Source organism: Dendrobates tinctorius, unplaced genomic scaffold (genome assembly GCF_039654945.1).
Source record: "Dendrobates tinctorius isolate UK_male_01 unplaced genomic scaffold, ASM3965494v1 ptg000160l, whole genome shotgun sequence".
NCBI lineage: Eukaryota > Metazoa > Chordata > Amphibia > Anura > Dendrobatidae > Dendrobates > Dendrobates tinctorius.
The window spans coordinates 24,923,982-25,170,089 of record NW_027361827.1 but is presented as its reverse complement, the minus strand read 5'-3'; the positions used below and the strand labels follow the sequence as shown (position 1 = coordinate 25,170,089).

The 246,108-nt window shown below is 45.9% G+C and overlaps 1 protein-coding gene across 4 annotated transcripts; it reads left to right on the top strand.

The window, feature by feature from the left end:
- The first annotated feature begins 21,733 nt into the window (after positions 1-21,733).
- Positions 21,734-207,834, top strand: TMOD1 (tropomodulin 1). 4 transcript variants are annotated; one of them, XM_073549738.1, is made up of 11 exons: positions 21,734-21,965; positions 45,237-45,377; positions 46,940-47,096; positions 65,418-65,537; positions 132,132-132,221; positions 133,618-133,748; positions 146,102-146,209; positions 198,032-198,175; positions 201,163-201,307; positions 204,538-204,602; positions 206,276-207,834. In XM_073549738.1, exons 2-10 carry the CDS (start codon positions 45,258-45,260, stop codon positions 204,600-204,602), a joined length of 1,080 nt encoding a protein of 359 aa, XP_073405839.1. In that variant the 5' UTR covers positions 21,734-21,965; positions 45,237-45,257; the 3' UTR covers positions 206,276-207,834. The 4 variants fall into 4 exon arrangements, with proteins under 4 accessions (XP_073405839.1, XP_073405838.1, XP_073405837.1 ...); XM_073549737.1 differs by lacking the exon at positions 21,734-21,965 and adding an exon at positions 22,025-22,401 and having other exon boundaries at positions 204,538-204,596; XM_073549735.1 differs by lacking the exon at positions 21,734-21,965 and adding an exon at positions 22,026-22,401.
- Positions 207,835-246,108: the final 38,274 nt, after the last annotated feature.

Below are 246,108 nucleotides of genomic sequence, written 5' to 3'. Positions count from 1 at the left end.
TTAGATCTGTTTCAATAAATTCTTCCCCAATCTCCCACTTGATCATGTCATCTCACTAGTCAGATACATTTTTTTTTTATGTTTTTTATGTTATTGCCTTTTAGCTAGGGTTAGGGTTTCTTCAAAAGTGTGTTGTTTTTTTTTTGTTTTTTTTGTTTTTTTTAAATTACTGTTGCGTTAGTTTTAGGTCTACTAGTGTTAATTTTTTTTTTTTGTTAGGAATTCATATATATTTGACAAGGAACTCATAAAATAAAATGGCCCACAGAATATCCACAGCAGAGCAGGCATACACCCTGATTTGGTCTAGCAGTTACGGGAGTGAAACCGAATCTGTTTCTGAAGCTGGACAGTATTCAGACGGTGACTACTACTCTTTCTTCACGGGATCCCACAGCCTAATGGTAGTGGAGTCAGTCGTCACTGCTGAATCGTCTAGAGGTAGGTGCAAGTTCTGTAGTTTCTCCCCATTGTGGTATCCAGACAGTGTATTTTCCCTCAGAGTCCCCTTTTTCAGCAACCTCAAAATTAGATTTGACTAGTTTACCCCCTTTGAAATTTTCCAGAAGTCTTACAATTGCTTATCAAACAAATTTATATACCTGACAATATATTTCTCAAAAATGCACTGTTCTTGGATCCCCACAAATGTCTGAGTCCTACAGTTTGTCCAAACAGAACTTTTTGACTACATGTGAGGTTAAGACGTGCTTGTACAAAAGTGAGGAACAAACTGTGGGGTCAATTTTTTGGAGGCATCTCTTCCAAAACTGAGAAATTTGGGGCTAAAGCAAGATTTTAGTGGGAAAAAAAATGAACATTTTCAATGTGACGACCTAATGTTATCAAATTCTATGTAGTCCCTGTGGGTTTAAAATGCTCACTATACCACTGGATAAAATTCTTGAGGTGAGGGTGTAGTTTCCAAAATAGGGTCAGTTGTGGGAGTTTTCTGCTGTTTGGGCAACTTGGGGGCCCTGTAAATGCGACATGGGCTCACAATCTTTCAGTGAAATTTGTGTTCCAAAATTCAAATATTGCTCCTCCCGCTCAGACCTGCCGTTTGTCCAAATAGAGGTTTCTGACCACTTGTTGGGGATCACCACGCTTGTAGGAAAGGGGGGTAACAAACTGTGTGGTCTACTTTTTGCAGTTACCTCTTGGAAATGTGAAAAATTGGGGCTAAAGCAACATTTTCGAGGTAAATTTTTTTTTTCTTTAAAAATTACGCTTTGCGTTAATTCCTGTGTAGCACTTGAAGGGTTTAACATTTTTTTCCTGACAAAGTTTTGAGGGGTATAGTTTTTACAATGGCATCACTTTTGGGAAGTTTCCAATATTTAATCTCTAAAGTCCATTTAAATCTGAATGGGTCCCTAAAGAAACAGATTTTGTAAATTTGTTGAGAAATTGCTGCTAAACTTGCATCCCCTCTAACATTCAAACAAAAACAAACTGTTTAAAAAATGATGCAGATGTAAATTATATTTTGTGTAGTATAACTCTGATTTAAGGGCATAAAAATTTTAAGTTTGAAAATTGCAAAATGTTCACTTTTTTAAAAAAAATTGATATTTTCATAAATATATGCAAATCATATCAACCAAAGGTTACCACTAATATGTAGTACATCATGTCATGAATAAACAATCTCGGAATCACTGGGATCTATTGAAGTATTCCATAGTTATTACCACATAAAGTGACACTGTTATTAACCCCTTTCTGACATGTGACATAATAATCCGTCCCTGTGCCCTGGATCTTACAGACCGGGATGGATTATTGTGTCATGGCGATTGTGCACGCACACAGGCTGTGCTCGAGCGATCGCCGCCGAGTGTCTGCTGATTCTGACAGCTGACACCCGGCACTAAGTGCCAGGAGCAATCACGCACCGCTCCCGTGCACTTTAACCCCCTAAATGCTGCGATCGATTGCAGCATTCCGGGAGCTGGCAGAGGGATGACAGCCCCTCTGCCCTTGTATCAGAGACCCCGCACTCTGCCCTTGTATCAAAGACCCCGCAACGTGACGCGGCGTCCCGATTGTTGCCATGGTGACCCGATTGTTGCCATGGTGACCCGATGTCGGGTCAGCAGAGCTAGGAAAGTTGCTTGATCATGCTCAGTGCACAATTAGCAACTTTGTCAGTGCAAAGCTAACAGTTTGCATAGCATAAGGATGCTTCTGCATTCCCATCCTATGCAAGCAATCAATAAAAAAAATCAAAAGATATTGTACCATAAATAAATTTGTATGAACAAAATATAAACAAAGACAGTACACATATTTGGTATCTCTGCATCCGGACCTATAAAACTGTCCCACGAGTTAACCCCTTTAGTGAACACCATAAAAAAAATGCATTATCATAATACTGCTGAACATAAAGTTGAATAAAACGCTATCAAAAAGATGGATATAAATAAACATGGTGCCGCTGAAAACGTCATCTTGTCCCGCAAAAAACAAATGGCCATACAGCTGCATCAGTGGAAAAATAAGTTATAACTCTCAGAATAAAGCAAAACATTTTTTTTTTTTTAGTCAGCCATGACAGCACAATAGAGAGATCCACTCTTCAAGGGCGGCTCCTTTCTCTGCATCAGTTGGTTTCCTGTCCTTGATGGGAAACCCTCAGTAAGATTGGCGGTGAAAATTGAAGAGGATGCCTGGGACGGTCGAGGTATTGCAGGCGTTGGTCTGATGCGGCTGTCGCCAGGTACTGGTAGCACTACGGAGGTCCCTGTGGGGTGCCCTCTCTGAGCGAGTGTGTGCGGACCGGCGTCTGGGCAGCATGGACTCTACCTCGGCATGTCGGGGAAAGGACCGCCAAGCAGCGTTGAAGCCTCACCTGTTGGGTTTCGGGGCTTCCTCTGTCAGCGAGAGCGCGGGCAAGCCAGGACAAGGAGCGTACACTGGAAGTCGCAGCCGGATGAAGTGCGGGGTCAGCAGCGCATCCTGGAAGTGGATGATGACTGACGGCTTCTGGAGGACGGGGCGGTACCCGAGGCTGTGCATGCTGGCCAGCGGTGCCATGTGAGTATGAAAAGGGACCACCGGCAGCCAGATGGTGGCGTCAGGGTGGAGGCACAGTGTCGCCTGATCAGCTTCAGACACCACGTCAGCAGGAGCAACAGGAGTTGCCCCAGCAGCCAGAGAAGGGATGCCAGGCCTGTCCTCATGAAAGGAAGCAGGACCACTCGGGCAGCGCACAGGGCACAACAGACAGCCATCACAGTGCCAGGATGGAGGAGTCTACAGTTTCCAAGGGAGATCTTTCCGACGTCATCCAGCCTCCGGATTTGGTACCCGCATAAAGCTTCCGAGTGATGAGTGAGCGAGAAAGTACAGCAGACTAATGTCCGGTTTTCTTTCTCTTCTCTCTTGTCTTTCATCTGTTCTAGCTCTTATTTTGTGGGGCGGGGGATAGGGGGGTCCCTAGAAAATGCAGGTCCAAGTCAAATCATAGGGAGTGCCCCCTCTTGGACAAAGAAACTTTACCAGGACTGTATTGAAAAGACATTCTCGGAGGAATCCCCTAGCTTCTCGGCCAGCCTAAGAAACTTGATTAAATCGGAGTGGCAAAAGACAATTGGTGCACTAGGCCCTCCAGAGAATAAAAGGAGTAGGGATAGGAAATCCAGACTATCCTTTTCAACACCTGAAGAATCTTTGGGATCTGGGTAAGAGGACCCTTGGGATTGTGACCAGACCAGGTCTTCACATAGCTGCGCAGAGGACAGTCACTGCTTCCCTGTGGAAGGGACAGATAAGCTGGTTAAGGCCATACGATCCACAATGGGTCTAGTGGATCAGAAAACTAAAAAATATGCACAGGATTTAATGTTCGTGGGCCTGGGGCAGAAAAGGCGCAAAACCTTCCCAGTGAACGAGCACATACAGAACCTCATTAAGAGGGAGTGGGAGAGACCCAACATGAAAGGACAAGGGTTGGCCTCCCTTAAAAGGAAGTACCCCTTTGAAGAGGAAACTTCTTCCTCTTGGGATAAAGCCCCAAAACTAGATGTAGCAACATCCAAGATTTAAAGAAAACCTTCCTTACCTTTTGAAGACTTGGGGTCGCTAAAGGAGCCGCTGGACAGAAGGACTGATAGCTTCCTCAAACCAGCTTGGTAGTCCTCGGCAGGGGCCTTAAGGCTGGCCATTGCTGCCACATGCGCGGCCAGATCTCTAAAAGTCTGGCTGGATAACATGGAGGACCAGCTGGAGCAGCAGGTACCATGTGAGACAATACTGACAAAGGGGCAGTGGCATTTCTAGCATACGCCTCTGCAGATTCGGCAAGGTTAGCGGCTAGGTCAGCTGCATTATCCAATGCAGATCGCAGAGCAGTCTGGCTGAGAGGTTGGCAGGGTTACATACAAGCAAAGGGAACATTTTTGTTCGGTCCTAAACGAGATTCTGGAAACAACGGGGGATAAAAAGGGTTTCCCGGTGCATCCTTTTCATCCTTTCAGCGCTCCTTTCATAGAGGTCGCTATGCACGCAGGAAGTCATTCAGATACCCAGGAGAAGCCAGAGGAGCGACTGAAGAAAAAAGGAGGCTACTTCAGAAAAGCCTCCCGGGAATCCAAGAAGCCATCTCCGTGACTTGTCCTCCCAGGTGGGGGGAAGGTTTTTTCTCTTCCTCCCTTCATGTGCCTGGATCCTTCAGATAGTAGCATTAGGACTGAAGTTGAAGTTCCAGCCCCTATCTCGAGATAGATATGTGGAAACCCCTGTACAGCCATCCTCACACAAACGGCAGGTTCTGGAAGAAGAGATCCTGTGTCTCATGGAAAAATGAGTTTTGGAAGAGATTCCCCCAGGGGAGATAGGAAAGTGGTTCTACTCCCCCCTATTTCTGATAAATAATAAAAATAAAAAAGAAGTAAAAAAAAAAAAAACTGACTCACCCTTGAGCATTGAACAAATATTTAGTCACCGCCTCATTCAAGATGGAGTCAGTGAGGTCATTTGTGAGAACTCTATTTCCAGGTTGTTATATGGCAGTCCTGGAACTCAAGCACGCCTATTATCACGTCCCAATTCACGAACGATATCGGAGATTTCTCAGAGTGGCAGTAAGGATTCAGTCACAAATCAGACATTTTCAATACAGGGCTCTTCCCTTTGGTCTAGCAATAGCCCCCCCCCCCCCCCCCCCCCAGGGAATTCACAAAATTAATTTCAGGTGACAGATTATCTTCGGGAAAAAAATATTCTGGTCATACAATACCTGGATGACTTCCTGATTGTAGGGGATTCATTTCTCCAGTGCCAACGGGTCAGGATTGTGAGACAGACGTTAGAGACTTTAGGATGGCATTTGAACCTGAAGAAATCCAGGCTATAACCAGTAACGTCCCAGATGTTTCTAGGTCTAACAATAGACTCGGTAAAACAAGAATTCCTTCTTCCAGAGGAAAAGGAAAATCGTATCAAGACCTTTGTCTCATCGGCCATGGCAAACCCAAGAATGTCCCTCAGGAGAGAGATGTCCTTAGTAGGATCCATAACCGCCTGTATACCGGCAGTCAATTGGGCACAGTTTCACACACGGGTCTTACAGTGGTACATTTTGGAAAATGATATACGCTTACAGGCAGGGCCGGTTTTAGGCAAAGTGGGGCCCTAGGCAAAGTTTAAAATGGGGCCCCAAATGCTAACATACTGCACATCACACAGAAGCATTTCGATTGTATTTACATGCACTGAGTTCGGGCCGCTAAATGATCGTCAAAATTGAAGTTGTTCAATGCTTGTTTCCCGGCCTCTTTCCACCATCTAAGAAAGAATGATGGGAACAGAACGATCACTAAGGGTGTGTGCACACGTTGCGGTTTTTGCTGCGGTTACGCCGCAGTTTCCATGCAGTTTACAGTACAATGTAAACCTATGGAAAACCAAATCCGCCGTGCACATGCTGCGGAAAATTCCGCACCGATTTGCTGCGGTTTATTTTCCGCAGCATGTTACGTCTTTTTTGCGGGACCGCAGCTGCAGTGTATGTTCCGGGACATACAAATCAATCTCTCTCTCTCTCATTCACACTGCCAAACCGCACTAGAACCTGCATCAAATCCGCTGTACACATGCTAGGAATCCGCAGAAAAAATGCATGTGTTTTACCCTGCAGTTTCTGCCAAGAGATATGGATTCTCTGCAGAAAAAGCCGCAGACTAATCCACAACGTGTGCACACACCCTAAGGGTGGTTTCACATTAGCGTTTCAGGCCGCAGCATCGGCCTGCACACAGCCGCCACTAAGCTCCGCCACCTGCCGCGCCTCCTCCGGTAGCTCCGCCTACGGGCGCATGACGCTGCATGCATCCTGCGTCCCCTATCTTTAGCACTGGGGACGCAGGCCGTGTGCAGATATGCATTTGGCAGCGCATGCGTCCTTTTGACGGTGCGCCGACCAGCGCCAAACGCAACCTGTTGCAATTTGGTGCGCTCGGCGCACCGTCAAAAGGACGCATGCACCGCCAAACACATACCTGCGCACAGCCTGCGTCCCCAGTGCTAAAGATAGGGGATGCAGGACGCATGCAGCATCATGCGCACATAGGCGGAGCTACTAGAGGAGGCGCGGCAGGTGGCGGGGCTTAGCGGCGGCCGTGTGCGTCCCCAGTGCTAAAGCGTCATGCGCCCGTAGGCGGAGCTACCGAAGGAGGTGCGGCAGAGAGCGGGGGGCTTAGCGGCCTGCAACATTAATGTGAAACCACCCTAACAGATCACCATACAGTATCATGTTATCAGCAGGACATCTACAGTTTATACCCCATAGTCCTCCATATAATATAATCTGCCCCAAAGTCCTCCATATAGTATAATACACTCCTTATAGCTCTCCATATATTAAAATACACTGCTCAGTCCTCCATATAGTATACTACACTCCTCATAGCCCTCCATATATTAAAATACACTGCTCAGTCCTCCGTATAATACACTCCATATAGTATAATGCACCGCCATAGTCACCCATGTAGTACAAATCACTTCCCATAGCATAATGCACCCCATAGTTCTTCATATAATGTATTCCCCATAGTCCTCGATACAGCATAATGCAGCCCACATATAGTATAATGCAGCCACCCCACAGAGTATAATGCAGCCCCGCCATACAATATAATGTAACCCCCATAGAATATAATGCAGCCACTCCACAGAATATAATGTAACTCCCCATAGTATATAATGCAGTCCCACCCCCCATATAGTATAATGCAGCCCCTCCATAGAATATATGGCAACCCCCTCATGGGATATAATGAAGCCCCTTATATAGTATAATGTAGCCCCTCCATAGAATACAATGTAGCCCTCCTCATATAATAACTATAATACAGCGTCCCCCATAGAATATAATACAGCCCACCTCCCCATAGAATATAATGTAGCCCTTCATATTATTTAACACAGCCTCCCCCTATAGAATATAGTGTAAAATGTACCCTACATGGTATATAACACACCGCATAGTATACAGCCCAGCCCACCATGGTAAACAGCCCACCATGGTATACAGGCTGTATACCATGCTGGGCTGTATAATACAGCCCAGCATTGTATAATATAGCCCGCCCAGCATGGTATAATACAGCCCAGCATGGTATAATACAGCCCAGCATGGTATAATACAGCCCAGCATGGTATATAGCACCCCAGAATGGAATAATACAGCCCAGTATGGTATAATACAGCCCAGCATGGTATATATCCCCCCAGCATGGTATAATACAGCCCAGCATGATATATAGCACCCCAGAATGGAATAATGCAGCCCAGTATGGTATAATACAGCCCAGCATGGTACTGTATATAGCCCCCCCAGAATGGTGTAATACAGGCCAGCATGGTATATAGCCCCCCCCCCAGAATGGTATAATACAGCCCAGCGTGGTAAATAGCCCCCCAAAATGGTATAATACAGCCCAGCATGGTATATAGCCCCCCCAGAATGGTATAATACAGCCCAGCATGGTATATAGCCCCCCCCAGAATGGTATAATACAGCCCAGCATGGTATATAGCACCCCAGAATGGAATAATACAGCCCAGTATGGTATAATACAGCCCTGCATGGTATATATCCCCCCCAAAATGGTATAATACAGCCCAGCATGGTATATAGCCCCCCCAGAATGGCATTATACAGCCCAGCATGGTATAATACAGCCCAGCAAGGTATATAGCCCCCCAAAATGGTATAATACAGCCCAGCATGGTATATAGCCCCTCAGCACGGTATGATACAGCCCAGCACGGTATAATACAGCCCGGCATGGCATATAGCCCCCCAGCACGGTATGATACAGCCCAGCACGGTATAATACAGCCCAGCATGGCATATAGCCCCCCAGCATGGTATGATACAGCCCAGCACGGTATATAGCACCCCCCAGAATGGTGTAATACAGGCCAGCATGGTATAATACAGCCCAGCATGGTATATAGCCCCTACAAAATGGTATAATACAGCCCAGCATAGTATATAGCCCCCCCAGCATAGTATAATACAGCCCTGCATGGTATATAGCCCCCCCAGAATGGTATAATACAGCCCTGCATGGTATATAGCCCCCCAGAATGGTATAATACAGCCCAGCATGGTATAATATAGCCCAGCATTGAATATAGCCCCCCCAGCCTGGTATAATACAGCCCAGTATGGTATATAGCCCCCCCCCAGCATGGTATAATACAGCCGAGCATGGTATGATACAGCCGAGCATGGTATATAGTCCCCCCAGAATGGTGTAATACAGCCCAGCATGGTATATAGCCCCCCCCAGCATGGTATGATACAGCCGAGCATGGTATATAGTCCCCCCAGAATGGTGTAATACAGCCCAGCATGGTATATAGCCCCCCCAAAATGGTATAATACAGCCCAGCATGGTATATAGCCCCCCAGAATGGTATAATACAGCCCAGCATGGTATATAGCCCCCAGCACAGTATAATACAGCCCAGCATTGTATATAGCCCAGCCCAGCATGGTATATAGCCCCCCCAGCATGGTATAATACAGCCCAGCATGGTATATAGCCCCCCCAGCATGGTATAATACAGCCCAGCATGGTATATAGCCCCCCAGCATGGTATGATACAGCCGAGCATGGTATACATATAGTCCCCCCAGCATGGTATAATACAGCCCAGCATGGTATATAGTCCCCCCAGAATGGTGTAATACAGCCCAGCATGGTATATAGCCCCCCCAAAATGGTATAATACAGCCCAGCATGGTATATAGCCCCCCAGAATGGTATAATACAGCCCAGCATGGTATATAGCCCCCAGCACAGTATAATACAGCCCAGCATTGTATATAGCCCCCCCCAGCCTGGTATAATACAGCCCAGCATGGTATATAGCCCCCCCAGCATGGTATAATACAGCCCAGCATGGTATATAGCCCCCCCAGCATGGTATAATACAGCCCAGCATGGTATATAGCCCCCCAGCATGGTATGATACAGCCGAGCATGGTATACATATAGTCCCCCCAGCATGGTATAATACAGCCCAGCATGGTATATGGCCCTCCCAGCATGGTATATAGCCCCCCAGCATGGTATATAGCGCGCCCCCCCAGCATGGTATATAGTCCCCCCAAAGTGGCCCCACAGTCTAGTACTCGCACTGATTTAAAAAAAAAAAACAAAAAAAAACAACACTCCTCACCTTCTCCTCATGCCCGCGCTGCTGGCTGCTCCTGTCTCCTCCTGCACACAGTGAGAGCGCGATGACGTCATTGCGCCCCCGCTGTGTCAGAGGCAGAGCGGGGAATGATGGGAGAGGGAGCGTCAGCTGACGCTCTCTCCCCCATCACTGCCTCCTTCAGTGCGGCGGCGGGAGTCGGCGCTGGGGGCAGGCGGGCCCTCCTGCCTCACAGGGGCCCCATAGTGGCTGTGTGATGTGCCGCTGGCTGGGGGCCCCTGGAGGAGCGGGGGCCCTAGGCAGCTGCCTGGTCTGCCTGCCCATAACGCCGGCCCTGCTTACAGGGGCAGTTGGAGGGGAAGCTGAACCTGCCAGAGACAGTGGTCATCTCCCTCCGATGGTGGCTAGATATCAGTGCAGCACCCAGGGGAGTTCCTTGGGCAGTCGAGGTGTCCAAGACAGTCAAGATGGATACCAGTCACTGGAGGTGGGGAGCACACCTGGACGGGCGCTACCTACAGGGGGACCTGGTCGCAGGAGGAGAGGTTACAGAGCATTGGATGGACTGTTACCCTTCCTGCGGGGCCACCATGTGAGAGTACTCTCCGACAACCCGACTACAGTGGGTTGTATAAATCACCAGGGAGGTACTCGTTCTCGCCAGCTAATGTCAGTGGCAGAGCGGTTATTTGCAAAGGCAGAAAAATACTTCCTCTCATTATCGGCCCTGCATATCAAAGGGGCAAAAAACATCAGGGCAGACTTCCTGAGTCGCAATCAACTAAGTCAAGGGAAATGGTCCCTGAAGGACAGTGTGTTCAGGCAGATAGTAGAGATATGGCGTCACCCCAGAATAGACCATTTTGCTTACTAAAACAGGAAGGTCTAAAAAGTTTGCTCTCTGAATCCAGGGGACAATCCCCTCATGGTGGACGCTTTCAGGATGAGATGGACCCCAGGACTGTTCTACGCCTTCCCTCCAATATGCCTCATCCCGGCTGTCTTGAAGAAGATCCGAGAAGACAAGACAAGGGTCATTCCAGTAGCTCCCTTTTGGCCAAAGAGGCCATGGTTTTATTGGCCGAGGACAATGTCTGTGTCGGATCCATGGGTCCTTCTAGAGGTTCAGGACCTTTTGTCACAGGGGCCATTTCTACATCCTCAAATGTCCAGGCTTTGAGAGGTCAGTATTAAAAGAGAAGGCATTCCCACCCGTTGTTCCTCACTCCCTGATGAACGAGGACGGAGCCTGAAGTATAACTTGCAGGCCTCCTGAAAAACCAAAAATTTATCTCTCCCTCCAGAAAACCTGTCAGGGAGCGATATCTTGGGTTTTGGTTGAGCCTGCACCTGATCCAAGGCCCCAAACCCCACCCACTGCTGCAGCTGCTGCACTACCTCACCACACAGCACCCTAAGCTCATCAGTGAGGGTCTGTAGCAGATGGGCAAATGCCGGCATTTGGGCCATGGCTCACGAGACAAAATGAAGGGGTTGGTGATAATGTCACAGGGCAGAAGTGGGAAGACAGGGGACGAGGAACCAGGGCCCCTGAACTGCCCCTCAGGCTAAAGGGGGTGCCCTGACTTTCCTTACCTTGGGGGTACACTTAATGGTAGTGAGGCCTAAGTCTCCGACCTGTCCCTATCTCCTGTTTAGCCCTGAGCTAAGCCCAACACCGTGCAGGACGCTTGGCATTTGCCACAGAACACCAGGATTGGCAAATTTGCCACTGGCGCCCTGTGCTCTTCACAGATGAAAGCAGGTTCACACGGAGCACACGTGACAGATGTGACAGAGTCTGGAGACGCCATGGAGAGAGATCTGCTGCCTGCAACATCCTTCAGCATGACCGATTTGGCAGTGGGTCAGTAATGGTGTGGGGTGGCATTTCTTTGGAGGGCCGCACAGTGTTGGGCTGTGAGCACAACCCCCATCTGTGGACGTCGGGCACTCAGACCATCCTCATGGAGTCGGTTTCTAACCATTTGTGCAGACACATGCACATTTGTGGCCTGCTGGAGGTCATTTTGCAGGGCTCTGGCTGTGCTCCTCCTGCTCCTCCTTGCACAAAGGCTGAGGTAGCGGTCCTGCTGCTGGGTTGTTGCCTTCCTACAGCCCCCTCTATGTCTCCTGGTATACTGGCCTGCCTCCTGGTAGCTCCAGCCTCTGGACACTACGCTGACAGACACCGCAAACCTTGCCACAGCTTGCATTGATATACCATCCAGGATGAGCTGCACTACCTAAGCCACTTGTGTGGGTTGTACAGTCCTTCTCATGCTACCACGAGTATGAAAGCACAACCAACATTCAAAAGTGACCAAAACATCAGCCAGAAAGTATTGGTGCTGAGATGTGGTCTGTGGTCCCCACCTGCAGAACCACTCCTTTATTGAGGGTGTCTTGATAATTGCCAATAATTTTCATCTGTTGTCAATTCCATTTGCACAACAACATGTGATATTGAATGTCAATCAGTGTTGCTTCCTAAGTGGACAGTTTGATTTCACAGAAGTTTGATCTACTTGGGAGTTATAGTCTGTTGTTTAAGTGTTCCCTTTATTTTTTTGAGCAGTGTATATCTACAGCATTTCCTTGATCCACCCAGTCAGTGATTCTGTCATAGAAGGAAATTAAGTTAGTCTGTTATGACTTATTATTTACAAACCCATTCTGACTCTGGTTAATCACTTCATTCTTATCCAGGTACTGTACGTACATACATGTTGTTTAATAATTTGTTCAAAGATCTTTCCTGGTATAGAAGTCAGAATCACCGGCCAATAGTTCCCTGTGTCCACCTTCATACCCTTTTTAAAGATAGGAACAACATTTGCTCTTCTCCAGTCTTCTGGGACTTCTGATCTCCAAGAATTTTCAAAGATTATGGAGAGCGGTTAAAAAATTTCTTCTTCTATCTCCTTCAGTACTCTGGGGTGTAATTCATCTGGACCTAGAGTCCTTTGTGTCACTTCATGGCTTAAATGTAGTTTCAATAGTAGGTGAATGGGTTCTCTTGAATCCTGCTTGGCCCCTCAGAAAAGTGAGTATGAATTATAGGTCAATGTATGCAGAGTTGGTCTGGCCCACCGGGACACCGGTGAAATGCCCGGTGGGCCCCAGAGAGGAGGAAGAAGAGAAGAAAATAGCAAAAAAAATTTAGGGACGTAGGCCCTTTAAAACTGAAAGCGATCCAGGCAGTCCGGAGTACGCGGTCCCGGCCCACCGCCACGACCAGGGCCGGCGGCACCACCCGGAGAACCCAGGTAAGCGCTGGGGGCCCTGGGTGAACGGGAGGTGGGACACACAGCATGGGGTCTGTGAATTGGGGCCCCCCAGCACCAGCGCTGGCATCGGGGCCCCCTCTAATACTCACCTCTCGTTCTGGCAGCTGCAGTGTCTTCAGCGCCCTGTGACTCTGTGGCGTCTCAGGGCAGATGGTGACATCATCACTGCGTGCCCTTTCTGTCCTGAACATTGCAGAGCCGGGAGAGATGCTGAGTGCACGGGACCTGCGGTGGGAACGGGAGAGGTGAGGATTTGATTTTTTTTTCTTTATGTATGCAGCATTACATGGGCCCCATGATGTCCTGCATAGAGGAGCATTACATGGGCCCCATGATGTGCTGTATGGAGGAGCAGGGGGCCCATAATATACTGTATGGAGCATGGGGCCCATGATATTCTGTATGGAGGTGCATGGGGGCCCATAATATACTGTATGGAGGTGCATGGGGCCCATAATATACTGTATGGTGAAGCATGGGGGCCTATAATATACTGTATGAAGAAGCATGGGGGCCCATAATTTACTGTATGGAGGTGCATGAGGCCCATAATTTACTGTATGGAGGTGCATGGGGCCCATATTTTACTGTATGGAGGTGTATGGGGGCCTATAATATACTGTATGGAGGAGCATGGGGGCCCATAATATACTGTATGGAAGAGCATGGGGCCCATAATATACTGTATGGAGGTGCATGGGGCCCATAATATTCTGTATGGTGGAGCATGGAGGCCTATAATATACTGTATGGAGGAGCATGGGGGCCCATAATTTACTGTATGGAGGTGCATGGGGCCCATAATATACTGTATGTAGGTGCATGGGGCCCATAATATACTGTATGGAGGTGCATGGGGCCCATAATATACTGTATGTAGGAGCATGGGGGCCCATAATATCCTGCATGGAGTTGGATGGGGCCGATAATTTACTGTATGGAGGTGCATGGGGCCCATAATATACTGTATGCAGGAGCATGGGACCCATAATATACTGTATGGAGGAGCAGGGGATCCATAATATACTGTTTGGTGGAGCAGGGGACCCATAATACTTTATGGAGGAGTATGGGGACCCATAATATACTGTATAGAGCATGGGGCCCATAATATACTATATGGAGGAGCATGGGGGCCCATAATTTACTGTATGAAGTAGCATGGGGGCCCATAATATACTGTATGGAGGAGCAGGGGACCCATAATACTTTATGGAGGCGCATGGGGGCTCATAATATACTGTATGGAGAAGCATGGGGGGACCATACTATACTGTATGGAAGAGCATGGGGCCCATAATATACTGTATGGAGGAGCATGGGGGCCCATAATATACTGTATGGAGGAGCATGAGAGCCTATAATATACTGTATGGAGGAGCATGAGGGCCCATAATTTACTGCATGGAATTGGATGGGGTCAATAATTTACTGTATGGAGGAGCAGGGGACCCATAATACTTTATTGAGGAGCATGGGGGCCCATAATATACTGTATGGAGGAGCATGGGGGCCCATAATATACTGTATAGAGGAGCATGGGGGCCCAAAATATACTGTATGGAGGAGCATGGGGCCCATAATATACTGTATGGAGGAGCTTGGAGGCCCATAATACTGTATGGAGGAGCAGAGGGCCCATAATACTGAGTGGAGGAGCATGGGGGCCCATAATATACTGTATGGAGGAGCAGAGGGCCCATAATACTGTGTGGAGGAGCATTGCATGGGGCCCATGATATACTGTGTGAATGAGCATTATATGGTGCCCATAATACTGTATGGCGGACTATGTGATGCCCATAATACTGTATGGGGGACTATGAGGTGTCCATAATACTGTATGGTGGACTATGTGGTGCCCAACAAAACTGTATGGATCACTATGTGGTGCACATAATAATGTATGGCAGACTATGAGGTGCCCATAATACTGTATGGCGGACTATGTGGTGCCCATAATTCTGTATGGCGGACTATGTGGTTCCCATAAAACTGTATGGATAGCTATGTCGTGCCCATAATACTGTATGGCGGACAATTTGGTGCCCATAATACTGTATGGCGGACTATGTGGTGCCCATAATACTGTATGGCGGACTATGGTGCCCATAATACTGTATGGCGGACTATGTGGTACCCATAAAACTGTATGGATGGCTATGTGGTGCCCATAATACTGTATGGCGGACTATGTGGTGCCCATAATACTGTATGGCGGACTATGTGGTGCCCATAATACTGTATGGCGGACTATGACATGCCCATAATACTGTGTGGAGGACTATTTGGTGCCCATATATCGTACTATACCTGTATTTTTTATCTATGCATCAGGAATCATGGCATGTGTTAAAGGGACCCACTGATACTCTTTCACCTGAGGTCCATGAAAACCTGGAGCGGCAGTCGGCACCCATTTTATCGACCATGCCAAATATGAAGCCATAAGAGGACGCCAGGGAACTCAAGAAGGTGAGAAGAATCCCCCCTCTGTGATTGGGCAAGGTTGTGGCCATAGGGTCGGACATAGGGGCCCAGGGAGGTGACATTATTAAAGTGGACATAGGGGCCCAGGATGAAGACATTATAACTGGACATTGGGGTCCAGGATGGGGACATTAAATAAAGGGTCCAGGATCTGGCACCGTAATAAATAAAGGGGTGACAATTACTGTTTGGAGGTCAGGATGAGGAACATACAGTACATTATTGGTTTATTGTGGCAAGTGGGGACATAATTACTATAGGGGCCAATCAGGGGACATTGTTACTGCTGTAATTTAATTTACTTTTGAGGTTACTGTCTTCCATGGGGGAGAACAAAAGGGGGTCCTGCTACTGTGCTGGGCGGCATTATGTCTTTTATTCTTCATCTGACATAGTGTAGAAGTCGAGGAAAATAGTGGGGAATGTGCTCTGGAAGTGATCACTATAGATAACTGTGTTATTTTCTGCAGAGACAAGTCCTTCCTGGAACAAGTGATGATGGTCTGCACTGGATGAAGATGAAAGACTTCCAACTACAGATGTCACAGTTGAGTCAGTGTGTTACTTGTACACTTACACTATATCCTGTATACAGTGTACAGAGCTCATGTGTATAATGTCACTGGTGATCACTGTATTACCTGTACACTGACACTATATACAGAGCTCCTGTGTATAATGTCACCAGTGATCATTGCATTATCTGCACATTCACACTATATACAAAGCTCTTGTGTGTAAGGTCACTGGGGATCACTGTATTACCTGTACACTGACACTATATACAGAGCTCCTGTGTATAATGTCACCAGTGATCATTGCATTATCTGCACATTCACATTATATACAAAGCTCTTGTGTGTAAGGTCACTGGGGATCACTGTATTACCTGTACACTGACAGTATATACAAAGCTCCTGTGTATAATATCACTGGTGATCCCTGTATTACCTATACAGTGACACTATATACAGAGGTACTGTGTATATTGTCACTGGTGGTAATAACAGTGTTAGTATTGTGTTTTGTATTCATGATCAGTATTGTAGTATTCGGTCACTATGTGGTGGTAATTTGTGGTCTGGTCACAGTGTGGCAGTATTTCTCTTTGTATGTGGTATTATTTGTTCCCTATACTCTGGTAATATGTCATATTATTCAGTCACTATGTGGTGGAAATATGTGGTATGGTCATGGTGTGGCTGTATTTGTCCCTTGATTGTAGTATTAGTTGGTCACTACGTGGTCTGTTCATGGTCTGGCAGGATTTGTTCCTTGTATGTAGTGTTATTCGGTCACTGTGGTCTGGTCATGGTGTGGTTGTATTTGTTCCCTGTATGTGGTATTATTGGTCTTGGTATAGGGGTTTTTGTTGTGTATGGCAGTCATTTGTTCTCTCTGATATTACTTAGGTGAAGATTCTTTATTTCCATTAGAGATTAAATACTCCTGTGAAAAAAAGTAATCACCTCTCTACAGGATAAGCGATAACGGATTGATTGGGGGGATCTGACTACTTGGACGCATTCAGCAAAATGTGGAACTTTTCATCCCCATTAGACTGGAGTGGCATGTCCGACTTGACCACTGATCCATTCATTCCCTCAGTGGCTGCACTTGTTTTTTTCTAGAAGCCCCAAAGAGAATGAATGGAGCTGCGGTCAGACATCCCACTTGCCGTTCCATTTTAAAATGAGGATAAGTGTTCTATCAACGATAAAACTTCCTCATTCTTTCAATCGATGCAGTTTCTAATGGTCGAACCTAAGCAATCACCTATCCTGTTGAGTCCACCCATGGATTGGTGATTAGAGTTGAGCGACTTTAGTCGGATTGGGTTTCATGAAACAAAATTTGTTTCAGATGAAACTGGTCTGACTAGGGCAAAAAAAGTCAGAGTTTCGTCCGAAACCCGACCCCAATGCAAGTCAAAGGGAATAAAAGTCGGCATTGAGTGGATGACGAAACTCCAACTTTTTTTTGCCCTAGTCGGACCAGTTTCATCTGAAACAAATTTTGTTTCATGAAATGCGATCCGACCAAAGTCGCTCAACTCTATTGGTGATAACTTGTTTTAACCAAAGAATCCCATTAATGTAAACTAACGTAATTATACATCCAGTTATGGAGGCGCACAGTAGATGTGCAGGAGTCGCCTGCGTTTTACAGCCGATGCTCCACTATAATGAGGATAAACGACTGACAGATATTTGCATATAGCTGTAGGGTGGGCCCCTAGAGTCCATTCCCCTGGTGGGCCCCAGGCACCCCAGTCCGACCCTGAATGTAGGTGACTACTGTCCTTTATGGCAGTTGAGTTTATAATGCAGAGCCACATGTGCCTATGGCCTTCTTTGCTCTGGAGTGCTAACAAGCTGAAACGTGAACCCCAAGTCTTTCCAGATCAACAGTTTCCACTTTCTGGACTCTTATACAGTGGCATGTAAATGTTTGGGTACCCCTGGTCAAAATTACTGTCAGGGCCAGCTCCAGGTTTTTGTGAACCCTGGACAAAAGAGTCTCAGTGGACCATTTTAACCCATATCGCAATTCATGAAGCACAGATACAGCAGATAAATATAGGTATAGTACTTTTTACTTTACATGAATGATATCTATTGTAAATTCTACAATAGCTCAGAAACCAGTGAATCCTCACAACGCACAATGCATGCACTGGGGCAATTCAAAAGTCTGCAGTCAGTATAGTTTCCATACAGTATTATGGGTACCACATAGTCCTCCATGCAATATTATGGGCACCACATAGTCTTCCATACAGTATTATGGGCATCACATAGTGATGCATATAGTATTCTGGGCACCACATAATGCTCTATATAGTATAATGGATCCCATATATTGCTCCATACAGTGAAATGAGCCCCATATATTGCTCCATACATAATAATGAGCCCCATATAGCTGTCCATACAGTATAATGGACCATTTATAATGCTCCATACAGAATAATGGACCTCATAAATTGCTTCATACAAAATGATGGACCCCATATAATGCTCTATACAGAATAATGGGCCTCATATACTTCTCTATACATAATAATGGACCTCGTATAGTACTCCATACAGAATAATGGACCCCATGTAATGTTCCATACAGAATAATGGAGCCAATTTATTACTCCATACAGAATAATGGGCCCCATAAAATGCTCCATACAGAATAATCCACCCCATATAATCCTCCATACAGATTAATGGACCCCATATATTGTTCCATACAGAATAATGGACCACATTTACTGCTCCTTACAGAATAATGGGCCCCATATAATGCTCCATACAGAAAAATGGTCCCCCATGTAATACTCCAAACATAATGGATCCCATTTAATATTTTGTACAGAATAATGGGCTTTAATCAATACAGAATTGCCCCAAATGCCATATATAATGTTCCATACAGAATGGGCACCATAAAATGTTCCTTACAGAATAGGCTCCATATAATGCTCCATACAGAATGGGCCTCATATAATGCTCCATACAGAATGGGCCCATATAATGTTTCATACAGAATGGGCCCCATATAATGCTCCATACAGAATGAGTCCCATATATTGCTTTAACTTTTGTCCCTTTAAAGATCATTTCATCTTCAACTTGCTGTTCACAATAACAGTAATTTTGACCAGAGGTGTCCAAACATTTACATGACACTGTATATCAGGCATTTATAGCATACTAGATGAGCCCCGATGGAGGGCGGTAATGTCATGATGGGGGCAGGCTTTGCAGCATTGAGAATCTCTCCCCCCATGTGCTCACCTGCCTATCTACTCTCTTTCCCCATGAGCTGACTTCTCCCATCTGTGCTCTCTTCTTTGACCTGTCTACCCTTTGTGCTATACCCCTTGTCTGCTGTCTCTCTCCTTCCTGTGCTGTGTTCTCCCCTCATGTGCTGTCCCGTTTGAGCTGTCTCCCCCTGTGCTCTGTGTCTCTCACCCCTGTGCACTTTCTCTCTCCCCCATCTGCTGTCTTCTCCTATCATGTCATCTCTTCTTTGACCTGTGTACCCCATGTGCTCTCCACCACTGTGCTGTCTTCTTCCTTCATGTGCTCTCTCATTTGAGCTGTCTCCCCCTGTGGGTCCTCTTTCATATCTGTGTCTGACCGTGTACATGTAGGGGGTGGACTGACCTAAGGACCTGTCTGATGCGGAAAGAAAATGTAAAAGATGATGTGCACTATACTTTATTCTGATTTGAATATATATGTGTGGGATAACAGCTGGAGTTAGCAAAGGATGATGTAGTACCGGGTTTTGGCCACAAGATGTCGACAGTGAGTAGTGAGAAAAGGACTCAATAACAGCTAGAAGGGGACTGACTAGCGGAGGCCTGGGGTACCGGACAGCTGGACACTGAAGGATCAGTAAGTATTGCAGTCGGCAGACTCAGTCGGGGAAGCACTGTGGCCGTGGGCCTAACGGCAGCCACGGCGAAAGAAACCGGAGGGTTATCGCCGTCAGGAGTAGGAGGAGGTGACGGGTACCCGGGCCTAGGAGGAGAAGCTGTCGTGCTTGCTACGGATGTCAAGAGGGCACCCAATAAAGTTTGGACCTGGTTGAACAAGCTTCTGTATCTGTCGTCAGTCTGTCTCACGGCCAAAAGGGACCACCCCCTCCAGTCGGCACACATACTACATACAGAACATGCCACAGCTCTTGGGCAGGGGAGGAAGCAAAAGACAATACTGACATTACAGTAGGAGATCGCAGAGGATACATTTTATGAGGTAAAATATTGTTTAAAAAGTCATTGAAATATTTTACCTCACAAAATGAATCCTCTGTGATCCCCTGCTGTAATGTCAGTATTGTCAGTATTGTCTTTTGCTTCCTCCCCTGTCCAGGAGATGTGGTATGCTCCTTAGTCAGACACAGACAATTTTTAAAATGAACTTTCGTTCGTGGGAAAACCCCTTTAATGTGACCGGCTTCCTCTGCCTGTAGACATGTTGCGCATCTGCCGCCGGAATTCTTGCAGGCACAGTGCGACAGTGTTCCGCTGGTTGTACTGTGCAAGAGGCTGTGTGAGCGTGAGTGAATGTAAGTGTGTGTGAGAGCGTGAGTGTGTGTGTGTTTGGTGCGTACGGCGTATAGTGTGTGTGTGTGTGTGTGGTGCGACGGTGTTCCGCTGGTGGTACTGCGCAATAGGTTGGTACCATCAGCAGTTTCCATATTGAGACACCCATCACTTGGGTGTCCCAAAATGGCAGTCGGTGAACTTCCTCCTCTTGGAATTCTGGCATACGGTGACATCTGGACAGAACAGGAAATGAAAACATTACAAGGCAATTATATAAATAGATACTTTTGATATGACAGAAGCGTCTTAGATGTAAATACTCCTTTAAAGGGAACCTGTCAGTTGATTCATCTTGCTCAAACCAGGCAGAGCATGAATTGCAGCCGGGCCGTATGGCTGCAGCTAGCCATACTTTTCTCTGAAATGCGCTGGTATTTGAGGGAAAATATACTTTGCAGATCCAGCCTGGGACCATAGCTGGAGTCTTATCTTGTTTGGCTCCGTCCCAAGGTGCCTCTTCCAGGACTGCTGTAGGTGATTGACAGGCCTGTGAAGGAGAGACCAGTCAATCACCTTCTGCAGCATTGGGAGAAGCCGGCCAGGGGTGGTGTTGGACTACTCTTACCTGTGGCTATGGTCCTTGGCTTTGGAGTGTCTCAGAGAAAAATATACCTGCCCGCAATGGTGCAGCCAGGCTGCAAATTTTGCTCCCCATGGTTTGGCCAGCCTGAATCATCTCACAGGCTCTGTTTAAGTCTTATTGAAGTTTTTGGGAGTGATTCAATATGACAATATGGCCATCAGACCAGAAAAGATTGTTCATCCCTGCGTGAGAGGAAGTAGATGGGCCCCACCAAATATTACGGGGTCTGTCTGGCTCCTGTTATGACCACGGGTTTTTTTTTGGAATAAAACAAAAAGTGCATCACGCACAACTTTATTTTCAGTTTTAAAAATGGACAAGTGACCGAAACCAAGATGGACCGCATAATAATCAGAGAGGGGCCACTCGGCTTCCGCTGGCATCACGTATATGTACGTAAATATTGCACATGGATTATGTTTGGTCCTACAGGTGGACTTTTTTCATAAAAAGGGAAAAGTTGTGGCTCTGGGAAAATGAGGCAAAATTAAAAAAACTAAAGCTGACAGGAAACAGCCTGTGTAAAACGTGAGGTGAAGCACTTAGTACAAGTGAGCTGTTGTCCTTCAGGAGCCGCAGCCTCCATGTTTTCAGCTCTCCACACGAGTGTCGTCCTCTATCACTGGAGCTCCATATTCACCTGAGAGAAGCCGCCCACACACAGGCAGCGCTCGGAGCCCGCCGCTGACGTCACGTGAGGGGCAGCGCTCAGAAGCCGGCTCTGCACTCTGCACCTCGCAAGGGCAGCAGCTCTTCACAAGCCTCCGACAAGGACGAGTACTGCCCTCTCCCTCTCCACTGCCACTGGGTAAGAAGTAGTTCTTCATCTACAAGTTGTGTGTTGTAGGCTATAATGCCTTCTCCGTGCAGAGCCAGGACCATATCTGGGCAAAATATTCGTTTGTCACTAAAGGGGGGACTGCTCGGCTTCCCCTCTATAAATAGCGCTAGCCAGTGATCCATAGGGATGGAGACAATGCCCAGCCTGAGGTCATCCTCCTATTACTGCAGACCTTCTGTGTCCTCCTGTATTATTCCTTTAGGCTTTTCTGTGTACATACAGTTGTCTTCCTGCGCCACATACGCAGAGGAAGCATAAAGTCGCCATTCACACCACAGTGGGAGTGCTGTCCGTGGAAAAAACTGATGACACGCGGACCGACGTTATTCAGTAGGACTTTTTACACGGATCAAGCGTCCTCGCAGCAATATTCCCTTCCGTGTGTCAGATGAAAGCCATTCAGGTCTGTTGGGGCGCGAAACAAATCGAATTGTCAGTGAAGCGTCCAACTTTTACGGATAGATTGCATTTCTTAACGTACAAAGCTGTTTTGGTCTTGTACATTTCTTTCACTGCTGATTTAGAAATATAGATGAAAAATCGTTTTTTTCTGGATGAAAATCTGATATATATATTATATTTTTACATGAAATTAGCCATAGGGTAATATGACCTATACAGCTGCAGTAAGTGAGGAATCGCTTTAGTTCCAATTCGTAATGTTCAGCAATACGATTACTAATAGACAAATCCAGAAAAAAATGTCTCCTTCATCTGGGCTAATTCCAGCTCTGTGAGAAGCCACATAAAGAATGATATTACTTATAGCATTATTACTGGATCCCAGATATACGAGCCTTCTCCAGATGTGGGAACCTTCTTGGCCGGTCCTGTCCATCTCCATTTACTACTTAGGAATACATCAGTGGATTGTGAGTTACCTTCCAGAACTAACTGTGCTGAATACTATTAGTCATACTTATTGACGCTAGCATGTCTGTATTCCATTAATATCACGGCATTTACTGGCACCCACGTAATCTCTGTGCTTTATTGCTTGTTGGCATATTAGAGGCTGGATAGAACGGCACACCATTTCATGATATTGTCATAAGTCGCGTTCCCGTTGGGAAATGAGCAGAAACTGCTTTTCTTTCCCATTCTTGTTTGTAAGATGCTGTCTGGTGCCATCCAGAAGCCTAAATGTAACCCCAGACGATCACAGATGCAATTTGTATGCATAAAGATTGTCACCAGGACAGATTTCTTCAACCTCATATGCCCTATGATTTTCTGAACTACAAATTATTTAAAGAAGGATACCGCGTTGTCAACTAAAAACTATAAAAAGGAAGAAGTCCGCAAAATACACCAGCAATGTGGATCCTTAAATAATTGCCAGTAATAACTAGCTGCCTGGAAAGTGTATAGTGACTTATAATCATACAGCGTTCCTACTATATATATTTTAAAGTGAGGATACTAGCCGTCCAGTGTATACGTCAGCATATATTATAATCCAAAACTGATATATACATGTGCTGTTTCATGCCCTCCACGGAACTTACTGCTTACCCTTGCTGAGTGCTTGCCAGTTACCTGGCTGGAACCCGCTCGGTAGATGCGGAAGATCCAATTAGCTGCTTCCTGGCCTCGTGATGTGAGGTGATGCACAGGGTAAGGCAGAAGCAGGTGCAGGTGCGCGGAAAAGCAGAGCCAGGGGCTCTCCAGCCGGTAGCGTCCCCGGTTACTAGGCAGGAAAGAAAAAATGGCCGACTGCGTGTGTTTGGTTTGTGACGTCACTGCCGCTACGGAACGTTTGGAGGGTCAGAAAGCTTTGACGCATTTCAAGGGACTCCGTTCCTCTTCATCAGGAACCCTGATACTGGCCAGAGCACCCTGGCTCTGCTTATCTGCGCACCTGCCTTACCTTGTGCATCACCTCATATCGCAAGGCCAGCAACCAGCTAATATTTGGATCTCCCGCGTATACAGAGCAGGTCCCAGCCAGGTAACTGGCAAGCACTCAGCAAGGGTAAGCAGTAAGCCCCATAGAGGGCACTAAACAGCACATGTATATATCAGTTTTGGATTATAATATATCTACCGACTTATACACTGGATAAGTCACTATACACTTTTCAGACAGCTAGTTATTATTGGCAATTATTTAAGAATCCACATTGTCGGTGGATTTTGCGGACTTCTTGCTTTCGTATAGTTTTTACTTGACAGCGCGGTATCCTTCTTTATATAATTTGTTGTTTACATAGTGACAGAGTTTAGCACACAGTCTGTTTAGGTACCTGCTGCTGCATTCAATATTAGGGGGCGCCAGTGTGTCCCATACTGACTGTCTGAACTAGTTAGGGAGTCTCCTTTTCAGGATCCACATTTCTTGACTAGAGTGGAGACTAGTTATATCATGCTTTGGAGAACCAGTCCTACATTACATTTATCACCCATTAAATATGTTTAGCTAGGTGTCCCCTCATTAAAGGTGCACACTTTGTGATCAATTTATTCAGAGACCATCCAACAAAGAAGATTTTTATTAAAGAAGAAATCAGAGATGTATAGGCTGCAGCCACGGTTTCTCCCATGTGATGTATAGGCTGCAAATTCAGCAATTCCCATGTGACGTATAGTCTCCAGCCCCAGCATCTCCCATGTAATGTATAGAATGCAACCCACCATCTCCCATGTAATGTATGTGCTCCAGCGTCACCCATGTGATGTACATGCTGCAATCCCAGCTTCTCCCTTATGATGAACATGCTGCAGCTTTAGCATCTCATATGTGATGTATATATCCCAGTGTATCCTATGTGATGAATACACTCTAGGCCCAATGACCCTTATGTGATGTACATTCATGTCCAAAAGTGTTGGCACCCTTGAAATTGTTCCAGAAAACTAAGTATTTCTCCCCAAAAATTATTGTAATTACATATGTTTTGATATATACATGTTTATTTACTTTATGTATGTTGAAACAACATAAGAAAGAGAGGAAAAAAAGGCAAATTGGACATGGTTTCATTCAAAACCTCTAAATGGGCCATAATTGTTGTCAACTTCAACTTAATATTTGGAAACAAATGGAAAACCCAGCTCACCTGCAGCGGCATGTGGCGTGCAGAAGCATGTAGTCTCACGTGCAAACAATGTGAAAAAAAGGTAGGAAGATTGTTCCAGGTTCTGATATAAGTCCAAGATATATTCAAGTTTTAAGGTCATGGCAAGATTCTGTTCACACAGGCTTATGTGGTAACGCGTTTCAAACACTCGAAGGTGTTCTTTCTCAAAGCTTAGCTTTGAGAAAGAACACCAGCACACCTTTGAGTGTTTGAAACTCTTGCCACATATCAGAAATGGAACAATCTTCTTCCTTTTTTTCAACTTAATATTTGGTTGCATACACTTTGGAATAAATAACGGGAATCACTTCCTAGAACCATCAACAAGCTTCTTACACCTCTCAACTGGAATTTTGGACCACTTCAGGTCTCTCATATTTGAAGGAGAGACCTGAATCAGTTTTAAGATCTCTCCACATGTGTTCAATGGGATGTAAATAAAGACTCATTGCTGACAACTTCAAAACTCTCCAGCGCTTTGTTTCTATCAATTTCTGGGGCTTTTTGAAATCTGTTTGGGGTCATTGTCCTGCTGGAAGACCCATGATCTAAGACGCAAACTCAGCTGACATTGAGCCCTACATTGTGACCCAAAATCTTTTGGTAATCTTCAGATTTCATGATGCCTTGAACACAGTCAAGGCACCCAGTGCCAGAGGTAGCAAAACAACCTCAACAAATTTTTCAATGTCCATGATATTTCACTAGGTACTGTTTTATTTCTTTGTAGGCAACGCTCAGTTTTCTATAAAAAGTAGATATGCTTTACCAAAAAGCTCTATCTTGGTCTCATCTGTCCACAAGAGTTTTCCCAGAAGGATTATGGCTTACTCACGTACATGTTGGCAAACTGCAGTTTAGCTTATTTATGTCTGCGTCAGCAGTGGGGTCCTCCTGAGCCTCCCCTGGCATAGCATTTCATTTCATTCAAATGTCAACAGATAGTTCGCACTGACAATGATGCATGATGAGCCTGAAGGACAGCTTCAATTTCTTTCAAACTTGATTGGGACTGCTTATCCAGGATCCGCAATATCCTGCATTGCAACCTTTCATCCATTTTTCTTAGCCTTAATGTAATTTTCCAAGTTTTGGACCTCCGACCATGATGTCTTCTGATCTGCAAAGGCTTCTGTTAGTTCCTTAAAATGCTGCTGTGAATGATGTGGTGAATCTCCATTTCACATATGAAGTGGGCGTAGACAAGTTACCATTCCCAGACATCCTATTTCAAAAGAATTAGAATGGAGAACTAATTATGCAAACATACAAAAAAAACACAAATTCCCTTCTAACATGGGAAAGCAACCATTCCATCCCATGTGAGACAGTGACTAGCGTTATTGTGAATGGCCGGTATGTGTCGGAGAGGCGGAGGTCCTCTGCTCTGTTAGCCTGGAAGGTTTCTCTGGGACCTGTAGTTCCACAAGCCTTATTTAGTTTATGAGGGCTGGGCTTGCAGGTTAGCCGGAGAGCTGGGTGGGTCGAGCTAACCACCTACCTCCCATCAATGGGTGTGTCTCATGGGATACAATGAGACTGTTGTTTGGTCACTTGGTCTCTGTGCTGGAAGGTCCTGGAAGAAGACAGGCTTTCTGGAAAGCACATGGAGGAGGACATGTGCCTGCAGAGTCTGTGACGGCTATCCGAGTTGGGGAAAACTACCGTCCTCCTGAGGGTCTGGAACTGACGGGTTGGAGCTTGTCAAGCAAGTCATAGTATGGGTCAGTGATCCCAGTAAGGCACTTTCCCTGGAAGTCAGGACTGACAAGAAGTCTGCATGTGGAGCGGAGCTCCTGGAAAGTAAGCTCGGACAAGGGGGTTGTAGGAAAGGCAGGCAAGTGTATTTGCTATTGGAACACAACATGTTCCGTTGATGTAAGGAAATGGACTATACTTTATGCGGGTTTATGCTGTGTAAATAAACTGCATGGACTGTTTAAGTGAAAAATCGTTCCTGTGTGCCATCCCGCTGCCAAGTAAGTGTTCCCCAACCCATTCAGTGAGCGTTATCTTACACCCACTAAAAAATAGAATCCCAAAGGGCCAATATATGAAATTATGGAGGAATTGCTCTAATAACACCAGTTTTGAATAACAGGCAAGGGACCTCAATGGGGTATGAAGAAAAGGTTACATCCAGAGCATACAGAGAAATGCAGTCTAAGGAGCACACTTCCCGGTCCTTCAAATGGACAAAAATATTGGTGGTTTGGTTAAATCATTTCCACAAATTACCTATAAAAAGGGTAGATCATTGAGGGACAGGCTTGTACCCAGCCACTACACACCACAGGAGGATAGAAATTTACTAAAAACTGTCACAAAAGGAAACTAAAGATGTATTGGCTGTGTGGCATGCAAGTTGATAACGCAAGGCAAAAGCTTCATGAGCAATGTGACGAGAGAAACATTCCTGATTAGGTCTTTCATCAATTGTAGATCCAAAGGAGTTACTGTATCTGCAAAGGCACATGCCAGTGCCTTATGGAATATGTGGGAAAAGCGAAAAGAGCATTGAGAAGGCAGGTAGGGGAACATTTGCGGGATATTGTTAGTAAAAGAGACACACCCTTAGCCAGGCAGCATGGACACATAGAAGTAATGAACTTCATGGGGATTGAATGTATGACGACCCCCCTTAAGAGGAGAAGACTGGGAAATAAGGTCCTACAGAGGGAAACTTTATGGATATATAGACTACAAACCACTACACCTAGAGGCCTAAATGAACAAATTTCATATAATTTTTTTTTGTAGGTCGAGGGTCAGAAGTGTAGGGACATCCACCGTCGAGTCATATAGAGTATAGAGGATAGACTAGACCAGTTCTTGATTAGGGCTGTTTTGGTTAGAGCTCTACTCATAGGGATAATCCACCCACCTTCCTACACACTTATTGTATAGTCCCATTATTCGATCTTACCATCCCCCTCCAGGTGTATAATTTCTCTGCCTGGATATCACCTGGTACAACAAACAAGAAATCCCTAATTTTCTCATGCTCCTTTTGAGTTGAATGTGCTTTTATTTAGGAAAATCTTGCCTTCAATATGTTTCTTCAATACTATAGATGCTGTGATTAACTTTCTGCCAATACTCGTTTTAGGGTGAGTATATCACAGGTGATTAATGCTTGTCACTTTGTCACTGCCTATACTCCTATATTGCTTGCCTTATTATATATAGTATAAAAACGAATGCATGGGCCATGCACATACAGTGAAGAAGTCGGTAAGACAGTGTTCACACCACCAAGAGACTGGAACACAGAGAAACGCAGTACAACAAACGTGAAAAAGTACTCTGGTGTAAAAAAATTCCAACAATGTACAGCTAGTGCTAGTAAAAAGATGATAACAAAACAGGGTATTTAGTTGATACGTTTTTTGCAAAAAATATACGCTAAGCCGCTCTACCAACGCCAAGGTATACCCCCTCAGAGCAGTCCTATCCAATGTATTTAAAACCTGACCATGTGAACAGTACCTATATGAGCAGGGTTCAGAGAGGTAATGTCTGATGTGAGCATGATGTGTGAGGCTGGTTTCACACTTGCGTTTTTTTGCGCTGCGTTTTTGCGCATACATTTTTTTTCCTATACTTAACATGGGTGCCCATAGTCATGCTTTTGTACGTGTTTGTATGCACATGCGTTTTTTTGTAGTGTGTGCCTGAGCGCACAAAATGCATCCTGTTGCATTTTTTGTGCGTCCGACCAGTCTCAAAAAAACGCATGCACACGCAATGCGCACAAAATTCACCCAAAACACATTATAGTCTATGGGAGCGCTGACGTGCGCATGGTCATGGGCACATCTGCGCAAAAAAAGCATGCGCAAAAAAACAAGAAAACGTATAAAACCGCATTATGTGTTTTTTTTGCGCGTTTGCACTGCGCACGCAGCGCAAAAAAAACGCAAGTGTGAAAGTAGCCTTAGACAGCTTTATATGTGCATGGCCTACATGTTGTACTGTGTTTATCTGTGTTCCAGTATCTTGGTGGTGTGAACACTGTCTACCGACTTGTTCACTGTATGTGCATGGCCCATGCGTTCGTTTTTATTCCATTGGTTTCTTGCTTTTGCAAGTCTTTGGGAGGTTTCCACCCCCCTCCCATGTGGGCAATGCACATATAAAGCTGTCTCACACAGCATGCCCACATCAGACATTACCTCTCTGAACCCTGGTTATATAGGTACTGTTCACATGGTCACGTTTTAAATGCATTGGATAGGACTGCTCTGAGGGGTATACCTTGGCGTTGGCGGAGCAGTTTAGCATACATTTTTTGCAAAAAAAGTATCAACTAAATACCCTGTTTTGTTATCATCTTTTTACTAGCACTTGCTGTTCATTGTTGGAATTTTTTTTACAGCAGAATATTTTTTCACGTTTGTTGTACTGTGTTCCAGTCTTATTATATATGGTGCCTGAGCGCACCTATTTTGTAAAGCAAGCATTAGCTACATGGATTCGTAGCCACCTCACTACCACCAACCCGCTCGGTGTCTCCTGTGTGATGAATACTGCAGTCTCTGGGTCTCCTTTGTGATGTACATATAGCAGTCCCGATGTTTCCTATGTGCTGTATACAGCAGTCTCAGTGTCTCCTATGTGTTGTATATATAGCAGCCACAGTGCCTCCTATGTGATGTATAGTGTAGACTCAGTGTCTTCTATACAGTGTGTATGTATAGCAGTTCTAGTGTCTCCTATGTGATGTAAACAGCAGTCTTGGGGTCTATGTGATGTCTATATAGCAGTCTCGGTGTCTACTATGTGATGCATACACAGTAGACCTCACACTGTTTGAGTTCTATAAATGTAACGTGAGCAGTGATGAATTACCAACTGTAAAGAGACTGGCAGTATAATATACAATGTGTTCAGAACAATTTACTGCTGCAAGTTATTTACAAAACTTATCGCAAAGAGTCGACTGCGCTCCAGACCGACGCAAATCTGGGAAACTAGTTGCAAGTTACAACATCATCAATACCACCTAACATCACACGCCTCACCAAAAAAAAAGCAGTTCTTTCCATCAAATTGGGGGTGAGCTAATTAAATATTCGACCAAATGTAACAGGGTAAATTTCAAGTTGATAATTTTGACTGTTGTGGAGGGACGAGCCAACTAGCCAAACTTAAAGATGATATTTGGGACTTTGGGTTTTCTGGCTATGAAGATATGAACTTACCAGCAGGCACTTGCTAACTACCTCCCTGTGATGATGTGTTCCACCTCAGGCACCAATCTCTCTGGTTTTATTTGATCTCATGTCAGCAGTGCAGCTCTTTCACTTCCAGTCTTCTCTGTCAATGGGGCATCACTGCCAAAGTCATGCTGATTGACAGCCAGCTCAGGTAGGCAGTGGGTAGTTGGCTGTGAATCAGCATGCCATCATCAGTGACATCACATCGACCGAGTAGAAGAGAAGAAGCTACTCTGTCAACACGACATCACCAGAAGTGGGAAAAATCACCGGCAGGAGTAGTTCATGGCAGATCGTCTCAAGGTAAAACTGGCAACTAGATAGGAGCTACTTGTCATTAAGTTATTAGCTCTGTAGTCAAAAAGTCCTAATGTCCCAAATAACCCTAGTAATTATACTCATTATTATCATTTTGTTTTTTATTAATTTTTTAACTTAAAGGCAATCTATGAGCAGGTTTTTGCTATGTAATCTGAAGACAACAGTAGATAGAGGCTGAGACATAGATTTCAGGTATGTGTCACTTGCCAAAGGTGCTGTAGTTTACTAACTGTGAGAGATTTATCACTAAGAGATTAACATTGCTTTTTTGCTTTTCTGGCAACTAAGCACCTCACTGTCTTTGGATATTGTGCATGGAGAGCCTGGTGTGGGCGGGGTTAGGTTTCTCAGCTCTGCTTCATTCTAAATCTAAAAGCTCTGATTATGTAAGTGATACATTGTTGCACTGAGCTGCTCATTGCCTATATCATTCTGCTCTCATATGAGGTAGCAAAAACCTGCTGACAAATTCCCTTTAATATTGAGCAGAATTAAGCCTATTGACTCTCTGCTACGGCTAATACATGTTAAGATAGGGCTTATTGTAACATGTATTCTCATAGAAGCTAAACAAAATCATATACCGTAGTTTACTGCTTTTATAATTGAGCAACTGTAACTACACAGTGCTATATAATATGATGACTGTAACACATTAAGAGGATAACAACTTTGATGCGAGTGCTTCTTTAAAGGGGTTGTCCGGTCATCTGTTGATAGTCTGCAGTCACTGCCTAGCCGCAAAATTCAAAATTCTTACAGTGTGTACACTGCACTCTGCACTCCGCCAGGATACTCTGACCTTGTCGAGAAGAGCAAACGGTCGCATGACCAGAAGTATATGATTTGCATATTTATGACCACATTCCGGCCAGACGTGACCGGCCTTGCTCAATCAACTTATATTGAGCTAGGCTGAGCATGTCTAGTCGGCACATGACTGCATGTATGCAAATCACTTACTTGCAGTCACCAGACCGCCCGCTCTCACAAGCAACACTGAAGAATCCTGACATTGTGCAGTGCATGCTCTTTGAGAATTCAGAAGTGTCAAGCCACAATGAGTAACTGCAGGCTTTTGGCAGAAGACTGACAATCGCATTAAAAGTATTAGATTTTTTATTTATTTTGTGACATATAATTAAATTACCTCAAGGCTTTTATATAGTTATAATGGCAGAGACATGTCCATCTTTTTTATATCTAAAGATCTAGGGAAAGCCAGTTATCACCTATCCATCGGATAGCTGTTAACTTATAGATCAGTGGGGTTCTAACTACTGAGACCCACACCAATCCTCAGAACGGGGATCTTATATCACCGTTAGAATGGAGTGACGGTGCGCATGTTTGGCCACCGCCCAGGTCATTCCTTATGGGGCTGCTGAGCACAGCACTCTGCTTTTTCCAGCAGCTCCATAAAGTATGAATGGAGCGGCAGTCAGGTAACCAGCCTATTACTTTATTTTGCAATGGGCATAAACGTGCCCCTGTTGGGAATAAATATGATCTACTTTGCAAATTGTAGTGTGTCTCAGTGGTTGGATCCCCACCTATCTTGTGGATAGGTGATAACTTGTTTTCATCGGACAGCCTCTTTAACGTATATTTGTTTCAAATGTGAAAAGGATAGTCAACACCCCAAGAAATTATTCAAAGTTTTTGCAGGACTTGAAATAATGTAAGAATGTTTACAGAGCAGAGCAATATCATATATGAATGTGCTTCAGATGTGATATCATACATGGCATAAATGTAGCCGTGCACATGGTCCTAGGTTTGGCGATTTTTATGGTAAATGATTTGTAAATGTGATTTAAACAACAGAAAAATTTACGTAGGACTTGTCATGTGTGTAAAGCCTATTTTTCTTGGAATACAAATTTGGAAATATGTCTTCCCTACAGACAGTAAGTTGAATCAGACACAAATACATCCATAGTGCCCCAATATCAGAGCCCAAAACAGTTCTCTCATATCGCAGTTAACAACACCAGGCACATAAGATCTGAGATGTGAATTTATATTTGGATGCACAACTTCTGTAATATTTAGTTTCCTTGAGAGTTTTAATTAAAATAATCAAATGTTACGGTATATTTTAGGGCTATAGTTTTTGTTGTTTTGTTCTTTTTTAATTGATTTGGGCCCGTCCTATACTTTTCTTTTTTTATAGATCCAACATAAATGAACCAATCACAGTGTTCCATGACAGCCCAACACACGTCCCACACAACAGAGCCATGCCATTATTGTGGCAAATAAGCTAGTGCTACACATATGCCAAGCACAAGTTGGCATTTTCATTGAATTGATATGTTTTACAAAATTAATTACCTGAAAACATAGGTCTATGAGTTGTCCTTGTCCTGTTAGGTTCAAATTTTTGGCAGGGCATTCTAGGACCATTTTTGCTTTGTTGTTTTGCTAAAAAATAAATGTGATATGAAATAAACAGTTAATTTATGAGCATACTGGCATGGTGAGCAGACGGCAAATCATGTCCTACGAGGAACTGTTAAAGGATCTGGGAATGTTTAGCTTGCGAAAAAGAAGGCTAAGGCTAGTTTCACACTAGCGTTTATTCCACGCAGCGCACGGCGCCGCTAAGCCTCGCCCCCTGCTGGCTCCCTGCCCGCCCCATCCGGTCATCGCCACCTACTATCGCACATGGACGCTTGCGATCTGCGCACCCTATCTTTAGCATTGGGTGCGCAGATCGTGCGCTGGCCGTGCGCTAGTAGTATTTTGGCGTGCGCTGCGCACTTTTGAAGGTGCGCCCGTGTGCGCCGAACGCAGCATGTTGCATTTCGGCGCTCGGCGCGCCTTCAAAAGTGCACAGCACACGCCAAAATCCTACTAGTGCACGGCCAGCGCATGATCTGCGCACCCAATGCTAAATATAGGGTGCGCAGATCGCAAGCGTCCATGTGCGATAGTAGGCGGCGATGACCGGATGGGGCGGGCAGGGGGCGGGGCTTAGCGGCGCCGTGCGCTGCGTGGAATAAACGCTAGTGTGAAACTAGCCTAAAAGGAGACTTAATAGCTGTCTACAAATATCTGAAGGGATGTCACAGTACAGAGGGATCATCATTATTCTCATTTGCACAAAGAAACACTAGAAGCAATAGGGTGAAACTGAAAGGGAGAAGATACAGATTAGATATTAGAAAAAACTTTTTGATAATGAGGATGATCAATGAGTGGAACAGGCTGCCACGAGAAGTGGTGAGTTCTCCTTCAATGGAGGTCTTAAAACAGATGCTGGACAGACATTTGTCTAAGATGTTTTAGTGAATTCTGCATTGAGCAGGGGCTTGGACACGATGGCCAAGGAGGTTCACATCTGTCTGAGATGGTTTAGTGAATCCTGCATTGAGCAGGGGGTTGGACATGACGGCCCTGCATGTCTTTTCCAACTCTAACATTCTATGATTCTGTGCTGGAGTTTTCAGAAATAGAAGCAAGATCAAGCTGACTTAACGAGAACATATCATATATAAAATGCTATTGACCTGCAGATATGGGGTTCTGAAGCTGCCTGGCGCCTGCACGAGAGCCCCACTGTCGTGAAGAAATTAGCTTTATTCCTCCCAGCAGCCTCCGGCTTTCAGTCATAGAGGTGCCGCTGACGCAGCCTCACTCACCAGCACTGTCTGTCGGCTAGCGATAACATTGGTGTTCCATTGCTTTATATCTGGTAGTTATCATTAATACTTTGCTGTGATGTACATGCACATTTCAGGATTGTTAATGTATATTTCCACCCTTCCAACCTTTATGAAGCTTTAGGAGGGTTAAAGTTATCAAATGTGTTATCTGGACATGTATTTTTGGAAGCATGTGCTTACCTTTCTTTGCTCCAGCTTCTATTACAAAGTCAGAGAATCAGTGTAAAGGTTAAAAGTCATATGAAACTGAAGAAACAAGTGGGAGAAATTGGTGTCCAATGCTTAAATTTACAATTATTTGTTACATACTAACTGTAAAGGGTTTATTCATATAAGAAAGTGGTGTTTTAACAGACAGCATGATTATATAACATCACTTAGCTCTATGCACACATCTGCGTATAGACTGAAGGCTGTAATGTAGATCTGTGCATGCATAGGTGTTGGTACAAAGCCATTTATAATCCACTTACGTTATAATGTAACTTTAGGATACAATGTTAACTGTAATTAAAGGAACCTGTCAGCAGGATTGTGCTCAGTAAACTACAGACAGTGTCAGGTTGGTGCCGTTATTCTGATTAAAATGACACCTTGGTTGATGAAATCAGTTTTGTGGTTGTTTAATCTTTATTTTCAGTTTTCAGTTAATGAGATTCTCGTGCTTCAGAGCGGCCTGTGGGGGGCCTTCATGTGGTGCTCTGCTCAGATATGCATCCTTATAGCTTATGACGGGTCACTAATCCCTCAGTGACCTTCCACCTATTTTAAATACTGATTATTATGCTATTGTTTGGCACCGGTGACTGTGCTGTAGCATGAACCAATATATAATATGCATATCTTCATTTTATGTAGGCATTTTGTTTTGTTGAAAAAAAAATTATCTTAATCAAAATGGTGTCAGCGGCCACGCCTGCGCAGTAGCAACTATTACGTTCCGATAGATGCTACTGCACATCAAGAGGCTCCATCAAGATGGCGCCGGCGGCACCTGCGAGGTAGCATCTATTGGAAAGTGATAGATGCTACTGCGCAGGTGCGGCATATTTTGGCGTCATTTTGATTAAGTTAAGTTTTTTTCCCAACAAAACAAAATGCCTACATAAGATGACTATATACATATTTATACATCGGATCGTGCTACAACGCAGGCAGTGCCTGCATGCTGATTGTTTTGTTTTTGCTTTTTTCAAAGAATAGTATATTCAGGGTGTAAAATAGGGGGCAGGTCACTGAAGGATCAGTGAACTGTCATAAGCCCAAAATATGTAATCAGAGCATCACTTGAAGACCTCCCCCCACAGGTCACCCTGGAGCACGAGAATCTCATTAACTCAAAACTGAAAATAAAGATTAAAGTACAAACCACAAGACGGATTACATCAACCTAGGTATCATTTTGATCAGTATAACAGCGCCAACCTGAAAGAATCTGTAGTTTACTGAGCACAATCCTGCTCAGGTTCACTTTTATAATTACATATACAGGTGCTTCTCACAAAATTAGAATGTAGCCAATACAAAAAGTGAAACTCATATAGAGTCGTTACAGAGCGATTTATTTCAAGAGTTTATTTCTGTTAATGTTGATGATTATGGCATAACAGCCAATGAAAACCCAAAAGTCATTATCTCAGTAAATTAGGATAATTAACAAAAAACACCTGAAAAGGCTTCCTAAGTGTTTAAAAAGGTCCCTTAGTCTGTTTCAGTAGGATCTACAATCATGGGGAAGACTGCTTATTTGACAGATGTCCAGAAGGCAGTCATTGACACACTCCACAAGGAAGGTAAGCCACGAAAGGTCATTGCTAAAGGAGCTGGCTGTTTGCAGAGTGCTGTATCCATGCATAATAATGGAAGGTTGAGTGGAAGGGAAAATGTGGTAGAAAAGGTGCACAAACAACCTGGATAACCGCAGCTTTGAAAGGATTGTTAAGAAAACGCAATTCAAAATTTTGGGGGAGATTCACAAGGAGTGGACTGCTGCTGGAGTCGTTGCTTCAAGAGCCACCACACACAGACGTATCCAGGTCATGGGCTACAAGTGTCACATTCCTTGTGTCAAACCAATCATGACCATTACGCAATGCCAGAAGCATCGTAACTGGGCCAAGGAGAAAAAGAACTGGACTGTTGTTCAGTGGTCCAAGGTGTTGTTTTCAGATGAAAGTAGATTTTGCATTTCATTTGGAAATCAAGGTCCCAGAGTCTGTTGGAAGAGTGGAGAGGCACACAATCCAAGCTGCTTGAGGTCTAGTGTGAAATTTCCACAATCAGTGATGGTTTGGGGAGCCATGTCATCTGCTGCTGTAGGTCCACTGTGTTTTATCAAGACCAAAGTCAGCACAGCTGTTTACCAGGAAATTTTAGAGCACTTCATGCTACCCTATGCCAACAAGCTTTTTTGGAGATGGAAATTTAATTCTCCAGCAGGACTTGGAACCTGTCCACACTGCCAAATGTACCAATACCTGGTTTAAAAATAACATATCGCTGTGCTTGATTGACCAGCAAACTCGCCTGACTTAACCCAATAGAGAATCTATGGGGTACTGTCAAGAGGAAGATGAGAGACACCAGACCCAACAATGCAGAGGAGCTGAAGGCTGCTATCAAAGCAACCTGGACTTCCATAACACCTCAGCAGTGCCACAGACTGATCGCCTCCATGCCACACTGTATTGATGCAGTAATTGATGCAAAAGGAGCCTCGACCAATTATTGAGTGCATTTACTGAACATACATTTCAGTAGGACAACATTTCGGATTTTAAAATAATTTTTCAAGCTGGTTTTATAAAGTATTCTAATTTACTGAGATTACTTTTGGGTTTTGTAGGGATTCACTCTGGTAGGTAATGGCAGGGCTGCAGTAACGAGGCAACACATAGGCTTAAAGTCCAATTTCAGTGGTTTAATGTCATGTTGCAAACAGCAGATTAACAGAAAGTAAGGAAAAACATAAATATACTCCAGCTTGGAGAACCACTGGTCCAAGACTCACCCCATGCACGGGACGGGCTTAACTAAGCGGCTGCCAGGTCCGCGGCATCCGCCAGGTGCCATTCCCAGGGTTCTTGAGAGTCTTGCTGCTATAGTCCTGCAGCACAGGGATCCTGTATACAAGTTCAGGCTAAGTCCAGCCAAGCTCCTGTAACTTCCAGACACACTCACCATGTGCCAATCACCAACCTCCATTACATAGCTCATATCCCCTCCCACCAGTGAGGTAGACATCACATGGGCTGATCACGTGACCCTGACATCATCGCAGATCCTGTCTTTAGGGAAAAAACCCGGACAAACATTAATCTGCGGAAGAAATATATCTATCATCCAGTAAAACACCCTTTACTGTACCACATACCTCCCTCCTATGTTCAACCCTAAGGAGGAGGACACATGACATACAGTGAACTCTGGACAGGACATCTGCATTCCCCTGTAGTCTGAATGCACGATGTTCTACTGAAAACTTAAAATTTAGCAGGGACAGGAACCACCTGGTGACTCGTGCATTTCTCTCCTTAGCTTGACTCATCCATGTAAGAGGAGAATGATCTGTCACCAACCGAAATGTTCTCCCCAGCAAATAGTAGTGTGGCGCCCCTGAGGCTCAGTCGCCACAGAGGTACTGCACCTTCTCCTAAGGTGTAGTGCCCCACCAACTAGGTAAGTTGGGAACTCCTTTCCACACTCCAACACCTGTATCCTACACACAGGATAGTTCAGCACTGATCACATTGCGGCTCATGCTTAGAAGGTAGCAGAGCACCTCTGGTGATTCCTTGCTTCGTAACACGAGATGTGCTGGGAGGTGGGTGGAGTTGAGATCCATATAAAAGAGTGGGAAGGTTTAGAATTGCAGGTCAGTCTGACGGGAGGTCAGGCGAGAGGAGTTCAGTTCTGAAGTTAGTTTTGAGTTCAGTTTGAGTTCAGTTTAGAAAGAGTGCTGCAGCTGCCTTGTGATCTGAGCCAGCTGGCACAGGAAAGAGAAGAGAAGGAGAAAGACGTAGAACTGCAACCTAAGCTTCCATAAGAGAGAGAAGAACACCGCGGAACGAAGGAGTAGGAGAACAGAGAGGAGTTGTGGGTTGGAAGAGGAACCCTGCCTATAGGTTCTCAGCGCAAGGCCGGGGCCCGGTCCCCGAGGTTGTATAGACACTTATGGTTCTGCAGCAGACACCGGTGGAGTAGTTGGCTGTAAATGCACTACTCCCATCCAAGACTTGGGACACAACAGCAACACGGATAGAGAGCCGGGATCCAGGACGTCCCCGATCAGGCTACAGCTGTCTGTCATACAAGAAGAGTTGTTAGGAACATCTGACAGGAGGAACTTCAGAGTAACCACGGTACTGGAGCTCTTCACATTAAAAGGCGCGATAGAGGAGTCGTTCAGGACAGGTACTTGTTGGCGGAGTGTTGGAGAGGAGAAGCCTGACTTGCCCGGGAGGGTGATTGAGTCTCGGCCCCAGAGGGCATGGCACGGAGGCAGGCACCAGTGTGTACCACGAACAGTGAGTAAAGCTTTGGAACTACAAGCCCTGGTGTCTTCCAGTCATTGTGCACCAACGCCGTCAACACTGCTACATCTGGGTATCATCCTTTACACTACCTGCGCCTACACACTGCCCTGGGGTTACAGCTTCACCTGTGGGGAGCTATACCATCTATGCTGCAACACACCATCAGCCCCAGAGGATCTGCCCGCAGCGTTGGCTTAACATCTTGCTTGCCAAACACCACAGGTGGCGTCACAAACTATTCCATAAACTATATTACAAACAACCATCGACTTGGGCGCCCAGGGCCACGGACCGGGTCACTGCTGCTGTGACACATCCAACTGACACCGGCCCGGTACCGAGTACCCCACAGCCCTGGGAGGGCGACCCAGTAGCGCAATGACTCCAGTGCCCACTTGATGGCCAGGCACTCCCCACAATATTGTACCTGGTTTCAGCTGGGGTAAGCTTCCGGCTTAGGAAACTAACGGGATGCTCTTCCCCGTTAACCTCCTGAGACAGCACGGCACTGAGCGCTATCTCAGAGGCATCAGTCTGCACAACAAACTTTTTTTTTAAATTTGGAGTGATCAGTACTGGTGTACCACACAGTACCTCTTTTATCTTTGTAAAGGCCTCCTCTAACTGATCATTCCAGTGGACCATCACAGATTTCTTTCCCTTTTAAGCAGTCTGTTAAAGGCGTGGACAGGGTTGTGAAGTTGGGAGTGAACCGCCTGTAATATCCCACCAAACCTAAAAAGGCTTTTACCTGTTTTGTTGTGAGGGGACGGGGCCAGTTCTGAATGGCCTCAACTTTGTTTACTTGAGGCTTGAGAACTCCTCTCCCAATGACATAACCCAAGTACCGAGCTTCCTACAACCCTATCACTTCTTTGTGTTGGCAGTTAGCCTTGCTTGTTGCAGAGAGTCTATCACTGCCTGTACATTTGCTAAGTGACTTTCCCAGTCGGTGCTGTACACAATAATATTGTCTAGATATGCAGAGGCATAGCGGCGATGGGGACAGAGAACAATATCCATTAACCGCTGGAACATTGCTGGCGCGCCAGGCAACCCAAAGGGTAACACCTTATACTGGAACAGCCCCTCGGGTGTTACAAAAGCTGTTTTTCCATTCACCGCCTCTGTTAGGGGTACCTGCCAATCACCTTTTGTGAGGTCCAGAGTTGTAAAATACTGTGCCTGCCCAAAACGCTCTACTGTGCCTGCCCCGAGGCATGGGGTAGGTGTCAAACTTTGAAATGTCATTAAGTTTTCTAAAATCATTACAGAATCTTAGAGACCCATCAGGTTTGGGTATTAGGACTATTGGGCTGGCCCACTTACTTTGGGACTCTTCTATGACCCCTAACTGTAGCATCATTTTTACCTCTTCCGAGATGGTTGTCACCGGGCACCCGATATGGCTTTAGACGGAATTTGGCCTGTGGCTCCGTGACAGTGTCATGTTGGATTAGGGAGGTGCGTCCGGGGAGCTCCGAAAAAACATCTGTACTTCGGCTAATGAACTCCCGGACCTCCTGAACCTGTCTAGGAGACAATGTATCTCCAATTTTGACCGCGGCTTGGGCTTCTCTTGCCTCGCCCCAGGGTAATGGAGCCTTCTCTAACTGAAACTCAGGCAGTGGACTATCAGCACCAAGGTTTTCTCTATCTTTCCATGGTTTAAGCAAATTAACATGGTAAACCTGTTCTGGCTTTCTCCGACCTGGCTGGTGTACCTTGTAGTCTACTGGCCCCACCTTTTCCATGATCTTGTAGGGTCCCTGCCACCTTGCAAGAAATTTGCTATCTACGGTAGGCACCAGTACCAACATGCGATCCCCAGGGTTAAAGGTTCTTACCCGAGCCTCCTGGTTATAGACCCGACTCTGTGACTGTTGTGCTGCCTCCATATGTTCCCGGACTAAGGGCAGGACTGTCTCCATTCTTTCTTGCATTTTTGCAACATATTCTATCACACTTTTGTGGGGGGTAAGTTGGTTCTCCCAGGGCTCTTTGGCTATATCGAGTAAGCCCCGTGGATGTCTGCCGTACAACAGTTCAAAGGGCGAGAACCCCGTAGATGCCTGAGGCACCTCCCGCACTGCAAACAACAAATATGGCAATAAGAGATCCCAGTCCTTCCCATCTTTGGAAACTGCCTTTTTTAACATGCTCTTCAGCGTCTTATTGAACCTTTCTACCAGACCATCTGTTTGGGGATGATAAACCGATGTGCGCAACTGTTTAACATTTAGCAAACGGCAGAGTTCCTTCAAAATTTTTGACATAAAGGGGGTTCCCTGGTCTGTTAAACTCTCTTGAGGAATTCCCACCCTCGAAAACATACCCATGAGTTCCTTTGCTATAAGCTTAGCTGAACCTGTCTAGGAGACAATGTATCTCCAATTTTGACCGCGGCTTGGGCTTCTCTTGCCTCGCCCCAGGGTAATGGAGCCTTCTCTAACTGAAACTCAGGCAGTGGACTATCAGCACCAAGGTTTTCTCTACTTTCCATGGTTTAAGCAAATTAACATGGTAAACCTGTTCTGGCTTTCTCCGACCTGGCTGGTGTACCTTGTAGTCTACTGGCCCCACCTTTTCCATGATCTTGTAGGGTCCCTGCCACCTTGCAAGAAATTTGCTATCTACGGTAGGCACCAGTACCAACATGCGATCCCCAGGGTTAAAGGTTCTTACCCAAGCCTCCTGGTTATAGACCCGACTCTGTGACTGTTGTGCTGCCTCCATATGTTCCCGGACTAAGGGCAGGACTGTCTCCATTCTTTCTTGCATTTTTGCAACATATTCTATCACACTTTTGTGGGGGGTAAGTTGGTTCTCCCAGGGCTCTTTGGCTATATCGAGTAAGCCCCGTGGATGTCTGCCGTACAACAGTTCAAAGGGCGAGAACCCCGTAGATGCCTGAGGCACCTCCCGCACTGCAAACAACAAATATGGCAATAAGAGATCCCAGTCCTTCCCATCTTTGGAAACTGCCTTTTTTAACATGCTCTTCAGCGTCTTATTGAACCTTTCTACCAGACCATCTGTTTGGGGATGATAAACCGATGTGCGCAACTGTTTAACATTTAGCAAACGGCAGAGTTCCTTCATAATTTTTGACATAAAGGGGGTTCCCTGGTCTGTTAAAATCTCTTGAGGAATTCCCACCCTCGAAAACATACCCATGAGTTCCTTTGCTATAAGCTTAGCTGATGTGTGGCGCAGAGGAATGGCCTCAGGATATCGGGTAGCATAATCTAGAACTACCAGGATGTGTTGGTGTCCCCTTGCCGACTTATTGAGAGGCCCTACCAGGTCCATTGCCACGCTCTCGGAGGGTACCTCTATAATTGGCAAAGGCACCAAAGGACACCGAAAGTGAGGCTGGGGACTGGTTACCTGGCACACTGGTCAGGAATTATAGTACCGTTTAACTTCTTCATGGACCCCTAACCAGTAGAACCGCTGCAGAATTCGGTCTAGGGTTTTCTTTTGGCTCAAATGCCCACCAAGTACATGCACATGCACTGAGTCCATTACCAGCCTACGATATGTCTGAGGTACGAGTAACTGTTCTACCATTTCGCCACGTATTTTCTCTACCCGGTACAACAAATCTTGGTTCAGCTCAAAGCGTGGCAACACTGTAGCTGCCCCAGGTTGTTGGGGTTCCCCATTGACAAACAGTACATTTTATCTGGCCCGGGCCAAAGTAGGGTCTTGGAGTTGCGCCATACCAATATTGTCACCTGCTATATTCAAGTCTGACAACTCGGGTCCAGTTGGCAAGTCTTCCACCTCTCCAGCCAACACTTCTATGGGAGAATTCTTCCCCTCCTCTACCGAAGGGAAGGTTACCCCTACCGCCAGCACTTCTTCCTCTGGGCCACCAGGTTCATGCCCTACTTCTGGAGAATATAATCTGGTTGCCTCTGGTGCCGGCAGTTGCTCCGTGAGTGGGACCACAGACGGCCAGAGCTCCGTAAATAAAGGAAAGTCTCTTCCAATTATTACCTCGAAATGCAAATTAGTCACAACCCCCACCTCGTGGCACCGCCTCCCCGCTGGCGTGTTGATCACCACTAGGACGGTGGGATAGACTTTTAAGTCCCCATGTTTACACAACACTCCAATTGTCCGACCCGTATGCTCACTGGTTTGTATTCAGCTGGCTCGTACCAGGGTTACAAGACTCCCTGAGTCCAATAGTGCCACAGCCGCGGTGCTTTCCACTTCAACCTGACACAAATGTTCCAGATTGGGACCTTTCGGGGTGCCCATTGCACACATCGGTTCGGCATAGTGGGACTGGCGATACCCAAAGTTTGTGTCCATGGGCTCAGCCAGGTGAGGGCCATCAGCTCTCATATGACCTGGTTCCTGGCACCGCCAGCAGATTATGGGGCTCCTTACTTCCCCAGATAAGTCCTGAGCGGCCTTTCTGGGCTCCGCTCGCCGAACCAGGGGTGGAGACTTAGGGAACCTTCCTGTTATCTTCTGAGGTGTCCCTCCCTGTAGCGCTTTGGTAGCCCCATACCTTTCTATGAGGTCTATCATCTGCATGGCATTAGTAGGGGATGACTGTAGGAGTGGGGCAAAGCCCTCCAAAACTTATCAGTCACTATGCGGTCCAGCATGGCCGTGGGGGACAACAACTCAGGCTGCAACCATTTTTGTAACATGTACAGCAGGTCGTAATACTGGGACCGAGCTGGCTTGGAGGGGGTAAATTCCAACTGGTGTACCCGCTGGGCCCGAACTATCACATTTTCCCCAAGACGTGCCAGTATCTCACCCTTGACGACCGTGTAGTCCGCCCTTTGCTCCGTGGGTATCTCATGATATGCTTTCAAAAGTCCTGGGGCCAGAAACGGAGCGATGATTTCTGCCCAATGGTCCCGGGGTAGCTTCTCTCTCTCAGCGACTCCTTCGAACATCTCCAGGTACGCCTTCACATCATCCGACTTCTCCATTTTTGGGAACCGCTGTACGAACCGCTTTTCGGACCTCATGGATTCCCCGGTTAGTTCCTTTTGTCTGTGCTGTTGTGATATGCTGTATCAACAGCTGATTAGTTTCCTGCTGCTGCTGCATAGCCTGCTGCTGCATTGCCTGCTGTCGCATGGCCTCCTGTTGCTGCTGCCACATGGCCTCCTGTTGCTGCTGCATAGCCTGCTGCTGCTGTCGCATGGCCTCCTGCTGCTGCATAGCCTGCTGCTGCTGTCGCATGACCTCTATGAGCGTTTTTACTGTGGCCTCCATTTCTGGAAAGTTCCCCGCCTGGGTCTCTGCCACTCGTTTCACCCAGGACATAGACTTGGGTACAAATCAAAAATAAGAAAAACAGCCTGGCCTCACTGCTTCTGCCTGCAATCTCCACCAATTGTAGGGATTCGCTCTGGTAGGTAATGGCAGGGCTGCAGTAACGAGGCAACACATAGGCTTAAAGTCCAATTTCAGTGGTTTAATGTCATGTTCCAAACAGCAGAGTAACAGAAAGTAAGGAAAAACATAAATATACTCCAGCTTGGAGAACCACTGGTCCCAGACTAACCCATGCACGGGACGGGCTTAACTAAGCAGCTGCCAGGTCCGCGGCATCCGCCAGGTGCTATTCCCAGGGTTCTTGAGAGTCTTGCTGCTATAGTCCTGCAGCACGGGGATCCTGTATACAAGTTCAGGCTAACTCCAGCCAAGTTCCTGTAACTTCCAGACACACTCACCATGTGCCAATTATCAACCTCCATTACATAGCCCATAACCCCTCCCACCAGTGAGGTAGACATCACATGGGCTGATTACGTGACCCTGACGTCATCGCAGGTCCTGTCTTTAGGGAAAAAACCCGGCCAAACATTAATCTACTGGGAGAAATATATCTCCCATCCAGTAAAACACCCTTTACTGTACCACAGTTTTCATTGGCTATAAGCCATAATCATCAACATTAACATAAATAAACACTTGAAATAGATCACTCTGTAATAACTCTATATAATATGTGAGTTTCACTTTCTGTATTGGAGAAGTGAAATAAATTAACTTTTTGATGATATTCTAATTTTGCAAGAAGCACCTGTAGATGTGGGCATGTTTTACTTTTTACATAATTTCAATTAAACTGACCAATGGGAACAATGTATCCCAATGTCAAAAATAAAAATCTCAATTACAAAAGTCATTTTATATCAAATTTACACATTGACAGGATCTTATTCATGTTTTTGCTCTTTTTATTTGTGATAATAGTATACATTGCTTCTATTTGTCTATTTCTTTTAAACTATTGTACTCTGACTATCTAAATATGTGGATAAAAGTGTTCCTTTAACACATTTCTGATTAAAAAAACTGTATATCTTTTATTTTACTTATAAAAATTCTAATAATTGATAACATATAGTGTAATATGTCCATCTAGAAAAACAATCTACCAAAGAAAATGCTCCGTAGAAAAGACTTAGAGAAATATCGAGATGTGGATGAGGAAGAGATCTTAAATAAGCTAACGGAGGAGGAAATAAGTGCTCTGGAAGGAGAACTAGAAGAGTTAGATCCAGATGTAAGTATCACTATACAGTATATATTGAGTTTTTAAATATTCTCTTTGCTAAAGCTCGTATAAAAACTATTTCATTTCAGAATTTAAGCTCTCACATATCATATAATATATAGCAATTGTACGAAGAGGCATGAAAAAAATCTGACAAGATATGTATTTTAAAGTCTCATTGATTCAAACAGCAAGTCCTTTACTTATGTCCCCATACTCCTTCCCATTTTAAAGAAGAACTCAGATCAAAGTTTTTATCCTCTTAATATACTGCCATCATCATATTATATAGCACTATGTACTTACAGTTGCTCATTTTGCCTTTCTACAGAGCTAATTCTTCTCTTTTCCATTAGGTCTATAATATCACATTATATACCCCTTTTTCCACCTTGGACATATAGGTATGTTCAAGGTCGCCTCCCTCTGTTTGATGTGGGCTCTGCCGGAGCCCGCAACTTTTCAACCACAAGTCAGTTGATTTTGTGTGCCCCTAACAGCCGCAGGTGGAATTGCCATCCACGCATGGCTGTTAACATGTTAAATGCCGATGTCAATCTCTGACAGCGGCATTTATTAATATGATTGCGCTTGAAGCACTTCACAAACCCCGCCCATCGGCGCCCGTGTCACATGGACTTTTGCAGAGATTCATGACTCATACAGGAAACACTTACCTTCTGTTTCTAAATAAAGCTTACAAGGATTCAGCTATTTAGTTTTTAGTCAAGTGATGTCATAGACCTAATGGAAAAGAGAAGAATTAGCGTGGTAGAAAGGCAAAATGACTAATTGTACGTACACAGTGCTGTATTATATGATGACTGCAATACATTAATAGGATAAAAATTTTGATGTGAGTTCTTCTTTAAAACAAAAAGTCTAAAATCAAGAAATGTATTCAGATTATAAAATAACCATTGCTTACCTATTCGATCACTTGCTGCTCCAGTGCTGTTGCTCTATTGGCCCCCTCTCACCTTGCAGCAATGATGTCACGCTCATAATTCCCATGACTATAACAGTCAATCAGTGGCCTCAGCGGTTACATGCCATACATCCAAACTTTTGCTACTGAGGCCAGTGACTGGAATGCTTGGTCATATACCTGATAAACCTGACATCATTGCTGAAGGAATGACAGACACCAGAACTGGAGCAAAGTGTGATTGAATTGGTAATGATTTTCTTCCACATTTTCCACTCTTGGCCTGTTTTTTTTTTCTTAAATCACTGTTAAACCTTGTATGCTGCCCATATGTTAGAGATTTTAGAAGGTTTTTTTTTTTTTGAAAAGTTTGTCATTCATGGATGTTTTGAGAAGGTTTCAATGTTATAAGTCAAAAAACAAATCCCCATTCAATCTCTTCTGTAATCTGCGGTCTCTCCTCGGCTTCCATTGATAGATCTAATATTCATGAACCTCTTTTTCAATTAAAGTACCTAAAAATGTACAAACAAGCCAACACATCAGGTCAGCTGTTCAACAGGTCTATGCCATTGATTGGCATCTGTCACAATAGACTATGTTTTAACGATTTCAGTACTGGAGAAAATGTCTTTCTTCTTAGAATGAATTATTGCCTGTTGGCTTAAGACAGAAGAACCAGACGAGCAAAACACCAACGGGACCCTTCCAGCGAGAAGCCCTGCTAGGCCATTTAGAAAAACAAGCCAAAGAAATGAAAGACCGAGAAGATTTGGTCCCTTATACTGGAGAAAAAAGAGGTACGAGTTGTGTCTACTTGCAGCACTGCTGACAGCTATGAGAAGAGACAATATAACCCAACCCTTCTATTAAAAGGCTTTGTGTAGAGTCGACTTGGCTTTTGCAGGGATGAACATTTGTTGAATGAGTAACTTTACCATTCTTTCTGTCCTGTGATAATGCAAGGTCATGACAGCTAAAAGTCACATATGTTGTGAGCTGGGAACAAGCCTTCCCTGCAGCTGTTTAATCTTTGTACGGATAATAACTCAATAAAATGGTGTAAGATTTTAGTAGATTTGTGAAGCAGAAAAATTCATCCCTGTTGTCTGCAGGTTATATTTGGCCTTGGTAAATGGTTGTTAGTCACAAAGCAGGACTGTCCCTTTGTTCCCTTGTCTGGTGGCAATCACTTGAGCTTTCATAACTCCTCCATAGAAGACAAAAATAGACACTGGAACATTCCCGTCTTTTTGCTATGCATGTGTTCTTATCTCTTCTGCTGACGATCCCACAGTTCTCAGAGCATTCATAGCTCTTATCTTGCTTTTAAATGCTCGTCAAAAGTTTCTAAAATTTCTTCAAAGCCTCTGAGATAGTATGTCTGTAAAATTATAATTATTTAAAGATTCTAGATTCTTTGCTAAAATAGCTTTTTTTCTAAAATGAGGGCATGAACTCTCAATTCTTGAGTGGGTGAGTTAAGAGATTGAGATTTTTGTGTTACCGGTTTGTTCTCACATATACAGCAAGTACTTCTATCTCAATAATGTGATTGTGACGAACAGCCCACCGCCGTTCGTCTACTTACGGGCGACACTAACGGGGGTCCCGCTGCCACCAAAACGCGACGGACAGCGGACCCTGTGTCACCACTATTTCACAGTCCCACCACTGACACGGGTGTATCAGCGGACGGAGGGACGAGACACAATGCCGGCACACGGCTATCACAGGCGCAGTGGGGCTTATCTTAGTTATCCCAACACTGGCACCATGTGACCAAAAATATCCAGCAAGCTAATCTCGCTCTACAATTTGCCGCAGGGGGAGTTTAATTTGGATGCCCCACCACTGCTATCAATCTTCCAAGTACTGCGGGGATTTATGTATATCCCACTTTCTCAGTTCCACTTTGGAACTTGCAGCTCTCCGGCGCCCCCCTTACCCTCAGGTCAGTCAGGGAACTGCACCTAGGATAATTGGTCGCCGGACGGGCTGCCTGTTGTGAACCGGCAATTAGGCTTCTGCAGTAAGGGAATTATGAATGCTGGTGCCGCAGACCCTTATTTAGCTATATAAGACCCTTCTAGACTGCCAGCAAGCCGCAATAGCCGTACACAACGTGCTGCCACCAGTCACGGTTACTTAATTCACAGTGTTAAATTAAGAGGGTCCGTGGCAAACCCCTTGAATTAGTAGCGATTATCTAACAAAGGCGTATAGTTCGAGTCTTAGAGCATAGAGACAGATCTAAATAATTATTTCATTTATTTTCCGAAAGAGGACAGTGATTACAGATAAAAGTTGCTATAAAATTGAGACATAAAATATGTACAGTACAGGTATAAAATAAAAGTGGAGAAAACAAAGAGAGTACACTCACAGTTCCATATTGTTCCTTAGGCAGACCATGCCGCTAAGGTGGGTGGAGGCGGAGCTGCACTTCTCCGCTCATCTGGGTCTTTCTAGCACGACGACTTGAGCTGTTCTGCCCTGGTTTTGTCCAGGAAATGCTTTATAGACTTGCTATGTGACATCACGGAGAGATGCATGCTGGGTTAATCCCACCTCTCCCTTTTGGATTTAGAATTACACTAGAAAACTTATACTAATCATAACTCCGTGGGGGCAGCCCGCACAGACACATATAGGGCATCATTGGTTGTGATTTGTTGAGTACAATAATTCAAGACCAAATATGCAGTAGTTCTGATACACCGTTTAGCTGGAACACATATCTCAGGTTCTGAAAGGATTAGGCTTCGCAAGAACCACGGCAGCGACGCTGTGACCGCCCGGATTACAAAAATGTGATTTTCATATCTCTAGGGTATTTGGTTCTTATGGTATAGTCTCTCATAGTTTTATTCGTTTCAAACAAAGAAGTTTTTCCCCGCTCTGAAGAGGAGAGAAGGAAACAAATGGTTGTAACAGCAGGGGGGTCTCCTATTACTAGTGCGAACACAGGCTGTAGAGGAGGGGGGGTGGCACTGCTCTGTGTGTGTGTGAAGGGAGGAGGGATGAAGCTGCAGAGCTAGCAGCCTGGATTGTCATATCTGCCGGATCTTTCTGGAAAGTTACAACAGAAAACATCATATTTTGTGGACAAAACCCCATACCTCACAGACATTGTACATCACAGTGATTTCCTGACCCTCCTCCATTGGCCACCACATCCAGAGAGAGGCTGAATGTAGAGGTAGCCAGGCGTATTCACTTCTCTGGGAGTTATCCAAAAACGTGCAGTAGTTTCTGTGACTCATGCTCCTTGTGAATGCTGAGAAACAAGGGAAATGGTAAGACTGTTCCATGAAAAACACCCACAGGAAAAATGCCCACAGACTTGAATGCCCACAAGGAAAGTTGCCCACAAGGAAAATTGCCCACATGGACAAACTAACAGCAGTTTATTAAAACAGTTTATTAACCCCCTCACAATATCCGCCGTACTTGTATGACGCATGTTGGAAGTGGGTATATGGAGCGGGTTCCCACAGTGAGCCCGCCCCATACCCAGGTGATGGCTGTATATTATAACTAACAACTAGAGGTGGTGCAGTACTTCGCCCGCGATTGTTAACCTGTTAAATGCCTCTGTCAATGCAGCAGCATTTAACACGTTCTGACGTGCACGGATGCATCATGTTTTCCGCCCATCAGTACAGTCATTACAGCTGAGGGTCAACTGATGACCCCTGTGTCTGTCAATATAGAGCTCCTTGTGGCCGGGCTTCAAAGGAGAGTGTGTTTTCTGCTATATACACCGTTTTACCAATACGTTTCTATCAATAAAAGAAATACACATACCGTATTTTGCAGATTATAAGACTTACCAGACCATAATATATACCCCAAATTTTAGGGAGGAAAATAGGAAAAACATTTTTTTAATAAAACGGTAGTGCATCTTATAGTCAGCTTTTATGATCTCTGACCAGGGAAGGGGGGCCCGCCGCCGTGGAGCGGGATCCCAGGAGGCAGGGTCATTGCTGCAGGATGCTTACAGCAGCGGCAGAAGTGGGGTAATTCTTCGGGCCTCCGGGCTGGGAGGAGAGGGTGTTCGGCAGTGCGAGGCTGTGGGACCTTGGCTTTCAGAAAATGTCTTGAGTCCCCGCACTTCCCATACTTTTCACTGTGATGGACTTTGTGAAAATGGCCCCAGAGGTTGCGCATGTACAGAATTTTCGGGAGCCAGGATCTCAATCTGCTCATGTGCCGTCTCCTGCTGCCATTTTTCCGAAGTCCACCGCAGTGAAAGGGATGGGAATTGCGGGAATGCCTAATATTTTCTAAATGCTAGGAGCCCGCCGCAGTCTTTCATCACCAAACACCCCCTCTTCCCAACCCGAGGCCCGCAGCATCACCCCACTCCTTCCACCGCCGCAAGCTTCTTACAGCAGCAACCTCACTCCACTGTAGCCGCCTCCCCGGTAAGCTACATTCAGATTATAACACGCACCCCCATTTTTCCCCAAAAATTTTTTGGGAAAAAAGTGCGTATAATCTGAAAAATATGGTATACGGTATCGCCGCATTCAAAAAAGTCCAATCTATCAAAATACAGAAACAATTAACCTGATAAGTAAACACCGTAAGCGGAAAAAATTCAAAAACCCCAAATTTTTTCTGGTTGCCGCAATCCCACGAAAAAGCTTGTAGCAAGCAATCAAAAAGTGACATCTATCCCAAAATGTTAATAATAAACATGTCGTCCCAACCCACAAAAAATAAACCATCGCACAGCTCCATCTGCCGAAAAATAAAAATATTACGAGTTTTGAAAAATGGTGATACAAATCCCCACAATTTTTTTTGCAAATTTCTGATTTTTGTTCACAACTAAAATAATTAAAAAAATTGGACATGCTGGGTATCAATGCAATCACGTTCATGAGGATAGTCATATTACATAGTCAATTTTACCACAAAATGTAAACCATAAAAACAATTCTGAAAAAACAATGTTGTAATTGCTTTTTTTTCACAATTTCCCCTACTTGGATTTTTTTCCCCATTTTCCAGTAACTGAATTGTTGGTTTTTGTTCATTCTGTATCTGAAAAATTTTAATAAAAAGCAATCAAAAATATATACTCCAAACTGGGGTAAATCTGCAACTCGTCGCGCAAAAAATAAGCTGTCATACAACTCTGTTTGCCAAAAAATTACAGCTCTCAGAATATGGCGACAAAAAATTCCAAATTTTATAAAAAAGCATTTTATTGTGTGATAGCAGCAAAACCTAGAAAAAAAAACCATATAAATCTTGTATGCCTATAATCGGATGGACCAAAAGAATAAATCCGCCTCATCACTTATACTTCACGGTGAACAGCGCAAAAATAAAAATAAGAACTATACTTTTACTGCTGTCTATTGGTTCATTCTGTCACGGGGTTACTGTGTGAAGCCAGAAGCCCGCAGCGTCTGATTGTGCCTACTCCGGCGCTGAGAAGAAGCACTTCTCCATCATATTAAATGTTTATTTCTTCTGGCAGAACAGGGGTTAATCGGCCATGTTGGAAACCCCTGTGTTCAGCTGTGCTCGGTTAGCCACTCCTTTTCCCTTTATAATCTGATTTCTGTTACTAATCCTCGTCAGAGCTAGCTTTATTGCGGCATGGCTAATGGAGGGAAAGGAGTTGGTATGAGAGAGTTGAAAGAGTTATTAGCGACTGTTGCTTGGTTTGTATGCGTGATAATTCCTTATCCTTCTCTATTTTGTTTTTTCCCCTTCCTGCACACCCCGGTGGATTCCTCTGTTATATGTGAGTGAATATTTTGTTTTCTGTTAACCCTTGTCTGTGTTGCCCTGTTTGTTGGGTTGGTGTACTGCAGTGCACAGTAGCGCCCCCTCTTCCCTGGGTGGGGAGCAGAACAGACGGAGGGCTAACTTAGGAGATAAGGCAAGGACGGAGGCCCTGGCATCTTCGCCATCTGAAGTATCCCGGGGAGCAGGGCGATCTAGGGTGCCCCATAGTGTTAGGGACAGGGAAGAAGCCCCTGATCCCGGGTCAACCAACAGCTGTGTCATGACACATTCTACAGTTGTGGCCAAAAGTATTGACACCCCTGCAATTTTGTCAGATAATACTCAGTTTCTTCCTGAAAATGATTGCAATCACAAATTCTTTGGTATTATTATCTTCATTTAATTTGTCTTAAATGAAAAAACAGGGACCTGGAGCAGTTTGCCAAAAAAGAATGGTCTAAAATTCCAGCAGAGCATTGTAAGAAACTAATTTATGGTTACCGGAAGTGGTTGGTCGCAGTTATTTTGGCTAAAGGTTGTGCAACCAAGTATTAGGCTGAGGGTGCCAATACTTTTGTCTGGCCCATTTTTTGGAGTTTTTTCATTTAAGACAAATTAAATGAAGATAATAATAACAAAGAATTTGTGTTTGCAATAATTTTCAGGAAGAAGCTGAGTATTATCTGACAAAATTGCAGGGGTGTCAATACTTTTGTCCACAACTGTATCTCCCAAAAATAGGAATAAAGCTTGGCTCACTGTAACAATTATGTGGGTACTATAGAATCTGATTGCGTTGGATAAAAAGAGTCTGAGACCGAAGCTGAGACAAATAAGTGTATTTAACCAAGCAAGAATTAGAACATAAACTTTCCTGCAATTGTAAAGAAGTGACAGCTCAAAACAGAAATGTCCAGCAAACTTAGTAGTGGTGCGCGACTGCTAATACAAACAAATCCAGCAGTAATATGCAGCAAGATGCGACCGGCACTTATACGTGGAAGTCCAGCAGTTGTATGCAAACAAGAGTGCGACCCGCACTTATACATGGAAGTCTAGCAGTAGTATGCAAACAAGATTGCGACCTGCACTTGTACGTGGAAGTCCAGCAGTAGTATGCAGCAAGAGTGCAATGGGCACTTATACGTGGAAGTCCAGAACTATGCAGATAGAGGAGATGACACCTTTAATGGAAGTCCAGAAATACATAGGTGGAGCATAACAGGGAGAAGGTCCTTAAATGTACCTTTTGGGCTGAGACGTCCAGCTCAAGTCCCGTAAAACACCCCGCAACAGAACACAATCTCAGAAGACAGGACAGTAGGTAACCCCAGCCAGAATCCGGAAGAAGCTTAGAAGACTGAAGGCGACTCGAAGTGGTGAGGCAGAGCACCGAGTAATGAGCAGCAGCAGGAACTCCAGAGGCAAACCAGGAGGAAGCTCAGAACCAAACAGCAACAAAATACTCAGGCAAGGAGGATCTCCCAACCTGGACTTAAATAGCAGGACAGACAGGAAGTTCCAGGACAGGGTGAAGTACCAGACTCCATCTTGGACAAGGGCAAAACAGGCTCCATGGAAACATCTGGAATCCTTACATTACTCCCACCTTAGAAGCAGCCTCAGGATGATCCAGGACCAGGTTTTCCAGGATATTTCTGATGAAACAAGGCAATTTTTTGAGGAGCACAGATATTACTCACTGGCTCCGAAGAGTTCTCCTTACACGAATATCCTTGCCACTTAGGCTGGTTTCACATTTGCGTTTTTTAGCGCTGGAAAAAAACGCATATGTGCGCATGCGTTTTTTCCCCTATATTTAACATGGGTGCGCATACCTGCGCGCTTGTAAGCGCATGTATGCGATTTTCATGCGCTGCGTTTTTTTGGGGTGTGCGTTTGTATTTTCCAGACGCAGCATGTTGCATTTTTTGGCCCTGCAAAAAAGCGCATGCGCACGTTTTGCGCTAAAAATGGCCATTATAGCCTATGGATGCGCATATGTGCGCACTGGCATGCTCATGTATGCGTTTTTTTGCATATGCGTTTTTTTTTTTAACCATGGAATTTAGGGGTTTGGGTTAGAGTTAGGGTTAGTTAAGGGGGTTTAGGGTTAGGGTCAGGGTCAGGGTTAGGGTTTGGTCAGGGTTAGGGTTAAGTATGGTTTGGTTAAGGGTTAGGGTCAGGGTTAGGGTCAGGGTTAGGGTCAGGGTTAGGGTTAAGTATGGTTTTGTTAAGGGTTAGGGTCAGGGTTAGGGTCAGGATTAGGGTTAAGTATGGTTTGGTTAAGGGTTAGGGTTAGGGTCAGGGTTAGGGTTAGGGTTAAGTATGGTTTTGTTAAGGGTTAGGGTCAGGGTTAGGGTCAGGATTAGGGTTAAGTATGGTTTGGTTAAGGGTTAGGGTCAGGGTTAGGGTCAGGGTTAGGGTTAGGGTCAGGGTTAGGGTTAAGTATGGTTTTGTTAAGGGTTAGGGTCAGGGTTAGGGTCAGGATTAGGGTTAAGTATGGTTTGGTTAAGGGTTAGGGTCAGGGTTAGGGTCAGGGTTAGGGTTAGGGTCAGGGTTAGGGTTAAGTATGGTTTTGTTAAGGGTTAGGGTCAGGGTTAGGGTCAGGATTAGGGTTAAGTATGGTTTGGTTAAGGGTTAGGGTCAGGGTTAGGGTTAGGGTCAGGGTTAGGGTCAGGGTTAGGGTTAGGGTTAAGTATGGTTTTGTTAAGGGTTAGGGTCAGGGTTAGGGTCAGGATTAGGGTTAAGTATGGTTTGGTTAAGGGTTAGGGTCAGGGTTAGGGTTATGGTCAGGGTTAGGGTCAGGGTTAGGGTTAAGTATGGTTTTGTTAAGGGTTAGGGTTAGGGTTAGGGTCAGGGTTAGGGTCAGGGTTAGGGTTAGGGTTAGTTAGGGTTTAGGGTTTGGGTTAGGGTTAAGTATGATTTGGTTAAGGGTTAGGGTCAGGGTTAGGGTCAGGGTTAGGGTTAGGGTCAGGGTTAGGGTTAGTAAAGTCATGGTTTGGGTTAGTGTGAGGGGCCACCTAATGTTGGAAAAAAACGCAAACGCGGTAAAAACGCATACAAACGCATAAAAACGCTGCGTTTTTTTCATGCATGCTCATAAAAATGCTTGAAAAAAACGCAGCAGTTGTATGCTTTTGTATGCGTTTTTTCAATGCGTTTTTTTGCGGGAAAAACGCGCTGCAAAAAAAAGCAAGTGTGAAACTAGCCTAAATGAGGTACTGCAGCTGATTCCTGCGGATCCTGGAATCCAGAATTTTCTCCACAGCAAATTGTTCTTGCCCGTCCACCAACACCGGATGAGAACGGGGCGCAATACGACCCTAAAAAGTATTCGGAGACACAAGTTTTAATAAGGAGACATGTAACACAGGATGTACCTTCATGGTCCTTGGCAACTTCAGACGGCGGGCAACGGGGCTCACGATCCCAGAGGTCTTGAATGGACTGATTTATTTTTGTCCTAGCTTCTGTGATGGAACATTTAATTTTAAATTCTTCGTGGATAACCACACTGTCTCCTACCTTAAATATGGGTGCAGGTCTCCGGAACCTATCAGCAGATTTCTTGTATCTCTCCTGTGCAGTAGATAGCGATTCCTTCAGAGCTTCTAGATTCTGTTTCATCACTGCCAACCTCTCATCTACTGCAGGCACCAGAGCATCGATCGGGGATTTGGGAAAATACTAGAATGATAACTCAGGTTGGCAAAGAAAGGTGTTACCTTAGTAGATGAATTCTGCAAGTTATTATAGGAGAACTCTGCTAGAGGAAGCAACTCCAACCAGTCATCCTGCAAGTGGGTGATATAGCACTGAAGATACTCCAGAGTCTGATCAGTTAGCTCCATCTGCCCATTGGTCTGAGTATGATATGCTGAAGACAGACAGACATTGATACCAAGAGCAGAACAAAATCCTTTCCAGAATCTGGAGGTAAACTGCACTCTCCGATCAGAGATTATCTCATCTGGAACTCCATGCAGCCGGAACACATTCTGAATGACCAGATCTGGCAAAATTAAATTGATTCGGAAACAAACTCCAACAAGCCTGACGTTGAAAAGACAGAAAGCCATCTATCAGATCTAAGAAATTCCAGATTACGACGATCCGTGAGCACAATAACTTGTTCTGCCCCGTGCAGATGGTGCCTCCATTACTTAAATGCAGCGATAATGTCACGTGCCCCGTCCTGTGTGACACGGCCAGCAGGCCGGTAACTGATACAACAGGACACGGCACGTGTGATTGTTCAGTGTGACGCGGCCCGCAGGCCGGTAACTAATACAACAAGACAAAGGGGGATAGGGAAACATTTACAACGGAGGGCCCTGCAATAGGGAACGGGGAAACGTGGAGACCTCCTGCACTCCCCTGAGTCAGTGTCCCTAACGCTCCTAACATTCCCTATGCCGGTTCCACACTGGGCGCCACTCAGGAACCTGTAGCCCTGGCACACCCTACACCTATCCCTTGCTAGGGAGCTGGGTGGCGCAGGCACTGGCCCAACCGCTGCACTAACACCAACATGAGGAAATGTGACAAACAGGGAAACACTTAGCTTTGCTCTGATGCACTTGCTCCTGGCAACAGAGACCAACACCTGAGTGCATCTTCCTCCACTGTGTCCAACACCTGGGTGCAGCTTTACAGCAACAGCGTCCAGCACTGAGTGCCGCCTTGGAGCAACAGAGTCCAGCACCTGAGTGCAGCTGTCCAGCAACCGAGTCCAGCAAACTGAGTGCAGCTCTCAGTAACAGAGTCCAGCAAACGGAGTGCAACTCTACACCATAGCTGCCCACCAAGCTTTGCAGGAATTCTTCACTGACACCATAGCTGCCACTCCAGCATGCTTTACACGAACTCCTCGCTGACACCATAGCTGCCACTCCAGGACTCTGAATGAGCCGCCCTGGACTCTCCTCCAGCTCCCCATCCAGCTAATTCCTTAACCCAGGATGGTTGGAAAGCCCAACAATAATAATATCACCAACGTGAGTGGTCACTACTGACACACCTTTATAGAGCAAACACACCTGTTTGTGATTCCCGTGCAATTACTTTAACCACCACCGGGGGCAAAACTATCTCTAAAAACACCAGTGCAATGACTATACTGGCCACCGGGGCAAAACTATCTCTAAGCACAAGTGCAATGACCATACTGGCCACCAGGGGACAAAACCAACCCTGAGCAAAACAGCTCACAGGAAAAAAAAAGGTTACTTGTGCATTTAATCTGTCAGATCCACCCTGGATCATGACAGATAATGGCTATAAGCTCTTTATCTCCCACATCATAATTCCTCTCCGGAGCAGAAAGTTTGCGAGAGAGAAAAGCACGTGGATGTAACAGACTTTTTTCTCCTGTTCTTTGCGAGAGGATGGCCCCAGAGCACAATCCGAATGTCCACTTCCACAATGAAAGGATGTACTGGGTCAGGATGAATCAACAGAGGTGCATAAGTAAAACAGGACTTAAGACTATCAAAAGCCTCTTGAGCATGTGTGTTAGGGTTGCGGATCACACTAAATATAAAATATAATAAAGTGTGATCGCAACCCTGAGTCCACTGTGCAGAGATGGTAAAACTGCTGCTCGGTAATAGCGGACACTAGCTGAACATCGGGGAGTAACCACTGACCTGGGGTGCGCAGGAGCAAACTCTGTTACAGCACAGAGCCGCAGAAAGAGACACCAAAGCCTGTTACCTCAAAGACTACGGTTCAGGGAACCGCTACCGCGGCGCCAGGGATTAACCCTAGAGAAATGCTGTACCCTGTTAGCAGTCACAGGATGCAGCCGACAGTTGTGTTACCGCACTGCATGCATTCAGCGCCGCCCTGGCGGATGCCACTAGCCAGCCTAAGCTTAATGCTGGAAAGCGCAGGAACTGCGCAAGGCACCGTTGAGACGGACACTGCGGCGTATGCGGTACAGAGGTGTCTCGTGCAGATGACACTCTCTGGCATAACGTGTGAGACTGGAAGCTCTGCAGCACTATGCAGTGCCACCGCTTGGTGCTGACTCAGGACTCTAAACCCTTCCAACATGCGTATCAAATGGAAGGGGTTTCATAATGAGTCATTCAGCGGTTCACAAGCATCCATCATCACACACATCACTACCAATTACTGTCTGTACTAGCGCATGGCCGAGCGGCCATGAGAACCTTTTATAGCAGCGTCCTTCTGGGACCTTCCTGATGGTCCAATCCAAGCTGGAGAAGGACCTGAGCATGTGACCTCTGATCTCCAATGAGAGATCGTCCCACGGGCATGCTCAGTAGACCAAAAGGAGGACTTAGTCCCTAGAGTAATTCGCTGCTGACCAGCATGCATTGCTATAGTTGGACCAGAGGTGGCAGCAGCAACCAAACTCACAGTGCTAGTCAGAGCAGAACGCCGGGATTGACGAGTCTGCTGAGCAGCCTTCTCTGTGGCCGGAGAGGAATGGGAGACTGCCGAATGCAAGGCTCGAGATTCCTGCTGTGCAGCGACAGGAACCCGACGCCTAACAATGTGTAGACCACAAGAAAGTCTTTTCCTTCTTGGTTAGTTGCGTAATAGGTCGAACAATCTCAGAGAAATTATGAATAAACCGTCTATAAAAGTTAGCGAAGCCGATAAAACGTTGTACCTCCTTGACATTCTTAGGTGCGGGTCAATCAAGAATAGCCTGGATCTTACTTGCCTCCATGTTAATCTCCTGTGGCGAGATGACATAACACAGAAATTGAATATCTGATCGATGGAATTCGCATTTCTCAGGCTTTATGTAGAGATGATTCTCTTTCAGGCTTCTTAATTTAACATGTTCTTGATGTTCCTGCAATGAATCAGCAAAAATAAAAAATATTGTCCAGATAGATTTTGACAAAATGATCTAGCAGTCTCTAAAAATGTCATTAGCCAAGAGTTGAAAGGTTGCCGGAGCGTTTCAAAGACCAAAAGGCATCACAAGGTACTCGAAGTGTCCATAACGACATCTAAACGTCGGCCTTCATTCATCCCAGAGCGGATCCGAACTAAGTTATAAGCTCCTCGAAGCTCCAACTTAGAGAAGATCTTAGCGTGTCATACTCTTTCCAGCAGTTCAGGAATTAACGGCAAAGGATAACGGTTCCGAATGGTTACCTTGTTAAGCTCCTGATAGTCAGTACAGGGTCTAAGAGTTCCATCCTTCTTTTTTAAGAAAAAGATGGGTGCTCCTGCCGGTGATGAGGAGGGGTGAATGAAACCCTTAGCCAGATTCTCGTCAATGTATTCCTTTAAGACTTGCAGTTCCCGAACTGGTAGTGGGTAGACATTCTTAAATGGAATAGGGTCTATGAGGAGGAAGCTGATCTGCCATTTTCTTATCACAGATATCAGAAAATTCATTGTAAATGGATGGTAACATAGATAACTTAGTGGTACATTCTGTTTCATGAGATCTTGCGTGACTTGTTACTGGTGTGTCTCTTGGTGGAAAAGTGATCTCCTTGGTCTCCCAGTTGATGATTGGGTTTTGTGCCTGCAGCCAGGGAATTCCTAGAATTAAAGGAAAATGTGGCGAAGAAATTAACATAAAGGAAAGCACTTCCTGATGATTGGGTTCTATGCAGATCTCCAGATGTAGCGTTTCCTGATGCACTGGTCCTGAAACTAGAGGGGAACCATCCACTGTTTCCATGGTTACTGGGGTGGCTTTCTGTTACATCTGTATGCCATGTTCCTTGGCAAAGGTGAGGTCCATAAAGTTAACCCCCCACCCCAGAATCCACCATAGCTACACAGGAGATTGTCCATTGTCCCAACAACAAGATCTGAATGGGGAGGGAGCAATGTGTATCTCTATCCTTCCGTATCTTAGGAGAGGTAGTCATTGAAAGGGAATGAAAGATAGCATTCACAGAAAACTGGACCCAGAAACAACAGATTCAGCATCCTGATCTTCATATTCCCCACAGCGGCTAGTACCTTGCGTGGCCGCTTAGGACAGTTAATAAAGAAATTATCGGACTGACCGCAGAAAAACACAAGCTCTCACGAAAACAGTGCCCCCTACGCTCGTTACTCTCACGCTGCTTGCTTGGGAACTGGTTCAACTTCCCAAGAGGACTTGCCTGCAGGTTCTTAAGGAGGAAGGGGAGAGTTAGTGACATGATTAGAGGCTGCAAATCTCCTGTCTACGTTCTATAATACGTATGTCAATGCGCACACAATGCTGTATAAACGCCTCTAACTCTTGAGCATCTGTGTGGGTTAACTCGTCCTTAATCACACCTGAAATCCCCCTCTTAAAAATGGGTAGTTGAGCATAACAGTCCCAAACCATATCCACCTCCAGCCGCCTAAATTCAGTAGCGTATTCAACAACAGACCGCTTATACCTTGATGTAATGACAACAATGCAGTGGTGAGGCAGAGCACCGAGTAACGAGCAGCAGCAGGAACTCCAGAGGCATGCCAGGAGGAAGCTCAGAAGCAAGCAGCAACAAAATACTCAGGCAAGGATGATCTCCCAACCTGAACTTAAATACCTGAACAGACAGGAAGTTCAAGGACAGGGCGAAGTACCAGACTCCATCTTGGACAAGGGCAAAACAGGCTCCATGGAAACATTTGTAATCCTTACACTCACATTTATCTTGCGCTCTACGCTGATCGCTTACTTCAGGGTTTCCGTGTAAATTCCCCAAACGCGATTCAGACAAAACTATGACGAAACCTCTGACTTATGAGGCAGATGGAGTCACTTTGGACTGGTCTTTGTTCCAGCTGTGTCCCATCGTTTTAGGCTTCTTTTTAGCACACAGGTGTGGGCGACCACGGATCTGTGCACGCTAAAAAGATGGAGACCACCAGAGCAGATGCCAAACTCAGTACGAAGTGTCTGCATCTGCCTCATGGTGGGTGGTTCCCTCAAGAGTTTCATCTAAATTGCATTTTTTTAGGATTTACATTGAAACCCCCACGTAATTGTTCAGTGTAGAACACAAGAATGTGATCCAGCCTTATTCTGGAAGCAATCGAATAATATTATGTACCCCAAATTGTTACCAATAAAATCCCTAATTTATTCTGCACAAAAACAGCCCCTATTCAGGTCCATCATCTGTCACTGGAACTATAGGGGTTCCCACCTTACTGGTAGAACAAAGACTCTGGAAATGCGACATGGCTCCTGCCTCCTCAATAAAAACCAGTGAATTCTGCACTCACAAATCCAAATGCCCCACTGTGCCTAAACCACTGTAGGAGGCCATATGTTTGGCATTATTGTAATGGAGAGAAGGCACTTAATTTACTTGTGTGTATCGGCAGAAGGAAAAGCTGGGCACAATGTGGTGTTGCACTGTATGGAGACACAATTTATGGGTGCTAGACTGGCAGATTTGCAATTCTCCAGAAAAAAGCACGGCATGGATGTTACAAAATGGTGATTGCAGCCACGGATGACTTCATTGAGAGGTGCAGTTTCTACAATAGGGTCACTTTTGGGGGGGTCTGTGCTGTTCTGGCACCTTTGGGGTGCGTGCCGCAAATGTCGCCTGCAAACTATTCTAGCAAAATCTGTGGTCCAAAAGCCAAATAGAGCTTTTACCACTAAAATCTCATATTTCTATGTCTCAATGTCATAAAATTCTGTGAGGCACCTATGTGTTCAAAATACTCACTAAACCCTTAGATTAATTCCTTGAGGGGTCTATTTTCCAAAATGGGGTCACTTGTGGGGAGTTTGTGCTGTTTTCACTTGTCAGGGGCTCTTCAAATTCGACATGGCATTCACAATCTATCCCAGGCAAATAGCGCTCTTTCCTTTCCTAGCCCTGCCATGTGCCCAAGCAGAAGTTTTTGACCACATATGAGGTATAGTCTCTTTCAGGACAACTTTCGCAGCAAATTGTGGGGGTCCTTTTTCTCCTATTATCCATTGTGCAAATTGCAAATTTAGGGCAAATACAAGATTTTTGTGAAAAAAATGAAAATTTTCAATATAACTACCTAATGTTATCAAATTCTGTGTAGTAGCTGTAGGTTCAAAATGCTCACTGTACCCTTGGATAAAATCCTTGAAGGGTGTAGTTTCCAAAATGGGGTCACTTGTGGTCTTATTTTTACTGTTTAGGCACATCAGGGGCTCTCCAAATGCGACATGACGCCTGCAGACCATTCCATCAAAGTTAGCATTCCAAAACATCACTGCTTCCTTCCAAGCCCTGCCGTGCTCTCAAACAGTGGTTTTCCTCCACATATGGGGTATCGGCGTAGTAAGGAAAAATTGCACAACAGATTTTTTTGGTCCATTTTCTCCTGTTTCCCTTGTGAAAATACAAAAAATTGGAGCTAAAAGTACATTTTTGTGGATAAAATGTGATTTATTTTTTTAAAATTTTCCTAGCTCTACGTTATAAATGTCTGTGAAGCACCTGGGCGTTCAATGTGCTCATGACACATCTGTATAAGTTCCCTAAAGGGGTCTAGTTTCTAAAATGGGGTCACTTGTGGGGGTGTTTCCACTCTTTAGACATATCAAAGGCTCTCCAAATGCGACGTGGCGTCCATTTTTCCATTCAAAAAGTCAAACGGCCCTCCTTCCCTTCTGAGCCCTGCCGTGCGCCCAAACAGTGGATTTCCCCCACATATGGGGTATTGGCATACTCAGGGGAAATTTCACAACAAATTTTAGGGTCCATTTTCTCCTGTTACCCTTGTGAAAATAACAAATTTAGAGCTAAATTAAAATTTTTGTGAAAAAAGTTAAATGTTCATTTTTTCTTTCCACATTGCTTTAGCTCCTGTGAAGCACTGGAAGGGTTAATAAACTTCTTGAATGGGGTTTTGAGCACCTTGGAGGGTGCAGTTTTTAGAATTGTGTCACTTTTGGTTATTTTCTGTCATATAAGCCCCCCAAAGTCACTTTAAATGTGAGGTGGTCCCTAAAAAAATGGTTTTGTAAATTTTGTTGTAAAAATGAGAAATTTCTGGTCGAATTTGAACCCTTCTAACTTCCTAACAAAAAAAATTGTTTCAAAAATTGTGCTGATGTAAAGTTGACATGTGGGAAATGTTATTTATTAACTGTTTTGTGTGACATAACTCTCTGATTTAAGGGTGTAAGAATTAAGTTTGAAAATGGTAACATTTTCAAATTATTCTCAAATAAACGCAAGTTACCTAGAAGAAATTTTTACCACTGTCATGAAGTACAATAAGTCATGAAAAAACATTCTCTGAATCAGTGGGAGCCGTTGAAGTGTTCCAGAGTAATAACCACATAAAGTGACACTGGTCAGAATGAAAAAATTTGGCTTGATCATTAAGGTCAAAATTAGCTCGGTCCCTAAGGGGTTAAAGTACCACTCCAGCAGGGGGGTTTTCAGCACTGAAGAGGTGCTTCTAATCTAAGGTCCCTAACCATATCCTTATACTTATCAAACTCTGTCTTGTTTTCACCTCTATAGGCACTGCTCCAGTCCCACAGCTGCATGATTTGCGGCTGCTTAACAGGCTGAAAACATGTGGGGATTGCCTGTTTGTTAGGAAATCCCCGCATGTATTCAGACTGTCTAGCAGTCACAAATCATGCAGCTGAGATGACAAAAACTAAATCTCTGAGCACGCCAAAATAATCAGAGACCACCCGAGCATGCTCGGGGATACCCGAATAACGAGTATACTCGCTCATCGCTAGTCACAAGCTCTCAATGCAAATCTATGAGAACCAGAATGAGGCTCTCATAGGCTTGCACTGAAAAGTGTCCTTGGGCATGTAGCGCCCCTGAGGCTCTGTCGCCACAGAGGTACTTCACCTTCTCCTAAGGTGTAGTGCCCCACCACCTAGGTAAGGTGGGAACTCCTTTCCACACTCCAACACCTGCATCCCACACACAGGATAGTTCAGCACTGATCACATTGCGGCTCATGCTTAGAGGGTAGCAGAGCACCTCTGGTGATTCCTTGCTTCGTAACACGAGATGTGCTGGGAGGTGGATGGAGTAGAGATCCATATAAAAGAGTGGGAAGGTTTAGAATTGCAGGTCAGTCAGACAGGAGGTCAGGCGAGAGGAGTTCAGTTCTGAAGTTAGTTTTGAGTTCAGTTTGAGTTCAGTTTAGAAAGAGTGCTGCAGCTGCCTCAGTGATCTGAGCCAGCTGGCATGGGAAAGAGAAGAGAAGGAGAAAGACGTAGAACTGCAACCTTAGCTTCCATAAGAGAGAGAAGGAACAGCGTGGAACGAAGGAGTAGGAGAACAGAGAAGAGTTGTGGGTTGGAAGAGGATCCCTGCCTATAGGTTCTCAGCGCAAGGCCGGGGCCCGGTCCCCGAGGTTGTATGGACACTTATGGTTCTGCAGCAGACACCGGTGAAGTAGTTGGCTGTAAATGCACTACTCCCATCTGAGACTTGGGACACAACAGCAACACGGATAGAGAGCCGGGATCCAGGAGGTCCCTGATCGGGCTACAGCTGTCTGTCATACAAGTAAGGTTCTAGGAACATCTGACAGGAGGAACTTCAGAGTAACCACGGTACTGGAGTTCTTCACACTAAAAGGCGCAATAGAGGAGTCGTTCAGGAAAGGCACATGTTGGCGGAGTGTTGGACAGGAGAACCCTGACTTGCCCGGGAGGTTGATTGAGTCTCTACCCCGGAGGACACGGCACGGAGGCAGGCACCAGTGGGTACCACGAACTGTGAGTAAAGCTTTGAAACTGCAAGCCCTGGTGTCCTCCACTCACTCACCGCTAACACCTTCAGCACCGCTACATCTGGGTACCAGCATCTATACCATTCTGCGCCTCTCCTCATCCATTGCACCTACACTGCCCTGGGACTACAGCTCCACCAGTGGGGAGCTACACCATCTTTGCTGCACCACACCATCAGTCTCAGTGGATCTGCATGCAGCGTTGGCTCAACATCTTACTTGCCAAACACCGCGGGTGGCGTCACGAACTATCCATATAAACTATACTATTAACATCACCGCCATTGATATTGGGCGCCCAGGGCCATGGACTGGGTCACTGCTGCTGTGACACATCCACCTGACACTGGCCCGGTACCGGGTACCCCGCTGCCCTGGGTGTGAGGGCGACCCAGGCACGCTCTAGCAAACTGGAGTGATCTGGAAGGTTGCAAACTTCTGAAGACGCTGCGATAGAAGATGAAGAAGGTGGTGCAAGAATAGAAGCAGGGAACTTAGATTAGAAACACCACTGCAATACTACTTAAGATAATTAATGGATAAAGTTGCCTTGCTGATATTGGTGTGTACAGCAGATTTGTCAACACATATACACACACTGTACATATAAGATAGGGAGAATTATTAATATTATATTTTTTTTATTGATTTTTATTATTTTTTTTTAGGAAAACCTTGGATTCCCAAGATTAAGACAGTAGATCCTGTTCTAGAAAGTGTCACGCTTGAGCCAGAACTAGAGGAAGCTTTGACCAATGCCTCTGATGCTGAGCTGTGCGACATTGCAGGTGAATATTGGCCTAATAAGTGACGAATGAAAAAAAAAATAACTATTTAAACCACTGAATTTAATTCAGTTGTTTTGTTCTCCATGTAAGTAATAATCCCTGATAATGAAGAGTTTGATGCAAACTACCGAATGCATTACATTACTTAGCTGTTTCTTTCAGCCTATAGCTACTGAATGAAGCAGCAGTGAGTTTGTATACTGAAAAAAAAACAGGGAAGGGAAGTGGGTATGAGTAGGGCAGTGCAGTAGTTGTTGGGGGTCCCTGCAAGGGGCCGCCTGTGATTGAACATAGATCACCTGTCCCTTGTCTATATAAAGAAGCCTTAAAGGGCTTTCCCAACAATAAGTGGCTTTAAAAATTTTTAGGATCAGAAATTTCTTTGCTACTAGCTTAATAAATTTTAATAAGAAAGGGAATCTCCATTAACAATTATTTCCCTGTAGGTACGTGTGACGACCGACTGGGGGGTGGTCCCTTTTTCGCCGCGAACAGACTTGAGACAGAAACCGGTGTATGTTCAACAAGTCCTCTTTATTGGCCGTCCTCCCGACGACCACAGCAACACGACAACTTCCGTACACACAGGCCCGGGTACCTTGCACCTTCTTCTCTCTCCTACAGTGACGTCCCTCGCGGTTCTATCGCTGTGGCTGCCCTAGGCCTACCACCACAACGCTTCGCCTGCCCGAGTCCATCCGTCTGGTACCCACGGGCTTCCTCTGTCCTGCTGCTCTCCTGTCAGGGCCACCCCCCTGACTGTCTCTTCTTCCAGTCCCTTCCGGAATTCTTCCTCTTTTCAGTCTTTTTCTCCTTCAGTCTTCCCCTCCGCTGAACTCCTCCTCCTGGACAGTCTTCCTTCTGGAGCTCTCTCCCCCTTTTTATTCCTCTCCCTGGGAATTCCCCTCTTGAGTCCCAGTAACTCCGCCCACCATGACTTTGCGGTTTCTTTAGCATTAGCTGCTGTTAAGTCCTTTCCCTGCTTCCTTCTGTCTCCCTCTAGTGGGGAAACCTTAGTACTGCACTGTCTCCTTCTCCTGCTGCTCTTTGTCTCCCCCTAGTGGCCAAAACCCAGTACTTCACCATCTTTCACTTTTTCTAGCTGTCTCCCCATATGAATATACCAGTTCAAATCAAGTATATTTACCTCACATCTTACATTCACTTTCCTGCTTCAGACAGGTCCATAGGTCAGTCCACTTCCCTACATCCCCATCGGCTTGCACTAGGTTAGCAAAATAAACTCAGATTTACACACCACGCTCCATCTATTCCTCTCTGTAACTACGGCCGTTGTTGACAGGGAGAGTGAATAATGTTGATTTTGGTATTTTTGCTTACAGCAATCCAGAGTATTAGGCAGTGATATGTATAGTATACTTTTCACAAGCCCTATTACATTTACGTTAGGAAGAGTTATTGGTATGCTGACAATATTGGCATATATACAGTGGGGAAAAAAGTATTTAGTCAGCCACCAATTGTTCAAGTTCTCACACTTAAAAAGATGAACGACACCTGTAATTGACATCATAGGTAGAGATGAGAGTCAAAATGAGAAAGCAAATCCAGAAAATCACCTAGTCTGATTTGGCAAGATTTATTTTGCAAATTATGGTGGAAAATAAGTATTTGGTCACCTAAAAACTTGCAAGATTTCTGGCACTCACAGACCTGTAACTTCTTCTTTAAGAGGCTCCTCTATCCTCCACTCATTACCTGCAGTAATGGCACCTGTTTGAACTTATCAGTATGAAAGACACCTGTTCACACCCTCAAATAGTTACACTCAAAACTCCACTGTATTAGCTGCATTTGAATCTATTTAATATACAAGATGGACATCCACAGCACAACAACTCTAGCACAGAATGTCAGTTCCTAAATATGTTTAAATTAGCAAATTTCAATGGTGTTTTCTAGAGAAGTAATCACTATAGAATTAAAATGGCCGACATTTTGTTACATTTCCACAAACCTGTCCTAGAATGGTGCCTTTGAGCATGTGCAGCAGGATACCTCACTGCAGTGACTTGGAGACAACAACCTATATCATGTCATTCAGAAAGACAAGGTGGACTGCAGTGTGAGCAGCCTCATCTTACCTCAGCACCCCTTATATCGGTAGTATTAAATCAGAAAGACAGGATGGACAACAGTGTGAGTGAGCTTTTCTTACCTCGGCACCCCTGGTATCTCCAGTATTAAATCAGACATACTGGGTGGACAGCAGTGTGAACACCCTCTTAGCTCAACACTCCTGGTATCTTCAGTATTAGATCAGAAATACTGGCTGAGCAGCAGTGTCAACAGCATCTGAGATCATAAAGTCAGTGTAGACAGCAGTTTGAGAAGCCTTCTTACCTCAGCACCTCTGGTATCTTCATTATCAGATCTGAAATACAGGGTGGCCAGCAGAGTGAGCGTCCTCATCGTACGTCATTACTTTTTAAAAATTGCAGCATGTGAATTCTTTCAGTGTTTTTACTACAATTTTTCCCAAGTTTCAAAATTACTTAGCACCAAAAGACACCAAAAAAACGCACCAAAACATATAAAACATATGTATCAAAATGTGTTTCTTTATAGGTGTGTTTTCTGGCAAAAAACAGCGTTCTTCATGTAGAAAAGCATGCAAGAAAGCTACGTATGTTTAATGCATGTGTCTGGATGCAACGCACAGAGAACATGAGGTGGGAAAAGTCAGGGATCGATATAGTTCTATTTATATAGAAATCCCAAAAAAAGGCTAAATACATAACAGCTCATCCATAAGAGTACAGCAAAAATCCAAAAAGAAAAAATAGGACCAAAGAGCAATAAATAAAATATGTAAATTTTATTGTTTACAAAAATTGAATAGAAAGTAATATATGATATATATAACAATATGAAAAAGGGAATCAACAACACCTAGATGCCACATTCAGATTGGGTCTGGTATATAAAAGGCAAGTTAGTTGGTAAAATCCGTATATAGCATATACCCAAAGAATATACAATTGGCCATAAGAGAACAGCAAGTGTGAAGATATAAATAAACAATAGCCGCCAGATATGAAGTTTATGAGAAGTTGAATAAGCAAATATCTCTCAATTAGTGAGTATAAAGTGCAATAGTGCAATATAGGTGGTCCAAAATACGGACCTACAAATAATAGTGCATAAGAGAAAATATAACCTGACAGCGAAAATAGCATTCAGTAATACCGGCCATAAGAATACATAGAGAAGGTATATGGAGGTAAGTAATATAATGAATGCATATAGTGCCAAAGACCAACCTTGCTGCGATGTGGACAGGGGGACCCCAACGCGCGTTTCGCTTCTTTGCTTCTTCGGGGGGCGTAGGTCCGTATTTTGGACCACCTATATTGCACTATTGCACTTTGTATGGATTTTACCAACTAACTTGCCTTTTCTATACTAGACCCAGTCTGAATGTGGCATCTAGGTGTCACTGATTCCCTTTTTCATATTGTTATATATCATATATTACTTTCTATTCAATTTATGTAAACAATAAAATTTACGTATTTTATTTATTGCTCTTTGGTCCTATTTTTTCTTTTTGGATTTTTGCTATTCATATACAGCAGTAACTTTACAGTGACTTCAAGTAACTCTAAACAACTAATGTTAGTAACTATGCAAATCAAAATTAAAACTAATAACAAGTTTTGAATAGCGTCTTTCACTATATAACGTTAACATTGTTTTCACAAAGGTGGTGCTCCCAGTCGTGGGAGTCACCACGGAAGTTTTCTCTGCAGCTCTGGCCCTAGCAGGGGTCAACAGCTTTTCTCTTTGAAGTAGTTTATTAATGCACATTGGTCTTCCCACGCACCAACCGACCCCCTCCCAAATTGTTTTCATAATCACAGCCAACCCTGGTACTGTTGGTTATAGTTGGTTGTGACAGCCCTGCTCATTCGTGTTGTTCATCTACTGTCGCAGGCATGCCTCTTCTGTTTTAGCTGCTTATCTTCTCTTGACCATCGGCAGAAGTCTCTTAAGCTCGGGGAGGAGAGGACTAGGCCTTGGCGCTGGACCAGTGCTGGGCGCAGATCCTGATCCTGACCAGCGTAGGTGGATCTTGGAGTTCTCCTGAGGGGAATGCAGATCTTGCCAGGCACTGACCCGCATCTTGGTGGTGTACACTTCCCGCTGAGGCATGGCACGCTGGTCTCAGTGGTGTCTCTGGAGCACATCTGCTCCGCTCTCTTCCCTGGCACCAAATCTGCAGGGCTTTTATATCAATGAAGTCCTTCCTGTGGATCACCTGATCAGGTCCATCACGCAAAGTCGCTCCCCCTGCAAATCTTCCAGCACAATTTGGTGCAGCTTTATTTCGCCAGGCCAGCAGATGGCAGGCTACTCATTAATGGCACAATGCAGTAAAAATGTTTATACACCAGATGCCGATAATCTCTGTTTTTTTTTTTGACAAGTATGAAACATTATTTATGTCCTAGCACTTTCCAAAGATTTCAGAACACAAATCACATCACCTGATAGCAACTGCTTAAAAGGGCATCTGTCACCACCTTTAACTTATCCTAATATGGGCATACATGCTGAAAAAAGTCCTACCTGTATGCCTCATGTATCACTCTATATACTGTAAATGACCTCTTCCAGGCTATGGGGAGGATGGTGCCTGGAAGATAACTTTGCCTCCAGAGCTTACTTTATTTTACCTGAAGGTGGCGTTACTAGTGTGAGACAAGAGCAGAATATTTAGAATTGAGAGTCCTCAGTGGTTGATACCATCTTTTCAGTTAGCCATTAAAAGGTAACAAATTGCAAGCTTTCGAGACTACGCAGATCTCTTCATCAGGCTGGACTAATACAAAATCTGAAGGATCACATATTTATACAAAAGACAGCACAGAAATAACCCAATAGCTAAGAAAAAAGAATGGATCTACCTGTGGCAAAACCTTTTCGTATCCCTGTCTATAGCATGATGGACATTACATTACTTGTATTAAAAGGTAACTTCAAGTCTCAGAGAGAGAGAAGAATCTCAAAGTACAAATTTATGAAAACTTTCCAAACATTCAGTGCAGGAATGAATGTGTTGCATGGATTTATGTCTTTTTACATCAATTAAGGAATTTGCTCTTTAGACCTTCTGGGGTCATCACAACACAGAACCAGACAGACTCAATCAGAGGGCAATAAAACCTTCACAGTGCTTATCTATGAACTGTTCCAATATTTATGCTTATCCCTCCCCCATAATGACTATTCCGCTTCACATCACTTGTCTTAGCTATTGGGTTATTTCTGTGCTGTCTTTTGTATAAATATGTGATCCTTCAGATTTTGTATTAGTCTAGCCTGATGAAGAGACCTGCGTAGTCTCGAAAGCTTTCAACTTGTTACCGTCTTTTCAGTTAGCCATTAAAAGGTATCAACCACTGAGGACTCTCAGCTCTGAGCTCTTCTGTATTGCAACAATATTGCAATCCTGTCTGCCTGTGAGATGGAAGCTGAAGCTGAGAAGAAGCAGATGTGTCATCACACTGGTAACCATTAGGCTGAGTTCACACGTTGCATTTTTTTTCGCATTTCCGCGGCGGTTTTAACCACGCAATTTTGCCGCGAAAAATAAGCATCCCATGCATTCCTATGGGATTCCGCAATGCTGTGCTAATGCTGCGGTTTTTACCGCGGCGGAATCGCTTCGCGGTAAAAACCGCAGAATCGCGGCGATCCCGCACCCATAGGAATGCATTGTTCTGCTTACTTTCCGCATGTGGCTGTGCCCACCATGCGAAAAGTAAGCAGAACATTTGCGGATGGTACCCACGGTCTGGAGGAGAGGAGACTGTCCTCCGGGCTTTGGGTACCATATCCCTGTAAAAAATAGAATTTAAAATAAAAAAATTGTTATTCTCACCTTCCGACATCCCACGCAGCCTTCCCGCCTCTCTCCACTCTCTCGTTCCCAGTAATCCTTTGCGAAAATGCCCGCGATGGCGTCCGTTCTCGCAAGATCGCGAAGTCTCGCGGTCATTCGTGCAACGTCATCGCGAATGACCGCAAGACGTCGCGATCCCGCGAGAACGTACATCATCGCGGGCATTTTCGCAAAGGATTACTGGGAACGGCTGCGCGGGACGTCGGAAGGTAAGAATAACACCATTTTTTATTTTTTTTTACATTTTATCTTTTACTACTGATGCTGCATAGGCGGCCTCAGTAGTAAAAAAATTGGTCACACTTGTCAAACACTGTTTGACGGGTGTGACCAACCTGTCAATCAGTTCTCCAAGCGATGCTACAGATCGCTTGGAAAACGCTAGCATTTTGCAAGCTAATTACGGTTGCAAAATGCTAGTTTTTCCACGGGAAAATCGCGGGAATTTAAAATGCGATTTTCCCGCGGAATGGAATTTCCGCGAGAGTTCCGCTACGTATGAACTTAGCCTTACACATCACACTGGTAATCATTACACTTGTAACTCCCCCTTATATTTAAAACAAGCTCTGGGGGCAGAGTTATCTTCAAGACAGCATCTGCCCTAGAACCTGTAAAAGGTCACTTATTTGAAGTGATAAAAGATGATTTTTTTCAGCAGTCTATAACCTGTCGTCCAATCTGATGCTGGGGCCTGCTGGGTGGTCAATCTTTTGAATGACAGCCCTGCTGCTTAATCTGGTCTAGCCTGTGGGATTTCCTCAAGGTGTCTCTCGTTCTTGGTAATTTGCTAGCTATTTAACTGACTATGGACAGACCATTGTCAGTTGTAGCTTTGCTCAGTGAGGTGTGTGCTTAGTGTCTGATTTTTTCTTGATCTTTGTTGCCGGATCTTTGATTTGTCTTGGCCATTCGTGTGTATTATCTTTTTTGTCTTGACACTCTCTGGCCTCAGGTACTTGACCCCGGACTTGGCTTTTGACTGTCCACTTCTCTTACCCCTTTATCTTGATGCATCCTCCTGGAATTAAACCCCGGACTATGACTTGACCATGCCTTTGTCTGTACTATGAGCCCTCATGGTATCTGATCTCGGACTCAGAGTCACAGAAAATTCTTTTTGATGAATCTAATTGATGTGTAACTCATTCATCATGCTTCCCTTGTTTTGTTTTTGTTTTTAAGCAACAAATCAACAGGATAATGGAAAATTAAGAGTATGAACAGAACTTTATATATGGTGTAGAATTTTGCTGTAGATTACCTACATTTCTGAAGCAAAATTGGCAAGGTTTACATGGGTTGTACACAACCCCTGTTAAAGTGCAGAAGCCCACATTGTGAAGTAAAAAAAAAAAATATACTCCCCTCCCGCACTGTCGTCGTTCCAGCAATGTCTGCCGGGGTTTGTATAGCATTGTTATTCCACATGAAACCTGCAGCTGCTTTGCTCTTATGCCTTCCACTTTTCTGATATTTGTCCAAGAGAAGTAAGAATGCAGCAACACAAAAATATCTGTTGATTTTTTGCAGAGGTCATATGGCATAACAATACCACGCATACTCACTCCAAAAGACCGAGTACGGAGTTTTCTAGAAAGGTGCCAGTGTGTGAGGTATGTATGTTTTTTTTATTTCACAAGATGGAGTACTTCCTTTCAAAAGGGATTGTCCAAATAGTGGAAACCTCTTTAACCCCTTTCCGAAATTATCAGTAATAATATGTACATGCGCCCTGGTGCTTATTGACTTGGGATGGATTATTATGTCCATGTGAGGGTTAGGGGGCTATAACCCAACTTTTGTTATCCCTTTCAGTTCCGGTTAGGAACTTGCAGCTCTCTGGCACCCCCCTTATCATTAGGTCAGTCAGGGAACTGCACGCAGAATAAGTAGTCGCCAGAGAGGCTGCCTTGTCGCATATTGGCTATCGGGTACTCTGCAGTGAGGGTGGTGTGTATATCACCAGTCCCAGGTGAGGAATACACACACAAACCTCCGATCCGTCACTGCCAGGATTCCCCAATACCACCAGGATGCTATGCTGCCACCAGTTCCTCGTTTGATACGAAAACTTATATCGGGCCTGGAACCAACCCAAAAATTAGTGTGGTTTGGCACGGAGTACATGTCGGTTTGATCTTAGAGAAAAAGAATGAAACTAGTAAATTTACAAGTTTATAGGGAGTGTTTACAAAAATGCAAACATGTTACAAAAGGAGACAAAATACAGTATGTACAGACAGTTACAAATAAGGCTGGTTTCACATTAGCGCCCCTTGCTTGTAGCGCCGCCTCCTAGCGCACAGCGGCGCCTGCGATCGGCGCACCCTATCTTTAGCATAGGGTGCACAGATCGTGCGCAGGCCGTGCGCTCGTTGCGCTTTGACCTGCGCTGCGCACTTTTGACGGTGCGCCGTGCGCGCCAAAATCAAACTTTTCGGATTTCGGCGTGCTCGGCGCACCGTCAAAAGTGCGCAGCGCAGGTCAAAGTGCAACTAGCGCACGGCCTGCGCACGGTCTGCGCACCCTATGCTAAAGATAGGGTGCGCCGATCGCATGCGCCGCTGTGCGCTAGGAGGCGGCGCTACAAGCAAGGGGCGGGCATGCCGAGCAGAGAGCCGGCTCGGGGGCGGAGCTACCCCCGGCCGTGCGTGCGCTTAAAAAGCGCTAATGTGAAACCAGCCTAAAAGGGAATAAAATAAGAAACTTACTATATCTCAGACACTGGTATGACTTGTCGATGAGGGGACGGAAGTTCCCAAAGGAAAGATTCAGTCCACAGCATGGATGTTCGTTGTCATCTCAGGTCTGAACACCCTACAAAATGGCTGTTCCTGTTTTATAGTTTGCCCATAAACTTAGGGACTCCTTCCTTGCTGACCTCACTTGGTGGGCCGTGATAGAGGATGTACTCCCCTTTTGAGAAGTTATTAAAAACTTCTACTTGCCATATCTATGGCTGGGGGGCTCACAGAGTGACGACAGTGGCATTATATTTTCTCTTATGAAATTATCTTTCTTTTATGACCAAATATGCCATGTCTGCTTGGTACTGGGGTGCAGAAACTATTTCCCCGGTTTCTGAGGACCCTGAAAGCTGGAAAGCGCTGCCGTGCATAGCTTTAAAGGGAATCTGTCACCGCTTTTTTCGAATATGAGCTGCCGGCACCGCCATCAGGGGCTTATCTACAGCATTCTGTAATGCTGTAGACAAGCCCCCGATGTAATCTGAAAAAGAAAAAAGTTAGATTATACTCACCGGGGGGCAGTCCGATCCAATGGGTGTCGCAGTCCAGTCTGGCGCCTCCCATCTTCATACGATGCCGTCCTCTTCTTTCCTTCCTGTCATGGCTGCGGCGCAGGCACACTTCCCTGCTCTGCCCTGCCCCCCCCCCCTCCGGTGAGTATAATTAACTCTCTTTTTCTTATCTTTCAGGTTACATCGGGGGCTTATCTACAGCATTACAGAATGCTGTAGATAAGCCCCTGAGCTCATATTCGAAAAAAGGGGTGACAGATTACCTTTTAATTATACCGATTCTGAAAATATATTTTTCCTGTCTGTCGGATTATTGTGTTATTAAATTTGACCTGGCATAGGCAAAGGAGACCTTGCATCAGAAAAAAATGGACTTAACTGGCCAAATACAGTAACAGTGACCATGTGCTGAGGGGAGGGGGAAGGGTGGACATTCCACAGAAGGGAGAGGGAGCAGGAATTAACAGAAGGAAAATCAGTGACTTGCAGCTGTGTGGCTGAATTGTGAAGCTCAATGTTACACTGCACAAACCAAATGGGGGTGGGGCAGCCGGAGCTCTGTATGTGTACCTTAGGGCAATAGGAAATACTTCATATTTTCCTGACACCTCCCCCATTTGGACTGCGCCACGGAGGCACGACCTCTTGGTAATCCTCCATTTGCACCTCTGTGGGCTCATCCCGCCGGGTAACCCGTCTGCATTGCCATGTTCGCTGCCCATTTTATGTTTAATGGTAAAGTCGTACTGCTGGAGGGTAAGGCTCCAGAGTAGCAACCTTCCATTGGTATTAAACACGGTGTGCAGCTAACTCGGGGTTGTGGTCGGTCACCACGGTGAAGGTGCGCCCATACAGCTAGGGCTGCAAACGTTGCAGGGCCCAAACCATGGCCAGCACTCCTCTATGGCATCGCTCTGTACTAAGAATGGCTGACTGCTGTCGATTGCACAAGAGAGCTGCTTTCAAAGTACGAAAGGCTACCTCACAGTCATTGGTCCAATTGACTGTATGGGGTAGTTTTTTTCTTGGTGAGGTCCGTCAAGGGCTTCGCAAGGATACTATAGTTTTGTAGAAAACGCCTATAGTACCCTGCAGTGCCCAAGAAGAATATCATCTGCTTCTTGGTCCTGGGGGTGGGCCAAGATGCAATAGCATCCATTTTCCCTGGCTCTGGCCTCATAGAACCCCCGCCTACCTGGTGCCCCAAGTAGTGGACCTCGCTCATGCCCATATGGCACTTTCCTGGCTTGATGGTCAGGCCGACTTGGTGGATGTGCCTGAGCACCTCCTGGAGATGCTCGAGGTGATCCTCCCAGTTGGGACTGAAGACGGCAGTGTCATCCAGGTACGCCACCGCGCACCTCTCCAGTCCCTCGTCTGGTGGTTGACCATCCGCTGGAATGTGGCAGGGGCATTCTTCTCTAGCTCAGTCTTTCCAGGTCTGTTGGTAAACACGGCCTGGAAGGATTCCAACGTGGCTCGCAGCTTTGACCGCTGGTGTGCGGTTACCGAGGTGTTTACCTCCACATCCTCTGTGGACCCAACGGCCTTAGCTTGGGCCAACATGTCCAGGAGGGAGTCTTCCTCCCCATCCTTGGGCAGATTGCAGACCGGTAGGATGCAGGCTCCACGTTCTTGATGAGCTTTCATCATATTGACATGTAAGGCCTTCCGCCTACCCCGAGCGTGGTTAAGAGTGACCACGTAAGTGACTGGGTTAAGCTGTTGGTGTATGATGTACGGCGCTTCCCAGGCCGCCTGAAGCTTATCTTTTGGTACAGCAACCACACCTTCTGACCCACCTGATAGATCCGTTCCCGGGCGTTCTGGTCATACCAGTGCTTCTGGTCAGCCTGGGCCTGCGCCATGTTTTCGTGCACCAACTGCGTCAAGGTCTGCATCATGTCACGGAAGCGCATGACATACGCCACGATAGACACTTCTGAAGGACTCGGCTCTTCTTCCCAGGAATCTCTCACCAACCCAAGGGGTCCCCGGACTCGCCTGCCATACAGGAGCTCGAAGGCCAGCGGAACCTCTCGGTAAGCAAATAGCAGGTGTGGGAGATACCTCTCCCAGTCACATCCCTGGGTCTCAACCAGCATTTTTAGCATCTGTTTGAGAGTACTGTTGAAGCACTCACACGAACCATTGGTTTGGGGGTGATATGCGCTCAATACCAGACGCTTCACATGCATTTTCTTACAGAGAGCATCCATGAGGCGATACATAAATTGAGTTCCTTGGTCGGTAAGCATCTCCCAGGGAAGTCCTACTCGAGAAAAGATGGCCAACAGGGCATCCGCCACCTTATCTGCCTTAATTGAGGACAGAGCTACTGCCTCCGGATACCGGGTAGCATAGTCTACCAAAGTAAGGATGTAGCGCTTTCCAGAGTTGCTGGGTATGGCCAGTGATCCCACAATGTCCACAGAAATCCTCTGGAAAGGCTCCTCTGTCACTGGCAAAGAGGTCAGTGGAGCCTGGGGGGCAGACCCTGTCTTCCCCACTCTTTGACATGTGGTACAGGAGCGGCAGTAGTTGGTTACATCTGTCCCCATTTTGGGCCAATAAAAGTTTTTGAGACAGCTGAGCCTTAGTTTTGCTGATCCCCAAGTGTTCAGCAAGTGGAATCTCATGGGCAGTCTGTAACCTCTCACCCCTATATTGGTGGGGTACAACGAGCTGTCTTTCCCTCAACTACTCCTGTTGGGATTTACCAGGAACCGTCTCCCGGTACAACCTCCCTTGTTTCTAGAATACCCTCTCCTGGTCAGTTTCAGAGGTGGGCTTCTCGGCGAGGTTTCTCAAGGTCTCCAGGCTAGCATCTGAGTGCAGGGCGGCCTGGAACTCCTAGACCAAAAAGAGACTACGTAAAGGGAAAACTCTTAGAATGATTACTGTTACAAATATATTCAATTTTATTTAATTGTATAGACACCAACAAGAATTTCTTTTAAAAACATAACAATAAAAACTAGAGGAAACGGGCCAGCATATGTGGCGCCCCTGAGGCTCAGTCGCCACAGAGGTACTGCACCTCCTCCTGAGGTGTGGTACCCCACCATCCAGGTAAGGTAGAGACTCCCAACCACGCTCCAACACCTGCACCCCACACCACAAAATAGTGTAGCAAAGCACATTCAGCGGGTCCCTGCTTGGAGTATATCAAAGCACCCATTGGTGGCTCCCTGCTTGGAACACGAAACGTGCTGGGAGGTGAGTGGAGTTAGATCATATTACACAGAGTGGGAAGAGTTTATGGATTCAGTCATTCAGTCACTGGGAGTGAGTGAGGATGCAGAAAGACAGAGAGTGAGACAGAGAAGATCCCCGGGAGAGGGATGGATGAAGGAAGTGCTGCAGCAGGCCACAGTGACCTGGGTCTGCTGGCACCGGAGAGTGACATAGAACAGAAAACCTGATTGTTCCATAGAAAGAAAGGATTAGTACGGAACGTGAGGAGTAAAGGAGAACAGAGGATGTGGGTTAGAGGAGGACCCTTCCTAGAAGTTCTGGGTGCAAGGCCGGGGCCCGGTCCCCGAGGTTGTATGAATGCTAATGATCCTGCAGCAGACAGCGGAGGAGTAGAAGTTAACAATACTTTATTCCCACATCAGACTTGGGGGCACAACAGCAACAGAATAGTGAGCCGGGACTAGGAAGCAAGGAGTCCCCGAAGCAGGCTACAGCTGTCTGCCATACAAGTAGAGTTCATAAGAACATTGGACAGGAGGAACCCCAGTGTAACTTAGTACTGGGAGTACTTCATATATAGGCGCTATAAGAGGAGACGTTCAGAAAGGCACATGTTGACGGAGTGTTGGAAAGGAGTATTCCATCTGGCCTGGAGGTTGACTGAGCCCCTGACCCGGAGAACACGGCACGGAGGCAGGCACCGGTTTACACAACAGACTGTGAGTAAAGCTTTGGAACTACACGCTCTGGTGTCCTCCACTTATTCCTGCGCCAACACACCTGGCACTGCTACATCCTGGTGCCCGTCATTGCTTCACCTACGCCGTCCCTTTGCCTTCCTATCTACACTGCCCTGGGACTACAGCTCCACCTGTGGGGAGCTATAACATCTTTGCTGCGCCATACCACCAGTCCCAGAGGATCTGCATGCAGTGTCGGCTTAACCTCTCCCTTGCCGAACACAGGTGGCGTCACGAACTATTCATTTAATCCACTACATTCCACTATTCAATTCCCCTTTTTACATTGGGCGCCCAGGGCCACAGACCGGGTCACCGCTGCTGTGACATTCCCCATCTGAGTACCCCACAGCCCTGGGAGGGCGACCCACATACACAGTAGGAAATATGAAGGGTTATAATCCCAAAAATATGATATATCAGGAATATGGGGAAGCAGAGCTTAAATAGTGATATTTATTTTAAAGTGCAGTGCATATGTGCATAATATTCATAACATCCATTTTAAGTCTGCTGCTCCCATCATTCCAGAACCTCATATTGCATACAGTCCATTACATAGGCATCAGAAATAAAACATCATGACAAATGGGTATTCGTGATTCATGTGAGCTTCCGTACCTAGTTATTTAAAACTCTTATTGGCCACCCAACCCTATTGATTCATACACCAACAAAATAAACACTCCAGAGGTATTTGGATAGATTGGCCACAGCAGCCTTTTATTAAACATATAACATAACATTTTAAACACAATGTCCCAGAAGGGGTCGTCCTCGAAGCCCCAAACCATAAAACTCAGATTTGATATTCTCAACTTGGTCCCCAGGTCGAGTCTTGCCTCTAGCCGCTAAGCACCAGCTCAGAGACACATATCAACCCACTTGGCCAGTTTCCATTACCATTAAGCACGGGTCCACTTTAATCCCTTCCGCAGGATAATTCAATTACCCGTCCACTTCTATCCACCCAGGGGGGAGTCCAGGACCTCTTGAGATTCCCCCCCCAAACCGCTATTTACCAGCACCACCAACTAAGAGGACCCCCCCATGCCATATTGCCGTGACAAGTAATTATACAGATTTACAAACAAATTATAACCCCAACCCCTAAATACCGCCCATATCCCTACAAGAAAGGGAAACTTATTAAGACAAGATTAACCCCAAAGCGATTACCTAACCAAAAAACTAATTTAGGGAGGGTGGGTGGGAGCTTCTTGTCACTATGTGGGGGAACCTAAAATGGTTGCTCCACTAAGATGGCCACTGTCTTTATAATGATAAATTGTACCCCATCTCTGACCCCGCCTCCCCCTCATCCCAGCACTAGCCCCCACCTTATTCAAATACATTAACCCCATAATACCATTCTAATCCCTAACTCCAGATCACTATATTCCCACTCAACCCTGTCATGTCGGCCTCCCTTTTAAGGCCTGCGGCCCAGTACGGCCTCTCTTGATCAGTGAAAAAACATAAAGTGCACAGTGCAGATTGATCATCAAAGTAAAGAGTTCAGTGAACTACTGACCTGAATTCATACCATGCATGCGGGCACCGCCACCTCACACTCCAACGCGCGTTTCACATGTTGCTTTGTCACTCCCTGAACTCTTTAATTTGATGGTCAGTTTGCACTGTGCCCTTTATGTTTTTTCACTGATCATGATGTTTTATTTCTGATGCCTATGTAATGGGCTGTATGCAATATGAGTTTCTGGAATGATGGGAGCAGCAGACTTAAAATGGATGTTATGAATATTATGCACATATGCACTGGACTTTAAATTACATATTATCACTATTTAAGCTCTGCTTCCCCATATTCCTGATATATCATATTTTTGGGATTATAACTAGTGTTGAGCGATACCTTCCGATATCTGGAAATATCGGATCGGATTGGATCGGACCGATACCCCAAAAATATCGGATATCGCCGATTCCGATACCGGAAACCAATGCAAGTCAATCGGACACAAATATCGGAATGAAAATAAACCCTTACTTTCCTTGTAGGTTAAGTCTACATGAAGGAAAATAAGGAGACATTAAAGGCATAGAGGTTTAGTCCAATCAAATGGAATAGTAGGAATTAATTTTTTTTTAAGACGTTCGGAGTTACAAAGATATTGACTATGTTAAGCTTTTTTATATTTTGTCAGATATTTATGTTTCACTACTTCCATGCTCTTCACCTTCTTTTTTACTTCTCCCACACTTTCTCCTTCCTCATCCTCAGCAGCAGCATCTTTTTCATCAACTTCTTCTTCACCTTATTCATCTTCTTCTTCTTCACCTTCTTCCTATTATTCTTTTTTTTTACATTCTTCATATTCTTCTTATTCAACTATTATTCTTCTTCATATTCTACTTCTTCATCTTCTTCATACTCTTCTTCTTCATTATATTCTTATTTCTGACAGGCACTGCTGTAGTTGTTATCTATAAAAGTTTGAAGATTACACCTTCCGTTCTGCCTGTCACAAAAGATTTACAACAGGATTTGTCCACATTCACTTTTGCCTGCAGCAGCAGGTATTTTCCAGGGGTACCACGAGGAGGAAGGGACTCACCCCCATACACTGCTTAGTCTTCTTCTGCTTATAATTTAGATAATATCTTTTGCTCTGATTTTTAGTCTTATGCTTAATGTTCTTCTCCTTTTTGTTCTGCAGCTGGTTGTTGTTCTGCTTCTTGGTCTTCTGTCCCTTGTTCTTCTGTATCTTGGTGGTTGTCTTCTTGTTCTTTGTCCTCTTGGTCATCTTCAGGGTCATCTTCTTGGTCTTCTTCGGGGTGGTCTTCAGGGTCATCGTCTTCGATGTCGTCATCTTCTTCGAGGTGGTCTTCAGGGTCGTCATCTCCAGGGTCGTCGTTTTCGGGGTCGTCGTCCTCTTCGGGTGGTCTTCAGGGTCGTCGTCTTTAGGGTCGTCGTCAGGGAGATCCAGAGTGATTACCAAAAACCATTTCAAAAAGCTTGAACTTGGAAATGTAGCAGAAGGTACAAGAAGGCTGAGGAACTGCTGAGAACCAGCTGACGGTACTGGAACCTGGATGGGTAGCCGAAGGTACAAGAGCCAATGGAACTACCGAGGACCAGCTGATGGTACTGGAACCCGGTTACTAAGCAAGAGGTACCTGTGCCAGAAAGCACTACCAAGGACCCGCAGACGTTCGTGGAACTCTGATACCGAGAAGGAGGCACCTAAGCCAAAGGCTCTGCCTGGAACCAGCTGACATTACTGGAACCCAGGGGGACATATTCAAGATTGACATCCAAAGAACCAGCTAATGGTACTGGAACTCAGATAGGCAGCAGAAGGTACACATGAAAAAAAAAGTTACAAGGCCGCGAGCCGGAAGGAGTTACCGAAACCCACAGTCCTACAGGGGGAGCTTGTCCTATTGGCAATACGGAACCAGCCTTCATTGCCAGATCCCGCAGCCCACATAGGAAGCACCTAAACTGCAGGCACCATAGAGGTGGCTAACCCAACCGCAACACGACAGGACAGCGTATTGGAGGCAAAATGACGTTGACACTACCTGGAAACAGCTGGTGTGCTGGAACCAGGCTGGGCAGAAGGGAGTACCCGTGCCAAAGACACTTCTGAGCAGCAACTGGCGGTGTTGGAGCCCAGGGATTACAGTAGAAACTAGAGTGTAGCCAGAGGCCTAATTGGTGTACGTTTAATATCTGTAGTAGTGGGAGTGTTGTGAACTCATTTTCTGGTTTACCTCTGGCTTCTGGTGAGGGTGGTAGAGCTGGCTGTGTTGACAGAGGAGTCGTGAGTTCTCCATCCGGGCTCCCTCTAGTGGTGACAGTAGGTAATGAAGCTGATCTAAATTGCAGAGACCTGCCACCTGAGGAGGAGGACTGAGTGGACATCAGGAGTCTCTGACTGAATTTAAGACAGTTGATTCCCTAATTTTGTGCTGGTGATTTTTTCCTACCCTGAGGTTCTGTTTCCAGTTCTGTTCCTGCCTACTCAAGCTAAGTGTGCTCTGCTATTTTTTCACATGAGATTTGGTCTGGTTTACTCAGTTTTTGTGGTCAGCCAGCCCCTGCTGGGGCTGTGCTGAATTTCCATTCTTATGGCTCTGTTTATGCCAGTTTGCTTTTTGTCCCTGATCAGATTGGTCTCTTTTTGCTCTGTCTTCAGAATATACCAGAGTACTGATATAGGGAATTGAAGTCTAGCGACTTCAGGGTTTTTGTTATCACAAAGTGTTTGACATTTTTTGGCAGGGTTTTGTGCGTGATTACAGACATCATCTTTCCTTTCCTGTCCTTTCTAGTTAGTGTGAGCCCCATCGTTTGCTCAGCCTATTTTTCTATCTGTGTTTGTGTTTTCATTTTGTCTCACCAACAATACATGTTTGGGGGCTGTCTATTGCTTTGGGGTCTGCTCTGGGGCAGTTTAGATTTCCCCTTTTCTTGCTTTAGGCTTATTTAGTTCTCCGGCTGTGACGAGGCATCTAGGATCATCGTAAGTATGCTCCACGGCTACTGCTAGTTGTGTGGATAGGATCAGGGGTCTGCAATCCGCTTAGTTACCAACCTCTCTGGTTTTCTGTGGCTTAGCTTGTTTTTGTTTTTCCTCCTCGGTGACTCATTCATAACAGAATCACCAGCCATACCACAGATTCTAGGGTACTCAAAAGCAGGAAGAGAAAATTGTAAAAAAAAAAAAAAAAAAGTGTCAATTTTTTTTTTTATATATGTATTTTTTCCTCTTTTTCTCTGGGGCCGTAGGAGGATTTTTTCCTTATTGGAGATTAAGCAATTGTCTGATCGTGTGGAGCAGCTCGCTGCTGAAGTGCGGGGAATTTCCGCCTATCTCGCTCAGTCACATGCTGTTGAACCAAAAATCCCTACTCCTGGTGTGTTTTCTGGGGATCGGTCTAAATTTTTGAATTTTAAGAATAATTGTAAATTATTTCTTGCCTTGAAGCCTAACTCATCGGGGAGCTCTGCGCAGCAGGTTAAAATTGTCATCTCCTTGCTGCGCGGCGATCCCCAGGATTGGGCGTTTTCTTTGACACCTGAAAATCCTATTCTGACTAATGTGGATGTATTTTTTCAAGCCTTGGGGTTGTTGTATGATGAACCTAATGCTATTGATCAAGCTGAGAAAGCCCTATTGGCATTGAACCAGGGTCAGGATTCTGCAGAGTTATACTGTCAAAAATTCCGAAAGTGGGCGGTCCTTAATACATGGAATGATGGTGCCTTGGCAGCTCTCTTTCGCAAGGGTTTATCAGAAACCGTAAAAGACATTATGATGGGATTTCCTGTTCCCTCTGGTCTTGACGAGTCTATGTCATTAGCCATTCAAGTTGATCGGCGTTTACATGAACATAAAACTACGCGAGAGGTGTTGCCACCTTTTCAACAAATGTCTGAACCTATGCAATGTGATAGAGTTTTGTCTAGGGTGCAACGTCAGGAGTATAGAAGGCATAGTAAGCTGTGTTTTTCTGTGGAGATGTCTCTCATATTATTTCTGTCTGCCCTAAACGAGAGAAACGTTTGCACACACATTTGCTGTGGGTGGCGTACAACCTAAGTTTCGTTTGGCAATTACTCTGATCTGCTCCTTATCCACATTTTCCGCCAAGGCTTTTGTGGATTCAGGAGCGGCTTTGAATCTGATGGATTTGGATTTTGCTAAACGTTGTGGCTTTCCCATGATACCTCTGCGGACGCCTATTCCTTTGAGGGGTATTGATGCTACTCCTTTGGCGGAGAATAAACCTCAGTTTTGGACCCAGGTGATAATACGGGTCGCCCCAGACCACCAAGAAAATTGTAGATTTTTGGTACTGCATAATTTGCATGATACCATTCTTCTGGGTTTTCCCTGGTTGCAAATCCATAATCCAGTTTTGGATTGGAAATCTGTGTCTGTGGTGAGTTGGGGCTGTCGGTGTGCTCTTGGTGACACTCCTGTTTTCTCCACCTCTCCCCAGTCTCATGATGTTCCTGACTATTTGGCTGATTTTTATGATGTATTTAGTGAGAGTAAGTCTGCATCCCTGCCTCCTCATAGGAGTTATGACTGTGCAATTGAGTTGAAGCCTGGGTGTAAATTTCCCAAGGGTTGGCTTTTCAACTTATCTGTACCTGAACACGAGGCTGTGCGATCTTATATTAAGGAGTCGTTGGAGAAGGGTCATATTAGACCATCCTCTTCACCCATAGGTGCTGGGTTTTTTTTCGTGGCTAAGAAAGATGGTTCATTAAGGCCTTGTTGTCATGATCCAGGACGGGATTTCGCTTTGGCCCGTCCTGGATAGACTATGGGTTAATTGTGCTGCCTCTCTCTGGCAGAAGGAGGCTATTTAATGCTCACTGGACCTAGGTCAGGTGTCTGTTATACTCCTACCCTCGGCTGAGTTAAGTGACCTCTTGTATACGTGTGCCTTGTGCCTGATAACTTGTTGCTTGTTTGGTTGTGATCTGGTTCTGTCCCTGTTACGAGTTCTGCCTGACCCCCTTGTACCGTACTGTCCTCTCGTGTATGACTCTCTGCTTGTGACTCGACTGCTCTCTGCTCGTCCCTTTGGTACCGCACCGCCCTCTTGTGTATGACCTTTGGCTTCATCTGACCTCCCTTCTGCTTGTCCCTCCTGTACCTTGTTCGCCTGTATTGTGTATGATCTCTGGTTTGCCCGACTGAGTGTTCTTGCATTTCAGTAAGCAGAACGCTAAGCCCCGCCCCCTTGTGGTCACGTGACCGTAGGTCCCGTGCCTGCTTGCTAATACTTCAGTGTGCAGGTCCTATGCGTCTGTACTTTCCAGCTGTTACTGTTCCCGGGACCCCTACAGCACTGGTGAGTCCCTGCTCAGCGGAGGCTGCATGCCGGTGCTGTCAGGAACCTGATATTATAACTGACCCATACCATTTTTTTTTCTCTGCTCCCATTCACCTGTGTGTGTGATGGATCCTATGCACGCTCTTTCTGAGCAGGTTAAGCACCTGACACAGATGTCTCAGAAACTCCTGGGAGAACAACGAGTCCTGGCTCAGTCTCAGCAGCTGATCGCCGACACTGTGCAGGGGTTTTTCCATCGGGGGCTCGGGATGTTACATTAATTTCCCCGGAGTCTCCGGTTAAATTACCGGATACCTTTTCTGGAGATATAAATGAATTCAGAGTTTTCAAGAAGGGATGTAAGCTTTTTTTCCTTAAGACCACACTCTTCTGGGGATGAAAGTCAGAGAGTGGGAGTTATTATGTCTCTGTTAAGGGGAGCCCCCCAAGCTTGGGCTTTCTCCCTTCCTACCACGGCCCCTAAGCGTATGACTGTGGATGCATTTTTTGAGGCCCTGGGGCATATTTATGATGAGCCTGATCGGATGCATATGGCTGAGGACATGCTGATGAGTGTTTGCCAGGGGAAGCACTCAGCCAAGTTGTTTTACTCCGAGTACAGACTCTGGGCTGCTGAGGTCTGCTGGAATGATGCCACCCTCCGGGGGTTGTTCCATAGAGGCCTGTCTGAGCATCTGAAAGACGCCTTGGCTCTCCATCCCCCGCCTGATTCCCTGGAGGAGGCTATGACACAGGTCGTCCGAATGGATCGCAGGTTACGGGCGAGGGGAGTGGTGCAAACAGAGACATCATTCTCCCAAGGAAGGGGAGCCAGTCCTACATTGGAAACCATGAAGATGGGAACCATCGACCTCAAAGAGAATGAAAGGAGACAACGGCGCGTGGAAAAATGCTGTTTTCACAGTGGCGATTCTAGACATTGGAAAAAGGATTGCTCCTCCCGTCCACTTACCAACAAGCGACTGAGCCCGGGTGATTATCGTGGAGGTCACCCAGGCTCTCAGGTACCCTTTTCTGCCTTCTCTAAAATGTTGTTGCAAGTGGAACTTTGTTGTGGGAGTGTCTCCACATCCACTTCTGCCTTCGTGGATTGCGGATCGTCATTGAACTTTATTGACTCTGAATTAGTGTCCAGGTGTAAGTTAGGGACAGTTAGCTTGGAGACTCCTATTCACATTGTTGCCATGGACAAAACACCACTGGTTAAGAATGACATTACGTTTTGTACTGAAGAGTTTCTCCTTAAAGTGAGTTCCTTGCACCAGGAACGTATTTCATGTTTTGTAATGAACAACCTGCCTGCGGGACTGGTGTTGGGGTTCCCCTGGCTACATTTGCATAATCCTGTGATTAATTGGGAATCTCGGGACATTGTTAAAGGGGGTCCCTATTGCTCTGAGAAATGTCTTGTTTCTGTGTCTGTGTCGTCCGTGGGTCTGGAAGGTATTCCGGAGTGCCTGATAGACTATACGGACGTTTTCTCCGAAAAAGAGGCTGAGGTTTTACCACCACACCGCCCAGTGGTTGTGCCATTGACCTAGTTCCTGATGCTAAATTGCCCAAAGCCCGCTTGTATAACCTCTCGGGTCCGGAACGGGCTGCGATGAAGGAATATATTTCCGAGAGTCTCCGTAAGGGACATAGTCGTCCTTCTGTTTCTCCTGTAGCAGCGGGGTTCTTTTTTGTAAAGAAAAAAGATGGTGGTTTATGCCCATGCCTCGATTTTCGTGAGTTAAATAAAATAACTGTGAGGAATACGTATCCCCTTCCACTTATTCCTGATTTATACAATCAGTTGTCTGGAGCTAAGTGGTTTTCGAAATTAGATCTATGGGGAGCGTATAACCTTATCCGAGTCCGGGACGGAGATGAGTGGGAAACCGCTCTTCTCACTACTGAAGGGTTGTTTGAAAATTTGGTCATGCCTTTCGGCCTGGCCAATGCTGCAGCGGTCTTCCAAAATTTCATAAATCATGTGTTCTCTGATTTGATTGGACGTTTTATGGTGGTGTATTTGGATGACATTTTAATCTACTCTCCTGATAAACAGGCTTACATTGGTCATGTTCGGGCAATTCTCCAAAGGCTCCGGGAGAACTGTCTTTTCCCTTACGTCCCTCCGGACAGCACCATGGAGGACGTCCTTCCTTGCCCTATAGTGGGACAGGATCAGAGAGAGGTTAAAAGGCACCTCCCACCTCCACCCTCCAGTGTTTTTCCTGTCCCGGCAGGGGACGGTTGTATGAGAGGTTGCTCTTAGAGCGAAGATAGCCTGTGGACATTTATTGCTTTCCATTCCCCTGGCAGGTGGTCTGTGGCTGATTCCTCTCTGGGAGAGGTCCCTCAGCCGTCATTGTTGTACCAGACGGGATTGGGGGTCTCAGCCCTCTCTTCCCCGCTGTCAAGTGGACCGTGGCTGACACCTCTTAGAGAAGTTCCTCAGCCAGCCTGCATGATGGGCTCAGGGGGATCATGCGGCGCGTCCAATCCTTCCCCCTGCCAAGGGGCCCAGGGCCAACACTTCCCGGTGGGGAGTCCCTCTGCCCCAGAGACCAGTCGAGCGGACGTGCTCCTGGGTTGAGCCGCTCCTCCCGGTGGGAGGCTCTCGGCTCGGACGCCGGCCGGCAAAACATGGTTAATTCCGGAAATCATGCGGTGGAGAAGGCCGCCGCGCCTCCGGCAACGTCAGCATAAGGTCGGCGTGCGTTCCACGGCAGAACGCGGAAGTGCAGAACGAGACAGGCAACAGCCTAGTTTCTTGGATCTCGTGGGGAAATCACTGGCAGTAATACAACATTCCTGACCGAACGCCACTTCCCTCCATGGTAGGCTCTCGGCGTTACCAGCTCCCCCTGTCTTTCTAGCAGGTGTGGAGCCAGCACAGGTGAGTGCACGCTGGAATGTTGTGTTCAGGGCCTGGCCTCTGGGTTAATACTAGCCTCATGCCTTGGTGCCAAAGCTGGGCCTAGAGCCTCATGTGCTGAGATATGCTCCACATATAAGCAGCTAGGCCTTGGACCTCTAGGCTATAGTAAGGCCATTTGTCCAAGCCACATCTCATATTGGGACCTCAGTTAGTTGCAGACCAGGTCTGCACAGAGCCTTATGGCTGGACACATGGTGGAATGCAACACAGGGTCTCCAGGGAGTCTGCTCTCCACCTGAGTCTCATTAATTAGCTCCTTCAGGTGGAGCTGGTCTGACAATTGAGATATACTATTCAGAGCGAAGGTTTATCCGGATCTCTGATTGCTCTCTTGGAGGTAGCTGGGGACCTGGCCTCTTGTTTGGCACCTTCAAGCAGGGCCGTAATCTGTGCATCATATTACATCATAGGGGCATCGTTTTGTCTCTGTGCATCGTATCGCCGCTGAACATCGTATCGCTGTGCACGATATGGCCGCTGTGCATGATATATGGCCGCTGTGCACGACATATGGCCGCTGTGCACGACATATGGCCGCTGTGCACGACATATGGCCGCTGTGCACGACATATGGCCGCTGTGCACGACATATGGCCGCTGTGCACAACATATGGCCGCTGTGCACGACATACGGCCGCTGGCACGATACACGGCCACTGGGCACGATACACGGCCGCTGGGCACGATACACGGCCGCTGGGCACGATACACGGCCGCTGCGCACGATATACTGCTGCCGTGCACGATATGTTGCCGCCGTGCACCATACGACCGCCGTGCGCCATACTGCCTCTGTGCATCATTGTGCCTCATATTGCATCATTGTGCCTCATATTGCATCATATTTCATCATTGTGCTTCATATTTCATCATTGTGCATCATATTGTATCATTGTCCATCATATTGCATCATTGTGCTTCATATTTCATCATTGTGCATCAAATTGCATCTCTGTGCATCATATTGTATCATTGTGCATCATATTGCATCACTGTGCATCATATTGCATCATTGTGCATCATATTGTATCATTGTGCATCATATTGTATCATTGTGCATCATATTGTATCATTGTGCATCATATTGTATCATTGTGCATCATATTGTATCACTGTGCATCATATTGCATCACTGTGCATCATATTGTATCATTGTGCATCATATTGTATCATTGTGCATCATATTGTATCACTGTGCATCAAATTGCATCACTGTGCATCATATTGCATCACTGTGCATCATATTGCATCACTGTGCATCATATTGTATCATTGTGCATCATATTGTATCATTGTGCATCATATTGTATCACTGTGCATCAAATTGCATCACTGTGCATCAAATTGTATCACTGTGCATCATATTGCATCACTGTGCATCATATTGCATCACTGTGCATCATATTGTATCATTGTGCATCATATTGTATCATTGTGCATCATATTGTATCATTGTGCTTCATATTGCACCAGTGTGCCTCATATTGCATCATTGCGCTTCATATTGCATCATTGCGCTTCAGGTTGCATCATTGTGCTTTATAGTACCTCTGTGCATCATATGGCGTCATAGTACTTTGGTACATCATACGTCATCATATGGCTTCATAGTGCCCTTTGTACATCATGTGGCTTCATAGTTCCCTTGTGCATCAGACTGCATCAGGGGGCTGCATAGTGCCTCTGTTCACCATGCGGCATCATGGGACCTCTGTGCAGCGTATTCCACTATGTGGCTTCATAGTGCCTTTGTGCTGCAACATAGAGCTCTATAGTGTCTGTGCGTCATACTGCATCATATAGCTTCATAGTCCCTGGGTGCATCATATTGCATCATAAGCCTTCACAGTGGCTCTATGCATCATATTGCTTCATAGCGCCCCATAGTGTCTTGGCACATCATATTGCGTCATGGCGCTTCTGTACAGCATAAGGCTTCTGTGCATCATATGGCGTCATAAGGCTTTGGTACCCCTGCGCCTCAGGGGGTCATTTATGGGTCCTAATACCTCTGTGCTTCATAATACCTCGGGTGCTGTGGCTTTGGGCCTCTGGCTTAGACCTTCTGTCTTGGGCATTTTTGTGGGCCACACCTTGTATGGTTGGCCTACCACTTCACATTTTGTCTCAGGCCCCAACTCTGGTCTTTGTGTTTCGGGCCTAGACCCAGTTTCGGTTGCTTCATTCTTGGCAGCTGGACTTAGCCAGACGAACAGTTATGCTTGAATTGGCCTAGTAACTTAGCATTTCTTCTATTTGGAACAGATCTCTAAAGTGAGTTACTGTCTTGAGGGCTAAAGGCAGGTCCCTCTCACAGTCAACTTTTAAAGCGAGACATACGTCTTTGGGGTTCATCCTTTAAGTGGACATAGCCTGGGTGCAGAAAATCCCATAAGGTGGGAGGAAACAATTCTTCCCGACTCCACATAGAGCAGTCGGACTGGTTTCCTTGATAGAGACCCGTTAGGCAGATTCTTGTCCTATAAATCAGTTGTATTATGTTTACCAGGGGTGGCATCACTACTTTTTGTACCTGGTGGCGGTTCAGCAGCCCTGCATCAGGTGGCAGAGGATCCCATACTCGCTGCTCTAACGGGAGTCAGGGCTCCTAAGGTAAAGAAGCGGTATCCATGACTCTGGCAGTCGAGAACCCATAGCCCATCTGCCTCGCAGTAGTCAATCCCCTCTGCGATGGGAGGAAACCTACTTCCCTCTAGTTAAAAAGTGTGGTTCCTCGCACCATAGCAGTCAGGGGTATAAATATCTCTAAGAAGATTGCCTTTTAGGATATAACATATGAATAAGTTGACACATTTACAGTGTCTGGGCTAATGACTTGTATAGAAGCACACACTTACTCTCCTCAGTTCCAAAGTCCAGACTCCCGTGTCTAACATCAGTAAAACAGGCGTGAGGATCCACATTTCCCTTTCAATGCTTCTAATGAAAAGCCAATGTTGGTAAGTGGCAGGAGAGGTTACCTGCCAGATGGAGTATTTCCTTAGTCTTAAATAATAGCCAACCCTTTCTTGAGGTTTAGACATGTAAAGGATTCAGAATACACAAGACCTCCTGGATGAGTAGGGTACATACGTCTCAATACTCCGCTATTTTCCATGTACTGTTATTGCTCTGATCGGCCAGCGGAGCAGGGTCTCTGGCCTGCAGGTTTCCTTGTAGTATGGTAAGGTGGTCTCTAGCCAAGATTTAAGCCGGGCCCAGGAGGACCGACGAAGGAACTATCCTGTGTTATAAGCAAATACAGCGAATTAACGGTCTGTACAGTCCTCTTTGTATTATGGCTGTCGTTATCACCATACCTTTTGCTGGGCAATAAGGTTTTAATCCTATTTCTGTGACTGCGGTGTTCATAAGTATCTATCACAATAACTGTAATTCACTGCGGTTCATTAGTGGTATTGGGGTGCAACAGGTTGTTCCACTGCAAATCTTGTTGCCACATTCATACTGAAATTGGCCATTATAGACATATATCAGACACTCACTGCGGTGATTACCTTTGTAGATCCCTTTCGATATCTATATTTCTTCTCATCTTATAGATAATGTCTGGATCTAGCCTGGTTCTTACCTAGAACTTTGATCTGGGGGCTTCTGTACCCACCCTGAGACCTTTGCTTTGGTATTCTCCATGGTGCTGTCCGGAGGGACGTAAGGGAAAAAGGGAATTAGACCTACCGGTAATTCTGTTTCCTGTAGTCCCTCAGGACAGCACCCTTAGTTCCCTCCCTTATGTTTGTCTTTAGGCTTGCATGGAATCGATCGGCAGATTGTTCATCCATCAGGTCATCGTGGCTCGAGATGGGGATGGAGCCGCTAAAGGGTCTTACAGACGCGTTTGTAAGGGCGTGTTTAGACCATTTCCATCCATCCTCGGTGGTACTTTGAAAAAACACTGGAGGGTGGAGGTGGGAGGTGCCTTTTAACCTCTCTCTGATCCTGTCCCACTATAGGGCAAGGAAGGACGTCCTCCATGGTGCTGTCCTGAGGGACTACAGGAAACAGAATTACCGGTAGGTCTAATTCCCTTTTTTGCTAAACTTGAAAAATGTTTATTTTTTGTTCAGGAACTGTCCTTTCTGGGGTTCGTGTCTGCTGAAGGGTATCGCATGGATCCTAATAAGGTGCAGGCCATTGTCGAGTGGGTTCAACCTTGTGATTTGAAAGCCCTGCAGCGTTTCCTAGGATTCGCCAATTACTATCGTAAATTTATAAGGGGGTTCTCACAGGTGGTTAAACCCCTCACAGACATGACTCAAAATGGGGCTGATATCAAGAGTTGGTCAACCGCAGCGGTAGCGGCATTTCAGTTTTTGAAAAAATGTTTCATGTCTGCCCCGGTTCTTATTCAACCGGACCCGTCTGAACCATTTATTGTTGAGGTAGACGCCTCAGAGGTGGGGGTGGGGGCGGTATTGTCCCAGGGACCCGCCACTTTGACCAATTTAAGACCTTGCATCTTTTTCTCAAAGAAATTCTCCCCTGCGGAGAGAAACTATGATATGGGGAATCGGGAACTTCTGGCCGTAAAATTGGCCTTTGAAGAATGGAGGCATTTTTTGGAGGGGGCTGTCCATCCTATAATATAATCACGGACCACAAAAACCTAGCTTACATTGAGTCAGCTAAAAGGTTGACTCCCAGACAGGCTAGATCATAGATGGTCACTTTTTTTTTCCCGATTCAACTTCTCGATCACTTTTCGGCCAGGATCCAAGAATGTCAGAGCGGATGCGTTGTCACGCAGTCTAGATCCGGTGTCCCCCCCCGGAACCTCCACCCTCCATTCTTCAGCCTGGGGTGGTGGTGGCAGGTGTTTCTAATGTGTTGGAACGGGAGATTCGGGAAGCCTAGTCTCTTGCACCTCCAGCTAAGCCGGTGGATAAACTTTTTGTGCCAGCTCAGTTTCGTCTCAAGGTCCTCCAGGAGTTCCATGACTCAGTTCTGGGTGGACACCCAGGGATCTCGGCCACCCGGAAGGCCATTGCTAGAATATTCTGGTGGTCTTCTTTAGCCTCTGATCTTGGGGAGTATGTGTCTGCGTGTGAGGTTTGTGCCCATGCTAAAACTCCCCATAACCGGCCGGCCGGGGAATTGGTACCACTGCCAATTCCTGAGAGACCATGGACTCATCTGTCCATGGATTTCATCACCAAGATCCCCCCCTCCAAGGGTAATACCATTGTCTGGGTTGTAGTGGACAGGTTTAGTAAGCAGGCACATTTTGTACCTTTGGCCGCTCTACCTAATGCGGAAACATTGTCCAGATTGTTTGTTGAGCATGTGGTGCGGTTGCATGGGGTACCCTTGAATGTGGTGTCTGATAGGGGAGTGCAATTTGTTTCCAGATTTTGGAGAGCTTTTTGTAAGAGGTTGGGTATTGGTCTGTCCTTTTCATCCGCCTACCATCCAGAGACTAATGGGCAGACTGAGCGGATCAATCAGTCTCTGGAGCAAATTCTGCGTTGCTTGACATCAGCCCGACAGGATGATTGGTGTTCTGTGTTACCGTTGGCTGAGTTTGCATTTAACAACCGCATTAACCAGTCTACGGGTACATCTCCATTTTTCTGTAATTATGGGTTTCATCCTCATTTTGGAGAATTTTCCCTTTTGAATTCTGGGTGTCCTGGGGCGGATGAGACGATCCAGCGGTTGGGGGAGGTATGGTGGGAGGTCCAGAATAACATTACGAAGGCCCAGGACAGATTTAAATTTTTTGCGGACAAAAAACGATCCGTGGGTCCAGTGTTTCGGATCGGGGATAAGGTATGGTTATCCACCAAGAATATAAGGCTCAATGTCCCCTCTGCGAAGCTTGGACCCAAGTTTATAGGTCCCTATGAAATTACCGAAGCAGTTAACCCGGTGGCTTTTCGGTTGAGTCTCCCGCCATCTCTACGGATCCCTAATGTTTTCCATAAGGCCCTTTTGAAACCTGTGAGGTCCGGTGGGGAGGGATCATCAGCTTCCCCGCCACCGCTTTTGGTAGACGGGCAGTCGGAGTACGAGGTGGAACGAATTGTCGACTCCAGGTTGGTCCGTCGTGCCCTTCAATATCTGATACATTGGAAGGTCTATGGTCCTGAAGAATGCTCGTGGGTTACTGCTCGATCGGTTCATGCGGATCGGTTGATCCGAGCCTTTCACGCCAAGTACCCTGAGAGACCTGGGGTCCAGTGGCCCCCCATTGAGAGGAGGGTACTGTCATGATCCTGGACGGGATTTCGCTTTGGCCCATCCTGGTTAGACTGTGGGTTAATTGTGCTGCCTCTCTCTGGCAGAAGGAGGCTATTTAATGCTCACTGGACCTAGGTCCGGTGTCAGTTATACTCCTGCCCTCGGCTGAGTTAAGTGACCTCTTGTATACGTGTGCCTTGTGCCTGATAACTTGTTGCTTGTTTGGTTGTGATCTGGTTCTGTCCCTGTTACGAGTTCTGCCTGACCCCCTTGTACCGTACTGTCCTCTCGTGTATGACTCTCTGCTTGTGACTCGACTGCTCTCTGCTCGTCCCTTTGGTACCGCACCGCCCTCTTGTGTATGACCTTTGGCTTCGTCTGACGTCCCTTCTGCTTGTCCCTCCTGTACCTTGTTCGCCTGTATTGTGTATGATCTCTGGTTTGCCCGACTCTGAGTGTTCTTGCATTTCAGTAAGCAGAACGCTAAGCCCCGCCCCCTTGTGGTCACGTGACCGTAGGTCCCGTGCCTGCTTGCTAATACTTCAGTGTGCAGGTCCTATGTGTCTGTACTTTCCAGCTGTTACTGTTCCCGGGACCCCTACAGCACTGGTGAGTCCCTGCTCAGCGGAGGCTGCATGCCGGTGCTGTCAGGAACCTGATATTATAACTGACCTTTTTGCTAAACTTGAAAAATGTTTATTTTTTGTTCAGGAACTGTCCTTTCTGGGGTTCATCGTGTCTGCTGAAGGGTATCGCATGGATCCTAATAAGGTGCAGGCCATTGTCGAGTGGGTTCAACCTTGTGATTTGAAAGCCCTGCAGCGTTTCCTAGGATTCTCCAATTACTATCGTAAATTTATAAGGGGGTTCTCACAGGTGGTTAAACCCCTCACAGACATGACTCAAAATGGGGCTGATATCAAGAGTTGGTCAACCGCAGCGGTAGCGGCATTTCAGTTTTTGAAAAAATGTTACATTTCTGCCCCGGTTCTTATTCAACCGGACCCGTCTGAACCATTTATCGTTGAGGTAGACGCCTCAGAGGTGGGGGTGGGGGCGGTATTGTCCCAGGGACCCGCCACTTTGACCAATTTAAGACCTTGCACCTTTTTCTCAAAGAAATTCTCCCCTGCGGAGAGAAACTATGATATGGGGAATCGGGAACTTCTGGCCGTAAAATTGGCCTTTGAAGAATGGAGGCATTTTTTGGAGGGGGCTGTCCATCCTATAACTGTAATCACGGACCACAAAAACCTAGCTTACATTGAGTCAGCTAAAAGGTTGACTCCCAGACAGGCTAGATGGTCACTTTTTTTTTCCCGATTCAACTTCTCGATCACTTTTCGGCCAGGATCCAAGAATGTCAGAGCGGATGCGTTGTCACGCAGTCTAGATCCGGTGTCCCCCCCCGGAACCTCCACCCTCCATTCTTCAGCCTGGGGTGGTGGTGGCAGGTGTTTCTAATGTGTTGGAACGGGAGATTCGGGAAGCCTAGTCTCTTGCACCTCCAGCTAAGCCGGTGGATAAACTTTTTGTGCCAGCTCAGTTTCGTCTCAAGGTCCTCCAGGAGTTCCATGACTCAGTTCTGGGTGGACACCCAGGGATCTCGGCCACCCGGAAGGCCATTGCTAGAATATTCTGGTGGTCTTCTTTAGCCTCTGATCTTGGGGAGTATGTGTCTGCGTGTGAGGTTTGTGCCCATGCTAAAACTCCCCATAACCGGCCGGCCGGGGAATTGGTACCACTGCCAATTCCTGAGAGACCATGGACTCATCTGTCCATGGATTTCATCACCAAGCTTCCCCCCTCCAAGGGTAATACCATTGTCTGGGTTGTAGTGGACAGGTTTAGTAAGCAGGCACATTTTGTACCTTTGGCCGCTCTACCTAATGCGGAAACATTGTCCAGATTGTTTGTTGAGCATGTGGTGCGGTTGCATGGGGTACCCTTGAATGTGGTGTCTGATAGGGGAGTGCAATTTGTTTCCAGATTTTGGAGAGCTTTTTGTAAGAGGTTGGGTATTGGTCTGTCCTTTTCATCCGCCTACCATCCAGAGACTAATGGGCAGACTGAGCGGATCAATCAGTCTCTGGAGCAAATTCTGCGTTGCTTGACATCAGCCCGACAGAATGATTGGTGTTCTGTGTTACCGTTGGCTGAGTTTACATTTAACAACCGCATTAACCAGTCTACGGGTACATCTCCATTTTTCTGTAATTATGGGTTTCATCCTCATTTTGGAGAATTTTCCCTTTTGAATTCTGGGTGTCCTGGGGCGGATGAGATGATCCAGCGGTTGGGGGAAGTATGGTGGGAGGTCCAGAATAACATTACGAAGGCCCAGGATAGATTTAAATTTGGTCCGGTGTCAGTTATACTCCTGCCCTCGGCTGAGTTAAGTGACCTCTTGTATATGTGTGCCTTGTGCCTGATAACTTGTTGCTTGTTTGGTTGTTATCTGGTTCTGTCCCTGTTACGAGTTCTGCCTGACCCCCTTGTACCGCACTGTCCTCTCGTGTATGACTCTCTGCTTGTGACTCGACTACTCTCTGCTCGTCCCTTTGGTACCGCACCGCCCTCTTGTGTATGACCTTTGGCTTCGTCTAACCTCCCATCTGCTTGTCCCTCCTGTACCTTGTTCGCCTGTATTGTGTATAATCTCTGGTTTGCCCGACTGAGTGTTCTTGCATTTCAGTAAGCAGAACGATAAGCCCCGCCCCCTTGTGGTCACGTGACCGTAGGTCCCGTGCCTGCTTGCTAATACTTCAGCGTGCAGGTCCTATGCGTCTGTACTTTCCAGCTGTTTCTGTTCCCGGGACCCCTACAGCACTGGTGAGTCCCTGCTCAGCGGAGGCTGCATGCCGGTGCTGTCAGGAACCTGATACTTGTATTGACTATCGTTCCCTTAACAAGATTACGGTTAAATATCAGTATCCGTTACCCCTGATTTCTGATTTAGTCTCCAGAGTTAAAGGTGCCTGCTGGTTTACTAAGCTTGACCTCAGGGGGGCGTATAATCTTATTCGCATCAAGCATGGGGATGAATGGAAGACGGCGTTTAATACTCCGGAGGGACATTTTGAGTACCTGGTGATGCCTTTTGGGCTCACTAATGCCCCTTCTGTCTTCCAATCCTTCATGAATGATATTTTCCGGGACTTTGTGGATAAGTTGTTGATCATCTATTTGGATGATATTCTGATCTTTTCCAGTGATTGGGATTCTCATGTGGAACATGTTCGGACTGTGTTCCGGATTTTGAGGGAGAATTCCCTGTATGTTAAGGGATCGAAATGCCTTTTTGGTGTACAGAGGATTTCATTTTTGGGATTTATTTTGTCTCCGTGAACTATTGAAATGGACCCGGCCAAGGTACAGGCCATTTATGATTGGGTTCAGCCCACTTCTTTGAAGGCTCTCCAGAAGTTTTTGGGTTTTGCTAATTTTTATCATAAATTTATAGCTAATTTTTCTGGTATTGCCAAACCACTGACTGATCTGACCAAGAAGGGTGCTGATGTGCTGAATTGGTCTCCAGAGGCTGTTTTGGCATTTCAGGAGCTGAAGCGGAGGTTCACTTCTGCTCCGGTTTTACGGCAACCTGATGTCTCACTTCCATTTCAGGTAGAGTTAGATGCTTCGGAGATTGGTGCAGGAGCTGTTTTGTCCCAAAAAGATCCGGTGACTTCTAAAATGAATCCCTGTGCCTTCTTTTCCCGAAAGTTCTCTCCATCTGAACGCAACTATGATGTGGGGAATCGGGAATTGTTGGCCATGAAGTGGGCATTCGAGGAGTGGAGACATTGGTTGGAGGGAGCTAGACATCAAGTTGTGGTCCTCACTGACCACAAGAATTTGATTTACCTGGAGTCGGCCAAACGTGTGAATCCTAGACAGGCTAGGTGGGCCTTGTTTTTCACGCGTTTTGATTTTGTGGTCTCCTTTCTTCCGGGCACTAAGAATGTTAAGGCAGACGCCCTTTCTAAGAGTTTCTTTGCTGATTCTCCTATTGTGGCCAAACCTACTACCATCCTAGGTGAGGGGGTAGTTCTTTCTGCCATCTCGCCCGATTTGAGGCGTGCACTGGAAGAATTCCAGGAGGACAAACCTGAGCGTTGTCCTATGGGAAAATTGTCCTATGGGAAAATTGTATGTTCCTGAACAGTGGAGGAAGAGAGTGATGTCTGAAGTTCATTGCTCCGCGTTGGTTGGTCATCCAGGTATTTTTGGTACCAGAGATTTGGTGAGTCAGTCTTTTTGGTGGGCCGCCTTATCTCATGATGTCAGGAATTTTGTACAGTCTTGTGGGACTTGTTCCCGGTCTAAACCCTGTTCTCATTCTAGTGGGTTGTTGATGCCCTTGCCGGTGCCCAAGAGGCCATGGACCCATATCTCAATGGATTTTATTTCTGATCTTCCTGTCTCTCAGAGAATGACTGTTATCTGGGTGATTTGTGATAGATTTTCTAAAATGGTCCATCTTGTACCACTCCCAAAGCTGCCATCTTCCTCACAGTTGGTGCCCTTGTTTTTACAACAGGTGGTTCGATTGCATGGGATTCCTGAGAACATTGTGTTGGACAGAGGAGTCCAGTTTGTCTCCAGATTTTGGAAAGCTTTTTGTTCCAAGCTGGGAATTCAGTTATCCTTCTCCTCTGCGTTTCACCCACAGACCAATGGGCAGACTGAGAGAACAAACCAGACTTTGGAGTCCTATTTGAGATGTTTTATATCTGCTGATCAGGATGATTGGGTCCCATTTTTGCCCTTTGCCGAATTCGCTCTAAATAATAGAGCTAGTTCTGCCACATTGATGTCGCCCTTTTTCTGTAACTTTGGGTTTCATCCTCGATTTTCTTCAGGGCAAGTGGAATCTTCAACTTGCCCAGGTGTTGACACTGTGGTAAAGAGAATGCAGCAGATTTGGGACCAAGTGGTGGATAAGTTGTCCCTCTCTCAAGAAAAGGCCGAGCGGTTTTCCAATCGGCATAGGACCATTGGTCCCCGGTTTAAAGTGGGTGATATGGTTTGGTTGTCGTCAAAAAATATCTCTATGAAGGTTGCGTCTCCAAAGTTCAAGCCAAGATTTATTGTACCTTTATAGGATTTTGGAGATTCTTAACCCGGTTTCTTTTCGATTGGCTCTTCCAGTTATGTTTAAGATCCATAACGTGTTTCATAAGTCTCTGTTGAAGAGGTTTGTTGAGCCAGTGGTTCCTATGGCGGCACCTCCTGACCCTGTGTTGGTTGAAGGTAATGTGGAATATGAGGTAGAGAAAATACTGGATTCTCGTCTGGCTAGACGGAGACTCCAGTATTTGGTCAAGTGGAAGGGTTATTACCAGGAGGACAATTCTTGGGTCTCTGCCTCTGACATTCATGCCGATAGATTGGTTCGTGCCTTTCACCGGGCCCATCCTGATCGGCCTGGTGGCGTGGATGAGGGTTCGGTGACCCCCTCCTCAAGGGGGGGTACTGTTGTGAACTCATTTTCTGGTTTACCTCTGGCTTCTGGTGAGGGTGGTGGAGCTGGCTGTGTTGACAGAGGAGTCGTGAGTTCTCCATCCGGGCTCCCTCTAGTGGTGACAGTAGGTAATGAAGCTGATCTAAATTGCAGAGACCTGCCACCTGAGGAGGAGGACTGTGAGTGGACATCAGGAGTCTCTGACTGAATTTAAGACAGCCGGCTCCCTAATTTTGTGCTGGTGATTTTTTTCTTGCCCTGAGGTTCTGGTTTACAGTTCTGTTCCTGTCTTCTCAAGCTAAGTGTGCTCTGCTATTTTTTCACATGAGATTTGGTCTGGTTTACTCAGTTTTTGTGGTCAGCCAGCCCCTGCTGGGGCTGTGCTGAATTTCCATTCTTATGTCTCTTTTTATGCCAGTTTGCTTTTTGTCCCTGATCAGATTGGTCTCTTTTTGCTCTGTCTTCAGAATATACCAGAGTGCTGATATAGGGATTTGAAGTCTAGCGACTTCAGGGTTTTTGTTATCAGAAAGTGTTGGACATTTTTTGGCAGGGTTTTGTGCATGATTGCAGACAGCATCTTTCCTTTCCTGTCCTTTTTAGTTAGTGTGGGCTGTCATGATTGAGTCACCGTAGGAGGCAAAAATAGAAATGCTAGCTAAGTCCAGAAAACCAGAGAAGTTGGCAGCTATCGGATTGCAGACCCCTGAACCTATCAACACAACTAGCAGTAGCCATGGGGGGCTCCTACGATGCCCTAGGCCCCTCGATCACAGCCGGAGGACTACATAGCCTAAAGACAGAAAGGGAAATCTAAACTGCCCCAGAGCAGACCCCAAAGTAAAAGGCAGCCCCCCACATATAATGACGGTGAAGCAAGAAAAAAGAACAAAACACAGACAGAAAGATAGACTGAGCAAAGATGGGGCCCACGCTAGCTTAGATAGGAAAGGACAGGAAGGCTGCTGTCTGCAATCCGTGAAAAACCCTATGAAAATAAGAGCCAACAAACTGACAGTAAAAAAGGCCCTGAAGACGCTAGGCTTCAAAAAAGCTATGTCAGTACTCAGGAATATTCTGAAGACAGAGCAACAGGCAAAAGGAGATTCAGCTCACCCCAGCAGGGAATGGCAGAATCCAGAAAAGCAAGGAAAACAAAACACTAATGCAAAAAGGCAAAGCAGAAATCTTAGCTTTAGATGAGCAGGAATCAGACTGGTTTCCTAGAAGTCCACAGAGAAATCACCCGCAGGCCAGAAGGGCGTCGGCAGCCTTATATCCAGTCATTAACTCCACTCAGCCAGTCATCATCATCAGCCCCAGGTGTTTGACAATCAGGCTCACTACCTTTCTTCACCAGAAGAGGGAGTTCCTCGGGCCTCAGTAGTGAAGGGGAAAATGAACTCACAACAGTGGGCCCCATCGTTTGCTCAGCCTATTTTTCTATCTGTGCTTGTGTTTTCATCTTGTCTCACCGACAATACATGTTTGGGGGCTGTCTATTGCTTTGGGGTCTGCTCTGGGGCAGTTTAGATTTCCCCTTTTCTTGCTTTAGGCTTATTTAGTTCTCCGGCTGTGATGAGGCGTCTAGGATCATCGTAGGTACGCTCCACGGCTACTACTAGTTGTGTGGATAGGATCAGGGGTCTGCAATCCGCTTAGTTCCCAACCTCTCTGGTTTTCTGTGGCTTAGCTTGTTTTTGTTTTTCCTCCTCGGTGACTCATTCATAACATGTGAGTGTGGTCGGAGCAGGAGAAATTGCCGGACACACAGCAGGGGATCAGCTGACGTTACTGAACCCCAATAACACAGGAGCAAGTGTTGACTGTGCAGACAGCACTTCTGGGCAGCAACTGGTGGTGATGGGGCCTAGGGATTACAGTTCAGGTGGTAGAAATATGAACACAACAGGAGACCTGTATACTGTTGCCAACCAATTATTTAATCTGGAAGAGGACTGGCAAATTCCTGCAAGATCCAGGCCTTGTTCATTTTCAGAAAAGTAAGCCGGTCAACGTCATCGGAGGATAGTCGCATGCGACGGTCTGTTAGTACAAGACCTGCGGCACTAAAGACGCGTTCCGATAATACACTAGCAGCAGGGCAAGCCAGCACCTCCAATGCATACTGGCTAAGCTCTGGCCATGTATCCAGCTTAGAGACCCAAAACTTGAAGGGGGAAGAGCCGTGTGGGAGAACACTGAGAGGGCAAGACATGTAGTCTGTCACCATCTGACGGAAACGTTGCCTCCTGCTGACTGGAGCCATCTGTGATGGTGTAGACATTTGTGGCGGGGACACAAAACTTTGCCACATTTGGGCCATACTGGTCTTGCCTTGTGCTGAGGCGCTGCTTCTGCTCCCTCTTTGTGCAGAGCTTCCTCCACTGACTCAATGCACTGAGCTGCTTTGTAAAGCACTAGCAGCACTGCTCTCGGGTAGAATGGAGAACATGATGGAATGCACCAGTGTGTCTTGGTACTCCCGCATTTTACACTCCCGGTTCAACGGTGTTATGAGGCTTTGTAAGTTGTCCCGGTAGCGAGGATCTAGGAGGGTGTACACCCAATAATCAGCCGTGTTGAGAATGTGGGCGATGCGGCGGTCGTTTCTCAGGCACTGCAGCATGAAATCAACCATGTGCTGCAGACTGCCAACTGGCCAAGAAACGCTGTCCCCTGCTTGAGGCGTCATCTCTGCCTAATCTGCATCACCCCACCCTCGCTCTACATACTGACTACTAGAGCATTGTGTACCTCCCTCCTCTGGACAGATGTCTTCCTCCTCCATTGACTCCTCCTTATCCTCCTCACAAAGTGTCCCCTGCCTAGGTCTTTGTGAGGAACCACGTTGCGCAGACTGTACAGAAGCAGATGGCATTTGTGACTCCTCATCCTCCACCTCTTCCACAACCTCCTCCCTTAGTGCTTGCAATGTTTTTTTCAAGCAGGCAGATAAGGGGGATAGTCATGCTGACTAGTGCATCATCTGCACTCGCCATCCGCGTGGAATCATCACGCAAAGCCTGGCAGATGTCCTTCATAGAGGCCCACTCAGTGGTGGTGAGGTGTGAACGGTGCGCAGTGCGACTTGTTTGCGCCTGATGCAGCTGGCACTCCATTACTGCTGCCTGCTGCTCACACACAACCTCTCCAACATATGTAACGTTGAATTCCACCTGGTGGGTAGGTCACATATGATGCGATGTTCCGGAAGGCGGAATCGGCGCTGCAGAGCTGCAATGCGCGATCTTGCCATGCTGGAATGCCGCAAGTGAGCGCACTCTATGCGGACCTTGTGCAGCAGTGCATCAAGATCCGGATAGTCCCTCAAAAAACTCTGCACGACCAAGTTGAACACATGTGCCAGACATGGGATATGAGTGAGGTTGCCTAGGCCCAGAGCGGCCACCAGATTTCGGCCGTTGTCACACACTATCATGCCTCGATGGACATTCGCTGGCACAAACCACATGGCCCTCTCCTGCTTGATGGGATTTCAGAGCTCCTGCGCTGTGTGGCTTCGATTCCCCAAAGAAATTAATTTCAATACGGCCTGTTGACGTTTGGCCACGGCTGTGCTCATATCGGTCGTAACAGGTAAGCATTCACGGGTCCATGTGGAGGTAGACTGTGGCGGCTCCTGCAGCGCTGATTCAGAGGAACTGGAGTATGAGGAGGAGTCAATGTGTACAGACTGGATTCCTGCAATCCTTGGAGTTGGCAGAATACGTACAGCGCCACTCTCAAGATCTGTACCTGGCTCCACAACATTTACCCAATGGGCAGTGAGGGAAAGATATTGTCCCTGTCCATGGTTACTGGTCCACGCATCGGTGGTCAGGTGGATCTTTGTTATGATTGACTCACCGAAGGAGGAAAAAACAAAAATACAAGCTAAGTCCAGAAAACCGGAGATGTTGGTAGCTATCGGATTGCAGACCCCTGATCCTATCCACAACAACTAACAGTAGCCGTGGGGGGTTTGTTATGAATGAGTCACCGAAGGAGGAAAAAACAAAAATACAAGCTAAGTCCAGAAAACCGGAGAGGTTGGTAGCTATCGGATTGCAGACCCCTGATCCTATCCACAACAACTAACAGTAGCCGTGGGGGGTTCCTACGATGCCCTAGACCCCTCAATCACAGCCGGAGAACTAAATAGGCCTAAAGAAAGAAAGGAGAAATCTAAACTGCCCCAGAGCAGACCCCAAAGCAATAGGCAGCCCCCAACATATAATGACGGTGAAGCAAGATGAAAACACTAACACAGAAAGATAGGTTGAGCAAACGATGGGGCCCAAGCTAACTAAATAGGACAGGATAGAAAAGCTGCTGTCTGCAATCCATAAAAAACCCTACCAAAAAATGTCCCAACCGTCTGTTAGGAAAAACAGGCCCTGAAGTCACTAGGACTTCAAAAAAGACTATATCAGCACTCAGGTAAATTCTGAAGACAGAGCAAAGAGACAAACTGATCAGAGACAAAAATAGAACTCAGCACACCCCCGACCGGGGATGGCTGAATTCCAAAAAACAAGGTAAACAAAACTAAACTAATAAGGTCAATAGCAGAGCAAAAACTTATCTTTGGGAAGCAGGAATCAGACTGGTCTCCAAGAATCCAGCAGAGAAATCACCAGCGACTCAGAAGGGTGTCGGCTGCCTTATATCCAGTCAGAATTTCCTGTTACCCAGTCATCATCTACCAGATCAGGTGTTTGGTAATCAGCCTCACTACCTTCCTTCACCAGAAGAGGGAGTTCATCAGACATCGACGGTGAAGGGGAAAATGAACTCACAACAGTACCTCCCCCTTGAGGAGGGGTCACCGAACCCTCATCCACGCCACCAGGGCGATCAGGATGGGCCCGATGAAAGGCACGAACCAATCTTTCGGCATGAATATCGGATGCAGGGACCCAAGAATTATCCTCCTGGCCATAACCTTTCCATTTAACCAAATACTGGAGTCTCCGTCTAGCCAGGCAAGAATCCAGTATCTTCTCAAGCTCATATTCCACATTACCTTCAACAAATACCGGGTCAGGAGGTGCCACCACAGGAACTACTGGCTCAACAAACCTCTTTAACAGAGACTTATGAAACACGTTATGGATCTTAAATGTAACAGGAAGAGCAAATCGAAAAGAGACTGGATTAAGAATCTCCAAAATCTTGTAAGGTCCAATAAATCTAGGTTTAAACTTTGGAGAAGCCACCTTCATAGCGATATTCTTTGATGACAACCAAACCATATCACCCACCTTAAACTGGGGACCAATGGTCCTATGCCGGTTGGAAAACCGCTGGGCCTTTTCCTGGGAGAGAGACAACTTATCCACCACTTGGTCCCAGATCTGGTGCATTTTCTCCACCACAGTGTCAACACCTGGGCAGGCAGAAGGCTCCACCTGCCCTGAAGAGAATCGAGGATGAAACCCAAAGTTACAAAAAAAAGGTGACATCAAAGTGGCAGAACTAGCTCTTTTATTTAAAGCAAATTCGGCCAAGGGCAAAAATGAAACCCAATCATCCTGATCAGCAGAAATAAAACATCTCACATACGACTCCAAAGTCTGGTTTGTTCTCTCCGTCTGCCCATTGGTCTGAGGGTGAAACGCAGAGGAGAAGGACAACTGAATTCCCAGCTTGGAACAGAAAGTCCTCCAAAATCTAGACACAAACTGAACTCCTCTGTCAGATACAATGTTCTCAGGAATCCCGTGCAAGCGAACCACCTGTTGCAAAAACAAGGGCACCAACTCTGAGGAAGATGGCAACTTAGGGAGTGGTACAAGATGGACCATCTTAGAGAATCTATCACAAATCACCCAAATAACAGTCATTCTCTGAGAGACAGGCATATCAGAGATAAAATCCATTGAAATATGGGTCCATGGCCTCCTGTGCACCGGCAAAGGCATCAACAACCCACTAGAGCGAGAACAAGGTTTAGACCTAGAGCAAGTCCCACAGGACTGCACAAAATTCCTGACATCACGAGACAAGGCGGTCCACCAAAAAGACCGACTCACCAAATCTCTAGTACCAAAAATACCTGGATGACCAGCCAATGCAGAGCAATGAACTTCAGACATCACTCTCTTCCTCCACTGGTCAGGAACATACAATTTTCCAATGGGACAACGCTCAGGTTTGTCCTCCTGAAACTCTTCCAGAGCACGTCTCAAATTGGGCGAGATGGCAGAAAGAACTACCGCCTCACCTAAGATGGTAGCAGGCTTGGTCACAACAGGAGAATCAGCAAAGAAACTCCTAGAGAGGGCGTCTGCCTTGACATTCTTAGTGCCCGGAAGAAAAGAGACCACAAAATCAAAACGTGTGAAAAACAAGGCCCACCTAGCCTTTCTAGGATTCAAGCGTTTGGCCGACTCCAGGTAAATCAAATTCTTGTGTTCAGTAAGGACCACGACTTGATGTTTAGCTCCCTCCAACCAATGTCTCCACTCCTCAAATGCCCATTTCATGGCTAACAGTTCCCGATTCCCCACATCATAGTTACTTTCGGATGGGGAGAATTTTCGGGAAAAGAAAGCACAGGGATTCATTTTAGATGTTACAGGATCTTTTTGGGACAAAACAGCTCCTGCACCAATCTCAGAAGCGTCCACCTCTACCTGAAACGGGAGTGAGACATCAGGTTGCCGCAAAACCGGAGCAGAAGTGAACCTTCGCTTCAGCTCCTGAAAGGAAGAAACAGCCTCCGGAGACCAATTCAGCACATCAGCACCCTTCTTAGTCAAATCAGTCAATGGTTTGGCAATACCAGAAAAATTAGCTATAAATTTACGATAAAAATTAGCAAAACCCAAAAACTTCTGGAGGGCCTTCAAAGAAGTGGGCTGAACCCAATCATAAATGGCCTGTACCTTGGCCGGGTCCATTTCAATTGTTGACGAAGACAAAATAAATCCCAAAAATGAAATCCTCTGTACACCAAAAAGGCATTTCGATCCCTTGACATACAGGGAATTCTCCCTCAAAATCCGGAACACAGTCCGAACATGTTTCACATGAGAGTCCCAATCCTTGGAAAAGATCAAAATATCATCCAGATAGATGATCAAAAATGTATTCACCAAGTCTCGGAAAATATCATTCATGAAGCACTGGAAGACAGAAGGGGCATTAGTGAGCCCAAAATGCATCACCAGGTACTCAAAATGTCCCTCCGGAGTATTAAACGCCATCTTCCATTCATCCCCATGCTTAATGCGAATAAGATTATGCGCCCCCCTGAGGTCAAGCTTTTTAAACCAGCAAGCACCTTTAACTCTGGAGAATAGATCAGAAGTCAGGGGTAACGGATACTGATATTTAACAGTAATTTTGTTGAGGGAACGATAGTCAATACAAGGCCTTAATGACCCATCTTTCTTAGCCACGAAAAAAAAAACAGCACCTAAGGGTGAAGAGGATGGTCCAATATGACCCTTCTCCAACGACTCCTTAATATAGGATCGCATAGCCTCGTGCTCGGGTACAGATAAATTGAAAAGTCGACCCTTGGGAAATTTACACCCAGGGCTCAGCTCAATTGCACAGTCATAACTCCTATGAGGAGGCAAAGACGCAGACTCATTCTCACTAAATACATCATAATAATCAGCCAAATAGTCAGGAACATCATGCGACTGGGGAGAGGTGGAGAAAACAGGAGCATCACTAAGGGCACACCGACAACCCCAACTCACCACAGACACAGATTTACAATCCAAAACTGGATTATGGATTTGCAACCAGGGAAACCCCAGAACAATGGTATCATGCAAATTATGCAACACCAAAAATCTGCAATTCTCTTGATGGTCTGGGGCGACCCGCATTACCACCTGGGTCCAAAACTGAGGTTTATTCTTCGCCAAAAGAGTAGCATCAATACCCCTCAAAGGGATAGGCGTCCGCAGAGGTGTCATAGGAAACCCACAATGTTTAGCAAAATCCAAGTCCATCAGGTTCAGAGCTGCTCCCGAATCCACAAAAGCCCTAGCGGAGTAATTGCCAGAAGAAACTTAGGTTGAACACCACCCACAGCAAATGTGTGTGCAAAACGTTTCTCTCATTTAGGGCAGACAGAAATAATATGCGAGGCATCACCACAGAAGAAACACAGCTTATTACGCCTTCTGAACTCCTGACGTAGCGCCATATACCAAACTCTATCACATTGCATAGGTTCAGACATTTGTTCAACAGGTGGCAACACCTCGTGCGGTTTTGCGTTCACGCAAACGCCGATCAACCTGAATGGCTAATGACATAGAATCGTCAAGACCAGAGGGAACAGGAAATCCCACCATAGTATCTTTTATGGTTTCTGATAAACCCTTCTGAAAGAGAGCTGCCAAGGCACCATCATTCCAGGTAGTAAGGACCGCCCACCTTCGGAATTTTTGACAGTGCAACTCTGCAGAATCCCGACCCTGGCTCAATGCCAACAGAGCCTTTTCAGCCTGATCAATAGCATTAGGTTCATCATACAACAACCCTAAGGCTTGAAAAAATGCATTCACATTAGTAAGAATAGGATCATCAGGTTTCAAAGAAAATGCCCAATCCTGGGGATCGCCGCGCAGCAAAGAGATGACAATTTTAACCTGCTGCGCGGAGCTCCCCGACGAGTTAGGCTTCAAGGCAAAAAATAATTTACAATTATTCTTAAAATTAAAAAATTTAGACCGATCCCCAAAAAACACATCAGGAGTAGGGATCTTTGGTTCAGCAGCATGTGAATGAGAAAGATAGGCGGAAATTTCCCACACTTCAGCAGTGAGCTGCTCCACACGATCAGACAATTGCTTCATCTCCATTGAGAAAGGAAAAAAAAATTCCCCCTACGGCCTCAGAGACATAGAGGAAAAAATACACACAAAAAAAAAAAAATTCTGACAAACTCCTTTTTTTTTTTTTTTTTTTACAATTCTTTCCTGCTATTGAGTACCCTAGGAACTGCGGTATGGCTGGTGATTCTGTTATGATTGAGTCACCGAAGGAGGAAAAAACAAAAATACAAGCTAAGTCCAGAAAACCGGAGAGGTTGGTAGCTATCGGATTGCAGACCCCGATCCTATCCACAACAACTAACGGTAGCCGTGGGGGGTTCCTACGATGCCCTAGACCCCTCGAACACAGCCAGAGAACTAAATAGGCCTAAAGAAAGAAAGGGGAAATCTAAACTGCCCCAGAGCAGACCCCAAAGCAATAGGCAGCCCCCAACATATAATGACGGTGAAGCAAGATGAAAACACTAACACAGATAAAAAGATAGGTTGAGCAAACAATGGGGCCCAAGCTAACTAAAAAGGACAGGATAGAAAAGCTGCTGTCTGCAATCCGTAAAAAACCTACCAAAAAATGTCCCAACCGTCTGATAGGAAAAACAGGCCCTGAAGTCGCTAGGACTTCAAAAAAAGACTATATCAGCACTCAGGTAAATTCTGAAGACAGAGCAAAGAGACAAACTGATCAGAGACAAAAATGGAACTCAGCACACCCCTGACCGGGGATGGCTGAACTCCAAAAAACAAGGTAAACAAAACTAAACTAATAAGTTCAATAGCAGAGCAAAAACTTATCTTTGGGAAGCAGGAATCAGACTGGTCTCCAAGAATTCAGCAGAGAAATCACCAGCGACTCAGAAGGGTGTCGGCTGCCTTATATCCAGTCAGAATTTCCTGTTACCCAGTCATCATCTACCAGATCAGTTGTTTGGTAATCAGCCTCACTACCTTCCTTCACCAGAAGAGGGAGTTCATCAGACATCGACGGTGAAGGGGAAAATGAACTCACAACAGACCTTGCTACTAACGGCGTTTAGTAGCGCATGTTTAATTTTTCCGTCCACATGCTTTTGCAGGGCAGGGACGGCTTGCCTGCTGAAATAAAAGCGTCTGGGCACGTTGTATTGTGGGACTGCCAATGCCATGAAGTTACGGAAGGTGTCAGTCTCCACCAGCCTGAATGAGAGCATTTCAAGGGACAGTAGTTTTGCAATGCAAGCATTCAGAGCCTGTGCTCGGGGGTGGTTTGCCGAGTATGGGCGCCTTTTCTCCCATGCCTGTTACCAATGGCTGTAGGCTGGCCTGGGAGTGTGAGGATGACAGGGAACGTGGTGCTGTGGGTGGAATGACACTGTGTCTCTGTACAACAGTACCAGAGGTTCTTCCATGGCGATCCTGTGAGGAAGCCGAACCAGCTGTGTGTGAGCTGGAGGAAGAGGCTACAACACGAGCTGAAGAGGTGGTAGGTGGCGCTGTAGGTTGGCCTAGGTCTTCAGTGTGTCTTTGTAACTCCACCACATGCTTGGTCCGCAGATGTTTCCACATATTTGTGGTATTGAGGTTGCTGACACTTTTCCCTCTTTTGACTTTCTGATTACACAGCTTGCATTTGACAAAGCAAATGTCATCTGCAACTGTGTCAAAAAAGGACCAGGCACTGCAAGTCTTGGGAGCGTCCGTTTTGGGTTTTGGAAGAGGCATGCTCCTAATGGGTGCCGAAGTGGAGGCTACAGGCAACCGAGTCTGCCCCCTCCCTCTCCCTCCTTTTTTGGCCGTTCGGGGAATCTCTTCCTCAGAGCTGCTCCCACCACCTTCCTGTACCTCACGTCATGATGGGTCAAGGACCTCATCATCTACACTACCCTCTTCAAACGACTGCTTCTCCTGGGTTGTCTCGACAGCACAGTACGCATCAGAAAGTGGCACCTGAGTCTCATCATCAGATGCGTACTGAGGTGTGCTGACCATAGGCACTGGCCTACCCGCCTCTTCAGATTCAGACAGACAAAGCTGTTGCGCATCACTGCATACTACCTCTTCTTCAAATTCTCGAATGCTGCTTGGCTGGCCCCCTCTTTCCAAGCCAACAGATTCAGAGAACAGAAGTAGAGATGGCTCCTGCCCAGGGCTCTCTGACTGCCTGGGCAATTTGGCAGGTGGTGAAGAGACAGATGGGTGCTCTTCAGTGCTCTAGACCTGAGAGGATATGGAACTAATTGAAGTCGATGCATTAGCTGCCATCCATCCAACAACAGCTTCAATTTGTTCGTCCCGCAGCAGTGGGGTACGGCGAGCTCCTACAAAGCTACGCATAAAGGACTGTTCCCTCGTAAAACTGGGGGATGCTCAGTCACTGGTGCCCGAAGCAGGCACAGAATCCCCACATCCTCTCCCTGCAGAAACTCCACGACCACGTGTCTTACTCCCTGCCTTCTTTATCTTGGTAGACTGATAAAGATAGGCAGAAAAGTACTAATGGCTTAGTGTGCTTATTCCTGAACAGCTGCTAACAGGTATAAGAAACACTAATTTTATAAAGTGTGGACTAGACTTTAATATGAGCTAATGTGGCCTACACAACTGTAAAGTGGAGTGTTTGGTGAACTTTATTAACTTTTTTTTTTCTCACAAAAAGACACTGGATGTGCCCAAAGATGTAAAACCGATAGTATCACAAACTTTTTGTAGCTATTACAATGCAGGAAGGTAAGCAAAACCAAAAGGAAAAAACAATGTGTGTATATACCCTAATGAAAATAAATAAGTAAAAAAGCAAGTGCATTAAATAACATAGGGTACTTGGTAAACACTATTTTGATCAAAAAAGTATAAAGCTGTCCTACCACGGCAAGGTGTACCCATTTGAGACAGTAACTACACTAACGGAAGGAATGTAGGAAGGTAACCTACAATGCAATAGATGAGGCTCCAAAAAATAGGCTAATACTAATCTGGCTGGGGCTGCAGGGCACAAGCCAGCAGAAAGGCTCCTCTATCTACTTCTATATAGTGGTTGCAAATATTCTAGCTGGATACGGATGGAACCACACTAATAGGAGAAATCTGGAAAAATGAGCAGCACTAATGCAAAAAAGGACAATGTATGAGGCAGTGACGCACGCTGAGCGGACTACAACCGGAGGTGGCTGCAGAACACACTACAGCGTGAGCTGCACTCACACACAGAGACCTCGCAGACAGCCGTGAACAGCACTGCAAGGCAAAAGAAAGCTTCTCACACAACAGTTGCTAAAGTAGCCTGGGTAAAGCACAATAAAGCAAATCGCTAAAGTCAGAACAGCAGCGTCCTGTCCCTAAGTAAATTCACAGCAGAGTGAACCCAAAATGGCGGCGGCTTTTATAATGCATCATTTCAGCAGCCAATCACAGCCATGCCATTAGTTAACATGCCTAACATGCATAACAGGATGTGCCCACACTTCTTAGGATTCCTCAATGGCTGAATAAAATCAAACTTGCTCATTGCATTATGGGAACTTCCGATTCCGGTATTCGATATTCTAAAAGTATCGGAACTCAGTATCGGAACTCTGATACCGCGAATATCGGCCGATACCCGATATTGCAGTATCGGAATGCTCAACACTAATTATAACCCTTCATATTTCCTACTGTGTATGCTGGCCCGTTTCCTCTAGTTTTTATTCTTTTTTTATTCTGTTTTTAGCAAACGGATATTTTTAAAATTTAACTTTTATTATTTGAGGATAAAATACAAGGTGCTCAAACAAACAAACAAACAACACATAAAATAGTTGATGTGCTATAGTGCAAACCCAACAAATACTCTCCTCTTGTTGGAACAGGTACCTTATAATGAAATATGCCAATAGGCGTAGTACATATATGCCCAAACATCAGCCCTTTTCATCTTCTAGGTGTCAAATCACACCATAAACTCAATTATCCCGGTACCTGTATATACAAATGTATTGCAACTACCCGTAGGCCTATGGTACCTCCTAGTTGTAATGGTCTATTAACCACTTCGTGTTAAACTTATCACAACCAATATAGGGATGTTGCATACAAATACAAATTCAATTGTAAAGTGCGGTACCAATCTAACTTCTAATCCAGTATTGCATATCATCCTCCAATGCCTATACTGAAATATATCTGCCATATATTGAAACTTCACATTTATAATATACAAAAACCATAGCACAATCAGCTTAGTCTCTCATAATTCAGAGGGATTCATTGGTAAACATATGCATGTGGGCCATGTTATAAACATTATAGGATGTGTCTTCTATCGTGCACACTCCTACTTACACCGCATTCCATAATTAAGGATTGTTAAACACGAGAAAACAACCCCATGATAAAAAAGGAACGGTCTCACCAGTTTTCAGGCTTCAATCATATACTGCCCATATTGCCAGATGCGCTACCCCTTCTCCCTACGCGTTTCGTTACACTCATCGGGGGAGTCACATGGGGTTACAGGAGCCAAGCGTCATGAGTGGCCGTTTTGTACTCAGACCGTCAAATATGCCTATTGGCATATTTCATTATAAGGTACCTGTTCCTACAAGAGGCGAGTATTTGTTGGGTTTGCACTATAGCACATCAACTATTTTATGTGTTGTTTGTTTGTTTGTTTGAGCACCTTGTATTTTATCCTCAAATAATAAAAGTTAGATTTTAAAAATATCCGATTGCTACAATACGTATATATAGAGGTGGATATTTCCATTGCTGAGTTTATTCTGTTTTCAAAAGAAATTCTTGTTGGTGTCTATACAATTAAATAAAATTGAATATATTTGTAACAGTAATCATTCTAAGGCTATGTGCACACGCTGCAGTTTTTGCTGCGGATCCGCTGCGGTTTTGGCCGCTGTGGATCTGCAGCAGTTCTGCAGACAGTGTAAAGTAGAAAGTAAATCTATGTGATTTACAATCTGCTGTGCACATGCTGCGGATTTTTAACTGCGGAAAAGCTGCTGTTTTGAATCCGCAGAAAGAATTGACATGTCTGGAACTCCTGGCTGGAGGCAATAGGAAATACTTCATATTTTCCTGACAGTCCACAGGCTGTGCCTGCACGCATGATTGCCGCTGGGTGTCAGCTAATTCTGACACCAGGCACTAAGTGCCAGCAGTGGTCCCGCACTGCCCCTGGCACTTTAACCTCCTAAATGCAGTGATCAAACTGAATCGCAGCATTCCAAGAACAGGCAGAGGGAAGACAAGCCCCTCTATGCTTGGATTGGAGACCCCGCGGCCGGTGTCATCGTGCAGTCCCAATCTTTGCCATGGTGACCCGATGTCCTCATGAGCTAGTATAGTTGCTAGATCATGCTCAGAGCATGATCAGCAACTTTCTCTGTCAGTGCAGAGCTGACAGTTTTTTGTGCTGCTGCATCCCCATGCTATACAAGTGATCAGCCTGCAAAAAATGATAGTCCCATAGTGGGACAAAGTAAAAAAAAAAAAATTAAATGATTGTAAAAAATATCAAAAAGTTAAAAAAAAAAAATTGTACCCATAAATAAATATTTGGATGAAAAAAATATAAACAATAAATGTACACATATTTGGTATTGCCACGTCCAGAACGACCTGACCTATAAAACTGTCCCACTAGTTAACCCCTTTAGTGAACAATATAAAAAAAAAAAAAAACAAGGCAATAAACAATGCTTTATCATCATACCGCTGAACAAAAAGTGGAATAAAATGCGATCAAAGAGATGGATGTAAATAAAAATAGTACCTCTGAAAATGTCATCTTGTTCTGCAAAAAACAAGCCACCATATAGCTCCATCAGCGAAAAAGTCAAAAAGTTATAGCTCTCAGAATATAGCGATGCTAAAAGAACTATTTTTTCTATAAAAGTTTTTATTGTATAAAAGTGGCAAAACATAAAAAAGATACAAATGAGGTATCGCTGTAATAGTACTGATCCGAAGAATAAAACTGCCTTATCAATTTTACCGCAAGCAGAATAACATAAACCTCCCCCCCAGCACAAAAAATTCCTGAATTGCTGGTTTTTGTTCATTCTACCGCCAAAAAAAATCAGACTAGAAAGCGATGAAAAAAGACGTGTCTGAAAATAAAAATATCAACCCTCAAGAAACAAGCCCTCACATGACTGCGTGGGCCAAAACATGGAAAAACTATAGCTCTCAAAATATGGTGATGTGAAAAGCATCTTTTAGTGTGTGACAGCAACTAAACATAAAAACCCAATATGAATCTGGTATCGCTGTAATTGCACCAACCGAATAAAGTCGCCTAATCACTTATACTGCACAAGGAACGGCGTAAAAAATAAATAAAACAAATTCTTCACCTGCTGTTGATTTTTTCATTCTGCCTTCCAAAGATCGCGGTAAGACTCGCCGCACATTCATCCGGCGCTCTGCGCTGAACGCTTACATTGGGGTTTCCATGTAAATGTCTGAAATATGTGATTCACACAGAACCCTCGAAGGAAGATTCCCTATAATGAGGCTGATGGAGGCACTGTAGACGACCACTGACCTGTGATCCTGTCGTGTCCGTCTTTTTAGGATTTCATAAAAGTGCTGTCGGCCACAGTTTTGTACACCTCTGAAAAGAAGGACACCACTGAACAGAAGTCAGACGGAGTCCAGAGTAACTCTGCTGTGTCATTATAGTGAATGGATCTCTCGGGGGTTTCATCTGAATCACGTCACTCAGAGATTTAGATGGAAACCCCAAAGTAAGTGCTCAGTGTACAACACCGGATAAATGTGATCCCAAACATTATGTAAAATGCTCACAATAAAAGCTTCAACTCAGTCAACAAAAAAAGCAAGTCCCCACACAGGTCTGTTATCTGGTAATGGAAATATAGGGGGCTTCAACTTTACTGGTAGTACAAAGGCTCTGAAAAAGCGAAATGGCTCCTCACCCTCCAAAGAAAATTCAGCAAATTCTGCTCTCCCAAATCCAAATACCCCCCTCCCTTCTGAGCCCCACAGTGTACCTAAACCACATATAGCATCCAAGTGTTTGGCATTTATGAAATGATGAGAGCCCGCCTAACTTGGGTCTCCAGAAGCACTGGCTTGGCATAACGTACTGGTGACTGAAACATACTGACCACTAGAGATGAGCGAATATGTTCGTCTCCCTCCTTATTTAGAATCATAGAAGACTTCTATTGAAGGAGAACGCACCACCTCTCGTGGCAGCCTGTTCCACTCATTGATCACTCTAACTGTCAAAAAGTTTTTTCTAATATCTAATCTGTGTCTACTCTCATTCAGTTTCATCCCATTGCTTCTAGTCTGTCCTTGTGTAAATGAGAATAAATATGATCCTTCTACAATATGACAGCCCTTGAGATATTTGTAGACAGCTATTAAGTCTCCTCTCAGTCTTCTCTTTTGCAAGCTAAACATTCCAAAATCCTGCAACCTTTCCTCATAAGACAGGGTTTGCAGACCGGTCACCATTCTGGTCAATGTTTTCTGAACTTGCTCCAGTTTAGTTGATGTCTTTTTTAAAATGTGGCGCCCAAAACTGGACACAGTATTCCAGATGAGGTCTGACCAAAGAGGAGTAGAAGGCAATAATGACTTCACGTGATCTATACTGTATGCTTCTGTTATTACATCCTAGAATTGCATTTGCCTTTTTTGCTGCTGCATCACACTGTTGACTCATATTCAGTCCGTGATCTATTAGTATACCCAAGTCTTTTTCACATGTGCTGTTGCTTAGCTCTATTCCTCCCATTCTGTATATGCTTTTTTTCATTTTTATTGCCCAGATGTAGTACTTTGCATTTTTCCCTGTTAAAAACCATTCTGTTAGTTGCTGCCCACTGCTCCAGTTTATTTATATCTTTTTGAATCCTCTCTCTCTCTTCTCTAGTATTAGCTATCCCTCCTAGCTTTGTGTCATCAGCAAATTTAATCAGTTTACCCTCAATTCAATAAGGATTGTGTGAGATGCTTTGCTGAAGTCAAGATATACTATATCTACAGCATTTCCCCGATCCACCCAATCAGTGATTCTGTCATAGAAGGAAATTAAGTTAGTCTGACATGATTTATTAGTTACAAACCCATGCTGACTCTGTTTAATCACTTCATTCTTATCTAGGTACTTACATACATGTTGTTTAATAATTTGTTCAAAGATCTTTCCTAGTATAGAAGTCAGACTCACCGGCCTATATTTGCCTGGATCCACCTTCTTCCCCTTTTTGAAGATAGGAACAACATTTGCTCTTCTCCAGTCTTCTGGGACTTCTGTTCTCCAAGAATTTTCAAAGATTATGGAGAGGGGTTCAAAAATTTCTTCTGCTATCTCCTTCAGTACTCTGGGGTGTAATTCATCTGGACCTGGAGACTTGAATTCATTTAGGTTAGCTAAGTGTTTCCTCGCTATCTTTCTGTTTATAGATATCCTGGATTCTTCTATTCCCTTAATAGGACAGTGAAGAACAGTTGATGTTGGCAAGCCATAGCACGGCGATGGACAGTTGATCAGCAGGAGCGCTCCAGGTGTCCGGGTTCCCTCTGCAGCTTATTCGGTAAGCGCTATAGCTTGCCGAATAAGGAGGGAGCCGAACATATTTGCTCATCTCTACTGATCACTTGGCAACATTAATTGCTGTTTGTTTCTGGAAAATACCCATGGAGTCAAAATCGTCACTACACCTGGAGATAAATCCCCAAAGGGGTATAATTTCCAAAATGGGGTTTATTGAGGGGGGATTTTGCTCTTCTAACAATTGGGGCTCTGTATATGCTGTCCGCAAACTGTTCTAGGAAAATCTGTGCTCCAGGAGGCAAATAGCAGTCTGTTCCTCCCGAGTCTCTCCGTATGGCTAAGGCCTTTTTCACACTTCAGTTTTTTTCTTCAGTTGAAATCCGCCAAAGATTAAAGACAACGGATCCATTTCCGTTTTGCAACAAACGGATGTCACCAGACCATTTTTTGGACGGATCCGCTAAAGCTGCAAAGGGCAGGAAATTTAAAGGAACTGCGGCCTGGAAAAGGAGAGAGAGAGGGAGAGACAGAGAGAAAATTTATATGCTGCTGCCAGAACGATATTCAGGGTTAAAATGCTTCTCAGAGCAAATCTTCCAGGCATGTGCACTTAAAAATAGCGGTCCGCCGCTACAAAAAAATTATATAGTCCATCTGCTCCTCCCGGGAGACACTACAATTCAAACGGATCCATCAAAAAATGGATGCAATGGGCGACAATCAGTCAAAATCCACCGCTAATGCAAGTCTATGGGGGAAAAAACGGATCCGCCAACAAACAAAGGGGAGTATCTGTTTTTTTCTCAAACCAGTGGATTTTGACTGACGTCAAAAAACTGAAGTGTGAAAAAGGCCTAAGTAGTACAGTACGGTCACATATATTGCCAGGTTCTGCAGAAATTGTGGGATAAGTCATGCTACCATTTTTATCTACTTCTTGTATGAAAATGTAAAATCTGGGATAAAAACTAAATTTTGGTGGCAAAAGTGTAGTTATTTTTTCTTGACTGCTCAATGGTATAAAATTCTGTGACACACCTGTAGTGTCAATATCATCACTGCACCCCTAGATGAATTCTTTGAGAGGTGTAATTTGTAAAATGTGGTCACACATGGGGGCATTCTGCTGTTCTGCAAATGTGACATGGCACCCTCATACCATTCCAGCGAAATCTAAACTCCAATATGGCACCTCTTCCCTTCTGAGCTTTGCACTGTGCCTCAAAAGTAGTATCCCCCTACATATGGAGAATCAACGTAGTCACGAGAAATTTCACAACAAATTGTATGGTGCAATTTCTCCTGTTACCCTCATGAAAATGCAACATTTGGGGCTAAAAATATATTTGTGACGAAAATGTAATTTTTTTTTTTATCTTCACGGCTCAACATTATAAACTTCTGTGAAACATCTGAGGGTTCAATGTGCTCACCACATATCTAGAACAGTTCCCTGAGGGGTCTAGTTCCCAAAATGGTTTCACTTGTAGGAGCTTTTCATTGTTTAGGCACATCAGAGTGTCTCCAAACGCGACATGGTGTCTGCCAATTTTTCCAGCAAATTTTGCATTCAAAAAGTCAAATGGCGCTCCTTCCCTTCCGAGCTCTGCCGTGCACCCATACAGTAATTTTCTCCCTCATATGGGGTATCGGCATGCTCAGGAGAAATTTCACAAAAAAATTTGTTGTAGATTTTTTCCTGTCAAAATAAAAACTTTTGATCTGAAGTTAATTTTTTGTGACAAAGAGTTAGATTTTAATTTTTTTTCCAAAAATTACTGTGAAGCACCTTAAGGGTTAATAAACTTCTTGAATGTGGTTTTAAGCACCTTGAGGGGTACAGTTTTTAGAATGGTGTCACTTTTGGGTATTTTCTATCATATAGACCCCTCAAAGTTACTTCAAATGTGAGGTGGTCCCTAAAAAATGGTTTTGTAAATTTTGTTGGAAAAATGAAAAATCGCTGGTCAACTTTTAACCCTAACAAAAAAAAGTTTGTTCCAAAATTGTGCTGATGTAAAGTAAACATGTGGGAAATGTTATTTATTAACTATTTTGTTTGGCTCATTCCTCTGATTTAAGGGCATAAGAATTCAAAGTTTGAAAATTGCCAAATTTTCGAAATTTGCTCCAAATTTCTATTTTTTCACAAATAAACACAAGTCATATTGAAGAAAGTTTACCACAATCGAGAAGTACAATATGTCACGAAAAAGAATTGTAGAATCAGCAGGATCCGTTCAAGCTTTCCAGAGTTATTACCTAATAAAGAGACAGTGGTCAGAATTGTAAAAATTGACCTGGTCATTAACATGCAAACCACCTTTGTGGGTAAAGGGGTTAAAAATGATAAAATTATGATATTCACATCCTCTGGTACTTCTCTGATCTCCTTGTCTCTATGGAACCCAGCCTACTGTGATGAAAATTTGTCTATGTGACTGCAGTAGCCAATCCCAGGCAGCAGTGGCAACATTGACTAAATTTCATTGTAGAAGACTGTCTTGTACGGTGAGAGGTTGGCAAAGTATATTTTTTATTTTATCCATGTGCAACAGAAAATCCATGGTAGATCTGCTTTAATCCCTTAATGAACGCCAGTACGTATTTTTACTGACCTGAGATATAAGAGAACATCATGCCCATACAGATGACAATCCAGCAGCTGTCTGCTGTACACTATAGCTGACAGCGTGCTACATCATTCACAATCAGTGTTGTCACCGGCCATATCTGTTTAACCCCTTAGATGCTGCTGTCAATAGTGACTACATCATATAAATGGTTAGCAGAGTGTGGGGGCGTCCTGTTTATCCCCATAAGCACCCTGAGATCATGATTTTGTGGTCCTGATGTTTGCCATGTTAATTCATGACCAAATAGTGGCTTTAGAGTCTGACGGTTATAGTGACCTGTTCAGACGTTAGCGATCATTAAATGGTAAAAATACACTTTTTCATTCTCGTCTTGTCACTTTGCATTAATTCCTGAAAAGTACCTGAAGAGTTAATAATCTACCTGACAGCAGTTTTCAATATGTTGAGGGGTGGTGTTTTTAAAATGGTATCATTTTTGGGGGGTTTCCAATATATAGGACCCACAGTCACTTCAAACCTTTTGTAAGTTTCCTTGGAAAAAGAAAACATTGCTGCTATATTTTAAAACCTCCTAAAACGCTAACACTCCCCTGGAAGAAGCTGATGGCGAAACGCGCATCGTGGTGAGGGGAGGCTGTGTTGGACACCGTGACCACCTAAACATCCCTTCCAGGTAATACGATATTAGATAGAATCTATGTCTGACTATCGGAGTTGGGTCCCTTTATCTTTAAAGAATACTTAGCACCAGAGCACTTCATTAACTTATAATTGGGCTCATATCTTTCAACTAGCAGGGCTATCATGCATTGTATTACTGTATTATATATTATATACCGCTTATTTTTGTAGCATTCCAATATATTGATAGGGAGGAATTATATTATCTAAGGATAGGTTTTATTACCTTTTTTAGGCAGCTATATCATTAGAATAATTTACTGTGCACTTGAGTATTCCATTTACTTATAATTTTGTATCTGGTCCTCCTACTGACAGGGCTACTATGTGGGTTTTTACAGCATGATATACTATATACCTGCTATTTTTTGTAATACTGTAATATTTGGATAGGGAGGAATTCTATCACTGTTAAGTTAAGTTAACTCTGATGTTTGATTTATTGTTCTTTCCTCTACCAGCAACTATACAATAGATTTTGTATTGTCCATCTTTAACAGCGTCCCCTACATGACATTTTGTCAATATATCTGTTTTTAATTGTCTTGAAATAATAAACATACATTTTATTATGGATCTCTTCTTGGAACTGGACCATCTAAATTGAGAATCACAATTCATTGTTGTGTATTATATTTTAAAACCTCCTAAAATGCTAACAAAATAAAATAACATTTTACAAATGGTGCCTATTTATACCAGACATGTGGGAAATGTTATTTATTAATGTTCTTCTGTAGTATGACCATCTGCATTCAAGGGATAATCATTCAAAGTTTGAAAATTGCATTTTCTAACATTTGTCAAATTTGTGATTTTTTTTTTTTAGAAATAAGCAGAAACATATCAACCTAAATTTAGCATTATCATAAAGTATAATGTGTCACAAAAAAAAACATTCTCCAAATCAATGGGATGTGTTGAAGCGTTCCAGAGTTATATCCACATAAAGTGACGTTGGTCAGATTTTAAAAATTTGGCCCGGTCACTAAGGCGTTTAATCCACAGAATTTAGGGTAAATTTGTGGCTGCGACTGTCCCTGTGGCTTTTCACAGCAGGTCCGCCCTGTGTGAACAAAATCTATTTTTTTTATGTCACTTGTGTTTATGAAAATCTTACACCAGTAAATCAGCAGTTTGTTGCAGAAGTTATTCCTCATATTTTTAGATTTTCCATTTCACTTCATAACATCCTCCATTCTCGGGTAACATGTAAGAAAATAGCTAGCGTGGTAAAATGCCATGTTTTTGTCATGTAAAAAAAAAAATCACACCAACCGGACAAAGTACGTTGTCAGTTGCTGGGTCCTGGCTTCAAATCCCACCAAAGACAACATCAGCAAGAAGTCTGTATGTTCTTCCCGTGTTTGCATAGGTTTCTTACCAGAAATACTGATAGAGGATCTAAATTGTGCACCCCCAATGGTGACAGCGATGGTAATGTCTATGCATAACTGAGTAAAATAGATAAATAATAATTTCAGAACTTTTCTGCTAGCAAAAGCTTCACTCTACTGGCTTGCTCACACGACCGAGTGCTATCCGATTGGGCATGAGAAAATTGCAATAATCAAATCACACTCACTCATACAAGTGTGTGAAACATCGGACTGTGCTTGGCAGTCCGATGTACTGCCCCTTTATTACACCCCAGTTGCACTTACCAAATATTACCTCCCATGCCGCTCACATATAATTCCCAAACATCACCAAATACCACAATACAGTACGAAATATCACCTCAAACGCTTCCTTAGCAGCACAAATCAATATCAGAGTTACGGGGCCAAATATTCCCGCTAACTCCTCAATACTGGATGTCAGATGCTGCACTATAAGGCCAGGTTCATACTGCGTTATGGCAGTCTGTCTAACGCATCCGTTACATTGCGGCATTAGCGCTATGTAACAGATGCGTTAACGCACCCATTGACTGCCATAACGTAGCGCATCGCTAACGCATGTCATAATCGGCATGCGTTAGCGGTGTGCCGTCATTCTGTGACGGACCCTCGGATGTGGTCTGCAGCGTTCGAGGGTCCGTCACTGCTAGCACGATCGCATAACGCGATCATAATTGGGAGTAGCGTTAGCGCAGTCCGTTTAACACATGCGTTGAACGGACTGCGCAGTATGAACCTGGCCTTCTCAACAAGCACTGAAAAAAAATTCTACCATGACTGGCCAGGCAATATGCTAAAAATGCCATAGGGCAGCGATACCTCCCAGCAGTGCCAAAGCAGATTTACAAAAAAAAAAAATTCTATACCCTTCTAAGATATCAGGCTGCTTTTACACTTAACGTGTTTTTGCTGGCCGTTTTTGCGGCCTCAATAGATTTCTATGGGGCCGCAAAATCGGCCCACAAAAATTAGTAGGAGCTTGCTCGATATTTTTCACGGCTTATGGACACGGGCACAGTGCATTTCAATGGTACCGCAAAAACAACGGTAGCTTGTTTTTGTGGTACCCCGTATTTGCGGATCGCTGTATTTTTCCCAGCAATTGTTTAAAATAGGGAAAAAAAACTAGAAGGTTTTTTGCGGACCATTTTTGCGGGAGAGCGCAAAAATCACAGCAATACGGGTCGCAAAAAAAACGGCATGTGTAAAAGAAGCCTCATTCAGACGTCCTTGTTTTTGCATACTAGTGATATTTGTGCTTTTCACGGATAGCACTTATACGATACCTATAATTGTGGTTTTTCCCACGTACGTGATTTTTCGTGGTCCACGCAAAATGACAGCAACATCTCTGATTTTGATCCAAGTGTCAGATCAGAATTTGCAATGCAAGTCTATGGGTCAGTGAAAAAATTGCATAGCACTCTGATGCCACCCAAGTACTGTACAGTCGAATTTTCACGAACTGTGTCATAGGAGAAGGAAGAATTCCTTTTCTTTTTCATGTACGAGAAAGAGTGATGAAACTTGGATAAAACTCTGACCGAAATCACTGATGAATCTCAGCCATTCGTATGCTGTCAGTATTTTACAGACTGATAGATAGGAGAAGCTGGAAACACTTTAGAAATGCTGATGATACACTGAAGAAACTCAGTGTTTCTCTGGTACATAAAAAAACTGATGTCTGAATGAAGTCTATCTGAAAGAACTTTAAATTATCACTTTACTTGATCCAGATGTGGGGAGGTTGACCTGACAGAGGCACTCGGATGAAAAGAATAGGGTGCCATAATGAGAGTGACCATTAGAGGGCAGTGAGGAGCTGACAAAGGGTGGTTATGTAACTGTCAAGAGAGTGTTACATAACTGCCAGAGGTCAAGGTCACTCTCATTGGTCGGAGGTGCCTGTCAGGTGACAGTGGGCTGGGCTACCTTGGCTGAGAGTATAAATCCTAAGGTAAGCTTCTAGAAGCTTCAGTCAGCCCAGGGAACTCACTAGAGAGGAGAACCTGCTGTAGGAAGGAAAGTGGAATACCTCTACAGAGACTAACTGACAGTGGAGACGGTCACGGGGGGGTGACCCTAAAAGACAGCGGTCGCAGACAGAAACAGCATGTGAGTACCAGGTGTTCGGTGTACTTCAAAGGGTGAAACGCCGTGATGGATTGGCCTAGGGCGGCCACGGTGAAAAGAGCCACGAAGGACACCACGACGGTGACATTCAATAAATGAAGGTACTCGGCCCTATGAACAAAGGAACTGTGTAACATTCTTGTCAAGAAGTGTGCTGGTCGTCAGAAGAGCGGACAATAAAAGCGGAGCCTGTTGAATATAACTCTTGTCTCTGTCTCGTGTCTGTCGACGCCAAGAGGTGGGTCACCCCCCAGTTCTGTGGGATCAGCATCACAGCACACCTTCCCCGCTTATCCGCACTATCATCAGAATCTCCTCAGCACCACGTTAATCGCCACCCTCAGCCTCAGCCACCGACCCTACACAGACATAAAATAAGTATACTATATTGATGATATTGCACTTTTTCTACTCAAGCACAGTCAGCAAAATGGTAGGTAGGTTCATTTAACCGTTTCAACACAGACAGCACTCAAACTTATGATAATCAAGCACCACTCCAGGGGCTCTTTTATTTCAGCGCTGGAGTGGTGTTACTAATGTAAGGCCAGGTTCACATTGCGTTGCGGGCAATGCCCTGACGCCCTCCGTTACATAACGGCACTAACGCTATGTAACGGAAGCGCTAACGCCGCCATTGCCCGCAATAATAGTAACGTCCTAACGCATGCCAAAATCGACATGCATCAGCGATGATGCGTTACTTCATTACATACCCTCGAACGTGGTCTGCAGCATCCAAGGGTGCATTGGGTCTAGCGCACAGCAAACGGACCCATTCGCTGTGCATAGACCTGTATGGGCTAACGCATGGTAGCTCATGGTAACGAAAAGCTACCATGCGTTAGCGCATACGTTAACGCTTGGTCACAAAAGATGTCAAAAATGACATCTGTGTTAGCGTATCCGTTTAACGGATCCGTTAAACGGATGCCCCTAACGCAATGTGAACCTAGCCTAAGTTCCCTGCACCTAGTCTTTTACTTCTTACCAGCCGCTGTCTTCAGCTCTTTCCTGTACCGCTCCAATGCCACAATCTCGTCACAACTTCTGACTGCCCAGATGTCTAAGGTAACTGTTACACTCAGACACAGTTAAGTCCGGCAGCCAACACCGGATACAAATACGATGGGATGGAAAAGGTGGAGAAAGGCCCTAATGACGGAGTGAGGGATGGGATACGTCCTGACACCAACCTGTGTCTGTCACTAAGCTTCCCTATCGCCCTGTGCGGGTCCTTCCCCCCCGGTGCCGTCATGTGCCTAGTCCCTGATTGCCACCTCAAAGTATCCTGGCTAGTGCACTGGCCGGCAAGGATGCCAGCCTCACCACTCTAGATGGTAACATACAAGGGAAGAGACAAATACGGGAGAGACAAAGAACAAGGAAGAAATATTCAGCTTCAGGCTTTGCTGCCAATCTCCACAGCAGCATAGCAAACGGCACCAGGAATCTGAAGTCCCATAGCAGCAACACCACTGACACAGGAGTGCTAATCACCTCGAGCTGGTCTGCATAGAAGAACTCTATTACCGACGATCAGCTGATGAGTTATGTGACCATTTAAAGGAAGGAGGGAGTGGTTACCAACCAACATCAGCTGACCAACCTAAAAGAACAGCCACCAAGAGTCACATTATTCCTCGCTGGACCAAAAAGAAAAAAACAATTTAAATTTCAGCAGAACCAGAGCTACCACGAATCCCATAATGAATTGTGACAGTAATGGTCACAAGCTCTCAGTGTAAGTCTGTGAGATACTTGTTCTTGCCTCGTTCTGGCTCTCATGGATGTACATTAAGTTGTGACTTCCTGATTACTCCAGCAAACACAGAAGTCATCTGGCTGGTCACAAACTGCTGGAGACTGACAGGAGCGTCACTGATATAAGATGAAGACAGCAGCTGGTAAGGCTGGTTTCACATTTGCGTTTTTTTTCGCGGTAATTTAGCGCTAAATAGCGCATGCGGTTTTTTTTCCTATACTTTGCATGGGATGCGCTTATGTGCGCATACACATGCGCTTGTACGCGTTTTACCGCGCATGCGTTTTTTTGCGGTATGCGCTCGGGCGCACAAAATGCAACTTGTTGCATTTTTTGTGTGTCCGATTTGCCTCAAAAAAACGCATGCGCGCGCAATGCGTTTTTTTACAGCAAGACACCCATTATAAGTCTATGGTGAGCATATGTGCGCATTGGCATGCTTATGTATGCGTTTTTTTGCACATGCGTTTTTTTTTACCATTAGTTTAGACAATGGAATTTAGGGGTTTGGGTAAAGTTAGGGTTAGTTAAGGGGGGTTAGGGTTAGGGTCAGGGTTAGGGTTAAGTATGGTTTGGTTAAGGGTTAGGGTCAGGGTTAGGGTCAGGGTTAGGGTCAGGGTTAGGGTTAAGTATGGTTTGGTTAAGGGTTAGGGTCAGGGTTAGGGTCAGGGTTAGGGTTAAGGTTAAGTATGGTTTGGTTAAGGGTTAGGGTCAGGGTTAGGGTCAGGGTTAGGGTTAAGGTTAAGTATGGTTTGGTTAAGGGTTAGGGTCAGGGTTAGGGTCAGGGTTAGGGTTAAGGTTAAGTATGGTTTGGTTAAGGGTTAGGGTCAGGGTTAGGGTCAGGGTTAGGGTCAGGGTTAGGGTTAAGTATGGTTTGGTTAAGGGTTAGGGTCAGGGTCAGGGTTAGGGTCAGGGTTAGGGTCAGGGTTAGGGTTAAGTATGGTTTGGTTAAGGGTTAGGGTCAGGGTCAGGGTTAGGGTTAGTAAAGTCATGGTTTGGGTTAGTGTGAGTGGCCACCTAATGTTGGAAAAAAACGCAAACGCGGTAAAAACGCACTAAAAACGCATACAAACGCTTAAAAACGCTGCGTTTTTTTCATGCATGCTCATAAAAATGCTTGAAAAAAACGCAGCAGTTGTATGCTTTTGTATGCGTTTTTCAATGCGTTTTTTTGCGGGAAAAACGCGCTGCAAAAAAAAGCAAGTGTGAAACAGGCCTAAGACCAAGTATAGGGGCAGGAAACTTAAGAATAGTAGCAAACCTCAGCATGCCCAAGTTTCTTCCGTAGATCGAGTCTATAGGTGTACAAAAAAAAAAATCTGATGCAGTCTTTGATTCTGGATTAATTGCTGCTGTATAAAGACAAATTGCATATGGACTAAAAGTGAGAAAAATAATTGTTGCTTGTAGAATGCTGCTGCCAGAGATTGACGGCGGCTTTTAACATATTAACAGCTGTGGGTGGAGGTTAGCTCCGCCTGCAGCTGTTAGAGGCTGATGATGGCTGGTTAAATCAGCCATCATCTGCCAGGAAGGATGCGGGACACAACATATGACTTAACTGTACTTTATATGTCGGGAAGGGTTTAAAGTGATTGTCCACCTTAAGGGACATTTTTTTTCTAACTTAAATGCCCACTATTAGGGCTAAAAATACTTTTGGCAACTGGGTTTTATTAAAAATATTTGCCTCCTATAACCGATGTCCTACACTTTCTACCGCTGTAATAGAAAAAATCCCAGCTGCATACTGGATGCCAGGGTGGTGACACTAGTAGTGACCCACCCTATAGAAAACAACACCAACTCCAAGAGACATGAAAGCAAGAGGAGAATAAGGCGTAATAGGTGGAATCAAATAAAATCAACTATAAATATTATTAAATATCACATGAAAAGTAAAAAGTTTACAAAATACAGTAACAAAATACCAAGACAACACAGATGTGACAGGGTCACCCATAAAGGGTGGAATATGATCAAGCATTCTATATGTGCTGAATAGTAGAGCATAAGAGATCATAAACCAGATGGTATACTTGAGCAAGGAAAGTCACAAGGTTTAAAAGAGCAGGCAGTAGCAAGTAATACAAAATTAAGTGATACCAAGGGGCAGAGCTTACCGTAGGTTAGAGGGTGACCTGATCCGGATGGCAGGATCCCGACGTGCGTTTCGCGGGTGCAGGACTTTTTACTTTCATGTGATATTTAATAAAATTTATTCCACCTGTTACTATCTACCGCTGGCTGCATAATTACCAGGGCTTACCACATTATCTTTATTTATCAGATGTGTTGAAGACGTGATTTTGTGGCACTTGTACTATATAGGTATGAGGCCACATTCTCATGTTCAGTATTTGGTCAGTATTTTAGCTCAGTACCTGTAAGCCAAAATCAGGAGTGGAACAGTCAGAGGAAAAGTAGTATAGAAACACGTCACCACTTCTGTATTTATCATCCACTCTTGGTTTTGGCTTACAGATACTGAGGTAAAAAACTCACCAAATACTCAACATGTGCATGTGGCCAAACAGGTCCTCCTCCCGCACTTATTAGTGCAGCTTTCCTCACAGACTGCACAGCTCTCCGGTCTATGAAATGGCTGCTCCAATAGTCTCCTCCAATAGGTATGCAGTTTTCTAATGTGAAGCTTTCAATTGGAGGAGGCTGATTGACAGGTCTGGTCACATGCACTTCTACCAGCAGCCATTTTATGGACAGAGAGCTGCGAGACGCTGGGCCAGAACAATTGAAGGTCCACATGTTACCTGCAGACAGCACTTTGCCCAGGTCTGTTTTAGATCCATGTATAATAATCTCTTGTGTGACATGCACATAAATGAGCTGTCTTGCACCACGAGCCTATACTGGGAGGCGCCTGTCTGTATCTTGTTCATTTAGACACTGTTCACATGTTCAGGTTTTATATACATTAGATAGGGACTGCTCCATGAAGGGTTACTGTGACGTGGTGGAGCAACTTGTTATACAGTTTTTTGCAAAAGATGTATTGACTAAATACCCTGTATTTGTTATACAGCACTTGCTGATTACTGTCATATTTTTTACTGCAGAGTATTTTTGCAAATTTGTCATTTTGTGTTTTCTTGTGTTTCAGCCAGTGGGTGGCGTGAACACTGTCTGACCGACTTGTTCACACTTGTGCATGTCACATATGTTTTTAATCTCTTTTAGACCCATGTATAATAATAGAGAAATACCACAGGAAGTGGAAGCGGATTTTTGCTTCTGCTAGCTGTGAACTGCTGTACCAGCACAGATAGAGCTGTGATCTCCCTTTCATGCACAGCTTATTCATTGTCACTCTCCTGTAACTCCTCTCTAAAGTGTCTGCACTAGCTACAGTCTTTACTCCCTACACAAGATTTAGTGAAATCCCTCTCATTCATCTCGGTAATCCAGCTTTGCTCAATTTCTTAATGCAGCTACAACCTACTTTTAACAGTAGCTTACAGCTCACAGAAGATTTTGCAGCCTGTACCAGACCTGTGTCTAATAACATCCAGTAACCAGCCGCTCATTAACTGCAGCCATTACTATTTCATCAGAGCAGAAATCCACCCTAGCGGAACAGAGATAAAGATAAGCTGCAGTCAAAGATGGGAGGCTCATTAGTTGCAGCCAGCATGTGACACAACGCGATATCCAGTTTTTCCAAAGACATACTGATAGGGAATTTAGATTGTGAGCCCCATTGGGGACAGTGCCAATAATGTCTGTAAAGCGCTGTGGAATTAATGGTGCTATATAAATGAGTAAAATAAATATCGCAGGAACGGCGCAATTGCAGGGAGTGAATATCCTGTTGTTCATGAGTAAGGAGAAATGACAATTAAAAGTGACCATGCTGCTGAGTAAAAGATGCTTGCTCCAAGCACGAAGGTAAAATTCAAGTATTTTATTTATGTGGTTCAGGACTGGACCAGTCCTTTTCTCAAAAACAACTACATGTCCTACATCCTACATACCCTCTGTTTTTGTTTTATTTGGGGTCATGAACTCATTAAACTGGGATTGTTCGTGGCTCTCTTGATGAGCTAGATTCTCTCAACCGTTGGTCTGGGTGATCAACATGGACCAATGTCAGTGGCACAGCAGAGCAGGAAGGCAAGTGGATCAGCAAGGACTAGGACAAAGGCGTACAGCAGACAAACAAGCAGAACAGGACACTCGCCACCTCTTGTGTCAGCCTGTTCTACTCATTGATAGCCAAAAATAGTTGTCACAGGGGAGCGCTGGGAAGGCAGCCTGGGATGTGAATGGGGAAAGTCGGGTCCTACCGCAGCTCCAGCCGTTACCTCCAAAGGAGGATAAATGCAACAGTGAAATGAAAACCGGTCACAGGAGCGCTATAAAGGACCAGGATAAGGAAGTTTTTCTTTAACCACAACGCGTTTCGATGGTACCCCCGTCTTCATCAGGTGAACTTCCACCTGATGAAGACGGGGGTACCGTCGAAACACGTGGTTAAAGAAAAACTTCCTTGTCCTGGTCCTTTATTGTGCTCCTGTGACCGTTTTTCATTTCACTTTTCCACTCATTGATCACCCTCGCTGTCAAAAAAAAAATTCTAATATTTAATCTGTACCTTCTCCATTTCAGTTTCATTCCATTCTTGTCAGAGTTAACTTTTGCTGCATGGCTGGAGGATGTTGGGCATTACTGTCCTTTAGAACATCCAGCCATTGGACCTTTCCTACACTCCTTCTAAGTTCATTAAAATCTGCCTTTCGGAAGTTCAGTCTTAATGTCTGAGTCCTCACAGGCCTTTCCCTTCTTATAATCCAAAATTCAAAGATAGCATGATCGCTGCCTCCTAAATTCCTAGCCACTTATTTCCCCCCTGTTGATAAAAATTATGTCCGAGATGGCAGCTTCTCTTGTTCTCTCATGTACCTTTTGAAAGATAAAGTTGTGAGAGAGGGAAGATAAGAATTTTCTGAACTCATTACTTTTGCCTTAGAGATTCCCAACAAATATCTGGATAGTTGAAATCTCCCATGATCACTATTTCGTACTTTTTGAGAACAAAGACGTCTAATGTAAAAATAGTTCACTCATATCTTCAGTCTGTTCAGGTGGCCTATAGTAAACACCTACAATAGTGTCCTTTCTGTTCTTCTCTCCTTCTATTCTTATCCAAACAGTTTCTACAGAAAATACAATGCAACACCTCCTCCCCTCTTGTTAAGCCTGTTTCTTTAAATAAGTTGTAGCCATCAAGGATTGTATTCAAATCATGTGTATCATCGCAAGTTTCAGTGATGCCCATGACATCATATCTCTCTTCCTATGTTAGCAGGTCCTATTCTCCTTGATTGTTTCCCATGCTATCTGCATTTGTATAGACCAGTGTTTCTCAAATCCAGTCCTCAAGACCCACCAACAGGTCATGTTTTCAGGATTTCCTTAGTGTTGCACAGGTGATGGAATTAATGCTTGAGCAGGTGTTGAAATCACCTGTGCAATGCTAAGGCTATCCTGAAAACTTGACCTGTTGGTGGGTCTTGAGGACTGGAGTTGAGAAACACTGGTATAGACACATTTTAATTTGTAGTTGTATTTTCTTGCTCCTCTATTTTCATTCAGAATTAGTTGTCTTTGTTCTTTATTTACACTTCTGAATAGCAGGGTTCTCAACAGAATTCATTATCTGCATAGTTTTTCCAGGCCTTGTATCCAGGACTTGTATATCAGTGACAGAGACGTATGCAATTAGCAAGCTAATGGTTAACTGCTGAGCAGAAGATTTATTTCTTCTTATATCACAGCCCTACTCCTCGACTCATGGAAATATTCTTAACTACAATAAAGAGCTCATTTGTCATTGAGACCCAGGTCTTAGAAACTGTCTCTCTTCAGACTGCAGCCTGTCCTGACACGTGAATATGACAGGCTGCCATTTAAATTAAGTAACAGGTGCCATTTTATTGCATTCTTGGGGGATGCTTGAAAAAATCACAGGTATGTGCTCCAAAACCAGTAAGTACATAACAACAAGCACCAGAGCTACAAGCTGATGCATTTATTTTACATTTTAATGAAATGACAGGTGCACTCTAACCATGTGTGAGTATGTAGATTTATTTTCATATTCCATATTGATCTCTTACAGCTATTCTGGGAATGCACACGCTGATGAGTAACCAGCAGTATTATGAAGCCCTTGCCAGCAGCAATATAGTGAACAAAGAAGGACTTAACAGTAAGTTTGCTTCAGAGCTTTAGCAATAAAAATGCTACCATAATTTTTCATCTTTTTAGATAGTACATTGCACAACTGCTCAATGCTCTCCTCTTCTAGAAAGGCAGTGCTTCTACTTAAATGCACCACTTCCACTGTGTTATAATGTAATAAGGTCCTTAGCTCTGTTTCTTTGATGCATATTGTTTTATGAACACACAGATTTGTTACAAGGGCTGTACTGTACGTGTTATGGACTGACCTGGTTTGGAGTAGTGGTATTGCAACCACTAGGGGCTGCATCGGCAGGTAGCGCAGTCAGGAATAGCCAAGCGGTCAGTACACAGGAGCCGCTATGTAATTAAAGTATCAGCAGCTAGCGTAGTCAGGAATAGCCAGGGGTCGATGCAAAGAGTAGTATTGTAGTTAAAGGATCATCAGGTAGCGTAGTAAGGAATAGCCAGGGGTCAGTACAGGGTAGCAGCAATATAATCTGGGAATGAGGAGCCGGTGAAAGGAAGCTAAAGGCTGGGAGCTCAATAATCCCACAATGAAGGAAGTGCAATACCAGATTTAAGTAGGGTATTCCATCAGGGTGGAGACAATCAGAAACAACACAGGTACTAGTATCTGGTTTAGCAAGGAACTGTCCAGCGAGGTGAATAGCTCACAGGGAAGAGCTGCCACCTGGTGCAATTAGCTGCTGGGTTCAAGTCCTGACAGTACCCCCCAATACTGTATCACATATTATATCTGTGTTACTCACCAGAGGTTTGCATCGCAATCCTCCGACTGACCATCTGCTCTCCTGACCTGAGAGTGACAGCTGCATAGAAATATATGCTGTCACGGTCATGTCAGGAGAGCAGATGGCCAGTCCGAGGATTGCGATGCAAACCTCTGGTGAGTAACACAGATGTGATATGTAAATATGTTGAGGAAAAATGAATATTCAGCCCTTCTTCACCCATAATCCCGCCCACCCTTCCTAGCTGGCGTCACTGGTTGAATTAATTCAAACTGCTGGGTAACTCGCCCGAGGATCGAATCGCAACCACCAGCATTACACGCAAGTGCCTCATCTACCTATAATAGATACACCATATTTGCACAGTCACTTTTATATCTCAACCTGGTCACTAACTACATTGTTATATGTCATGTAAACCTGGTCTGCATAGATGTATATTTTAAGTTACAGTATTGCTAGGTGTTATCATATAGTTGTATTAGCTCTACTGGGTTCTCTGTATCTAGCTGGTGTAAAGGCATACTATATATCCCCACATATTAATAGCAGCACTTAGGTAAAATTAAAAAATGAAAGTAAAACTAATAAATATTTAATTTGGGTTAATAAAATCTTGGTATTTTGGGCTTTTCTTATGTCTGTGGGTATGTGCTAATCTTTATATAGGTGTGATTAAGCCAACACAATATAAGCCTGTTCCTGATGAAGAACCTAATGCAACAGATGTGGAGGATACATTGGAACGGATAAAAAACAATGATCCCGACCTAGAGGACGTAAATCTTAACAATATAAGGGTACGTAGTCTAAAAGTTTAATGCATGTTATATGGTTATGATATACAGCTCTGGCAAAAATTAAGAAACCACCACATCAAAACCCTGTCATGGGTAGCCCATTCTCCAGACCCTGAACCACATTGCAAACCTCTGGAATATAATCAAGAGGAAGATGGATAGTCACAAGCCATCAAACAAAGAAGAACTGCTTAAATTTTTGCACAAGAATCAGTGTGAAAGACTGGTGGCAAGCATGCCAAGACAAATGAAAGCTGTTTTTAAAAATCATGGTTACTCCACAAAATATTGATTTCTGAACTCTTCCTGAGTTAAAAACATTAGCAATAGTATTTTTGTTTCTAAAAAATTATGAACTTGTTTTCTTTGAATTATTTGAAGTCTGAAAGCACAGTTTTTTTAAATTTTGATCATTTTTCTTTGTCAGAAAAAAAATACAAAATTTATTGCTTGGAAATTCGGAGACATGTCAGGAGTTTATAGACTAAAAGAACAATTTACATTTTACTCAAAAATATACCTATAAAGGGAAAAATCAGACAAACTGAACATTTGTGTCAGGAACACCGCACTGAACTTGCTCACTGAGCCAGTGCGTGTGTCCTGAGTAAAGCGAACTGTGCTCAAAGATACCTGTGGAGCGGGCAGCAGCCGAGTAGATGTGTACTTCAGAGCAGCAGGACCTGAAGCATGTGACTGCTAGGGGCGTGGCCTAAACTCCAGAGAGCTAGGAGCTGCAAGAGAACTCCTAGCAGGGTAACTGTGAGAAAAAGTTACCAAGGGGCAAAGACAGGGAGGATAGTAGCCAATGAGTCATACACAGAGATAGCTGCAAGGTACAAGAGGGGCGAGCAGAAAGTAGTCAGGTCACAGGCAATGAGTCATATACAGAGAGGGAAGTGCAGTACAGAATCAGGCAAACTCACAACGGGGAACAGAACCGGGTCAGAACCATATAATCAAGCTATAACAACGAACAGGCACACAGCGGTCACCACACTCGGCCAAAGGCAAAAGTATAACTGACAGTGATTGGAGCTTCCCAGGGGTTTAAGAAGCTCTCCCAGAACCAAAGAGAGGCCACAATCATTAACCCCAGGTGTGCAGGTCAAAACCTGCACTGAGCTCCAAACATTAACCCCTGACGTGCAGCTTAAAACTCTGCACTGGGATCATGACAATTTGAAAGTGGTCTCTTAATTTTTGCCAGAGCTGTATCTTCAATAGTAAACTACTGACATGGATTAAAAATTATGAAGAGCTCGGCCCATTAAACGCTAACACCACTGCAGTAGCTACTGCATTATTTGTAGCCAATTGTTCTGCCTTGGACAATTAGATTAATTAATATAGTTGTAAGAGTCCCCTAAAACATCACTAAAACTTCACAGATATATTTTGTGTCTTTTTTTACAAAAACTTTTGTTATTGTTATGTTCCCAAAAATCAAGAATGTGCTACATACGCACAGTATGTTAATGAGGAATTTTCTGATATACAGAAATAAGTTTTACTTATACCCAGGGTTGTTTAGTACAGCTTTAGATCTTGATAATTCCAAAGAGATGTTTTTACATATTTTAAAATAATCGACATTTCTAGTTATTCTAAACTAGCTATATTAACCTGTTCTACGCCTGGGTGGCGAGCATTTTTATTGGTATATGGTCTCCCATCCTGGTATGTGCTGCCACCCTCCTATCCTGGTACGCATGGCACCCCTCATTCCTATCCTGGTATGCATGGTCCCCTCACCCCCCCAATCCTGGTATGCATGGCACCCCATTCTTCATCCTGGTATGCATGGTCCCCTCACCCCCCAATCCTGGTATGCTTGGTACTCCCTCATCCCTATCCTGGTATGCATGGTCCCCTCACCCCCTATCCTGGTATGCATGGTACCCCTCATCCCCCAATCCAGGTATGCATGGTACTCCCTCATCCCTATCCTGGTATGTATGGTCCCCTATCCTGGTATGCATGGTACCCCTCATCCCCCAATCCTGTTATGCATGGTACCCCTCATCCCCCAATCCTAGTATGCATGGTACCCCTCACCCCCCAATCCTGGTATGCATGGTCGCAGGCTAAGAGGAGGCGGCAACGGCCGCGAGTTGAACTGGGGCCGCGGGCTGGAGCAGGGCAGCGAGTCGCCTTGGCACTGTCCCTCTGGAGTCCTCAGTGAGCGTCCTCTCTCACACTGGTAAGTCACTCTAGCTTCCCGTCGCTCCCACGCTCTCCGGCAGTCTCTGTCCCGGTCTGCTGACTCATCGTCTGGGGAATTCCCCGCCTCCTTTATACTGGTCCCTCCCCCAGCCTATCTGTCAGGACGGTCCGTCCCCGAATTCTGTCCCCTGGCAACAGTTTCCCCCGGAACCCGGATGACAGCTCCTTTGGATCCGGCTCGGACACTCGACGGGGGCCGTTCCTCCCACACTCTCCTGCCAAGTATGCTCGCCAGTCCTCGGGCGAGGGTCTTTGTAGACTTGGGTTAGTCTTTTGAGACGACAGTCCTTGTCACCATACGAACTGGTCCTGTTCGTAACGTTCAGGGGGTTTACCAGCTGTTGACCGCTCGGAGCGTCGAAGCTCGAGTGTAGTGGAGCCTTCTGGGGTGGTGGAGGGTGGTCAACTAGTTGGTTCTGGTGGAATTTCCGGGTCTACTGTAGTGCCACTGCTGGGGCGCCCCGCAGAGGAGACGGGGAAGTCCTCTTCGTCATCCAGGTCCCTGACCGTAGGCAAAGGGTTAGGGACCTGGGGGGTCGGTTCGGGTCTCGGGGGATCGGTAGACGTACACGGTCATAACATGTTAGGGTGCACAACCCGAGTGAGAGGCGCGTTGTTTCCTTCAGATTGTATTTCGTACACAGGCCCATCGGGGCTTATACGGCGCAACACTCGGTACGGGTTCACCTCCCACCGGGGTTCTAACTTGTTTTGGGGGCGTTGATCAAGTACGAGTACCCGATCCCCAGCTTGAAAGTCAATGGGTGGGGGCAGTGCTCCCCCTTGGTGTTCTAGATCCTGGAGCTTTGTATGGACGGTACGGTGGAGGGTCTGCAGCCGATGCCGGTGGTTTCGGACCCACGAGGATACCCCGGTCCAGGGTTGTGGTTCCTCCGGTTTCAATTCCATCTCCGTAATGCCTTTGCCTTCTCGTCCGAACAGCAATGAGTAGGGGGTGTAACCAGTCACTCGATGCACCCGACTATTATATACCCACACTAGCTCGGGGACATATTCAGGCCAGCGGGCCTTGCGGTCACTCTCCAGGGTGCGCAGCATTTGGATCAGCGTACGATTGAATCGCTCGCAGGCTCCGTTTCCCTGCGGGTGGTATGGCGTAGTCCGCGATTTATCGATACCGTAAAGATGGTGTAGCTCTTCCATGACTCTTCCTAGGAAGCACGCCCCTTGGTCCGAATGTATTCGTTGTGGACAGCCGTACACTTGAATAAAGTTCTTACAAATCGCTTAAGCGGCCGACTCCGCTGTTTGGTCTCGGGTGGGGGTGACCACGGCAAACTTGGTGAAATGGTCCACCATAACGAGACATTGTTCATACCCCTGGTAGGCAGGATCTATGGTCAGATAATCCACCGTAAGAAGCTCCAGAGGGGCTGATGTTACTCGTTTGCACCGGGGCTCGCTGTGCAGGGGGTTTAGCGAGCTAGCACGGGCGGCAGGTTCGACAAGCTTCTTCTACGGCAGCGTTCAAGCGTTGGTGGTATACTATCTGCTGTAACCATTGTAAAGTCTTTTGAGCACCAAAGTGAGCCCCCTTTTCATGGGCTTCCCAGGCCAGTTGGTTGAGATGGGCTCCGGGCACGATCACCTGCCATATCGTAGCTGACGTGGTTCGTGACATGGCCTTTCGATATAAAAGTCCCTTTTTGATAACTAGTTTTTCCCGCTGGCGCAGCATCAGCAACGTATCCTGGGTCAAAGTCTGTCTCTGCGAGCCCGTGGGCAATTTACCGGTGGCCACCCATCGGCGCAGGAGTCCAATTTCTGCATCTTCCTGTTGCTGCTGGATCCAGTTGTCGTGGGGTTGTCCCAGCATTCTTCCTAATAGTCCCGGATGAGGCACTTCTTGCGTGTTGACTGTAAGCGCGGTGGTGGTGAGGGCGAACGGCGTCTCATCTGCTTCTAATTCGTGGTCTCGGTTTCTCCCTGGGGTGGTGTGTCAGATTCTGGAGAGCACGTTGGCGTGCACGTTTTCAGCTCCCCATTTGTAGATGATCTTATAATTGAATTTGGCCATCCAAGCCACCCACCGCTGCTCGAGGGCCCCCAGTTGGCAATCTCCAAGTGGGCTAACGGGTTGTTATCGGTCCGCACTACTACTTCGGAGCCCGCCAGATACTCTGCGAATCGCTCCATCATTGCCCACACTACCGCGAGGAGCTCAGGCTTAAAGGAGCTGTAATTGTCTGGGTTGCGTTCTGAGTCGTGCAGCGACCGGCTACCATAGGCGATCACTTTCTCCTGGCCATCCTGCACCTGTGACAACACAGCTCCTAGTCCCTGGAGGCCCCCGTCGGTATGCAGGATAAACGGTTGCGAAAAATCCGCATATGCCAGTACTGGGGCACCCGAGAGAGCAACTTTGAGGTCTTGAAACGCATCCTCTTGCGGTTGCTGCCACTAGATCTTCCGTCCATTCGCCCCGGCGGGAGCCCCCTTCAGCAGGTCCTGCAGAGCTCGGGCTCGGCGTGCAAAATTCTTCACAAACCGATGGTATTTAATATAGAATATCATGCCTATGTTTGATCAAAAATGGACTTAAGTCCAAAGAAAGGGGGGCAACTTAGTACTAAAGCACACAACAGAGATATAGTTGAGTTCAGAAAATGCCCAAAAAGTAAGAACTACATTGTTCAATATGAAATACACACAAAATAATATCTTGTGCAAAAAGTATAAATATTTTATTAAGCTATTAAATCTCTTAAAATATCAGTAATTACAAAATACATGGTGAAAGACAACATGGCCGGAACACCCAGTAAGATTATTATAATCAGGTGAATATGGGCTAACAGGAAAGGATTAAAGGAAGAGTGGGTATCCCCAGGTTCCTGATTAGGCAGATAGTCAAAAACTATACATCTATATGGATACATGTAATGCCCTAACTGGGGAAAATACCTCTATGTGCCATCGCACGGCTCAGTGGCCAACCTATATATCCCACAAAGTGATCCTGAGCTCCTAAAAACCGATGGTAGTAGCCGGCCAACCCCAAGAAGGCCCGCATGTCCTTCACCATCTCGGGGGTAGGCCACCCCTGGATGGCAGCGACCTTTTCCAGGGATGGTCGAATGCCCTCTGCTGAGACGGTATGCCCCAGGTACTCGATCTGGGTGCAGAACAGGTGGCATTTCTGGAGCTTTACCTTTAACCCGTAATTCTGCAGCCGGCCGAGCATCTGCCCCAACCGCCTCAGGTGGTCCTCGAACGTGGCGGAATAGATAATGATATCGTCCAGGTATATCAACGTGGCTTCAAAGTTGAGGTCCCCTAGACACCGCTCCATCAACCGCTGAAAAGTACCGGGGGCGTTGGCCAGCCCAAGCGGCATCCGATAGAACTCGAACAGTCCCATGGGAAGGATGAATGCCGTCTTGGCTCTGTCTTCCTCCGACATCGGCACTTGCCAGTACCCGCTGGCCAGGTCAAGGGTCGAAAAGTACGTTGCGTTCCCCAGGGCGGACAGAGACTCTTCTGTGCGGGGCAGTGGATATGAATCCTTGATGGTGCAGGCGTTCAACTTACGGTAATCCATGCAAAAACGCAGAGTGCCATCTTTCTTCCGAACCAGGACAATAGGGGCCGCCCAAGGGCTTTGGCTTTCTCGTATGACCGCCTTCCGGAGCATTTGGGCTAGTAGAGTTTTCACTTCCTGATATAGCTGCGGTGGTATTTGCCGATACTGCTCCCGGATGGGGGCCGCTCCTGCCGTGGGGATCCCATGCGTGATGGCCGTGGTACATCCGAAGTCGTCCTCGTGGCTGGCAAAGACAATGTAATACTGCCCAAGGAATGTCTCTACTTGGAGAAGCTGGTCTGGCGCTAGGCCAGGAAGTTCAGCCCACATTCTCTCCAGAATAACTCGACCGTTTTCTTGGGCCGCGGACGCGGCAGCCTGTTGGGTTCGTACCATTACTGCCCAGGGATCTTCGGGTTGCACCCACAACTGGACTGCAGGGTCCAGCAGCAGCTCCTCCAGTGGCCTTACTAGTTTAGCCATTTCGGCCCGGGGCTTCAGGGTGATACGGTCCCCTCCCACACTGTGGATACGGAGCAGGCTGCCAGGGTGCAGGCGCTCTGAGTAACATGGTTCCACTTGCACCTCCACGCCCTCCAGTGGTATCGGGGCGCGGATTGGCAGAGCAACCCCCTCTGTCCCGGAGGAAGCACGAGTGGGGTGGGCCGCCGGCGCGATGACCTTGCCTAGCGCCTCACCCTCCTGACACTCCTGGAGCACTCGCGCCTCCCGCACCAACCGCTGGAAGACCTGCCCCTGGGCCGTGCGAGAACCCCACTGACTTAGGGTCTCCTGCGTGGAATCTTTGAGGAGTAGATTGCCGAACTCCCGCAGTACATTCATGCCCAAGATGATCGGATGACGGTCGTTAGTCTCTCCTTGAGTCAGGACCACTCCCCGGCAACCGAGGGATTTTCCACACAATGTCATCTGAAGCCACACCACCCCGGCGACAGGTACCGGCAGTTGGTTTGCGGCCACTAATCGTATCATGGGTCCCCACTGGGGCCTTGCCGCTTCCGGGAAATGCTGCTGGAAGTACGTTGCTGGCATGGTCGTCACCTGCGACCCTGTATCCACTAGGCACCGCACAGCACGACCCTCAACTTCGGCCCATACTATTGGGCACTTTGCGACCAGTTCTTCGGGACTTCCACCAACCCTCGTTGTGGCTTCCGGCTCCGAGCGGCGTCCCCCATGCCCGGAGCCCTCTAGTTTAATGTCCGCCGGGGTGGGTATCTCCTACGCCGCAGACACTCCCGTGCAAAGTGGCCCAGTTCTCCACACTCATAACACCGGGGCGGTGAGGCTCGGCCACCCCGGGTATTGCGAGGCCCCCAAGGCCCGGAATTGTAGCCAGGTCGGCCCGGCACGGGCTCCGTTCTTTTCTTCACTTCGGCCAGCTCGCCCCGGATACTCTTCAGTTCTTGTCTCATTTCCTCAATCCATTGAGGTTCTTTGACGACGCTTACAGAGGACTCCATGCTCCGTGCCTTCCCCACAGGAGCTGTCATCCTCTGCTCTTGCTCTCTCACCCGGGCCTGACTCCCCACTCCAGAAAAGGCTAACCGTGGGTTCACTCGAACCTGTTCCCGCAATGCCTGCTTGATTAGCAGTTCCCGGAGCCCAGTCACTAGCAGGTTACACAGGGTAATGTCGATGGGCCCTACCCCTATTCCATCCTTCCTTTCTATGGCGGTGTGTAGCTCCTGGAGGGCGTTCATATACTGGGTGATAGTCTCCCCCTCCCCCTGCATCCGACTGAACAACCGGGTTCTCAACTCTCCCACGTCTGTTGGATCCCCGTGGGTCTCTTCCAGGATCTGTAGGACCCTGTCGAAGGTGTTACGACGCCCCGGTGGTCTCAACATTACCGACTTCCGGGCCTCCCCATCTAGCGCCATAAGGGCCACCTCAGCCTCTATATCGGGGGTCATGGGGTGCATGCGGAAAAGGCCCCGCGTACGTTCTGTCCAGCTCCACAACAGCGTATCCGAGCCAGAAAACCGGGGCAGGTTACTCAGCAAGGCCCCCAGGGAGATGCTGGAGCGGGGACCCCCGTCATCCGCAGTGCCCGCAGCCCTATTCTGGTCAGGCGCACCGCCATCTGCGCTCGGAGACTGCATCCTGCCGACTACGCCAAATGTGGTACTTGCAGGTACGCAGGATGCAGTGACGAGTCGCGAGACAACCTGGTGCTTTCTAGAATATCTTTTATAAGACTGAGGGAACTTTCCTCAGTCTTGGCTTGAACACAGAAAGGGGGTAAGACGTGTTGCCCTCGCAGGGGCTCTAGACAAGCAGACACCGATGAGTAGAACACGACTACTTCCGGCAATAGCCGGTCACTATAGGGCCGCAGTTTGGCCGACTACGGGTCCTTCATTGAAAAGTCAACTGCTGTCCAGACGTCCCTCGCCATTCGGGTTGGTGGTCTTTCGGCGTAGTAGTTGCTGGGCCCAGTTCCTGAGGTGTTGATGGAGTCTTTGCGCCCTCCGGCTCACTGGCGACACTGGAGCCCCACAGGGCCCGGCGAAGTCCTTGGATGGGTGGGCCGCAAGCCCCGGACTGGGGCCAGCGGCAGCGATGTGCGGTGGCAGATGACAGGCCACCTGCGCAGCTAACGGCTGCGACGGAGAGTCCGCGGTCAGCAGAGGCCCGGCCCCTGCTGCGGGCCAGAGCAGGACGGTGGTTGCCGCCGACGGCATGGTACTTGCCGCGGCCATGGGCGAGAATGGGGCGGTTTTGGGGAACAGGCCGCTGCCGCGGGCTGAGGAAAGGCGGCAGCGGCCGCGGGTAACCACGGGCAGGCCGCAGCCGCAGGCTAAGAGGAGGCGACAACGGCCGCGGGTTGAACTGGAGCCGCAGTGGCCGCGGGCTGGAGCAGGGCAGCAAGTCTTGGACGATTGCCTTGGCACCGTCCCTCTGGAGTCCTCAGTGTGCGTCCTCTCTCTCACTGGTAAGTCGCTCTAGCTTCCCGTCGCTCCCACGCTCTCCGGCAGTCTCTGTCCCGGTCTGCTGACTCATCGTCTGGGGAATTCCCCGCCTCCTTTATACTGGTCCCTCCCCCAGCCCATCTGTCTGTCAGGACGGTCCGTCCCCGAATTCTGTCCCCCGGGAACAGTTTTCCCCGGAACCCAGATGACGGCTCCTTTGGTTCCGGCCCGGACACTCGACGGGGGCCGTTCCTCCCACACTCTCATCCCCCAATCCTGGTATGCATGGTCCTCTCACCCCCCTATCCTGGTATGCATGCTACCCCTCACCCCCCTATCCTGATATGCATGGTCCTCTCACCCCCCTATCCTGGTATGTATGATCCCCTCACCCCCATTCCTGGTATGCCTGGTCCTCTCACCCCCTTTTCCTGGTTTCCATGGTCCCCTCACCTCCCTATCCTGGTATACATGCTACCCCTCCCCCCCATCCTGGTATACATGCTACCCCTCACCCCCCTTTCCTGGTATGCATGGTCCCATCACCCCCCTTTCCTGGAATGCATGGTCCCCTCACCCCCCAATCCAGGTATGCATGGTCCCCTCAAACCCCCTTTTCGTGGTATGCATGGTCCCCTCACCCCCCAATCCTTGTTTGCATGGTCCCCTCACCCCACAATCCTGGTATGCATGGTCCCCTCACCCCCCCAATCCTGATATGCATGGTCCCCTCACCCTCCTTTCGTGGTATGCATAATCCTCTCACCCTCCTTTCCTGGTATGCATGGTCCTCTCACCCCCCTATCCTGGTATGCATGGTCCCCTCACCCCCCTTTTGTGGTATGCATGGTCCCCTCACCCCATTTTCGTGGTATGCATGGTCCCCTCACCCCCCTTTCGTGGTATGCATGGTCCCCTCACTCCGTATTCGTGGTATGCATGGTCCCCTCACCACCCTTTGATGGTATGCATGGTCCACTCACCCCTCTTTTGTGGTATGCATGGTCCCCTCACCCCCCAATCCTGGTATGCATGGTCCTCTCACCCCCCAATCCTGGTTTGCATGGTCCCCTCACCCCCCTTTTCATGGTATGCATGGTCCCCTCACCCCCCTTTTCATGGTATGCATGGTCTCCTCACCCCCCTTTCGTGGTATGCATGGTCCTATCACCCCCAAATCCTGGTATGCATGGTCCTCTTACCCCATATCCTGGTTTGCATGGATCCTTCACCCCCCTTTTTGTGGTATGCATGGTCCCCTCACTCGCCTTTCGTGGTATGCATGGTCCCCTCATCCCCCTATCATGATGTGCATGGTCCCCTCACCTCCACTATCATGGTATGCATGGTCCCCTCACCCCCCAATCCTGGTATGTATGGTCCCCTCACCCCCCTTTTCGTGGTATGCATGGTCCCCTCACCCCCCAATCCTGGTATGCATGGTCCCCTCACCCTCCTTTCGTGGTATGCAGTATGCATAATCCTCTCACCCCCCAATCCTGGTATGCATGGTCCTCTCACCTCCCTATCCTGGTATGCATGGTCCCCTCACCCCCCTTTTGTGGTATGCATGGTCCCCTCACCCCCCAATCCTGGTATGCATGGTCCCCTCACCCCCCTTTTGTAGTATGCATGGTCCCCTCACCCCCTTTTCGTGGTATGCATGGTCCCCTCACCCCCCTTTCGTGGTATGCATGGTCCCCTCACCCCCCAATCCTGGTATGCATGGTCCTCTCACCCTCCAATCCTGGTATGCATGGTACTCTCACCCCCTTTCCTGGTATGCATGGTCCCCTCACCCTATTAAACTACACACATACTGCTGGAGGCCGGGGCAGTAGTGCGGCCGGAATCACGCATGCCCATAGCGCCGTCCGGCGCCATATTGCTGAAGACACACTGCAAATGTGTCTTCAGTAAAATGGCGCCGGATCGCATGCGTGACTCCGGCCGCACTCCTGCCCCGGTCTCCGGACGAAGAGAAGCGCCGCGGCAACGCTCCTCCCGGTCAGGTAAGTATGGAAGTATGACGTTGGAGATGGCGGTATGCAGTGTGTACGGTACCGCCATCTCCAGCGCCATACACACTCCTCACCACTGGATGCCTCATTCTGTCTGGAGCCAGACTGCGCAGGCGCTTGCGCAGTCTATAAAGGCTTCAGACAGAATGACGCTTACAGCATTATATTACAGATGCTTGAGATATCCCGCAAAATGCAGGATTTTTTAAATGTTGGCCTTTTAAGTTTGTTATTGTTCATGGTTGAGATATAATGCCTTCCATCATACAGATTTTATAGGAATTTTGTGGATGGTTGGAAAGGCTGCTTATCATATAATGGCTGTTTAGTATGGTAAATAGACATGTACTTATATATAGTATAATGCAGTACTAAATAAGTACAGAAGGCTCTGTACTGCGATCTCACTTGTTCTATTGCTGAATCCACACATCCTTGGTCTTTAAAAGACAGCACAGATGCAACGCTGATTTGTTGCTACTTAGGTCATGGACCCGTTCATAGAAATTTATGAGTTTAATCCAATTTGCATATGAGTTTAATCCATGAATTTGATCAAGTTTGTGCGTCTTCGCTTTTCTTTGGTGATCTGCAAAACAAGGATGCATAGGCTGTATTATGTCTATGTGCTATTCGATAAAAAGGAGTGTAAATCCTGATAAATCTGCAGTAAAAATAGGGGACTGGTTGTAGTGCTAAGATATTAATGACCATCAGGAACCCATATTGGTAGCCTGTCTTTAAAGACTCCTTTAAGATAGCCTGTCTTTAAAGACCCCTTTAAGACCTTTTTAAGATACCATTTATACTCGAGTATAAGCTGACCCGAGTATAAGCCGAGGCCCCTAATTTTGCCACAAAAACTGGGAAAACTTATTTACTCGAGTATAAGTATGCTCCATACAGTTCATGATGGCCCCATAAGATGCTCCATACAAAATACGCTGCTTCGAAGGTCCTGTATACCTGGAGCAGCTCACAGACGCCGAGAGCAAGAGAGGCCGCTCACGTCTGCTCCACAGCTGGAGTGCCTGCCATCTCGTGTCCTCTCCCAGCCTGTGTCTTCATCCTGCCCATGTCTCATCGTTCCTGCCGTGCCTGCCCGAATCCTCTGGCCCGCAACCCGGTGTTCCAGTCCTGCTAACCAGTGTCTTCATCCAACATACTGTGTTTTAATCACGCAGGTACGGTAAATCAGCATGTGTTTATTGAATCATGTGGATTTAACGCATGTAATGAATAGCTATGGGTGAGACTACGCAGTGGAGACTAGCGTCTGTGCTGCAGATAATTAACATGCTGCAGCTCGGAAACCCCACCGCAGCGAAAAATAGAAGCACAGTGGGCATGGAATTTCTATAAATCCCAACCTATAACGCAGGGTTTTGGATGCTTCGTAGGTGAGCTGCATCCAAAACGCTGCTATACTGGATCGTGAGCACATACCCTAAAAGATAAACTGTCATGTATTTTCTGATACTCAATTTTTCATTAACCCACTTTTTTAGATTTATTAGCGCTTACAGATAATGTTTATAGTAATTGTACTGTATATCTCAAAGATATGAATAACTATACATCATAATGATCATCATTCATTTTTACTTACTGGTATTCCATTTCTAGAACATTCCTATACTTACATTAAAAGATTATGCTGAAGCAATGAAGAATAACACTTGTGTGAAGAAGTTCAGCATTGTGGGAACAAGGAGCAATGATCCTGTTGCATTTGTAAGTAATCGAACGTAACTGCCGTTTTAGTAAAGCTTTAAGGGGGTTTGTCTACTACTAGTATATTAATAAACTATTAGCTGTTATCATCTATGGAAAAGACTAGGAGCTGTTCTGCAGTACACATCCACTAGTGCACTGAGCTGTGCTGTTCTGCTCCATACACTGTTTACCCTTTTACCCTCGAGGGTGGTTTGCACGTTAATGACTGTGGCAATTTTTGCAATTCTGACCACTGTCACTTTATGAGGTTATAACTCTGGAACGCTTCAATAGATCCCGCTGATTCTGACATTTTCTCGTGACATATTGTACTTCATGATAGTTGTAAAATTTGTTCGTTTTGATTTGTGTTTGTGGAAAAAACGGAAATTTGTTGAAAATTTGGAAAATTTTGTAATTTTCAAACTTTGAATTTTCATGCCATTAAATCACAGAGATATGTCACACAAAATAGTTAAGAAATAACATTTTCCACATGTCTATTTTACATCAGCACAATTTTGGAACATTTTTTTTTTCTTAGGAAATTATAAAGGTTAAAAGTTGACCAGTGATTTATCATTTTTCCAACAAAATTTACAAAACCATTTTTTTATGGACGACATCACATTTGAGCGGTCTATATGAAAGAAGATACCCAATAGTGACACCATTCTGAAAACTGCAACCTCAAGGTGCTCAAAACCACATTCAAGAAGTTTATTAACCATTCACGTGCTTCACATGAATTTTTTGAAAAAAAAATTAACATTTAACTGTTTTTCATAAAAAAATGACTTCAGATCCAATTTTTTTTATTTTTACAAAGGATAACAGGTAAAACTGGACCGCAAAATTTGTTGTGTAATTTCTAATGAGCATGCCAATACCCTATAGGAGGGAGAAAACCACTGTTTAGGTGCACGGCAGAGCTTGGAAGGAATAGAGCACCATTTGACTTTTTGAAAGCAAAATTTGCTGAAACAATTGGTGGACTCCATGTTGTGTTTGGAGAGCTCATGATGTGCCTAAACAGTGAAAAGCCCCCACAAGTGACACCATTTTGGAAACTACACCCCTCAGGGAACTGATCTAGATGTGTGGTGAGCACATTGAACCCTCAGGTGCTTCACAGAAGTTTATAACGCTGAGACGTGAAAATAAAAAAAAAATTTCCCCACAAATATGTTTTTAGCACAAAATATTGCATTTTCGTAAGGGTAACAGGAGAAATTTCCACATTCAATTGTGCAATTTCTCCTGAATACGCTGATATCCCATATGTGAGGGAACACTACTTTTCAGACACAGTGCAAAGAAGAGAAGTGGAGCCATATTGGAGTTCAGATTTTACAGGAATGGATTGAGGGTGCCATATCAGAGCCCCTGAGGTGCCAAAACAACAGAACCCCCCCCCCCCTATATGTGAACTCATTTTACAAACTACACTCCCAAATGAATTCATCTAGTGGTGCAGTGATCATATTAACACCACATGTGACACACAGAATTTTGTACCACGGAGTGGTGAAGAAAGAATAAATTCATTTTAACCATTAAAATGTTGTTTTGGCCCCAAGTTTTTAATTTTTCTAAGGGCTAATGGGAGTTTTTTTAACAACAAACTGAGCTCCATTTTTTCCTGAGCGTGCCAATATCCTACTGTACATGTAATCGGGAAATATTTTTCAGGCACAGTGCAAAGCTCAGAAGGCAAGAAGCGCCAGATTTTACTGTTATGGTTTGCAGGTAACATGACACACTGGGAGAGCCCCTGAGGTGCCAAAACAGCAGAGCTCCCATAAGTGACCCCATTTTACAAACTACACCTCTCAAGGAATTCACCTAGGGGTTCAGTGATCACAGGTGTGTCACAGAATTTTATAGCATTGGGCAGAGAAGAAAAAATAACTACATTTTACCACCAAAATGTTGTTTTAGTCATAGATTTTACATTTTCATGCAAGAAGTGGGATAAAATGGCACCAAAATTTGTTCCACAATTTTTACTGAATGTGGAAATACCCTATTATGTCTGTACAGTACTACGTAGCCATATGGAGAGACTCGGGAGGAACAGAACCTATTTGCCTTCTGGAGTGCAGATTTTCCTAGAACAGTTTGCAGACTCCATATACAGAGCCCATAATTGATAGAAGAGCAGAATTCCCCCTCAAGTGACCCCATTTGGGAAACTATACCCCTTGGGGAATTTATCTACAGGTGTTTTGATGATTTTAACTCCATGGTTATTCTCCAGAAACAAGCGGCAATGAATGTTGCCGAGTAAAAATTGCAAACTGCCGTTGTAGTGACCAGTACGCTGTAGTGACCAGTATGTTGCAGTCACCGGAACGTTATGCCCAGCCCGTGCTTCTGGAGACATGCACACCCGTAAGTTAGGCGGGCTCACATTGCTTTAGAAGTGCCAAACGTGGACGCAATATGTGGTTTAGGTACACTGTTGGACTCGGAAGGGGGCATTTTGTTGCTACCAGTAACATGGAAGCCCCCTATATTTTTGTTAACAGATGACAGACCTGAGCCAGGGCTTGCTTTTTTGTGGATTGAGTTGAAGCTTTTTATCATTTTACATAACGTTTGGGATCACATTTATCCAGCGCTGTACACTGACCACTCACTTTGGGGTTGCCATCTAAATCTGAGTGAGGTGATTAAGATGAAACCCCCAAGGGATCCATTCACTATAGTGAGGCAGCAGAGTTACTCTGGACTCTGTCTGGCCTCTATTCAGCACTGTCATTCTTTTCAGAAGTGCATAAAACTGTGGCTGACAGCACTTTTATGCAATCCTAAAAAGACGGACACCGCCGGATCACAGGTCACATGGCGTCCACAGTGCCTCCATCTGCCTCATTGTAGGGAATGTTCAGCCAGAGGTTCTGTCTGAATCATGTATTTTATAGATTTACACGGAAATCCCGGTGTAAGCACTGATTAGGTGACTTGATTCTTCGAGTCGGTGCGATTACAGCGATGCCAGACTTATATTGGGTTTTTATGTTTGGTTGCAGTCACACACTAAAAGACGCTTTTTATTGCAAAAAATAGTTTTTGCATCAACACATTTTAAGAGCTATAATTTTTCCATATTTTGGCCCACAGAGTCATGTGAGGTCCTGTTTTTTCTGGGACGAGTTGACGTTTTAATTGTTACCGTTTTCGGGCACATGACATTTTTTGATCACTTTCTATTCTGATTTTTGTAAGGCAGAGTGAACAAAAACCAGCAATTCAGGATATTTATTTTTTTGGTGGGGGGTTATGCCATTCCGTGTGTGGTAAAATTGATAAGGTAGTTTCATTTTTCGGGTCAGTACTATTACAGCAATACCCCATTTATATCTTTTTTTTATGTTTTGTCTCTTTTATACAATAAAAACTATTTTATAGAAAAAATACTTGTTTTTGCATTGCTTTATTCTGAGAGCTATACCTTTTTTACTTTTCCGAGCTGTATGGTGGCTTGTTTTTTGCAGGACAAAATGACGTTTTCAGTGGTACCATGTTTATTTATATCCGTCTTTTTTATTGCGTTTTATTCCACTTTTTGTTCGGCTGTATGATGATAAAGCATTTTTTTTGCCTTGTTTTTTATTTTTTTATGGTGTTCATTAAAGGGGTTAACTAGTGGGACAGTTTTATAGGTCAGGTCATTGCGGACGCAGTGATGCCAAATATGTGTACTTTTATTGTTTTCTTGTCTTTGTTTTCATTCAAATATTTATTTTGAGATACAATCGATTTAGATTTTTTTTTATTATTATTGATTTTTTAAAAATATTTTTACAATTACTTTAAAAAATGTTTTTTACTTTTTTCTAGCTTTTTTACTTAGTCCCACTATGGGACTATCATTTTTTGCAGGCTAATCACTTCTGCAGAATGGAGATGAAGCAGAATCCCCATGTTGCAGAAACTGTTAGCTCTGCACCGACAGAGAGACCTGCTGATCATGCACTTTGTGTAATCAACAATTTTCCTAGCTGTGGTGACCCGGATGTTGTCTTGACGACATCTGGTCACCATGGCAATGATCGGAACCCCATGTCGTGGGTTCTTCGATCCAAAGACAGAGGGGGTTAAAGTGCCAGGAGCGGTCTGTGTCTGCTCCCTGCACTTAGTGCTGGGTGTCAGCTGATTCTGACAGTGAAAAAACGAAATGGAAGGCACCATCCACAGATATTGATAATGTAGGAGGGATCTGCCTATAGCAAATGAATAACAGAATGCAACAAAGAAAAAAGACATGCTATAATGGCGATCAACCTGAAAAAATGTATGTAAAATATATAGTACAAAATATACATTTTATTTGGCAAAAGCAGAAAACACACATTAAAAACAATTAAAAACCATATGCCCAGAAAAAAGACATGGGTTTTCACCCCACAGACCCAAAGAAAGTGTCACAATCAATGCAAATAACAATTTTTTGCCACCCTTTCTAAAGACAGTAAAGTACTGAAATAATTATTTTCTAGATATAGCAAGACCTAGATAGAAAAATACAGTGTATAATGCTAGACAATCCCAGCCGAAAGGCATATGACAATTCAAAGAAGGTCACTAAGTGCTTTAAATAGTGCAAAGGTGGACTGGCAGAATTACAATAAATCCTTGCCAAAGCAGCCCCACAATGAGCAGCAGTTAGCTACCACAAAAGGAACATAATATTTGATATTGGATGTGCTGTGTCCTGAGGAAAATAAAGCTGAACTGTTTGAAGTTATTCCGGACTCTGCCTCCAGTCTTTCGAACCCCAGGAGTGAGAAACGTACCAGGAATGAAGCAGCCTCCAGCACAGTGAGTACTGGAGCGGCTGTTGGGGCCAGCGTCGGACTGGAACACCTTGGGCCCACCAGAGAAAATCATTCTTGGGGCCCACTATGTAGCTGCATAGAGTTAAATACCAGACCACCAATTATGCGGTAAAACACGCTAATATCCGGGTATAAGGTTGTACATGTCTTAATTATGTAGCAGGAGTTGGGGTAGCCCCCTCATAGAATATAAAGCAGCCCCCTCACATAGTATAATGCAGCCATCTCATAGAATATAATGCAGCCATCTCATAGAATATAATACTGCCCCCGTCATAGGGAATAATGCACCCCCTCATAGGGTATAATGCACCCCCTCATAGGGAATAATGCTGCCTCCTCATAGGGTATAATGCTGCCTCCTCATAGGGTATAATACTGCCCCCCTCATAGGGAATAATGCACCCCCTCATAGGGTATAATGCACCCCCTCATAGGGTATAATGCTGCCTCCTCATAGGGTATAATGCTGCCTCCTCATAGGGTATAATGCTGCCCCCTCATAGGGTATAATACTGCCCCCCTCATAGGGAATAATGCACCCCCTCATAGGGTATAATACTGCCCCCCTCATAGGGAATAATGCACCCCCTCATAGGGTATAATGCTATATAGATATATAGATATAGAGTTAGATAGATATAGATAGAAAGATAGATGTAGAAATAGATAGATATAGAGATAGATAGTAGATAATGGATAGAAAGTAGATAATGGATAGATATAGATAGAAAGATTCATAGAGATAGATAGAGATAGATATAAAGATAGATATAGAAAGAAATATAGATGGATAGATCGATAGGTAGATAGATATAGAGATAGATAGAAAATAGATAATGGATAGATAGATAGATTGATAGATATAGAGATAGATAGCTATAGATAGAAAGATATAGAGATAGATATATAGATAGAGATAGATAATAGATAGAGATAGATAATAGATAGAGATATACAGAAATAATAATAATAATAATAATAATAATAATATAGACATATATAGATAGATATAGAGATAAATATATATAGATAGATGGCTATAAATAAAAATAGATAGAGATATATAGAGATAGATATAGAGATAATAGATATAGAGATAGATATAGAGACAGATAGATATAGAAAGATAGATATAGAGATAGATATAGAGATAATAGCTAGATATAGAGATATGTATAGAGATAGATAGATATAGAGTTAGAAAGATAAATATAGACAGATATAGAGATAGATGGATAGATAGATATAGATAATAGAGATAATAGATAGATATAGAGAGATATAGAGATAGATAGAGATAGCTAGATAGATAGATGGATAGATAGATATAGATAATAGAGATAATAGATAGATATAATAGATAGATATAGAGATAGATATAGAGATAGATGGATAGATCAATAGATAGATAGATAAAGAGAGAGAGATAGAGATAGAGATTGATAGATAATGAGATATAGAGATATAGTGTTAGATAGAAAGATATAGAGATAGATAGATATAGAGATAGATATGGATATAGAGATAGATATGGATATAGAGATAGATATGGATATAGAGATAACAGATATAGAGATAGATAGATAGATATAGAGATAATATATAGATAGATAGATATAGAGATAATATATAGATAGCTATAGAGAGAGATATAGATAGATATAGAGAGAAACAGATATATATATAGAGATAGATATAGAGATAGCTATAGAGATAGATATAGAGATAATAGATATAGAGATAGATAGATATAGATATAAAGATAGATAGAGATAGAGAGAGCGGTAGATAGAGAGATAGATATAGAGAGAGATAGATACAGAGATCGATAAATAGATAGAGATAATAGATAGAGATAGATAGATAATGATATATAATAAATATAGAGATAACAGATAGATATAGAGATAGAGTAAGATAGAAAGATATAGAGATAGGTAGATATAGATAATAGAGATAGCTAGATAGATAGACATAATAGATATAGATAGATATAGATAGATAGATATAGAGATAGATGTAGAGATAGAAAGATATAGATAGAGATAAATAGATAGATAGAGAAAGATAGATAGATATAGAGATAGATAGATAGATATACAGAGAGATAGATATAGAGATAAATAGATAGATATAGAGAGAGATATAGAGAGAAATAGATATAGAGATAATAGATATATATATATATAGAGATAGATAGATATAGAGAGAGATAGATACAGAGAAAAGATATAGAGATAAATAGATAAAGATAGATAGATATATATATATAGAGATAGAAAGATAGATATAGAGATAGAGCGATAGATAGATATACAGAGAGATAGATATAGAGATAGATAGAGATATATAGATAGATAACTATAGAGATAGATATAGAGAGAAATAGAGATAGATATAGAGATAGATATATAGATATAGATATAAAGATAGATATAGAGATAGATATAGATATAGAGATAGAGCGATAGATAGAGAGAGATATAGAGATAGATAGATACAGAGAAAAGATATAGAGATAGATAACGGATAGATAAATAGATAGATAGGTATAGAGATAGATATAGATATTAGATAGAGATATATAGATAAAGATAGATAGATATAGATGGTAGCTAGATAATAAATATAGAGATAATAGATATAGAGATAGATAGAGTAAGATAGATAGATATAGAGATAGATAGATAGACATAATAGATAGATATAGAAAGATATAGAGATAGATAGATATAGAGATAGATGTAGAGATAGAAAGATAGATAGAAAGATAGAGCGATAGATAGAGATAGATATAGAAATAGATATAGATAATAGATAGAGATAGATAGATATAGATAATAGATAGAGATAGATAGATATAAGAGAGAGAGAGAGATATAGATAGAGATAGATAGATAGAGACAGATAGAGAGAGCGAGAGAGATATAAAAAAAAAACCAAACAAATACAATACTCACCTCTCCTCCTCGCTCCCACGCTGATCCCGGCTTCAGTGTCAGGAGCTGCCCCCTCTGCCAGACACACAGCGGGTGCGCGATGTAGTGACGTCATCGCGCACTGGCTGTGAGCCAGGAGCAGAGAGGACTGAGGGCGGCGCCGGCCCTGATGCAGAGCGGCTTACTGGGCTGGGGGCGGGGCCTCTGGGGGTGGAGACCTGAAATGAGATTCACTGCTTCGCAGTGAATATTCATTTCTCTTTAACAGCGGGGACAGGGGCTCCTGCCTCCTGACACCCGCTGCTGCTCCGCTGGCAGGGGCCCCCATAGCAGCTGCATGGTGTGCGACACACCACTGGCTGGGGGCCCCTGGAGCAGCGGGGGCCCTAGGCAACTGCTGGCCCTGTATGCCAGCAGGTGCCAGGGCCCACCAGATGCCAGGGCCCACCGGAGAATTCACCGGTTCCCCGGTGGGCCAGTCCGACGCTGGTTGGGGCTACCCCCCGGTGGTGGTACTACGCACACTGCGTTTTGTCATCTTTTCGATGGTCCTGTTGGGGCTTATGTCCAAACCCTCCGCTAAATTTGATTCGTGCATATGTGCTGAAAGGGTCATAGACTGTAATAGTGCCAACAGAGTGAGTGTGTGCTCTGCTGTGCATCATTTTCAGGCCTTTATGCCTACTGGAGACGGACACCCAGACGCAGTCTACTACGTTAGAGCGTCTACCTCCAGTAAGCGCACATACCCTAAAATGATGCACGACAGGGCACACAATCCCTCTGTCAGCACCATTACAGTCTATGGCCCCGTCAGCGCATATGTCCAAATGCCATTTTGAGGGAGGTTGGGACGTAAGCCCCAAAGGGACCAACGAATGGGTGCCAAAACACAGTGTGAAAGCACGTATGTTAGGCACTGAGTTTCCCCCACTGCACAGGGGGAATCTCAAGCCATGTCCTCTGTGGTCTCCCATTCCTCTCCAGCCGGAGAGGAGGCTGCTCAGCAGAGATGTCGGTCCCAGCACCTTGCCCAGCCTAATGCTAGGCGTCTGGTTGCTTCTCCTGGCTCTGCTATTGTATCCTGCGTGAGTCAGCAGCAAGCAGATGCTCCTGGGACTAAGTCCTGCTTTTCTCCTACTGAGTATGCCCGTGGGACGACCTCTCATTGGAGGTCGGAGGTCACATGCGCAGGTCCCGTTCCTGCTCGGATTGTTCCACTACTGGGAAGGTCCCGGAAGGACGCCACTATAAAAGAGCCACATGGCCGCTCGGCCATGCACTAGTATAGACTCTGGTGCCTTCACTCAAAGGCATGCAAAACCTCTGGTCATGATGGCTAAGCCAGTCACCATTAGGGTGGTGAACAACGCAGTTCTACCCACACAAATTACCCACCAGACCACCCCGCTGATACTCTCGGTGTCTCCATCTCATCAGGAGACGATATCCCTCCTCGTCATGCCCGAGGGTATCGAACAGGTCTTCTTAGGGGTTCCCTGGTTGCGTTTCCACTCTCCCCATATAGAGTGGTCCTCGGGGAAGATTCTCGGATGGGGTAAAAACTGTGAGGGTAGATGTCAGAGGGAGTGCGTTCAGGTTGCTTCCACCGAAGTCCCCGCAGGTCTTTCCTCCCTCCCCAAACAATATCAACAGTATGCAGACGCCAAGAAGGCAGCGGAGGCTCTTCCGCTGCACCGCCCCTATGACTGTCCTATTGACCTCTTGCCTGGTAATGAGCCTCCCCGGTGTCGAGTCTATCCCCTATCTCTCCCGGAGACAGAGGCCATGTCTCAGTGTATCAGGGAGAACCCGGCAAGAGGATTCATTAGGAAGACGGTGTCACCAGCGGGGGCGGGGTTCTTCTTTGTCCAAAAGAAGAGTGGGGAACTACATAATTGCATCGATTACAGGGGTCTTAACGCCATCACCGTTTAAGAATAAATATCCTCTCCCTTGATATCAGAGCTGTTTGATAGGCTACAGGGAGCGAGAGTGTTTACCAAGCTTGATCTGCGGGGGGCTTACAACCTGATTTGCATCCGTGAGGGGGACGAATGGGAGACAGCCTTTAAAACCAGAGACGGGCACTACGAATACCTGGTGATGCCCTTTGGGCTATGTAATGCCCTGGCCGTCTTCCAAGACTTTGTGAACGATATCTTCCGGGATATGCTTACCACCTCGGTAGTAGTCTATCTGGATGATTTATCATCTACTCTCCAGATATTGACTCCCACCGGAGAGATGTTTGCAAAGTCTTCAACCTCCTGCGGGCAAACTCCCTCTACGCCAAGTTGGAGAAGTGTGTGTTTGAGCAGGAGTCCTTGCCTTTCCTGGGCTATATCATCTCCACCCAGGGATTGGCTATGGATCCTGCCAAGCTACAGGCGGTGATGAATTGGCAGGAACCCCACTCTCTTAAAGCGGTGCAGCGCTTTATGGAGTTCATAAATTACTATCGCCAATTCATCCCCCACTACTCAACTTTGGTAGCCCCCTTTGGTGGCCCTCACCAAGAAGGGGGTAAATCCCAAGTTGTGGTCGGAACCGGTCTCCAAAGCCTTCTCCATAAAAGCCCACTTTGCTAGCGCTCCCATACTACATCGTCCCGATGTAGATAAGCCTTTCATCCTGGAGGTAGATGCCTCCTCTGTCGGTGCTGGGGCTGTCCTGTTCCAGAAGGACTCGCAAGGTCGGACGCATCCATGCTTCTTCTCCAAGAACTTCACACCGGCGGAGAGGAATTATTCCATCGGGGACAGGGAGTTGCTAGCAATGAAGTTGGCCTTTACAGAGTGGAGATACCTCCTGGAGGGGGCTCGCCACCCTTTCCAGGTATTCACAGACCACAAAAATTTAGTCTACTTACAGGCTGCTCAGCGGCTTAATTCTCACCAGGCCAGATGGTCCTTGTTCTTCTCCCAGTTCCACTTAACCCTGCATTTTCTTTCCGGGGAGAAGAACGTCCAGGCCGATGCTCTCTCCCGCTCCGTGGTGTCATCGGAGGAGGAGGAGCCTCGGCTGATAGTTCCATCTGAGAGCCTGAGGACCGTGGCTCCGGTCGCCCTTGAGGCTGTACCTCCAGGCAAGACTTATGTCCCTACCCGTTTGCGACAGGAGGTCCTCTCTTGGGCTCATTCGTCCAGGGTGGGTGGACATTTTGGGACGAAACGGACCTCTGAGCTTCTGGCAAGGACCTACTGCTGGCCACATATGGTCGGTGATGTTCAGGCGTGCGTATCTTGCGCCCAGAATCAGTCCCCTCAGCAACGGCCCGCTGGGCTACTCTACCCCCTGTCGGTAGCGGGCAGGCCCTGGGAGATGGTCGGTATGGACTTTGTGGTGGGACTGCCCAAGTCCAGTGGCAGCACGGTCATTTGGGTGGTCACCGACCATTTCTCCAAGATGGTGCACCTGGTGCCACTCTCCCGGCTACCTTCTGCATGGGGCCTGGCAGCATTGTTCATTAAGCACGTCTTCCGCCTACATGGCATGCCGGACAAGATTGTCAGCGATCGGGGTCCCCAGTTTGCATCTCAGTTTTGAAGAGAGTTATGTCAGCTGCTCAGTATCGAGCTGAACCTCTCCTCGGCCTATCACCCCGAGATGAACGGGTTGGTAGAGAGAGCCAACCAGACCCTGATCACATATCTATGACATTTTGTCTCGGCCAGGCAGGATGACTGGGCATCCTTGCTGCCGTGGGCAGAGTTCACTTTGAACAACACTGTGGCCGATTCCACCGGCCAGACCCCATTCCTCCTTAATTACGGCCAGCATCCGCGTGTCCCTGTGTCCATGTCCGTGTCGTCCACCGACTCTAGGGTGGCAGACTGGGCGGTGGAGGCACGTGACATCTGGGACCGCACTCAAGATGCCATTCGGGCCTCCAAGGAGAGAATGAGGTCCTCCGCTGATGCACATCGGCGCCCCGCTTCCACCTTTGCTCCTGGCGACTTGGTGTGGCTCTCCGCCCGTAACATCAGGCTGCAGGTCCACTAAGTTCGCACCTCACTTCATAGGTCCCTTCAAGGTCTTGGAGCAGGTTAACCCTGTGGTCTATCGTCTGGCCCTTCCTCCACACTTGGGTATCACTGACACCTTCCATGTGTCCCTTCTTAAGCCCGTTCACATGTCCCAGTTTTCGGAGTCATCTACCGGGACATCAAGCTTGTCCTCGGACGAGTACGAGGTGAACGCCATCGTGGGGTGTAAGGTGGTACAGGGCAAAAAATATCTGGTGGACTGGAAGGGTCATGGCCCAGAGGATAGGACCTGGGAACCTGTGGAGAATATTCGTGCTCCTCTGTTCATTTTGGCCTTTGAGTATAGCGAGGCACAGGAGGGAGGGGGCCCTAGGAGGGTGGGGTAATGTTAGGCATCGAGTTTCCCCCACCGCACAGGGGGAATCTCAAGCCATGTCCTCTGTGGTCTCCCATTCCTCTCCAGCCGGAGAGGAGGCTGCTCAGCAGAGATGTCGGTCCCAGCGCCTTGCCCAGCCTAATGCTAGGCGTCTGGTTGCTTCTCCTGGCTCTGCTATTGTATCATGCGTGAGTCAGCAGCAAGCAGACTCTCCTGGGACTAAGTCCTGCTTTTCCCCTACTGAGCATGCCCGTGGGTCGACCTCTCATTGGAGGTCGGAGGTCACATACGCAGGTCCCGTTCCTGCTCGGATTGGTGCACTACTGCTAAGGTCCCGGAAGGACGCCACTATAAAGGAGCCGCATGCCCGCTCGGCCATGCGCTAGTATAGACTCTGTTATTATGTGTGTGAGTGACGATGGATGTATGAGACTGGTGACTGACTTATTATGACTCCCCTCCCTCTGATATTACGAATGTGGTTAGGGTTTAGAGATTAGTCAGCGCCAGTCAGTGGCTTGTGTATATACGCCATAGTGCGGTGCACTCCTCAGCACACTAGCGTCCGATGGTGTGGCCCACTGTAGGGCACTATCGTACCGCACCTGGTAGCACTACACGCCAGAGCTGCGCCGTGCGCAGTTCCAGCTCTTTCCTCCCCTCTCTGGGTGGTTAATGTCGTCCGCCGAAGCTGTCCTGTGTGCACTTGGCACCATTAAGCTATATGTTCTTTTGCTAGCACCACAGCCACGGTGCCGAGCGCTGATGGTCTAGAGGGACTCGAGTCCTGTGTCTCGGGCTCAGAGTTCTGTGACCTGAATCAGCGTTCACTCAGCCGAGCCCTGTGAGTTTAACAGGCTCCGTCGTCTGTCCTTGCGGCTCTGTGAAGCAACAGAGTTCGCTTGCATTCACACTGGGTGGAGTTAACCCACGTGTGAGCTAGTGTTCATTATACATCTGGTTCCGGCATTGCTCAGCAGCTGGTTCCATCTCTGCAAGGTGGACCCAGGGCTGCGAGCGCACCTCTTATCTCTTTATTATTTATTTATTATTAAGGCCCTAACAACGTATTGGCTATGGTCACACATTCAGTATTTGGTGAGTTTTTTACCTCAGTATCTGTAAGCCAAAACCAGGAGTGGGTGATATATACAGAAGTGGTGACGTGTTTCTATTATACTTTTCCTCTGATTGTCCTCACCTGGTTTTGCTTACAAATACTGAGGTAAAATACTGACCAAATGCTGATAGTGAGACCTGGCATGGACTGGCCAACAGGAGAATCCTCCTTGGGCCCCTGTGCAAGAGAGGGCCACCACCTTCTTACATGAGCAGCACTTGGAACTACAGTATGTACTTGAATTACTATGTACAGACAAAGACAGCATTTTATTCATGTAACAATCTACCTTGTTCATTGTTATATAAATTAGTGATTGAGGATAATGTCACATTTGCATATAGTTGAAAAGTGGGGCCCTGGAGTTGTTTACCCTATGCCTAATGTAAAGTTAAAGACACTTGACACATTGTGAAAAATGTTAGTATTTACTGCATGTAAATACTAACACGTTCTACTTCTACTGCCACCACATTTGTAGAACACTTTCTACGAGAGTTAGGTTTGTGTTCTATTGCAATTATGATATTAAAAGTTACATAAAGTGCAATACTCAAGATGTGATATACATCATTAACTGCTGTATATGTCCAGAAATATTCAAATTTCAGATTACGAAAAACACACGCCCTTTTTCTTGCGAATACATAGCGCCGACATATTCCGCAGCACTTTACATTTTAGAGGGGACTTGTACAGACAATAGACATTACAGCATAACAATAGACACATAGATCAAAACAGATACCAAGAGGAATGAAGGCCCTGCTTGCAAGCTTACAATCTATACATACGTCATGGACCATGCACCACCTAACTGCATGGGTTCCTCTAACTCCACAAGTATAGGTTCACCCGGTGGCGTAGCGTGGGGGGGGCGGTCCACCGCAGGCGGCACGTGTGTGGGGGCGGCGCGGCAGCAGCAGCAATTCCTCTGTGGGAGAAGTGCGGAGGCACAGTGCAGCAGCAGCAGCCAGCAGGACCTGTCTGTGTGTCTCCACCGTGGGCATGGCAGCGCACTTCCAGCCCGGCGAACACCGCTGATGGCAGCTACCAACAGACTTGTCCTGGGTCGGGGCCGGGAGGCCATCGATCAGGGCACTGGATCCACCCGCTTTTTTGTAAGAGGGCACAGGAGTGCCAGCATGCCTGACTGTGTACGTACATCCATTGTGTGCATCGTGATGATGTCACATTGGCGTCTATGTGGGTGTGTGGTGTGGCACTGGTGCGGGGTGGGCTCTGTGCTGCTGACCCGGGCTGATGGGCACATCTCGCTACAAGGAATGAATAGTTTTATGGATTAGCCACAAGGATTCTGGACTATTTGCCTGGGCAGGGACTGTAGATGTGTATGTGCCCACTGTGCACTGCCCAGAGATCTCTGCCCACCTGGTCCTGGGGTGTCACTGTAGATGTATATGCGCCCAGAGATCTCTGCCCACCTGGCGTTACTGTAGATGTATATGTGCCCACTGCCCAGAGATGTCTGCCCACCTGGTGTCACTGTAGATGTATATTTGCCCAGAGATATCTGCCCACCTGGTGTCACTGTAGATGTGGCCAGAGATGTCTGCCCACCTGGTTTCACTGTAAAGATGTATATGTGCCCAGAGATATCTGCCCACCCACCGGGTGTCACTGTAGATGTGTATGTGCCCAGAGATCACTGCCCATCTGATGTCACTGTAGATGTGTATGTGCCCAGAGATCTCTGCCCATGTGGTGTCACTGTGTGCAGCAGGTGTATATTGTGTTCACTGACTGACTGATGGTTTCAATTGGCACTATATTTATCTGCTCCGGCCCCGAGCCCTCCTTGAGTCCTGCTTGTTGCCGTACATTGGGGTTGTGCAGAGGTGCACAACCCCAATAGGTGAGTGACCATTTGGCCCTATACATACTCCTCATTGTGCCCCTTCTCTTTGTGTTATTTTTTTTACATGCTGGCCATTAAAGAACGTTGAACAATTTTCACTTTCTGTTTTTTTTTCTGTCACATTATTACAAATTATTATTAAAAAAGCCATTAGGTCTTCATCCAGCATCATCAAGCTAATACATACATATATATAGAGAACTGCAAGAAGATGAAAGTCTAGAAATTTAGAAATAATAACAGCAGAGTTAGTAGCAGACTAAAAATTAGATCTTTGAGTGTAGTGTGGGCTCTTCGGATGCTTCCGGATTATCAACGACCAAAGGGGCAGCAAATTTTTCAACCGCTCCGGGCGCCACAAACAGTTGCTACGCCACTGGGTTCACCCCTGGACCTTACCTCTGACACGGGTATTGTCCCGGAAAGAGGTCTCAGGAGAAGGTGGTGTTATCCATCTGTCCCGCAGGCGTCTATCCACCTGTATAGCCAATCGCCAGCCTCTAGTGACTCAGGAATTGCATACACTGCCAAAGCATATTTTAACCTTTCAGTAAGACCTTGACAAAATTGGCTTCTAAGAGCCAGGTCATTCCATTTGGTATCAGTTGTGCACCTGCGGAATTCTGAGCTATAAGTCTCCACTGAACTCCCTTGCTGAAGGCGACAAAGTCTGGATTCAGCCAAAGAAATACAGTCAAGATCATCATAGATAAGGGCTAAAGACCTGAAAAAAAAAACCCTTCTATGGACTGGAGACTCAATTTTGTGGCAGAAAAAAGCCCAGGATTTAGGAACCCCCTGCAACAGTGAAATCACAATGCCCACATCCCCAGAGGAGTAAAGACAAAGTTTAAAATACAATTTGCATGCTTCTTTTAATACAAAAACCTGTCCCTACCTCCTGAAAACCTGTCCGGGAGGGCAATTTTGGGTTCAAGCTGGATCGGCCTACCCGCAGAGTCCCTCGCGGTAGGAATCTCCAGTGACAACCAGTGACAACCTCTGCAGCTGCTCTGCCAGCACAGAAACGGGATTCATGAACCCCGAAAAAGAAAAAAACCCACACACAGTGTCAGTTTTTTTCCTTTTAAAAAAGTAAGGGGCAGCACGGTGGCTCAGTGGTTAGCGATTATTATTATTATTATTATTATTATTATTATTATTATTATTAAACGGCGGGTGTTAATGTCACGCTGGGTGAAGGATAAAAGCAATGTCTGACTTTCATTTGTTCATTTTCATAGATTTTTGATTTATTATTACCATACTTTTGTCAGATTCAAGTTACCGTATATACTCGAGTATAAGCCGAGCCCACTTACCCGGAAAACTGGGTAAGCTTATTGACTCAAGTATAAGCTGGGTATGCATTGTCCCCTCATTCCTGTCCTGCTCTGTGTGGCTCTCCCCCCTCCCAGTATGCATGGCTCAGCTCCCCTGTCCCATCCTTCTATGTATGGCTCAGCTCCCTGTCCTCCTCCATGCTTTCCCTGTCCTGCTCCGTGCTCGTCTGTGCTCCCCCGTCCTCCCCCAGTCCTCTTCCTTGCTCTTTTGTGCTCCCCCATTCTACCCCCAGTCCTCCACCGTGCTCTTCTGTGCTCCCTCGTCCTCCCCCAGTCCTCCTCCGAGCTCTTATGTGCTCCCCTGTCCTCCTCCATGCTCTTCTGTGCTCTGCCGTCCTCCCCCTGTCCTCCTTCCTGCTCCCCTGAGAATTATTGTGTAAAAGATTGTTTATTAAAGCATTGGCTGAAAGGCAAGAAAAATCGCATTGCAATCGCATGACACTCGCATGACAATTGTCCTATTTTTCTGGATCAAGATTAGACCGATTTTTTTTATACATTAGTGTGACTCCACTAGTGGAGATAAATCTATCATTCTGATTGTAATATATGAAAGAACTGCTTAATTAGCCTGTTACGACTCTGTTTTGGGTGTCCCAGGACCAAGGGCTCCTTCCCTATCCCTAACGTTAGGGACGCCCTAGGTAGCCCTGCTCCCTGGAATCTGATGGTGAAGATGCCGGGCCATGTATATTGCCTTAGCTCCTGAATCTGCCCTCAGTCTGTACCCTTCCCCCTCCAAGGTAAGAGAGGAGTAGTAGTGTACCGTAATACACCGACCAGACTAACAAGGTAATACGTACAGGGGTAACGGAAAATACCAAACATACAATTATACCCACACGTATAACAGAGGAATGCATCGGGGAGTGGAGGATGGGGTTAAACCAAAGTAGGAGGGAATTATCACACACTTAAAATCTAACAACAGTCACAGATAAGTCCACCAAACACGTTTTCTAATAATAACCAACAACAACCTCCAGCCTTGCAACATAAGAGTATAAGCTACTCTGATAATGAGTGCTAGGACAAGGATCCAGTTAATATACGAGATGGGAGTGGCTAACACTGAACAGCTGAGCCATAATTCAGGAAAGCTTCCAGGAGCTCTCAACTGAGCAGGTTAACCCCTGCTCTGCTAAAAGAAATTTACACCATTTAATATGAAGGTGAAGTGCTTCTAAGCAGTGCAGGAGTAGGAGAAATCAGACGCTGTGGTCTTCTGGCTCCTCTGTCCCGCTAAATTCATGACATAGCCTTTTGTGAATATCATAGATTATTTATTTAACCATACTCTGTTACAAAAGTAAACTATTCCAATAATAACAGTAAGAATCTGTCAATTAAAGAGTTACAAAATAATTTTGTCCAGCATTGAAAGTTATGAATTGTTGCAAATTACTTTTGCATGTAAGTGGCTTCCAAAGCCATGTTTTTTTCCCCAGTTTGTTTGCTTGTTTTTATTTGCACTGATATCAGAATGTACTCATTTGGAGTAGAGATATTGGCAGTAAAAGGGTTGGCACAGCACCTGTGTCTTCCTAATTCTGAGGATAAGCTTCTGCAGCAAAGGAAGAGGCAAGTGTTGGGCCTTTGTGTTCGCTCACACTAGCGTATAAAAAATTTGTCCCATTCTCATCCAGGAGAGTGACACAATTTTTTCTCACTTGTCACCCATGTGCTGTCCGTATACAATCCGTTTTTTTTTACTCAGCAGCTTTTAATCTTCTACAGGATCATTTACAGTTTCCTATGTTACAGAATTGTAATGTATCCATAAAAATCCGATTACTTACTGATTTTCCAAATGGCATGCAATTTTTTTTTCTCACACCCATCAGATTTTGGAGTGAAATCACAACATTCTGTAATTTTATTCTCATGCTGAATACAGCTGGGAAAAAATATGCAGATCTGCACTGATTCATTGAATGATATTGGTCCCAGTGCAATCCGATTTTTTTATCGTATTGCACATGTCCAATTTATATGCAAGTGTGAGTGAACCATTTCACTGCCATCATCAGTACTCCAGATGAACCTGTTCTGATATCAGTACAGCTGAAGGCAGTCAAATAGACCGGGAACAGTCAGGAGTTTATAAGCCACTTACATGACTAAAGACAGTTTTGTGTACAAAATTATGAAAAAATAAAAGGTTAGTTATTCTTTATTTTTTTGTTGAAATCAAATGGGTTTTTTTTATTTTCAAATTTAAGGACAAAAGGAAAACAGACCACTCCCCCTCCACCCAACTGTAGGAAGCCCATTGGAGCCCGGTGATTTATTATTAGCCAGAGAGATCACTGCCAGTTGTAGTTCTTCAAGTTGGAAAGGGCTATTTAAGCAATTTGGTCAGCCTCTGACAATCTTGGGAGATCAATCTCATTCAAATACACCAAAATTTGTTCTTTTTCAAAAAGTAGTTTGGATCTATAAAGGTCCTGATAGAATTCCGAAAAAATGTTTAAGTTGGTTGTCTATCATTTATCCCTTAAAGCCCTATAAAGGAGAACCCTGCTTGAGCATTTGGAATCATGGCTAGCAGATGCCCCGCTGAGTTATTGTTTTCTGAAAATAATATGAGAGTGGATGACACCAGATTATCATCTATGATTTGGAGCCAGATTCACAGCCCATAAAACCAAAGATGTTATTCGCCTATGTAAAATACTCACAAAGGTGAGTGTTCTGATAAGACTCTAGGCAGATATTTCCCTTATTCCACAGTGCTTCATGAGATTTGGAATTACAGGAGCTGAGATGAGACATGGGAGAAGTCTCTGTGGTCTGATTCAGTTTAAACCTATCCCAGTATGGATGAATAATGTTATCAAAATCTCCCGTAATGAGTACAGGGATGCCTGGTATTTTATCAATAAATGCCGCTGTCATCTTCATCACATAGTTATTATAGGGAGGAGGAATGTAAACTGCTATCAAAAGAATTTACTTGGAGTATATTTTATAATATTTACCAATGAATCTACCCCCCTCATCAATTTTAGAATTAATTTGAATGGATCAATGCACCAGAATACTGTCTCCTCTGGAGTAGCTCAAAATCGGTTAGTGAAAACTGTGGCTAATCCAAAATCACTATATGGACACCGTTTTATCTTTTTCCAGATCCTTCTTCTGCAGTCACACTAATGCAGGTAAACGCTCCTGGATATACTCTTAAGGGGGTTTTACACTAAGCGATATCGCTAGCAATATCGCTATAACGTCACCGGTTTTGTGACGTTATAGCGATATTGCTAGCGATATCGCTATGTGTGATACTTACCTCCGACCGGCTCCCCCGCTGTCCATCGCTGATCGTGCGAGATTGGGCGGCTCCATTTCTCGTCGTCAGCTTCCTGCTGGGGCTTCCTGCTGTGACGACGAGTGACGCGTGGAGGCGGGCGGGAGGACGTCAGGATCTCTGTGTGTGAAAGGTGAGTATCGTCCGCTGCGTCGCTGCTGAATCGCTGTGAGGTCTTTCTATGTGAAAGCTCACTAGTAGCGATCAGTTAGCGATGCACCAGCGATCCTGACTGGGTCGGATCGCTCGTCGGATCGCTGGTGCATTGCTAAATGTAAAAGGGCCTTTATACTCTGTGACAGCTCCCCGTTTTGTGGAATCACCCAGAACCCTGACATTCCGTGAGAGAAACTTAGCATTATTAGTAGTGATGAGCGAGTATACTCGTTACTCGAGATTTCCCGAGCATGCTCAAGTGATCTCCGAGTATCTGGTTGTGCTCGGAGATTTAGTTTCTGTCCCCGTAGCTGCATGATTTGCGGCTGTTAGACAGCCTGAATACATGTGGGGATTGCCTGTTTGTTAGGAAATCCCCACATGTATTCAGGCTATCTAGAAGACGCAAATCATGCAGCTACGGCGACAGAAACTAAATCTCCAAGCACATCCAAATACTCGGAAATCACCCGAGCATGCTCGGGAAAACTTGGGTAACGAGTATACTCGCTCATCACTAGTTATTAGCCATTGCACCCATGTGTATATGAACTGAAAAATGTTCAGGGGAAAAACATCACCTTTTCCCATACATATCCAGAGAGAACCAGATTAGTATAGCAGATTAAACATAAGATGGGTAATACCGGCATTACATTAAGAACTGTGTAGCATGTTTTGAAAACACTAACCCCCCAAAAACAGACAAACAACATGAAATCACAATTCCATCTGCTGAGGACAGATGAAAGAAGGCACCAGTCCATCCTGCAACCAGGCAAAGAGCAACTAGGTTAAGTGTCATAAGAAAGTAATCATTCCTTGTGAGCCTGCCATTAAAGAGGGGAATCTGATAGGCATCGATGGCGCACAGCTTGTGGAATAGAACATCAACGTTGCGGTTCACATCAAAGTCTTTGGACACTCTAAAGAGGTACTCCACTGGAAGAATCTGAATGAGCAAAAAAATAGGTCTCTCCCAGCTTAATAAGAACTAGACGTGTAGGGGCAACTGGTGGTAGTGGCCTGTCAGGTACTCTATGTGCTCTTTCCACAGCATAAAGTGGGGACAAGAATTTGACGCCAAATAATGAGAGCAGCCACTTTTCAAAGTGCTCTGTGGTTCCCGCTTTTCTCAGGAATGCCCACTACTAGAGTTGAGCGAAACGGGTCGGTCAAATTCAAAAGTCGGCAACTTTCGCTGAAGTCGGGTTTCATGAAACAAAATCCGACCATAGCGTGAGGTCGGCCACGAGGGTGGCGACCAGAGCGCCAAAGTCACGTTTCAAATGATGCTTCTAGCGTGCTTTTTCAGCCAATTATGGAGGACACACACTTTGGGCAACGCGATGACATAGGCATCGGTCACCACCATCTTTGAGAAGGGCATGCAAGTGATTGACTGGCTTTGTGTGGCGTCACAGGGGCTATAAAAGGGCATGCACGCCGACCGCCATCTTACTTCTGCCGATCTTAGCATTAGGGAGAGATTGCTGCTGCCGATTCAGAATAAGGGAGAGAGTTAGGCAGGGAAGAACAACAAAAAAACTGCTTCTACTGTTAGCAATTTCCACATACAACACAACAGTTTGTGTGCAGTGACAGGGGAGGCTATATTTTTGTGCATCAGCTCTGTTGGTTATTAGGCTGCCTTACAAGTCTCCCTGATAGCTGCATTGCTGTTTGCACACTGCTGTGCAAACTGCTTTTTTAAAAGCAAAAATACTTTTCTTCCTCTTTTCTGCACAGTTACCAAGCGTTCATTTTTCCACCCCTTTGTGTGCAGCAGTCCTGCTTATTAGGCTGCCTGCGTCCATACTTGGACTGAGGGCATCATTGTCAGCCTCCGAAAATCTCTAGTGAGATCCAAATTCTCACCAATACTATATACACCTTCCACCTTGTCATACACCATCCAATTTCAGCCTGTTACATTGAGGTGTAATCTCTACTGGGCCTGAGACAATAGTTCAGCGTCCTCAAATCTCTAGTGAGATTCAAATTCTCACCAATACTATATACACCCTCCACCTTTTCATACACCATCCAATTTCAGCCTGTTACATTGAGGTGTAATCTGTACTGGCCCTGAGATACTAGTTCAGCGTCCTCAAATCTCTAGTGAGATTCAAATTCTCACCAATACTATATACACCCTCCACCTTGTCATACACCATCCAATTTCAGCCTGTTACATTGAGGTGTAATCTCTACTGAGCCTGAGATACTAGTTCAGCGTCCTCAAATCTCTAGTGAGATTCAAATTCTCACCAATACTATATACACCTTCTACCTTGTTTTACAGTACCATATAGCTGGTGGTATTTTGGGTACATTTTCACAAAAAAGAGGAAGTATGGTGGAAGAGGCCATGGAAGTGGGCGGGGGTTGCCAGCTGGTCCTGATGGTGGTGGTGTTGTTGGTGCATCTGTTGGTAGTGGCAAAAGCACAATAGCACCTAAGGCAGGAGGTGTTGAGCCTGCGTCATCGTCTGGCTCCACAAGGCCTCGAAGGCTCCCTTTTCTGGGAGTAGGTAAACAGCTTTTAAAGCCGGAGCTTCAGGAACAAGTTTTGGCTTGCATTGCTGACACAGCCTCCAGCTCTCTCGCCTCCTCTTCTGAAGTTTCAAAAAATAAAAGCACTGAGTCGTCAATGGAGGCTCCATGGATTACTCCATGGAGCTCTTTTCACATACCATGCCTGGGTTATCAAGTCAAATCGTGAATTCCCCAGTCCAAGATGAATCTGATATGGAGTGCACTGATGCACAGCCACTGCTAGAATTTTCTGCTGGTACATTCACTCAGAGCACTACATTGTCCTCGCAGTGTACTGAGGCAGAATCATACCCTGATGAAACTCAGGTGCCCCTTCTCGCAAACTATACCACGTTACACAGTGACACAGAGGAAGGTGCACATGAAATTGAAGAGGAGGTGATGGATGACCCAGTTGTTGACCCAGATTGGCATCCATTGGGGGAAGAGGGTGCCGCTGCCAATAGCTCAGAAGAGGAGGAGGAGGAGGATCCGCAGCAGGCAACGACATCGCAACAGCTGTTATCTGGCAGGACCGTAGCAGTACAAAAACGTGTTACAAAAACCAAAAGAGTTGCAGGACAGCTTGGCCAGACGGTCAAATTAGCATCATGCAAGGCCTCAAAATGTCTTCCATAGTAGGAAGAGTGCAGTGTGGCACTTTTTTGAACAAAATCCTAATGATCAGGCAAAGGTTATCTGTAAGAAGTGCGCAAAGACCTTTAGCCGAGGGAAAAATCTGAGAAATTTGAATACCAGTTGCATGCTTAGACATTTAACCACCATGCACTTGCAAGCGTGGACGGACTACCAAACCTCACATACCACATGTGCACCTGCTCCAAATGAAGGTAGTCAGCAACGCTACATCGCTTCCCCCACTGTAAGCCCACCGGTTAGCACACCACCAGCAGCAAATGTCAAGGTGTCATCGCAAGGGTAAAGCAGTCATGGACTCACAATGTTATTGCTACGAAAGACTGAATCTAGGCCATCAGCAACACCATCACCAACCCTCTCTGTCATCCATGTCCACCCCTAGTTCCACCATATGCAGCTCTCAAGTTCAGCTCACCCTACCAGAGACTCTGAGTAGGACAAGAAAGTACTCATCCTCTCATCCGCGTACACTGGCTTTGACCACCCACATTGCCAAACTAATCTCGTTAGAGATGATGCCCTACCATTTGGTTGAAAGCAAAGCTTTCCGCGAGCTCATGGCCTACGCAGTACTACGCTATGACCTACCCAGTCGGCACTTCTTTTCTCGAAAAGCCATCCCAGCCCTCCACGTGCATGTGAAAGACCGCATTGTCCATGCACTCAAGAAATCAGTGAGTGGAAAGCTGCACCTCACAACAGATGCATGGTCCAGTAGGCATGGCCAGGGCCGTTACGTGTCCATCACTGTGCACTGGGTTAATGTGGTGGATGCAGGGTCCACAGGGGACAGCGGCGGTGGGACAGTGCTGCCTAGCCCACGGTATAGCAAACAGTTGGCTGTAGGCATTCGACCCTCCTCCTCCAAAAGTGAAAGTTCGGCCACAGAGCACAGTCGCACGAGCAGTCCATCCGCAGCTGCCAGTGTTGCACACGAGGTGTCCCACTATCGAACAGCTAGTGGTAAGCGTCAGCAGGCTGTGTTGAAGATGATGTGTTTGGGCGACAACAGACACCGCGGAGGTACTGGCCGACTATTTGCAGTGACAAACTTGAGTCATGGCTGGGCAGTCTACATCTTGAGGCAGGCAAGGTAGTAGTGATCACGGCCGGAATTTTGTGGCAGCCATAGCCCTTTCAAAACTCAGACACATACCTTGCCTGGCTCACACCTTGAACCTGGTGGTGCAGTGCTTCCTCAATAATTATCCAGAGTTAACAGCCCTGCTCCATAAGGTGCGAAGACTGTGCTCGCACATCCGCCGGTCGCCCGTACACTCCAGTCGTATGCAGAAGCTGCAGCGATTGCTCCACCTTCCCAAGCACCGCCTAATTATCGACGTTGCAACAAGGTGGAACTCCACCCTGCACATGGTTCAGAGGCTGTGCGAACAGAGGCAGGCTGTAATTCATTTGTGGGAGGAGTGTCTGGTGTGCAGTGGTCGAAGCTGAAAGACCTCTGTAAAGTCCTTCAGTGTTTTGAGGAATACACATGGCTGGTAAGCGCAGACGACGCCATCATAAGCATGAGCATCCCACTTATGCGTCTGCTCATGCAAACTTTGACGCACATTAAGGAGCAGGCGTCTGCAGCCGAGGAGGAAGAGGAGGAGGGAAGCCTTGATGACAGCCATTGTCTGCTCAGGGAAGTCTCGTGGACGAGGTGGAGGAAGAAGAGGAGGAGGAGGATGATGGGGATGATTATTTTGGGGAGGAGGATGCTTCTCAGGGGGCAAGAAAAAATGTTGGCGTGGCAAGGTCAGGTACAGGGTTTGTGCGTGACTGGAGGGATGTTGATTTGCCAGAAAGTGCTCCTCCACCCAGCACTCGCAGTGCATCATTGACACCTGAAACATTGGCCCACATGTCTGATTATGCCTTGCAGATCCTAAAAAGGGACCACCGCATTGCCAAAATGATGACCGACTACTGGTTGGCCAGCATCCTGGATCCACGCTATAAAGGCAAATTCCAAAACCTCATGCCACAGGAGAACCTAGAGCTAATATTGGCTAACAAACAAGCAACTCTGGTAAACCGTTTGTTTGAGGCATTCCCAGCACACAGCGGCGGTGATGTTTCTCCCACGAGCCGTAGGGGGCAACATGGAAGAGGTGTTCGTGGTGCACACAGCCGAAGTGGCGTTGGACACGGGTTTCATGACCATGTTGTGGACTGACTTTTCAAGTACCGCTCAAACGACAGATAATACTGCATCGATTGAAAGTGACAGGAGACAGCAGTTGTCAACTATGGTAACAAACTACTCCCATATCGATGTTCTCCCTCACCGGTCATTCCCCTTTGACTATTGGGCCAGTAAACTTGACACCTGGCCTGAATTGGCACAATATGCCTTAGAGGAGCTCGCTTGCCCTGCTGCTAGTGTGTTATCTGAAAGAGTCTTCAGTGCTGCTGGATCAATCCTGACAGAAAAAAGGACCCGTCTGTCGACCCAAAATGTTGATGCTCTAACCTTCATTAAAATGAACCATGCATGGGTCTCAAAGGATTTTGTCCCACCCTCCTCTGCTGACACGTAGGTTGCCAGAAAAATGGCTCGCTTTTGTCCTCCTCTTCTGCGGACTTCTCCAATTACTCCATTTGCAGCTGCTGAATGTCAAAACATCAACATATGCCATTTTTTCCATCTCCCTAACTGGGCTGCCTCCCCCCACAGGGCCGGGGTCACCACCTGGTGCGCGCACCCGTGCGAGTGCCGTTGCCCTGGACAGGTGGGTGGGCTCACTCTTGGGCAACGGCACTGGCACAGGGTCCCTCATAGTACAATCAAGTGTCTCTGATGGTGGGGGTGCACACCCGCCGTCAGACACAACGGCGTACTATGAGGGGCCCTGTGCCAGTACCGCTGGCCACGAGTGGGCCCCCCTGCTTGCTCAGGGCACCAGCACTTGCAATACTTACCTCTCCCTGCTCCACCACTGTGTAGTCTGGCCTGTTAAATACTTCACTGGGACTGCCAAGACAAATTTGATGAAATGATAGATGATGGGTAAGACATAGCTATGCCCTGTCCTGCTGGGCTCTATCTTCAGATGATCAATGGCTTCCATTTGTTATGGACGTCGACTCACAATGAGATGCAGTGGTGGTTTATCATCAGCTTTCACGGTTTTCCGACTCACAAACGTGTGACATTCCTGCCCACATTTTTAAATGTGTCCTCTCATGCCAATCCAATAGAATCGCCTACGGCTTGTGGCTTCTGTCTTTTGCACTCCAAAGTTACCTGACAGATCATGATAGGCAGTGAGGACAATGTCTACATCTCTCCCTGTGATCACAATTTGATGGAGATGAGTAACGATGATGGGTTCCATGGTACTGCGATACAGCAAACCTTTCTTCACAAGAACTGTATTCGTTGTCTCCACAGACAAAGTAATTGAGGGTCAGCATCGCCTCTGAGAATTCTCCCGGGAGTTTTTCCCGTGATTAGTAATTCCAAAATTTCTGCAATCACTCGACTTTCCGTCTGTACTTGTATCCATCTCGTTTCCTCTTGAGGAGAGTCTGGACTGTCTTACTGAGACTGAAATATATATGAAGATTGAAAAATACCCCAACAGTGTATACTGGTGTACACTTCTAATACATAACCCTTTTTCTACTTTTTAGATTCTTGTCTAATCCATACTGAGGCTGTGAGTGTCTTTGTCGGACTCCGGAAATATACTCTCAGATTTTTAATGTTTAAACTATGCTATATATACCTGCTATCCAGTGATACCGTACCCTTTCTCAACTTTCTACAATCACGTCGAATCCATACTGGGCCTGAGACCGTCTGAGTCTGCCTCCTGATATATAGACATAGGTTTTTAATGTGTAAACTATGCTATATATATACCTGTTATCCGGTGATACTGTACTCTTTCTCAACTTTCTACAATCTTGTAGAAACCATACTGGGCCTGAGAACGTCTGAGTCTGCCTCCTGATTAGAGATGAGCGGTGTTCGAGTCGACCTGTTCGCCAAGTTAAAATTCCAGCTGTTTTGGGCGGTGTTCGAGCCGTTCGTCGAACTCGAACACTTTGCTTAAAATTCGGCTGTTCGAGGTTCTGTTCGAGAACAGCTCGTTCACCAAAAGCGTAACTTCATTTTCACATTAATAATGGTTTTCAATGTTAATAGACTGTTTCATAACATAGTAGCGGTGTGTGGTAGCAAGCGGTGTAGTACACCTGTCAAGGAGCTACACCGTGTGTGTTTCTAATAATGTTTTACCGCATCTTGTCCAGAAAATCCTTTAGGGCCTTGTGGCACTGTCTGCTACTCAGCAGAGGAGCCCACCAGTGAACCTAGCTATGCCGCCTGTTTATGAAAGAACCAGTTTTTGACTGCATTTAGCACAGTTAATACTTTGGGCCTAGTAACTGTGTCTGCTACTCATCAGAGGAGCCCACCCGTGAACCAAGCTGTGCCACCTGTTTATTTAAGAACCATTTTTTAACTCCATTTAGCCCAGTGAATACTTTGGGACTAGTACCGGTGTCTACTGCTCAGCAGAGGAGCCCACCTGTAAACCTAGCTATGCCGCCTGTTTATGTAAGCACTGTCTGCTACTCAGCAGAGTTGCCCACCCGTGAACCAAGCTATGCCGCCTGTTTATGTAAGAACTGCGTGCTACTCAGCATAGGAGCCCAGCTATTAAGAAAGATACAGCACCTGTGGTTTGGACACTTAATTTTTCCATTCTTTCTGGAATGCTGATTAGGCCTAATTCCGGAATTCCGGTTGACCTGCACTTACTGGGAAATCCTCATTCGCGGGGAAGAATTGGAATCCCAGATCCCCATCACTAACGGTGTTAGCGGGTTATCTGCACATGTAAGTGACACACGCTGGTCCTTTCAGTGTAGCACGCATGCAGCCCCGGACATGTAAGGGCATGACAGACCTGTTATTGCTCGATCTCGCATGCCAGAGCCTCGCGTGTCCCTCTAGTAAGCTTGACGCGTACCGCGGGGGCATGCCGGAGTCTCGTTCGTTAACGGAATTAAGATGACAAATCGCTAGCACAACTAAAAACGGACATCCACCACCACCCACTGAATCGACAAAGCTTGCAATCTGCCAATCTTTTCTGTAGCTGGCATGGTTGAGGTTTAGCGGGTGGAGTCGAATTAAGCCGCAGGCTCCACTCCTGGTGGTGCCCTTCTGGACATTCCTTTAAGGTTCAGCTTTGCAACCATACTGCCCCCGGAAACCAAACACTTTGCCTTCATGGACGCTGTTCGGAGGTTCGTGGGAATAACGCCGCCCGATCGGAAGTTGGCATAATTTATGGTGGGAAGTCCGACGGTATATGATCGTCTTCGATTTCAGATTTTTTTTTTTTGTATTTTACTTTTTATTGCAGCCTTTCTTGACTTCATAAGGGCATGACATGCCTATATCTGTGTCTCCTCCTCCTTTTACTCCTCTACCTCTTTTCTATATGTAGTTGCCCTTTTCCATATGTTATTTTTGTATTCTGAGCATTTTGTCTGCTTTGGGACACCTTTTAGGCTGAGTGCAGACGTACTTTTTGGCCCTGCGGATTTTTCTGCGCAGAATGGAAGAAATTCGCAGGTCAAATGACCTTCATTTTTCCTGCGGATTTCTTCCATTTTTCCTGCGGTTTTCTTGCGGTTTTTGTGCGGTTTTCCACTGCGGTTCTCACCCTGCGGATTTGGTGACAGGGGAGATGGAAAACCGCACAAAAGAAGTAACATGCTGCAGATTTTGTACCGCGGAAAAATCCGCAGCGTCTGCACAGTGGTTTTTTTTTTCCATTGATTTTAAGGCTACTGTACATCACAATGCGGATATGCAACGTTTCTGCGTGGTAAAATCCTCTGCGGATCCACTGCAAATCTGCATCGTGTGCACACAGCCTTAAGGTGTTTTGTAATTGTTTTCTATGTGTTAGTATGTGTTTGTGTTTGCCTGCCATTGTTTTCAATGGTGTTCGACGGTGTTCGTCGAACGTTCAACGAACATTCGACGAACTTGCCTCCTGTTCGACGAACCAAAGCAATCTCAAACACTAGCAGGGTGGCTCAACACTACTCCTGATATATAGACATACATTTTTAATGTTTAAACTATGCTATATATACCTGGTATCTGGTGATACTGTACCCTTTCTGCCAGGAAGTCCTCCTCCACCCACCACTCTAAGTGTATCATTGACACCTGGAACATTGTCCCACATGTGTGATTATTTCTTGCGGATCATATTGTTATATTGTGGTGTGATCCATCCTGAGCGTGTGACAGTCTGTGGGTTACTCCTGCAATTTAGATGTACATATAAAAATTACCACAACACTAGTGTATACAGCTGTACGCTTGTGATACATTACCCATTTCCTGCTTTTTATATTCTGGTCTAATCCAAACTGACCAAGTGAGAGATATTTTCTGACTGTGGAAATAAATACTGAGATTGACAACAATGACCCTACACTGTGTACAGCTGTACTCTTCAGATCCATTACCATTTTACGGCTTTTTATATTGTGTTGTAATCCATACTGAGCCTGAGAGCGTCTGTGTCTGCCTCCTGAAATATCTACGGAGATTTAGAATGTTTAAACTATACTATATATACCTGCTATCTGATGATACTGTACACTTTTTCTACTTTTTATATTCTTGTCTAATCCATACTGAGCCTGTGAGCGTCTGTGTGACTGATGGAATATATAGGGAGATTGACAATTATCCTTTGACTGTATAGACCTGTACGCTTCTGATACAGTACCATATATCTGATGGTATTTTGGGTTCATTTTCTGCAAAATTTTGAAGTTTGGTGGAAGAGACCGCGGATGTGGGCGTTGGGGGGCCAGCTGGTGCTGATGGTGGTGGTGCATCTTCTGGTAGTGGCAAAAGCACAATAGCAGCTAAGGCAGGAAGTGTTGAGCCTGCGTCATTGTCTGGCTTCGGAACACCTGGAAGGCAACCTTTTCTGGGAGTAGGTTAACCGCTTTTAAAGCCGGAGCATCAGGAACTGGTTTTGGCTTACATTGCCGAAACAGACTCCAGCAAATATGCCCTCCTCTTCTGAAGTTTCAAAAAATGCAAGCACTGAGTCATCAAGTGCTGGCTCCTGGTCAGGAAGAACCCCTTTCCTTGTGTCCTTCACCCCCACTAAAAGTGAAAGATGCAGCAGGCCACACTTCACATTAGTCCATGTAGCTCTTTCTATCATACCATGCCTGGGTTATCAAGTCAAATTGTGAATTCCCCAGTCCAAGATGAATCTGACATGGAGTGTGGGTGGCCAGCCAGGGCAGTAGGGTTATCGGTACCGGGCCGGTGTCTCAGAGGGATGTGTCACGGTGGTGATGACCCGTTCTGTGGCCCTGGGCGTCCATGCAAAGGGGTGAATAACATTTATAGGTGAATGATACGTGATGCCACTGTTACACTACAGATGACGGTGGCGAGAGTGGACCCTCTGGGCCGTGACGCCGAGCCCTCCCCGAGCGAGCGCACCAAGTGGACCGACCCCTATACAGGGACCGTTAGGGAACAGACTCGGGAAGTTCAAGCGCCACGGCAGCCAGGACCAGGGGTCGGCTCAGGAGAGTGAGCAGGTGATGAGGAGCAGAGGAAGACCCGGAGAGAGACCAGGGTCCAGAAGCTGAGGGAGAAGGACGGAAGAGGATGGCGGGAACCAGGTAGAGGCAAACTAAAAAGGGAAGGAGACACAGAGGTTACCAGGAGGCACAGGCAGGAATCTCAGAGGGAACACAGGAGACACAGGCGGGAGACACAGGGATTATCAGGCAGAAGAGATACAAGACACAAGGGGTTAACCAGCGCGCAAGCATGCAGGAAACTAGCAGAGAGCGCGGCCAAGACATAAGAGAGGTAACTCAATAGTCAGGCGCCTCGACTGAGGGAGGGCGGCCTGAAATAACTGGTGGTGAGCTCCGATAGGTCAGGAGGCTGGTCCGGGTCAGATCACGCCAGGCGGGTGGCTGACGGCAGAGGCGCGCGGCTTAACCCCCCGGCGCGTGCGCAGAGGCATAGTGCGCGCGGCCGAGGGAAGTGGAGGAGAGCGTCGGGACACCGGCCGCCGGAAAGCGAGGAGAGCGGGGGCGCACGTCCAGGACGCGTCAGAGGAGCGAGTCGGACCGGAAGCGGAGGTGGTGAGTATGGCAGCGGGAGCGGCGGAACGGGGAGCGGTGCTGACAGTACCCCCTCTCTTACCCTCCCCTCCACTGCGTCTGGCTAAAAACCTCTTAAGAATGTGTGGAGCATTGATGTTCTCCTGCGGCTCCCAAGATCTCTCCTCGGGACCAAAACCCTTCCAATCGATCAGAAAAAAGGTTTTACCCCTAACCTTTTTCGAGGCCAGAATGTCTTTTACTTCAAAGACATCATCAGATGTGACAGGAAGAGGAGAAAGGTTCGGGGCCGGGTGAAACCGCTTCAAGACAACTGGTTTAAGGAGAGAGACGTGGAAGGAGTTGGGGACCCGAAGCGACGCAGGCAACTCCAGTTTGTAAGACACGTTGTTAAGACGTTTGAGAATCTTGAAAGGCCCAATGTAGTGCGGTCCCAGCTTGTAAGAAGGGAGCTTTAGCCTAATGTACTTGGCCGAAAGCCAAACTTGCTGACCTGGGAGGTAAGTTGGAGCATCCAAGCGTCTTTTGTCAGCGTGCCTCTTCATGCGCTCCCCAGACCTCCTGAGAGCCTCCTTAGTCTCGGTCCAGATCCTAGAGAACTCTTGGGTCAGGGAATCGGCTGCAGGCACACCGGAGGAACCGGATATAGGTAGAGGGACACCAGGGTGCGTGCCAAAGACCACGAAGAAGGGAGACTTGGCTGATGACTCGCTGGGATGGTTATTGTAGGAGAATTCTGCCCAGGGGAGTAGATGGACCCAGTTGTCTTGATGAGCGTTGGAGAACTGCCGTAAGTAGGACGCTAGCACCTGATTGACGCTTTCAACTTGACCATTGGACTGGGGATGGTACGCGGATGAAAAGTCCAGTTTTACCTCCAGAAGTTTACACAGGGCTCTCCAAAATCGAGAGGTGAACTGTACACCTCGATCAGAAACAATATGCCGTGGGAAGCCGTGGAGGCGGAAGATGTGCTGGATAAAAATCTTCGCCAACTCTGGAGCGGAGGGCAGCACCGGAAGAGGAACAAAATGGGCCATCTTGGAGAAGCGGTCGACCGCCACCAGGATAGTCGTAGATCCGGAAGAGTTAGGCAGATCCGTGATGAAATCCAAAGCTATATGTTACCATGGAACCGAGGGAATCGGGAGAGGAAGCAGGAGACTGGTGGGTGGCCGCCTAGGAATCTTGACCTTGGCGCAAGAGGGACAGGAGGCCGTGAAGTCAGTCACATCCTGGCGGAGTGAGGGCCACCAATAAAAACGAGCGATGAGCTCCAATGTCTTTTTGACTCCGACATGTCCAGAAATTTTAGAGGAGTGTACCCAATGCAGTACCTTTTTTCTTTCAGAGTCAGGAACGTAGGTCTTGCCGGGAGGAGGGGTAATCAATCTCACAGGAGCCACAGTGATGATCCTGGCGGGATCGATAATGTGAGTTGGTTCCTCCACCAGATCAGGAGACTGGGACAATGCGTCCGCCTTGATGTTCTTTGTCCCGGGACGGAAACGCAATTCAAAATCGAACCGTCCAAAAAAGAGAGACCATCTGGCTTGCCGGGGGTTAAGTCTCTGGGCTGACTGAAGATATGCAAGGTTTTTGTGGTCGGTAAAGATGGTAAACGGATGAACCGACCCTTCAAGAAGGTAACGCCACTCCTCCAGTGCCAATTTTATGGCCAACAGCTCGCGATCCCCGATGGCGTAGTTACACTCTGCCGGCGAGTAGGCTTTTGAAAAGAACCCGCAGGCGCAGGTAATCAGTCGGCCGGACGGGGACCTCTGTGAGAGCACTGCACCTGCTCCGGTGGAAGAGGCATCTACCTCCAGGATGAATGGCTTATTCGCCTCGGGTCGGTGTAGGACAGTGCAGTCGCGAAGGCTTGCTTCAAACAGGAAAAGGCCTCTTCAGCCTCCGGGGGCCAGGACGAAGAGTTGACGCTCTTGCGAGTGAGACTGGAGATGGGTTTGATGATGGACGAAAAATGTGGCACAAATTGACGATAATAGTTGGCGAAGCCGAGGAACCTCTGAATCGCCTTGACCCCCACTGGGCGGGGCCATTGCAGAATAGCCGACAGTTTCTCAGGGTCCATCTCCAGCCCAGAATCAGAAACAATGTAGCCCAAGAAAGGCAAGGAAGACCGCTCAAAGAGACACTTCTCAAGCTTCGCGTAGAGGCGATTCTGCCGCAGACGTTGTAGAACCAGACGAACACTCCTCCTATGGGACGCCAGATCCGGGGAAAAAATAAGGCTGTCGTCCAGATACACCACCACGCAGGAGTATAACAAATCTCGGAAGATATCATTGACGAACTCCTGAAAGACTGCGGGAACGTTGCAGAGACCGAAGGGAAAAACCAGGTATTCGTAATGCCCGTCCCGGGTGTTAAAGGCGGTCTTCCATTCGTCACCAGGGCGAATGCGGATGAGGTTGTAAGCTCCGCGTAGATCCAACTTCGAGAAGATGCGGGCTCCCCGCAGCCGGTCAAAGAGTTCTGGAATGAGAGGCAAAGGATATTTATTCTTCACAGTAATGTCGTTCAGACCCCGGAAATCAATACAAGGACGGAGAGAACCATCTTTCTTTTTTACAAAGAAAAACCCGGCTCCGGCCGGGGAGGAAGACTTCCGTATGAAACCTCGAGCTAAATTCTCATGAATATACTCGGACATGGCCGTAGTCTCTGCTGGAGACAAGGGATAAATTCGCCCTCGAGGTGGGGTGGTCCCGGGCCACAGGTCGATAGGACAGTCATACGGGCGATGTGGGGGAAGAACCTCTGCCTCCTTCTTATCGAACACGTCGGAGAATGCCCAGTATGCGGCTGGTAGATCCTCAGGACCCGAGAAGGCTGGAGGGGGATTAGCTGGGCGGACAGACCCCAGGCATCTCTCTTGGCAAGGATGCCCCCAGCGGAGGACCTCACCGGAACGCCAGTCCAAGACAGGTTCATGTGTCCTAAGCCATGGAAGACCTAGCAGCACAGCATGGGAAAGGTTGGGAAGAACGTAGAAAGCGATCCACTCCTGGTGCAAGGCCCCGACTTGCACGCACACCTCCTCCGTAACCAGGGACACAGATTCTCGTAGGGGTCTTCCATCTACTGAGGCGATGACACGTGGAGTCTTCAGGGAAACCATGGGAATCTGGTACTTCTTCACCTCCTTCAACCTAATGAAATTCCCTGCCACGCTCGAGTCCACATAGGCCACCTCCGAACCACGTCTCTGGCCCAAAACCAGCTGAACCGAAAGGGTAAGGGGATGAGAGGAGTGAGACACACCTAGATCGGCCTCTCTTACCTGCCCTAGGTGGAGGAGTTTCCCGGTCTCTCAGGACAGGAGCGTAGGAAGTGAGACGCGCTGCCACAATACAGGCACAAACCCTCCATCAGTCTCTCCTTACGGCGCTGTTCTGCCAACTTGACCCGATCCACCTGCATCGGCTCTGGCGCTGGACTGGAGGATGCCCCAGGAGGACGTGGGCTGGACGGCCTTTGAAAAGAAGCAGATGGTCTAAGCGGTCTCCTATCCCTAGCAGTCTCCCTAGCGCGCTCCTGGAACCGGAGGTCAATTCGTGTGGCCAAGGAAATTAGATCTTCCAAGGTGGTCGGGGTATCTCGCCCTGCCAGCTCATCTTTAATTTTGCCAGAGAGACCACGCCAGAAGGCCCCAACCAAAGCCTCGTTATTCCACCCCACCTCAGAGGCCAAGGTACGGAACTGGATGGCGTATTGTCCGACCGTAAGAGTGCCCTGGGTGAGGCAAAAAAGAGACTCGGTGGCGGAAGCCAACCGTCCGGGCTCGTCAATGACCTTACGGAAAGTGTCAGTGAAGGTCTGGAGGCTGGAAACTACGGGATCGTCCCGCTCCCACAGGGGGGTTTACCCAGGAGAGTGCCTCTCCCTCCAAATGGGAGACAATGAAGGCAACCTTGGCCCGGTCGGTGGGGTACTGTTGGGGCAGGAGTTCGAAGTACAACCAGCACTGATTTAAGAAGCCTCTGCACAACTTCGGGTCACCGCCATACCGAGGCGGTCTACCAAGCCAGGGAGGCGGGGAGGGTCCGGGATCAGAGCTGCGGGACGATTCGCGTCCGGCGGCCGACTGAAGGGAAAGCAGCCGATCGTCGACCCAGTCCCATATTCTTTCATATATGGCTTCGGTGTCCCGTTGTTGAACCAGCTCCTGCTGGAGGCTGGCCAGTTGGGAAGCGTTACCAGGGTCAGCGGCCTGCAAGGCCGACAAGCGGGAATCCATGGTCTTCATAAAAGACATAATACGGGTCTGGTTCTCCCTTAGGAAAACCAACTCCTTTTGGGCAGCGGCCCCGGCGGGGTCCATGGCCTGACTATACTGTTACGCTACAGATGACGGTGGCGAGAGTGGACCCTCTGGGCCGTGACGCCGAGCCCTCCCCGAGCGAGCGCACCAAGTGGACCGACCCCTATACAGGGACCGTTAGGGAACAGACTCGGGAAGTTCAAGCGCCACGGCAGCCAGGACCAGGGGTCGGCTCAGGAGAGTGAGCAGGTGATGAGGAGCAGAGGAAGATCCGGAGAGAAACCAGGGAGACCAGGGTCCAGAAGCTGAGGGAGAAGGACGGAAGAGGATGGCGGGAACCAGGTAGAGGCAAACTAAAAAGGGAAGGAGACACAGAGGTTACCAGGAGGCACAGGCAGGAGTCTCAGAGGGAACACAGGAGACACAGGCGAGAGACACAGGGATTATCAGGCAGAAGAGATACAAGACACAAGGGGTTAACCAGCACGCAAGCTTGCAGGAAACTAGCAGAGAGCGCGGCCAAGACATAAGAGAGGTAACTCAATAGTCAGGCGCCTCCACTGAGGGAGGGCAGCCTGAAATACCTGGTGGTGAGCTCTGATAGGTCAGGAGGCTGGTCCGGGTCAGGTTACGCCAGGCGGGTGGCTGACGGCAGAGGCTCGCGGCTTAACCCCCCGGCGCGTGCGCAGAGGCATAGTGCGCGCGGCCGAGGGAAGTGGAGGAGAGCGTCGGGACGCCGGCCGCCAGAAAGCGAGGAGAGCGAGTCGGACCGGAAGCGGAGGTGGTGAGTATGGCAGAGGGAGCGGGAGCGGCGGAACGGGGAGCGGTGCTGACAGCCACCTGTGGTTTCTGATCAGATTGACCCGCGCTGCAGTGTCGCTTCTCTACGACAGATGTTGTGGTGCAGCTAAGATGTAGAAGCCCTGCACAGGTAGGGCCGTAGTCGCAGGGCAGATGAAAGAGTTCGTAGATGGTGTGCAGTCCAGGATGTAGCAGAGCCGTGCGCCAGGCGCAGGAGAAAGATGACAGACACAGTCGTGCAGTTCCTTTACCTGTACTTGGCAAGTGTCATCCAGGACCCAGAGTACAGATGGAGAAGGAGTTGGTCAGCCTGGAAGCAAATTTGGAATTCTCTCTCTGCAGATAGGTAGTGTGGCCTCCGTTCTAGCGCTTATCTGAGGTACTCGCAGTACTGAGTTCACTGAAGTTCCCCCAGTTGACTCTCTTTTGGAACTTTCTCGTATGGCAGGCAGCCATAGTCTTTTCCTTCTGGCTCACACACGTCGCTGCTAGGGCCTCCGAGCCTTAGTTGGGAAAAGAGCATTTACAGCTGCTACTTCCTCCGGTTTCTGCTGCAGGACCGTCAGTGTCCCTACAAACTCGGAGATCGGAATCTGGACTATGCGCTTCAGCTAGGAGTGAGCCTTATCTCTGCTCATCCTCCAGCTCCCCTTCTCACGTCCACACACTTCCCCTTCCCTTCACAGACTGCCCTAACTTACCTCCTCCCGACCACAGGGAGCAGCTCCTCATCAGTCAGGTTCTGAGGTCTCCCTGCTGGCCTGGAGTGGGAACTGTGTTGTGTGTTGGTTTAACTGCTAGAGAGATCCTTCGTTGCTCCCAATCATAACATCACACTCCCTAGGAGGAAGGTAATGCCACTGTGGCGACCGTACTCCTGGGGGCGCCACAAGTGCACTGATGCCCAGCCACTGCTAGATGATTCTGCTGGTACATTGACCCAGACCACTACATTCCCCTCGCACTCTATACAGCCAGAACTTGACCCTGATGAAACTCAGGTTCCCCTTCCCGCATAATATACCACCTTACACGGTGACAAAAAGGAAGGTGCAGATGAAAGTGCAGGTTCCTTGAGCAGGTGTGGGGGATACTCCTGGGCGACGGCACTGGCACAGGGCCCCTCATAGTACGCAAAAGTGTTTCTGCAGTTGGGAGGGGAGGGCCCACCCGCTGTCAGACACACCGCCGTACTATGAGGGGCCCTGTGCCAGTGCCGTCGCCAACGAGTGGGCCCCCCCTGCTTGCTCAGAATCACAGCACTTGCAAAGTTTAAATACTTACCTCTCCCTGCTCCACCTCCGTGACGTCTTTCGCGTTTCCTGACAGTGACATTCTGGTCAGAGAGCGCGATGACATCACGTCTGTACGCCCTCTGTCTAAACAATCCAAGTGCAGTGAGATGGAAGATGGGGACGACGAGGAGTCTAGACTAGTACAGGGATTCCCTAGCGAGGAGACTTATTTAATTGTTTTCAATGTTGGGACAGCAATTTTTGGGGAGCACTATACTCTGGAGAATGATATATGAGGCCCCCCATACACTGGAGCATTCCAAAGGTGGACATCAGACACTGGAGCAGCATTTACAGGGCCTATTATACACTGGAGCATTAGAAATGGGGCCTATTATATATGGAGCATTATTTGGGCCCATAAGACAGTGGAGCTTCATCCATGGGGACCAACATATACTGTAGCATTATGTGGAGCTCATCATATACTGTTTCAAACATTATATGAGACTAGAGTTGAGCGACTTTTGGTTTTTTAGGGTCGCGTTTCGTTTCGTGAAACCCGACTTTTCCAAAAGTCGGGTCGAGCAAGATCGTCCGATTATAGGGAAAAGTCGGGGTCGTCCCGAAACACGAAACCCAATGTAAGTCAATGGGGAATAAAAGTCGGCAGTGAGAGGAGGACAGGAAACACACCAACAGTGCCCATTTGAATGCCAAAAGCATCAATTCTTCTTACTTAAGCTTGTCAACCTTAATTAACTTCATAATACAAGTTACGCACTGAAAAATGGGGGTTATTTGGCTACAGACTGTGGGGGGGAGGGCTGGCTCCAGGTTTTCATGTGCCCTGGGCGAAAGAGCGCCCCTTTAACACATACCACAACTCATCATGCTCCGATACGGCAGAGAAATAGCGGTATAGTACAATGAAAAATACCTCACTTTTTACATCTCATGACGAGGCCCATCTATTTCTCCATACAGAATCATTGGTCCCATATAATGTTTGAAACAGTATATGATGAGCTCCACATAATGCTACAGTATATGTTGGTCCCCATGGATGAAGCTCTACTGTCTTATGTGCCCAAATAATGCTCCAAACATAATGGGCCCCATTTCTAATGCTCTAGTGTATAATGGGCCCTGTAAATGCTGCTCCAGTGTCTGATGTCCACCTTTGGAATGTTCCAGTGTATGGTGGGCCCCATCTATCATTCTCAGACGGTGTTAGGCCCAGTATGGATTGCACGTGATTGCACAAAGGTTAGAAAGGGTACCGTATCCCCAGATAACATGTATGGATAGCGTACACATTCAAAATATATGTCTCAGGAGGCAGGCTCAGACGGTGTTAGGCCCAGTATGGATTGCACGTGATTGCACAAAGGTTAGAAAGGGTACCGTATCCCCAGATAACATGTATGGATAGCGTACACATTCAAAATATATGTCTCAGGAGGCAGGCTCAGACGGTGTTAGGCCCAGTATGGATTGCACGTGATTGCACAAAGGTTAGAAAGGGTACCGTATCCCCGGATAACATGTATGGATAGCGTACACATTCAAAATATATGTCTCAGGAGGCAGGCTCAGACGGTGTTAGGCCCAGTATGGATTGCACGTGATTGCACAAAGGTTAGAAAGGGTACCGTATCCCCGGATAACATGTATGGATAGCGTACACATTCAAAATATATGTCTATACATCAGGAGGCAGGCTCAGACGGTGTCAGGCACAGTATGGATTTGACGGCCCAGATTACACAGCGGAGGAGCAGGGAGAGGTAAAGATTGCAAATGCTGGGGCCCTGCCCAAGCAAGGGGGGCCCACTCGTGGGCGTCGGTACTGGCACTGGGCCCCTCATAGTACAGCGGTGTGTCTGACGGGGGGTGTGCACCACCACCGTCAGAGACACTTGATTGCACTATGAGGGACCCTGTGCCAGTGCCCGCGCCCAAGAGTCGGCCTACCCACCTGTCCAGGGCAACGGCACTCGCACGGTGTCGTGCGCTAGGTGGTGACCCCGGCCATGGGGGGGGAGGCAGCACAGTTAGGGAGTTTTAGAAAGTGGCATATGTTGATGTTGGACATTCAGCTGATGCAAAAGGCGAAATAGGTGAAGTACCAGGAAGAGGTGGACCAAAGCAAGCCATTTTTCTGTCACCCTATGTGTCATCAGGGGAAGTTGGGACAAAGTCCTTGGAAACCCATGCGTGGTTCATTTTAATGAAGGTTAGATCATCCACATTTTGGGTTGACAGACGGGTCCTTTTTTCTGTCAGGATTGATCCAGCTGCACTGAAGACTCTTTCCGATAGCACACTTGCAGCTGGGCAAGCGAGCTCCTGTAAGGCATATTGGGCCAATTCAGGCCAGGTGTCCAGTTTAGCGGCCCAATAGTCAAAGGGGAATGACCTGTGTGGGAGAACATCGATATGGGAGGAAAAGTAGTTTGTAACCATAGTTGACAACTGCTGTCTCCTGTCACTTTCCATCGATGCAGTATTACCAGTTGTGTGAGCGGTATTTGAAAAATCAGTCCACAACATTGTCATGAAACCCCTGTCTCCAACGCCACTTCTGCTGTGTGCACCACGATCACCTCTGCCAAGCTGCCCCCGGCCCGTACGGCTCGTGTGAGAACCATCACCGCTGCTGTGTGCTGGGAATGCCTCAAGCAACCGTTTTACCAGAGTTGCTTGTTTATTAGCCAATATTAGGTCAAGGTTCTCCTGTGGCATGATGTTTTGTAATTTGCCTTTATAGCGTGGATCCAGGATGCTGGCCAACCAATAGTCGTCATCGTTCATTATTTTGGCAATGCGGGGGTCCCTTTTTAGGATCCGCAAGGCATAATCTGACATGTGGGCCAATGTTCCCGGTGTCAATGATGCACTGCGAGTGCTGGGTGGAGGAGCACTTTCTGGCAAATCCACATCCCTCCAGTCACACACAAACCCTGTACCAGACCTTGCCACGCCAACATTTTCACTTGCCCCACGAGATGCATCCTCCTCCCCTAAGTAATCATCCCCATCATCATCCTCCTCCTCCTCTTCTTCCTCCACCTCGTCCAGGAGAGGTCCCTGAGCAGACAATGGCTGAATGTCATCAAGGATTCCCTCCTCCTCTTCCTCCTCATCAACATTGGCTGCAGACGCCTGCTCCTTAAGGTGCGTCAAAGTTTGCATGAGCAGACGCATAAGTGGGATGCTCATGCTTAGGATGGCGTCGTCTGCGCTTACCAGCCGTGTGCATTCCTCAAAACACTGAAGGACTTTACAAAGGTCTTTCAGCTTTGACCACTGCACACCTGTCAACTCCATGTCTGCTCTCAAAGTGCCTGGCCGTGTATCCTCCCACAAATGCATTATGGCCTGCCTCTGCTCGCACAGCCGCTCCACCATGTGCAGGGTGGAGTTCCACCTTGTTGCAATGTCGATAATGAGGCGGTGGTTGGGAAGGTGGAGCAATCGCTGCAGCTTCTGCATACGAACGGAGTGTACAGGCGACCGGCGGATGTGCGCGCACAGTCTTCGCACCTTCTGGAGCAGGGCTGTTAACTCCGGATAATTTTTGAGGAAGCACTGCACCACCAGGTTCAAGGTGTGAGCCAAGCAAGGTATGTGGCTGAGTTTTGAAAGGGCTATGGCTGCCACAAAATTACGGCCGTTATCACTAACTACCTTGCCTCGCTCGAGATGTACACTGCCGAGCCATGACTCAGTTTGTCGCTTCAAGTACTCGGCCAGCACCTCGGCGGTGTGTCTGTCGCCCAAACACATCATCTGCAACACAGCCTGCTGACGCTTTCCACTAGCTGCTCGATAGGGGGACACATCGTGTGCAACAGTGGCAGCTGCAGATGGAGTGCTCGTACGACTGCGCTCTGTGGACGAGCTTTCGCTTCTGGAGGAGGAGGAGGAGGAGGAGGGTCGAACGCCTACAGCCAACTGTTTCCTATACCGTGGGCTAGGCAGCACTGTCCCACCACCGCTGTCCCCTGTGGACCCTGCATCCACCACATTAACCCAGTGCGCAGTGATGGACACGTAACGGCCCTGGCCATGCCGACTGGACCATGCATCAGTTGTGAGGTGCACCTTTCCGCTCACTGACTGCTTGAGTGCATGGACAATGCGGTCTTTTACATGATGGTGGAGGGCTGGGATGGCTTTGCGAGAGAAGAAGTGGCGACTGGGTAGGTCATAGCGTGGTACTGCATAGGCCATGAGTTCGCGGAAAGCTGTGCTTTCCACCAACCGAAAGGGCATCATCTCAAACGAGATTAGTTTGGCAATGTGGGCGTTCAAACCCAGTGTACGCGGATGAGAGACTGAGTACTTTCTTGACCTACTCATAGTGTCTGGGAGGGTGAGCTGGACTTGAGAGCTGCATATGGTGGAAGTAGCGGTGGACAGGGCGGACTGAGAGAGGGTTGATGATGGAGTTGGTGTTCTTTCTGATGGCCTAGAATCAGTCTTTCGTTGATATAACAGTGGGATTCCCTGACTGCTGTGGTCTTGCAACGACACCTCAACATTTGCTGCTGTGCTAACCGGTGGGCTTACAGTGGGGGAAACAATGTAGCGTTGCTGACTACCTTCGTTGTGATCAGTTGCACATGTGGCACTTGAGGTTTGGTGTTGTGTCCACGCTTGCAAGTGCATGCTGGTTAAATGTCTAAGCATGCAACTGGTATTCAAATTTTTCAGATTTTTCCCTCGGCTAAAGGTCTTTGCGCACTTCTTACAGATAACCTTGGCCTGATCATGAGGATTTTGTTCAAAAAAGTGCCACACTGCACTCTTCCTACTTTGGCAGACATTTTGCGGCCTAGCACGCTGTGATCTTTTGACCCTCTGGACAAGCTGTCCAGCAACTCTTTTGATGTTTGGAACCTGTCTTTGGAGTGCTCCGGGCCTGCCAGATAACAGCTGTTGCGATGTCGATGTCTGCTGTGGATGCTCCTCATCTGAGCTATTGGAAGCAGCACCCTCTTCCCCCAATGGATGCCAATCTGGGTCAACAACTGGGTCATCCATCACCTCCTCTTCTATGTCATGTGCACCTTCCTCTGTGTCACCGTGTATGGTGGTATAGTGTGCGGGAAGGGGCACCTGAGTCTCATCAGGGTCAGAATCTGGCTCTGTACACTGCGAGGACAATGTAGTGCTCTGAGTGAATGTACCAGCAGAATCATCCATCAGCGGCTGTGCATCAGTGCACTCCATGTCAGATTCATCTTGGCCTGGGTAATTCACCATTTGACTTGATAATCCAGGCATGGTATGTGAAAACAGCTCCATGGAGTAATCAGTAGTATGGCCTGCATCATCCTTCAATCTTGGTTGGGGTGAAGGACACAAGGAAAGGTGTGGTTCATGAACATGAGCCTCCAATGACGACTCAGTGCTTTTACTTTTTACAACTGAAGAAGAGGAGGCGATAGAGCTGGAGGCTGAGTCAGCAATGTAAGACAAAACTTTTTCCTGATGCTCTGGCTTTAAAAGCGGTTTGCCAACTCCTAGAAAACTAAGCGTTCGAGGCCTTATGTAGCCAGACGATGACGCAGGGTCAGCACCTTCTGCATTCGGTCCTATTTTGCTCTTGCCACTACCATCAGATCCACCACCAACACCATCATTACCAGCTGCCAACCCCCGCCCAATTCCACGGCCTCTTCCACCAGCCTTCCTCATTTTTGGTAGAAATGTAGACAAAATCCAACAAACTATATAGTAATGTAAAACAAGGTACAAGGTATCTATAGGACAGGGGAGATTTTGAATTTCTGCAGACACTTGTGGACACTGGACACTTTTGGATTGTGTGAGGCCCACTGATATCTGAGCGCTATGTGACAGGCTCGATGGCACAGCTGTGACCAAAGTGACTAGAGGATAAGGGAGATTTTGAATCTCTGCACACACTTTTGGACACTGGACACATTTGGATTGTGTGAGGCCCAATGAATATCTGAGCGCTATGTGACAGGCTCGATGGCACAGCTGTGACAAAAGTGACTAGAGGATAAGGGAGATTTTGAATCTCTGCACACACTTTTGGACACTGGATGGACTTTTGGATTGTGTGAGGCCCACTGATATCTGAGCGCTATGTGACAGGCTCGATGGCACAGCTGTGACCAAAGTGACTAGAGGATAAGGGAGATTTTGAATCTCTGCACACACTTTTGGACACTGGATGGACACTTTTGGATTGTGTGAGGCCCACTGATATCTGAGCGCTATGTGACAGGCTCGATGGCACAGCTGTGACCAAAGTGACTAGAGGATAAGGGAGATTTTGAATCTCTGCACACACTTTTGGACACGACACTTTTGGATTGTGTGAGGCCCAATGAATATCTGAGCGCTATGTGACAGGCTCGATGGCACAGCTGTGACAAAAGTGACTAGAGGATAAGGGAGATTTTGAATCTCTGCACACACTTTTGGACACTGGATGGACACTTTTGGATTGTGTGAGGCCCACTGATATCTGAGCGCTATGTGACAGGCTCGATGGCACAGCTGTGACCAAAGTGACTAGAGGATAAGGGAGATTTTGAATCTCTGCACACACTTTTGGACACTGGATGGACACTTTTGGATTGTGTGAGGCCCACTGATATCTGAGCGCTATGTGACAGGCTCGATGGCACAGCTGTGACCAAAGTGACTAGAGGATAAGGGAGATTTTGAATCTCTGCACACACTTTTGGACACTGGACACTTTTGGATTGTGTGAGGCCCAATGAATATCTGAGCGCTATGTGACAGGCTCGATGGCACAGCTGTGACCAAAGTGACTAGAGGATAAGGGAGATTTTGAATCTCTGCACACACTTTTGGACACTGGATGGACACTTTTGGATTGTGTGAGGCCCACTGATATCTGAGCGCTATGTGACAGGCTCGATGGCACAGCTGTGACCAAAGTGACTAGAGGATAAGGGAGATATTGAATCTCTGCACACACTTTTGGACACTGGATGGACACTTTTGGATTGTGTGAGGCCCACTGATATCTGAGCGCTATGTGACAGGCTCGATGGCACAGCTGTGACCAAAGTGACTAGAGGATAAGGGAGATTTTGAATCTCTGCACACACTTTTGGACACTGGACACTTTTGGATTGTGTGAGGCCCAATGAATATCTGAGCGCTATGTGACAGGCTCGATGGCACAGCTGTGACAAAAGTGACTAGAGGATAAGGGAGATTGGATTGCTTTTAAAAAAGCAGTTTGCGGAGCAGTGGGTAAACAGCAATGCAGGAATGTCAGGAAGCCTTAGAAGGCAGCCCAACAACCAACACCACTGATACACCACTATATATCCTCCCCTTGCACTGCACACACAGTGACTGGTGTGTTGTGCAGGCCAAATTGCTAGCAGCAGAAGCAGTTTTTTTGTCTTCTCAGCAGGACAAAAAAAAAAAATTGGGATTGCTTTTAAAAAAGCAGTTTGCGGAGCAGTGGGTAAACAGCAATGCAGGAATGTCAGAAAGCCTTAGAAGGCAGCCCAACAACCAACACCACTGATACACCACTATATAGCCTCCCCTTGCACTGCACACACAGTGACTTGTGTATTGTGCAGGCCAAATCGCTAGCAGCAGAAGCAGTTTTTTTGTCTTCTTCCCTGCCTAACGCTCTCCCTACAGAATCAGCAGCAACCTCTCCCTATACTAAGATCGGCAGAAGTAAGATGGCGGTCGGCGTGCACGCCCTTTTATACCCCCTGTGACGCCCACCAAAGCAAGCCAATCACTTGCATGCCCTTCTAAAAGATGGTGGTGACCCGTGCCTATGTCATCACGTTGCCCACAGTGTCCGTGGATCCTGATTGGCTGAAAAAGAGCGCAAAACAAACTTTTGAAACGCGACTTTGGCGCGTAAGTCGCCGACCTCGTGGCCGACCTCATCCTAGGTCGGGTTTCGTTTCATGAAACCCGACTTTGCCAAAAGTCGGCGACTTTTGAATTTTTTCGACTCGTTTCGCTCAACTCTATATGAGACCAATGATTCTGTATGGAGAAATATATGGGCCTCATTACTCTGTATAGCGCACTATGCGGTGGCCATAATACTGTATGGAGTAATATACTGTCCGTTTTTGGAGCTATTGGAGAAATTAAAATGGATATCAGTCATGAGATGTAAGAAGTGTACTATACAGCTATTTCTCTGCCGTATAGGAGGATCATGAATTTGGGCATGTGTTAAAGGAGCCCAGTGACTCTTTGGCCCAGGACTCACGAAAATTTGAAGCCAGCCCTACCCCCCCTCAACTTTAGCCAAATAACCCCCAGTTTTCAAAGCCTAACAATTATTATAAAGTAAATTAAGGTTGACAAGCTTAAGTAATAAGAATTGATGTTTTTGGCATTAAAATGGGCACTGTAGGTGTGTTTCCTGTCCTCCACTCCCTGCCGACCTTGGTTCCCCATTGACTTGCATTGGGTTTCGTGTTTCAGTCGGCCTTTGACTTTTCACGATAATCGGCCGATTGCGTTCGACCCGACTTTTGAGAAAGTCGGGTTTCATGAAACCCGACTCGGCCCGAAAAAAGGCAAAGTCGCTCATCTCTACCCACTACCCTTATATTGTTTCTCCTGAACCTGTTCTCCAAATCGTCTACTTTTGCCCATAAGCTTGAGATTAGTTGATCATGTCAGCATGAGTCCCATTCCATTTGGGGTATTTTATCTTCTAATTCACTGATCGCCCTTCTGCTGCTGTAGGAAACTTTTTGCAGATTTTGCCGCATGTAGGAAAAATAGGATGTAGCAGAGCTGCAGTGTGTTACAGTGGTGAACACATCTTTCAATGTAGGCTCAGTCTCCTGCTGTTATGGGCTGTTAGCAAAAGAAGCATCTCTGGCTTGGGATTGTAAGGCAGGGAGAACCTCAGGATCGTGTTTATCAAAGTTCCTTGATTTCCCTATGGGCATTGCGGGTCGTCCATTATCCCCCATCAAGTGACAAATATGCCTTTATAGAAGTGGGAACCTTTTTTCCTGGGGTCCTAGTAAAGCTGGATACCTTCACCGCCGCATTAGCTGCCACCGCTTTTCCCACCCTTATACCTGCCAAAGGCGTATCCAGCGCCATCTGGGATTTCTCTGCCCGCTGTGTGAGCCACTTCCCAGAGCTTTTTACCTGCCATAATGATGCTGCTGATGGGTGTCCAAGATATTCCGAAGTACAGGATCGCAGGGGCGCAGTGGAGTTTTATGCAGGCCATTGTCCCCAGAGCTGTTGTGCTGAAAGACCGCCCACATGCCCGGCCAAGGCATGCCTCCCAAATTATTTGTTAAATATTCCATTTATATATTGTTAAAGCATGTGCAAACGTGAAGCCTTATTTTCCCACTACTTCATATTACTTTGCAAATGGACTGCTTGCATCATATGACCACTGCTTGGTATTTCATCCAAGCTGAAAGAGGTTGGTAGGTGAATGTATTTTTCCATTTTATTTTAACCCCTTAATGACCGCCGATACGCCTTTTAACGGCGGCAGTTAAGGGTACTTATATCTCAATGTGCTTTTTAATTTTTTAATAAGGCTGTAGCGCCCTCCCAGAGTCGGATAATCTCGGGGGTCTCAGCTACTGGAGCTAGCTGAGATCCTGGAGAACATAATCAGGGCCGGATTTTACGGTCCCCTGTCACGTGATTGCCGTTATTCACCGAAAAAATAATCCGATCTCCCGGCCCTTCTCCTCACTTCCTGGAAAAAAATGGCGGGCACATGGCAACAATAGGGAATTTTTACTATTGGTTCCTTTTGATCACTGTGATTTACAACAAATAGTAAATGAAATAACCCTTTGTCACCCCGTTAGTTAGATAAAAATTATAAAATGCAGTTTTAAATTTTTTTTCCATCCGTTAGGGTTGGGGTTAGGATTGCCATAGGGTTTAGGGTTGTGGGTAAAGTTGTGTTAGGGTGTGGGTTTGGGTAGTGTTAGAAGTAGGGCTCATACCCACATGCGAGAAATATGGACGAGTGCAATCCGTTAAAAAAATGGATTGCACTCGTCCAATGCTATTCAATCATTTCAGCTGAAATCGGACTGAGAAAAAAATTGCAGTATGCTGCGATTTGCTGCGTATCTCGGATGAGACTAGCCAATGCAAGTCAACGGGTGCGAGAATAAAAACGCACAGAATAGGGACCATCCTTATGCCATCCATTTTTGACAGATACATTACCATTCTGTTTAATAGAAAACTGTAAATGGTCCTGTAAATTACTGTAGAAAAATGGTTGCATACGCATGTCATACGGAAGTTATACGGATGCTATGTGAGAAAAATCAGATTGTACTTGCATGACACTCATCCGTTTTTTCAGTCCGGAAATCGGATAGTTTTTTTCTCAGAAATGGGTATGAGCCCTTAGAGTTAGAATTGGGGATTTTTCAAAAGTAAACAAAAAAATGACGATGATATACGGATTGTGTTGAATACAAGTGCTCACTACTCGACTTTGCATCGGGTTCTCGGATATGCACAAAGTATCACGGATTCCCACATTCCCACATTTTTGGGGGGTGTCTATCAGCCGTAAAACATGCAAGGCAGGAACTTGAGCATGTCACTCCAGCACCCACAATATTCGGTGCATACCCAAGCACCCGATACAAACTGGACTCAAGTGCACTCAACACTAATGATGACATATTCAATATGACAACCTAATGTTATCAAATTCTGTGTTGTAACTGTGGGTTTAAATGCTCACTATGCCACTGAATTAAATCCTTGAGAGGTGTGGTTTACAAAATGGGCTCACTTGTGGGGGGTTTCCACTGTTTAGGCACATTGAGGCCTCTCCAAACGCTACATGGCGTCTGCTATTGATTCCAGCCAATGATGCATTCAAAAAATCAAACGGTGCTTCTTCCAAGCCCTGCCATGCACCTAAACAGTAGATTTCCCCCACATATGAGGTATCAGCATTCTCAGGAGAAGTTGCACAACACATTTTAGGGTCCATTTTCTCTTGTTATCCTTGTGAAAATAAAAAAGTTTGGGTCTAAAGTAAATTTTTTGTGAAAAAAGTTAAATGTTAATTTTTTCCTTTCACATTGCTTCAGTTCTCTTGAAGCACCTGAAGGGTTAAAAACTTCTTGAAGGTGATTTTGAGCACCTTGAGATGTTTTCAGTTTTTAGAATTATGCCACTTTTCGGTATTTTCTGTCATATAGACCCCTCAAAGTCATTTCAAATGTGATATGGTCCATAAAAAAGATGGTTTTGTAAATTTTGTCGGAAAAATGTGAAATCGCTGGTCAAATTTTAACCCTTCTAACTTACTAACAAAAAATTATGTATTAAAATTTTGCTGATGTAAAGTTGACATGTGGGAAATGTTATTTATGAACTATTTTGTGTGACATATCTCTCTGATTTAAGGACACAAAAACTAAAAGTTTTAAAATTTAAACATTTTTTTCATAAATAAATGCAAGTCATATCGAAGAAATTTGATCACTATCATGAAGTACAATATGTCACAAAAAACTATCTCCGAATCACTGGGATCTGTTGAAGCGTTCCAGAGTTATTACCACATAAAGTAACAGTGGTCAGAATTGTAAAATTTGTCTTGCTCATTAAGGTCAAAATTGGCTTGGTCACTAAGGGGTTAAACAACTTTTTAGGATTTTACTTTTTTTTTACCAAAACAATACAACATTATACAATGTTTTGGTAATACATAACAAAACATTCCCAGATTTTCTGCTGGTGTAAGATAGCTCACATTAGCTTCCAACAGTTTTTTTATTCATTTTTAAGACTACTATGGGCACCATTTGTGAAATAAAATATAGTAGCGGATATCCTCTTTAAATTTACTAAGAAAACTTCACTTTTTTAAGTGTTATCTACAGTTGTGGCCAAAAGTATTGACACCCCTGCAATTCTGTCAGATAATACTCAGTTTCTTCCTGAAAATGATTGCAAACACAAATTCTTTGGTATTATTATCTTCATTTAATTTGTCTTAAATGAAAAAACACAAAAAGAATTGTCCTAAAGCCAAATTGGATATAATTCCACGCCAAACATAAAAAAGAGGGTGGACAAAAGTATTGGCACTGTTCAAAAAATCATGTGATGCTTCTCTAATTTGTGTAATTAACAGCACCTGTAACTTACCTGTGGCACCTAACAGGTGTTGGCAATAGCTAAATCACACTTGCAGCCAGTTGACATGGATTAAAGTTGACTCAACCTCTGTCCTGTGTCCTTGTGTGTACCACATTGAGCATGGAGAAAAGAAAGAAGACCAAAGTACTGTCTGAGGACTTGAGAAACCAAATTGTGAGGAAGCATGAGCAATCTCAAGGCTACAAGTCCATCTCCAAAGACCTGAATGTTCCTGTGTCTACCGTGCGTAGTGTCATCAAGAAGTTTAAAGCCCATGGCACTGTGGCTAACCTCCCTAGATGTAGACAGAAAAGAAAAATTGACAAGATATTTCAACGCAAGATTGTGCGGATGTTGGATAAAGGACCTCGACTAACATCCAAACAAGTTCAAGCTGCCCTGCAGTCTGAGGGTACAACAGTGTCAACCCATACTATCCGTCGGCGTCTGAATGAAAAGGGACTGTATGGTAGGAGACCCAGGAAGACCCCACTTCTTACCCCGAGACATAAAAAAGCCAGGCTGGAGTTTGCAAAAACTTACCTGAAAAAGCCTAAAACGTTTTGGAAGAATGTTCTCTGGTCAGATGAGACAAAAGTAGAGCTTTTTGGGCAAAGGCATCAACATAGAGTTTACAGGAGAAAAAAAAGAGGCATTCAAAGAAAAAAACTCGGTCCCTACAGTCAAACATGGCGGAGGTTCCCTGATGTTTTGGGGTTGCTTTGCTGCCTCTGGCACTGGACTGCTTGACCGTGTGCATGGCATTATGAAGTCTGAAGACTACCAACAAATTTTGCAGCATAATGTAGGGCCCAGTGTGAGAAAGCTGGGTCTCCCTCAGAGGTCATGGGTCTTCCAGCAGGACAATGACCCAAAACACACTTCAAAAAGCACTAGAAAATGGTTTGAGAGAGAGCACTGGAGACTTCTAATGTGGCCAGCAATGATTCCAGACCTGAATCCCATAGAACACCTGTGGAGAGATCTAAAAATGGCAGTTTGGAGAAGGCATCCTTCAAATATCAGGGACCTGGAGCAGTTTGCCAAAGAAGAATGGTCTAAAATTCCAGCAGAGCATTGTAAGAAACTCATTGATGGTTACCGGAAGCGGTTGGTCACAGTTATTTTGGCTAAAGGTTGTGCAACCAAGTATTAGCCTGAGGGTGCCAATACTTTTGTCTGGCCCATTTTTGGAGTTTTGTGTGAAATGATCAATGTTTTGCTTTTTGCTTCATTCTCTTTTGTGTTTTTTCATTTAAGACAAATTAAATGAAGATAATAATACCAAAGAATTTGTGTTTGCAATCATTTTCAGGAAGAAACTGAGTATTATCTAACAGAATTGCAGGGGTGTCAATACTTTTGGCCACAACTGTACCTAAGGCCTCATTCAGACATCATTACAGTGTTAATCACAGACTGCCCACTGATGCCATCCATGTGTGGTCTCTGATTTTCATGGTCCTATAGACTTTTTACATCCTAGATGTCAATCGATCAAAAGCGAACATGTCTCCACACAGCCCACAAAAAAAGCCACCGACATGTGAACAACTCCATAGACTATAATGGGTACGTATTGTATCCATGAATACCACAGATATAATATGTACTTGAAAAACGGAACAGACACCAATTACTGTAGGGTTCAAGGAAGGAGGATGACCAGTAGTAAGCTATTTACCCCGTATCTCGTCACACGGTTCTACAAGAGAAAAACAACAGGCTATATTGATTGACATATAGTTATGTCATATGGCAAAATAGTGTCATGAAAAAAAGTTTCTAATAAAAGAAACAAGCCTTCATATGGCTATAGCCACAAGAAATCATGGCTCTCAAAGTGCAGTGATAAAAAAATGAAAAAGATCAGTACGCCCTTTTAATTGTATTTGTTTGAGGAACAAAAAAAATCTTAATTTACAAGTGGTTCACCTGTACAAACTGTGCAACGGAGAGCTGTATGAGCAAAACAGTGGGGTTGTACTGTAAAGCATACCACTTTTTATTCACGCATGCTTTTTCTTTGTTGAAGGCTTTTGCAGATATGCTGAAAGTCAATACCGCTCTAAAGAGCTTAAACGTGGAGTCTAATTTCATCAGCGGAACAGGAATCTTAGCTCTTGTGGAATCTCTCCAGCAAAACACATCATTGGTGGAGCTGAAGATAGACAATCAGGTATATTGAGAAATGTTCCTATTAGTGTTTGGTGACCATATCATCTTGGTCCATGGCATCCTGTATCAGTGTTTGATGACCATTACTCCAAATCATCCTATATTCAGATTTTTGAAAGATTGGAGATTTTCATTCCTCCACTACTGAGAAATTAGTGTTTGAATCAACATGCTAAGGCTGTACATCTGAAGCCTCTGTCACAAAAACCCTATTCCCCGTGCAGCATTGATTACTCCTTGATTGACAACCTTTATGCTCTGTGTCTTCAGGCAAAAGAGATGTTAGTCACCTGGGTGCAGGCTCGGACTGGCCCACAGGGTAACAGGGAAATCCCCTGGTGGGTCCTTGGTGCAGATCTGGGCCCCCAACCCCACTGTATGGGCAGTACTTGGCATAATTTGCTTGATTCACTCTGTATAGAAAAAAGCAGCATCTCATCACCCATTAACTAAACTGCCCAGTTTATCATATAGATGTAGAGTTAAATTTGTGAACGAGTGTAATGGAATATGTGTATGCAGGTGAAAAGTGGGCCCCCAAAGTCAATGCTGCTGGTGGACCCTTGGCATCCCAGTCCAACACTGCCTGGGTGGGTAATAGAGCTGGAATGACAGAGGCTTTAGTTCTTAATTATATATCACTCCAAACGCTGACTTCAGTCACGAGGAACATGCTGGCCATGTAAAGGTATTGCTGGACTTGTCTTCGAAAGAGCTACATCCACATATAAATAGTTTGTGGTGTGAAATCCTGTTGACAGATTCCCTCAACCTCTTACCAGTAAGTTCAGTGTTGGCTCCTTGTCCTTGATGTGGGTTCAGTGGCTGAGCCTGCATCTTTCCTGGCAGACGGTGACTGTGTTAATCAGCCATCATATACCGCTAACAGCTGCCAGTGGAGCGGAGTACTGCCTGTGTCCGTTAACCTGTTAAATGCCACTGTCAGTTCTGTGACAGCAGCATTTACAGTACGATGCCTGATGGTGCGCTGTTCTAAGCACCTACAGGTGCCCCAGACAGTGATGCACCAATCACTTTCCATGACAGCCAAAGGATTACTGAAGACCACTTGTCCATCATGACAGTGCCTCCATCCAGGCTATCATAAAAAAAAGTTTTTTTTTCTATACACAGCAGCACTTTAGTATTATTGTGTAGAGTACAAACAATAGGACAATCACAGGTACAAGTCCCCTAAGAGGGACTGACAAATACATTGAACATGAAAAAAAAATATGTTTTTTAAAAATATCAAATTTAAATTACCCCTCCTTTTCCCAACCTAAACATTAATAAATATAAAAAATACACATATGTGGTATCTCCACATCCCTTAAAGGTCCGATATATTAAAATATAGAGTTAATTAACACAATTGGTAAAATAAATAAATTCGAAATGCCAGAATGGCTGACTTTTGGCCACCACAGCACCACAAAAAATGCAATAAAAAGCAATCCAAACTTCGTTATGCACCCCAAAGTGCTATGAATAAATATGTCTCCTACGTCACAAAAAAACAATCTGTCATAAAGCTCCATCTATACACAGCAGTACTGTAGTATTGCTGTGTATAGTACAAACAATAGGAGAATCACAGGTTCAAGTCCCCTAAGGGGAGTAATAAATAAATTGAAAAAATGGCGGCACAAGTGAATTTTGTTTTACAAATGTACAATTTTTTTCACTTAAAAAAATCTATTCAAATCACATTGCTTGGTAATTACTACAGCAGCATGAAAATGTAAAAACTGTAAAAAAAAAACAAAAAAAAAAAAAAAACTGTGAAAACAAAAATAGATGATGCAATTCAAAAGCACTACCTGTTCTGCAAAAACCAAACCCTCATACGACTATATTGACAGAGAAATAAAAAAAGGTATAGCATTTAGAAGGAGAGGAAAAACGAAAGTGCAAAAATGAGTTCGAGAAGCTGTTCAACTGGGCTGTTTTGATGCTTTTACCTTAAGGCTACGTTCACACGTTGCGGTTTTTTCGCGGCAGTTTTAAACGCGCGATTTTGCCACGAAAATGCGAAAAATAAGCATCCCATGCATTCCTATGGGATTCCGTAATTAGCTGCGTTTTTTTCCGTGGCGGAATCGCTTCGCGGTAAAAAATGCAGCATGCTCATTAATTTTGCGGAATCGTGGTGATCCCACACCCATAGAAATGCATTGTTCTGCTTACTTTCCGCATGTGGCTGTGCCCACCATGCGAAAAGTAAGCAGAACATTTGCGGATGGTACCCACGGTTCAGAGGAGAGGAGATTCTCCTCCAGGCTCTGGGTACCATATCCCTGTAAAAAAAAAAGAATTAAAATAAAAAATCATGTTATATTCACCTTGCGACGGCCACCGATCTTCTTCGCGCCTCTCTCCACGCTCCCGGCATCTTCCGGTCCCAGAAATCCTTTGCGCGAATGACCGCGATGACCTCGCGGCATCGTGAGACGCGACGTCATTGTGGTCTCGTGAGACGCGACGTCATTGTGGTCTCGTGAGACGCGACGTCATTGTGGTCTCGTGAGACGCGACGTCATCGTGGTCACGCGAGGACGAGACAAGGATTACTGGGACCGGAAGATGCCGGGATCGTGGAGAGAGGCGGGAAGAAGATCGGGCTGTTGGGAGGTGAGAATAACATTATTTTTTATTTTTTGTATTATTTTTACATCCTATCTTTTACTACTGATGCCGCATAGGCAGCCTCAATAGTAAAGCAGGAAAAATGCTGCGTTTCCACACATGGGATCAAGCCCTAAGGATTGTTTGTAACTGAAGTGAAATGTAAGTCTTTGGGAGTGAAGTTACATTATACTTTTACAGAGATTCTGCTCAGTAATCTTGAACAGGTATTACAATGTAAACTAGAATTTTTAGCATTTTAGTCTCCGTGACAAAATAGCAGTTGTAGAAAACGGAGTATTACAAATAACACTGGTTTCTCACACTCTACTAATTATTTACTTTCAAAATTTCTTCTAGAGCCAACCACTTGGTAATAAAGTGGAAATGGAAATTGCAAGTATGCTAGAAAAAAATTCAACACTTCTCAAATTTGGTTATCATTTCACCCAGCAAGGACCGAGATTGCGAGCATCTACTGCTATGATGAATAATAATGATCTTGGTAAGATGATAATACTGATACTGGGTAATATATCTGACATCTGCAACATGATTGTAATATTCAGAATGTTTTTGCTTTCTGCTGAAATAGAGATCAATTGTTTGCTTGAAGGTTTTGGTGCCACCTGTTACTCAAAGTCTTTTATTAGATCATGTTAGTTGTAGCGCTTGCCACAAGTTGCATGTATGAAAGACAGTAATAACAAGATTTACAGAAGCACTCCTATAAACTTTTTTTTTTTTCTAAATCTGTGTATGTGTGTGCGGACGTCTTTTCCGGTATCGAGCACTGCTGCGGTCCTCTTGTGAGTTACGTCACCGCTTATCACCGGATTACTCTTATGGCCTATGCGTGAGACAGAAGTCTCTTATATATTGTATGTCAACAAAGCCTACTTGTGAAAGTCATGGAAGAAGACCAAGGAGGAAACTGTTGAAAAGCAAATTAAAAAAACAGCGAGATTGAAATTTGGCAAAATACATTTTGAAAAGCCACAAAGTCTCTGGAAGAATTCCCTTTGGACAGACAAAACAAAATGGGAGTTTTTTCGCAAGTAACATCAGCTTGATGTTCACTGATGCAAAAATGAAGCAAAGAAGAAAAAAAAGAACATTGCACCTACTGTGAAATGGAGCCTTGGTTTTGTTGTTTTGGTACGGTTTACCTGCATCTGGCTCAGGGTGCTGTGAATCTGTGCAGGGTACAATGAAATCTCAAGACTAAGGCCGGCGTCAGACTTGCAAGAAACTTACACGAGTCTTGCATCTCAATATCCGGCACTGCCACTGGCACTCGGGACCAGAGTGTGTGGCTGCAAGTGTTTCTATGCAGCTGAGAGCTCCGGTCCCAAGTGTTGGCGGCAGTGCCGGGTATTGAGATGCGAGACTCGTGCGAGTTTCTTGCAAGTCTGACCCCGGCCTTATAAGGCATTCCGGAGCCAAATATGCTGTCTAGTGCCAGAAAGGTGTGTCTGATTTGATGGTCATGGGTCCTCCAACAAGATAATGTCCCAAAACATGGCAAAAACATTCAAGAATGACAAAGAGCAAAGCATTGGACTATGCTAAAGTGGCCTTCTATGAGCCCTGATCTAACTCCTATTGAACAGCTGTGGAAGGAGCTGAAACATGTAGTCTGGAAAAGGCAACCTTCACTCCCGAGACCTCTTGAGTAGTTCGCTCATGAGGAGTAGGGCAAAATACCTGTGGACTAGTTCAGAAGCCTCATTGAGAGCTGCAGAAATTGTCTCTTTGTAGTGATTACCTGAAAAGTTTGTACAACAAAATCTTAAGCTAAGGAGGCCATCATTTTTGTCCAAGCTATTTTCATTAGTTTTTTATTATTTTATTATTATTATTTTTCTGATCAACCACAATTCAAAAGCAGTGTCTGATTTTCATTAGATATTACTTTTCTTAGTTGCAAGTTATTTCAGTGACCATTGTGGGTTTTTCTATCTTTAACAGAAGGTGTATCAACAATTTTTGTCCATGCCTGTACACGTATACACAGGTTTGGGGGAAAAGGTTCATGGGAGGGCTTCTTTATCAAAACATAGAAAAATGCAAATCTTTGCTAGGACATAAAAAAAAACACACTGTATATTACTGTAATAATATATTTGAAAGGAACTTAACATGTCTATGAACTAGGCATAGGATATGGCACAGGTCTGTTAATGATCTGAGGATTCTTGTGTTACTGGTCTATAGGAAAGTAATTTGGAGAATAAACTATTCTGAACCCAAGTAATCATTTAAAAAGAAGAGAGGACTCCAGAGACTATATACATACTCGTGTATAAGCCGCCCCCCTCGGCTTATACACAAGTCAATTGTCCCAGAGGGACGGTGGGGGAGGAGGAGCAGCGGAGCAGTGGGTCACAGAGGCAGCAGCTGGCGGCTGTAATTGTGCCTGCTGCTAAAGAGAAATGAATATTCATTTCTCTTATAGTGTGCACAATGACACCCACAGTCGCCGGTTTCCAGAAGACATCCAACTCACCTTCCTGCTGCATCTCGTTGGTTCCAGCGCCAGCAGCATTTCCGGCCGAGCGATCACGTGGCCCCGCTCATTAAGGTAATGAATATGCATGCCTCTCCACTCCCATAGGCGTGGAGTGAATATTCTTTACCTTAATGAGCAGTGCCACGTGATCACTCGGCAGAACGGGAACGAGATGCATTGAGGGTGCGCGAGCAAGGTGAGTACGATGTTTGTTTGTTTTTTAATAGGAAACATGCATACAAGGATAGGGGATAATGAGCCATGCATACAAGGACAGCGATGGGGGGAGCCATGCATACAATGACAGGAATCGAGGAGACATGCTTAGAAGGGTAGGAGATAATGAACCATGCATACAAGGACAGGGACGGGGGAGCCATGCATACCAGGACAGCGATGGGGGAGCCATGCATACTAGGATAGGGGATAAGAAGCCATGCATACCAGGACAGGGATGAAGTGACAATGCATACCCGGCTTATACTCAAGTCAATAAGCTTACCTAGTTTTTCGTGGCAAAATTAAGTGCCTCGGCTTATACTCGAGTATATATAGTAAACCTATAATATTATGAAGTCATGACCTCCAAATGATACATAAAAGATATTTTTATTAACAACCATTGAAAAGATCCAAAAGATAAAACCAAAAATTATATCAATACAGTATGTAAAAGATCAAAACTTAATCGTATTGACTCACAAAAGGGTCAGATATGAGGTTCCCAGTTACAACTCAAAGAAAAGGAGACACACCAAGGCAAATGGGTATCAGTAGTGAGTGAATGTTCCACCGAATAGTAAATGATCAATAAAAATCGATAACAAATGAAAGTGCATGAGTTCAAAAGAGTGTGTATTCCACCAGTGGGGTATATCACTATAGTCGAATACACTAGAGTGGAATACTATGTAAAAATCTTTATTGTGGTTCTCCTGAGGAATAAACTGCAATCTATTTCTGTTCATCGGAATTCTTCAAAAGCAGCGCAGCACACCATCATGGTTTTTTACTCTATATCTGGTTTAAAACCTGCACCCAATTTTATAAATGTACCCTTAAGTGTTACATTATCCTTATCTGCCTTGGTGACGATAGCAATAGACATGTGTATAGAATAGAATAAAAAACATCAAATTTCATTTAGAACATGTTTGTTGTATATTTTTCATCATGTCCGTATACAGGATATGACAGATAAGTGATGTGCTTCTTGTTTACAGCTCGTATACATAGATCTGATGAGCCGTGGCATAACTTTTCAGCTCTGGACCTGGAGGATGTATAAGTATAGATACAATCTCTATACATTTCTCTTGGCAGTTCTTCATTTTCTCTGCCACAGGCAGTGCTCTTGTCTGCAACCCTTCGACTCTTTACCGCATTACTCTCACTTTGCTGTCTTCATTTCACCACATTGCTGTTTTTCTCTGCTCAGAACTTGATTGCTTTGGCTATATTCCTTACCTTATTGATATTACATTATTCTCAATGATGTGAAATGACAATTGACATTGTATGTTTACATATTTAAACAGGTCCGGTGATAAATTAGCTCTGCCTCTTACAGACTTCGGCATAAGTAATAGTGTTTTAACTCTACTACTTTTGCCAAAACTCCATAAACAAGGAAAATGAAATACATTTTTAATTTTAGGTAAAAAGTTACAAAAAAAAAAGCACCACATTCATAATTTTTATATGTTTACTCCAAATCTGATGAAACTATGAACAATAAGCTGAGCAGAAATTCCAAAATTATTCTCCTTCTCTGATTGGCAAAATTTTATTTGATACGTTACAGTTCATTATCTTGTTTCTCCATCACTAAATTAAATTTCCACTTTGGTCAAACTTTGGAAAAGTGATGAGAAGATATATTTATTAGGGTGATGGCCTCCAATCCATAGACCCTGCCAATCCATCAGTGAGGAAGGTAGCAATTCTTGAGCTGTCTCTGTCCTCTTAATTCCCTGCATGTGCCTAGATTGCCGGGCACATAGGATATGGCAGGATGAGAACAGTAGTCCATGCCAGCAGTGCTGAAGTACACCGTTGTTGAAGTGGGCTGTTTCAATCGTCTCTTTGTGATTTTTTTCTAAAGCTGGTGGAAATGTAGTTAAGGTCATGTTCACATGTTACGTATATTTTGTGGACTTTCCTATTTGATTTCAAGGTGAATAATTTGCAGCATATTATAGTAGTAAGGTGAGATATCTAGGAATCTCAAGGATTTTTATGCAGTTTTTATAGCCAAAGGCCAGAATTGGTTTAAAAAGAAAATGTAAAGGAAATAGATTCTGTTTCAGATGTCCATGATAATCGGTCCAATATCGGATCGCAATGCTCGGACTGGCCGCACATCTTCTGATCCGATGATGATAGTGTCATATATTTCTATGAAGCTGTCACGCTCAGGTCAGGAGATGGACGACCAACCCATGTACTGTGATCCGACACTGGACCCATTATCGCAGACATCTGAAACAGGTCTTTTACTACTCCTGCTCTATTTAAAGAGCGATCAAGTGCTCCCTTTGCTTTGTACAAAGTAAAGTACAAGTACTGAATATTTTAATTTACATATATTTTTTACACAAAAATGTTTTAGTTTTGTCCTAACCATGAGCTACTAAAATGAAAGGGACATGATACTAAATAAGGAAGGTTGTATTCAGAACATGGGGAAGTCAATATCTAAATAAACCTGACAAATAATTTACATTTATCACTTGAAGGTGGTTGTTACATTCTGATTGCAAAGCTAAACATTAGTCATAAATCAGAGTAGCTGATAGTTTAAGAATAAAAATGCTCCTCACAGGTAGCCAAAGCCTTTAAAATAAAAAGGGAAGTGGGAGACTGAGTATTTACGTGCTACACAAAGTTGGATGCAGAGAAGTCTATTAAATTGGCTGAAAAAAATGTGACTGCCAATAATATTTCTATTTTCCCTAACAGTGAGGAAGAGAAGGCTGGCCGACCTGGATGGCCCAATATTTCCAAAATGCCGAAGCGGAGTGTAAAACGAAGGTGAAGAGAGCACCACACAGCAGGACCCTTTCATTGAGAGTTTGTGCCAGGGTGCAGAATGCCTTTATCAGAGTGACAGCCCAACATCTGTATTTCATACCTCAGTACTCCACAATGCCAGACTGTATGCAGCCAAATAGTGCAATATGGTGTCACCAAGGAGAAGAAATACACAACAACCCAAACTTCTGGAGATTCTACAGATCAACTGGATATTGTTAAACCTATTTTGCTATTGGTGTTTCTTGCATTTTTGGGATCATCACCTTGTTCACATAAATACAGTTCAGTACATGACCATGTACTGCTAATTATACAAATGTAGAAAATACATTGAGTATCGCTAACAGAAAGCCATAAAAATGATAATAATAACCAGCCGTATTAAAGGGAAACTGTCAGGGGATTCACATTGCCCAAAACAGTGGCAGCATGAATCGCAGCTTGACTGTACAATTGCAACCAGGCATATTATTCTATGAAAGCTCCAGTGTTTCTGAGAAAATATAACTTAAAGATCTAGCCGGCGCCAGACTAGTCTTATACCGTCCATGGCCAGCTCTTTACAGCACGGCTAGAGGTAATTGACAGATCCCTCCCTATGTACATGCAAGGGAGAGACTTGTCAATCATCTGCAAGAGCGCTGGGAATAGGCGGCTGGAAGCGGAGCTGGAGTAGTCTAATCCACAGCTATGGTCCACGGCTGGATCTTTAAATTATATTTCCTCTAGTTAAATACCTGGTTGCAGTTGTTCAGCCAGGCTGTGATTCCTGATCCCTGCAGTTTGGGCAGCCTCAATCACCTGACAGGTGCCCTGTAACCTGCATCAAATTTAAGGAAACCACATTCTTTTTTGATTGATAATCCAGGGTATTTTTCAGTTTGTGCTAGTTGTAAAATATGATTTCTTTACATCAAGTTTATCTTTTTATAAAAATATCGCCCAACTCAAACTCACTTTCCCACATTCCACATTTTTAGAAAAAAAATCCAAATTGACACTTGATTATACCAAGTATTAAAAATTATATTTTACATGTTATGAAGTTCTATAAATGTATATGTATGCAAACACTCATGTAAATCCATTAGTATAGTTATCACTCTATCACCAATTCAAGAAGCGCTCCAGTGAAGTTTTTTTTTTTCGTTTTTACAAAATCGATGTATATGTTGAGGTACTCTAGTGTATGGTAATATACTCCCCTACCACTGCCTGTGTCGGGTACCGGAGAAGGCAGCGGTAGGTGAGTATAATAACACATACTACATACACATATACACTTCTTTAGTAAAAAAAAACAACTTTGTGAGGGCTTCTTTAAGTTTATAGTGGCCATGCAAGAATCACAGCTTTACCGTCATCACCTTATGGACTCACATGTTCGCATTAAAACACATAGCACACAATATTTATGTTACGATAAATGAATCCTTTTAAAGGGAATCTGTCACCCCATTTTTGCTGTATGAGCTGTGGCCACCGCCAACAGGGGCTTATCTACAGCATTCTGTAATGCTGTAAATAAGCCCTCGATGTAAAGAGAAGAAAGACATGTTAGATTATTCTCACCCCGGGGTGGGGTCCGGTCCGGTCCAATGGGTGTCACGGTCCGACCGGCGCCTCCCATCTTCATACAATGACGCCCTCCTTCTTACTTCTGCTGCACCTCCTGCGCAGGCGTACTTTATCTGCCCTGTTGAGGGCAGAGTAAAGTACTGCAGTGCGCAGGCGCCGGACCTCTCTGATCTTTCCCGGGCGCCTGCGCACTGCAGTACTTTACTCTGCCCTCAGCAGGACAGATAAAGTACGCCTGCGCAGGAGGTGCAGCAGAAGTAAGAAGGAGGGCGTCATTGTATGAAGATGGGAGGCGCCGGACCGGACCGCGACACCCACCGCACTGGAGCACGCCCCCCAGTGAGTATAATCTAACTAGTTTTTCTTATCTTTCAGGTTACATCGGAGGCTTATCTACAGCATTACAGAATGCTGTAGATAATCCCCTGATGGCGGTGGCCGCAGCTCATACAGCAAAAATGGGGTGACAGATTCCCTTTAACATCTGATCATGACAGCACATGAGTGTCCACTTGCTCTCTGTAGGAATTAATGTCAACATATCACATAATTGCACCTTATAATCCTATATTGTGAAATATGTGGCACACTGTAATTTCTCTTAAAGGGAATCTGTCAGTAGGATCAACCCTTCTAAGTCACATGTATAGTGGTTTGCAAAAGTATTTACGTCCCCTGACTTTTAACTTATTTTGTTACTTTAGAATCTGTGTTGAAATATTTTTGTAATCCGGTTTGTATGTGATACGTCTGCACTAAATATTCTCAGTCGGTGAAATGAAGTGAGAAAAATGTAGGCATAAATTCAATTTATGGGAATGTGTATTTCTGTGGAACAAGGACATCGGTTTGCAGATATCCAGGTATCATGTTATTCAGCTTCTTATGACCTGAATGCCCATATAGATGGCTTAGGAAGGCTGATCCTACTGCAGGTTTCCTTTAAGGATAACTGCTGGGTGTCCCACTTACATCTAAGCTGCCATTCAGCAATATGGCGCAGCACCACAAGATGGCAGCAACCTCAAAGCAATTAAAGAGGTTGTACTATAACAACATGTTTCTATACAATTATCAATATGGATGGCATCAAAATCACAAGCCAGTATTGCCAGCCATTGTGCTGTTTCCATATACAGTATTCTTGGTTACAACTAGTTGAGGTCTTCATTTATGTGCTAACTACAAACTAAATCAGATTTTCGAGTCAAAATGTATTTAATAATTGTTACATCCAAGAGTGAAGAATATCATTGCTAAGCAATGCCCTATTACTGCTAAGTATTTTCATCTGCCATACATTTATTTTTGTGAAGCTTCTCTTTGCATACAGGTCTGATTCAGCCATTGCTTGTAATATATACTAGAATATATGAAATAGTATAAAACATGATCACAGGGACTAATATCGAAATCCTACTTGTGACAAAATTGCTGATGAGTACCATCAGTTTGTTGATGTTATGATTCTCAGTTCTTTAAGGGGTGGTCCAATCTTGTGGTGAAAGTGCACTCACTCTGTATCATTACAGACTTCAGACTCCTCACAACATATGCACTGTTCTGAATCCTTACAGTGTGCACATTGCATGCTGTCAATTCTCAGATGTTGGTGATGAGAGCGGGCACTCATGTGATGAAAAGTATTCTATTTGCATAAATGCGGTCACTTGCTGACTCGACATGTTCATTCTCGTTCAAAGAACTGAATTGAACGAGGTTGAACAAGTCAAGTTGGAATGTGGCTGCCCGTTGTCACGTGACCGCCCGCTCTCACCAGCTACACTTGAGAATCCTGACAGCATGCAATGCGCACACTGAAAGGATTAAAAAGTCTGCAGTCATATAGTATAAATGCAGACTTTCACCTTAAGACCAGACAACTCACTTAACATTTGACTTACTGGGTAATTATAGTTAAAAGAATATTTCAACCTAAGCATCCTATCACCCATCCACTGGATAGGTGATACCCGTTAGATCAGGGTGAGCTGCTCTAATCCCATCAATTGCCAGAATGTTGGATGCCAGAATCTAGCCTCAAGACCACAGCCAGGTGGGGTTAAATGGAGGAGCAGTTCACACAAGCACCCTGCTACTTCTGTTAAAGGGGTTGTCCGGGCTTTTCACATAATCTCAGTACATATCTGGGCTGCAGAATTATGACAATAACTAATTTACTTTCTGTCACTAGTTTGCACGGTTTTCTAGATATTCTGAACAGAACGTCCAAGGGGGGGTGTTATGGCATTGAAATGAGAACTAGTCGTAACCTCCTACTCTACTCCAAACATGCCCTCTATAGCAACAACCCCACCCTCCATAGCTACAGGCCCTCCCCGTCCACATGAAGAAGCCCTCATCACACAGTAACAAATCCTCCCCCTCTAGCAGCCTCACTGCAGAGAGCAGACCACCCAGCTGCTCCTCCCCCAGACACGCTGAACAGTGATCTATGGAAAGTGAAACTAGTGAGGAGGGAAAATCGTCCTGAATTCTGGGCCACTCCATGATTACAATACATAACTCATTATCAGTAATTCCTTCCCTCACTGTCCCAGGCTGCTGGCAGCAGTGAGAACAGACTGTGTGATGGCCAGTGATGGGGGTCTGCAGCTTCTAATCTGCACAGGGGATGGCAGACACTGATGTAATCTGTTGTGTGACAAAGCCTCTGCTGTGTGAATGAGACAGCTCTGTATCACTGATGTCTTCACACAGCAGCAGATTTGGTGCAGTGTATGTGTTAGCACTGTGTCTCTAATGACACAAATACTGATGGGAGCAGCCTGTCCCAGAATACAGGACGATTTTCCCTCCTCACTAGTTTCACTTTCCATAGATCACTGTTCAGCGTGTGTCTGGGGAGGAGCAGCTGGGTGGTCTGCTCTCTGCAGTGAGGCTGCTAGAGGGGGAGGATTTGTTACTGTGTGATGAGGGCTTCTTCATGTGGAGATTACGACTAGTTCTCATTTCAATGCCATAACACACACCCCCTTGGACGTTCTGTTCAGAATATCTAGAAAACCGTGCAAACTAGTGACAGAAAGTAAATTACTTATTGTCATAATTCTGCAGCCCAGATATGTACTGAGATTATGTGAAAAGCCCGGACAACCCCTTTAAGTCTATTACTCTGACATGGACATAAGTAAGCGCATTGCAACACTGCTATCTTAAGGTATAGCTGCTGCTCTATTTAACTGCTGGCCGTGATATGGAGTCTTTTTTTACAAAAAACTGTAGTAAAAGCTTCACTTTTTCTTGCACCGGTAATAATTATCCTCTTCATGTTTTACAGTGCATGGCAAATCTGAGAAACCGTGCGTGTCTTTGCCATATGTAAAAATGAAGATGTTGTGTGCTGTGTTTAACAATTTACATGTACCCAAGCCTCAATATCCTTTGATGATACAATAAATTATATGCCTGTATAGTTTGGGTCTTGGTTTATGTTACTGATTAGATAAAAAGAAAAATACATTTTAAGTATCTGTAAGAGAATTTATATCCTATATGTAAGAAAGAACTTGGCATGCTAAGGGCATGTACGTACCGCATCTTTTAGATTTTGCAGTACCTATTGAGATTGTCAAGAGGAAGATGCTTCAAGGAAGCGCTGGTGGAGTTATTCCTGAAGCTTCTTTTTTGTCTACTGGTGTTTTTTATGGCAGCTTTGCCACCGACCTTTTCTTTTTTTTTTTCTTTTACACTGTATATGTGGCGCCCCTGAGGCTCAGTCGTCACAGAGGTACTGCACCTTCTCCTAAGGTGTGGTGCCCCACCGTATGGGTAAGTTGGGAGCTCCTTTCCACACTCCAACACTCGCACCCCACACAACAGGGTAGTTCTGCACAACCACATTGCGGCTCAGTGCTTAGAGAGTAGCAGAACACCTCTGGTGGTTCCCTGCTTGGAACACCGGATGTGTTGGGAGGTGGGTGGAGTTTAGATCCATATAAAAGATTGGGAAGGTTTAGAATTACGGGTTCAGTCTGACAGAAGGTCCGCGGAGGAGGAAGTCACTCAGGGAGGAGTGAGGATCCCTGGAAGAAGGGATGAAGGAAGGAGTGCTGCAGCTGCCTCAGTGACCTGAGCCAGCTGGCACGGGAAAGTAAGGAAGGTGGAAAGACATAGAACTGTAACCTAAGTTTCCATAAGAAAGAGAGTCAAGTACGGAACGAAGGAGTAGAGAACAGAGAGGAGACGTGGGTTGGAAGAGGAACCCTGCCTATAGGTTCTCAGCGCAAGGCCGGGGCCCGGTCCCCGAGGTTGTATGGACACTTATGGTTCTGCAGCAGACACCGGTGGAGTAGTTGGCTGTAAATGCATTACTCTCATCCAAGACTTGAGGCACAACAGCAACACAGATAGAGAGCCAGGAGTGAGGTGTCCCCGAAGCAGGCTACAGCTGTCTGCCGTGCAAGTAGAGTTCTAGGAACATCTCTTAGGAGGCATTCCAGGGTTACTAAGTACTGGAGTGCTTCACACCACAAGGCGCATTGGCGGAGTTGTTCAGGAAGGTACATGTTGGCGGAGTGTTGGAGATGAGAGCCCTGACTTGCCCGGGAGGTTGGTTGAGTCTTTACCCCGGAGGACACGGCACGGAGGCGGGCACCAGTGTGTACCACAAACTGTGAGTAAAGCTTTGAAACTGCAGCTCTGGTGTCCTCCATTCATTGGTGCGCTAGCACCTTCAGCACCGCTACATCTGGGTACCAGCATCCATACCATCCTGCGCCTCTCCTCATCCATAGCACCTACACTGCCCTGGGACTACAGCTCCACCTGTGGGGAGCTACACCATCTTTGCTGCACCACACCATCAGTCCCAGTGGATCTACATGCAGCGTCGGCTTATCACCTCCCTTGCCGAACACCACAGGTGGCGTCACGAACTATTCCATTAACTACCACAACCCACCCTTGATTTGGGGCGCCCAGGGCCATGGACCGGGTCACCACTGCTGTGACACATCCCCCGGACACCGGCCCGGTACCGAGTACCCCACAGCCCTGGGAGGGCGACCCATATACAATAGTGAGCGACTTTCCAGCGGAATATAACCGAAGAATGGTCAAGTCACTCCTTTTAACTAATTTGCAGCTGAAACCATCAAAAGAAGCTCAGAAAGACTGAAGATATGAACAGCAAGTCATTATAGCAGTGTGTTAGGGCTGGTGGAACACACCAAATAATATAAAGATGGTAATAAGGTGCGTTTGCAGCCCGAGGTCCACCGTGCAGAGATGTTAACTGCTGCTCGGTAATGGTGGACAAAATGGCGATATCGCACTGGACACACGTGTGTTAAACGCCACCCAGTGTGTAGTTGTGACAAGCTCTGTTACTGCACAGAGTCGCGGAACCGCTGAGCACAGATACCGTACCCTGTTAACTGTCACTGGGCACGGCTGAATCAGCGCTAGTGTTCGGTCTCTAGACAGCCTCAAGGACGTGGGTAAGAGCCTCTCTAGACCCACTAAGCGCACGGCGTCGCACTGGCAAACGCCACTAGGCGCTGATGCTAGGCAATGACTCTGCCTCCTACCTGCACTAACTGGCAAGGCTGAACAACACATGCATTCCAAGGGTAGGGGTTTCATTATGAGTCATTCACCAGAGACAATCATACGTGCATACAACACACACACACCAAATGTTCTATACTAGCGCACGACCATGCAATCCTTTTATAGGGGTTTCATTATGAGTCATTCACCAGAGACAATCATACGTGCATACAACACACACACACCAAATGGTCTGTACTAGCGCACGGCCATGCAAACCTTTTATAATCTCAGCCTTCCGGGACCTTGCTGATGGCCCAATCCTAGCTGCTTGAGGACCTGAGCATGTGACCTCCGACCACCAATGAGCGGTCGTCTCATGGGCATGCTCCGATGGAGAAAAGCAGGACTTAGTCCCAGGAGCGACTGCTCGCCCCTGACTAATGCTGGTTGCTATAGCTGAACCAGGGGCAGCCGCAGCAACCAAACACATAGCATTAGACTGAGCAAGATGCTGGGACCGATGTCTCTGCTGAGCAGAAACCTCTGCGGCTGAAGAAGGTTGGGAGACCGCAGAGGACATGGCTCGAGATTCACCCTGTACAGCAGTGGGAACTTGATGCCTAACACGCTGAATCAGTAGTTTTATTTTTGCAACTTTAAAGAAATTCACAACTGATGCTTTGTCTTATAACCTAGACCTTTTCAGACATACAGGTGCTTCTTATAAAATTAGAATAACATCAAAAAGTTAATTTATTTCAGTTCTTCAATACAACAAGTGAAACTCATATTATATAGAAATATTGCAGAGTGATCTATTTCAAGTGTTTATTTCTGTTAATGTTGATGATTATGACTTACAGCCAATGAAAACCCAAAAGTCATTATCTCAGTAAATTAGCATAATTAACAAAAAACACATGCAAAGGCTTCCTAAGCATTTAAACAGGTCACTTAGTCTGTTTCAGTAGACTCCACAATCATGGGGAAGACTGCAGTGCTGACTTGACAGATGTCCAGAAGGCAGTAATTGACAAACTCCACAAGGAGGTAAGCCCCAATAGGTCATTGCTAAAGAAGCTCGCTTTTCACAGAGTGCTGTATGCAAGCACATTAATGGAAAGTCGAGTGGAAGGAAAAAGTGTGGTAGAAAAAGGTGCACAAGCAACCGGTATGAACACAGCCTTGAAAGGATTGTTAAGAAAAGGCCATTCAAAAATTTGGGGGAGATTCACAAGGAGATCATGTGTTAGGGGCACATGTCAGCTGTTCAAAACAGCTGACATGTGCCAGGAAAGATGTGGGCTCAGCGCCAGAGCCCATATCAAAGAGAGAGACACAACATGCACACAACATGTACAGCAGCTCATGTCGTGGAGGGGTTAAACTAATCATACTAAATCAATGAATAGAGTATTGCTGTCACGAGTTTACCATGACAGAGAGGAACCAGAAGACTGCAGCATTTGATTTCTCCTACTCTTAGGCTGAATAGAAGCACTTCACCTGCATATTAAACAGTGTAAATTTCTTTGGGCAGTGCAGGGGTTTTTTAGATAGTAAAGATTGCTGATTCTCACTTAGTTTGTCGGTCACTTCAGTATCTGGTACATTGGAAGGATACGGTCTTGAAGAGAGGCTGTTGTTACCAGCATCTGACATCCATGCAGCTAGGCTGATCCAGTCTTTTCACATGGCACACCCTGATAAACCCAGTTCTGAGGTTCCAGAGGTTCCTCATAGAACTGAGGGTACTGTCACGGGTTTACCACGACAGAGAGGAGCCAGAAGATCGCAGTGTCTGATTTCTCCTACTCCTGCACTGAATAGAAGCACTTCACCTGCATATTAAACAGTGTAAATTTCTTTGGGCAGTGCAGGGGTTAATCTGCTCTGTTGAGAGCTCTTGGAGCTAAGGCTGTCAGCAGAGCAGTGTTAGCCACTTTCATATCCTATTTAATCTGGGTCCTGAATAACACACATCGTCAGAGCTTGCTTTTGCTGCATGTGTAAGGAGGTCAGGGCCTAGCCCTGTAAATATTGATGTTATTGTAAATTATCTGTACTCCTGACATGTCTGTGTGCTGTATGTATGTCATGTTATTTGTGTTTGCGGCCACATGACAATAGTTAAGAGATATAGTTAGTTGTAATACCAGAAAAGGGACACTAGATGGGGGCACTGAGCACAACTGGAGGAAACCTTCGGAAGGGTTAATTTAGAGGAGTGGCTAGCCAGTAGCAAAAAGGAGATAGTTTTCCCTCTGGAGTTAGTTGAGTCGGGGGTAGCCATACTGGACAGTGGAGTACAGCAGATGCCTACAGCAGCAGCCAGTGAGGAAGGTCACTGGAGGTCCTACAGTTAGAGACTGGGAACTGGAGGACTAGGGAAACTAATGGAGGAGTCTCAGCAGTCAAGTCAGCTAGAAACAAAAAGCTGAAGTGACAACCAAGCCAGTCTGTGGTAACCAGCCCGTGTCTGGAATTGTCAAGCCAGAGAGGCCAGTGGGTGAGCCCCCTGTGGAAGTGGCAGCTGGAGTGCGGGAGCTGTGCTAAAAGTCTAGTGAGCTGCAAACCTAGGACACATACAGAAGCAACAGTGCTGTAAAGGCGTAAGCTGTAACGGAGTAGACAGGTACCTTTGTGGGCTGAAGTCGGTCTCAGGAAGAAGGGTCGAAGTGCCATGTTCACCGTGTTCCGTGTGACATGTCCGCTTGCTTGTGGTTTATACATGTGTAACGGAGGAAGAAGTAACGTGCTGCTGTAGATGAAGATGTATTGCTGGTACCGAGTAAAGAGTCCTGTAGCCATTGTGGATGTGCTGTGCCCTGAAAAGAATAAAGCTGAACTGTTTAAGTTGTTTCCAGCCTCTGTCTGCAGTCATTTGAGTCCCCAAAGTGAACAGTATACCGGAGATGGAACAGCCTCCAGCACAGTGAGTACTGGAGCAACCGAAGAGGCTACCCCCCGGCGGCCGTGGTATTACATTTGGCGTAGTAGGCAGGATCTCGCTGCCCAAAATGTCGGCGAGACCGCAGCAGAGGGGAAGGATGGAGAAAGGCTGACAGTGATTGCAGCGCCCTTTAAGGTACAGATTGAAGAGTGCATTGATGGGCAAGCGAAGTTGACCAGAATACCGTTTGTAAGTGGAAAAGTGTTGAAAAGTTGAGGCCAAGGGACTGATTGTGACCAAAGGAGAAGATCTGCAAGGTGATCCTGTGAATCTTAAGATGGCTGCTAACAAGATGGAGAATTTTGGCGCCAAGCAGGACTGTCCTTGTCAACAAGGAGCACTTCGTGGGCGTGACAGCGTCAATTGAGGACTGTCAACATTGTTGGGTCTGCCCCTGGAAGGAGTGGTATGTGCAGATGGACACCCATCCTTTCCCACTGAATGGTGAGGCCGGTGAGAGCCCCACCCTGGAACAGAAGTGGTCCTGCAGAATGTGCTGAGTGCGGTGGCCTGACATCTGTAGGATCTGGGAAATCAATGGATCGGTGCAGGGGTATTGGATGCACGGAGTGGTGATGGGAGGAGGAGGCCAGACGTGTCACCCAGAGCTGGGAGCAAATACAAGAATGCCAAGCTCTTACCCGGTCCGAAGTCCAACAGCCCCCAATACCTGGCCCTGCTGCCCAATTGATACACCCACGCTCACTACAGGCTGCAATTTAGGAGACAACGCGAAAGAAGGAGCCAGCTCTTCATCCTGAGGAACCAGAAGGTTGTTTCTGTTAGGCATCAGGTTCCTGTCACTGCACAGCAGGAATCCCGAGCTTTGCCTTCGGTGGTCTCCCATTCCTTTCCGGCCGCAGTGGAGCCTGCTCAGCAGACTCGTCGATCCCAGCACTCTGCTGCCACCAGCATTAAAGGTTTGGTTGCTGCTGCTACCTCTGGTCCAGCTATAGCAACGCATGCTGGCCAGCAGTGAACGACTATAGGGACAAAGTCCTCCTTTTGGTCCACTGAGCATGCCCGTGGGAAGATCTCTCATTGGAAATCAGAGGTCACATGTTCAGGTCCTTCTCCAGCTTGGATTGGACTATCAGGAAGGTCCCGGAAGGACGCTGCTGTTAAAGGTTCGCATGGCCGCCCCGCCATGCGCTATGATAGACATTGAGTGTTTTGCTTTAGTGGTGTGTCTGATGATGGATGTATGATTCTGGTGACTCATTAAGATCTCCCTCCTCGGTTGTGTATGAGTTAGGGCCTTAGAGTTAGTCTCAGCACCTAGCACTAGTACTGCTTAGCGCCGCAGTGCAGTTAGCTCTGGTTCCTTTTGTGCCAATGGGCACCAGACAGTGCAGACACCACAACTCCGCAGTTACCGTAGCGGCTATCCGTGCAGCGCCATGCGCAGTTACTAGCGCTTTCCAGCACTTTTCTCACGCTGGTTAGTGGCGACCGCCAGGGTAGTCGTAGCATCAGCTCTGTGCGATGTACTACTCCCAGTCGTGTCCTGTGAAGCTTAACAGGGCACGGTTATATGCCGGCTAGTGCGGACTCCGTGTGGTAACAGAGTCCGCTCTTGCAAGCGCCGGGTCAGTGGTTACCCGCCGGTGCCCGGCTCCCCCGTTATATCGTATCCGTCATTGTCTAGCAGCACGGTGGACCCCAGGCTGTGAACGCACCTCGTTAACACCTTTATTATTTGGTGCGTTCCGCCAGCCTAACAGTTTCTGCAGGACAACAGGAGGAAGGACCCCGGTACACTGCGGAGGACCAGCCTGGCAGCGACGTCTCGATGGGGGAGACCACAGAGCCAGAAGAGACCCTGGCTTCCTGCTGGCAGGAGTACTTGGAGGAGCTGAGGGCTGGATGGAGCGGAGCTGCACAAATGAAGGAGGTGAGTGCTACTCAGCCTCAACTTTTGGTGGACCACGCAGCCTCAATGCTGTCCCACTGCGGGGACACACGGCCCAAGGTCTGCGTCAACGTGCACCCGCGCTCCCGCCAGGCGTCCCCCGAAGCCCCTAGGTATCCGCACTCCAGCCAGACGTTCCCTGAAACCACTGCATCCTCCGGAGCTAATATGGATCCGTGTGCAGAGGCTACCGATGACACCTCTGCCCCGAATCATGCTTTTCACCCTGGAGACTCTGCAGCTGCAGAGTCCTCTTTGGCCCACATCAGGGCCCGGGCTGCAAGTAACGGTACCCCGCTTGATGCGTACCGCTGAGTTCACTTGGCCCTTTCCCCTTTAAGTGCCAGTTGCACATTTCAGGGACTGTTCCACGTCCCCCAGGGTAGGGAACTCTGCAACGCTCCTATGGTGAGCCTATGATGGTCTACGGGACCTTTTTTGTGAAAATGTTTTTTTTTCTCCCTTGTGTTTTCCAAAGAGCCCTGATGCGCTCTCAGGTTTGGGAGCAATGCGGCCGGTACGGTCTATAGAGAACATTATTTTGTATATATGTTGTTGTTGTTATGGCCCTTCTACTGAATTGTAGGACTTGCCTTGCGTGGGGCCATAGGTCCATGGACTTCGGGACCAAATGCAGCTGCAGCAACAGACTGTGTTTTATTACCAGGCAGCCTGCACACGTTAGCACCGGACTGTGCTGTACACCAAGGAAGGGGGTGTACCCCTTTAAGAATTGCTAAAATACAGATATGTTGTAAAGATGGACTGACGGTGTGCCTGTGAGGACTGTTTCAGCACACCAGCGTGTGGTATGTAAATAAGTTGCGCCCCTGTAGCAGAACTACTACTGTTTTTTCCAAATGAAGCATGGACATATGCGGTGCTCCCCTCAAAGAAATGGGGGAGGCATCTTTTTGTAAGAAGTTTTATATATGGACACGTGCATTGTCAAAGAAAATGGACACTATTGTTTTCCTTGTGTGACATATTTTTGTAGAAGTGATAAGTAGAGATGAGCGACTTTGCCTTTTTTAGGGTCGAGTTGGGTTTCATGAAACCCGACTTTCTCAAAGTCAGATCGAATGAAATCGGCCGACTATAGGGAAAAGTCGGAGGCTGACTGAAACACGAAACCCAATGCAAGTCAATGGGGAAGCAAAGTCGGCAGGGGGTGGAGGACAGTAAACAGACCTACAGTGCCCATTTCAATGCCAACATCAATTCTTATTACAGAAGCTTGTCAACCTTAATTTACTTCATAATAATAGTTACGCATTGAAAACTGGGGGTTATTTGGCTAAAGTTGTGGGGGGGGTAGGGCTGGCTCCAGGTTTTCGTGTGGCCTAGGCCAAAGAGTGTCAGTGTGCCCCTTTAACACATACCACAATTCATGATGCTCCGATACAGCACAGAAATATAGGTATAGTACAATGACAAACACATCACTGCTTACATGACATGACTGATCTATTTTAAATTGTACAATAGCTGAAAAAAGGACAGTATATTACTCCATACAGTATTATGGCCACCACATTGTGCACCATACAGAATAATGAGCCCCATATATTTCACATATGATGTTCCATACAGTATATGATGAGCTCCACATAATGCTACAGTATATGAAGGGCCCCATGGATGATGCTCCAGTGTCTTATGGGCCCAAATAATGCTCAATATATAATGGGCTCCATTTGTAATGCTCCAGTGTATAATGGGCCCCATAGATGCTGCTCCAGTGTCTGATCTGCCCCATTTAGAATGCTCCAGTATATGATGGGCCCCATGGATGATGCTCCATTGTCTTATGGGCCCAACTAATGCTCCATATCTAATAGGCTCCATTTGTAATGCTCCAGTGTATAATGTGCCCCACCCATAGATGCTGCTCCAGTGTCTTATCTGCCCCATTTAGAATGCTCCAGTATATGATGTGCCCCATGGATGATGCTCCAGTGTCTTATGGGCCCAAATAATGCTCCATATATACTGGGCTCCATTTGTAATGCTCCAGTGTATAATGGGCCCCATAGATGCTGCTCCAGTGTTTGATCTGCCCCATTTAGAATGCTCCAGTATATGATGGGCCCCATGGATGATACTCCAGTGTCTTATGGGCCCAAATAATGCTCCATATATAAGGGGCTCCATTTCTAGTTCTCCAGTGTATAATGGGCCCCATAGATGCTGCTCCAGTGTCTGATCTGCCCCATTTGGAATGCTCCAGTATATGATGGGCCTCATGGATGATGCTCAGTGTATGATGGGCACCAAATAATGCTCCATATATAATCTGCCCCATTTAGAATGCTCCAGTATATGATGGGCCCCTTTTTGAATGAACCCAGGCATGGTATGTGAAAAGAGCTCCATGGAGTAATCTGAAGTGTGTGCTGCCACATCCTTCAATTTTGGTGTGGGTGAAGGACCCAAGGAAAGGGGTTGCTCCTGACCAGAAGCCTGCACTGATGACTCAGTGCTTGCATTTTTTCAAACTTCAGAAGAGGAGGCGATAGAGCTGGAGGCTGTTTCAGCAATGTAAGCCAAAAACAGTTCCTGATGCTCCGGCTTTAAAAGCAGTCTACGTACTCCCAGAAAAGGGAGCCTTACAGGCCTTCCGGAGCTATACCATGACGCAGGCTCAACACCTCCTGCCTTAGCTGCTATTGTGTTTTTGGCACTACCAGCAGATGCACCATCACCACAACCATCAGTACCAGATGGCCCCCAACGCCCACGTCCGCGGCCTCTTCCACCATACTTCCTCATGTTTTGGAAAATGGACCCAAAATACCAGCAGATATACAGTCTAGGGATAATAGTAAATCTCTGTATACAGTATATTTCATGAGTCATACACAGATGCTCACAGGCTCAGTATAGATTAGACAATAAAATAAAAAGTTGAAAAAGGGTACAGTATCACCAGATACAAGGTATATATAGTATAGTGTAAACATTCTGAATCTCCGTATATATTTCAGGAGGCAGACACAAATGCTCTCAGGCCCAGTATGGATTACACAAGAATATGAAAAGCTGTAAATGGGTAATGTAACACAAACGTACAGCTGCATACAGTATTGGGGTAATCTTAAATCTCCAAATTTATTTCCGGAGTAACAGTCAGACGTTCACAGGCTCATTATGGATTACACTAGAATCTAAATAGCAAAAAAGGGTACTGTATCAGAAGCGTACAGCTGTATACAGTGTTGGCCAAATTTGAAATCTCGGTATATATTTCCGGAGTCACCCTCAGACGCTCACTCACTCTGGGTTTGACCATAATAAAAAATGTTGAAAAAAAAGGTACTGGATAACAAGATAGCAAGTATATATATTATAGGGTACAATTGAAATCTCCATATAGATAGTCCCGTAGTCACTCTCAGACGCTCACTCAGTATGGATTTGACCATAATACGAAATGTGGAAAAAAAGGTATTGGATAACAAGATAGCAAGTATATATATTAAAGGATACAATTTAAATCTCCGTATAGATAGTACTTTAGTCACTCTCAGACGCTAACTCAGTATGGATTTGACCGTAATACTAAATGTCGAACAAAGGTACTGTATAACAAGATACAAGCTGTATCTAGTATAGGGTAAAAATTGGTATCTCCGATTCTCCGTCTATATATAGAAGGAGTAAACCACACACGCTCACTGAGAATGGTGATACCGTAATAAAAAATTTTGAACAAAGGTACTGTATCAGCAGATACCAGGTGTATCCAGTCTAGGGGTAATTGTAAATTTCTGTCTATACTTCCGGAGTCAGACACAGACACTCACAGGTTCAGTATGTATTACACCAGAATTTAAAAAGTAGAAAAAGGGAAATGTATTTGAAGCGTACACCAGTATACAGTGTTGTGGTACTTTTAAATCTTCGTATATATTTCAATCTCAGTAAGCCAGTCCAGACTCTCTGCTACTGGAAACTACATGGATACAAGTACAGATGGAAAGTCGAGTGTTTGCAGAAATTTGGGAATTACTCATCGCGGGAAAACCTGGTAGATGTTGCAGAGGCGATGCAGACCCTCAATAACTGTGCCTGTGGAGACAGTGAAAACGGTTCTTTGTGAAGAAAGGATTGCTGTGTCGCAGTAGCGTGGATCACATCACCGTTACTCGTCTCCATCAAATTGTGATCACAGGGAGAGATGTAGACATTGTCCTCACTGCCTATCATGATGTGTCTGGTCATTTTGGAGTGAGGGAGAACATTGATATGGGAGAAGTAGTTTGTTACCATAGTTGACAACTGCTGTCTCCTGTCACTTGCAACCGATGCAGTATTACCAGTCGTGTGAGCGGTACTTGAGAAATCAGTCCACAACATGGTCATGAAACCCCTGTCTCCAACGCCACTTCGGCTGTGTGCACCACGAACACCTCTTCCATTGTGCCCACTACAGCTCGTGGGAGAACCAGCACCGCTGCTGTGTGCTGGGAAAGCCTCAAACGGTTTACCAGAGTTGCTTGTTTGTTAGCCAATATTATCTGTAGGTTCTCCTGTGGCATGATGTTGTGTAATTTGCCTTTGTAGCGTGGATCGAGGATGCTGGCCAACCAGTAGTCATCATCCTTCATCATTTTCGCAATGCGGGGGTCCCTTTTTAGGATCTACAAGGCATAATCAAACATGTGGGCCAATGTTCCAGGTGTCAATAATACACTGCCACTTCTGGGTGGAGGAGCACTTTCTGGCAAATTGACATTCCTCCAGTCACGCACAAACCCTGTGTCATGCCCGCCATGTCTGTTATGCTGCATGACCCCTGGAGCAGTGTGCACGTGCACCGAACTATCATGCCCGCCATGTCTGGTATGCCGCATGACTCCTGGAGCAGTGTGCACACGCGCCTCATCTCATGGCTGCCTGCCACTGCCAGTGCGCATGTGCGTTTTACCTTATGGCTACACGCCGTTGCTGTGTGACCAGCCGTCTCTGCTCTGCCTGCAGCGGTCCTCTCTGTGTTCCTGGAGCCCCTGATCTTGTGACCTTTCCTATGTTCCAGCACTGTCTGATGCAGCAGTCCTCTCTGTATTCCTGGAGCCCCTGATCATGTGACCTTTCCTATGTTCCAGCACAGTCTGATCCAGCAATCCTCTCAATGGTCTTGGAGGCCCTGATCATGTGACCTTCTCTATGGTCCAGCCCAGTCTGATCTAGCAATGCTCTCTATGATCCTGGAGGTCTGAACCAGAAGTCCTTTCCTGGTCCTGACCCGGAAGTGCAGGTGCTAATGCCCTATATCAGACCGCCCCTTCCTATGGTCGGGGCCTGAATATTGTGTTGCTTCCCTGCATGGCTGCTTGGTCTGCTCAGTCGCTCACCATATTCTGTGCCCCTGCACTTTGCCCTGTCGTGCGTCTCTGCACATGCTCTGTGCTTGTATTCTGCCTCTTGTCCTGTGTCATGTCTTGTGTTTGTCCTTTGTGCCATGTTTTGTCTCTGTCATGCTTTGACTTGTAGTCCTTCCTGTGTTCTCTGCCTTTGCCTGCTTTGCCATGTCTTGCCTTTGCTCTGCTTGGTGCTCTGTTGTGCCTCCTGGCACATGCACCATTCCTGCTCTCTGACCTATGGTGCTCTCTTTCACATTTCCAGGCTAGTCTCAAGGTTCTTCCTTGACCCGGCTCTGGGCTTCGGCCTTCGCTCCGCTGCTAGCCCTGTTCTCTGCCTGGTGCTCTGTTGTGCCTCTTAGCACATGCACCATCTCTGCTCTTTGACCTATGGTGCTCTCTTGCACATCTCCAGGCTAGTCTCAAGGTTCTTCCTTGACCCGGCTCTGGGCTTCGGCCTACGCTCCGCTGCTAGCCCTGTTCTCTGCCTGGTGCTCTGTTGTGCCTCCTGGCACACGCACCATCTCTGCTCTCTGACCTATGGTGCTCTCTTCCACATTTCTAGGCTAGTCTCAAGGCTCTGCCTTGACCCGGCTCTGGGCTTCGGCCTACGCTCCGCTGCTAGCCCTATACTCGCTATAACCTGACTCTGTGTTTCTGCCTATGTTCCGCTCCTTATTCTGTACTTTGCCTAGCCTTGCTTTGCCTTGTTTTTTCGTGTGCCCTTTGCATGCGCCTGGCCTTCCCTAGCCTCCTGTTTGTGCCTCAGCCGTGCCTGCCCTAGCCATGCCCGCCTGCTTGTGCCTCTGCCTTGCTCGTCAGCCAGTGACAGCTGTGTCGCCTGTTATGCCCCAGCCGGGTTCGCCGGAGTCTTGCCCGTCTGTCTGTGCCTCAGCCCAACCAGCTAGCCAGTGCCCCAGCCGTGCTCTCTGTGCTTCCTTGCACCCTGCCTCGAGCCCTGGCATTGCTCCTAGCACGCACCCTACCTTGAACCCTGGCGTGGCTCCTAGCACGCACCCTGCCTCGAACCCTGGCGTGGCTCCTAGCACGCACCCTGCCTTGAACCCTAGCTTGCCTGCCGGATTCCCGAAACCTGCCGACCGCTGCCAGAGGTCTGGAACCAGATGACTGTGGCCTGATGTCCGGAGCTGATTTCCGCAGCCTGATGCCTGGATCCTGTCGGTCGTTGCCAGTAGTCCGGAGTCCGATGCCATCGCACCCTGCCTTCGACCCTGGCATGTCTTCTAGCACGCACTCTGCCTTGGACCCTGGCGTGTCTCCTAGCACGCATCCTCTCTTGAACTCTGGCGTGTCTCCTAGCACGCACCCTGTCTTGGACCCTGGCGTGTCTCCTAGCACGCATCCTTCCTTGAAACCCTGTTGTGTCTCCTAGCACGTACCCTGCCTTGGACCCTGGTATGTTTTCTAGCACATGTTATGCCTTGAACATTTGGCGTGCCCTTGCACGCACTTTGCTGTGTTTCACTGTTTATGCCTTGCACCTGATTAAAGCTTGAAACCACGTTTATTGAAGAAACCCAGTGACCTCGCTTTATGTTTTGCATCCTGCTCGTCCTGCTGCCAGACACTCACTAGTGTCTCTCCGAGCCGGCCGTCTGGTCCCAGCAGTCGTGGTGGCTCACCCCCTTGGTCTTGCCCCTGACGCTCCCTGTATAGGGGGTGGTTCCTCACTAGGTCAGCTCACCCTAGGTGGGTGGGTGCCATGGCCCAGAGGGTCCACTCAAAAAAATCGGCTCAGCAGAAGCGGAGTCCATCACACCCTGCACCTGACCTTGGAACGCCAACATTTTCTCTTGCCTCCTGAGAAGCATCCTCCTCCCCAAAATAATCATTCCCCTCATCCTCATCCTCCTCTTCCTCTACTTCCTCCACCTCGTCCAGGACAGTTCCCTGACCAGACAATGGCTGACTGTCATCAAGGCTTCCCTCCTCCTGTTCCTCCTCCGCTGCAGACACCTGATCCTTAATGTGCGTCAAACTTTGCATGAGCAGATGCATAAGTGGGATGCTCATGCTTATGATGGTGTTGTCTGTGCTTACCAGCCGTGTGCATTCCTCAAGATACTGAAGGACTTTACAGAGGTCTTTCAGCTTTGACCACTGCACACCTGACAATTCCATGTCTTCCCTCAAACTGCCTGCCCGTGTATCCTCCCACAAATGCATTACAGCCTGCCTCTGTTCGCACAGCCTCTCAACCATGTGCAGGGTGGAGTTCCACCTTGCTGCAACGTCTATGATTAGGCGGTGCTTGGGGAGGTGGAGCAATCGCTGCAGCGTCTGCATACGACTGGCGTGTATGGACGAGCGATGGATGTGCGAGCACAGTCTCCGCACCTTATGGAGCAGGGTTGTTAACTCCGGATAATTATTAAGGAAGCACTGCACCACCAGGTTCAAAGTGTGAGCCATGCAAGGCATGTGTCTGAATTTTGCAAGGGCTATGGCTGCCACAAAATTACTGCCATTATCACTGACTACCTTGCCTGGCTCAAGATGTAGACTGCCCAGCCATGACTCAGTTTGTCGCTACAAGTAATCGGCCAGTACCTCCACGGTGTGTCTGTTGCTGCCCAAAGACATCATCTTTAACACAGCCTGCTGACGCTTACCACTAGCTGTCCGATAGTGGGACACCTCGTGTGCAACACTGGCAGCTGAGGATGGAGTGCTCGTGCGACTGCGCTCTGTGGACGATCTTTTGCTTATGGAGGAGGAGGGTCGAAAGCCTACAGCCAACTGTTTCCTATACTGTGGGCTAGGCAGCACTTTTCCACTGCCACTGTCTCCTGTGGAGCCTGCATCCACCACATTAACCCAGTGCGCAGTGATGGACACGTAACGGCCCTGGCCATGCCTACTGGACCATGCATCTGTTGTGAGGTGCACCTTTCCACTCACTGATTGCTTAAGTGCTTGGACAATGCGGTCTTTCACATGCAGATGGAGGGCTGGGATGGCTTTTCGAGAAAAGAAGTGCCGACTGGGTAGGTCATAGCGTGGGACTGCGTAGGCCATGAGCTCGCGGAAAGCTTCGCTTTCAACCAAACGGTAGGGCATCATCTCTAATGAGATTAGTTTGGCAATGTAGGCGTTCAAACACAGTGTATGCGGATGAGTACCTTCTTGTCCTACTCAGAGTGTCTGGTAGGGTGAGCTGGACTGGAGAGCTGGACTAGCGGTGGACCGGACAGAGTGAGAGGGGGTTGGTGATGTTATTGGTGGTGATTGCCTAGATTCTGTGTTGTGTTGCAAAACCACTGTAATTCCCTTAGTGCTTTGGCCTTGCGACAACACCTCAACATTTAGTGCTGGTGGTGTGCTTAATGGTGGCGGTGGTCTTACAGTGGGGGAAGTGATGGAGCGTTGCTGGCTACCTTCAGTCGGAGCAGGTGCACATGTGCTACCTGAGGTTTTGTAGTCCGTCCACGCTTGCAAGTGCATGATGGTTAAATATCTAAGCATGCAACTGGTATTCAAATTTCTGAGTTGTTTAACTCGGCTAAAGGTCCTTCCGCACTACTTACAGGTAACCTTTGCCTCATCAGTAGGATTTTGGACAAAGAAGTGCCACACTGCACTCTTCCTACTATGGTATACATTTTCTGGCCTTGCACGCTGTGCTAAGGCTACTTTCACACCGTGCGCAGTGCAAACGCACATAAAAAAAAGCATCATGCGTTTTTGTGCTTTTTTTGCGGTTTTGTGCCATTTTTTAAAAAAACGCATGCGTTTTTTGCGCTGACGTGCGCATTAGCATGCACACATCAGCGCACCCATAGACTATAATGGGTGGTTGGGTGAAAAAAACGCATTGCGTGCGCATGCATTTTTTTGGGACAAGTCGGACGCACAAAAAATGCAACAGGATGCATTTTGTGCGCCCGAGCGTACACTAAAAAAAATGCATGCGCATACAAACGCATGTGTATGCGCACCCATTTAAAGTATAGGGAAAAAACGCATGCTTTTTTTGCGCAAAAAAAGCAAGTGTGAAACCAGCCTAAGTTGACCATCTGGACAAGCTCTCCTGCAACTCTTTTGGTTTTTGGTCCACGTTTTTGGACAGCTACGGACCTGCCAGATAACCGCTGCTGCGATGTCACTGCCTGCTGCGGATCCTCTCCTTATCTGAACTATTGCAAGCGCCACCCTCTTCCCCCAATGGATGCCAATCCGGGTCAAGAACTGGGTCATCCATCACCTCCTCTTCAAAGTCATCTGCCCCTTCCTTGGACTGGGGAAATCAGGATTTGACTGGATAACCCAGGCATGGTATGTGAAAAGAGCTCCAAAGAGTGATCTGAAGTGTGGTCTGCCGCATCCTTAACTTTTGGTGGGGGTGAAGGACACAAGGAAAGGTGTTTCTCCTGACCAGAACCCTGCACTGACGACTCCATGCTTGCAGGTTTGGAACGTTCAGAAGAGGAGGCAATAGAGCTGGTGGCTTTTTCGGCAATGTACGCCAAAACCTGTTCCTGATGCTCCGGCTTTAAAAGTGGCTTTCCTAGTCCAAGAAAAGGGAACCTTACAGGCCTTCTTGTGCCAGACGATGACGCAGGCTCAACACCTCCTGCCTTAGCTGCTATTGTGCTTTTGTCAGAACCAGCAGATGCACCACCACCACCATCAGTACCGGCTGCCCCCCATACTTCCTCATGTTTGTGAAAATGTAATAAAAATACCCGCAGATATATGGTACTGTATGAGGAGCGTACAGCTGTATAAGGTGTAGGGAAAAATTTAAATCTCCGTATATATTTCCTTAGTCACAGACGCTCTCCCAGTATGTATTTGAGTCGACCGTAATCCAACCAAAAGATATACAGTACTGTATCAGAAGCGGAGAGCTGTATACAGCTGTATACGGTGTATGTATGGAAAAATTAAAATCTCCGTCTATTTTTTTACGGAGTCACACCCAGATAGCATGTATTTTTCTGTTATATCAGCTGGTACACAGTAGTGTGTGAGGAGCGTACAGCTCTATACGGTGTATGTATGGAAAAATGAAAATCTACGTCTATTTTTTCTGTAGTCACACACACACACGCTGTCTCTGTATAGATTTGACCACAATACAAACAGCAGATATACAATACTGTCTGATAAGCAGACAGCTCTATATGGTGTATGTATGGAAAAATGAAAATATCCGTCTATCTTTTTATGGACTCACAGATAGCATATATTTGTCTGTGATACCAGCCGGTACACGGTAGTGTGTGAGGAGTGTACACCTCTATACGGTGTATGTATGGAAAATTTTAAAGGTGCGTCTTTTTTTTTCCGGACTCACACACAGACGCTGTCTGTATAGATTTGGCCATGATCAAACAGCAGATGTAGGATACTGTTTGACAAGCAGGCAACTCTAGATGGTGTATGGAAAAATTTAAATCTCCGTATATGTATTACGGAGTCTCACACACACACGCTGTCTCTATAGATTTGACCGCAATACAAACAGCAGATATACAATACTGTTTGATAAGCGGACAGCTCTATATGGTGTATGTATGGAAAAATGAAAATATCCGTCTATCTTTTTATGGACTCACAGATAGCATATATTTGTCTGTGATACCAGCCGGTACACGGTAGTGTGTGAGGAGTGTACACCTCTATACGGTGTATGTATGGAAAATTTTAAAGGTGCGTCTTTTTTTTTCCGGACTCACACACAGACGCTGTCTGTATAGATTTGGCCGTTATCAAACAGCAGATGTAGGATACTGTTTGACAAGCAGGCAACTCTAGATGGTGTATGGAAAAATTTAAATCTCCGTATATGTATCACGGAGTCTCACACACACACGCTGTCTCTATAGATTTGACCGCAATACAAACAGCAGATATACAATACTGTTTGATAAGCGGACAGCTCTATATGGTGTATGTATGGAAAAATGAAAATATCCGTCTATCTTTTTATGGACTCACACACAGATATCATATATTTGTCCGTGATACCAGCCGGTACACGGTAGTGTGTGAGGAGTGTACACCTCTATACCGTGTGTGCAAAAATGAATGCTCACTAACTGTGCAGAAAAAAGGAATAAAAATATTTTTGCTTTTAAAAAAGCAGTCTGCACAGCAATGTGCACACAGCAATGCAGCTATCAGGTAGCCTAGTAAGGCAGCCTAATAACCAGCGCTGCTGCACACAAAAGTGTGAAAAAATGCACGCTTGGTAACTGTGCAGAGAAAAGGAATAAAAGTATTTTTGCTTTTAAAAAAAGCACTCTGCGCAGCAGTGCAGCTATCAGGGAGCCTTATAAGGCAGCCTAATAACCACCAAAGCTGCTGCACAAATATATCCTCCCCTGTCACTGCACACAAACTGTTGTGTTGAAAGTGGAAATCGCTATCAGCAGAAGCACAGATTTCTTTTTTTTCCCTGCCTAAACACTCTCCCTATTGAGAACGACCAGCAGCAACCTCTCCCTATGCTAAGATCGGCAGAAGTAAGATGGCAGTCGGCGTTCAGGGCTTTTATAGCCACTGTGATGCCACACAAAGCCAGCCAATCACTGCAATGCCCTTCTCTAAGATGGTGGTGGCCACTGCTTTTGTCATCACGTTGCCCACAGTGTGCGTCCTTCATCATTGGCTGAAAAAAGGCGCTGGAAGCATTATATGAAACGCGACTTTAGCGCTCGAGTCGGCGACCTCATGTCCGACCTCACGCTATGGTCGGGTTTCGTTTCATGAAACCCGACTTTGGCGAAAGTCGGCGACTTTTGAATTTGACTGACCCGTTTCGCTCAACTCTAGTAATAAGCATTTTGAAAATGTGTACAGAATAACTGTATTATAGAAAAATGTATATATTTAATATTTGAGTATACATGCTGGTTTAAAAGAAAAAAAGACAGTGTGAGAATTTAATATTTTTGTAGAAAAAAGGAGAAAATTTTTTTTTTTTTAAAAAAAGTAAACTTTCAGTGATATATAGAAATGTACATATATGTGTAGACTAATTTATGTTAATTTTTGTAAACTTTTGCATTGCCGAGGATGGCAATGGTTTCAGGAAGGAGGAATGTAAGGAGGTCAGGAGCTAGCCATGTAAATATTGATGTTATTGTATATTATCTGTATTCCTGACATGTATGTGTGCTGTATGTATGTCATATGTGTGTGTTTGCGGCCACATGACAATAGTTAGATAGAGATTTAGAGTTAGTTGTAATACCAGAAAAGGGACACTAGATGGGGCACTGAGCACAACTGGAGGAAACCTTCGGAAGGGTTAATTTAGAGGAGTGGCTAGCCAGGAGCAAAAAGGAGATAGTTTTCCCTCTTGAGTTAGTTGAGTCGGGGGTAGCCATACTGAACAGTGGAGTACAGCAGATGCCTACAGCAGCAGCCAGTGAGGAAGGTCACTGGAGTTCCTACAGTTAGAGACTGGGAACTGGAGGACTAGGGAGACTAACGGAGGAGTCTCAGCAGTCAAGTCAGCTAGAAACAAAAAGCTGAAGTGACAACCAAGCCAGTCTGTGGTAACCAGCCCGTGTCTGGAATTGTCAAGCCAGGGAGGTCAGTGGGTCAGCCCCCTGTGGAAGTGGCAGCTGGAGTGCGGGAGCTGTGATAAAAGTCTAGTGAGCTTCAAACCTAGGACGCATACAGGAGCAACAGTGCTTTAAAGGGGTGAGCTGTAACAGAGTAGACAGGTACCTTCGTGGGCTGAAGTCAGTCTCAGGAAGAAGGGTTGAAGTGCCATGTTCACCGTGTTCCGTGTGGCATGTCAGCTTGCTTGTGTGGTTCATACGTGTGTAAAGGAGGAAGTGTTAGGGACTGTGGAACGCACCAAATAATATGAAAGGAGGTATGAGGTGCGTTCGCAGCCCGGGGTCCACCGTGGAGAAATGGAACCTGCTGCTGAGTAGTGGTGGAACAAGATGGAGGCTAAACGCTTACTTACACGTGGGTTACTTCACACAGTGTGAATAGAGGTGAACTCTGATACTCCACAGAGCCGCTACAACAAACGCCGGAGCCTCACAGAGCTCAGCTAAGTGAGCGCTAGTTAGGGTCACAGAGCCCTTTCCTAAAGACACCGGACTAGAGCTCATCTTGACCATCAGCGTTCGGCGCTGCAGTGCCAGCAAAAGGTAACAATATATTTAATCGCACCAAGTGCACACAGTGCCACTTCGGCAGACGCCACTAACCACCCAGGACAGGGAGGAAAGCACTAGAGGTGCGCACGGTGTCGCATGGCGGTCACAGCTACCTGGTGGGGTACGACAGTGCCTGTAGCAGGGAGGCACAGTCAGACGCTAGTGTCCATAGACTACTGGGAGCACAGTGGCTTGAGCATAGCCACCCAGTGACTCTCACTCTGAATCCCTAACCAACATGCGTATCAAAGGAAGGGGAGTCTTAATGAGTCAGTCACCAGATACATGCATCCATCATTATACACACAAATGAGCATAAGAGTCACAAATGAGCCGAGACCTTCCGAAAGCTTCCAGATTCCTGTGATGGTCCAATCAGATTTGGAGAAGGACCTGTGCATGTGACTCCTGATCCTCAATGGGAGATCGTCCCATGAGAATGCTCAGTGGAGCGACAGAAGGACTTAGACTCTGGAGTGGCTTGCTGCTGACAAGCATGCATTGCTATAGCTGGACCAGAGGTGGCAGCAGCAACCAAACCTTTAATGCTGGTCTGAGCAGAGCGTCGGGAACGATGAGTCTGCTGAGCAGGCTCCTCTGTGGCTGAAGGAGAATGGGAGACCACTGAATGCAAGGCTCGGGATCTCTGCTGTGCAGCTGCAGAAACCCAACGCCTAACAGGAAGAAGTAACGTGCTACTGTAGGTGAAGATGTATTCCTGGTACCGAGTAAAGAGTCCTGTAGCTATTGTGGATGTGCTGTGCCCTGAAAAGAATAAAGCTGAACTGTTTAAGTTGTTTCCAGCCTCTGTCTGCAGTCATTTGAGTCCCCAAAGTGAACAGCATACTGGAGATGGAACCGAGGATGGTGAAACGCGCGTTGGGGCTTTCTTTGCATCCCTTGGGCGTCTCTGCACTCATCTGGGACTATGTAGCAAGGTAACTTAATTTTCTATGGACACCGGCACTTAGACAGCATTACCGGTAATCGGTCATTATAACGTGCATATTTTCTATCTACACCGGCAGTCAGACAGCACTACCGGTAATCGGTCATTATAATATGCATATATTCATCAGTGAGATCTATACTACCGGGTTTACTTTGAACATGCCGAGATAATATTTAACATATGAGATATAAATAGTCATCGGCTGAGGTGAATCTAATAATCTTTATATCCATTTCAACATTAACCCTATGGTATGTCCCTCGAGCATGCTGATAAAATAGCACTTACCCTAAAGTACTTTATTCGATGCTATTAGCCTAATACTATTTAGTATAGAAGACTATCTATTTGTGTCTGGTTTCATAGCCTTGCATCTGATAAATATAGTCATTTTGACTAGATATAGTTGAACAGCTCTTTACCTGATCTTGTGTTTAACCTCTCAACTATTTGAACTTGCTGGGATCATATTGCTCAGCTAGATAAGATACTACCATATCATAGATTTTATCTACACAATTTGGATATATTGAGCATGCTGAGATAATACTTTATGATAGAAACTGACTATTTACTTTCTAAATTATATGGGAGTTGTTCATGTCTGATATTTCAGCTTACCACGATCAGGCTTGGAACTGTTGTTACCATCATCCCGGTTTGACTGTAGACGCTAGCCCTGAGATGTTTATTGTCTGTCTGGCACTGTAATTTCTATCTGTTTATTATGCCACTATTGTTTGACTGCTATTTTTCTATGTACCTCATCATAAACACTATGTATATCTTTATAATATATGTGTAATAAAATTGAATATATTTATAAATCCTCTTTGTATTGTGGTTATATTTCCACTTACTAGACATTTTTTTATGTCATTAGAAATCTTTTTCATATAATTCTTGATTTAGATTATTGTGTTTTTGGTTTGGTGCGAGCTTTTGGTCTGAGGGGATTTTCCGGTTGGCCACGGTATTGTTTTAGGTTTATACCCCATCATATCATTGCCTTCTCCTTCAGGGCCAGGCTCCACCTACACACACACACAGACATACATACACACATACATACATATACACACACACAGCGCACACACACACACACACAGCAGCACCTCTCACCTGTCCGCAGCATCGCTCGCGCTTCCTCGCTCTGGCACAGCAGCGGCCGCTGAATGATGACGTCCTTCAGCGGCGCTCCTCTCTGTGTCAGAGACAGGAAGTGCGGGCGGCGGGCAGGAAGCAGGATGGATCTTTGCAGCTCCATTGATATTTTCTCTTGCAGGCAGTGGAGCTACTTGGATCGCTCCCTGCCCACCGCACATGAGGGCAATCTGGCCAGCGGCACCTGGAGCCTCGGGCCCGGAGAAACCGGCCAGATTGCCCTCATCATTAGCCGCCCTGCAGGGCCCCCTGGAGGCTCTGGGCCGCGGTGCAGTCGCACCGGTTGAACCGGTGGTATGTCCGCCCATGATGTGTGTATATTTGTAGGTTTGGTATTTTCCGTTATCCCTGTTCATATTACCTTGTTGAGTCTGGTTGGTGTATTGCAGTACACTACTACTCACCTCATCCCTGGGTGGGGGAAGGGTTCAGACGGAGGGCAGATTCAGGAGTTAAGGCAAGGTACGTGGCCCGGGCGTGTTCACCATCAGAAACAATCGGGGAGCAAGGCGAGAAGGGTGCCCCCTAGGGCTAGGGACAAGGAAGGAGCCCCTTGTATCTTGACAACCAACAACAGAGTCGTGACAATTGTTTTGTGAATCTGTATTTGATAAAATATTACTGCCTTAACCCCTTAGGCTGGGTTCATACTGCATTATGGCAGTCCGTTAGACGGACTGCTTTACACCGCAGCATAACGAGGTTTAAGGCAGTCCGTTAACGCTGCCATTAACTCCCATTATCGGGCACATCGCTAACGCATGCTATAATCGGCATGCGCCAGCGATGTGCCGTCATTCAGTGATGGAGCCTCGGACGCGGGCTGCAGCGTCTGAGGCTCCGTCACCACTAGCGCAGATGAAGCATCTTTGCTAGCGATATAGCATAACGCGATCGCGTTATGCTATATAGCGTTAACGCAGCCTGTCAATGCTATGTGTGGAACAGGCTGCCTAGCGCAGTATGAACCTGGCCTTAGCACAAAATGATGTACATGTACATTAGCCCTGGGGTCACCATATCTGGAATGGGCACAGGAGCTGTGCTCCCTCTATGCTCAGTAGGTGTCGGCTATATTTCATATAACAGTAGTGGCCGTTGCTGAGTGGTATTTAAATGAAGTGGGGCATTGATGAGTTGCCATGTCTTCTGGGGACCTGCTGAAGTACCCCATTGCTGCCACCTCGATACCCTTGTGAAGCTCAAAAGTAGACTGATCTTCATTTCTATAGGACCCTCATATACCACAGCGCTTATTAGACATCATGTTCACTGTCCCCATTGGGGCTCATAGTCTAAATTTCCTTTAAGTATGTCTTTGGTGTATAGCAGATAACCGGAGTACCCAGAATAAACCACACACATTTAGAGAACATACAGATTCCTCGCAGATGGTGTTGTAACGGGCTTGGTGGTGGAACCACTGTGCCAAAACCCAAGGAAGACCTGGAGGGGCCTGTCTAGGAGCCTCACCCAATCCAACCACGGACACGCAGCAGTGAGTAAAATCTTGTTAAACATGCACCGTTCGACAACCAGCGTACTTCAGTATGTAAGAGCAATCGTTGGAAGTCTTCATCATTTTCGCTGCACAATTGTGCAAATAAATGGGTATTCAATGCATTGCTTCTTATTTTGTTAACTGCTTTAATCACAAATTGAAGCGATTGGTGCAATCTATTACTCAAAGTTTTCGCAACTAGGTGTTGTCGTGAATGACACAGTGAATTGCAGTTACTCCTGGTATAATTCTTTTAAGATGGCTTATAAACCCATGATATCGCCCGAACATGGCAGGAGCTCCATCTGCTGCCACCGAAATAATGTTTGTAAATGGAATCGATTTTTCCTTAAAAAAATCACTCAGTACATTAAATATTGATTTGGTTTAATGCCCATCTCCAAAGTTTTTGCGAATAGCAGCTCTTCATGGATTTCTTTGTCCATAACAAATCGAACGTATGCCAATAATAATGCTTCATTACCAGGTAAAGTTGACTCGTCCAGTTGAATAGAAAAATGAGTTGTTTGCAGATAATTACACATGAAGCTTTCAATATCAGAGCTCATTTCAACAATACATCTTTGTACAGTGTTGTTACTCAAAGGAATTCTTTTGAGTACATCAAATGGAGGTTTGTGCAGAACAGTTTTTTAAACCTCTTCAACAGCGGGTAAAATTAACTGTTCTCCGATGGTGTGCGGTTTTCCAGATTTCGCTATAAGCAATGAGATATTGTATGATGCCCGCAAGCCATCATCGTTATTTTGAGACGTTGAAGCAAACATACTGGGCACGGTGGGTCTCTTTTCATATTTTTCCTTCAATGTTTGAAAATATTTTAAATCTTTACCTATTTTATCAGGATGACATCTTCTTAGATGATCTTCGAGCTTCAATGGTTTCATAGAGTCATTGCTCAAAACTTTGTTGCATAAAAGGCATATGGGCAATCATTTGTCTGCCTTTGATGGAAGAAAATCAAATTTCAAATAATCAGCACTGTACTGTCGACGCTTCTTCTTAGATTCAGCCATGATTCGTAACAGTTACCTACCTGTAAAGAAAAAAATTCTCTACAGGTGTCCTCCCTTGTGTGCTGTGAGCTGTCTCTTTCCCCCTTTTGTGTGTGCTGTCTCTTTTGTGTTTCCTTGTGTGTGCTGTTTCTTTACCTCCTTTTGCTGTCTCTGTGCTCCCTTGTGTGGTCCGTGCAAAAGGACCCTTGATGATGTCAGTCATGTGATTGGTGACTCCGCCCATGGCGCTGACATAATGACGGGTCCTCCAGATTCAGATTGTGTTTAATCTGCAGCGGCGACGGGTTTGGGGGGCACCGGGGGGGCTGCAGGGTGCGGGGACCTGGCGGGGGTGATCGGGCTGCGGAGATGTGTGCAGCGGAGGTGATGGGCGGGAGTGCAACCATCACCATATTCAGAGATCAATGACTTCCGGACTTCTGGACAACTTTGGGAATTATGGGAACGCGAGCGGCCCCATTAAGAGGAAGTGTGCTTGCGCGCTCTAAGCACAGTTCCTGGAGATCTGCTAGGAGTGCATGCACCCTGGGCAGCAGCAGACCCGGAAGGAGCAGGACGAGAACCTTGGCAATGAGTACACATGTCTTTGCAGAGAGAGAGGGACTGCAGGCAGAGATGCGGGCACTACAGGTGTTCTTGGTAGGATTTGAACTCAGTACCTCAAGATAATAGCGCTAACCCCTGAGCTACCGTGCTGCCGTAGCTTGACAAGAGGCCGTGGGTCTTGTCTCAAAGTCATTTAACCCCATGAGTTGGCTAGTATAAGTTCATCATTAGAGTCCTTATCAATATTAGGATGCCAGGAAAGTAAAAACAGCATGGGGAGTTCTAGAGAGATCTTGAAACAACTGATATGCAACGGAGCCATAAATATTTTCAGGTGAGTCAGGCACTATATGCAGGGGTGTACATAGAAAGCATGGGGCCCCATAGCAAAGGTCTGAATGCCCCCCCCTCCCCCCCCAAAAAAAAAAAAAAATCAACAGGTGCTCTTAACTCCAGGCATGCATGTTATAGGTCAAACAATTAATTTTATAGCTAGTCTTTGATTTTTTTCTCATTTGAGTAAAAGAAAAAGTAAAACACTTACATCCAATTTGATATATTCCTTGTAAAAGTCAAAATGGAAGATTAAGCAGGACAACCTCATTAAGCTGTCTACAATAAGACCAGCAATTATGGAATCTGTCAGCACAAAATGACTGCTCATACCAAATATGTCCTCAGTGCACCCTTGGCAGAGCTAGATAGAAAGCAGACAGAAGGTGCCCTAGACTGGCCTCACCAAGGGTGCACTGAGCACCTGTACTTTCAGTCATTTTGTGTTCAGACTCCCTTTAAGTTTTTTTTCCCCCCCAGAATCAGATTGAATGACAATAGGTTACTATGATGAGTGATACATAAAGGAATTTTAAATGGCAAGAACTACACATTGTGTCTTCCCATCACCTCCCAGGGGTGTTTTAAACAGACAAAAGGCATGATCATCATATCTAGGATGCAAGTATATGTTTTGTCAGCGAGAAGGGGTTAAAGCATTCTTGCCCACACATTAATCCTCTATATGCCTTAGTTTCTTGCATATATAGGAAGGAGAGAAGTCCGGCTTTCAGGATCGCGCTGTTCCAGTCCAAAGTTCACAAGGAGTTAATCCAAGGACCAAGCAGTGATTATAACTTTCTTTTTATTCCAAAAACTCTACGCGTTTCGTGTACACACTGTACACTTCCTCAGGAGCAAAGTTAACTTTGGTAACTTTGCTCCTGAGGAAGTGTACAGTGTGTACACGAAACGCGTAGAGTTTTTGGAATAAAAAGAAAGTTATAATCACTGCTTGGTCCTTGGATTAACTCCTTGTGAACTTTGGACTGGAACAGCGCGATCCTGAAAGCCGGACTTCTCTCCTTCCTATATATGCAATTCTAGTGACCGGCTGATTGCTGCAGTTCATCGGATCCTACCCGTTTGTGCTTATGGTTGTTGTGTTCCACACAACTGAACCAGGTGAGTGGATCCATATCTGTTGAAACGTTTATATCATTGGATAAGACCCTATTGTGCGCTTCTGTCTCCCCCTTTTTTTAGTTTCTTGCAAACATCTGTAATCCTGCCCCAGAGTCACAGTGCTATCTCCTCTCCGGCAGCATCGCTCGTCCTCCATCCAATTAGTGTTTAATCGCCGTTGCGTTCTGCTGATTACTGCTCTTCGCTCATTACTCAGGAAAATCAGCTCATTTTCACATTTTTTTTTCCCTTCCTGATGTTTATTTTTTCACATTTGGTGCCATTTCTTGTACAGCTGGACGTACTGTAGCATTTAATGCTTAATTGCCTTCTTTATCTATGTTAGCATGTAATCTGGATCAGGATGCATCAGGATTGCTACGCATCACAACGCACCGTATCAAAACACTAGGGTGAACGCAGCCCCACTCGTACAGCCCCTAACCAGGTGCCCCCATGTTATACACATGTTCCCAATACATTTTATTATCATTACCACACTGTAACATAGGGCACAAGCTCTTCTAGTGAGGCAGGAAAGATCACTGTATGACAGATCAGCATACAGACGTAGTCTACATTATGTCTGCCTACTGGTCCCATACAGTTTCATCACTTTCCCATACATCACATCCCTCGCTTCCGGGCATGCTCAGTGCCGCAAAACAGATCCCTGCACATGGATCCGTGTTCTCCTGGATCCGCGCTCCATAGAGCTCCATGTTAATTCCAGACGTGTAGCTGCGGATCCGTGCGTCACCCTGTGCCTGCGTGTTTTTCAGATGACACAAAACTGCAACAAGTTGCGTTTTTGTGCATCTGAAAAAATATGCAGACACAGCGATCCGTGGGAAAATGGTGACAACTGGATGCACACGCAAGTCCCATCCGTCACCACTGAAAGTCAATGGAGACGAAAACGGATCCGTGTGCAGCCAAAATATGCACGTGTGAAACCAGCTGAACTCTATATATTGACTGGAGCTGGACCTAGATCTCTCCACAGGTTTTACCTAAAATCACTTTACACTACTTCCCCTACCCTAAGGGCTCATATTCACTTGCGAGAGAGTCGCGTGATTCTCGTGCGAGTCTCTCGCATGGAAACCTGGCACTGCTGCCGGCACTCGGACTGCATAGAAGTACATGTAACCGCACGCTTCAGTCCCAGTGCTGGCGGCAATGCCAGGTTTTCATGTGAGACTCAGACGAGAAACACGCGACTCTCTCGCAAGTGAGTATGAGCCCTTAGCAGCAACAACTGACGTCGTCTATCCTCCTCCCTGTAGTGTTGTCCTGAATCCTCCTGGCCCTGCGTTCAACGGGATCCGTTTCATAGCAGCACTAATGCACCTTTTGGCCACAGTGATACTAACGCATCCAAAATCGGCATGATGCGTTACTTCATGACGCACCCTGGAACGCGGTCTGCAGCATTTGGGGGTGCGTCATGAAGTAACGCATCATGCGTTTGGATGCGTTAGTTTCATTGCGGCCAATGGGTGCGTTAGTGCCGCTATGTAACGATCCCGTTGAACGCAAGGCCATTAACGCAATGTGAACCTGGCCTAACACTATGAGAAGATGATATACCAAACAATGTGCGGAGTCTCTCCTTCTACACATACCATATACTGTATGTATATGCCATGGATGAGGGGCCAGTGAAGTGTATCTTTATTTGGGACTAAAGGTAACACACAGGTCAATGCAGATGATGACAAACAATGTGCTGCGTCCCTCCTCTTACACATAGTCACACACCATATAAGCCATGGAGGAACTGGCAGGATATATTTGGGACTGAAGGGTTAACTCACGTGCATTTATTTACAGCCCACAACTCCACATCTCCTACTCTCCTGACCGCTCCTCCCCCCAGATGAGTCACAGTCAGGCTTCACTAAACTGAAGCTGCCAGGCGCCAGAAAAAAAAAAAAACAACTCGGCTGTTCTCCCTGCAGAGCTGGCTCATTTTGTTCACAGCAGTGAGCCGGCTCTTTGAATAGGATTGTTCACATCACACATCACAACTGAAGAAGCAATGTTATGTCACAATTCACAGGAAGAAAGCCAAAGTCCTTCACACACCTCATCCACCTCCTGACAGACGGCTGGGTCTCCTCCCTCCTCACAAGGAGCAACATCTTAACTCCTTCTTGTGAGCTCATGTTCTGCAGGGGGAAAACACACAGCACTCTGCTACATCCTTACCAAGCACAGCCCACCACTGACAGACAGGACCCTTCATTATAACACATCACCTTGTACATGTAGCCCATCAGCACCAGAGACCCTTCTGCTTCCTGCAATGCACTGTGCTGCTACCTCTCTGGCTGCTAGGAGGCGTGGCGTTCTTATGCAAATCCAGCCAGAGACTTCAGCCAACTGCTGGCCAGGAAACAAGGAAAGGGGTGATTCAAGGGGTCCAGGGGTATACGGCGGCCGTCGCTTACATTTAATTAAAGGAGATAGTACTGTGTCAGCACAGCACAGCTGCCAAACCGCAGCGGCCGTCGCAGGCCCCCTCACCCATCCGGGCCCCCTCACCTCTCCAGGCCCCATAGCAGCTGCGTGGTCTGCTACTATTGACAGTACGCCACAGACTATATGCCCACCTTTATTCCAAACAGCATTCTCCTGACTGTAAATCAACAGTCTCATGTAGGCCTACGAGGCTGTCAAGTTTGGGTCTGTGTGTTCTGATTCTAACTTTGGACTCTTTACACCTATGTACAGCTTACATTCTTCATAGACGCTTGCTAAAGGGTATTATACCCGAAATGTTGGTATCTACTATCAATTGCAGTGTGAATATTGGACATGTAACATTTAATAAACTTCTTGCAGTACTGCTCAATCTGTGAGGCAGCCCCTGCATGTTGGAGAAGCGGAGTGGAGGACACAAGTTATGTTACGCTGCACAGTCCTTTCTATGACTGCCACAATCTCTAGTTAAACAATATAATTGGCTCATTTTGTTTTGATTGTCATTATTGATTGGGTAAGAAAAATTGGGAAATATTTCTAATTTATGCTTGGACTTCCACAGCAGATTGTGAGGCCCAGACATGAACTTGGTTTATATTGAGGCCAAATCATTATCTTGTCTTTCTGATGAGCACTGTGCACTTACAATTGCTCATTCTGCCTTTCTACCCAGCTAATTATTCTCTTTTCTCTCTTCTATGTAGAAACAGGAAGTCTCTTGTCCCTGAATTCATCATCCCCCTCTGGAACTCCTGACCCAGCTGCTCCGCTCTTCCCCGCTGCCATACACATTTGCGGTGACTCATAACTTGTGCAGATAAAATTGACCTCCTGTTTCTACATAGAGCTTAGAAGGATTCAGCTAGTCAGTTTTTAATCATATGATGTCATAGACCTTATGGAAAACAGATTATCTGGATAGAAGGGCAAAATTAGCACTTGTAAGTACACAGTGCTATATAATATGTTGGCTGCAGTTTATTAGGATAAACATTTTGATGGGTGTACTGCAATACCACCCTGTTCAGGTTAATATAGGTGACTTAAAGGAATCTATTACTAGGTTTTCACCATCTAATCAGAGCGCAGTATGATGCAGGGGCATAGACTATGACTCCAGTGATGTGTCACTTACTGAACTTTTTTGTGTAGTTTTGATAAAATCACTGCTTTACACACATGGGTATGGAACCACTATGCCATGGTCGGGGAAGGGGCATAACTAAGCAAACACCTGACTCTTCGCTAGAGCTCCTGATGATGGGGTTAGACTTGACTCCAGGTGAACTTCAGGTGCTACTCCAGGACAGATCCACGGAGCTGTGGCAGCTAACCCCCAAGGGAGGAAGGGAAGCAGGACTAGCCAGGAACCAATTAGCAGGTTGGTACAGCTGGAAGACCGGTGTTGGATCAGACACAAGCAGTACTGGTATAGATACATGGTTGGCCACTGGTACAGAATCTCAGATGCTGGTTAACAAGTGCTGGTTCAGACAAGGCAGGTGAGGTTAATGGCACAGGTGCGGGTCAGACGGATCAGGACTAGACAAAGGCAAGATTCAGGTATGAGTTAAGCAGGAAGGAATAGAACAGGAGTAGACAAGGTGGCATACCTCCCAACTTTTGAAGAAGGGAAAGAGGGACAAAGGCTGTGGTGCGCACAGCGCGCTGCCGCAAATTTTAGGTCACTCCTGACCACACCCATTTCTCAACTAGTCACACCCATGTCCACGCCCAGTCGCACCCATTTAGCACTGCTGATCACACTGACTGCTATTAGGGGCATAGTGGCTGGCATTATGGGCACAGTGGCTGGTACTGTGGGAACACTGACTGGTACTAAGGAAAGGAAAGGAAAGGAAAGAAAGAAAATAGTGAAAAAAGAAAATAGAGAGAAAGAACAGAGAGAAGAACAAAGAGAGAAAGAAGACAGAACAGAGAGAAAGAAAGAGGGGAAAGAAAGAACAGAGAGCGAAAGAAAAAGAACAGAGAAAAATAAAGAGGGGAAATAAAGAAAGGACAGAGAAAAAGAAAGAAAGAGAAAGAACACCGACAGATAAAAAGCAGGGACAGAAAAAAGAAGAGAGAGAAACAGAGAGAGACAAAAAGAACAGAGAGAGAAAGAGGGGAAAGAAAAAAGAAAGAACAGAGAGAGAGAGAAAGAAAGAAAGAGGGGAAAGAATAGAGAGAGAAAGAAAGAGGGGACAGAAAAAAAGAACAGAGGGAGAGCGAAAGAAAGAAAGAGAAAGAACAGAGAGAAAAAGAGAGAGAAAGAAAGATACTATAGCAGCCCGGCTTCCATTGTAATGCCCACCTGAGCCTTCCGGTGCAGGACATATCATGATCCGCTCACATGGCCGGCATCCCCGATTCCAGCGATCCTGCTGTCCATGCTGTCGCAGGAGGACACGGTGATGGATCTGAAGCATTCCTGTTTCCATCACAATCTCCTCATGAAATTACCTCATTTGCGGTCAGCTTCCAGCACATCACTTCCGGTAGAACGTCATGTGCGAGTTTTAAAGTGCTCCTTGGGGCTCCGCCGTGTACTCCTGTGTCCGTGGGAAAAGCCCACTTTGTATGCCTCGTACACACTTGGCTCCGTTCTGTACATCCAGTACACATATGGCTCCACTCTGTACACACAAGGCTCCGCATACCCCATCCACATGTGGCTCCGCTCCGTACACCAAGTACACACACGACTCCGCTCCGTACACGCACGGCTCCGCTCCATACACCTCGTACACGCGCTGCTCCGCACACCTCGTACACATGCGGCTCCTCTCTGTACACCTCATACACATGCGGCTCCACTCCGGACTCCTCGCACACATGCGGCGCAGCTCCCCACGCCTCGTACACACGTGGCTCCATACACCTTGTACACGTGCGGTTCCGCTCTGTACACCTCGTACACACGCGGCTCCGCTCCGTACACCTCGTACACACGCGGCTCCGCTCCATACACACGTGACTCTGCTCAGCCCCATTCACATGCTGCGCTGCTCTGTACACCTCATACACATGCGGCGCCGCTCCCCACACCTCGCACACATGCGGCGCCGTACACCTCGTACACGCGCGGCTCCGCTCTTTACACCTCGAACACGCGCGGCTCTGCTCTGTACGCACCATACACGCACTGCTCCGCACACCTCGTACACATGCAGCTCTGCTCTGTACACCTCATACACATGCAGCTCCACTCCGTACACCTCGTAAACATGCGGCGTCGGTCCCCACACTTCATACACACGTGGCTCTGTACACCTCAATCACACACGGCTCCGCTCCATACACCTCGAACACACACGGCTCCGCTCCGTACACCTTGAACACACACGGCTCCGCTCCGTACACCTCGAACACACACGGCTCTGCTCCGTACACCTCAAACACACACGGTTCTGCTACATCCACACTGTAAAACCCTCCTGACCCCACACAGAAACTTTACCTCATCCAGCACAACCAGCACAGCAGAGTCCTGCAGAGTGCAGACAGACACAGAAGCAGACACGGCCCCTGATCATGTGATCCCTGACTCCTCCCCTCTCACAGGTCCTCTGTGCACAGAACACACACAGCCCAGCCACATCATTGCAGGCTGCGGTGCGTCTATCTGGGACGGCGAGCATGGCGTCGGTGGATGGGGGGGGCGTGGCGTGGGAAAAATAGCTTCCCGGGCAGGACGGGGGAGGGGGGGTGTCAAAAACGTGACAGTCCCACGGGAATCGGGACACGTGGGAGCTATGAAGGCGGACAGGGTCAGAGAGCACTAGTACGGGGACATAACTAGACAGGAGGCTACACATTGATTCACTAAAGTTGCTCTGGCACCTCCCAATAAGGGGAGGATGCCTTATATACCAAATGTCTCCCCGCTATTGGTTGAGGACGTTTTTTATCAATGCGATGGCCCTTTAAGAGTACTGGAGCGCGCACCATAAGAACACTTCCAGGAGGTTTGCGTGTCGTGTGCAGGTCCTGGGAGGGAGCAGATGCTGAAGGAGAGTGGACGGGTGAGTGCACATGCTGGCGTCCGTGCAAGGGGGGGGAGAGGACACGTGCAAGGATGCTGGCGCTGCTGTAACAGTATGCCCCCTTTTTCTTCTTCAAGCCTGCTAGGAAGAAGTGGAGCATGAATATTTTCTTTGGGTTCCCACGACCTCTCTTCAAGTCCAAATCCCTTCCAATCGACTAAGAAAAAAGTTTTTCCTCTCACCTTCTTAACCCCTTCATGGCCGGAGCTTTTTTGGTTTTGCGGTTTCGTTTTTTTCTCCCCTTCTCAGAGCCATAACGTTTTTATTTTTCTATTATTATAGCCGTGTAAGGGCTTATTTTTTGTGGGACGAGTTGTACTTTTGAACTAGAAAACGGGAAAAAAATTCCAAGTGCGGTGAAATTGCAATTAAAGTGCAATCCCACACTTGTTTTTTGTTTGGCTTTTTTTACTAGGTTCACTAAATGCTAAAACTGACCTGCCATTATGATTCTCCAGATCATTACGAGATCATAGACACCAAACATGTCTAGGTTCTTTTTTTATCTAAGGCCTGTTTCACACTTCCGTTTTTGACCATCAGTCAAAATCCACCGTTTTGCAAAAAAAAACGGATCCGCCTTTTTTTGGCGGATCTGTTTTTTCCCCCATTGATTTGCATTACCGGCGAATCTTGACGAATGGCCATCCATTGGATCCGTTTTTTTGCGGATCCGTCAATTTTTTTGCGTCCGCCAACATGCCTGGACGGACCATGCAACGTTTTTTTGCTGCAGGATCCGCATTTTATAGTGCGCATGCCCGGAGGAATGGAGTCAGCCAGAAATTTAACCCTGAAATCATTTCTGGCGGACAGAAAAAATTCTCTCTCTCTCTCATTCATCGGATCTGTCAAAAAAAACAGTCCGGTGGCATCCATTCACTTCAGTTAGCAACGGATCCGCTTTCCGCCATTTTGGCGGATCTTAACTGACACAAAAAAACTGAAGTGGGAAACAGTAGAGTTGAGCGACTTTTGGTTTTTTAGGGTCGCGTTTCGTTTCGTGAAACCCGACTTTTCCAAAAGTCGGGTCGAGCAAGATCGTCCGATTATAGGGAAAAGTCGGGGTCGTCCCGAAACACGAAACCCAA

Bases quoted from the DNA above. Each gene is read 5' to 3' on its own strand.
- TMOD1 (XM_073549736.1), top strand. The intron at 133,749-146,101 runs GTACGTAGTCTA...TTCCATTTCTAG, and splicing joins TAAATCTTAACAATATAAGG to AACATTCCTATACTTACATT. The intron at 198,176-201,162 runs GTATATTGAGAA...AATTTCTTCTAG, and splicing joins AGCTGAAGATAGACAATCAG to AGCCAACCACTTGGTAATAA.